The sequence below is a fragment of the Zonotrichia leucophrys genome, chromosome 2, assembly GCF_028769735.1.
Source record: "Zonotrichia leucophrys gambelii isolate GWCS_2022_RI chromosome 2, RI_Zleu_2.0, whole genome shotgun sequence".
NCBI classification, from domain to species: domain Eukaryota; kingdom Metazoa; phylum Chordata; class Aves; order Passeriformes; family Passerellidae; genus Zonotrichia; species Zonotrichia leucophrys.
This window is the reverse complement of record NC_088171.1, coordinates 57726482-58014839: the sequence shown is the minus strand read 5'-3', so window position 1 is coordinate 58014839 and position 288358 is coordinate 57726482. Positions and strand designations below refer to the sequence as shown.

Sequence of the window (288358 nt, the reverse complement as noted above, 5' to 3'; positions counted from 1 at the left end):
AATGACTTCACACTGGTACGTTTCCTGGAAAGCTAATGTCAGACTTGATACTAATATTCCTTTGCCTGTGTTTGTGGTCATGTTCTGGGTAACCCAATGTGTTACTGCTGTGAGAAATAACCCCTTACTTTTTGTCCTGGGGTGACGTTATGATGCTTGTATATCCCCATTCATCTGTTCTGTGCCTTTAAGACCGGCACTGAAGAGTGGAAGTTTTGTTTGGGTTTCTCTTATCAAGAACACAGAGGAAAGTGGTACATAAGACTGTTTTTTCACTTCCAGCTTCAGCTTGCTGCTTTTGCTTGCTCTCTTTTTCTGCTCTTGCTTCTGCTCTGCTTTCTGCCTCTGCTTATTAGCTAGTTCTAGCTAAACAGTCCACATTGCTTCCTGGACTGTTTCTCCCCTCCTGTTCCTGTGACCATCTCGAACCTGCTCCGGACTGGGACCCGGGAACACCGAAGGTTCGGCTGCAGCGGCTGGCCCAGCGCCGGAGGGACTGAGAACAGAGCAACCACCCCCCCGAGACTTTCTGATTTTGCCATCTTTCTCAAAGCGGTGTCATCGGGTATTGTTCATTTTGTGTGCTGGGGGGTGCGGGGCCAGTCAAATAAACAGGTTCTTTCCACCTCTCTCCGAGGAATTTTTTCCCGAACCGGTTGGGGGGAGGGGCCGTGTGGGTTTCGCTTTCTGGAGGGGCCCTCCTTTGCAGATTCTTTAACAAATTTGCCCTAAACCAGCACCCTAAAACTTCAAGGGTTTATTAAATGTCAACAAAATACAACAAAGGACTGAATAAGGAAAAAGGACAGTGCCACTGGGAGTTTGTGACTGGCCATGTGCCACGTCCTTGTCTACAAAATGGCTGCTTCACTTTTTATACCCCTGGGGGTTGCATCAGGCAACCCTGGCCCCTCCTAAAGTCTATCAGTCAACTCTTCTTTGCCATTTATTCATGGAGGCTACTTTCTTGCAACTTGATTGGAGGTCTGGTGTTGTTATGCTGCGCACCCCAGCAACAAGCTTTTCTCATTCTCAACTACCCTGTCACAGCACCTGGTGATGCACTTGACGGGGGGCGACACTCTCCCAGGACCCCGGACCCTCCTCAGCAGTTGCCAATGGATCAACACAGAATGACGAGATGGGCCTTGCTTGCTTATCCGAGGATTGTTTCTTATGCTAAAAGGGCGAAACTAAAAGCGTTCGTAACTGCAAAACGAAAAACTAAATATAAGAAGAGCAATCTCCCACAAAGGCAAGGCAGTGGGGTTTTAAGGGACAGGACTGGGGTGGAGCTTGGGGTGGAGAGCCAATAGCTAAGAGAGTGGGGAGGAACACAAGGGGGGATTGCAATGTTTAAACCAATAGGGAGTTACTTGGGAAGGGAACAGTTTAATAAACCAATAAGGTATCAAGGAATACAAAATTGACAGGAAAATCTCTGGAACAAGACGTAGTACTGAAGGAGGATTGAAACGGGCTAAACCAATGCCTCAGGGGAGGGGGGTACAAAACCAATTGTTGAAAACAATATATAACAGAAACACACCACAACATTCCCCGCCCCCCTTTACTTTTTTTTTTGAAAAGAAGAGAGTCTTGGTTAACAAACAAAATCTTAGAAATTAGCAAACTAAAACTTGAGAACAATTATTAAAGAAATAACAAAGAGTAATAAAAGATTCTCAGATATACATGTATAACACTAAACTGTACGTTCCCGGGAATGTAATTATAAAACTGAAGAAGGTGATTAACTTTATAATAACACTTATGAAGTTTAATTTCAAACAAACTCTTGTTAGTAGTTCATTTTTGGAAAGTTCTTGTGATGGAAGGATCTTTGGCTCTCTGTGTTGCTCAGGCTGTGACAGCACGGTCATTTACAGCTGCGATTTTGCTATTGTCTGTTATGGAAACTTGGAGTTGCTAATTGATGGTGGTCTTAGCTTAGATGTCCGCTTGGTGCAGTGCACAGTAGCTCAGAATTCTTGGACTCAAGTAATCCATTAGGCTCAGCTTCTCTGGCAGCTGAAATTACAGGCGCAGGCCACCGTGCACTGCGCCACTACGCTTTGAATTGTTTTTCTTTTCTTTTACTGCCTTTTTCTCTGCAATGTAGAACTCACATCACAGATTACATTGCATAAACCCTTACATGGGCTATTTTATGAAACAGGGTACATATAAGAGATTAAATTTAGCATTTGTAAGAAAACTGAGGTAGAAGTGAGGAAATAAAGTTTAACACCCTGATTAACGTAACTATTAAGTAAAATGGTTGCTGTTCTCTGTTTACTCACATCTTAATGCCTTTTATTTAATAAACCACTGATTTTCTGTTTCATGCATTCTCTCTCACTGTCTCTTCTATCTTTCTCCTCCTCTCTCCTTCATCAAACAAACTTACTAGTAAGGATTTCATAAGTAAATCAGGAAGCAGCTTGCTCTATAACAACATTATTTCAAGTTTCCCCTATGCTAATTATGTCAGTAACCCTGTGGAAACTGTACAGGTGAAATTATATTCTATGACCAAGCTATCTACTTACAGTTTCTTGAGTTCAATTTTAAGCATTCTACACAGCACTCCTTGTCTTGCTATCAACATTCTACACATACCTTTTTACACTTACTTTTTTGTTCCCAATAAACTTTTTATTATCTTTTGATGGATGAAAATTATGTTTTAAAACATTAAATACTAATTAAAATATCTTATGGTTGAACACACAAAAGAGAACACTCTTCCTTATAAACTTCCTTATAAAACTGTGAATATTTGTTCCTTCACGAGGCCCTTTGCAAAAGGGGCAATAGGTAGAGCATAAAGGAGTGTATTAAATTAATTTAACTACTAAAATTAAAGTGAAATAATTCAACTTAGTGAACTCACAAAAAGTAACTCTGAGCTCAGAACAAAAGCAATATTAATACTCAACAGTTTTAAAGTAATTAGGATAATGGAAATAATTAAACAAACATGTTTTTGATACAAAACCCATGTAGGCTTAGGATGGTTTACACAGCAAAATAAACTTAGAAGGGAGCTTAGAGTGTCCCAGACAGTTTGGACAGTTGCCACTAATTATTATCTTGCATGGAAATGATGATGATCTCCTTCCTTTTGCCATTAGTCTTTAAAAACTTGGAATGGAACACAGTTATTCTAAAAATTTCCATTGTTTTAGTTGGGAGTCGGAGCGGTCTTGGTGGTCTGGCCAGCTCTGTGGAGAGATGGTGCTTCCCTCATGAGGGTTTGTTACCAAGTGGGAATGGGGAATCCGGTCTTGTGAAAGTCTATATGACAGATGCTGCACTTCAAATACTAGAGAATACTGCATAATCTCTATTTAAGAAGGACTATATCATTCTGACTGGGTTGACAATGGAGGGATTTGTTTCCAGAGGGGCACTGATGTTGTATGTTATGTGATAGTGCAAAGCTATCTGGGTTTCTGGTAGGAGAAGGGATAAGGACAGGGTGGGGAACATGGGAACTGCCGTTGTGGGGGGAGTACATAAAATGGTGGTTTCCAGTAAGGAGCTTCTGTTTCTGTCCCTTCCAGAAGGGGTGTGACCTATGGTGAAATGGTTGCCACCCCTTGGGGTGGAGCCATCAGGGGAAGGGGCTGGAGCCGGGGAAGGATTATGGACAGGAAAAGAAGGAGAGGTGCAGAAAAACTAGTTCCAAGTGACGTGGCCACCGCCATTTTGGACAGGGGAGACCGGGATAACACAGCCAATGGTATCCTGGTCTTAGGACTGGGAATGGGATGGGAGAGTCTGAGGGAGAGAGGGTAGCAGAAGCTTCAAAGAAGCTAAAAAAGGGTCTACGGGAGAGGGAGCTGACAATCTAGAATTTCGATTTTGCTCAAATTGGTGGATGGTATCTTGAACCACATTAAAAATAGGCATAAATTAGGGTGTCCTGGTCTCTAAAGGCACACTTATCATGTCTCAAAGGTCAGCATAATGAATGATGTCTGTAGATATTCTAAAGGTGTTATGATGCCATTTGACAATCTTTTCAAATCTTATTTGAAAAAGTCTCTCCCATAGGAAATTGAAATAAATTTAAGGACTTTATAATCATCTTGTTGGCAAATGGTGAGTGTTGATCCCATTGCTGGCCCTTCCCAATTACTTCTCCCCTCACTCCCCTCCTGAGAGCCCTGAGGTTTTTAGAAAGAACCTTCCTGTGACCAGTCCACCCAAAACCCAAGTGACTCCTCTTACTAGTCCAAAAGGGAGCCCCCACAAGTTTAGCCTTTAACTTTTTGGGATTTGGAACCTGGATTGACTTTCCCATAGGGAGTATTGACTGGCTCCCCGCTCGCCACAAAGGTGCCCAATGGAACATCTCTAGTCTTGACCCCACACTCATGCTGTTGATCAAAACTAGTCATCCTGGTCATGGGCATGTTGATCAAGAGCTGCTCTCTGCTGTTTTGAAGCTCAGCTCTTCTCCTCCTCTGATCCAATAAAACCTGGATTTCATTCAGGAGTGGCAAGTGTGGTGCTGTTATTTTTCCTAATTTAGTCCTTTTGTTGTATTTTTTGTTAAGGTTTAATAAACCTTTATAATTTCAAATGGTAAGTGACACCAGCAATTTATATACAGACACGAACGGGACGGGGCTGCTGTGAAAAGCGTCTTGAGCTATTTATTTTTCAGCATCAGTCTCATTACATGATTATGACAATAGAGCGATGCGAACAGCTCGCTATCCAGGCAGCAGGCCAAAAAAACTTAATGTTACAACATACCATATAGCCGTCTTAGCCAATTACATAGAGCGAAAGCATACTGATAGTAGTTCTATCCAATCATCTTAAACACATGTAGCTTTGGTTAAAACAATGGTTGCTTATTCTTGAATACAATGACTGTTTATAAGAGACAACGAATAAAGCTCTATTCATAACCTTCTTAATATCCACTAGATAAACATTTTGCAACTTAGAAAGCCAAACTACACAGCTCTATTGTTCTATTTCTCATGTCCTCTCTACAGCTTAGATATTTTTTCTGCTGTTTTAGCACTGTTCACAATTCTGCTGTATCTGAGGCCTGTCTTTTTACCACCTTCCTAAAACCCTCTGATTTTATGGATTCCCACAGTAAGTGGTCACTTCTTCAGTTCTCACACTGTTCTTTGTGTGTCTTCCTTTCTTCAGTTATCCCAAATAATGTACATCTGAAATGTTTTAGAGTGTCAACTGCCACTATGGTTTATCAGAGCTGTTTAAAGTCTAGGGAGAAAAAAATGGATAATGCCGGAGCTAACTAAATTTAGCTAACTGAAGGAAATAGGCAGTCTCTTTCATTCCTGGCCTGTTTAATTTCCTAGCATATACATAAAACTAAGCATAAAGACTAAAGTCTTTATGGTGATAGGATAAAATGAAATTTATCTCAAAGTCATTGAGATTTCTACTTATTCTTAGCCAACAAGTACATTTTCTTGTAAGGAGTCCTTCAGACCTGAGGATTTTGCTATCACAAGGATGACCACTGGTCTTTGTTCCTTTGTCTGCAAAGGAAGGCAGGAGGCTCCCTTGGAATAGAAAATGTGACCCCCTTCCCTCCAAATTGTTATAATTTTGAAATTAAGGGGCTCTCAGGCAAAGATATGAGAATAGGAATAACAGTTCTTTACTAGTATGTATAATAAAGCAAATCAACTGCAACAACTACGGTTACTAACAACAAAAAAAACTAGGAATCCAGTGACAACTTTCTCAACTGAGAAGGGATAGCATGGAAGGGAGGCTTTCCTTTACAAAAAAAACCCTGAGGCAGTCAATCCTGGTGCCCCATCAGGACTCTTGGAAGCAGCAAGCTGGGCAAACAGAAATAAGCAAAAATCCTGGAGTGTGTGAAAAATGCATATTTTATGATTGGCTTTTCTCAAATATTAAAATGAGTATTATATGTGTTATGTTAGTAAGTTGTGCTGTATTAATTTTCTTCAGGAGTTTGTTAAATATAGTTTTAGGTTATAACATAATGTTAAAATAGAAACTATGCTATGTAAGATACTTTTTTTTAAAGAGAAGAATGAGGTACTTGCACCGAGATAGCAGCCATAGGACACCCAAATCTTTCAAAGAAAAAGAATTTATTGCTCCCTTATTATCAGAAGAAACTAACTTCTTCCTGCCTTGCTCAGCCCTGAAGATGCTGTGAGGATTCAGAGGAAGAAGTTGACACTGACCATACAGAATCCTTTGTTTGAATGGATTTTATGCATCATGTATGAGATGTGTTATGAACAAAAATTCGGTTAATATATTTTTTGTGAGAAAAAGTTACAAAAAGGCAACCAGATCTCTGTCCCTGCCAGGTTTCTGCATGCTTTGTTATTGTAATCACGGGTCATGGTAGCTTATCTCCTCTTTTGTATTAGTAAAAGCCCTGGCTGGGGTGGGGTGATGGCCCTTCCCTGAGGCTGTGCTTTCTTCCAGCATAGAGAAGACACCTGAGAGGGTGGGGGGGGTTATGCAAAGTGACTCCAGGACCAGCATGCTGTGGAGGACTACAGCTCCAAAATGCAACGAGAAAACCCTAAAAACAACGAGCCACCTAAGAGTTGAGAGACTAAAGTGATGTCCAGACGTGAGGAGCCAAGTGCTGAGCCTGCAGAGATGCGGAGCCCCTCTCGCCCTGAGCAGAGAGTCGTCCCGACGCCGGGACCGGGCGGGACAGAACCAGGGAAACCAAGATCTGACGGGGGACATCACGCCCTAAAGGCTCCCACGAGGACCGGCTCTGCCCCTAGTGGACAGAGCTGCGCATGTCCTCCTCCTCTGAGTTGCCCTGGGAGACGCGATGGGGACTGCAGCCCTGCCGAGCTGCCCAATCCTGAGCTGATCACTTTTAATAAAGGCATTAAAAAGGAGAAGAAGTCTCCTGGCCCTGTTTATTTCAAGATGTATGAATATGCAACAGGTTATTGCTTTTAAGGGTTAATCCTCTGTTAACGTGTATCCTTTTTCAGGCTTATTTTGCCCAGAAAGAGGTACCCAGACTGTCTGTAACTCTTTGTTTTTATTGTGTCATATTGTCCTAATCATCCAAATTTTTATTACTCTATTTATATTACTATTTTAATAACCATTTTATTACTATTAAACTTTTCAAATTTTAAAAACATGTGATTGGCCATTTTCACAGGTGTTAGACAAGATGTATCAGAAGCTCCAGAGCAGTGGCTGGGACCATGGGACATCTTGGCAGGCAGGGGGTGCAGGGCTACAGTGCAGTGAAAACTAGAAGCAGTGCTGAAGAAGCAGCAGGGGCAGGATAGTGGCAGACTGGTTCCCAACAGGGCAGGGAGGGATGAGCTGAAAACTTTGGGCACCCAAGCAGATAGAAGTAGGTCCCTCTTTTAGTGAGTGTTATAAATTATCAAATCTGTAGCCAAATCATAAAAAAACTTCGACAAAGATTTATTAGGTCAATCAACAAAAATAGAAAAGTTCACAATCCCACAGCCAAGTCAGCGTCAGCCCCGAGAGCAGCCACTGGGTGACCCTGGGCTCCTGCTGACAGAGAGACAGTGTTTCCCCTAAGGTGTACACCGAGTGCTTCCAGCAGCCTGCTTATATACAGTTTATTGTACCTAAGGCAGAGATGACCACAGAATTCTTTGTTTCTTTTGGCATGTAAAGTTGGGTCCATACATGTGTAAAAGCAGACAAAGAAAGTGTCCAAAACCTAGACAAGTGTCTAATCGCCTGGGAGGAAGGGCTATTCACATGTAGTAGGTGATGCCATCTCTTGAGTAGTACAGATTCCATCAAGTCCACCTGCAGGACCTCGTGACCCTCCTGAGATGCCCTGTTGATCATCACCCGGGAAATTCCAGATGATATCTTCCAGGTGCAGAGGAGATCCTTTCAGATGGCTCCAGCTTGTCTCCTACATCTGATACCAGGTCTAGCTGTCCCAGAGCCTGTCCTGGAACTGGTTACAATGTGAATACCTCTAGCCCTGACAAAGACAATTGTAGACACCGTGGCTCAGGGCTACTCTGTTCATATGAGAACAGGGTTTTGATTTTATCTTAACTCAATCCGGGAACCAGTTATAATGTGAATAACTTCTTGTTCCTGGACAGAGTGGTTTCACAAGCATAAGTTCAAACTTTACTAATATTTTATACCTACATATATCTATTTCTATAGCATGAATTATCTTCACTACATATATAACAGTGAGGTAGGATTTTAATAAGGCCCAAGTTCAATGGCTGCTCTTACAGCAAAGGTTCACCCACAGAAAGGATGAAGCAGTACAGGACTGGGCTCCAGCGGTGACAGTGAATTCTCCCGGCAGTAAGCAACAGCTTGACAGTTCTGAAATGCCAAGAGGGAGAGAGCTAGCAACTCCTCAGCCCGTCTTTTGCCTGCCCAATTCTGGAGGTATCCCTGCCCCTCTCCCCTAAGCTTGGTCACTTCTTTTGTTTTCCTTAAGTACCCAGTTGTTAGGGTATCCTAGCAACTAATGGGAAAGAAATTCTATAAATAAATAGGAACAAAAGGAAAGAAACCTAACCCCCAATAGCACCTTAAACCATGATGATCAGGATCTGGTTGTCTGGTATGTCTGAACTGGCTTTTGAAAACAGAGGTAATTGCCAAACCTTGTGTGATGAACAGCTTTGAGCATGACTTGCCTGAGAATGCTGCTGTTAATCCACATATTTGTCACACATCTGTACTCAGTTGGTAGATTTTCCCATTGACTCTAATGCAGCTGGTCATGGATCCCCTTTATGAGGAAGGGTTCACACTTATTTGACCCCACTTTTCAGGATTCCAACTTCAGCCAGCTGGTAATAAAAGGAGAGGTGATTATACAACAGTGATATTGAGATAACTTTCTGTTTTCTGAACCACTTTTCAACCCTGTGGTCTTTAAGAAAGTGTACTTATGTTCTAGATCAGGCCCTTTCAAAGTCACCAAAACTAGGGTATCTGTCATTTCTTGGGCACTTAGGTTTTACTAGTAATCTTAATTGTACTTTTACTGCCTATGTATAAGTAGTTTCAGTACCTCGAGTTTATGTTTTGAAAAAATTAATGTCTATGTTTTCACAAAATGCAGCACATAATCGATATGTGAGAGTATATGTATGAATGTTTTTATAAATGATCAGTCAGAAATCCAAATTAATAAATGTGAAGAGATTTTATTTATCTTTTTCTGCGACCAAAATATGGTCCTCAAAACCACCACAGCCAAAGACACAGCGTTGAGCCTGGGATCGGCGCTGGGTGAACATAGATCAAACCTCCGTCGCATCGGACCTTCACCCGTTCACTCATGCCACTTCCAGCCAGGCCGTTTTATACAGTTTTTTTATGCCTGAGACAGAGGAGCCCCAATTTCTTTTGTAACCTCACATATGCATGAGAGTTTCTTTCACTGTGCTGGGCTGGACAATTGCTGTTTCCTGAGTCGTGGCAGGCTCTGATCATGTCAGGGGAAGTTGTGTATTCAGATGTATCTTTCTGGCAACTTCTGTTATCCCCATCGATGGTATCAACTGAGCAATGATTACTCTTGAGTATCTCCTGATTAACCCGGAGGACGATGATCATCACACTGGCCACATCAATTCATAGGTAAACGGGTTATTGTTCTCCTGCTGCCTTCAGGAATTTCGACATTCCGAAGCAGACATCTGTCCCTGGGCTGCTTGTGGTCAGAGACTCATTTGGATTTTACAAACCTATAAAATACATTCTCTCTTTAAGCATGAATTATTTAATAACATATATTAATGTATTCACACTATTTGTATCTCAAGGTACTTGTGAACCCCAGAATGTATTTTAACACATGGTTAAACTGGTGGTGTATTAATTTCAAATAATGCAGCATTAGGCATTAATTCATTATTGTTATGAACAAAAATTCGATTAATATTTTTTTGTGAAAAAAGTTACAAAAAGGCAGCCAGATCACCGTCCCTGCCAAGGTTCGGCGTGTTTTGTCATGGTAATCACGGGTCGTTGTGGTTAATCGCTCCTTTTGTATTAGCAGAGCCTTGCCCAAGGCTAAGTTGTACCTTTCCCAGAATAGTGAAGACACCTGAGAGGGTGGGGGGGATTATGCAAACTGACTCCAGGACCAGCATGCTTTTTGGGACCCTGACTCCAAACGCACAGAGAAAACCCCAAAAACAATGAGCCAAATAAGAGTTGAGAGACTGGAGTGATGTCTGGACGTGAGGAGCCGAGTGCCGAGCCTGCAGAGACACTGGAAACCTTCGTTGATCCTCACCCTGTGTTCGAGAGCCCCCGGGCCAGGTCTGGGAGGAAGCGAGACTGAGACGAACATCAACATCTGACGGGGACACCATGCCCTAAAGGCTCCCACGAGGACCGGATCCCCGAGCTCTGCCCCTAGTGGACAGAGCTGCGCATGTCCTCCTCCTCTGAGTCGCCCTGGGAGACGCGACGGGGACTGCAGCCCTGCCGAGCCGCCCAATCCTGAGCTGATCACTTTTAATAAAGGCATTAAAAAGGAGAAGAAGTCTCCTGGCCCTGTTTATTTCAGCTGGGGGCGCTCGTCCGGGATAGCCACACCGCAAGAAGACTCAAGACTGGCCATCTTGGACTTCAGGACAGCTGGCTATCAGGACCAGAGGGATCGGCTCAGGGACAGCGACACAGAGGAGCACAGGACTGGTGAGAAAGCCGGTGGTGGGAGTGGGAGATGTGCGCATATGTGTGTGAGTGAGATGAGGCCAGCAGCCGGACCCTCGACCTGAGAGTGGACCCCTTAGTACCGCGTTTCTGAGCTTTCGCGAGAAAGCCGGCCGGAAACAGGGGGAAGCACGTGGAATTAGCATGAGTGAGTCATCTCCCAAGGGGGAATAAAGGGCCCCCCCTCCGGGCGTGCGGAGGGAATATTTGTATGAGTGGCATGCACCCAAAGTAAGTCCTGACAGAGGGAAGTCAGGCAAATTTGTAAGTCCCGAGAAGGATTCGGGTAGCATTTGTAAGTCTCGAGAAGGATTTGTGTAAGATTTGTCAGTCCCAAGAAGGATTTGGGTAGCTCACAAGCCCTGCAGGCAAAAGTAAGTCCTGACACAGGAGTCACACACAAACCCCAGCGAAGGAGGCTGTGGTTTGCTTTTAAGTCCTGATATGGTGAAGCCTAAAAATTGGCGCGTTAGGTAAACTAAAAATCAGGCAGTTGTTTTTCCTGACTGAGGGAGTCAGGCAAGACCCGGATTCTTAAGGCTGAGGCTTTGTGTGTTCAAGTCCCGGTAGATGTAAGACCTGACGTTGGGAAAGTTGGGCAATCAAGAGATCGGGCAGTTGTTTCAGTATAAAGTCCTGACCATCAGGCAGAAATTTGAAGTCCAGTGGAGGAGGCTGAAGCTCCTCAAAGAAGGTTCTTTTTGAAATTATCGGTCAGTAAAGGCACCTTTGGGATTTTTTTACTGTTGAGACCTGTAAAATGTGAGGGTGTAATAGTAAAAAGACCGGTAAGAGACTGAGGTATATACATCCCAATAGCCCCTTAGGGAGAACTGTTAGTAAAATGGGATTCTGTAGAGGCCACGGAGGAATTAGATAAAGTGAAAATGATGCATTATTGTATGGAAGTGTGGCCAGAATTAGAGTTGCAAGGAAGATGGCCTTGGTGTGGGACAAAGGATAAGTGGATGTGCCAACAATTAAATAATTATCTGACAGCTCGAGGAGATACTGATCCTGAGCAATTATTGTATGTAGCCTGCTGGTTAAAGAGCGCTGTTGGGGATGAAGGGGTGCGAATTTGTAAGGTACAGAGGAAGAAAGAGGGGAATGAAGGAGGGGATGATAGGACTAGTAAAAGATGGGATCCCCTGGATTATTTGCCTCCTTCTGCCCCTCCACCTTATAATCCTCTTCTTCAAGCACCTCAAATGGCAGGTCCGGTTCTTCTCCCGGCTGCCATCTCATTACCACCTGCTCAAACTCCTCCTTCTACCTCTTCAGCTTCTGCTATGATAAACCCAGTATCTCCTCCAGCGACCACTCCCTCACAACCCCTTTCAGCCCCTCCAGTTCCTTCTGCACCACCACAAGTGCCTACTCCACCTGCTGCATTCTCCACCCCTTCTCCAGCTGCACTTAATATCCACTCGGGCTCTTCTCCCCCTCCTATTGCTGTCCCTTTACCTCCTCCTAGTTGGGGCACAAATGCCTCCTTGCCCAGTAAACAGCTATCAGCAAATACACCTGCTGATGGGCAGAACGTTCAGGGTAACCCAGATATCCCTCAAAGTAGTTTGGCATCTGAAGATGGGCCGTACTGTAGTACCAGATCCAAGACCTCCAAGGCAGAGAGACTCTTTCCCCTCAGAGAGGTTCCTATGGGAGGAATAGCAGAAGGTGTTGGCTTTGTGAATGCTCCCCTAACTGCTTCTGAGGTGAGAGGATTCAAGAAAGAGTTGGGGCATTTAGTTGAGGACCCAGTGGACATAGCCAACCAAGTGGATCAATTTCTAGGTCCAAATATCTACACTTGGGGGGAGATGAATTCCATCCAGAGTATATTATTTTCCCCAGAAGAGGTCCAGATGATTAGGGTGGCTGGCATAAGAATATGGGAGAAAGATAACCGTCCAGGACCCCAGGTGCCATCAGGTGAACAGAAATTGCCACTAACGGATCCCAGCTGGAACCCTAACCAGGAGGAGGGGAGGAAGGCCATGAGGGAATATAGGTCTTTGATAATACAGGAGATCAAAGAGTCAGTTCCCAAAGGAACTAATACCCAATTGGCATTTGAAGGCACACAGGAAAAAGAGGAAGCTCCTGCTGCCTGGCTTAATCGCCTAAAGCGGAACTTTCAGTTGTACTCTAGAATAGACCCAGACACCCCAGAAGGTCAAATGCTACTAAAAGTCCAATTTTTTACCAAATCTTGGCCTGATATACAGAGAAAACTGGAAAAGATGGAGGATTGGCAAGAGAAGGACATTAATGAGTTGTTAAGAGAGGCACTGAAGGTGTATTTAAGGAGGGAGGAAGAAAAAGCAAAGGCCAAGGCTAAGATCGTGGTTGCTGTAGCTAGGGAAAGTGCAGGGTGGGTGGGTCCACCACCAGGAGGAGGCAAGGATAGGCCTCTTTTACTGTCAGGTGCAAGATGGGTAGAGACACCTCAAGTCCCTTTGAGAGAGCGACATTGCTATTACTGTGGAAAGGCAGGAGGCGTCAGGAGGTTTTGTAGAAAGCTCAGTCTCGATGCGGCAATAGCCAGGGAACAAGATAATTTAGGGAAGATCCTTAGAGGTGACGAGTAGAGGGTCAGGGGCTTTACACTTTAAGGGACCTGATGCAACATCTAGAAGAGCCCTTGGTAAACTTTGAAGTGGGACCCCTAAATGAAGAATTAGAATTTTTGGTTGATACAGGAGCAGGTAAGTCCTTTCTCAACAAAGTACTAAAAAGTATAGTGTAGTGAAAAAACATCTGAAGTTAGACAAAAACAGCTAGGTAGAAAGGATATCCAATAGCACCAAAACTAGCCAGTAATACTAAACTTGTAATAAGTAGTGTGAAAGTAAAAGGTACCTTATTGTTTTCTTGTTGTGTGTGTGAGAGTGAGTCACAAGCAAAGTCAGCCTCAACTTCCTGGGCAGGTGGGAAGGGGGCAGTGGTAGTGTGTGTGTGTGACCTGCAAACCAGACTAGTGCTCCCCAGATGTGTGAGGGAGCCGTAGCTGTAAGAGTGCGAGTGACACGCAGACAGCCTCACAGGTGAATGTGCACCAGAGGCAACCAGAGTCAGGGCCCTTCCAAGAGGCCCAGAGATACTGAGACCTGTGGGCCAACCCCAAGGTGAGGGGGGGGGCTATAGGGACCTGTGATTTTCTAGCAATAAGTTTGTGACTTAAAGGTGTGGAGGAATGTGTGAAAGTGAATGAGAAATGAGAGAGTGAACGTAAACTAGTTAGAATAGAGGTAATGTAGATTGTGCATTACAAGTTTTACCACATCTCCTTAGAGGGAAGTGTATTGTGTAAAAGAATGGTGCAAGGAAAAAAAAAATTAAGTGTAAGGGGTTGAAAGAAGTATTTAAGCTCTAAGTGAAAGTAAGAAAAAGAAGCAAGAGATAAATAAATAAGATCTTGAAAAATAGAACAGAAAACCAGTGAATTAAATACACAGAAAAATAGGAGAATAAAAGTACTTTGGGAGTTAAGTTAGCTGAGAAATACAACTCCTTGCAAAATACAGAGTATGTAGAAGTTAATGAGAGAAACACACAAGCTATGGAAAAAGAGAAATTACCAATAACATTAAACAGAGAAACTGAGTTTTGATGAAATCATTAAATAGCAGACCATTAATGCCTGTGTTTGAAAGCCCGTTTCAGGTACTCTTCATTACTAATTTGACTGCGCAGACCAAAAGAAAAAGTTGGACTCACATCACTCTCACCCCCTGGCATTGGACCAGGATTCAACATCAGCTTTTTTTCCCTCTGGCATTCTGGCATTGGACCGGACTGCACCCCATTCTCCCTCTGGCATTGGGCCAGACTCCCAGTTTTTCCCTCTGGCATTGTGCCAGAGTCCTCACCACTCACCTCCGGGCACTGGATAAGGATTCATCCACATCAGAAGTTAATTCACCTGAGTATACTGTGATTTAAAGTTGGCTCTCAGGAGGAAGAGTCAAAAAGACTGAACTGTATGGGAAAAATTGGTATCAGAGTTCTAACATTGCTTAAAATGTTTCAAGACTGTTCTGTGTAAACTGTGTTGGTAAAAAGTTTAAAATTGTAAATAAGTAATTCCGGTTTAAGTTTCTCAATTTAATTCTAAAGACTCCAGGTCAGTCCTCTACAGAACACTCCCCTGGGGGAAACCAAAATTGTTAGGGAACAGACCAAGAGGGGTTTAACCAGAGAAGCGGGTAGAAGGGACTCTAAAGAGCTTGGAAGCTTCTTCTCAGTAAAAAATTCCCCAAGAGGCCAGGCCGGGTGGGCAGGCTGTGCAAGATGACCTATACCGGACTCTTGGGAAGGGTAGTAATGATGGCTCTGATTGCTGGTGGTGCTCTAGGAAGCCCAGCTGAGCTGTGCAGTGAGTGCTACCAACCCCGCTATGAAAAAGAAGTGAGCTCCTTGTCGAGAGTCCACATCAGTTCTAACCCTGATTGTGTTAACCCCTCCCAATTGGTCCTTTATCAGAAAAATAAGAGAGTGTATTGGATAGATCACAATACTGCTACTTTTAGGCAGCCACTCCTAGGAGAGTGCCCTATAGGGGAAGCCTAGTTGTGCTTTGAATGTGATGCTGCTGAAACAAGCTCAGCAGATCTAGTAAAAAGCAAAGAAATGGTGAAAATGGTAAGAAAAATTGTTTGTTACAAGTATTTATATGAGTGTACTGGAAAAGAGATAAACCCCCTTTGGAACACATTTCAGGGGAGCTCTAAACCCCTAGGTTTGATCTCGTCTGGCAACAGCATTGCTAGGGTGAAAAAAACAATTTTCTTTTTACCCAAAGAAACTGGATCAAGTTTGGGAGTTCCTATATGTAATGATTTGGGAGAAAATAAACAGAACTGGGAAAGTGAAATAGAAATTGAGAAAATCCAAAATTGTAAAAGCCAAGTTTGGACCCCAATATCTGTGTTAAACAAAGTCATCAGTCTCCAGGCAATATTAAAAATAAAGAATTCAATTATTAAGAACATTTCAAATGAAATAAAAGATTAGCATGTGTAAATAATCAAGATCAAACTCCTACACTTGATCCCAGTGGGTGGGAGAACCTAGAGATTTTCAAAAAGGATGTATGGGAAAAGGTAGTTCTTCTCGCTGTGTGTGTACTTGGAGGATTGCTCTTTTTACTATGCTTATTTATCTGTTTTAGTACAATAATATTTGCCATGCAGACCAACCTGAAGAAACCAAGAAAAGAAAAGCCATGCGCACGTCTCCCACTTCCGCCCCCGGATTTCTCACCAATCCAGTGCTCCGGTGCGCCTCTGCGTCGCTGCTCCTGAGCCGATCCCTCTGGTCCTGATAGCCAGCTGTCCTGAAGTTCTAAGATGGCCAGTCTTGAGACTTCTTGCGGCGTGGCTATTCCGGACGAGCGCCCCAGCTGAAATAAACAGGCCCAGGAGACTTCTTCTCCTTTTTAATGCCTTTATTAAAAGTGATCGGCTCAGGATTGGGCAGCTCGGCAGGGCTGGTCGTGTCTCCCAAGGCGACTCAGAGGAGGATATGCACAGCTCTGTCCACTAGGAGCAGAACTGGAGAATCTGGTCCTCGTGGGAGCTTTTAGGGCGTGGTGTCCCCTTCAGATGTTAGTCCTCCCAGCCCAGTCGGCCCGGTCTCACCACCAGAGACGACTCCCATGGTCAGGGCAAGAGGGACTCCGAAGGTGTTCCGCATCTCTGCAGGCTCAGCACTCGGCTCCTCACGTCCAGACATCACTCCAGTCTCTCAACTCTTATTTGGCTCGTTGTTTTGGGGGTTTTCTCTGTGTGTTTGGAGTCGGGGTCCCACAAAGCATTCTGGTCCTTGGAGTCACTTTGCATAACCCCCCCCCCTCCAGGTCTCTTCTCCTCACTGTTCGGGAAGGTCTCCACCCGTTACTGTCTCGGAGAAGGGCCATTACCTCGCCCTAGCCAGGGCTTTTACTAATACAAAAACAACCATTAACAACAACGACCCGTAATTACCATAACACAGGCAGCAGCCCAGCAGTAGTGGTAACAGAAAAAAATCAATTGAATTTTTGTTCATAACAGCAATAGAATACCCTAGCCACATCTTGCATTTGTAACCTAAGATAGACACAAAAGTGTATATTCTGTTAACTGCTTATGTGACATTTGACCTGTAATTTTCACTGAGTCTGTCCTAACATATTTCCCAATGACTCTGAATAGCTCTAGTTGCATGAAGTGTATCCTCACCTGGGAAAAGAAGAGAATGCATTCACTCAAACTGAACAAACATTGCAGGACTTTAGGGTTCCTAGGTTATTGCATTTTAAAGCCAGTGATCTGAAGGCAAAAGTTGTAGTGTTCCTCACTGTGGAATCATGTTAGACCAGTATGGGGGCGGCTTTTCTTTCCTCAGTCCTCAATTGCAAAGAATTCCTATTTAGGAATGCATTTACCCATCTATCCAGACTTAAGATATAAGAGTCTAGACAAAAGCAACACTGAAAGAACCCTCCAATAGTGATGGGGTATGTCACTAAACCACAAAACTATTATTTTCCCTACAGAAAAATAAGCATAGTTTTAATGTATCACACAGAAAAAGGAACATGGTTTTAATGTATCAGCTGAGATGGATGAATGCTCTGAACATCTGGAATGGAAGAATACTGAAAGCATAAAGATGTTTGCCTTACTTGTGTTTCTTCTCCCTTCATGAAAGGAATCCATCATGAAAGGATGTTGATGCTAAGTATTCATTAAAGCATACAACTGATTGAGAGAATCAAGTTCTTGGTTTCATTGTGCACAGCCCCCGTCTTGAAAAGCAGAGACTTCTGTAGAAAGGTGGAAGCTGAGCCATAGGCAGCTCTGACTGACATTCTGGCAAAGCTTGCTGCTTCTTAGATTTTGCAGCCATATTGAAGTTGTCAGTGTTACAGTACTGGAATATTATTCAAAAAGTTAGCAGTCCTGGAGAGGTTTCAGCAATGTTGGAGGGCATTAGATGGAAAAATTAATTGTGTGAAACTCATCAGAGAATTTTCAGTTTAAATTGTTTTAAGCTCTTTCTAATTTCAGCTAAGACACTTAGTTGCAAAGCCTTTTCTTACAACACTTAAAATTTTAATCTTAACTTTTTGCTGAAACATGGTGAGAATGAGAAAAAAGGATGAGAATGATGAATCTTGCTACAGATTTGTGCACTTGAAAGTGATGGCTGTTATCCATACTGTGAATTTAACGGTTTCCTTATAAATATCCTGTCTTGCTTCTACATACTGTAGAAGTTTATGTATTACACTTTGTTACAAAAATTAAAATTGCAGGATAAATAAATAAAAAGAATCCTTGTTAATACTGCAGTTGCATTTCAGTCCTATCTTCAGTGTTTCGATCATTTGCACCATAAAAGCAGAAGATCAAATTAATTGAATTATAATCTTCAATATAAAAGTGTCTCAGTGTGAAACACTTTTGTGTCTCAGATCTGACTGCAAACTGAAACCTGGCTTATACCTGTCAAACACTACAGCACAAATATGAAAATTGTGTTTTCAGTGCATGCTTACTGAGAAGAAAGATTTAACTTGTGGGTTTGTGGTATGAAGCTGGGGTATACACTTGAATATGCATTAATTAACAGGGATTTGACAGATGAATAGACTGCTGGCTGATGGATTCTTGAAAATTCTCTGAATCTATATTTTTGGCTAATGGTGTGTGGAGAAATCACATCTCTTCCTTTAGTAAATTAGAAAAAAATTTGCCACAAGGCATTCCTCCTCTAAAATCCTGCTGGCAGTTTGGGCCAATCTACAGAAATTGGGAGCCAGGATTAGAGAGGAAACCTTTCCAAGAAATCTTAAAAATGGAAAGCTGAAAAATATTACTGGTGTCACTAGACTGGTGTCTACTCCTAATTACCTTCATAATTGTGCCCTTAAACTGTGAAAATCATACTGCATTGAAAGCATTCTTCTGAAAGTACTTGCAGATTTTAGGAGATCTTGCAAGCATTCAACTGTGGATCATTTTTCCCTGTCTGCAGTATATAAAATAAAATGTAGAAATTGTAGTACATGGTGGTTTCTCATCTCATTCCACCCCTTACACTGTCTTTCTAACTAAGGAAATAGTTGGATTCTGAAATGCAGAGGAATTTATAGTTAAATCTCAGTTGATCCAAATATTAATACTAAAAGCTGTCAGCCCACAGCTTGGAGCGTTGCACCCTGGGTTCACTGGGTTAAGAACGGGCTGGATGACCAGGCACAGAGAGTGGTGGTGAATGGTGCTGCATCCACTTGGTGACCAGTCACCAGTGGGGTCTCCAGGGATCAGTGCTGGGCCCAGTCCTGTCTAATATCTTCATTGATGATCTGGATGAGGGGACTGAGTCCACTGTCAGTAAATTTGCAGATAACACCAAGCTGGGAGCATATGTCGATCTGTTGGAGGAAAGAAGGATTCTGCAAAGGGACCTGGACAGACTGGATAGATGGGCTGAGTCCAATAACATGAAATTTAAGGAGTCCAAGAGTTGAGTCCTACCCTTTAGCCACAACAATCCTCTGCAGCACTACAAGCTGGGAACAGAGGGGCTGAACAGTGCCAGGTGGAAAGGGCCCTGTGGGAACTGGTCGACAACTGACTGAACATGAGCCAGCAGTGTGCCCACATGACAAAAAAAGGCCAATGGCATCCTGGCCTGTATCAGGACTAGTGTGGCCAGCAGGACCAGGGAAGTGATTCTTGCTCTGTACTTGGCACTGGTGAGGCCACACCTTGAATGTTCTGTCCAGTTCTGGGCCCCTCAGTTTAGGAAGGATGTTGAGATTTCTGAACACATCCAGAGGAGTGCAATAAGGCTGGTGCAGGGCTTGGAACACTAGCCCTATGGAGAACGGTTGAGGGAGCTGGTGTTTAGCCTGGAACAAAGGAGACTCAGGGGTAACCTTATTACTCTCTACAGCTGCCTAAAAGTTGGTGTTAGTCAGGTGGGGGTTGGTCTCTTCTCCCAGGCATCAACTGACAGAAGAAGACAGTGCCAAGGGAAGTTTAAGTTAGATGTTAAAATAAAATTCATCACTGAAAGAGTGATTGGCCAATGGAATTGTCTGTCCAGGGATGTGGTGGAGTCATCATCCCTGAATGTGTTTAAAAAAAGGCTGGAGGTGACACTCATTTCCATGGTTTAGTTGACGAGGAGGTGTTAGGTCATAGGTTGGACTCGGTGATCTTAAAAATCTTTTCCTAGTTTATTTTGTGATTCTTATTTGAAGGGGGATAATTTGATGTGAGCTATATTTTAAAAAGAAAACAAAATAATCAATATGCAAAAAAAATTGATTACTTCTTATAATATCTTCATTTTTACCTCCCACATTACTTTTGTCTGGTCTGTATAAGATATTTTTCATGTATGCTCTTTCTTGTAGAATATATATTGAGTGAATAGAGTGTACAAGCTGCAGAAATGTTTATAGTCCAGAAAACGACAATTCAAGAATAACAGACTCTTTACAGGGATCTGATTTTGTCCCTTATTGTGGTCTCTCTTTTTTTGTGCTTTCTAGGTTCTTTGCAGGAAAAAAGGCAGACATTGATTGAATAATGCAGCAGTAGTGGCTGTATCTTTTGATAGTGACGAAAAAGGGATGTATCACTTAGTGATGACGGAAGATCTTTACACTGAGCTCATGTTTCACTACATGTGACCTGTTGTATATATAGGTGAAGCCTTATGAAATAAGGGCCTTGTTGCCCTTGTGAAATCATGGCTCAGGCCTACTACTTCAGCTAAGTAGAAGAGGACTATGGGAGAGTGACTCAGCTGGAATAGGGGTAGAGAGATGTGAGAGACTGAGAGATGTGCTGCAGAGACAGCTGCATGTCCACATTGTGGTGTGTGGTGGTTGGTTGACTTAGGCTTGTTGTGACTTAAAACTATGTAAACTGATAACCGACTAACTGCTAGAAAAGCCTGGCTTTTACAATAAAGTGAGCTATTGATGCTTGCCGCCATCTTCTGTGTCAGTCTTGTGTCCACTGTTAGTGACCTAGTTTTAGCTTAGCTTTTTTGCTTTTTAGAGTATATTCCAAATAGCATAATGTACAATATCTATACACCAGAATATCAGATTTACAAATCAAAAACATCAGCATCAACATCCAGCATCAGGATGTTGGACTTTGTATCTTATTCTTAAATGAATCTACGGAAAATGCTACTCTGGCACTTTCTCTATGTTTTGGTGTTGAAGACATAATGGTTTAGAAATCTAAGTATATTTTACATGATAAGTTGTTGTCTTGGTTTGGAAAGACAGGAGTCTGCTAAGGAAGGCAGGAGCCTCCCCTGAAATGGAGAATGTAAACCCTCCCCACCCCTCCGAATTGCTATAAATTTTAAATTAAGGGGGCTCTCAGGCAAAAATATGGGAGCAAGAAATAGCAGTTCTTTAATAGGAAAAAGGAAAAAAAACCTCATAAAGGATAAAATAAACAATGTAGTACACTAGAACAACACTGACAGAGTCAGAACCCAACCTGATACCCTGTGGGTCAGGGGGTTGGTGGCAGTCCAATTGGAAATGTGGCTGCAGTCCTCCTGAAGTATCAGGTGTGGTTCTGTTGGAGCAAGGGAAATCTGTAGAGAAGGATGTATTCTTCCTCTGAAGATCCAGTGGAAGGAGAGGCAGTTGCTGTTTCTCTGGGGAATTCCGTGGAGAAAGCCATGCTGGGGTCTCAAAAATTTCTGGATAATATCTGGGTAGCAATACTGGGCTTCTCCCTCTGGGCGGAGCATCTCACAATGGGATGTTATAGTTCTTATCAGTCATGCAGTGACATTCAATAGTCTGTTATCAGCAGATGTCCCCTCCCCAGGGAGGTGTGATTGTGGTCACTCAAAGAGAGAGATAAAGCAAACTGCCCACTTGACAAAGGTAAGCTGCCATACAGATGGTAATGGAAAACAACTTGCATTGCAATCTTCAACAGTTGTTCTTGCTATTATGTTTCATAATACCAATAATTTTGAAATCCATCTCCATCTTGTGGTCCAACCAGGTAAGAAAAACTTTATGTGTGTGATATGCAGAATGCTAGTTGCCACAACATTTACTACTTCTGTCCATCATGTTTGGCTTACAGCCTATTCTTTAGGAGAAACTTGTCAAATAATTTTCAAACTTCAGGTATATAGCTTAAGGAGCTAGGATGTCGACATGCATGTTCTCTAAAAGTCTTCCTAAAAGGCTGCTTTACAGCTGAAGAAGACTGGACACACTGAGTGCTTCCTTTTCAGTTTTTTGCAGTATATCCATTCTTAGCAGTGGCTAGATCAAATAGATCTGGTACTGTCCATATCATTAGTGGAATGACCCTGGGGTACATGGGTAAGTTTTTGCTTACATGGGTAAGGAATTTGTACAGGACTTTTTTGTCTAAGAAAGAGCTTTCTCCCTTTGGCTGTACATTCCTCAAAGGCACTCAGAAATTGGGGGGATTGAGAAAAAAATATTGTACCCAATGTAAGCTAGGATATTACAGTGACTGGAAAAACACCTCCGATTATTGATTATCATACCATCTCATGGGCTGCTGTACAATATTTTGAGGCACACTTATTCTGACTTTCCTTGACTGATGTCTCTTCATCAACTGGAAAGATGTCATGCAGAAACCTGCACAAAAGAAACAAATAATTTACAACAAGGTACAGAACAACATATGGGATTATAACTAGTTTTGTTTTTAATCACACATATAAATGTTTAACTGGGCACATCACCATTAGCAGTGGAATAAGTGTGAACCTAGTTCTCACAGCTGAATACTACGCAGAGTGTGAGAAAACCAGAAACTTTGCTATAGAGAAAGAGGCCTCTTCAGAGCCAAATGGATGACACCTGAGATATCACAATAATGTGCAAGAGGAGGAAAGAGTTGATGATTACAGTGTCAAATACATACAGCTCTCAGGACACAGCAGAAACCATAGGCTGCAAATGTAATTGGCAGAATGCACCCAGAAATAAGTTCATAGGGACATATTTTCATTCTGTGCAAACAAATGAGGCTAACTGCTTCAGTTGCAGTACTAATCAGGAGCAGAGTTCAGGCTATGGAAATGGCAGGTAAAGAGAAATAATCATACAAATATTAAAGTCTTCTGGACATTTAATTACCTCTAATACATGGCCATGATAGTTTGGTCAGTCAAGAACAAAGGAAAACTAGTCCCATTGGTGCCTTTTTCCCTTCCAATGCATGCATTGTTGTTATGGGATATCTGGTTGTGATGGACAAGTAAGTTGCTATGGAAAGTTAAAAGATACCCCCATGAAATTGATCTTGGCATAATGAAAAAAGTTTCACTGAAGCTGTGATAATTTATGAAAAGGTTGCCTCTTCCTGTATTAAGAGAGGGAAGGAGAACAAAATCCCCAATATATTAATAAACCAGGAGGAATAAGTAAGTTGTTCTTTTTCTAATTAATTTTTATTGCAACTTTTTAGTTCTTTAGAATTACAACCTGTTCCAGCAGACTTTTTTTGTAAAAAACCCTTTTAATAATTGCCTTCCTTTTCAGTTGTTGTAACTGTACTCTATGATTTACTAGAGAAAGGGTATTTTATTTCTGGCTTCCTGAACCTCCTGCAGGGAGATCTGGTGCAATCTGGTGCCTTCCTGAAAGGAATGATTTTGGTTGCTGGTCCACTCAGCTATGTTAGTGTTATGAACAAAAATTCGGTTAATATTTTTTTTGTGAGAAAGAGTTACAGGGACGCAACCAGATCTGTCTCTGCCAGGATTCTTAGTGCTTTGTCATTGTAATACCGGGTCGTTGAGGCTTATCTCCTCTTTTGTATTAGAAAAAGGCCTGGCTGGGTGGAGTGATGGCCCTTCCCCGAAGCTGTGCTCTCTTCCAGCATAGGGAAGACACCTGAGCGGGTGGGGGGGGTTATGCAAAGTGACTCCAAAGTCCGAATGCTTTGTGGGACCCCGACTCCAGAGGCACAGAGAAAACCCCAAAAACAACGAGCCAAATAAGGATTGAGAGACTAAAGTGATGTCTGGACGTGAGGAGCCGAGTGCTGAGCCTGCAGAGATGCTGAACACCTTCAGAGCCCCTCTCGCCCTGAGCAGAGAGTCGTCCCGACGCCGGGACCAGACGGGACAGAGCCAAGGAAAGTAACACCTGACGGGGACATCACGCCCTAGAGGCTCCCACGAGGACTGGATCCCCCGGCTCTGCCCCTAGTGGACAGAGCTGCGCATATCCTCCTCCTCTGAGTCACCCTGGGAGGCACGACGGGGACTGCAGCCCTGCCGGGACGCCCAATCCTGAGCTGATCACTTTTAATAAAGGCATTAAAAAGGAGAAGAAGTCTCCTGGCCCTGTTTATTTCAGTTAGCATATAAACTTGCTTCATATAAACAAGTTTTATATATCTAACGATGCCAAAGAAGGAGATGCTTTATGTTTACTGATGTTTTTTGTCATTAGGCACTAGAGAACAAACTTTATACATCCAAAGCCAAATACCTTTTAAAATTATAGCTTTATTAGATTTGGTTAAGAATAATCCATTTGTCAAGCAAGATTATTTTACTAACTAAATTACTGATTCACAGCTGTGCAAGCAGGGTCAGTCCCGATTCTCTTTTCAGCTCAACAAAAGGAGAAACTGATTTTTAGCCGATATTACTGTTCCCTCTGTTTTCTTCCTATCCTTGTGTGTAATGAAACTTCTTCTTGATTACTTTCTTGACTTTAAAACTTCAGTGACTGGGAGAAAGTAATGAAGAGAGAGAGTAGAGTAGTAGGGACTCAGAAGTGGATGGCATATTTGAATATGGAGATTTAAAGAGGAAGGCAGAGAGCAAAGGAGATCTTGAACAGGAAGGACCAAAAGTTGGATATGAAGGCAAGAGCTGCAAAGAACAGTGTCAGAGAAGTGAAACAAAAATAGCTGAGGAAATAAAAGATGGAGTGAGGAAGACACAGGGAGATTGAGCAAAAAACAAAAACCCAAGAAAAGATAACTTATCACAAGCTGCATACATTTCTGTAATATGTATATATTGGTTTAAATTGATGTTTCTTCAGAAGTCATGCATCTAGGCTCCCTACTTAAGTATTCCAGAAGATAATGTATTCAACCCATTTTATAAGTGGCTACTTATGTTTGCTGACTACAGAGGGAGCTCAGACAGTTTAAACTTGGAAGACCAGCTTTTAGCTGTCTCAAAATTGGCAAAATTATTGCTATTTAGTGTATTAGAGCTGGAATTTTTTAAAGAGTAAAAAATGTAGGTTTCTTAGAAATAACTTGGTATTCTTATAGGATCAGGATGGAACTGTAGGTCAGCAAACTTACTTGGTGAGGAAGAAAAACTGTTTATGTCAAAATAATTTAGCTTGACAGTTGATACTTTTTTCCTTCACCCATATGTAAAGACTATTACAGAGTTTAGTTTGTGTTTTGCTTTGTGTATCACTAAAGAATAAAGAATGAATTAGCATTTATTACTATTAGCATTTTAGAGGTCTTGCCAAATTCTGAGGGTGTAATATAAGTATAGGAAAGGTGTCTGAGGACATAGGAATGGAGAAAAAAAATTGTGATTATATAAGAAACTTAATTCTGTTTTAATAAATTAAAACAGTTAATAAGCTGTCCCAGTCTTCACACTTGTAATTATGATTTAAAATTTCACTTGCCATAAGTGAGGATACCAACCTGACTTACTCTTATTCAATGTGAATTAAAGGATCCAAATATGTTTCTCTGGCTTCTGATTTCTTATCTAGCAGCACTGAAAGCTATGGGCTTGTCTTCCAATTGAGAAGTATTGCTGTGAATTCAGCTGTGTTAATCCTGAGTACTTGTGGAAAAACAATACTGCTAATTGTTCTTGAGGAGAGAAATTTAGTTTTTTCCATGCATGTGCCTTTCCCATGTTTAAATGTCTGTCTGTAAGAGCAGGTGTTTCTCAGTCCTCCTGTTTTAAAGTGAAGTATTATGAACTTTTCTTTCAGATTCCTTGAAAAAGTCTTGAGTAGGGACCCCTAGAAAATGAGTATAAATAATTTTGCTAAAATGTGACAAATAGTCTTGGGCACTTAGGACCATCACAGGATTTAGGTTCAGTTGTGTACCTTCTTTCTTGCAAAGTCCAAAGTATATGGTAATGTTTGCCTCAGCTGAGTGAAGGCAAAAAAAGCAATGTGGTTATTTTGCATATGTGAAAGATTAAAATACATAAAAAAGAAGAAGCATATAGAATATTTCCATGGGAAATAAGTGGATTAAGTAGGCAAGCAAAGTTTCACACTGGAAAGAAGAACTACTTACTGAAATAGGTGGCATTGGGATTAAATGTTTTGTCTTCTTCCCTCCATCTCTGAAGACTGAAATGTGCAAATAAAATTAGCACATTGACACAGATAGCCAAAAGCCTTTTCTATGTTTGCTACATGACTCCATACCTGTGCTTAGTAAGAAGTCTGTAAAAAGAACTTGTGCTTGATTCTCCAAATTGAAGCTTTGCGTAACCATTTCTCTGCACACTGCTGCAGCATTGCTCCACTACAAGTTGTCCAATGGGGAAGGGAGTCAGGGGAGTAGTCGAGGTGGGGTGACATGGGGTACTCCAATGAGGGAGTAGAACGAGGGTGGTCCTTCAAGGACAAGCAAGAGGGGAAAAGAAAGTGAAGAACTTTCTAGAACAGGGGAGTGAACCACAGTTGATTGACAGTCAGCAGTATCTTCCCAGGGCATCTCTGCCCCATCTTGCCTGTGGTTCCCTCCCACAGTTCGTAACTGACGAAGAGAATCTTATCTCAAATGTTACAGTATTTTTGTTATCTAAATGAAATGAATGAGAGACAGATAAGCTTTTTCTCTCATGGGTGCAGTAATTTGATGCTGCCCTCGGTCCATACAACCCACAAACATAGGTTGTGAAGATTTCTTTCAGAAGCTGTTGCTTAATGGTAACTTCTACTTAGAATATGAAGAAAAAGAGAGGGGAAAAACTTTAACTAATGCAGGATTCATTTAGAGGATTTCAGCTGTCTTAAAGATACTGTCCCAGGTTTTCACCCAGTTTATCATCATGCCTCCAGAGGGAGGGGTAGTGAGGGAGCATGAACCCTTGTTCACCAGGAATGGGGTGATTACAGAGCAGCTGACAAGAGGAAAGGGGAAGGCAGAGGCCAAATATATGGCAGGTTTGTGAAAGGAAGAACTGTTTTGTTTATACTTGTCCTTCTTATTGTCTAAGGACAAAGTTAAGATTGAATTCAGCTGTGGCAAACACTCTTTTTGTCTTTTGTACTCCAGATGCTGAAGCTTGTGTCTCTTTACTGTGGTTTGGACTGTGGAGAGTCAATTAAGTGAATGCCCTTTGGTTTGGGAAAAGAGGAAAGAGAAGAAGTAAGTGCATTTAAAACAAAGATAAATAGCAGAGTTAACTAGGTCTGTTTTCCTGAGCTTTAGTGTCCTGAGGTCAGTCTCTTGAGTGGACTCAAGGAACAAGGATGTGCTCTCAGGAATTTGTTGATGAAGGTGTCCCAAAAGGGGGAGTCGGGAGGATTAATTGGTAGATTTTCTGACTAAAATGAAGCCCAAATGCAACAAAATTATATATGAGAACTGTTTATTGATAAAGAAGAGTAAGTGTTCTTACCGAAGGGGGACAGAAAAGAGAGCAGAGAGGGGAAAAAGAGAGACAGAAAGAGAAACAGAAGACAGGAATAGCATTACCGCAAGAACCCCGTGCGCTCTGTTGGCGTCAGCTCGGCAGATGGAGTGTGTGTGCTGCACGCCGCGGTGAGCCCAGGCGGCTCTGGTGAGCGCTTGGCACGATTTCCAAGCGGCTGCGGCAGCGTGTCTCCGGCGTTGGACGCAAGCCGCGGCCAGCCTGCGCGACTCTTGTGAGCGGCTGGGTGCAGGCAGTGGCTGTGGTGGGCTGGCCACCGCGGGCTGGTACTGCGGCAGACTGGTGTGGCAGGCAGCTCTGGACTGCTCCATCCGGGAAGCAGAGGAGCACCTGGTTGTCTCGGCGAGGAACTGCGGATGTGGTGAGGCAGGATAGGATGGATGCATACGGGGAAGCAGGACCACAGGAAAAAGGAAAATGCGAGGGGGGGAGGAGGGCCAAGCTGACCTTCTGAGCGAGCCCTTGATCCCTCCAAGAAAATCAAAGAAAATGGCCCACGGTTGTGTCACATTTAACTGTTTTTATGTTCTAATATTCCTCCTACAGCCCGATTTCACAGGCATTTCTTCCTGGGCATTTTTCCTGGGCATCCAGACATCTGCTCCAGTGGCCAGTCGGGGGTCGCTTGCAACCCATTTGTGGAATCTTCTCTCCCGACTGGCTGCCCGGTGAAGTCTCCCCTGGGACAGGGCTGCCAGCACGTGTACAGCCCTTATAGTGTTATGAATAAGAAGCTTGACTAGGCCAATATTCAAGCAGCAATCAATTTATCATTTAATATGGTAAAGTATGAGCAATACAGCGCTGGGTACAGTGGGGGAAGTTTTCCCTCCAACTGCATGCCGACAGTTGATGGTTACAGGTATTTATAGGGGTACTCATCAGTTTTTTTTCAGCAGTTTCTATTTCCAATTTTTACTCATCAGCAATTTTTATTCCAAATTATTATATCACAATTCTATACACTATTGTGATTTTAATTTCTCAGGATGTATCTCAAAGGAGTATCCCCAGATGGTGATGGTGCAGTTTCTGAAAGAAGAAAGACGAATCCCATCTGGTGGAGTCCACCTCCCCAGATGTGTGTCCACCTTTTAATTGCAGAGACTATAAATCTCATAACAGTGATGTCTATCTTCCCTTTGGTTGAAACCATAAACCCTTGAGGTGATGTTCATCTTCCTTTCTCAAGCTGTTTTTCTCTGCTTCAATAAGGTGTGAGATAAGCATATTTCCTTTATATATATTCCAAAGCTATAGTTTCAAGGATACAAGTAATATTCTAAAATTATACTTCAAAAGGTTATTATTGCAGAGCTTTTTTATGGATTAAATGCAAGCAAAAAGCAACATCCTTAACACCTTAATTCCAATACTCCTAAATCAACCAGGGTTAATTGCAAACAAAAGATAGGTTCAAAGGCCTTTTTCCATGCTTTATTTTCCTCAGTTATTACTAGAATTTGCAACTACCCCATTGTTGATGTCCACACATTTCGCATTCGCAAGTACACACATCGCCTGTTTGTACCTGACACGAAACATAGCTTTGCATCTCACAGTAGGAATCCTTCTACTAATGTATAACATATGTTGAGGCATAAATAAAAATCAGACTGGTCCCTCTAAGGAGGCATTAGCATAGTTTTCATGCTTCAGCTATTTCCTGTTTTTAGGAAATCTGAATGAACTATCCAGGAATGGAATTGCTGACTTTGAAAACTACTAGAAAAAATGATTAAGACAGAGATCTAAAGCAAGATAATTTTTGTACTCAAAAGTAACAGTTATAAAATCAAGCTAAAAATAAAAGTAACAGAGACAAATGCACTGTGCAAGGCCATCACAGCCTAATTCCTGGTAAGCTCTGCTGCCTCACACTGCAGCTAGCTGTGAATTTTCAACTTGTCACAAATTAAACAAGAATGAGTTTTATAGTGATTACAATATTTCTATTACTGAAAGGTGTCTAGGAATACATAAACACCTCCAGCCAGAGGTGAGTGAGAAAAATCTAGGAAATTTGCATGAGGGTGGCTCTGCAGTAGCTATGTTTAAAAACCTCGGGCAGTTCTGATGTCACTGATGGGGACTTCTTAAGGGGAATAAATATAAATTCAACACATTACTGTGGTTTAACCTCAGCCAAGCACCATGCAGCCACTCGCTCACTCCCTCACCAGCTGGACTGGGGAGAGAGTTGGAAAGGTAAAAGCTGGAAAACTCATGGTTTGAGATAAAGACAGTTTAATATGGAAAGCTAAAGCCATGCACACATGCAAAGCAAAACAAGGAATGAATTCACTGCTTCCTATGGGCAGGCAGATTTTTAGCCATCCCCAGAAAAGCAGAGCCCCACCATGCATTACAGTTACTATGGAAGACAAACACCATCACTCCCAATGTTGCCTTCATCCTCCTGCTTCCTCCTGCTTTATATACTGATCATGACGTCATATGGTCTGGAATATCCCTTTGGTCAGTTTGGGTCCTCTGTCCTGTCTGTGTCTCCTCCCAACCACCTCCAGCTTCCTTGCCAGTGTGGCAGAACAAAAAGCAGAAAAGGCCTTGGCTTTGCATAAATACTGCTCAGCAACAACAAAAACATCTCTATTATCACCTCAGCACAAATCTAGAGAATAGCCCCATACCAGCCACTGCGAAGAAAGTTAACTCAACCCAGCCAAAACCAGCCCACATCCTCTTTCATGATCATTAAACCTTTATTACTGGCAAATATTTTTATAAAGAATATTCAGATGAAAGACAAAATCACTACTGTAATCTTCTACCTCACTGTAAAATTTTAAGTAATTTCATTCTGATTTTAACTGCTTTAGCTGATTAGTAGAGACAGTAAAAGAATCACCTTTGAGGCAGATGCCATTTGACCCATTTATTCCTTGGGGAAAGAAAGCTATTGACTGGCAAGCTTCACACAGGAGCTGAAAACTCTTCTTGAAATGGGGTTAGCATAACCTCAGAAATTACGACTATTCGGTTAAACATCTAAATAGTCTTAATAGAAGGGAAGGACCAGAGATACTGCCCCCAGAATCACTCACTAAACACATTTTTTTTAAGTGTCAGCCATTATTACCTGCATTTCCACTGTACTCAGAAAGTGAATGCTTTGACACAATATGGTGTTGATTGTCTGCTTCATATTACAGGTAGGTACTGACACATTGCTAGTGGTTTCCCGTGTAATCAACAGACACAACTGTTCAGGCTCACAGTGTGCTCCAGATGTCAGTTGTTGTCATTATGGTGTTTCGAGTTTCTTTTATTGCTAGTTGATACTCCTTTCTTTATTTTGGTATTTGTAAGTCCAGGTTTTCTTGGTGAGAAATAAAAAGGAAAGTGATCAATATTTTATCTTTCTGTGTAATTTTAAATTATTTTCTTTCCTGTTAGTCTTATTTTTTTTGGCAGTGATTTTGTAGTACAAAACAGTGAAGTGCTTGGAACTTGTCTTGAATGTGTCTTTTCCCTGGTGACTGAAATGAAAGGAAGCATTGTGTATGTGAGGTTATAAAATGAATTGAATGGAAGGAGATGGTTTAAGATATGCTCTGGTGTGTCTTACTATACATAAATGCCTGCATTTGATAGCTGCCTATGGAGCTGCAGAAGAAGATGCAAATTATCTGTGAGATGCGCAGACCCTGATGTCAGTGTTATAGCTGTCTGCCTGCAGCATTGTAAAAGCTGAAGTCCAAAGAGAGGTGGCATAAATACCTCATGTCCAAGATGTTATCAAAATGTGTGCAAATTATTTAAACCACTCTAAAAACTTACTCTGAAGAAAGATGCTAGTGTTCTAATTTCTAATTCTAATTTCTGGAATGCGTGTTCTAGTTTATAATCTGTCAGTTAGTTACTTCTGCTCGATTCTTTCCTCCTAACATGGTCAAAAAGTTTTTGTGAGGTATGATTTAGCTATCAAAACTCCTCTCACCCCACCCCACCAAGCTAGATAGGAGTTAGACATACTGCTAAAATCAAAGTAATGGCATTTTATAGGAATACTTATTTAATAGGAATTTAAAAAGGTAAATGGATTTAAATATGAAAACTGATAATTTGGAGATAGTTCTAAAAAAAAAACAAAGAGAAGAAAATTAGCAAAGGAGGGTGACTTAAAATGATTGTGCAGGTACAGACACTTATGGAAATAGATTGGCTTGAGCTAAGTAAGAGGGTAGAAAATTGGCAGAAATGAATGTAATTCTGCTTTATATAGTACCTAGAGTTTATGTGCAAATACTCTGGTGGCAGAAAGGCACCCCAGGTTCTGAGGGCTACAGGCCTTACAGATCAAGAATAAGCTAAGAGTGGATCCCATTTAGGATGGGATTAACTGTGCTGTTAAATTAAAGAATGAGCACATTCAAAATTGACAAAAAGGTGGACACTAGCAAAAATACAGCAAAGCAGGCACTGTATACATAAGCTTTAATAGCAGCTACATATGTAATGATCAGAGCAGAAGATAACAAAATGGTGCTATAAAATAAAGGAAAATAGTCAATACAGAAGAAATAAAACCCAGTATTAATCCCAATAGTATTCATGATGGAAAAGACAAAAAGTATAACAGGGAATTCCACTAGAAATGAAAGAGTTATTCATGGATAAACCTTAATTTCAAAGCACAGCAATCTTCAAACTTGATTATTTCTCAGTTGTTCCAAAGTAGTTATTAACAGGATTCCCTGATTTCTCTGTCAAAGTTCTTCGGAACAGGGGACAAAAATTCGTATCTTCAAAATTTTAGGAAGTATTTAAATTATGAAATTAATATGTAGAGTACTCTTACTAAGGAAAAGGCAGTGACTGACAAGACAGGGCTTACAAGACCTGGGCATAAGTTAATGTGCTACAAAAATTTGTTATATGTACTTGTAAAGGCATGTACAGATTCACTGTATATCACTTTCAGTCATAACTCACCAAAAATAGCAAGATGCTTTGGATGTAAGAATAAATAAATGGATATTGTACCTAAAGTCACTGGTATTGTGATAAACTGCTACATATACACAACCATTTACCCTTTCTAATGCTTCTAATGCAGTGAAGCTAGGGCTTTGCTGTAAGCAAGTGCTGATATCCCATCTATAAAAAGTAAACAGCAACCTGAACACGTGTCTGGTTTGCATGATTATTAAAAACTCAAACTGAAATGCAGTTCACTTATAATTTTTGGCATTTCATCTATTTCTTCAGCATGGACAGATGAAGTTGAATTGGCTGAGTCTCTATGCTATAATCTCTGCTTTTGGAAGAACCTGGGCAGAGTAGTAGTAGGGCACTTGTACTTGCACTGCTGACTAAAACTTGGCCCTGGGATCTAAATTAAGGAAAAGAAAGTAGCTTTCCTTTGAACAAAGGCATTCTCTTTCTCTACTTGGGTTTAGTTTCAGATATATCATTACCAAATGTCAGACATGAGATCGCCCTCCACTCCTATACTTATAAATTTTGGAGCGGTAGTTGGAAGAATTCCTTAGGGCATAAGAGTTAAGGATGCATGATGGGCATGCTTAAGGTTTCTGAGGCAACATTTACAAACAATAAATGATCTGGTTTTATCTTATTTCCTTTGGGGAATATTTTTTTTGTGTAATTTGGTTAAGTGATACAAGGATTATATGTGTGTGCCTATGTGTATGCGAAAAAGGCATGTATTTTATGATTGGCATTTCACAAATATTAAAATGAATATTATATGTGTTGTGTTAGAAAATAATGCTGTATTAATTTCCTTAAGTACTGTGTTAAATATAGTTTTAGATTATAGAAATTGTTAAAATAGAAACTATGCTATGTAAGATGCTTTGTTTAACAGAAAGGGCTTGCAGCGAGATAGCAGCCACAGGACACCTAAATCTTTCAGAGAAAGGGAATTTATTGCCTTTTTATCAGAAGAAACGAACTTCTTCCCGCCTTGGAGGCACTGTTAGGATTAGAAGGAAGAAGTTGACACTGACCAGACAGAATCCTGTGTTTGAATGGAATTTATGGATAATGTATGAGGTGTATGAATATGCAACAGGCTATTGTTCTTAAGGGTTAATCCTTTGTTAATGGGTGTCCTTTTTTGGGCTCGTGATGCCCAGAAAAAGGTACCCGGACGTCCATAACTTTTTCTTTTTATTGTCTCATATTGTCCTAATTCAATTTGTCCAAATTGTTATTACTCTAATTGTGTTACTATTCTTTTTAACTATTTTATTACAATTAAACTTTTAATAATTTTAAAAACAAGTGATTGGCGGTTTTCACAGTGTATATATAAATACATACTAACAATTATCCCCGTGGAGAAATGCAAATTATTGCTAAAGGCCAACAGTTGCCCTATTGCTGAGCCAGTAGTAAGAGGCTCCCTGTTGATTACCTAATGCTTTCTTAGTTACTTTAACTCAGATAAGCTAGCTGAATGTGAAAGAAGTGTCCTTCTTGAAATAAACAGGGCCAGGAGACTTCTTCTCCTTTTTAATGCCTTTATTAAAAGTGATCAGCTCAGGATTAGGCAGCTCGGCAGGGCTGCAGTCCCCGTCGCGTCTCCCAGGGCGACTCAGAGGAGGATATGCACAGCTGTGTCCACTAGGGGCAGAGCCGGGAGATCCAGTCCTCATGGGAGCCTTTAGGGCGTGATGTCCCCGTCAGATGTTGGTCCTCTCAGCCTCGTCGGCCCAGTCTCACCGCCAGGAACGACTCCCATGGTCAGGGCGAGAGGGACTCCGCATCTCTGCAGGCTCAGCAATCGGCTCCTCATGTCCAGACATCACTTTAGTCTCTCAATTCTTATTTGGCTTGTTGTTTATGGGGTTTTCTCTGTGCATTTGGAGCTGTAGTCCCCCGCAGCATGCTGGTGGTGGAGTCACTTTGCATAACCCCTCCCTCTAGGTCTCTTCTCCTCACTCTTTGGGAAGGTCCCCACCTGTTACTGTCTCGGAGAAGGGCCATTACCTCGCCCCAGCCAGGGCTTTTACTAACACAAAAGAGGAGATAAGCTCTAACGACCCGTGATTACAATAACAAAGCACTAAGAACCCTGGCAGAGACAGATCTGGCTACGTCCCTGCAACTCTTTCTCACAAAAAATATTAACTGAATTTTTGTTCATAACAGTCCCCCCTCTTTTTCTTTGATTGAGCTTAAATTCTTAAGCTCGCATCAACTCACAATTTTTTTGTTTTGAATCTACTATAAATCTCTTGTGCACTTTGGTAATCATGGTTACTTAACCTTGTTACTTTTCTTGGTTTCTTCAGTTTGGTTTGTACAGCCAATACTGTTTTACTAAAACAGATAAATAAGCATAGAAAAAAGAGGAATCCTCCAAGTCTACATAGTGAGAAAAACCACCTTTTCCCATACATTTCTTCTGAAAAATCTCCAAGTTCTCCCACCCACTGGGATCAAATGTAGGAGTTTGATCTTGATTATTTACACATGCTAATCTTTTTATTTCATTTCAAATGTCCCTAATAATTGAACTCTTTACTTTTAATACTGCCTGGAGCCGGATGACTTTGTTCAACACAGATTTTGGGAACCGAACTTGGCTTTTACAATTTTGGATTTTCTCAATTTCTATTTCACTTTCCCGGTTTTGTTTAATTTCTCCCAAATCATTACATATAGGAACTCCCAAACTTGATCCAGTTTATTTGGGTAATAAGAAAATTGGTTTTATCACTCTAGCAATGCTGTTGCCAGATGAGATCAAACTTAGGGGTTTAGAGCTCCCCTGAAATGTGTTCCAAAGGGGGTTTATCTCTTTTCCAGTACATTCATACAAATACTTGTAACAAACAAGTTTTTCTTAAATTTTTCTTACCATTTTCACCATTTCTTTGCTTTTTACTAGATCTGCTGAGCTTGTTTCAGCAGCATCACATTCAAAGCACAACTAGGCTTCCCCTATAGGGCACTCTCCTAGGAGTGGCTGCCTAAAAGTGGCAGTATTGTGGGCTATCCAATACACTCTCTTATTTTTCTGATAAAGGACCAATTGGGAGGGGTTAACACAATCAGGGTTAGAACTGATGTGGACTCTCGACAAGGAGCTCACTTCTTTTTCATAGCGGGGTTGGTAGCACTCACTGCACAGCTCAGCTGGGCTTCCTAGAGCACCACCACCAATTAGAGCCATCATTACTACCCTTCCCAAGAGTCCGGTATAGGTCATCTTGCACAGCCTGCCCACCTGGCCTTGCCTCTTGGGGAATTTTTTACTGAGAAGAAGCTTCCAAGCTCTTTAGAGTCCCTTCTACCCGCTTCTCTGGTTAAACCTCTCTTGGTCTGTTCCCTACCAATTTTGGTTTCCCCTAGGGGAGTGTTCTGTAGAGGACTAACCTGGAGTCTTTAGAAATATATTGGTTAACTTAAACCAGAATTACTTATTTACAATTTTAAACTTTTTACCAACACAGTTTACACAGAACAGTCTTGAAACATTTTAAGCAATGTTAGAACTCTGATACCAATTTTTCCTATACAGTTCAGTCTTTTTGACTCTTCCTCCTGAGAGCCAACTTTAAATCACAGTATACTCAGGTGAATTAACTTCTGATGTGGATGAATCCTTATCCAGTGCCCGGAGGTGAGTGGTGAGGACTCTGGCACAATGCCAGAAGGAGAAAGGGGTGGAGTCCGGTCCAATGCCAGAGGGAGAATGGGGTGCAGTCCGGTCCAATGCCAGAATGCCAGAGGGAATAAAAACTGATGTTGAATCCTGGTTCAATGCCAGGGGGTGAGAGTGATGTGAGTCCAACTTTTTCTTTTGGTCTTCACAGTCGAATAAGTAATGAAGAGTACCTGAAACGCGCTTTCAAACACAGGCATTAATGGTCTGCTATTTAATGATTTTGTCAAATCTCAGCTTCTCTGTTTAATGTTATCAGTAATTTCTCTTTTTTCATATCTTGTATGTTTCTGTCATCAACTTCTATATACTGTGTATTTTGCAAGGAGTTGTATTTCTCAGCTAACTTAACTCCCAAAGTACTTTTATTCTCCTATTTTTCTGTGTATTTAATTCACTGGTTTTCTGTTCTATTTTTCAAGATCTTATTTATTTATCTCTTGCTTCTGTTTCTTACTTTCACTTAGAGCTTAAATACTTCTTTCAACCCCTTACACTTAATTTTTTCCTTTTTTTTTTTCTTTACACTATTCTTCTACACAATACACTTCCTTCTAAGGAGATGTGGTTAAACTTGTAATGCACAATCTACATTACCTCTATTCTAACTAGTTTATGTTCACTCTCTCATTTCTCATACACTTTCACACATTCCTCCACACCTTTAAGACACAAACTTATTGCTAGAAAATCACAGGTCCCTATAGCCCCCCCCCCCTCACCTTGGGGTTGGCCCACAGGTCTCAGTATCTCTGGGCCTCTTGGAAGGGCCCTGACTCTGGTTGCCTCTGGTGCACATTCACCTGTGAGGCTGTCTGCGTGTCACTCGCACTCTTACAGCTACGGCTCCCTCACACATCTGGGGAGCACTAGTCTGGTTTGCAGGTCACACACACACACTACCACTGCCCCCTTCCCACCTGCCCAGGAAGTTGAGGCTGACTTTGCTTGTGACTCACTCTCACACACACAACAAGAAAACAATAAGGTACCTTTTACTTTCACACTACTTATTACAAGTTTAGTATTACTGGCTAGTTTTGGTGCTATTGGATATCCTTTCTACCTAGCTGTTTTTGTCTAACTTCAGATGTTTTTTCACTACACTATACTTTTTAGTACTTTGTTGAGAAAGGACTTACCTGCTCCTGTATCAACCAAAAATTCTAATTCTTCATTTAGGGGTCCCACTTCAAAGTTTACCAAGGGCTCTTCTAGATGTTGCATCAGGTCCCTTAAAGTGTAAAGCCCCTGACCCTCTACTCGTCACCTCTAAGGATCTTCCCTAAATTATCTTGTTCCCTGGCTATTGCCGCATCGAGACTGAGCTTTCTACAAAACCTCCTGACGCCTCCTGCCTTTCCACAGTAATAGCAATGTCGCTCTCTCAAAGGGACTTGAGGTGTCTCTACCCATCTTGCACCTGACAGTAAAAGAGGCCTATCCTTGCCTCCTCCTGGTGGTGGACCCACCCACCCTGCACTTTCCCTAGCTACAGCAACCACGATCTTAGCCTTGGCCTTTGCTTTTTCTTCCTCCCTCCTTAAATACACCTTCAGTGCCTCTCTTAACAACTCATTAATGTCCTTCTCTTGCCAATCCTCCATCTTTTCCAGTTTTCTCTGTATATCAGGCCAAGATTTGGTAAAAAATTGGACTTTTAGTAGCATTTGACCTTCTGGGGTGTCTGGGTCTATTCTAGAGTACAACTGAAAGTTCCGCTTTAGGCGATTAAGCCAGGCAGCAGGAGCTTCCTCTTTTTCCTGTGTGACTTCAAATGCCAATTGGGTATTAGTTCCTTTGGGAACTGACTCTTTGATCTCCTGTATTATCAAAGACCTATATTCCCTCATGGCCTTCCTCCCCTCCTCCTGGTTAGGGTTCCAGCTGGGATCCGTTAGTGGCAATTTCTGTTCACCTGATGGCACCTGGGGTCCTGGACGGTTATCTTTCTCCCAAATTCTTATTCCAGCCACCCTAATCATCTGGACCTCTTCTGGGGAAAATAATATACTCAGGATGGAATTCATCTCCCCCCAAGTGTAGATATTTGGACCTAGAAATTGATCCACTTGGTTGGCTATGTCCACTGGGTCCTCAACTAAATGCCCCAACTCTTTCTTGAATCCTCTCACCTCAGAAGCAGTTAGAGGAGCATTCACAAAGCCAACACCTTCTGCTATTCCTCCCATAGGAACCTCTCTGAGGGGAAAGAGTCTCTCTGCCTTGGAGGTCTTGGATCTGGTACTACAGTACGGCCCATCTTCAGATGCCAAAATACTTTGAGGGATATCTGGGTTACCCTGAACGTTCTGCCCATCAGCAGGTGTATTTGCTGATAGCTGTTTACTGGGCGAGGAGGCATTTGTGCCCCAACTAGGAGGAGGTAAAGGGACAGCAATAGGAGGGGGAGAAGAGCCCGAGTGGATATTAAGTGCAGCTGGAGAAGGGGTGGAGAATGCAGCAGGTGGAGTAGGCACTTGTGGTGGTGCAGAAGGGACTGGAGGTGATACTGGGTTTATCATAGCGGAAGCTGAAGAGGTAGAAGGAGGAGTCTGAGCAGGTGGTAATGAGATGGCAGCCGGGGGAAGAACCGGACCTGCCATTTGAGGTGCTTGAAGAAGAGGATTATAAGGTGGCAGGGCAGAAGGAGGCAAATAATCCAGGGGATCCCATCTTTTACTAGTCTTATCATCCCCTCCTTCATTCCCCTCTTTCTTCCTCTGTACCTTACAAATTCGCACCCCTTCATCCCCAACAGCGCTCTTTAACCAGCAGGCTACATACAATAATTGCTCAGGATCAGTATCTCCTCGAGCTGTCAGATAATTATTTAATAGTTGGCACATCCACTTAACTTTGTCCCACACCAAGGCCATCTTCCTTGTAACTCAAATTCTGGCCACACTTCCATACAATAATGCAGCATTTTCACTTTATCTAATCCCTCCGTGGCCTCTACAGAATCCCATTTTACTAACAGTTCTCCCTAAGGGGCTATTGGGATGTATATACCTCAGTCTCTTACCGGTCTTTTTACTATTACACCCTCCCATTTTGCAGGTCTTAACAGTAAAAAATCCCAAAGGTGCCTTTACTGACTGGTAATTTCAAAAAGAACCTTCTTTGAGGAGCTTCAGCCTCCTCCACTGAAACTTCAAATTCCTGCCTGATGGTCAGGACTTTATACTGAAACAACTGCCCGATCTCTAGAGTGCCCAACTTTTCCCCATGTCAGGTCTTACTTCTATCGGGACTTGAACACACGAAGTCTAGGCTTAAGAATCCGGGTCGTGCCTGACTCCCTCAGTCAGGAAAAACAACTGCCTGATTTTTAGTTTGCCTAACCCGCCAATTTTTAGGCTTCACCATATCAGGACTTAAAAGCAAACCACAGCCTCCTTCGCTGGGGTTTGTGCCTGATTCCTGTGTCAGGACTTACTTTTGCCTGCAGGGCTTGTGAGCTACCCGAATCCTTCTCGGGACTGACAAATCTTATGCGGATCCTTCCCGAGACTTACAAATGCTACCCGAATCCTTCTCGGGACTGACAAATCTGCCTGACTTCCCTCTGTCAGGACCTATTTTGGGTGGGTGCCACTCATACAAATATTCCCTCCACACGCCCGGAGGGGGGGGGGGCCCTTTATTCCTCATTGGGAGACGGCTCACTTACGCTACTTCCGAGCACCGCCCCCTGTTCCTGGCCGGCCCCTTCACAGGAGCCTGGAACCGCGGTACTGAGGAGTCCGCTCTCACTTCGAAGGTCCTGCTGCAGGCCTCCGTCTCATTCACACACACATGCGCATGTCTCCTACCCCCGCCACCGGCTTTCTCACCAATCCGGTGCTCTGGTGCTCTTCTGTGTCACTGGCCCTGAGCCGATCCCTCTGGTCCTGGTAGCCAGCTGTCCTGAAGTCCAAGATGGCCTGTCTTGAGTCTTCTTGCGGCGTGGCTATTCCGGACGAGCGCCCCCAGCTGAAATAAACAGGGCCAGGAGACTTCTTCTCCTTTTTAATGCCGTTATTAAAAGTGATCAGCTCAGGATTGGGCGGCTCAGCAGGGCTGCAGTTCCCGTCGCGTCTCCCAGGGCGACTCAGAGGAGGAGGACATGCGCAGCTCTGTCCACTAGGGGCAGAGCCGGGGGATCCAGTCCTCATGGGAGCCTTTAGGGCATGATGTCCCCGTCAGATGTTGGTCCTCTCAGCCTCGTCGGCCCAGTCTCACCGCCAGGAACGACTCCCATGGTCAGGGCGAGAGGGACTCCGCATCTCTGCAGGCTCAGCAATCGGCTCCTCATGTCCAGACATCACTTTAGTCTCTCAATTCTTATTTGGCTTGTTGTTTATGGGGTTTTCTCTGTGCATTTGGAGCTGTAGTCCCCCGCAGCATGCTGGTGGTGGAGTCACTTTGCATAACCCCTCCCTCTAGGTCTCTTCTCCTCACTCTTTGGGAAGGTCCCCACCTGTTACTGTCTCGGAGAAGGGCCATTACCTCGCCCCAGCCAGGGCTTTTACTAACACAAAAGAGGAGATAAGCTCTAACGACCCGTGATTACAATAACAAAGCACTAAGAACCCTGGCAGAGACAGATCTGGCTACGTCCCTGCAACTCTTTCTCACAAAAAATATTAACTGAATTTTTGTTCATAACACTTCTGATGTCTGTCTAGGTGCTAACATATCTTGAAGACATGTTTGCTGCTCATATTGTGACTTACTTCTGGAATGCAGTATGGTAGTTGAAATAAACAGGGCCAGGAGACTTCTCCTTTTTAATGCCTTTATTAAAAGTGATCAGCTCAGGATTGGGCAGCTCGGCGGGGCTGCAGTCTCTTATCGCCTCTCCTGGGGCGACTCAGAGGAGGAGAATATGCGCAGCTCTGTCCACCAGGGGTAAAGTGGGGCATCTGGTCCTCATGGAAGCCCTTAGGGCGTGGTGAAACCCTCTGCTGTTACCTTCCCTGGCCCCTTCCCGCCTGCTCCCGGCGTCGGGACGACTCCCATGGTCAGGGCGAAAGGGACTCCGAAGGTGTTCTGCATCTCTGCAGGCTCAGCACTCGGCTCCTCACGTCCAGACATCACTCCAGTCTCTCAGCTCTTAGGTGGCTCATTGTTTTTGGGGTTCTTCCTGCACGTTTGGAGTAGGGGGTCCCACACAGCATGCTGGTCCTTAGAGTTATTTTGCATATCCCTCCCCTCCAAAGTATTTTCTCCTCACTGTTCGGGAGGTACCGCACCCTTTACTGTCTGAGAGAAGACCTATTAACTCGCCCCAGCCAGGGCTTTTACCAATACAAAAGCAACTATTAACAACAACGACCCGTAATTACCATAACACAGGCAGCAGCCCAGCAGTAGTGGTAACCTTTTTCTCACAGAAAAAAATCAACTGAATTTTTGTTCATAACAGTAGTATCCTAGGTGAGCCAAAAATTGTGTACTATATTCCATATTTTCTCTCTGTCCATCTGCACCGAAATAAACACGGGTAGGAGACCTTTTTTCTTTTTAATGCCTTTATTAAAAGTGATCAGCTCAGGTGGGGAGAACCGATGGGTCCAAGCTCACGCCACCATTGCTCCCAGGAGTGACATGGAGAAGGAGGAGGAAGCGCGCAGCTTAGTCCATTGGTCTGTGGGCAGAGCTGGGGTTCTACCCTCCCAGGAGCATCAGGAGACTCCCTTACTATTCGGTTCAACATTCAAGCTCCTCTCTCTAGCCGACATCTTTAGGTTAGGGTGAGGGATAAAAGGGGTCTTAGCGAATACTAGATTCGGTTCCTCATGTGTAGACATTACTTTGATTCGTCAATTTTGTGTTGGCTCGTTGTTTTTAGGGGGTTTTGGCTAGGTTTGGTGAGGGGTCTCTCCCGTTGCCTGCTGGATCCGATGTCATTTGCATGCCGACTCGATGTCCCTTCCCCTTCTGGGTGCCATCTTCCAGGAAGCAGCAGGGCGACGCCCGGCTAAGGGAGCCGGCCAGCAGCTGCCCCCGCGGGACACGGCGACCCAGGCCGGTCCTCGCGGAGCTCCCCTGACACGGCTGGGACCTGCACTGACGGGGAGCGCCCCGCCGCTCCCGCGTAACCCCCGGCACGGGCGGGCCTGCGCCGAAAGGTGGGGGTGAGGCCCCGCCGGGAAAGCGGCGGGCTGGCTTGGGGCGCTGTTGAGAACAGGTAATTAAAAAGGAAACTGTTAACGGGAGATTACAACATGAAATGATTAAGTTAGAACTCCAGCTTGGCAGTAATTGGTTTAACTTGTGAACTCTGCAACCTTTAAAAAAAATTGGCAGCTTTTCTACTCATAACATGTGCTGTTTGTGTTACTGTCACTAAGAGTCGACAACCTGGGAAATTGAACTTGTGTGTTTTACCTCGGTTCACAGAAAAGAAGCGGTCCGTGGTCCCTTTAAAAGACAGCCAACAGACATGCAGAGACCGCCTTTGTCACTCTCTGGGCTCCCAAGCAAGTTGCTTTGGGCAGGTCTCTGATTAGAAACCTGAGAAGCTGAATTTTGCAATCCAAAACTGTTTCAGAGTGAATACCTTTCTGCAGCTGCCATACCAAGATAGGACTGGTGGGGACTGGGGCCGCCTTTCCTCAGTGCTCCATGGGTCCACTTTCTTCTTCCCCCTCCTATCCTTTGGGACAGGGGCCTATGACAGCAGCACCAACACCGGCTGAGTGCAGCAGGTGGCAGGAGGAGGCAGCGAGCAGCTGCTCTGACCTCTCACACACATACACCTCATGACAGTCATGAAAAGGAAGAAGGGGAGCTGACACCCTGGGGCCAGAGCCCCCTAGGCAATGCCAGCACACCCCATCTGCCACCAGAGCTGCTTCCTGATTTTCTTCCAGGGGAAAGGTTGAGTTGAGTGGGGCTTCTTTGCCATATTGTCATTGCCTTCTGGTCCATCCAGTCTGTTTATGATGGCTGCCATCCTGGGGGAGGGTTTTTCCACAATACTTTGTTTGTCTTCTGGTTCATGCGTCATGCTACAGTATCACCATCTGGGGAGGAAGGATGTACTCCTTATCCATCAGTGCCCAGATTTATTACTATCTCTTTTTAAGACATAGTGCCAAGGTTGGGGGATTGCTGGGATTCCTTTAAAAAGTCAGAGTCACCCAAACAGACCATCTTTTTTGCCTTGTGGTCTTTGCTCAAGGCAGAAGGTCTGCTTCGGGATTTTTTATCCACTTTTGTTCTTCTCTTGCATCTTGGACTGCCTCAAGATGAATTCTGGGAGTGCTTGACTGCGGCCAGGACATTGTGACAAGGGGAGTGGAGCAGCCTCACTCTGTGTGGTCCTCAGCCCACAAACAGTGTGAGGCAGGAAGGGAGAGGCGCCCCAGCCCTGCTTTGCTGTCTCCTGCCTGCCAAGAGGATGGCAAAGTCTCTTCATGAATTCTAGCCCATGACTGAGTACCAGCTGCTGGAGTGTGCCAGTTGCCTTTGTTGATGGAATTTCTACTGCTGGAGAGGTAAGGCTGCCATTTTTCCCCACTGTTTTTGAGCCACATACTTGGCTACAGAGCAGCCATCTTGGTGGGAGGTGTCACTGCCATTTTAAATTTCTCCTTGTTCCCATGGAAGTTGGGCAGACTTGGCAATTTTGTATCTAATGGATTTTTCACTGAGTTTTTTTTTTTTTTTTTTGCCTGTTTCTGTTTTGCTTGTCAGTAAACTTATTTTTTTACTTCTATCAAGTTGTATTAATTTCTCCTTATGGGTGGCAAGGGATTGGTCAAAACCAAGAGCAGGTAACTAATCTTAGAGCATCTCCCTTAAATTGGGTTAAACCAAGATACCTAGCATGTGGTTTTCTTGTTCTTGGGGAGTCCAAGGGTTTCAGTACATTTGTGTCTAGTGGTTGTTGCTGTTATCTTGGTGGTTGTTGTTTGTTTTCTAGTAAACTGTTTTTTCACTTATATCTTCTTCCATTCATGTCTCCTTATTGGTGAAAGGGGAGTGGTTAAAACTAAGGGTAGGTAGTTCATTTTGGTAGTTCACTTTGGTAGGTAGTTCATTTCACCTTATTGGGGAAAGGGGAGTGGTCAAAACCAAGGGTAGGTAGTTCATTTTGGCATCAATTGTCTTAAACTAAGGTGGCCTGATAACTTGTCTTTAGATGTTCTGTGAAGTTATAAATATTACATTGGTTAGAGCATGGTGGTAATAACACCAAAGTTGCAAGTTCAATCTCTGTATGCATCAGTCACTTAAGAGCTGGACTTGACCATCCTTGTGGGACTTTCCTAAATCAGAATGTTCTGTGCTTATGTGAACAACACTGTGATATCAAGATCGAGCCTTTAGGGTAGTTAGAGTTCTTTGAGATTTTGTTGTACCTTTTTTATGGGAGCCGTTTAAAATAGAATCTTAGAAGTCTGAGTTTCTTTTTCTAGACCCTCTGTCCTCCACTTAATGCCTTTTTTTCAATAAGTGTTGGAAAAGAAAGGAAAAATCAGTCACAAAAATCTGAGTCATGCAATTAGGCTACCACTGTGCATCTGTCTGATATTGGAGTAGGCATAGGAATAATCCAAAATAAGTATAAACTTGATCAAGCTTGAAAGAGAAATTCCCTTATTGTGAAAGAAATTTGAGTGAAGGATAACATCCCTTATTTTAGGTTTATTTCTGTTCTCCGTATTGAAGAGAAAAAAGCACTGTTCTTAGTTCATTTCAGAGGTGCTGCTTTTGGAATAATGTGGGATCAGGAAGATTTCTCAGCCTGTAAATATGATATATATCAGCTGTTCTGGTGACATAGGTAAATAAGTAGATAGGTCTCGGCTATAGCAAGTTTCTGTAGTTCTAGGAAATATCTTTTGCCTGTAGCTTTGAGCAAGTGGATATTCTTGCCTGTACTCTTCATTTTATCTTGAATCTTGCAATAACTTGATGTATTTATAAGGTTCAGAAGATAAGTAAATTGTTGCCTTCTGATACAAGGCAGGCGGCCTGGTTCTGAAGAAGCGTCACGGCGACCCAAACTCTCCAGGGTCACTCGGGCCAAAGAGCACGCAGACACCAATGTGGCGGACGGTCAAAGGCCTTTATTATCTCTTCTTGTGGGGTTTTATAGTCTAAGGGGCTTCTCTACGTCAGAGGGGGTCTGTCTTTACCATCTATGGTTAGTAAGGAGTGAAAATTTATTGGGTAAGTGGAAAATTACTGGCATGTGGTTTAGGGGGCTGCATTCCTATGTTAATTTTCTTATCTAAGGGAACAGGGGCCCTGTCTTCCCATAACATTGCGAGATCTTCCGAATGCCTGACCCTATCTACCACAGTAAATAATACATTAATCTCGTTTTTCTGTATTATAAGGATAGTTCCTGGTTTGGGATAAAGGCTTGAAAATGTGATGTCTCCAGGCTGACAAAGCAAATAGCAAAGAAAGGGAATTAAAACAAAGATTATCATGGATAAAGGGGAGTTAATGTCAGAATTTTGTCATGCTGTACATTTTAAAGTTGTGAAGTTGGACTGGCATACCCATGTCAACTGGGAGTCCTTTTAGGGAAAATACCTTTTTCTAAACTGGTGGAACACTGCTGACAAAGCCTCAGTGGAGATGGAGGCCTCCCAGCAGAAGGGTAATTCTCTGAGTGCTCTTATTTTTTGAACAGGTAAGATGGCTGTAGTGGCAAGAGACATTCTGTAGACCAGTGCAAACTAAGTCTGTGGTAGGAAGCTGTGTCAGCATAAGTGGGCCAAAAGTGTGGGACAGCACCAATTAGTGCTCTGCTCAAGAAGTTAAGGGCTTTCACAGGTGGCTGAGTGAACCTAAAAAAAGTCATGCTAGTGCTTCCTGGCACTTGTCATAAATAATTTACCAGTATCTCTACTAGTGTAAGACTGGCATAATCTAACAGGTAGGCAGAAAGCAACTTTTCAGAAACTTCTATGGGAAATGACAGATTGTAAGAAGGTTTTGGGGTTTTTTTTAAATCGTCTTCAGTGAGAACCATGAGACAATCTGAGCACCAAAGATGCAGTGAAATTATTAAAACATTCTCCATCCCTATAACAGATTTCAATGAAGAATTTCATTGTGTTTTATCCTACATTTTTCTTGACTGGATACTGTGCTGAGGTTTGGTGTTGAACAAGTAGGTGTTGAACAAGCAGTTCCCTTGTGCCTTATAATTGTCACTATGCTAAAAGTCTTCCTCCTCATTCAACAGTTATAGTTTTGGTTTGTCTTGCAGAGTTGAATGTAAGCTCTGGAAAAATACAACAGGCTGATTTGTGTCTCATGTTCACTCAGAGCAATGTTGTTCCTCTGTTCTATTTTATTATGGCTAATTGAATGTATTTTCCTAATTCATGCGGCTACAGTTATATTATTGCAACTCTTCTGATGTTATTGGTCAGCTCACACCAAACTCAAAATTTGCGTCTTCCTCTCTCCCCTTATGATTCAAACTGGGGAGAAAAAGACTATTTTGATTTATAAACTGAAGTGGAGGGGAAAGAATGCAAGAGTTTGAAATAGGGCACCTAGAGCCAAACATGTTTCAACTCACAGGAAGGAGTTTTATAAAAAAAAAAAATTGTCTTGTTGCATCTCCCTTTCATAAGGGGGGATATACATATACATTTGCAGGTTAGATTCTACTGTTTGGGGTGTATTCTTTGAGTCATGTCATTATGAATTAAAAAGACATCATATTTCCTGAGAAGATTAACTATGAGACCTATGGTTTTTGTGAATCATAGATGTGCCATTCAAATATTTAAAGCTTTTTGTACAGCTGAAATTATAATGAAAGTTTAGGGATCTTCCTTAAACTGGAGATGATATCTGGGATTGTAAAAAGCAGCCAGGAGTTGAGTAACTGGAGAAAAATTTAGGCTCCTTGAGGCATACCCATTGGTTTTACATATTACAGAGACATAGCATACTATGCTTAAGGAGGGATAATTATTATTGTATTTGGTTAAATAAATCTTCTAAATCCTGGTTCCAGCTAGGACAGGGTTAAGTTTTCCAGTAGGCATGAGGAGACATGGCTAGAACCATGAGGTTATTCAATACCACCTCATGTCATTCCTAGGATGGGGGAAGGAATTCTCTGAATCACTCTCTATTTTGTATACTTTTGTTATTAGGATTGTTACTGTTTGTTTTCTTATTTCATTGCTGTTTCCAGTAATTGTTCTTATTTGATAATTATTTTTTGTGCCTTGAATTCTCCTCTCCAGCTGCCAGATGGAGAGGGGGAGTGGGAGCAAGTAGAGCAGTGCTGCGTTTTGGTGGGAATACTAAACTGGGGAATACCATTTCTAACCTGCAACAAGTACTTAAAGAGTGTGGCTCTATCTACCCCTATCTAAAGAATCTTAATTTCAAATTAATTGCTAGAACCCAAGCTGTCTAGCTCCATATTCTAGAAAACAGTGGTGGCTAACCTGCAGTCTGTGAAGGTTCTAAATGGACGTGGAAACTCATGGCTGCTCATCTATGAGGTCTTGTATGACTTCACTGATAATTGGTAGCTGATACTACTGGACCATAACTAGGAGGTAGGATGCTCTGCACAGACTTGAAGAAAGCTTGCTTTCTCTTCAGTTTAAGGAAATCCTTCCATCTACACTAATAAGTAGTGTACACACATACTAATGTTATTCATAGCCACTCAACATGTACAGCAGATTCTGTCTCAGAGCTGTTATCTCTACAGATTGTTCTGAGTTGGGGCCTGTTTCACTGTAGGATAAAGGGAGGTGAAGGAAGAGAAAAATATTATTTTGAAGCTCTTCTGCCATCAAAAAACCTTGGCAGTCACTAATCCTGAAGCAATGCACTGAGATTTGAGGAAGCATGTTGGAATATCATGCTATAGGTTCTCTGTTTTGTTTTTCTTCACTTTGTGTAGCCAGTTACAGAAACTCTTGTATGTTCTGCACTAAATTTCCAGTCATGTTACACTAAGTATGTGATACATGGCATTTGATTCAGTTGTATCCCATCACAGAAGTTGAAGAACTGTGCAATTGATCCCTGTGTGTGGAACTTCTGTTTGAGTCCTTGCCCTGGGGTGATTTTATGATGCTCATATCCCCATTTGTCTGTTTAGCCCAGAAATAAGTTTTCGACCTTTAAGACTGGTTCTGAGAGCGAAGGGGAGGGAAGATGAAGTACAGAGTTTTTTTTCAGAAACTGCACTCACTCCTCCACATTCCTCCTCCTGGACTGCATTATCTGCAGACGAACACACAGGCAGCAGGACAAAGCTCTCTTTTGCTTTTAGTTAGTTTTTAGGTAGCTGAGGCAGAGAAGTTCCCTGGACTGTGGTTTTTCTTTTTCTTTGGACCTGTTTAAACCTGCTCTGGACTGAACACCCAGGGGAGCACCGGCAGCTGCACCTGTGGCCCACCAGGCCGGGCCTGGGCCACGTCATTTCCAGTGCTGGAGGGACTGATAAGAGACTGAGTGAGCCAAGCTACAGCCCACGAAAGGGACTTTTCTGAGTTTGTCACCTCCTTTGGAGAAGCAAGAGGTTTTGTTTTTTAATATGGCTCATTTATTTTGTGCTGGTGAATGCTTTGCCTGCCAAATTAACAGGTTTTTTCCATTTTTCTCCAAGGAAATATTTTCCTGAACTGGCTGGGGGAGGGGACCCCTTGAATCTGCTCTCTAGAAGAAACCCTTCAGAGGTTTTCTCCCAAATTTGCACTACACCAGGACAGTCCTATGAGAGAACTGATTTGAATTTTGTGAAGAGTAAAAAGCAGCAACTGTTTTATTTTTTATTTAGTTCGCTTTCCTATCAGTTTTCTCTGTATCAAATAACACATGACTTCACTCACTCAGTACCACCAGACTTGCCTTGAAAGCACCTCTAGAGTTAGTGGGGTTTTTTTCTGAACTACGGTTGTAGTAGTATATGTTAAGGCATCAATTATACAATATATTAGAAGCTTTTCTGCAGCCTTCACAATTTTAAACTTGCCAATTGCAGTGTTTCTCACTAGTTTCTTCTTAATGCAAGGAAAAAAAAAAGAGGAGTAGTTCTAGGAAACTGGAGAATAGAAAAATGTTTATGGGACTATGTAAAGTAGTAGGCTTTTTTTGTTATATCACAAGGCATCAAGTATTGGATTGCATGAATACACATATAGTGCTTGTTGTATCATAATAATATAAATGAGCCAACCTTAAAACTGCACGGTGCTGATTTTTTTATTTTCAGCATGCCTATACTATCTTGTAATGGGTAATGTAGGCATGCATTTACAGGGGCTTGCTTTGCAAGCTGATAACCTGCAAAAATGTAATCATTTATTAGGAATATCATAAATCAATACAGAGAGAAAATGTTGTAAATACTATGCAAGGTTCTTTTTCTTGTCCATTTTTTTATTAAAGAACCAGAGTACCAATAAGAATCAGATAATTGAGAGATTTTTCTGCAACACACTGTCGGTATGGACTGAAGTTGTTCTCAGTTTAGAGATTTTGTATCTTTCTTTTGATTTTGTATCAACTGAACATTTCAGGAGGTTAATGCAGATTGATGTTTCATTGTTGCACTTGTAACACAATCATGGGTGTGTTTGATAAGTCAGCAGATTTAACATTAGCTTTTTAACCACCACAGATACCATGAATCATCTGTGCCAGTAAGTCAGTGATGGAAAATAGGTCAGGTGGGTTCATTCCTAGAACATGAGATTAAATATGGTCTGTTGGTGTGGTAGCTTGAAAATTTCTGAAATGGTGACTTAGTGCCCAAAGTTGACATATGCAGGGCAATTAATAAATCATAGAATGGTGTGCGTTGGAAGGAACCTTACAGATACCAGTTCTGTTAACAGTACATGAATGAGATGATTATTACTTGTACAGCACTGCAGCTATAAGGATTTGTTTTGCTGAAAATGAAAAGAAACAATAAAACCAGTTACCAGAGTGTTGTCGCAAGCCCCCAGCTGGGTAATAATTAGCATTGACTCCATGATTGCAGAAGGCTGTTCAATTGCCATGCCATGCCATGCCATGCCATGCCATGCCATGCCATGCCATGCCATGCCATGCCATGCCATACTCATCAAGAAAAAACCTATCACCCTTGCAGACAGTCCAATACAGCTTTGAGCAGATTGGTTAATCAAATTCAAACACCATCACCATTGGCCAATCAAGAAATCACCCTTCGGTAAACAAAACTCAGTAACACATTCTACACAATGTGCACAACAACAGGTGCAGCAAGTGAAGGCAAGAATTGTTTATTATTCTTTTCTCTGATCTTCTCACAGCCTTCCCCAGGAAATGCCTGGCAAAGTTGTGCCTGTTGTTCTCTGTGGAGAGAGCTGTGGCTACACCAGAGAACTCTTTTTCTTGTTACAAATAAAAATGTGGTGGTTGTTCATGCCAGAATACAGAGCTGCTGGAGGGACATTTATGAAACACTATAAGTTCTTATGCTACTGTTTATGTTACAGTTGGAGCTACTTAAAGTAATTTTGTGAAATCTAACACTGAAGTCAGATTACAAATTTATAGTAAATAGCCTAGTTTGAAAGAGTATACTGAATTTTAGGACCCTTACTCAAGGGAAACTTGATATCTATCAAGTGTTCTTGATGCAAATGTGATATATGCCTTATGAGTGGTTATAAATATAGTTTATGCCATCACTGTATGTATTTTATGCACATGAAAGACTACTGTTCTGGCTTGTGTTATTGAAGCAAAATGGCAATAGGACTGAAACCATTTTTCTTTGCCCTGATTTCTGCGTAACTTGCTCTCCAATTTCTTGGTTGCTGGTAAGAATAGATGATTAGTTTCAACACAGCGATAACTGACCAAGCAGTTCTTCTTTCATCTGATATAAAAACTTTATTTGTTCACCTGATACATTACTCAAAGTTGGTTGCTTCTGTAGAAACCAGTAAGAATAAAGCACATCAGAGCAAGTAGTAACCCAGTGTGTGAAAGGTGTGAATCACTACCATAACTACTCTTACTCCATTCTTTAGAATTCGTAAATGTGTTTGTGATGTCATTAAAGTAGAATACAAGACTATTTTGATAGCAGGTTAGCCTAGCACACAGCAGATTCTTTGACTCAGCAAGTTTGTGTCTGAGATGAATGTTTAACATGGTCAGTGGTAATATCTCTAGGCAGGTTCAAAAACACTGAAACCTCTTTAAAACACAGACACAGATTTTCTCCTTTCCTGTCCTTCCCAATTCCTAGAGAAAAGTGATGAAGGGAGGAATTCACAATATAGAGGTGATAAGTACAGCTGTAAACATATTAGAAGGTATTATTTACTATAGACGTACTATAAAAAGTAACGAACATTTATGCTAGGCTAACACTGTGGTATTAACCCTACACACTGAACTTCCTGGCACTGAGCCTTCACATTGCAGAACCGTGCAAAAATACTTTTTTTCTTTGGCTAGTGTCATATGTAAAATACGTGCATCTGTAAGCTGGTGTCTGCATATATGTGAAGTATTGCCTAAGTGGAAGAATTTAAAAACCATGTTGTCAGAGTGCTAAATCATGGTAGTTTAAATTTCAAAAAATATATAGTCATTTCTACCTTCTTTCATTGGAGGTCAAGTTTTGAAACTTTTGCTTGAAAGCTAGAAGGTGATTGTAATTCTCTTTTTGTTTTGTTGGTGTTGCAGGCACTTTGTCTATTCCCATAATATGAAATTTCCATTGCAAAGAACAGACTTAACATTGAACTTCGAAACCCATCTCTGGGATCTATAAAGATCTCTGTTTCTTGGTGGTCCTTTGTCCTCAATGCAATGGAATTGCAAACATCAGCCAATGTATTGCCTAAATCAGCCAGAAGAAGTGCCTAGTGCTAGAATAGGCTGGCTGTAAATCTAGCCTCTAAGAGTAATAAAGTATTTATTATTGCTTGTCACTTCCCTGAGCTTGTTTCTGGGACAAGCTACAACAAGGTCACATCATGTTTACATGGGGTCCTAGTCATAAGAGGCATGCTCAAATCTTTATCACTAGTAATATGCATTCACCTCAAGTGAGGCCATCTGAGTGTGGTGTGTGTTAGCAAATCCAATTCTATTAATTAAGTTCCTTTTTGCTTCAGTTAATATTTGATTACATATATATATATATATATATATATATATATATGCAAGGAATGGCCTCAAGTCATACCCATTTTAGCTAAATTTCAGAGTCCCTTTGGGGGTGAAATTCTGCACCAAAGGAAAGTTATGGAAGTTACTCTTTATGCAAGTGGAAGTAGCTGTGAACCAGCAGGTACAGAGAACAGTGCCATGTGTGTATGTCCGGCAGGAGCTCCAGGCATGGAGCTGCCCTTTCGTGAGCTACTTCAAGGGAGAGGTAATTCTTGGTGTGTAAATAGCATAAATACCAGTGTAGTAAAGAACTCTATTGCATGAACATATGTACAGAGGGAATCTGCAGCCTTAGGCAGTGTGAAAAATGCCATTCACTTTTGTTAAAATTTTAAAAGTTTTGTAGTGTAATGAAAATAGTAATAAAAATTAGGACAATAAGAGACAATAAAAAGTAAAGGATTATGGACGTCTATGTGCCTGCACTCTGCCACAAAGCACACCTTGCTAACAAAGAATTACCCCTTAAAAGCAATAGCCTATTGCATATTCATATATCTCATACATGATTCAAACCTTCCTTTCACACTAGGGTGTTTCTGCTTAATTTTAACTTCCCCCCCATCTTGAAAATCAATCTTCTTGGTTCCTCGAAGTCTGAGCTTTCCTGATAAGGAGGTGATACTTCTTCTCTTGGGATCTTGGCGTCTGTTGCTGTTATCTCTATCCAGTTAGGATAATGCGAAGAATTTTTTGGTTATCCTTTCCATTCCTTGAGCTAGTTACAAAAAGTATCTTACATCACATAGTTTCTATTTTAATATTATGCTATAGCCTAAAAAGTATATTTACCACACTACTTAAAAGAGATTAATACAGCATAACTTTCCAACACAATACATATAGTATTCATTTCAATATTTGCAAAGAGCCAATATTGTAATACGTGTCTATAACAAGCAGCATCTAAGCTGTGATTTTAGGGATCATCTTTGCATCTCTGATGCTGTGCTGAGAAACTAAAAGGTGCAAACCTCTCGGTTTTGGCTTCCTGACTGTGGCTGCTTTGCGCGTGGCTGCTTATGGGTGTTAGCCTCACTCCTCTGCCGGAAGCCAAGCCAAGCCGTCCCGGAGAGAGGTAAATGCTCTTATTCCAGGAGCTGCAACTTCTAACCCGGCACTTCAAAGCCGCCGGGATACAGGGAGGAAAGCCAAGCCATGCAGGACCCTAGGGGTGGCGGCACTCTCCCGTCCTGAAGATCCCCTACCCCCCTCGCAAGCCCTCCGAACGAGGCAGTCAGGCTGCCGCGGGGAGATGGCGCAGGCCAGAGGAGGGAGCTGGTGTCGCCGCTTCAGGGTGAGGGGCAGCAAGGCACGGCTAGGCTACCCCGTACCCCCCCCGCCCCAAGCCGGGAGCAGTGCCACGCGCCTCTTCCCCGCCTCCTGTTCAGCCTTGATCGAGACGCTGGAGGCTTCTCACGGCGGGAGGGAGCAGAGAAAATAAAAACAAGTGTGTGCGGCGCTGGGGGAGGGGGAAGCCTGCTCCCGCTCCCCGGCCGAGCCGCCTTGTCCTGTCGCTGAGCCGGGAAAACGAGGTAAACTTTGTCGGCCGTCGTGATCCACGGCAATGATAACGCGCCGGCCGGTGCGGCGGCGCGGGGCTTTGTTCCTGGTGGGGCGGAGGAGATTCGGCGGCGGGGAAGGGAGGGAGGCCCTTCGGCGGGCCGCGGGGCCGCCGCGGTGGGGATTGAGGGGATGCGGGGCCCCCACAGTCGCCGCTACCGGGTGCCAGGGCGCCGCTCCCGCCTCGGAGCGTGTTAGGGCGGGAAGGGTGCAGTTCCCGGTGGTGGGGCCGGGCGGGGGTTCAGGCAGTCTAGAGGGGGATTGGGAGCGCCGTCTGCTGAGACAGTGTTCGGGAGTTCATATTACCAGGAGGGTAGAAGTGGTAGAGTCCTGCCGCAGGGAAGGCAGGATGGCGCCGGGGCTGTGAGGGCCGTGCCGTCCGCAGGCAGGCTCCGGCCGAGGGGGCGGGAAGGCGCTCCCGTATCTTTGTAGTCACGCTAGCTCTCTCTCCATGCTGGGCAACTTAGTGGCCGGCACTCTCTTCTCTGTTAGAAAGTTACTTCAGCCTGTGGGTTTGTCAGGCAGGGAGACGCCCGGTCTGGGGCTGAGGTGCGTCCGCCAGCGGGGAGACCTCCTCCTCCTTCCCCGCTTAGCTCGTCGTCCACAGACAGCCCTGGTGTGTGCGATAAATGGTGCTGGTTTTGGTACCCACCCAGATCTCTCCCGATGCCCAGATTTTCTGAACTGTTGGCAGTGTCTTGCCATCACTGGCTAAAACTTCCAGATGCTTGAAGCCTTCTGATCACTTTCTTAGATAAATGATCCTTACTGAGGATCGGTATTTAGAACCTTTGTATGTCTTCTCACAAACGTCCAGGTCTTGAGCAGTTTTTGGCATTGGTGCTGGCCAGTAGTGCACCACAGCTGTGATCCTCCATGTCGGGTGGTCTCCTGAATGTAAGGGAGTTGCACCTTAACCAAGAGTCACATTTCCAAGTCTAGGATTAGGTGAGAAGGTGAGAACTACAGTATTTTCTGTAACTTGAATTTTTTATTTTGGAATGCTGCTTATATGTTCAACAGAGTGGGTTTTTTATCTTTTTTTTTTAATGTTGAGAAGTATTTGGTGGTAGTCAGTACATTTGTAATCACAGTGTTTACTTTCTACAAGTTATGATGAAACAGAAGTGAAAGCTATAAGGACTTAGGGACTATTTTATGTGATATTTGATAGGAAATTTCTGTACGCTGGTCAACTTCAACTGATTACAGATGTCTTAAAATGACTAATTTTTAAAAGAAAGAACTACTGTTAGTCTAGGCTAAGCAGGACTTTTGCATAAACGAATGATATTTTTGATGAGGTTGAAGCTGTGAAAGAGAACCTCAGAAAGTAGTGAACCTATTGAAACCTAGGTTCTAGTGAACCTAGAAGAGAAACTATTGAAAATAGTGGGGTTTTCTTCTTACATAGGCAGAATTGGCTTTTTTTTGTGTAACTAAATCGATTACTTCTAATAACTCATGTTTATTGGAAATTTTAATTAGTTATATAATTTGTTGGAAGTACATGTGCTCATGAATTAGTGATGCATTACCAAGAGTTTTCTATGATTTAAATTAAAACATTCTGTTTCAGTTTAGATTGTGCATGTGCCCCAGGGAATGATTATTTAGAGAAGGCAGTGGCCACAAGTAGTTTAATCCATGTTCCTTTCAATCTCTGATTTAATCCAAAGTACCTTTCTGCTGGTCACACTTTGTTTTACTAAAATAGCTGTGATTTTTTGGATATCATCACCATTGGTATTACCTTCTTTGGCCTGCTCTTGTTTTCTGGTCATTCAGAAAATATTTCTATCTCAAACATAGAACCCACAACAGGGATCTTTTTCATTCTCTCTCTGGGCTGCTTGCCAGGGAGGCATGTTAGTCCATTCCTCTGGGTTATCTGCCGCTTTGACTATAACCTCTATAGCTAGCAGATCAGAAGATACCACTGAGACAGAGATATAATAAGGCAGAATATTGGAAAAATACAGCAATTTCTTTTTGCATTAGAAAAACCTGATGAGGAGTCTCTTATTCTCTTTTGTCTGACTTCCCTTCTCTGGAAGTGACTGTAATGACAGAGAATGTTGGTATTTTTGAGAAATGGGTGGCACTTATTTGGATAAAACTTTGTTAGTATAATTACCTACGTGTCTCCTAAATATACTCTTTAACAAAAAGAGCAATGATAACTAAAATAGAGTAGTTCTGAAATTGCAGAACAGGTATAATGAAGGAGAACCAATGTAAGGAAATTATTTTAGAAGTCAGTAAAAACGCTATAGAAACTTAATAATTGGTTAGCATTTAATTTTAGGGCTTACAGTTCCATATTATTCCTGGTGAGAATTTCTAGTGGTGTTTTTCTGGCTGCCAGTTGAAGAACGGGATTATTAACTCATTTGCATTTTGGAAGGATCTTGGCTCAAATACAGAACTGAAAGTAACCAGAAGTTACCATGTCATAATGAGAGTTTGATGTATCAGCTACACACTTGACCTATTGCTGCAGAGTCTCTTGGAAAATACCTCTTTTGGAGACTCTCCTGCTGTGAAGGAACGAAGATGTGTGATAGTAGAGGTGGGAGACGGGGAGTGAAGGATTCAGCTTTTTGGTTTTGCTTTTTTTTTTTTTTTTCCTTTCTTTTTTTGTTTGTTTTGTCTGAGCTGGTTTTTGGATCTTTTGTTCTGTTATTTCTCCTGGTCTTAGTACCTTTGTGGGTGGAAGGTGAGAAGCAAATCATGTGACTGGATACCCTCTCTAAAAGTTAAGTTTGGTTTCTGCTTAGTTATTTCTTACACAGCAGGCCTGTAACAGGGATTGGATTTGTATGTAAGTATTTGCAGGTGTTTGGGAGCACATTATTTTAGTGAGGAGTAGGGAAAGCAAGCATCTGGGAAATATCAAAGCTGTTAAAGGTTCTGGCAGGCCAACGTCCCCAAAGCCTGCCATTTGATGATGAATAAAAACTTGAGTTTCAGAGAAACAGCATGCAATATGATGTTTTATAGCTAGGGATAGACCAGGCTGCTGTTTCTGATAAAAGACATACAATATCAACAATTTGTTAAAAATTACATTTCAATTGCAAACATGACAAGAAAGTGCACCAGGTAAACAAAACCTAGCACATATTTTCAGAAAACCAGATGTTCCCAGAAGTACACAATACCCACAAAGATATTCTTTATAGCTGCTATTTCCAGGACATTGACTGTTCAGAAAAGTATCCTGTAACAAGTCACTATCACCCTGAGGTATGTCTGAGGTTTTCTTACATTTATGGTAGTGTGAGGGAGTCTGCAGTGATAATGGTAATACACTTAATGTGTGTAAGTGCCCCCTCACCCTTTTTTCTCCACTTGATAGTCTTCTGTATTGATATATTTCACAATTTAACTGTGCTTTTAAAGTTGCTTTTTTCACAGTTTAACAATATAACTGGATTTGCATACTCAGGACTTGTTAACTTCTGGAAAAGAGTATAGCTTTTCTGTGCTTGATACATTAAGCCAGAATTTTCATAATCTTCAGGGTCTGTTGTAGCGATCTGCCAGTGACAGGAAATTAACATTGCCTTGCTTCACAGGGATTAGGTGTCTACCTTTCCTTTTTGTTTTGCTCACTACTCCCTCTCTCATCTTGCCTGCTCCACCATGCTACTATCTAATTACCTTGCAGGTACAGACCTTTGTGATAACAGAATTGAGATAATTAATTGCTTGAGGCATAAGGTGGCAGATTGATATGCAGCAGTGTAATGGACAGATGTGTTGATGCAGCCTGCTTTCAGTGTACATCCACTGAAAAGGACCTGAGGAAATTAAGCAGCCTCAAAGACAGAGAAAGGGAAGATGCTGTTATATCTTCGTAGTTCCATGAGCTTCACAGACACTCTCTTAGCTTTGGGGACGGCAGAAACAGGATGTGAATCCATTTAGAAATGTATTTATTTGTGATTTGGAGAATAAGAAAAAGAATGGTGGTGTTTGGAGAACAGTCTATTAGGTTTTATATGTTCAGGAGAAATCTCTAGAACTTAGCTTTTTAACTTTTAGTCTTGCATTAATTTACTGAAAAAACAAAACTTTGGTGGTGATATCTTTTAAGCCTTAACCATGAAACAAACAAAAAGCAGGGTAGAGGGCATCTTTTTTCCTCCCAACTTGGTCAAATCCATATGCTTGCAGACGGAGTGAAAAGGTGATTGTAGACATCTGATTTTACTTTCAATTAAAATGCTGTATTATGGTTTTTCTTGAAGGATAATTTTAGTTGGGGAAACTGTGGAATCCTGTGATGTGAGTTTGAGCTCTTTTCAATTCAAGGAAGAATGTACATTAGACCATATGTAAAATTTTCAATGTACTATACTACCTTGTGTACTTTCATACAGTATCTCAGACTCAATGCTTTGTAAGCACATTATCATTGATCAGTAGAAGAACTGTATTTAAAGCTGTCTTTTTAGTTGAAGTAAAATGGGTGGTCTCTCTTCAATAGGTCTTTCTGTACTTGTTCTTTTTTTGCAGCTAGTACTACTAAAATTCTTTTGAGGAGATAAGGTAAAAAGAAATTGCTAGTATCTAATTTGATGAGGGATATTTATATTTGTGTAATATTGCCTTGTTGTATACCAGGGTCTCTTGCTGAAATATTTTCTCTATCAATGTTTCTTTGTGCATGTTGCACCTCTTATCTTTTGGCAGACAAAAATGTCAGGTTTTTGCAAAGCTTCTTGGTTGCCAAAATAGAACATTTTTATGTCCTAATCATCTTTATTCATCTCAGTTAGTGCATTTTGGGGGCTTTTTTTGTGCACTTAGGTTTCCATATCTCTTGGTTTAGTGATTCAGCAAGTTGCTGCAGTTGAAAGTGACCCAGAGAACACTTTGATCTGGCTTACCACGTGTTCTCTGGAGAGGATAAAGAAGGCCCAGAGAGCTGTGTTCTGCATTCTGCACCTTCTTTCATGCTGCTGGTCAGTGTCAGGATGCTGCTGTTGCTTCTTGTCCTTGCATAGGTGGGTACATCCTCCTTCTCCAGACCTCTGGCAGCAGTAGTGTCAGTAGCTCAATCCTCTGATATACTGAGGTTTTTTCCTGTTTCAGGGCTGTGGCTGTGTTTGTAGTCGTTAGCAGAGATAGCTTACTGCTGTTAGTTAAGTTGATACTTTAGCACCATAGGGGGAATTGAGAGCAACCCATTGTGAAGAAGAGGGGTAAAATTGGTGTTGGAATCTAAGACTAGATCGTTGTGGTAAATAATCCACTATTCAGAGAGCCAAGAAAAGACAGATACCATAGCACTGTGTTTGGGGTGCTCATGTGCAATCTGGAGGAAAAGGTGAGAAGGAGCTTGAAGGTGAGCCTTCCACATCAGAGGACAATGTACTGGCTTAGAAGTCTTCCGGTATGCCTTTTAGTATGCTGTACATGCAGATTATCCCCTTCCTGCTTCAGTGCTTTAGTATGAAGAGCAATTGCTGTAACAGGAGAGACTGAGATGTGCTCAGATCAGGCATTCCTGGCTGTTTTATACCAACCACAAGCTAGTAGATTGCTCCATTAGCAAGAGGTTTCTTCCAGAGATGGATGGTTTGTAATGCCTAGCTTTAGCAGTGTTAGTTTCTGTACTGCATTGTGAGCATCCTTGTCTTCTGCCTCTCATGGAGCTAGTGAAGAGGGAGACATGATCTGTGTTCCACAGCCTGGTGTGACTTTTACCCTAATTGTAAATGAGTTAGTAATGGAAATACAGCTTTTGTGCATGCAAGCTTTTGATGAATGGATGATAGTGACTTGTTACAGGATACTTTTCTAACAGTCAGTGTCCTGGAAATAGTAGCCATAAAGAATATCTTTGTGGGTATTGTGTACTTCTGGGAATGTCTGGTTTTCTGAAAATATGTGCTAGGTTTTGTTTACCTGGTGCACTTTCCTGTCGTGTTTGCAATTGAAATGTAATTTTAAACAAATAGTTGATATTGTATGTCTGCCAGGTTATAGGTGATTTGCTGTTTTTTAATTTATTATATATACATGAAGAAACTTCAGCTGCTTGGATTTTGGTAACAAACTGTTCCCTCTGGCTTTGATGACTGTGTTGTTACCTGATTATAGCTAATAAACACATAGACTGTTGTGGTGGTCAAGAAATGAGAGCCTAGGTCTGTGATTTAATGAATTGCTGTTGATTTTAGTATGTAATCAATTTAATTTGTGCTTGAAAAACCTCTGAAAATGCTTCCTTTAAGAACACAAAGTATTTCACTAAGTTAGAAGTAAGTAATTCCTGAGGCATGTAATCTTTTTTTCCAGTCATTCAATTATTCTTGCAGTTATCAGCCACACTCAGTCTTTAGGACTAGTTTTATTTTCAGTTGAGATGGATTTGATTTGGAAGATGAAAAGTCAAGTACAACCTATTACTGCAGGTTCTGGGAAACCTGGCATTTCCAGTGGCAAATTCAGTAGGTTAGGGTGTTTAAGATCAAACTCTGCAGGGTTTTTTTTAAAGTAGTAGACTGGATTTTAAGTAATAAATGTTTGGATTAGTAGATTTCAGCTGAACCACTGAGATTGTTATTAGCCTGTTTCCTAAAATTTCTGTCTGTTCTCTGTTGGGGCTCTGGTCTAGCCCCAGTATTGGATTTTTTTTTTTTTTGACCTGTAAGATCATAAACATTTAAAAAACCCCCTGCTATTCTATTATAGTTGCTCTTGCTCTTTGAGCATGGTTTGTTGAAATAAAACTGTCTTTCAAATATCAGCAATATGCATGTTTCAGAAGTGCATCTTCAATCTATGAGTAAATTATAGCACATAAATATGGGCAAGTCTTTACATATATTCTTTATGATTGTGGAAACAAATGCCTGACAATTCTGTGCTTTTTGTAACTTTGCAGGTATTCCCTTTCAGCAGGTATTCAGCAGTGTCCTTGCTGCAGTTGATACCAGCTGTTCTGTTATTTTGAGGTCTTACTGTAGTTGAGAGCTTTTTGTATTCTGCAGTATTTTATGGATGCTAGTATTCTTTTTGTCTAATTTCTTTCTGTCTTATATACTGTGGTTACGTAAAATATTTTGGTGCTGCCCTTCTGCTCCTTTACCTGCCTGCCTTCCAAAAGTATATTTAAATGTGAAAGCTCGAATCTTATGTTAAAATTTGTCTGTCTATATTAAATTACGTATGTTGTTTCAAGACACTTAATGATGGGCCAGAGGAGGAATTAGTTTTATTTCTGGCTTGACACTTAATATTCTTCCATAGAGTTCTTGCCTTTTGAAGCTTAAAAATTCTGCCTTTTCAGTCTAATATTGTGCTTTGACTTCTGTACTGCTTTCTGTAATGTGCTTAATTTGTGATATTTTTCTCCCCCCTCCCCCATCCCCAGCCTTGGTAAGCACACTGGACTTTTCTCCAAGGAATAGCTTTCCTGAAGCACAATAGTTTTATTGTTAGCACTGATAAAATGCATCATAAGATTTATAGTTCCATCTAGGAAATGAACCTATAGAGGAGTTATGCCAGAAGCCAGTTAGAACTCCATTCCCCAGGAAGTGCAAGAGTAGCGTGTCAAAATCTTTTAGCTTTTGCGGGGAGTATTCTTTTGTTTAATACCTGCTCTCTCTGCTATGCAGAGGTAATTTGAAGAAAACAAATTTAAAAAAAAATTGCAGTTTTAACTTTCTAGTTGTATGTCATTAAAACACTTTGACCGTTCCCTGTGTGTATACATGCTGTTACTCTATTTTATTTTGAAATGCAGATGCTAATTCTGCCCTGAAAAGAGAATAGCTGTTCTCGTTGTATGTTAGGGTAATAAGGTGTATGAACAAGCTGACCTTTACCAAAGGTTAGAGACATAATGAGGCACTCCAGCTTTCATTATTGTCTGCAGGAGAGAATATGCCTCTTACCAAGAAAGAGGATTTGGGGGCTAATTGGGAAAGAGTGGCTGTGTTCAACTGTGACATCTTGAATCTACAAGTACAGAACAGTACTTCTGAGGAAAACCAGGACTGAAGCATTGATTCTCAGTTTAGCTTAAGACTATCGATTCCAAATGCTCAATGATTGTGGGATGCAAGATCATGTGTTGCTAGAAGGAATTGATAGATAATCAGAAGAATCTTTGAGACTTGTTTTCTAATGGTTTGTGGCTATTTATGAAGAAGGCAGACCCTAGTTGAATTAACACTTCATATACAAGATCCAGTTGTCCTGGTTAGTGCCTTTAGCTCTGTGCTTTCAAGTGAGACTATGTCCCCTGCAGGTGTGAGATTTTGTGAAAATATAGTTATTCTGCTTAATTAGAAAACTTGGTTTGACTGAGCTGGACTGAAATGTGAGTAAAGCCATATTGTTGTGCATGGCCTCGTTTTTGGTAGTGGGGGGTCACAGAGGTGGCTTCTGTGAGAAGCTGCTAGAAGTTTCCACCATGTCCAGCAGAGACAATCCCTGATGAGTCTGAAGATGAACATGCTTCTGGCCAAAGCTGGGCCAATTAGAAATTATGGTAATGCCTCTGTGATAACATATTTAAGAAGAAAATCAAAACAAAGTGGGGGCACGGTGTTTTTCTATCCAGAGAAGAGGAGGCAGTGAGAACATGTGAGGGAAACAACATGGAGACACCAAGGTCAGTGAAGGAGTGGGAAGAGGTGCTCCAGGCACCAGAGCCAAGATACCTCTGCAGGCTGTGGTGACTGATGACCATGGTGAAGGAGCTGTACTCCTGCAGCCCATGGGGATCCATGGGGGATGCAGAGATCTGCAGCCCGTGGGGGAGGTGCTCATGCTGGAGCACCTGCATGGGTGGATGCTTGGAGGAAGCTGTGGTCCAATGGGAAACAATGGAGAGAGGGGGTCCCTGCTTCCAGGCTGGAGCAGCCTGTCCTTGGAGGACTGCACCCTGTGCAAGACTCACTCATGCTGCAGCAGTTTTGGGAGGACTCTTTGTCTGTGGGAGGGACTCACATTGCAGTGGTTTTGGCAATGCTGCTGCTCATGAGATTGGAGCCACATTGGAGAAGTTAACGGAGAACTGTGTCCTGTAGGAGGAACCCCACGGTCTTATGATGGAAGGACTTTTCTCCCTGAGCAGTGGAAGAAGATCTGGGGTGAACTGACCAAAACTCTGCCCCCTATCTCTTTCCACTGTCAGTAGGAAGGAGGGAGGCATTGGGGGAAAAAAAGTGGTATTAAGGGCTTATTTTACTTCTCATTATCCTCCTCCTATTTTATTAATATTAAATTTACTTTGTACCTCTAAATTGAGCCTGTTTTGCCCTTGGAGTGTCTTCTTCCAGTCCTTAGCTCATGAACCCTTTGCCCAGCTGTAGGAGGGTGAGTGGGTGACTTTCAGGGGTGCCTGGTGTTTGGCCAGTGTCAAACCGTGATGGTATTCTGGGTAATCATTCTAATTTCAAAGACTTTATTGCTCTGGGAGGGACAGGAGGGATATAGTATGTGTGAATGGGAGGTGGTGAACATTCCTGAAGGGGATTAATTTTGAGGTGACTTAGATGCTTTGATCCTTGCCATCTGCAGGCTGGCTTGTTTTAGCTTGCTAACATAGGGCTAGCAAATTCCCGCCTTCCTTTTATGTTTGAAAAATTGCTTATAGCCCGCACGTGACTCTGTAATTGGGGAGGGATTGTTCATTCTTGTCTGCTGGAAGACATTTCTCTGTCTGCTGACATGGAGTTCCAGACTAGATAGAGGGAATGCAAGAAGAATGTAGATGGGAAGCAGGGCTGCAACAACTCCTAAGCTACAACTCTTGAAGAAATTGACATTAATTGTCCAGAACAACATCACGTATTCTGCAGGATGAGGGAAGTAAACTTGCTCAGTAGCACTCTGAGCCTCCTCTGTAGTATTTGGTTACTATGCAGAAATTTTAGTGAGTGTAGAAAAATTTTATTTATTGACAATCCACAATAGTTCACTCTCATGAATATGTTTTTCTTGTTTATTTCAACTTCAGACCTCTTAAATGTGGGTAGAACTGATCATATACATGGACAAGGGACTGGTGATTGCAAATTTTATGCTCTGCTTCTCAACCAAACATCTTAAAAACTGTTAAGCTTGTTCTCTATTGAACTTGTATTGCCCTGCCTCCTCTTAAGTTGCTCTTTTTTAAGTCAAGATTTTCCAAAAGAATTAGGATTTTCTTTGCATTGAATTTTCTCAGAATTCTACTTGGGTGCTTATCCTGCAGGTAAGATAGCACTCGTCAGGTTACAGAGAGATTTAATCCCTTACCTCTTCCCCACACCAGAAGATATTTTCAAAAGTTTTTTATGTGCATGTGTGTCATTTGGAACTTTTTGTCTTTCTGAGGGTATTTATTTCTTATTAAGGTAGAAACTAGCAGCACGTGAGTCAGAATCCTGGCATAAGCTTATAGGGTTTTTTTTTAGTGGCATTTCCCCCAGTGTTGCTTCTACATTCAAAGATTTTAGGAGTTTGCTTTGGATTGGGATCACTCTTTGATTATTTTAAGATCTCTCAGAATTTTGTTCAGAAATGTGTTTGATAAAGGCGGTTTTCCGGGATGAATAAATGTAGTCTGTCCAGCTTTGGTTAGATGATTTACCTTGATGCTTTTGTAGTTTGTGGCTCGTTCTAGGTGCATTGGGTCCTAAGGAAAGAATATTAAGCACTCTTCTCACCCACCTCACAGAGGTCTTTTTAAAAGAAACCAGCGGCAGGTGAAACCTCCTGAACTCACAGTGACTGTCACCTGCTGGTAGATCAGTGTCTGCTAACAGGAGATTGTGTATTTGGGGTTAAATTTGAGTAAACTGAATGAAGCATGGTTTGTGGGTGGTTTTTTTTTTTGTCTTTTTTTGTCTTCTTTTTTTTTTTTTTTTTTTTTTTTTTTTGGTGTTTGAGAGACCTTGAGTGGTGTAGTATTATTAACAAAAATTGAAAGAACTGGCAATTCTGCCATCTGCTACCATTTTTGAAGAGCAGTAAGTGGTTTCTAGTAATTGAATTACTTTCTTAAGAAATGTCTCTTTAAGGAGGTGATGACTAAAGCAAGTTGAGTGAGTCAAAGAACATAAACTGTGCAATGCCTGTAAAAATGATTTTTTTTTTTCAGGACTGTGTTAGGTATTGGCACTTATTATAGGAGGACCTCTGGGACACCTTGGAGGATAATTTTTTGTTGCTGTCTCTGTGGAAGTATTTGCTTCTAGATTTAGATAGGTCAGTCAGTAGTGAAGAGGAAGTCTTAGCATAGGTCATGATGCAAGTAAGTATTGCAGTAGATTATAAGCTATACAAGCTTATGCTGACTTGAATGCTTGGAAATGATGGCATGAGTTGGACAACTATGAGTCTAAATTCCTGGTCATCTGATTCTGCTAGAAATTTTCACTTAGATGACTTTGTAGGATCACCTTGCTTTCCTGAGTCTGAGCTCACTGGAATTCTGAATCTCAGTTCAAGCATGTTATGAACAAAAATTCGGTTAATATTTTTTTTGTGAGAAAAAGTTACAAAAAGGCAGCCAGATCTCTGTCCCTGCCAGGGTTCTGCGTGCTTTGTTATTGTAATCACGGGTCATTGTAGCTTATCGCCCCTTTTGTATTAGTAAAGGCCCTGGCTGGGGTGGGGTGATGGCTCTTCCCCGAGGCTAAGGTGTTCTCTTTTCCTACCATAGTGAAGACACCTGAGAGGGTGGGGGGGGTTATGCAAAGTGACTCCAGGACCAGCATGCTTTTTTGGGACCCCGACTCAAAATGCAACGAGAAAACCCTAAAAACAACGAGCCAAATAAGGATTGAGAGACTAAAGTGATGTCTGGACGTGAGGAGCCGAGTGCTGAGCCTGCAGAGATGCTGAACACCTTCGGAGCCCCTCTCGCCCTTAGCAGAGAGTCGTCCTGACGCCGGGATCGGGCGGGACAGAACCAGGGAAACCAAGATCTGACGGGGACACCACGCCTTAAAGGCTCCCACGAGGACCGGATCCCCCGGCTCTGCCTCTAGTGGACAGAGCTGCGCATATCCTCCTCCTATGAGTCGCCCTGAGAGACACGACGGGGACTGCAGCCCCGCCGGGACGCCCAATCCTGAGCTGATCACTTTTAATAAAGGCATTAAAAAGGAGAAGAAGTCTCCTGGCCCTGTTTATTTCAAAGCAGCCTGACGTTTGGAGGATGCTTCACATAAACCAAGTCTCTAAGGGGTTTTGTCCTTTTCACAAAACACATTCAGTCACAGTGAGACAGTTAAACACAGCCATCCTTCAAGAGGCAGAGTAATAGGAAGATAATAAATTTTCTGCAAAGGGTTACCATGACAAAGACATGTCATTTAGTCTGAAGACATCTCTCTGTACTCACAGCACCTGCTAGCAGTGAGAGCAAAAAGGGCATATGTTGTGGTACAGGAATTATACAATTAATAGGTTGTGTATATGTGCATGTTTTGCATGGAAAAGATTAATTAAATTGGGTGAATAGAATACAGTAGTTCAGGTTATGAAACTGCAGAATTTGTTTTGGCTTAACTTTAAAGAATTTTATCACTTATTCTAAGAAAAATACTTCATCCTTTATTTGCTTGCAAAATGGTATTTCTTTGTTATAAATTTCTGCACTAGTATTGATGTCGTACTACCTGTTCTATCAATATACTTACTACCTGTTCTATCAGCAGTAAATTTTGGTTTCCAGAGTTCAAGCTGCTATTATATATAAACACAGTACGCTTATGACTGTATGGAGGACTTGGAGACAGGTTGGAGTCTCAGGTTCACATGGTGAACTGTGGTGTGTTAGGTTTTTCAAGATGGTGAAAGAATAACTGGAAAGCAAAAAGGTGGACAATTAATTGCAGACAGGGGAAGGTGATAGCTGCAGTCAGTGTAATAACAGGCTGTGAATTGAACTTAAACTGAATTGAACATTAGTTTGCACAGCTGTCTGGCATTTTGTTTTCCTTTACACATTTCCCCCTGTGCTGCCACTCTTCCTTCTGCTCCCTGTAAAAAAATTCAGACCAAGTGGGATCTGATACAGATGTGAAATAAAATGTTGCTGTCATCTCCATTAATAACATTGGGAAGCTTTTTCAGATGCTTTGGTAAACATTTTTATTTCTCACTTAACTGCTTTTTTGATGTACAGAGGGGAAAGGGATATGCTTAGAGCATACCTATGTGACTGTGTGGGGGTTAAGTGCTATTTAAAAATTGTTTTAGTGAGGGGAAAAAGGTTTCTAATTCTAGTGAAGTATTTTTGGAATTTGCCCTGTCAGTTAGTAACATTTCACTAACTGAAGCGACCCTTTTTTTAAAAAAGGCTCAAAACAATTAATCTGGAGAATTGGCTTGTGGGCAAACTGAGGTACGTTCATTCATCAGTGATTCAAGATATTTTATATGCTGATGTTTCTGAATTAATGCTTTTAACTTGGAAGAACGTTATCACATCTGTGCATTCCGTGTGGTTTCTCTACTGCTGAGGGCTGCATCTTGTAAAAATTTTACTGCCTTACAATCTTGTGTGTAGTGAAAATTAACAAACAAAACAAGCATATAGTCATAGGTTCTCTTTGGCTGTTAGTATCAGGTTTGTTTGGCAACATTAAGACATTATAAATCTTTGCTGAAAGAATACTATGAAGAGACAGGTCTCTCTTTTCCACTTTTTCTTCTGTATGCTCTTGCTTGGGAGAACAGTGTGTGTTCCGACTGTAGTTTGCTCAGTATGCTTATATGTGTTTGTAGGAAATTGAGTTATTGTTTGGAAATTCTGCCTTTGCTGTAAGGGAAAGGACAGGACAGGGCCTATGTTGATATACAGCTACAGTTGAAAAATTTTACAAATTTTCCTGCTCTAAGCTGCATTATACAAAGAAAGTCACATAATTCTAAAAGGTCAACATACAAATCTTGAGTAGCTAACTGTACACTTGCAGATGCTGTTTTCCCAGTACTGCAGAATCACTGCTTGTTCTTAGTTGCTTAGTTTTGTCAAATGACTTGCTGCTTGTTAAGAAGTCTACTTTGCCAGATAAAAATATTTTGAAAGAGCAAAACCTCTAACCATCTGGCTTTTTGGATTTGGTAGCTTTTTCTGGAAAGATTACCTCTTCTTCATTAATAGATGATTGCAGATGCACCTCAGATTTTGACAAAACAGTATTTGTGCTTTCCCTTCACAACATTTGTAGAAATACCAGCCTGCAGATCTGCCTTGTAAACCAACCTGAAGACAAACATGTCCAGGCAATAAAGATGCTTCAGAAGTTGTAGTTGATTTCAAAAGCACTACATGATACACTACATACACTACATGATATACTCTGTAATAATAAAAATGTTACCAAATAATGGGATGTCAAAACTAACTAAGCCTTTTAAATAAGCATTCAGTGGTCTCACATGTTTTTTGTTATTAATTTCCATGAAATTTCAGATTTTGGCAAGTGCATAATGGGACTATTGCTTTTGTAAATTGTCAGAACCCAGGAAATTCCTCTGGCTGCCCTAGAGGACTCGAGCCCATGCCTGGGGAGCTCAGAGACCTTGCCATGGAGTTCAAGACCCCTGTGCCTTTGATCTTGACCAATGGAGCAAATTACCACCTTTATATGCAGAATTACAAGTCAAGAGAGTTTAAGTAGAATAATAGTTTGTCATGGGGTGAAAAAATAGATTTTTGTGGTTTTTGGAATGGGGGCTTGGGGTCCCAAGATAGAGAAATTTGGGCATGCCTTGTCCCTTTTCCTTCTTCTTCCTAGCCTCCGTGTTCTGAGTGATGGTGGCACTTTTAGATTGGTTTAGAGTAGAAGCTCACTGTCTAACGTAGGTGATAGGTATTGGAAAGTTATTGTAAATAATGTACATGTAGTTTTTAGTATAAAAAGATAACACCGCCTCTGAGGTGGTCAGTGTGCCTCAACCCGACCTGCCAGACAGACCTCGGCAGGTCAAAGAAAGAATTTTATAGATAAGAAACAATAAACAACCTTGAGAACAGGAATAGAAGTGTTCTGACTCCTTCTTCGACTGCCAGGCTGGGAAAAGAGACTTTCTAACGCATCTCGGGGTCCCTCTGACCAGCAGAGATTATGAGAGTAAATTGCTGTGATCTAGAAAATTACTTTATTTGAAGAATCTATTCTAGAAGTGCTTTCTGGTTGTTTTTTTTTGTTTGTTTTTTTTGGGTTTTTTTGTTTTTTTTTTTTTGGTGTGGTTTTTTTTTTTTTTTCTGTGGGACAGAAGGGGTAGTAACTGCTCTGATAATGATATCCTCTAGAAGTGCAAGAAAAATAATCTAACCTATGATAAAGTAGAAACTATGAAGGCTTTAAAGGAAACTTTTTTGTGAGAAAAGAGTAAAAAAGCAGAGTACTTTTCCAGTGTACCAATATGAAAGTACCCTTGGTGCTACAGATGTGAATAGAAACCGAAGATCCCTGATGAAGGGATACTGATGAGATTGGAGAGTATTTGATAAGAGTAAGGCTTTGTGGAGCTTTGTTGTTGGTGGAAGGAAGAAGTTGGTGTTTCAAGTGGATTCTTTGGGCCTTTGAAAAGGATCATGAAAATCAACTTAGGCATGTCTTGGTGAGTTTTTCTTTACTTGCTGTGGTAAGAGATCCTGATTTTAGTGCCAGAGAAATAACCAGAATAGCTATTTAGAAATTCAAAGTGTGTCATTTTTTGAGCCAAAAGAAAAGAGCAGGTTAGTTAAGCAACAATTGCATTTTATGTCATTTTCTTGATGTAATAGTTTGTCTTTGGGCGAGTGTCCAAGTTAATCAGCTACAGAGCAGACATAAATATAATAGTATAAGTATAATAACTCCATAAGTATAATAACTCCATAAATGTCTCTTGTGTTTGATTTTCATTTCCACAAGAGCTTTAGATCTTGTAGCTGAATGTGATCCTTGTACTTACGCCATTTTACATTATTCTGGTTCATTCATATGGTAGAGGAGAGTAATTAAATTTCCAAGCCTCAGACCAGTAGCAACAAATCTTTTCTTGGCTGGATGAGAACACAGAATGGTCCCAGTTGGTTGCAGCCTGCACTTGTCAGTGACCTGAATTGATGAAATTTGTCAAGATGGCTATTTTCTTGTACTCTTGCTAGAGGTAAAGATTTGAATAGGAATAGCTAACTGAAAAGGTGGAGACCATTTGGACAGGCAGGCAAGGGTGTTATCCCATCTCCAGCCTGTGACTGAAGTGACTGTGAAAACGATTATTAATAAGGTGGGATTAAGGTTAACTTAAGCAAAATTTTTTTATGTATAAAAATCCAAGGTTCAGCAGAAGTAGGTATAATTATGGTTATTGGCTTGCTATTGATGCATTCTTTTACCATAGCATGGTACGCTTTGTTGCTAAATATTTCTTCCATTTGCTCTCTCAAATAGAGGTAAGGTTGAACCTGATATGGCAAGTGCTTTCCTATTGAAGTTGGAGGGAGATGACCCACCTTGCATTGGTCAGCCATCGACTCCAATTTATTAATCCATCAGGCACCTTTTATAACAGTGTTAATTCACTTCATGCATATTGCAAAATCTGAGCTCACAATAGGTCAGAGATAACATACCAACCCCTCCTTATGTTTTCAATACCAAGATTTGGGTTCTCAAAATTATTCTTGCTTTCCCAAAACAGCCAAAGATAGAACATCTACTTGTTATGAGAAAGCTGCCTGAGAACCCTGGTATGCCAGGTTCTCAAGGCCTTCATGTTTGTCACCTTTACTTGTAATTAAAAATAACCTGAGAACCTCTGCTGTTCACAGAAACAGGCTGTGAGAACCTGCTCCTCACAGCTGCCTTCTAAGCCATCTCTGAAAAAATCTCCAACACTTTCCCCTTCATGTCTGCCAAAGCCTGAATAGCCTACTTTCCATAGTACTGATTCAAGTACCAGAGCATAAAGGATGGTTAGAGCTGGAAGCAGTGTGCAGATTGGAAGAAGAGTCTTATTTTGCTGTTTGTCACAGTAAGCAATGTGTCTGTTACCATCAGGTGAACACTGATTCCTCCTTAGCATTTTTAAAAAATGTTGTGCATCATGAAAATGTTGTTGTAATATAAATGACAGTTTTAACCAGGTAGTTTGGACACTAATCCTTGCTGGGTTTTTTTTGTTTGTTTGTTTTGTTTTGTTTCGTTTTGTTTTTGGTGTGTGTCATTCAGGTTCTTTAGTAAAAATACAAACCTACCTAGTACCTGCACCATCTCAAAGTTTCCTCTGATTTGTTTAGGTGGTGGATGTGGATTCTCTATATTATCTGTTGTTAGTAACAATAAGGGAATATGATCAAGGCTTTGATCCAGTATACTGCTTTAACCAGAAACACTTGTGTTCACTGGTTGGTACCACCAATCTTGTATTATCAAAAAAACCCCAAACCCAGAATATATGCAAAACCTACAGTTCCAAGTAGAGTGTTTTTCATCAGCTTGTGTTTTTAAAGACCACACAGCAACACCAGGATAAATGCAAAATAAATGACTAACCACAAGTTGTCTGCTCTCCAGTGAAAGTAATGAATTTGCATCCTGGAGCAAGACTGTTGAGTAAACACTTCTGATTTTTGGAGTGGCACTTATCCTTTATAATTTTTGTAGAAGTCTGTGTAATACTAGTCAGATTCTCTTTCCTGAAAATGGTTGATTGTAACTTGATGGAAAAAAAATTGTCAAAGCTTCAGTAAAAGAGCAGGAAAAAGTGAAACTAGATGTTATGAAGGAAATTAGGCTTTACCAAAAAGTGCACAATGGAGATTTTAGTTTTCCACATGTGGTTCACTCCTGCTTCCTAAATTATTGAAAAAAAAATTTTGTAAGCAAAAAATGTTGAGTCCTCAGGTTTAATGAAATGCAAAACATATTTCTGTTTTAAGTTGTTATATAAAACATGTTGGTTTAGACTACTGTTTGGAATAGTCTAAAATAAAAATAAAAAGAGGAAATAGATAAGGACATAATTCCAGGCATACACACAGAGTGTTGTTTTCAATATGAGTTACTATCATTAGTGCAGATGGTAATCTGTATAGGATTGCTTAACTTGAGCTGCTTACACACTGAAACAGGAGTGTGTGGAATACCATTGCTTCTGACCTAGAGGAATAAATTTAAGTACCTGCTTTGGTGTGGAGAGTGGAGGTGTTGAATGATGTTTTGGCAACAGATGCTGGTCTGTGCTCTTGTTACACTGTGCTCTTGCTTAATGTAACTCCAGCCTTTCAAAGTATAACAGCCAGGTAGACTTCACTAATATTGTCTTTGTCAGTAGGTCTTATGAGCCATGCTGATGGCCTGGGTTAAAATCAAGTAGGTAAATAAGGATGTGTGTGGGGAGAGGAGGAAACTGAGATTGCCATTTCTTCATCCTGCTTGAATGCCTGTAATGAGAACTTCCTGCAGACTTGGAAAGCTTGTTATCTTCTGCTTTTGAAGATGTAATGGTCTGACTGATGACCTCCCTGATAAATGCACTTTCAGTGTTAATTCTTCCTTAGTACAGCAGCTACTGAATGCACATATATATGCAGTGTGCAGCTGTCAACTTCCTTACCTCTGTGTACTTCTGTCCTGGATGCTGATTTTTTTCTGGAGGATAGTGGGTAGAAAAGATATATCTGTAAGATATCACTTTTAGGCTGCACACATTACCTGCTTGAAGTGCTAAATTGTTTATGTATTAATGTAGCACACTTGCCTCAAGCAGGATTGTTAGGGTAGGAGAGCAAACTCAAGCTTTGAGCCTAAATGAAATGGGTAAAAATACTACATTGGTATCAGTAATATTTCTTCTACTTCTTCGTGATTGATTTAGTGACATACATCTTCATTCCTCTCAGCTGTTTTTCTTCTGACCAATGTTCTGACACATAGCTGCTTTCTGTCTGTCCTTTCTCTAGTGCAGGTCTCTCTTCTTTTGCTTTCTCTCCTTTCTCTGCAAAACTTGGTAAATTTCCTGGTTATTCCTTGTTCCTAGTTGTTTCCTTGGGAGATTTCCTGGTTGGGTGTTTTATGATTTCTGTTTTAAATTATTATTTTGTTTGTTTTTGTTGTTTTTAATATCTGGTTCTACCACATCAGAAATCGCTACAAGAGAACTCTTGGTAGCTCTTTGGTATTTGGCCTTGTATCTGCATTATGTCACAAGAGGGTTTCATTGCACATTGCTGCAGTCCTTTGTTCTTTCTGGAAACGGTCTCATTAGGGACTATCAAGATGGAGAGAGGAAACATGCATGTAAACTCAATGTGTTTGTGTACCTGTAAGAATTCATCTGCAGGTATGATTGGAAAAATAATTTGATTTGATTGGAAAAGATTTGATTGGAGATTGTGTGTAAGATGATTTTAAAAAAACCTGGTTAGCTGGCAACATTTTGAGGGTAGATGCCTGATGTATTTGAATTGTAACTTTTCTTACACTCTTTTTTTTTTTCCTGTTAGCAGAATAAACCAAGTATGTTCAGATATGGCCTTTTTCCCCCTGTTATTTAAATACGTGAGTTCTAGTCTTCAGCTGTCTATTTCTGACTGTGGGAGTTCCAGTCATTATGTAATAAAAGCGGTGTTATAGTCTCAGAGAAGACAAGGTCAGTTCATTTAAAAAAGAAGAAAAATAGCTGTTGATAAACACTGAAATTTTATGAAAAGTGAAGGATAGTCCTTTGCCACTTTCAGACATTTCCTTTCTGTGGTATTTTCCCATACAAAACAAATGTTGGCTTGCCAATGAGATGAAGATAAAATAGACAAGCTTTTCAGTGTCTGGAGTAATGATTGTCTTAATGGACTGTCAGTCTGTCTCCTAATTGCTATTCTGCTTATACAGATGCACGAGCAGTGGAGAAATGAAGGTATTGAAACAAAAATGCAAAGTGATGAAATGAAAAGATGTGAGATCTGCTGCTGTTTTATGCGAGGAGTGAACCTCTGCTCCCCATTTGCTCCTGTTGGAAGGAGTGGGGATGAACCACTGCTCTATACAGGTTACTGATTCTTAGGGATATTATGATAAAAGAGAGCAGTGAGGATTTGGCTGGAGAAAGGCAAGAAGGTTGTTTTTCTCCAGCAGGTGTGTTGCTCTGCCTCATTTCTGCTGGAAGGAAGTTAGACTACTAATGGGCATGCATTCAGACAATCCTGAGTGCTGCTTTTCTTCAGCATACCCACTTTTTCTTCAGTTACCCACTTCTGTGCAGATCTGGTTATATTATTTTCTGGGCTGAAATCTCAGCCAGATCATGTTGGGAAGAACTTTTTGGAAAATTGCAAACATGATGAAGTTTGTATTTGTTGTTTAAAGTTGGAGGTGGTCAACTTCAAAGTTTAAAAAGGGAAAAGAAATTTATCTAATTACCAGTCTTTTTCAAACACTTTATTCTCTTATGTTATGTTTGCATTCTGTAGAAATCGTTTTTCAAAGAAAGCTTGATAGCGTTTTGTCTCAAGAACTGAAAATTTTGAGAAGAGCACCTGCAATTGATGAAGGACCTAGATGGCCTAGATAAAGGACCTCCTCTGAGGTGAACTGTCTACAAAGGACAAATGTGCGTGAAAGAATAGTACATGAGACATAGATCCAGTCTCTTGTTAGTGAGCAATGAAGTTGTTGTTACCTTTAGTCATGGCTCTCTCTGGACAGGTCACTTGATAGGGTAGCTAAGGCTCTTGACCTGTGTTCTAGAACCCAATGTGAAACTAGGTTTGTTCCGCTGCTTCTCTGTTGCATCTTGCACTGCCTTGTGTCTGTCTGGCTTTTAACTTGTTAGTTCAGAGCTGGAAGTGAGAGAGCTAAGGTGAAAAGCTTTGTATGTGACGGCCAATACAATTTTCCTTTCAGCTACCAAGGTGGTTTTTTTTTGTTCTGACAGCAGGAATTAGAAGCAGCTATGTCTAGAGATCTAGATATAGAGTACTAGGCTGTATGAATAGGCTGTGGAGCAAATTCATCCTTTTGGATTGTTAACTTGAAACTTTGAATTATATGTCAGATCCCAGCCTGTATAAAAGCATGTGGTAGGGTTATGAAAGTGGTCAACAGGATGGAAGAGTTGCTTTTTGGGAAGGGACTGAAAAGATGGGGACTCTTCACTTTGGTTTTCTGTTGCATGGCTTGCAAGGATTTCTTAGGGTGAGAGACATAGACGAGAATCTTGCTTCATGATCAGAAGGCTGGATTTATTATTTTATGATATATAATACATTATCACTATACCAAAAGGAATAGAGAAAAAAGTTGCAGAAGCTGCTCAGCTAAGAATAGAAACAGGAATCCAAAAACAAGGGAGCTCTCTGTGAATCTGTCCCAGAGCGCTTGGTCCTGTGATTGGCCCTTAATTGTAAACATGGAACATGAGCCAATCACAGGTGCACCTATTGCATTCCACAGCAGCAGATAACAATTGTTTACATTCTCTTTCTGGGGCCCCAGCTTCCCAGAAGAGGAAAAATCCCAAAGAAAGGATTTCTATGAAAAAATGTCCATGACAGTTTTCCAAAAACATGGGGCAAGTTATGCAGTCCCACAGTGCAGAAACTAGTAAGTGTCAGACACAGTGGGAGTTTACTTTAAAGTGAACAAATAAAGATACTTTAAACAAAGGAGAGTATGACTTTCTGGAACATTCTGCTACAGAATGTTGTGGGCCAGACAGTACCAGCATGCTCAAAGCAAGAATTTGACAGAACTAGTGGCAAATGTATCCATTAGCATAAATGGGAAGGATGGGTCTGTGATAGACCTTCTAGCATGCATGTACATGCAGGAGCATGAAGGGAGTAGACACAGAAGGGACAGGGCTGGCTTGCTCTGCTTGAATAGTGTCTCTCTGAAACAATGAAATACTTTTGTGAAGGAGGTGGATGTTGTGTTAACCCAATAAGGCAAAGTTTGTGTTTTGAGCCATGTTTTTTGCAATTGGCTGTTGATACACTGAATAAACATTGAGTGCTGGTGCTTTTCACCTCTGACCTTTTTCTTTAAATCTGTATGGTGTGTAAGGTCATTTGGACCCCGCTTTTTAGGGGCTTTTTTGGTTGGGTTTATTTATTTGTTTGTTTTTTGAAAAGTGTATAGGTTTGAAAACCTGGTACCTGGGTAGAATTTCTTATTAAAATAATGAAGACCTGGATGTCTTTAGTCTGAGAAACTACAAAGTTGTCTGCTGCTTGAAATTGTAACATGAAATATTTTCAACAAGCAGGGATAAAAGTACTTTCTGTCTTTTTATGTTACTTTTTTGGCCCCTTATGCTTGTATAGTAAGGCAATTTGTGCTACCAAATAACATGACTTTTTTCTTTTTAACATGAACTTTACTCAGCTGGTTTGGTGAGACATTTTTTTCCTCACTAATTTCTCCATGTGCTGTCACTTGAATCGCAAATCAGGAGCAGGCTCCACTTGGACACATTGCTGGTTCAGTTTGTATGATCCTAAGTCATAGCTCTCTTCTCTAGCTTGGTCTACTTGTTTATCTTTCTGTGAAACACCTTGAATGAATGAGGAGAAAATGAGTTATCTGTAACAAAGACTCCATTGTCTTTGAAATTCCTCTTAAGTTATTTAGTAATAGTGTTAGTACCATAACTAGCCATTTGTGTACATTTTAGGATGTGTGTGTGAAAATAAAATCATATTTTTATGCATGCATACATACATATAGAGCCAGAAATGCCTTATTTCAGCCAGTGTAAAAATACTTTGGTGTTCTAATTCTTTTGCCACCGTCCCATATTCTTGTCATGTAGCATAGGTTCTACAGTATTTATATATTCACTGGTGGTGAATAATGTTTTGGAAACATCTATGAATATTTCTTTAGCCTATAAAAGGTCGTTGAATACCTATTCCGCTAATACATTGCTGGCCCCTCCCTCCATGTATTTAAAATAATAGTTGTAACCATTATATAATCCAGTGGATTTAAAGCTACCTTGGAGAGTAGAAGAATGCACAAGGAGAGTCCTAGGAAATTGCAGTATAGGTTGGTAAGTTAGAGGATAAGGAAAAGGAATTTGTATGACCACGGGTGGGATGTGAACAAAACATATTTTTTTTTAATATGATTCTGCAGTTATGCTAAGAGGCCATGTAAAATTCAGCAGGACTAGAGTCTGCCATAGAGTTAATAGGGCTTTTTACGTATATTTATAATTTTCTTTTAGCTGGAATGTGACATGGAATTTTACAAGTTTTGGAGATAGCCAAGACCTGTTTGCACATTATTTCTCTATCTCATCAACACAGTGAAACACCTAAATAAACTATTTCATTTCAAAAGTCTAATCATTTTTTTATTATGTTTTTGAAAATTTTCTCATAAATATAAATTAGTCACTGCCTGGATGACTTTTTAGGGAACCAATTTTGTTCAGCTAAGTGCCTTTTTTTGGTTTGTTTTTAATGGAGCATGTATGTGTGTGGATATAACTATAGTTATATGGTTTTTGTGAAGATTATTTGAAAAGGTTTAATTTAAAAATATTTCCTTGATTATTTAATAAAATATCTAGACCCTCTGACTTCCTCTTTAAAGAATGAACTGTTATTACAGTTGCAGTTTGCATGTTGGAAACATGAAGTTGAAATAAACTAATGTTGCTAAGGTTTGTTATTCATTGAAACATTAACTGTTATGTTGTGATATTATATTTGGGAATAAAATGAGGAATACCTATTCCATAGGTGTAATGAACCAGTGCTAAGTCTCTCTTAAGAAGGAATTGCTGTACTGGTATTGCCAAAAACAAAGTTGTGGATTTTGACTGTTTTAATCTATATTGGCTTAATTTCAGTCTTGAGAGTTTTTTGTGTGAACTGCCTTTGACAGAGTTGCTGTGAATTTTGCATCTGATGATGTTTAGCCTATAGCTACCTAATGAAAATGCTCTGTCATTAGTAGTATTTGAAATTCATCAGCTGATGAGGACTGCTGAGGATGCATCTGTCAAGTTTTTACACAATCCTCAGAGTTACATTGATGTAAGCCTGGGACAGAGTTCCAAGTTCATTAGATTTCTGCATGCCAAAGAGTGCGCAGCATGGCAAAATACTTCCAGAGTAATTTTTATAATGCTATCAATTGAGACCACATGTAATTACAGCATTTTTCTTTGGCCAAAACCTGAGTCTGGAGCCTGTGGTTCTGCACTGTTTTCTTCCAGTTTATGCTCCTAACAATTATGAGCACTTTGGATTCCAATCTTGAGCCTCATGAAAGTAGCATTGCTTGCTGTTTGGTGTATTTGCTTTGCCTTATCTTCAGTTCCCTCCCCCCCGCCCCCCCCTTCTTTATATATATTTTTCTTTCTTTTTCCTTGGTGTCTTTCTTTGTGATTCTCCACTAAAGCTTTACCAGGTGTCAACAAAAAAACCTTTATCTAGGCTTCTGTAGATTTCACAGTTATGTTGAGTTCTTGTATAAGGAGAATGTAAGTTGTGGGTACTGAATTTCCTAAATAAACTGTTTAACTGAATTGCTTGGAGAGGCCACAGTGGCCTAAAATGAACAACAGGGAACAAAACATACACATTTTAAAATACAGATGCCAAGACTGCAATGCAGAATATTTCCTAAATACCACAGAGAAAAAATGCATTTGATGTTTATGTTATAAATTAAACGGACAGGTTGACTAGTTGATCAACTAATGTCAAGACCTACTTAAACTAAACTTCAGTATATAAACTGTGGGTTATGATAATTGTCTTTCTTTGTAAGAGTGCAGGTGCCAGGGTTTGCGAAGAAGTGTTTGTTAGGTAGGAAATAAGGAGAAGCAGGCCTAGCAACAGAATGAATTTACAGTGAAGTTTATCCAATAATTTCTTCAAAAGTGCAAGTTCTGCTAAGCTTATTTTTAGAGGGCGTCACAGACATGTCCCAAAAGTAGAACTTTGTAGGGAAGAAGGGAGGATAAATCTAAAATGAAAATTGTGGTTTTTTTGTTTAGAAGTTTACAAAGAGAAACTGCAGCAAGCAGTGGAGATTGCTTTTTCTCCCCCCTATTTTCAAATACATATGTAGATGAGGCTATGGAAATGAGGGACTCCCAGCTCTTTGGGAACAATGCCCAAACCCAGTACAGAACCTCCTTGTCTTGGATTAGAGAAGTAACCTGCGTGTAATGACATTTTTTTCTTCCTCCTAGACCCCTGTCTCCTTAAAAACATCTCCTGTAGTTTCAAAGGCAAAAAAATCCAATCATGACAGAGATTTTTCAAAGCAAAAAACTTTGATCTGTTTGCCATCAGCTATGTTCCTATGTAATTCTGGAGTTCAGCTATTCTTTTTCTTTGTTGTTTATTTTTGATATTAATCATACTTCTGACAACATCATCCAATTTAACCTGAAGTAACATGCTGCAAATGTCATACAGGGGAATTTGCAAGGAGTGATCAAAGTGTCTAATTACCCTGGTTTTAGCTAGGGTAGAGTTAATTTCTTCTCAGTAGCTATTACAGTGCTGTGTGTAGGATTTGGTATGAAATGGTGTTGATAACAAACTGATGTTTTTGTGCTTTGCCAAGTTTTGTTTATACTAAGTCAAGAACTTTTTTCTCCTCCTTGTCTCGTGCTCTGCTGGTGAGGAGGCGAGCAAAACAATCTGGGAGGGAGTGTAGACGGGACAGGTGACCTGAGCTGACCAAATAGACGTGCCACACCATAAAACATCATGCCATATATATATAAACTGGGACAAATTACTGAAAGGGTGGCCAGTCTGCATTCAGGAGGAGGTGGTCTTGCATCAGTCAGTGGGTAGTGAGCAATTGCATTGTGCATCGCTTACTGTTTCCTTTTTATTATCATTATTATTTACCATTGAAAACTAAGTACAATACAATAATAATTATTAATAAATTGTTCTTACCTCAACGTACAAATTTAACATTCCATGTGGGGTGGAGGGAGAAGAAAGAGGGAAGCTGACTGAGCAGCTGGTAATTTCCATCTGGGCTTAAACCACAGCAGGCCCCTTCCTGGTTTCTGGTGCCAAAAAGACTGTGGTGGGTTGACCCTGACTGCATGACAGGCACCCACCAAAGCTTCTCTATCACTTTTCTCTGCAACTGGACAGGGAAGAGCTCAAGAGTTGAGATAAGGACGGAGCCAGGTGACTCACCAAATGCCATTATGGGCAAACTAGGCTCACATTAGAGATATTAATTGAATTTGTTGTTAACAAAATGAGAGCAGACTAATGAAAAATTAAATTAGACCTTAAAAATACCTTTCCCCACTCCTACATTTTTCCCAGCTCTACCTCTTCTCCCCCAGCGGTGCAGGGAGATGGGGAATGGGGATGCACATCAATTGATGATGAGTTGTTTCTGCTTCTGCTCAGGGAGAGGAGTTTCCCCTGCCTCCAGCATGAGGTCCCTCCTATGGAAGGCAGTGCTCCATGAACTCCACCAAAGTGAATCCATCCCATAGGCTGCAGTTCTGCATAAACTGCTGCAATGTGGGTCACTGTTCCACAGGTCCTTTGAAAACAGCCTGCCCCAGTGTGTGTCCTTCATAGTATCACAAGTCTTACTAGGAAACCTGCTCCCTGCTCCCTCCTTTGCAAGGGTCTGCAGGTCCCTGCCAGAAGTCTGTTCTAGCACAGGCCTCTCATGAATTTACAGCCTCCTCTCAGGCATCTACCTGCTCCAGCGTGGGTCTCCTCCATGGGCTGCAGGTGGATTTCTACAGTCCTGTGTTCCTCCGTGGCCTGCAGAGGGACAGCTGCTTCTCCGTGGTCTTTACCACAGACTACAGAGGAACTCAGCTCCCATGCTTGGAGCACCTCCGCCTCCTCCGTCTCTACTGACCTTGGTGTTTGCAGAGTGGTTCCTCTTAGGTATTCTCACCCTGCTCTTCTCTGCCCAAAATTATATCTGCACAATAACTTTTTTCTTCTTAAAAACGTTATCATAAAGGCATTACTACCATTTCTGACTGGCTCAGCCTTGACCAGCAGTCACTGTCTTGGAGCCGGCTGGCATTGACTGTGCTGGAAATGGAGGAAACTTCTATGAATTTCTCATAGAAGCCACTGCTGTAATCACCCTGCCCACTAAAACCTGGCCATGCAAACTCAATGCATTATTAAGCACTGTATACAATTCAGTTTTATTTCTCAAATGTTTCATCTTCTCTTTTAGACTTCCAAGGATGTGGACTAGTAGATTATTTCTCTCACTAATTTCTGCTGATTAATATACCTTATCATGGGAAAGATTTTCTGAAAGTTTATTCCTGTAGTCTCTAATTTATTGTTAATGGATGTAAGTGAATTATCTTGGCTTTGCACTGGGGGTAAGACCAATAATATTTCCTGAAGCTATTCTTAAGATCAAGCTGACTGTGAACCCCCCAGTGGGGATAGTCTCTGAGCCCCTACACTGCTCAGTGTGGTCAGTTGTTGCAATCTCTGCTCCTCGGGGCTTCTGTGGAGTTTTTAGGCCCATGTGGAGGCTGTATGTGAAAAGTGTAATTGATTTTTATTACTGTTCTTGTGCCTGTCGTGTAGTTGTGTTGAAGTTATTTTTGGAGTCAATGAACCTTTCACCTAGAGCCATGGTAAGTTGCTTAAAGCCACAAAGAAATCTTGTGATACCTCTTTATCATGTTACCTTAGGCATTGCACCATGCTAGGAAACTCTCTCAACCAACATACGGGTGGAAGTCTGGTGCTACAATGGTCCAGTCATGGGACAGCTTTCTGCTTCAAGACACTTGTGATGCCAAAGTTCAGCACAGGTGTTAGTGTTGAATGCAGGCTTGTTTGCAGTATTTTAAGGGCAGTAAAGTGCAAATGTGAAATGAAAATGAAGAAACGTGAAGAGTGCTGGGAGGTTTTCATGGTCTGGTGAAATGTACATTTATTTCTGAATAGGTGACTGATATTTCCAAAAAGTCTGCCAATGAACATGAATGTTGTTCTGCACCTTCTAGAAAAGATAACAGCTGTCAAAGGCTTTTGGTAGCCTTCTCTGTTTTTTTGCCTAAATGTTTCCTAAGTTAAAGAAGCCATAAAATACATGTTACAAATGTGGTATTGACTTTTTGAATTTTGTCCCCAGTTAGAAATTTAATAATTGCATTATATTACGATATGATATTTCAGCTACTGTGGAAATAGTGCTACTTTAAACTAGTGTATGTTTCTCATGCAGGAATGAGACAAAGGGATTTTAAGGCTTTGGTTAAATTGGCTGCTGTGATAGGGCACTACTTATGATATTTTTAACCAGTTTAAACTGAACCAATGCTAGTTTTTATGTAGATAAGACCTTACGTCAGAAGACTGTTGAGTTATATAATAGACATTATTCTGTATTTCCACTTAGAAGATAAGTTATAGAGGGAATTGTGAAATTATGATAAAAAATTAATTGCAGTGGCCATGTGCTGATATGGAAGAGATTGCTTACATTTTGTTGTCTCCCACACTTGAGAGTTGAAGGGCAAGGATGAGAGAGCGAGTGAGAGCACTTATATGCTACTACTATTATACTGCTAAATATAATATTACTGTTAAATTGTATTATATACAAAAGTATACTGTTAAAATATTTTATATATATACACTACTATATATAACACCACTGTTACTTTTATTTTAAAATTATTTATATTTCCCTTAAAATTCTGACTCAAAAGCTGAGTGAAGGTCTGGTGTTATTCTCCTTGCTTCCAGCATCAAGAAACAGCTTCAAGGTCTCACACCTTCAAAAATAAGTCTTTTAAGAAATCCAGTATCTGTGGATTTTGCGAACAAGTCATTGACAACCAAGGAATTTCCTGCAGAGGTGAGTAATATATGATGTGGTTTTTACTTTCTTGCTTTGTTAAGAAAATTAGTTTTATATTAATGTTAAAGTTTCTAGGAATACATGTTTCTGATAAGTCCCCTTGGACTAAGTTACCTTTGGTTTATTTCCTTCCTTTGTACAGTAGGATTCCCTGCTACTGTCAGGAAATAGGGTTCTGTAGTAGGTAATTGGACTTGTATAATCATGTGCTTTTACTACTATGGTATTCAGACAGAATAAGGCAGTGCCTGCCGAGGATCTGTGAGGGGGCATATGAGTGACATTTGCATGGTAGATAACACTTGGCTCTGGAATTCAGTCTACAAATGAGGAAGTGTGTGAGCCTTGCTCTCTGAGACATGAAGGATATATCTATGTTAATTTGCAAAAAAAAAAAATCACAAAAGCAGTTGTCTATTTCCTTTAATTTTTCTATTTGCATTATGCTCTGTCTAATCCTTGGTCCTTCAGTCTAATCACTCACTGAAAGAATAAAGATCTCCTGGATAACACAGACTAGAGACTGTCTGCCTGCGGCATTCCTGACTGCACCTTACTGCTGTATTCCCTCACCCTTCTCCCTTGTAGAACTGCCCATCCTTTCATCTTCTCCGTGGGGATACCTGTGATAAATATTGGGAAAGCTTAATATGTCTTTTCTGCAGGTTATCCGGGGATAGGGCTTTTGATCCCCTGGTTCTGCCTGGTTAATGTTTGACTTCTGTTATTTTACATTAATCAAACAGTTTCTTTACTTGCTTTGTGCATGGAGTACCTCCCAGAATGAGAATGTTATTGTCTGTTCATCTAAAAAGTAGTTGCTGTTTTCAGTTAGAGGTGTTTGCACCAACTTCAGGTTCTAGTTGAATCTCCTTCTCCCATCTCCACCCTTCCACATTCTTCAGGCACATTAGGATCCCTCTGAGGGTTTGCGAGGGAAGTGTGAGAGGATGTGAAAGGAATGTGGCCATTTTTGGAGCTATGGTACAGACTGCACCATAGAACAGCTATATATTCAGCATTGTAGCTAGCATCATAGGAATGGTAATCATGTATGCATTTAAAAAAAAATTCGTCTGTCTGTCCTTCTGGAGGTTGATTCCAAAGTTCTTAGGATTTAGTTGTTTTCAAACTAGCAGAAATTGTTTGAAAGGAAGACTGTTTAGTGAAGGAACTGTCTAAAGACCCTCTTGATCAGCTTCACTGTAAAAAGTACTCTATCAGGAGAGAATCAGAACTTTGATTCATAGAATGATTTAGACTGGTAAAGACCTCTGACATCATTGTGTCCAAGTGCTAGCCCATCACATCCAAGTATAACACTAAACCATGTCCTAAAGGGCCACATTGATGTGTCTTTTAAATGCCACTTCCTTCCAACACACTCCCCATTCAAATACATTCATGTCTATGATACATCTGTGTCTGTATTGAAGTCAGTTTTGGATAAAAAAGCTGTGAGTGGGTGTTGTGTAGGTTTTTAGTAGTATCTGGTGGTCATTTTGGGGGTGTGTTTTTTAGCCCTGTCTTGTAAATGTGGTGATTAAAAACTTACTGTGAACAACGTTTGAATGAAAGGTGCCTTTGAATGATGTCCCTTTATCCTTTCATACTTCATTCTGTCCCAGTAAAGCATTCTCAGTTACAGCTTTTTTACAAAAGCAGTGGCAGAAAGGAAAGAGAGTTGAAGGATGGGAAGCTCCTGGCTCTTCTTCAGCATGGTAAGCATGTTTGTCTTTGATACAGATTCTCATTATGAAGTAAGGACAAAAAGCTGTGGATTGATTTTGACAGTACCTGCATATCTTGCAGTAAGCCCAGGACTGCACAACTCCCCGTGTCTCTTCAGCACTACCTCAAACTTGAATGTTCTGGTTTGATTTTCCCTGAAGTACAGTATAATTTAATTCACGGCTAAGCAAATAATACATAATAGTCTTGCACATTTACATGGTTAGCAAAAGGCCGCTAGAGTTACAGGAGCCTTTTGATTTTTTTAAAGCTGCTTACCCTAAATGTTGAATGTTCACTATTTTACCTTATTTGTAAATGTAGAAACCCCTCTGAGGATCCCCCTGATGGGGAGACCCCTACAAAGTTCTGTGCCAGTATTAACAGATGAATGGGACTTCTGTTTTTTTTGGTCTTCAGGTTGCTGTTTATTGTTTTCTTATCAAAAGTTCAGCACACTGTCTACATCTCAGACTTAGCATACAAAGAGAAGGCACCGAAAGTCACAAGGCACACAGGTTCAAGGTCTTTTAAAGCTATTTTGTCCAATTAACTCTTAGAATGTACTTTATTTCTATCTTTCTACCAATAACTAATTATTTGTCTGTTCATGCAACATCTGCATTGTGATTCTTTCTAACCAATCACTCTGTGCTACCAACACTGCAGAAAATGAAGCAGATGAAGAACAAGAAGGCGATCAGACAATGCCCAAAATCCTCCATCTTGTCTTCTATCTACCTCCATCCTAAAAACCCAAAGCTCTAAGTTTTTCACCCTGTGATAAACTATACTACTATCTATTTCACACACTTGTAGATTTCAAATAATCCCAAAGTCTTGGAAGCTTTCTCCATGGATGAAGGTTAAAAGCGGTATTCTCCTGGGGATCTTCTCAGGTCAGGCAGAGAAATATTCCCTGTGCAACAGGGTTCCAACAGTAAACAAGCTGTCATAAGGATGTAATTTCTGTCTTTACAAGTGGATTTATATTTTATTATTTTTACTTTATATTTTATATCAATAAAATAGATGTTAAAATTTTCTTTTATTTTTGTTTCCTTTTAAAAATTATTATTTATCTTTGTTGTGTTGTGATTGAATAATTTTTAGTGTAGAACAGAGGGCTCTGAATCTCTAGACTTCCTGGCAATTAAAAAACCTGGAGACCAGATTTGGGAGATTTGAGTAATTTTAATAAGAAAGTAATTTAAATAAGAAAATTTAAATTGAGTAATTTAAATAAGAAAGTATAATTTCACAGCTCTTAGAACATTGATGTGATGGGTGAAATATATGTGAAAAGTTGAAGCACTGTACAGATGTCTTCTGATGAAATTCCTGTCATCTCCAGTTGATAGTTAAGTTACCTGGTTTAGGTTTAGCTGCTAGTGAGGCTTTACATTCAATACAAAGAATTCCATAAACTAATTTTTGAACTTAAAGCAATTAGTGGTTCTTTGAATAAATTGAGTGTCTTTTTGTTCATCTAATGTAGCTATGAATGTGTTTGTTTTGGAAGTATATATGTTGGAGTGATGCAAATAGGAGTTCTTGTAGAATTTTAGTTCCCCTGTCTTAGGTTTTTTTTTCTTGAAACCTTTTTCCTTGATGCTTTACCTACATTTGAGTTTTGCTTTCTTTCTTTGATACTTTCTTACTTTAAAACATGTATAAGTGTTAGCTAGAGGTGCCAAATTATATTGGTATGTGCTGTTAACTATTGTGAGCAGGGAAATGTTTACCATGATATTATGTGCAAGCTGAGCATAATAAAGAATGCAATTAATCTTCTTGTCTTATTTGTAAGATATTATACATTTTCAAATGTAAATTGTAAATTGTATTAGCATGTTTTTCATTCATTTATTAATCGGCTTATAGTAAATAAGTTCTGGACTATTTCATTGAGCAGGTTAATGAGAACTATGTTCTCATCAAATTGCAATATCTGTGTTTAATCAAGTGCTTTCACATGCTTACACACTGTAGATCAAGATTTGAAGACTGTTGGAACAATTTTTCTTCTTTAAGAGGTTTGCTTTTTTCTTTGAAATTCACCTACTTGTTTGTGACTGTGCTTGTGGTTGTCTAGTGATCCACTTAATATCTCGCTTTTGGATTAGTTGGTGTTACTCAATTGAAAAAGCCTTCTGTATTTAATCAAATTCATTGCTTGTCAAATTCGTGGCAAGTCAAAATACATTTTTATATTAAGACTCATATGGACATGACAGATTATTTGGGTGTACTGTGTGTGTAAATATATGCATATTTAATTTTATATTATTATGTTGCAGATGGTTTTATATACTCTGTTTTTCAGTAAGTGTTAAGACCCGTAATAAGTTATGAACATCTTCATAATGTGCAAAGCATGTCTCTTGTTACAGTCCTGGCAGACAAACTAGAAAGCTTGAAATTGAATTTGAATTGACAAACTAGAATACTAGAATTTGTATCCTGCTTGGGCTAGTGGCATTACAGTTGGCTCTAAATGGCAAAGAGTGCAGTGAGGTACGAGTATTTGTGTCAGTCTGATTTCCATTGAGTGATCCTTGTGAATTAAAATCCTGCAAGGTGCTTACATGGGTGTATTATGAGATGTATCTATGTATCTATCTATCTGTCTAGCTATCTAATATTTTATATATACACACACACACACACATACACTGTAACTTCAACACAACTAAACCACCTTCTAGTTAATTATGGCAATGGACGTTGGTTGATTAACCATAAGATCATTAATTATGGCAACAGGCATACCCATCAACTCATGTTCACGTTATAACATGGGAAATCTTTGAGAAAATGAAAAAATTGTCATCAAATTGAAGGGGATTTTCATCATATCACTATTTGCTTTCTATGTGGTGTTTGTACACTTGTTTTCTTGAGGACTGATCCAGCAGATCAGCTTGTCTTCTGCAGGGCTGTTTTAGATGGCTTTGAATCTCTTGTATGTATGGCTTAGACTCACCAAGAAATAGCAGAAAACAAACCAGAAAACCATACTATTTTCCAAAGCAATTAACTACTAATTACCTCCAAATTTAAAGCAGGATATGCAGCTTATAGGACCAAATGGCATGGTCTGTTGTTGTCCCTAGAGCAGATTAATAACTTAAAAGCTCTGGTGAACTCTAAGGAAGAGAGATTAGAAAATTGCTCAACAAGGCTCAATTAGGTAGGGACCCAAGCTCTTGCTGTAAAATTTCATTTGACTTTCAGTCTTGTTTGTGAGGGTGTCCAAGTGAGACTGTGTTAATTGAAGCAGAGAAGTCTTTTTAGTGACCCCTCAGAAATGGGTGGAGGTTGACCTGGATATGAGTGACACAGAGTGTACTGTCCTAAAAAGGAGGAGAGTGAAGAAAGAAACATGGACTGCAGCCCATCTGTGGCACTGAAAGCTTGGGATTGTCCGCCTCTCTTCTCTAGATAAAAGGTGAACACAGTAAATAGCAAGTTCCACTGGATTAGTAAAATGTACTCTAACACAATTCTTCAAGATATGCATTAATATTTCAGTACAGAGCTTAGTTAGTGAGACATGGAAGCTATGCACACCATGGAAGTTATGTGCGTAACAACAGCACAGGCATAAAAGGGAATGATGATTAAAGACTTACTGGAGCATATAGAGATACAAAAGAAGCCACTGTAATCAACAGGCATTACGCAACTGGTACATAAGCATTCTGGCCGAACACACCTACTCTGTAGCTGAGAGAGACAGTAAAATTGACATCCTTTGATGGAATATTGGTATCTTAGTAAGAACTCAGGGAGAGGGGAGGAATTTTGGCAGAAATCTCTAAGGTAAGTTCCTACTAACTTAAAAATAAAAAATGCGCAAGGCAAAGACCTCTGTGGAATGTTTAATGTTCACAGCTGTTACATGATGTTTCAAAAAATTGTCTGTAGAACTTGAGTTCTGTATTTGTTTACCTCAGAAGCACCAACGTAATGACACCAGAATTTGATCTGTGATTATTTAATTTAATGTTTAAACCTTACTTTTAACCTTAGTGCTCCTAAGGTTTCTAAAAAGCTGCAACTTCTCTTTATTATGACCAATAAATAATTAAATAAAAAGTAAATTTGATCCCTCACCCCACAGTTTTTGCCAGCAAAGCCAATGACTATTGGCTATTTCATCTGATATTCCTGCAACTTTATAAGCTTAGCCCACTTGAAAGGAACATAAAATTCCTAAGGGTAAGTGGAAAATAGAATTATCTGCTCTATTGGGAAAATCTGAAATGAAGTACTAGTATCTTTAGAGTGAATATGACAAACTTCCTATGCTATGTGAGGAGAGGAACCTCAAAATAAATATTGTTGCATTTCAAAAACAACTTCACCCTTCTAATTAGCTTCAGAACAAGAGGTGGGGCCAGGGGAACAACTACAATGGGAGACAGAAATAATATATAGAAAGATAAAATATTATTTAAAGAAAAGGTGAGCTGAAGAAAATTGTTTTAATACTGAAGAGTTTGTTTTGGTACATGAAGAAAGCTTCAAGACCAAGGCAGTCTACAAGCATAACATATTGATTATATAAGCATATGTCTTAGGTTAGAAAAGATGTGGCTGGGGGTGTGTATTCTATTGCAGTCTGTTAGAGGTGGAGTAGTTATCTCCTGTTAATTGGGCCACCACTTAAAACCAGGTGGGGCAGTTTTTTATCTCTTCCACAACCAATACCCCCTCTGGAAAATATGTTCTGTTAATGGGCCCTTGAGTCTCACTGCATGACTGATAAAATTACATCATCCCATTGTGAGATGCTCTGCCCAGGGGGAGGAGCCAGGCATTCCTACCTGAATATAATCTGAGATTTGGAACACCACAGTCAGCCTTTTCACTGGATTCCCAGAGGAAGACCAAGCCTACCTACACCACCACTGGACCTTCAGAGGAAAACAGCACCCTCCTAACAGGATCACTGCTTCAATTGAACCACATCTGTCACTGCAGGAGGACTGCAGCCACCATTTAATCAGACTGCTACCCATACCCTGACCAACAGGGTGTCTGGTCATATTCTGACTCTGTTAGTGTTGTTTTGTATTACTGCATTTTTATTTTTCTTTTAATTTTTTTTTCCTGATAAAGAACTGGTATTCCTACTCCCATATCTTTACCTGAGAGCCCCTTAATTTCAAAATTATAATAATTTGGAGGGGAGGGCGTTGGCATTTTCCGTATCAAGAGAAGCTCCTGCCTTCTTTGGAGGACACCTGGTTTTTCAAACCAAGACAGCATATCATACTGATAATATTCAGATCATATTGATGGTTTTCTTTTCATAGCTATATTTTCATCTCGTGATAGTCTTTGTCACTTACATTTTTTGTATGAGCTTTAAGAACAACTGTGAATCAGAATTTCTAGGCCCATAAGGTTTTACCCACATAAACCCAGCAACATCTGCATTCTTACTTACTTTGGAGCTTTAAGCTGATCTCTTCTTATTTTTCTCTGATCCTTGCTCTTAGCATAATTTATGCAGGATATGTTTACAAGATCCATCACAACATGCAAGCTCTTGAGATCTTACACTGTCTGCAGCTGACAATAGAAGAAAACCGGGAGACAGTCCAGCCATTTTTTGGGTTTCATGTGGGTTGCTGTCTACAGTAATCCACAGTCTGGTTGAAATGGTTTTGTGGATGAACAAACCCCACATTGCTACATGGGGTTATCTTTTTAGCTGGAGGAAAGAGGTCTAAAAATTACCTTTGTTTCTAACCTGGAGTAAGGTTTATCAATTTCCTAATTGATTGGCAAGTATGCCTTAAAAAGACCGGAGAAATTAACAGTATTTTTTTAAATGTTAAAACATTTTCATTGTTGCTAGTGTTCTGCCTTTGTAAACTTTTTGTGATCAAGATTTTTCTGCAGGACAGGAAGAAGGTGGTAGTAAAGGAAAAGAAAGGACATGCTATTGCAGCTGTAGTGCCAAAATATTTTTCTCTTTATAAAGATTTTCCACTACTGTTGTTGGCAACAGGAGTGGAAATATTTCATCTGTGGGAAGGCTCATTCACAACACTGTATTGCTCCCCCCCTCCGCCCCCCAAGAAAATGCTGAAGTTCTGCACAAATTTCCCATAACTGTCTCTTAGCCTTGTCATGGTTTAAGGAAAACCATATGTTTTCAGTTGGTGGAGGTGGTTCCCTGTGGGAAAACTGGTGGAGCCAATAAGCTGGCAAGTTTTGAAGAGCCAATCATCTGGCTATGTTTTAATATTGATATCTGGTTAAACTACTTAAAAGAGTTGAATATGCTTCTGTGGAAAAGCACATTTAAAAACTAACAAAGCCAGGGAAAGCTTTCTTGGCTTCTGGCTTTTGAGGAGGTAGCTGGCTGACCCGGCCCTGTGTGGCCAGGTTGGGCAGGGCTGGACTAGGCTGGGCTGGGCTGCCGTCGCGTGGCCTGCACGGCTGGGCTGGGGTGGTGCCACATGGCTAGGTCGGCTTTGCCCACAGTGCAGCTGAGATTTCTGCCCGCTGAGGGTGGTGCATGGGCTGCCGAGCCCCTCACTGAGGAGCCTGTTGGGCCCCATCCCAGTGGCCTGCTGGGGCCCCTTCCCAGCGAAGCCCCCTAGTCCTTTGTTCTACTGGCGCTGCCGTGCCATGCCGGCTGGCAGCTATATTGGCACCAGAAGCAACCATGCAGTGGGGACCAGCACCGAGAGTGGCCCTGCAGTTGGTGCTGGGTGCAGCCCTGAGGCCAGGAGTGGCCAGATCTGGGGTGGCTCTGTGGATGCCACCAGCCTGGACTGGGAGGGGCCACATGGCCGAGACTGTGCAGATGAAATCTAACTATCTAAATCTAAAATTTAACTTTATTAAATGCTTAAATGTGTCAAGGTGCAGAGCCCTTACCAGACAGAGAAAAGGTTGTCCTGGTAAAGCATAAATCATTCTGCGATTCGTTTACAGCAGTAGTTTCTTACTTTGTAAAAACATTGCTAGTGGTTTTTCCTTCTTACACACAAGAGTGTAAGAAGCAGAACTTTCATTTTACAAAACCTTTGGAGCTTAAGTCTAAAAAATATGATTCACTGTGCTTATTCTTCTCTCTTTACCCTGGCAGCAATATTGGTAACTTGCAGGAGTTAACACAGCTCTATTTTGATGCCCTTACTCCCTTTTTCTCCCTATTGTTTAGGAACTGTTTTGAAGTGCAGTAAATTGACTACTAGCCAGCTTGGCACGGTTGTTCTTGAAGCTTCTGAAAGACTCAGTCTTGAAGTTGCTGTCAAGGTTAAGTTCACATTTGACTTGAGTGATTTGTTTCCAGAAACAACTGTAAGAGCTGTTGTGTTACACAAGTGCAGAAAATGCTTATTTCCTTGTACATGGAAACTTAAAAAAAAAAAAATTAAACAAACCCCAATGCTTGCATTTAGTTATCAACAACTTTAACAGAGGTTTTGTGTTTTGGTGATATTTGTGATTTGGTTTTACCTGAACCAGTAGCAAAATCATGGAAATTGTAATGGAATTAAATCTATTTTATATTTCTTCTTGCCTCACAGAAATGTAGGTCTGAGCATCTATAAAGTAGATTAGTCCTTGTCTGTAATATCAGACATTTCTGACAGAATCACCATTTTTTAATTTACTTTATTTGTGGTTATCTTTGTTTTTGGAGGAAATCTCAAAGTAGCTTATAGAATAAACAGATAATATGTATATTTTTAGAGCATTTGTTAGCATTTTGTAAAGTTAAAGCTAATCATTGTACTTCGGACCTGCTGCATAAGAGATTTGATAATCAGGATGCTTTGGCAAGAACAAACAGAACAAGAAGATAGAATCAAGAAAGAAGATTGAATCAAGACTTCTACAAGCAAGAGATGTTGCAAAATGTGTAAGTTTGTTTATGTGATGATTAACCAATCATTGTAGTAAAAAATTACTTGCCTTCCTGGATTAGTACATAAGCATATGTAGTCCACAATAAAGACAGCTTCTGACCACCTCTCAGTCTCCCTGCCTATCTTCATTGCTGATAAACCATACTGATGTAAAGTATGGATTCTACTAAACAGACAGTTTTGGTATGTGAAATCGCTTAATGAATTTAGCCATTTATCCCCTATGCTGTCATGCAAGAAAAGCAAGTTTTTCCTCATGGTTTAAGAGAAGTCTTCCATTTGCTTTAAGGTTGATAGAGTTTTTAAGTGGTATATATCATTATCAATGCTAATAGTATATTTGTGCGAATGTTAATACATTTTGAGAATAAAGAAACTTGATCCTGTAAGGAACTATGAACAAAGAACTTGCTCCTAACTTATATGTGGGGAAAATAAATGAACATAGTGTGTTGTCCTAGGGTGACGTTATGATGCTTATATCTCCAATCGTGTCTTCTGTTTATGCTGGATGTTATATTCTGTGCCTTCAAGACTAGCTCTGAGAGCAAAGGCAGGGAGAAGAAGAAGCACATAGTTTGTTAATCAGCCTGCACTTACTCCTCCATGTTCTGCTGAACTGTGTTGTCTGGGTATGGATGGGGCAGAACAGGCCCCTCTTTTGCTTTTTAGTTGGTTTAGCTAGCTGAGGCAGAGAAGTTTTTCCCTGGACTGGTTTTCTTTCCCTTTTCTTGGAACTGTTCCAACCTGTTCTAGACTAGGGACCTGGGGAGCACTGAGAGCTTGCACTTTGTGGCCTATGGAGGCCTGCTCTGGGCAGCAGCCTTTCCCAGTGCCAGAGGGATTGATAACAGAGCGGGCACCCACAGGAGAGACTTTCTGAATTTGTCATCTCTTCAGAGCAGCGAATGAGTTTTGTCATCTGGTATTGTTCCTTTTTTGTGCTGGGGAGTGCTTTGCCTGTTAAAGAAACAGTTTTTTTTCTACTTCTCTCCGAGGAAAATTTTCCCAAACTAATTGTGGGGAGGGGATGTGTGGGTGAGCTTTCTGGGGGGGCCCCCTTTTGGAGGTTTCCTCCCAAATTTGCCCTATACCAGGACACATGTACAAGATAGAATAGAAGATGTGTCAGTAAGCCTTACGTTTTTTTCCCCCTGAGCAGTGATTGGAGCATGAGGGCTTTATGCACTTGAATATGAGTATGAGAATTTGCTGACCTCACACCTTGGTACTTGTATCTTTCCAGTTGGGTCAGGAAGCACAAAGAGACAAACATGGCTTTCAACTTCAGTGGTCTGAGGTTATGCCCTGGTTAATCTTGCAGTTAAACCTCTGTGGTATTCTGCAGCTTTCTGATCTTGGAGATTCAATAAGTAAATTTTTCCTGAATTTAAAATACAGGTTAGCTCATGGTAACCCAAAGGATAGACACTGCATGGAATTAAAGCAAATTTCAGAGTAAAGGAGGAAGTGCATATGGAAAATCAAATTAAAACCAGCTTGTGTCACATTCTAGCTATTGGACTTTGCATCACAGTTATGTCACTGCTCATCTGGCTGCTTTATATCTTAATGCTGTTTCCTGAATCGAAGATGGCTGGAACAATTCATCCTATAATTCATCCCGCTCTAGGAAGAAGGAATTTAAAAGTGCTTACCTCTTGAAAGTAATGTTTGCAACACTGTATAACCTGAATTTCATAATCAGAAATTACAGTCTGGCCAGCACTAGTGACCTGTGATTTTGAAGTCAACCTGCTTTTCTTATATCTCTGGACCTGCTGATATGACTAAGATTCAGAGGTTACACTGGAGATTGTACCAAAATACATACACATGGAATACCTAAAGAGTAGCATAGTTCTGTGAGTAATCTATGCCTCAAAAAGCTTGGAGAAGTCAGATCAGATACAAAGAAAGCAGAAGTCTCAAACAGATGTATACAATTGTCAAAATTAGGATTTTTTTTTCTTTTTTTAGCTGAAGAGGCAGCAAAATGAGACATTTTGAGCAAATAGACTATATTTTTGCACTTATTTGTGTTAAATAATTTCAACCTACTTTACAAAGCTCTTTCATCTGTTACACAGATTAAATCAGGAGGGGCAGTAGCTAGCATTTACAGTTCAGGTTGGCAAATTAAACCACAGTGCAGAGAACTAGTGCAAAGTCCAGTAGAATCTAGTTTTAAGATCTTGGTTTCTGCTGTCTGATTTAACCCCTGTTAGAAACACCCAAATTCTGACTTTCTTTTCCTTTTCTTCTGAACTCATTTTGAACAAATCCCATTATTTTAAGGAGAGGACTTCATCTCTGTTTACTAGTTCACAGTTATCAAGGGAAACTCATACATTTTTGCTTCCAAGTACCTTCTGTTTTATTAGAAGATTTAAAAAAATCTTTTCCCCAAATAACCTATGTACCAAGTGTCTTTGCCTTGTATATATTCCTCAGAGAATTGAAGAACTTTCATGATGTAGGTCAGGACTGTGACATTGCAAAATGAAATACAGCATGGAAGAAAGCCAGCATTTGTCATGAGTGTTTTGAAGGGTAGGTTGGAAAAGGGGAACAATAACTGACAGAAATGCCAGAAGAAGAAAACTAAGCAGAAAAATATTTTTTTCCACCAGGCTTAACTCAAGAGCTCTAGATTGGAATAAATAGGTGTGTGTGGTTTTTGTAAAAAAAAAAAATTAAAAAAAAGATGTGTGTGTATAAATGTGTGTCTCTGTGTATATATATATATATATATATATATATAAATATATATGTAACATTCAGAAAACCTAACAACATGGCTGTAATTTCATGCTATTTGCAGGATGTCAGTGACTTCATTTTACTGGTGTTTTCACCCTTTCTCCTCCATTTTGTAACATAAGTAGTGGGCTAGAGTGAACAGGTTTTTTAGTAGTTTACTTTATAGATGAGTTATTGTTACATATAACCTGTGGCAAGCATGCTAGAGTTCCTTACTTGATAAAACTGTAGCTTGAAAGAAAGTGATTCATTATAGCTATGTGGTTCAATTGCTTTTGAAAAAGCAATATAATAGTGTTTGTGATTTGGACTTTGAAATGCAACTTTGGTAGTAACTTGCTCACTCTTTGAAGATAGTTGTTCACATACTTCTTGCAAATAGAGAATGAAAAGGGAGGAAGATAAAAACAAAATGTGCTTGTAGAAGTGGGAAAAAAGCCCCACCGAAATGTAAGTATGGTTATCTCAGCCAATGAACTGTTGTGTGTTGTGTGGGGGCATGATTGTGTTGCTTTTAAGAGTGAGCAGGAACATGTTTTATTTTCCTAGCACCAGATATCCTGCCATTTGTTGATTTTTTTTTTGTTTGTTTGACTTAACATTTATCTCATGGTAGTCAGTTACTCATTAACTGATGTGGCTGATGTTATAGTTATATGAAGAAAAATTACCCACAGATTCATTGGAATCAGAATTATTCGTAAAAGAAATTATTTTAAATCTTTCTTTCCATCACTATTGGACTTTTTCAAACTAAGGCTGAATGCAGGAAATATCACACGGGGAAAATGTTTTCATATTAACTGTGTGTGCAAGAACAGACAGTTTGTCTTTGAAATAGTTGCTTGATTATTTGTGAACAGACTAACAATGTACCTCTGTATCTAAGTGCTGGGCATTGAAAAGGTAGGTATTTCTTAAACTAGGCAAAGCACTCTTACATTCTGGTATGGCTTGTTAATATGTGACTGTACAGAAGCACAGAAGCTAAATCCACCTTGGTGTGGAACTATGAAATATTACACTAATGCATATGCAGTGCATTTCTTATAAGAATAAAGAAACTATTGAAAGCTGACAAACCTGGATATTGTAGATGTCTTTAAGATTAGCTGTAGTTTCAGGGGGAGGACCAGAAAAGTCCTTCTGAAATTTATTGTTTTGTGCAGTTGGTACAGAGTGTGTAACTTTCTAAACCAATGACTGAGACCTTTTTACTTGATTTCCTGTCTCTGCATTGTCACTGGATTTTAGTCTTGCTGTTTTACTTTTTAGCTCTATACTTTTTATATAACTTTATTTTTTAGCATGTCCCAGACCTTTGAAAACTAGGAAGGAGAATTGGAGCCACTCATATATTCTCAGCCTAGATTTTTTGGATGTCATAATATCCTCTGTTATCTGTCAATGGGTTTAAAAACTCTCTTGCTTTTAGCCTGTGTCTGGGTTAACAGTGGAAGAATTTGCTTCAATTGCTCATGAGAACTGAAGTTGGAATACAGCAAGGTCTTATTTTGCTTCATCTGAGAAGAAATGTGCTATTTGTGTATATGGAGTTAGAAGAAAAAACGGTCAGGGCATCTTGGGTGGTTCATTGACTTTTGTAGCACAAAAGCAGCAGCAGAACATCAAAGTCTTTGATTTCTGTAAAGAGAAAGTGCAGAAGACACAGAAGAAGACAAAACTTTTTGGTAAAGTCAGTTTGCTATATAGAGCTGTTTCAAGTATAAAGAGTTCAGAAAAGAAAAAAAATCATGTGTTATTTTTAGTGTTAGCCCTCATCTTCTTACAGTCTAGAGTTGCCTGAATAAGATGCCACAAATCTGCAGAGATATGCAATTCTCTTCTTAAGTTCTTGTCCACTGGATGTCCCCAGTGTTGTTGTGTCAGAAGGAAGGGGATTTTTCTTAAACAGTGAGTCAGCTGTAATTAGCTAGCAAATTACAGCAGAACTGTGTTTTAGTTCACCAAAGGGGTAAAGATATGCTTGTTTCCTCAAGGGTCTTGATCAGTGGAGGGAAGGGAGACAGCAGAGACTGTATTTATGTATGTCAGTGATGACAATTTTATTCCACAGTGGTTCCAGTTAATAATTACATGAGCATATAATGTTAGTTCATCTCTTCCATTGCACTACTCAGCCAGTCTGCCAGCTCCTTTGGTGTTTCCATTAATTATTTCTTCCTAGTATATGCAGTGAGAGGAAAGAAATTCACGTATCATGTTTATCTACTTTAACCTTAGGTGTTGCTAATGAGAACATGAGCAAAACCAGTTTATAAGTATGAGGTAATTAATTGCATGGTCAGGACAACTGAAATAGTCTTTCCTCTCTAGATGCAGGTGTTTGCTGCTTGTGGTGGTGGTGCAGGGTGCATGTGGCTTTGATTCTTTCAGCTGGGCACTGTTCTGCTTGGTGATTTGTCACTTTGGCTTGAAAGGAGAGTTGGTGGTTGTAATTCAAGGTGGCATATGAAGTTCTACACGCTATGTCAGGCAAGAGGTCACCAAGGCAGATGATGTCCTTGCTTCCAGCAATAGGCATGCTATTATGACAGGTTAGTTAACATCTTCCATGTATGGAAGTATGGGTGTTTGGTTGGATAGAGTAGTGAATCATGAGTCACAGTCACAAAATGGACTGCAGAGGTGCAGCGTATTAAGACCTCGGACTTGCAAGCCCACTGAGAAGTCAGAGGGAAGAGCCGACAAACTACAAAAGTTCAGTCTGTCCTGTTTTCTTTAGGGGCAGTCTAGAGATCATGAGTGAGCTGGGACTCACTCATGTGCTACTTTTTTCCCCCCTTTTTATGAGTAATTTATGATTTAAGAAGCATTGAGAATTGGAGATCAATCTTTTTCATAACCATTTACGGAGTCAAATGCTGTCTCTTCTATGCTAGTGGTTAAAAGCTGTACCTGAGTGTTTAAGCTAGAGTGGGTTGTCCTTGTGTATTCAGGTAGGCCACTTTGACTCTTTGCCTGTGTTGTGTACAGAACTGATGTTTCTTTTTGTTCTTGCAGCTTGCTCTGTTGCATGGGCTGCATCTTCTTTTTAATATTCTAAGGATTATAAATTACTTGAGGCATGAGGCCCCCTCTACTCAGGAATCCCCTCTGTGTACCATGAATTGAGTCATCATAGGAGTGTTCAGAAGATCATAGCAGCTGTTCTGATAAAAAACTCCACCTTTGTTGTCCAGGTGTTGCTGCAGAGTTTCTGGCTCCACTCTGCTGGAGAGCCATAATTTTGAAGGTGAATATGTTAAATGAAACAGTTTTCACTGGGGTTAACCTCAAAGTGCTTGCTAAAGTGAGCATGTATGATGACTACTACGGAAGCTCAGTTGAGTGGTATAAAGGGATGAACCTAGTCTTTAGACTGTATGTATGAGATTTGAGGGTGCCTGCTATATGAGATTGCAGAAATAATCTAACACTTGGTTTTCCCTAGATCATGTAATCCAAGTCAGTCATGCTTTTCCTGGCTTTCTTTGTGTTTTGGTTTCTGAATATCAAAATAAGGTGGTTTGTGGTTTTTTGGTAATGTATACAGGCTATGTTCTTCATAGGAAGTGTTTTTAATTTGGAGACAAATCTGTGAAGATATGTGACTCCACAGATTATCTGTTCTGTTTCCTCTGCTAAGCCCATGACCCAAAGTCAGTTCCAGAACAAGGGTAAGGTGTTGGGAACTGCCGAAGTTCTAGATTTCTTGAAAAGCAGAATATTTTTACTCATTAACTAAAACTGAGATGATGATTAAAGAATGGTATAAAGGATAGAGGAAGGGAGAAAACCCTTTGTGTTTCCCTGTATATGTGACATGAGGGAAGACATTACTCTTCAACCTGTTTCATTGATTAGAGTATGTGAGCAGGGCACCAAGTCTGCATTGAGCTAGTGCTAACTTTTCAGGGAGCTGAAAGTAGATAGTACAGCTGAGAGCAGCAGTGGATGCTCAGGTTCTGCGCCTGATCTGATTGGTGCTTCTGTCTGGAAAGAGCTCAAGCAATGCAGCTGGGACATTTTCAAAGGTACTTTCTTTTTTTCCTTATTTTATCATCATTTTTTATTCCAGGTGGAATAAAAAATGCTGTTTCTATTCCCTGCTTTCTTCCAAGCAGCTATGAGCTGGTAAGTATTTTTGGCACTACTAATATCCATCAGGTTTTATTAGGTAAGAGGTTAGATTATTCTTGTAGTCTCCTGTAACATTTTATTATTTCAGTACTGTGCTATCACCTTCCTCTCTGAAGGCTTGGCAAATGAAGGGTCTGTTCCTCAAGCTTGTTACTGTGTCCTGTCCCATGCAGGAATCCACATGTTTTGTGCTTTTGTGTGTTTTAAATAAAAAATATACTTCAGTAATTATTTGTTTCAACATACTCATGTCTTATGTTAATTTGGAAGTACAAGTAGTGTAAGATTTATTTGAGACCTGTTATTTTTTTGTTCCTGGTGGAACCCATAGTTGGTTAGAATAGAAAAACCTTAAACCTTTTCTGGCTTGAAATACTGTATTTCAAGGGTAATATGAGTGATACTCGGAGGTTGGATTGTAACAGTTACTTATTGAACCAGCGCGGGCAGGTGCTAGTGTCATTACCAGGACTAAGCAGCCAACAGCTGATGCACCAGTGTCAGCTAAGAACTCTATGTATTTTAGGTAAGTGATACAACCACTGGCAATTAGGAATCCTACATTTCATTTCTGCATTGCTTGTGAATTGGCCAAGTTACTTTGTACATTTTTGAGTCTTGATCGCCCTACTGGAAAAATAGAGGTAATGGTGCTTACCTTCATGAACCACAGAAGTCAAAAAGTGCTTTTAATATTATTATCCTGTAAAGCAAAGCCTGGAAACCAAAATCAGTAATTTCTGGTATTATGAGGAATGTGAGTATCAACTCATTCAAGATCTCTCCTAGATTTTACCCAGTAATTAACCCAGGTCAGAGTCTCAGAATCTTGTATAGCATCACTGCTAAAAATATTAAAAGAAACACTTTCTTTGTAGCTCACAGTATTAGGGACATACTAGCAACTGCAGTTTCTTTCTTTTGTATTGTGCACACAACCCAAGTATTGATTCTGAAATGGAAAACCAGTTAACTGTGGTTCAGAAGAAATTTTAAAGATATAGCAACCTATGGGATATGTTACTAGTCATTAATAATTCTGATTGAACTTGGTTTATATGTGCATGGGGCAATGCTGATAATGTAGTCCCAATGGACTCTGTGACCTGCTGGCATGTAAAGAGTGTAAATGGCATAACTGGCCTAACCTGTTTTAGTTTACTAGCAGGAATGTGGACAGAGGTATATTCAGTCACCAAATAAACATTTACTAGTTTGGGCAGAAGGAGTGGAATTCTATTTAAATTTCTTGTAGGGATATCTGTATGTGAAATATTTCCACTATACAGCATACAGTATGTTTTATTGCTGAGAGTGAGATTGAATAGTGTGGTTTGCTTTTGGTGTGTAATGTGGTGACATTTTTATATTAGGAGTCTTTGTTCAGCACAAGTAAATTTTTTCTATTTAGTGAAGAGTTCTGTTGTTCTGAAGAAGGAATAGCTCCAAGCAATTTCTTTTAAAACTGTTTTGAGTGTGAAGTTTTGACAAGATCAAGAATAAGCAGTTGAGAGGCTTAGATAATAGGGAGGGCAACATCTATTCAAACTAAACAAAACATTGTGGCATCATAATTTGCTGCTGAACCATGGATTTATCCCCATTCACTCCAGCCAAGGAATTCCAACCTTTTGGTCTTCACATGAATAAACAATACATACGCCTTCTTTAAATCAGTGTTGCATCTATTTAGTCAATGTAAAGATTACGTATATTGCGCTCCTTAAACTGGCAAGATAGTAGTTAGACTCTAAGTGACATATTTCTTGAAGCCTGATGAAATTCACAGATGTTATTTTTCTTTAAAATGTGTGTTTTATTGAGTATTTTCTTTTGTCTATTACCAAACTGGCTGTTCCCATTTCTCGTGAACCACATGTATTGAAGCTTTGTAATGACATCAGGAGCCTTATATATCAAATCAATGTAGCTGTTTGGGCTTTCAGGTGTTAAAATGAAAGCAATTCTTGTGTTCTAACACTACTTACTTTATGGTGTCATGCACATTCGCACATTCCTCAGAATGTGGGATGATGTTAGTCTAGCTCTATTAATTCAATTCAAATGTTTAGCAAAGATGATGTATTGTATTGCACCTAATTTTATTTCATGAAGAAACAATGCCGTGTTTGTGGGAGTTGTCTTTCATTGCCGAGATTTATAGCTTAATCCAAAAACTGAAGAAAAAAAAAGGGGAGGAAAAGTGTCATGGTCACTGTGTTTGTTTGTTTTTACCTTAGAGCTGAGTGAGGTAATATAGTACTTCTAAAATTAGATAAAAATCAAAGATGGTAGATTTGTTTTAATGGTCTTTACTGAAATTATTGGATCGTATTTTGAAAGATTGTTAGTTACTCAGTTGATAGTATTCCTTAAATCAATGTTTTTAATTTAAAAAAATACTGACAACTTAAGTCTTTTTCTCTAGTGCTGTCAAAATAAGAAAAGGCTTAGGCCCTAACTGTAAAGCTCTGAATACTTCTTGTTTCATCTATTACTTAAAAAAGATAAAAATGAAAAGGAAAGCCAATGGAAGCATATTATTTTAGAGATAATTTTTGGATTCCAGGAAATAGTCTAGGGTATTTTAAGATACTTCAAAAGGGCAGTAAGCTAGTCTTCTTCACTGAAATTCTTTTTTGTCCTTCATGAGAGTGTATCTTTGAAAATAATAAAGCAGACTAAATCTTAATTCCTCAGTGTCCCATCACATATGCTGCCAAATTTCTTGAAGTGAAGAAATGTGTGAAGGCCCAAACCTCTTACATACATGAATTCTTATCTTAAAATTACTTCATTGATGAATGGTCCTTATGACTGCATGACATGTCAGTTTTAAGACACATTTAAAAAGTGATCTTCAGCACAGAAATTTCTGATTTAACCTTAATAGCCTTTCTTCCTCCCCTCCTTTTTCCTTACGTTTTTTTCCAAATAGTTACCAAAGAATTCTGCATACCTCTAGTCTGCCACTTAAATATCACTTGTCATAACTTGCTGTTATAATGCAGACAGATTAAATGGACCTGTAAAGTATGTTTTACCATAACAGTCGCTTCAAACTGAAGTTTGTTTAGGTGTTTTGCTAAGTCTTTAAATGGAAGTTTGATAATTTTGATAGAAATTGGGGAAGACTGTCAATGGTTCTGATTCCCACCCCCTTCTGCTTAATTATCCCAGCTTTTTTTCTGCCCGTGGAAAGAAAAATCAAAGACTTGAACATTCAGGCCTCTCCTAACAAACTAAAACCTGATTTTGAACAGTAAGCCAGATTGTGCTCTGTACTGTTTCAAAATAGGAGGAGAACAGAATAAAAGTATTTGTGGGAGAAGCAGAGATTGGTTTGCTTTGGGTTTTTTTTGGTGTGTGTATTTTTCATTTGGTTTTTTAAAAGGAGCAGGAGTATACCTTGAAAAAATTGCTGAAGAAGTGAGTGTGAAGTCACAAAGGCTTCATTTTAATTGCCTATCTCATTTTTTACTTGAAATCCAAGGTAGTTCATATATACACCTACATACATTAAACCTAGTGCCAGTATTTTCTCAAAAAAATTTTTAAAAACTAAGAAGTGAAAATACATGTTGATATATAAAAGTTAAACCAAACTCCCAGCTATGTGTGGGTAAAGTGAGGAAAAGAACAGGAAACTTTAAGAAAATTCAGTACTCTTAACAGTGTTCGTAAGAATGCTTGTTGCCTGTTGCTAAATAACCCTCTCCTTCCTTTTTTTTTGTGCTGTTGAATGCAATCCTCTCCAGAAGCTTTGTATGAGAAAGATCAATGAATATGAAAAAATGATTTGTTTTCCCTACTGCATTCATAAACACGTTTTAAGAAAAAAATTGTGACACAATTTACTGTTCCCATGGAACACAATCTGTTTTTAATGTGGGCATGCAAGAGATTTTTTAAGAAATGGGAAGCTGAATAATTCTTTGTAGTATTGGGAAAGTCTGTGCATGTAGATGAAGAATTGCATTCTGCAATTTCATTTTAAGTGAGGTCTCATTACTAGAAGATATAATATGTTAATTTGGGTTAGTCAGGCATGATCTCCAAACACAGTGGAGTATGATGACAGTAACTAAACTGAGCTAGAAACTGACATATACAATATATACAGTGATTTTGCTCTGCCAGCTCTGAGTTTGGTTTCTGGTTTACATTAGTAAAAGCTTTTGTGAAAAATTTATCAAGTGGATTTAGTTTGTAATAAGTGTCTGTGACTAATGGCTAATTAGTTCTCATGTTTTCCTGTCTTTCTTCTTCCAAGAAATAGTGTGGAAAGCTTATGGAAAACTAGGAACTTGCCCAGCTCCATTATTTTGGGAAACTTCCTTTTTTTTTTTTTTTCCTATATGCTACATTCAAACTTTGGTTCACAGAATCTGTGAGATGCATGCAAAACAAGCATTATATGCATATGCAGGCTTGATTTGGTGAAGGTGAAGGACATGCTAAATCTACCAGACTTTCCCAATGATGTGAACTTTCCTACTCCTTCCAAGACTGTCACCAGAGCAGTTCTTAAGGGAGTGTTGCAGGCTATAGCTGCCTGTCTCATGCGCATGCCTGCACATCATGGGAGTGGAAATGCAGCAGCCTTGTTCTGTTCTCTGATTTGTTTGCAAAAGGTGGGAATATCCAGTGGAGGTTTGTATTTGTCTGTTCAGTTCCTGCTCTGTCACCATCCAGAACAATAGTGCTCACGTCTCTGAGAAAACTGTGGGCTTTGGAGAAACATTTAAAGGAGGGATGCTTCTTCACTTCTGGTTCATGCAGCTTTCCTGAACTCACAAGGAAGCAAAGGTGAAACTTTTGCTTGAAACTTTTTGAAACTTTTTTTAAAGCTCTCTCTCTCTTGCTGTTAAGTTTTTCTTTATTAAATTTTGATCTGCACTTTTCTCTTCCTTTCCTTTTTTCCTTTCAGCTTCTTAAAAAGATTTACCTAGCTTTCTCAATTTCTTGATTTGTAGTCATAGATATGCAGAAGAACAGACTAATGTGACACTTTCTTGACAAAACCTGTGAGCTGATACCTGATTTGAAATACTTGACATGATTGTGTTTTAAACTTTTTTTTGTATTTCAGCTCTCCAGAACCAGGCTGGTATGGGTCTCTTTGTAATGCATTTCTGTGAGGTTTATTTTTTAGTTTTAGATTTCAAGTGCTTACCAGAGTAAGACCATGCTCTTCAAAGACATGCAGAGTTGAAATTCCAAAATGCTGTTTTAAGTGCAGTCAGTGCCTTGTTCATTACTCTTTGACTTAGTCATAAGAGAGCACAGAGAACAAAACTGCATGAATTGACTATCCCAATCCCTCAAATTACGAAATGCAGTGATCCCGAATTGAGCTGTGCAAGGCACACTCAATTCAAAAGCTAGTCATTGCGTTTGCCAGGAGGGAGGGCTCACATTGTTTCTAGGAATATTAGAGGATTACAAGATTTAATAGGAATTGAAAGATGAAGTTTTGTTATAATACGGTATGTTCAGTTCCAAGCGTTCATCCAAAATGAAATGAAAAGCAGGCTTTCTTTGAACAATCGAAGCAACAGAAACAGGGAATCAGCAAGAGGGAAAGGTTTGGTAGTTCCCAGAGCCAAATTTTCTCCAAATTGACTTCCACTGAGTGTGGAAGCTTTCCACTGAGTGTGGTACTTTTTCAAGGCAGAAGCATCTGCTTTTCAGAAATGTAACACTAATTACTAGAGCAGATAAATCCAGAAGCATGATTTTCATTCAAGGTATAGCATGCTTCTTTCTGCCATCCCATCTTGCTTTTTCTAAAGCAAAGTTATCCAGATTTTTCAGATTACTCTGTATAGATAGTTTTCAGATGGTATAGAAATTTTTCTTGTTTGTTTGACTTCACTAAAAAGCAAATGGGCTTGCATAGGTTCTCCTTGACAACTCACACTGAAAAAGGGAAATACCCATTATAGGGTGTATTTTTTCCTGCTTATCTGCATAATTTTCTATTCTTTCATAGGGTATCCTGAGAGTGACAGATCTTATGTCCCTTGCGAAAATGCCTCTGATTAATATTTGAAAAGGCTTTTTCAACACTGAAATGTGTGAAAGGATAGGACAATACTAATGCCATCACTATAAGTGAATGCTAGCCAAATATTAAAATAATAAATGACTGTGGCATTAGTTCTTACAATGTAATCAATGACTGCGACTTTTCTTTCAAAAGGAAAAGACAAATCTTTTAGTGTTAATTTAAAAATCTGTTTTTTCTTATAGTTAGAATTCATTGTAAAAAGCACAATGAATCATCTATCTATGAGGACCCTTCTCGTCAGATAGAACTGGTAAGCAAGTGTGATACTTTAGATAAAATTCTGATCTTTGGTCTGACTGCTATATAATGGTGAATTCTGTTTGTTTTTTACTTAACTAAACTTCAGTCTCTGGCATCCCATTCAATTTTAGTTGTCTATCATGTCAAAAATGATACTTGTTTCACTTAATTTAGGTTTTTGACATTGGTGCAAAAATTTAGTACTTGATCGTAAGTAAAATGATGTGGTAGAAGTGTTACATATTTTTGATTCTCATATTTTTGATTACTTATTTTTGATTCTCATTTAATGTCGCTGAATGCTGGAGTCAAACCTGTTTGTTTCTCAGAGAAATGTCTTGGAGAACACCATCTGGTAGATTTTGAGGGTGGAAAGGAGGAATTTATTGGGTTTTCAATGTCTTTAAAGGGCAACCAAATGAGAAGTGTTCAGGGCAAGGTAATCTTACTGATGAGTGAAACAAAGTTAACAAATGTGAAGAAACTATAAGTGGTATCATTTTTATTTTGCTATAATGACTTCATTTTTCCTTCAGAGAGGCCATTTTTAGGGAGTCGTCAAAAATCTGTGATGATTTTCTTCAATAATGGTAGGAGGGAGAGGTAGGATTGGTTTTGGAATTATTTTAGCTCGTTTCATGGATAAGTGGTTTATGTTCCTAGCCATGTCAATCTAATTTCCTTTAAGCTGTCTTCATTGGGGGGCGATAAGGGTGTTTTGTTGTGTTTGATGTTGAAATGCTATGATTGGTGAGGTGCAGAGGTAGAACCATAGAATCACAGAATGGTTTGGTTGGAAGGGACCTTAAAAGATTGTCTAATTTCAACTCCCCTGCCATTGGCACGGACACCTTGCACTAGACCAGATTGCTCTGAGCCTCATTCAACCTGGCACTGAACTCTTCCAGGGATGGGCATCCACAGCTTCTCTGGGCAACGTGTTCCAGTGCCTCACTACCCTCACAGTAAAGAATTTCTTCCTAATACCTAATCTGAAACTACCCTCCTTCATTAAAGCCATTCCCCCTTCTCCTACCACTGCATACACTTGTTAAAAGTGCCTCTCCACCTTCCTTGTAGGCTCCCTTTAGGTACTTGAAGGCTTCTTTAAGGTCTCTCTGGAGTCCTTTCTTCTGCAGGCTAAACAACCCCATCTCTCTAACCCGGTTTTCATAGGAGAGGTGATCATCTTCATAGCCCTCCTCTGTATGTGAACCCTGTTTCAGCGGGTTCACATCTTTCTTGTATTGTGGCCCCCAGAGCTGGATGCAGCACTCCAGGTGAGTTCTCACAGGAGCACAGGGGCAATCTGCCTTGACCTGCTGACCAGCTGCTTTTGAGGCAGGCCAGGATATGGTTGGCTTTCTCAACTGGAAGCATACATTGTTGAGATGTATCAAGCTTCTTGTTCACCAAATCCCAAGTCCTTCTTCCTAGGGTTGCTCTTGATCCATTCTTGGCCCAGACTATATTTATGCTTGGGATTGTCACAAGGCAGGTACAGGACTTTGGATTTGACCTTGTTGAACTTCATGAAGTTTACACAGGCCCACCTTTCAAGCCTGTCTCAGTCCCTGTGCATGGCATTTTTTCCCTCCAGCATGCCCATCACACAACTTGGTGTTGACAAACTTGCTGAGGGTGCACTCTCCATGTCACTGACAAAGATGTTATAGTGCCAGTCTCGATAGCCACCCAAGGAATGCCACTGGTCTCCACTTGGACATTAAGCCATTGACTGCAACACTGTGACTATCCAGCCAATTCTTCATCCATCAAGTGGTCCATCTGTGAATTCGATGTCTCTCCAATTTATAGACAAGGGTGTTGTGTGGGACAATGTCAAATGCAATGCACAGGACCAGGTAGATGATGTCAGTCACTCTTCCTTCATCTGCCAGTTCTTGTAATGCTATCATAGAAGGCCACCAAATTTGTCAGGTGAGATTTGCCATTAGTGAAGCCATGCTGGCCATCACCAATCACCTTATTTTCCATGTGCCTTAGCTTAGTTCCAGGAGGATCTGCTCCATGATCTTGCCAGGCACTGAGGTGAGACTGACTCGTTTGTAGTTCCCTGGGTCTTCCTTATTTCCCTTTATAAAAATGGGGCCTATGTTTCATTTTCTTCCAGTCAGTTGGAGCTTCAGTGGAATTCTATAACTTCTCAAATGTGATGGATAGTGACTTAGCCACTTCCAGTTCCCCCAGAACCCATGGATATTTCTCATCATGTCCCATGGACCTGTGCTCCTTCAGGTTCCTTAAGTGGCCTTGGACCTTGTGGTCTCCTACAGCAGACAGTTCTTCATTCTTCCAATCCTTGCCTTTGCCTTCATTGAGTACCTCAGCCTTTTCCATATCCTGGGTAACCAGGTCTCCCGTATCTTTCTTTATGAAACCCACATTTTCCCTAGTCTTTCTTTCATTACCAGTATACCTATGGTAACCTACCTTTAATGCCCTTGGCCAGATCATGTCAGTTCTGTGGCTGCTCAGACAGTTTTTCTGTTTTTCTTAGTTTCTACCTTCACCTTTTTAGAATGTACCTTTTTGTCTTTGAGTTTGTCCAGATGTAACTTGTTGATCCATGCAGGCCTCTTGAAATTTATGCCCAATTTCCTCTTGGTAGGGATACATAGCTCTTGAACCAGGAGGAGACAATACTTGAATTTCATCCAGCTTTCTTGAGCCACTTTTCCCTCCAGGGCTTTAAACCCACAGCATTCTACCAAGGAGATCCCCAAAGAGGGGCAAGTCTGATCTGAATTCCAAGGTAGTGAGTTTGATGTACATACTCCTCACTACCCCAAGGATCTAGAATTTCACTGCTTTGTCGTCACTGTAGCCCAGGCTTTCCTTGAGCGTCATGTTCTCCACCACCCCCTCATTGTTAGTGGAAACAAAATCCAGCATAGCTCTTCTCCTTGTTGGCTCATCTGTCTCTTGGAGATGGAAGGGATCAATGTGTTCCAGGAGCCTGCTGGATTGCCTGTGTTGTGCTGTGTCATCCTTCCAACAGATACTGGATTGTTTGAAGTTCCCCATGAAGACCAGGGCTTGTGACCCTTGAGGCCATTCTGTTTTGCTATAGAAGGCCTCATCATATTGGTCTTCTTTGTCAAGTGGCCTGTAGCAGGCCTGCACTATAATGTCATCTGTTCCTGCCCTCCTCCCCTCTCATCCTGACCTGTAAACTTTCAAATCAACTCCTCATCAATCATGAGGTAGAGCTCCATGCTTATTCACAGAGAGGACAACACCACCTCCTCATCATCCCTGCCTGTCCTTCCTGAAGAGCCTGTACCCTTCCATTCCAAAACTCCAGTCATAGGAGTTGCCCCAGTATGTTTCCATGATGTCAGTAAAGTCATAAGCATACATATGTGTTATGCAGGTTAGCCATAATATACTGAGTATACTGTTATCATGGTGTTCAATATCTTGAATTTAAGTATAATGACTACACATGGGGCTCATGAAATGTGATAGGCATCAAATCTTCTGTTGTTTCTGATTTCTAGTTTTACATCTGGAAAATAATTCTCTTAATACACATCACAGTTCCCCCATGGAAACCTCCTTTTACACATGGTGTTAGAAAAAAAAAAACCCAAAAATGGTGCAGTGAAATATTTTAATATTTGGTGATGTTTTCCATGTGAGATATCAGACCTTTCGCCTATGGCAGTATGTCTTCCAAATTGAAGAGAAGTCAGAAACTGAAAACAGCAGCCATGAGATGAATAGGGACGGAGGGAAGGGAGGACTTGCGCAGTTTTGTTACAGAGATTGGAAAATCAGTTTGGCTTTTCTTTTTTTTTTAATGATTTTTTTTACTTTTTTTTTACTTTTATCACTTGGATGTGCCATAGATTTATGTGTAATCCCTTCCTTTTTATTTTTTTTAGCATTTAAAACCAGAAAGATTTATAGTTGGCACAGCTATCTCTTAGAGTGGTTAGAATGGTCACCCCATGAAGGTGTAGTAAATAATGTTGAAGTTTCAAAAGAAATGTCAAGCCTTCACTAAAACTTTAGAAATTTGAAGTTTAAGTCTTCAATCTCAATGGGGCTGATAGTCTTGGTTAAGATGTTTAACTTGGATATTAGAATATACTTTCAGAGGATCTCTTCATATGTGTTCAGTCAGAGACTTGAAGCTGGATTGTTTACATCTTGAACAAATGTACCTCAGAAGTTGGCCAGTCAAGGAGTTTATTTGTAATTTTAGTCCTAGAGCTGACGAATAGGCAGCAGGAATAGCAATATTTGGCTTGGGGCAACAATTTTAAAGCTGTGAAGGGAGTATATGAAGGCTTGAGTGTAATCCCTTATTACATAACATGCATACAGACACTCCATGTGTATACAAACACATCTGTTTACCTGAGGTGGTTCTTTCAGCACAACTCATTTCAGCAGTCTTCCCCTTAAGTCAAAACAAAAAAGAAAAAGTGTGATCCTGCAAGCTCAGATAGTTATGTCAAGCCCTGTGCTTTTAGCGCTCTGTTTCCTCATTACTGAAGTGGAGAGAGCTATTGCATCTAGCAGCATGAGAGACTATAGATATTTCAGTAGAAGCTTGACAAACTGGAGAGCAAATTCAAAACATTAAAAACGAAAGAGAAGAAGAGCTTCTTGCTTCTTATTCCATATTTCACCTTACAGCTATCCTAGAAAACTTGCAGACTACACCAATCCAATGCCAGACTGGGAAATACATGGACAAAACCCCTTTTAACTGGCACACATTAGGTGTAAGCCTTATTTATGTCTCTATATGCAATTACACAAATAGGCTTGTATTGGAAGAGTGGGTGCTGAGTTCAGTTTATGTATGAACTTTCTGGTGAAGGGCCAAAGTGAGCAGTGTGTTTTTCCAAGTGCTTTGCTTGTGCACCTCATTAAGTCTCTTTGTACGGAGATTTCCAAGTGAATCCAAAAACTGTATTTTGTGTGTTTTGTCTTTTTCTATTTGAGTCTGTGTATTTTCCTAGGTAGCAGTGGATGTGCTAAGACTGAAATAATATTAACTGAGGTTATACAGTTGTTTGTCTTCTGCTGAGAAGAATCTGGAAGATTCAAACAGTAGGGTTCATGGGTTGAATTAACAGCACTGATCAGTCTGTATGTTAATTCTTCTGACTGATAGATTTGTACTTGCAACACTGTGGAGATTTGATAGCTGGTAAGGCAAGTCAAAATTTTAAGTAATAAAATCAAACAAATGCAAAGCCTATTCTCATGGATTAACTGTGAGCCAGTCTCACATTGTAAGCATTATGGTTGATGTGGGATGTATGCCCTGGTAAACTGTGTGTGGTTCATTTAACTAAGCAAGATTTTGAAGGTGTTGTAATTTATACACACTGAAAACCTATAGCTCTTTCCAGTTGACATTTGTAACTACTGTGTGTCTGGACTTTAGTGAGCAAAAAAAGTTGACAGCTATGAAACTGCCTCTCTAGTTCAAAGCATCTTTCTCACAGCAGGATTTGGAGACCAATTTTTAGTTGTACCACTGCTAATAATAGACTTTTTGTAGTAATGGATTGGCTCTTTCCTTTTAAAAGGTTTGTTTTAAACCTGCGTTGATACAATTTAGCATGTTTTTAAGCCTTGAGAAGATTTTTTTGTCTAGTACATACAGAAAATTCTCAGCAGTTCACTTCAATAATGTCCACTCAAGTGTCTTTTTTCATGAAAAAGCATAAAATGAGAGATTGGGTGAAAATGAAAAAGGGAATAAGTGGTTAGCAATGTACATCTCCATAGATCTTGTACCTTGGAATAAATTCAGTAGCTGAGTACTGTCATATAGACTTGAATATACAGGACATTAATGCAAAACTAATTAATTTTCCATATCTGTTTGAAAGGTAGTTAGCTTATTAATAGTGTAGAATGAATATGTACTTCTGAATGATTTTTTTTGTGTATGTGTGCATATGTATATATATGCCCTTAGGAGGGAATTTCTTAAAATGTACCTAAGCTATCTGGAGAAATAGTTTGTGTTAACTTTTCTCCTTTTACAGGCTAATAACTCTGAGATGGTTAAAAATCATGTAAGCAGAAGTGTAAATAATTCTGGTTTATTTATTATTTTTTCTTTTACTTGGCCTGATTAATTTTCCTGCTTGTGGCTGCTTATTTGTATCACATCTTCAGACAGCATTTGTTGATAGCCATTTTCAAAGTATGCACTTTGGTTTCTGTACTGTGTGAAATTAACTTCTGATTAGGACCATTAGTGTTTTTTTCCACCACTGAGTTTTTTCAGAAACAATGAAATGACCTCTGCATCCGTTGTTTTTAAATCAAGCAGAGGAGAAATAAAAGGAAATATTATAGTCTTCATAGACTCAATTGTATTTAGACGCATTCAGAAAGTCAAGATATTTTTTTTCAGCAAGAATAGTATTAATTCTTGTATTGTATTCAATATGAAATTGATCTTTTGGCTTATATTTTTTCCAGTTGCTATGCCATGTTATTTAAAAAACAAATTAGATGCCACTTCCAACCCTTTATTACTATGGCGGTAGTACTCCTGGTAAAAGTAGTATTAATGACATTTATTGAAGTACAGTAGAACTCAGTTGTCTGATTGATGTAGAAATTTCTGCAAATAGGAAGTACAGCCCCTTTCAATACTAATAGCACTTATAAGTATACTTTTAGCACAATTTCTGTAAAACAAATAAGACAAAAAAAGAAAACTTTTAAAGTCCTTTGGAGTTACCTTTTAGCAGAGATGTCAAATCTTGTAGATTTCTAAATAAATTATGGGAGATGCCTATAGTTAACTATCTGCTAATAGGCAACTGTGATGCAGGTGTTTGATTTGCCACTGTGAAAATGAGGCTAAAATTTGAAAAGGGACAGAAGAAAGAACTTGCAAGATGCACATGGTCTTCACCGATTTATTGTTCAATTTCAGACCAGCTCTCTATTGCAATAAATGAGTGTCTGTTTCACAGTGTTAGTCCTGTGTGCATTGCATTTATTTTGTGATGCTGTCCATGGTTCAGTGCTGCAGGCTTCTGCTGGTGCCACTCTGTGCAGGGCGTGAAGAGTTCTGATCCCTGACTACCTATGTAGACAGGAGATGTTCAAAGAGGTCACGTTTGTATTAGCAGTATAGTTCATTTCCTTTGGTTGACAATAAATGTTTTTCTACAACCAAGGGTATCTATGTGTTGTATCCATGCTATTATCTACTCTGTTTCAGTAAAATTAGAATTATTTCTAATTGTTAGAATATATTTGATATTGAGACCAGCTAAAAAATCTAGTGAAATAATTGTTTCACCTTTCAGTTCACTGTTCTCCTCCTTAACTAGACAAATTGACTAAAATTAAAAAATCAGAAAAGAGCCTACTTCTTAGTTATTTGCATATGAATAATTGGTTTTGACAGCTGCTTATAGTGAAACAAATGTGAAGCAAAATAGTGAAATCACTCTCTGATCTAGTTGCTAGTTGGAAGTTTTTAGCATCTTTGTATTACATCTGAATACTTCAGAGTTTCTACTGGTTTCTGTTTCTACTGGTTCATACACAAGCCAAGATCATATGTTTCTTGACTTTTTTTTCTGTACATGTAATAGTTTGTGCACAGCCATTTTGAATGCAGCTTTAATAGCAAGCAATGTTTATTCAGCTGTGCCTTTTGTCTTATTATGTTTTGCATTGATTATTACTTGACCATTAGTGAGCTTCCTGAAATTGTCATTAGTTACTTTCTATGGACCGGTATATTCCAGGAGCAAAGGTTGACATGGAGTGACATGCAGAAGAAAGGTCCAATCTGAAACACAGATGTCTATTTGGAAAAGAGAGGAGATGTAAAGCTGCTAGGCTGGGTGATTCACAGAATGCTGCCCCCAGATAGTGGGGCTGGATGCAGCAATGAGATGAGGCTTGGATGAGGGTTTTGCAAGTCTAGTTCTGTGACTGCAGCACACATCCCATCTGTGTGGTGCTAATGGGAGGTCCATCTTTCTGTTCTCTTCCTTCTAATTTTGTGCTGTGCTTGTTCTCCTTCTTTTTTGCTTCCTCTTTCTCTTCTCTCCTTTGCATATTGTTTCATGGCATCTGGTCCAGGAAAGAAAACCTCTCCTGCTTTTTTCTGGCAGCGTGTCTGCTAATGGAATATTTCTAGTGTCAGCTCTTATTGCTTTAAAGGAAAGGTGTGTAAACATCAGCCAAGACAGTTTTGCCTTGGTCGTGACACTACCTGGAATTCAAAATTTTGTTAGCTTTTTTCTAGTGTTCAGGGTAGCTCTGAGGCACGGATAGCACATTCTTACTTGGGAAATCAAAAGTGCCTTTTCTTACATTTAAAGGCTTTCCTCATGGGATGTTATTTTATTCTTAATATTGTCATATTTAAAACAAATCAAACTTCTTGTTTCAGCTAAAGGCTAGCAGAAATGATTCTGTCACTTTCTATTCAAGAACTGTGTGCACATAATCTTCTGTTAGTTAACAGGTGGTCTAAATTTGTGGTGAAAGTTTTACTTCAGTTTTGATCATTTTCATCTTAACTAGGTCTGAGAGAAACTCAGGAGATCCACTCTGAAGGCTTTCCTTTTTCCTTCTTGCCCTGGCAGATTGGTAGGTAGGACTCTATATCCCAGGGCCCAACAAACTTTTTAAAAATTGAGGTGGACTACAAGCCCTACAGTGAACTTGTTTGGGAAGCCTGGCAGTTTTGGGTGAAGTGGCAGGAGGTCCCATGAAAGAATCATGAGAGCAGCTTTGCCAGCTGCCAAGAGAGAAAGCAAGCTGGGATTTATAAGTTCTGTGGACACTGCCATTTGCAAGGGTCACATCTGTCTGGATTCCTGCTGTCACACTAGGCAGGGGAACAGATCAGGATTTTTATACCACAGTATACAGAACAAAACTAAATTTGCTCTCAAACAAATAGCTGCTTGCAGTAGAAATAAATCTCTTCTGTGGAGTCAACTAAAACAATATTTTAAATTAATATTTATATTTACTACAGGAATTGATACACAATAGTACAGAGATATTTTTATTTACAAAGCATGAATATTTTCTGCCCTTGAAATCATTCTAAAGCCAGAAGCCAAAAGATTATGCAAATTCTGGTTCTCATGCAAAACATCCAAACATGTTTCACTGTGTCAGTAGGAATTATTATGGTGAGCAGTCCAATGATTAATGTAGTTCATTGCCCTTTTTCTGCAGTATGCTGGAGTGTATAGAACTGTTACACTGTGCCTTGGAATAGGTTGGAGAATTTCTTCTGATTCCTGTCCATGGCTTGAGGAATGAAAATACATCACAGATCTGGTTCAAATGCATTCATGTATCTTGCTGATGAGTCTCTCTCTTTGTATTTTTATTTATGCTGTTTGAATGGTGAACAATCACACAGAAAAAAAGTTTCATAAGATGATTAAAATCTGTGTAAAACCAATGTAATTATATGCAGATTAGCTAATCAAATACTCTGGTGCTTATAGCACCATTAAAAATGGGCACAAATAAAATACTTATATTCTAAGTAGATACATATCATTCTTTCAAAATGTCCTGATATCTTTAAGTCACAGCTTTGTCATCGATTGATATTTCAGATAGTTGGTTTCTACTCATCGATCCTTATGCCTATCAATGCTTTCATTCAGGAGGGAGCCCAGGAGAGAAACAGATGAGCTATGTGAATGCATGCCAGATCTTGGAGCTCTGAGTTTGCAGTAGTGCAGTTCCTCAAAGGAGTATATATATGGTTGATGTACAGCTGACTCAGCTGTTTAGATTAGCCCAGTCCTTGAAACCAGGTTTTCTTATATTCTGCCGAGATAATTTTTATGTAGATACTACGTTTTTCTGCTAATACTATTGTATTGTAGTTCAGGGCCAGCAACTGGGTCTTAGGAAGGGCAACTGCTGGATTTTTCATTTAGCTTCCTTAGTCTGTCATTGATTCTAGTCTCAAAAGGGGCAAGTCACAACCCCATGCAGGATTTCTAAGCCCATGTGTGGCCCACAGGTCTAATTTTACTTTCATATTGGAAACTAGTAGGTAACATTGATTTACTTACTTTTCCAGAGCTGTGTAGTAACTCAGTGTACTGCAGAAATGCAGATGAATTTGTCTGGGGCAAAACTGAAACTCCCTTTTCTGTTGGGGTTTTTCACTAACAGGACGGGACTGCTGTGATACCATCCTTGAGCTTTATTGCAGCATATGCCTCATTACATGGTTAAGACAATAGGAAGATGGCAACAGTTCATATACTACCAGCAGCAGCCAAAGATTTCTTTGTTACAAAGCATTTAAAAAACTTTCTAGCCAATAGCGTATTGCTAAAGCTTACAGACAATTGTTCTAGCCAATCACTAAAAGAACATGTACACCTGCTTCACAGAATGCTTGCTTGTATGCTTTCTATTAACAATACACCATACACCATTATTAAGCTTAAAACCTTCTACTATCTTGCTAAGCGTAGCATTGCTTGCACTGCTTTCCTGCAGTCTTAAGGTCTATCTTAGCCAAGCCTAAAACTCAAGCTATTGTTTCATGTCCTTGCTTGCGGTACTATTATAACTTTTTCTGCTTTCAGACTTTGCAGCTGCAGCTAGCTCTTAAGTTTTCCGTTCTTTCTGTTTCTAAGGCCTGCTTTTACAGCTTCCTGGAAATCTTACCTTTACTATTTCCCACATTTCTCTCCCTCGGTACAACTACAAAGTAACTTTATTCACTTTGCAGTTTATTAACTATCTTGCATTACACAGCTCTATTATAATACGTATTTCTTTTTGCTTGTTTGAGGCACTTCTCTTGCTTGTTTTAAGTGTTGCTATTTTACACTACAGCAATTTTAATGCTGTAAAAAATCTGGTCTGTTCAAAGAACAGAAGTCATGTTACAGGGCTTGCAAGGGTTTTTCAGAGTGAAGAGAGAGGCGAGAATGTTGACCTCATGTTCAGAAGGCTTGATTTATTATTTTATGATATATATTACATTATTACTATAGTAAAAAGAAATAAAGTTCTCAGAATGCTAGCTACACTAAGAATAGAAAAGGAATGAATAACAAAGTTCTGTGTCCAGGCAGAAAGCGAGAACAGCTCTGCCATAAGTGGTCAGTAAATCCAAACATTCACCTAAGACCAATCACGGATCCACCTGTTGCATTCCACAGCAGCACATAACATTGTTTACATTTTGTTGCTGAGGCCACAGCTTCTGAGAAAGGGGAAAAATATTAAAGAAAGGATTTTTATGAAAAGATGTCTGTGACATGTCAGCTTTTTATTTAGTTTAATTAAAAAGAAAAGTGTTTGTAATTTTCTCTGCTGGGCACATGCAGAGGAAAGGACAAACACTTGACAGGTTATCTGTTGCCAATCAAAACCTCACTCAAGTGCTGGTGTGGAATGAACAGGGAATTTCTTCACCTGTAGAACATACCATTTTATCAAATCACTAAAACAATCTTACAATCTAAGAAAATGCAAAAAGCAATGCAAAGAAAATTCAAGTCCAAACAGCTGAGTTTCAGGAAAAAGGTCCATGGACTGAAGATGTTCCTCTTGGACATATCTGAAAGTCCTTTTTGGTGCTGAAATGGGCTTGCTGCAGAAAAGTGCATCAATAGTTCAATAGTTATCAAAAGCCATTGACAGTCATCAAACAATTTCAAACAATTTCTGGAATGTCCTTTTCTGGCCCTTCAATGCTTCAGAGCTGCTGCCAGCTATTTAAATTCTTTTTTATTTAATTTTTTTTTTTTTTTTTTTTTTTTTTTTTTTTTTTTTTTTTTTTTTTTTTTTTTTTTTTTTTTTTTTGTGATCAAAAAGAGCAGCAGAGCAGAGCCAGAGAAAGGGGCCTGGGGGGTCCTGGCCCATGGATGGACCAGGAACCCCAGATCTGGCCCACAAAAGGCAGGTCAGGACCGGTAGGGGAAAGCAAAACCCCCAAATCCATCAGGAGGCTGGGAGGTGTCCCCGGCCCAGGAACCTGAGCCCAACAGCCCAGGCCAAACCCACGAAGCAGGCTCTGCATTCCCACAGGCCTGCACTCTGCTGCCAGTACAATGGCAGCACGGTTGGTGAGACGCTTCCTTTCCCCACAATCACTGAAGCATGCGAGCAGCAGGGAAATAGAAGCAGTCCCAAAAATCCTTATCTCGGCTCTGGAGATGTTTGTTCCCCAGAGCAAGCAAGCCATGATCTCTTCCAGCTGTGCCCTCTGCCTCTGCAATGCAAATGCAACAGGTTCGTCTCCCATCTGCCTCACGGCACCACCCCCTCTGGGTTGGGGACCAAAGGCAGAACTTTCGGCCGAATCCACCTGCCCCTCGTCGCCAGGGCGCAAGAGGCACAGCAGAGATGGCAACCTCCAAGAGGCAGCAACTGACCAAACACCCCCCAACCTGCCGAGAATGCTGATTTTGAACGCAGGCAGATGGGCTGCACCCACAGCCAGCTGGCGAGCAATCCCTCCTCCACGGAAAGGGAGGGTGGCCGCTGCGGCCGCTGCTGCAAAGGCAACTGGCCCGGGATGGTCCGAGCTCGAACAAGCCGCCGGTTCCAGGGCAGCCTCTGACGCAGACACGGAGGACAAAGTCCCCGACGGCGGCAGAACTGCTGGGGCGGCCGGTGGAGGTGGCGGGGGGGGCGAGGGGGCTGGTGGAGGGGCCGAGGCCGGAGAGAATGCCTCCCCCGCTGAGCCGGAAGCAGCAGCCACGTCCTCGTTGCCTAGCAACAGTGGCTCAGCTGCGGGACATGGCGTTTCTGAGCTCGCAGGTGGGGAAGCTGCCGGAGAGACAGCCACGGGAGAAGCCGTGCGGGGAAGCGCCCGCACCCGGGGCGGGTTGAGGCGGCTCTCTAGGTGCTCGCGGGGATGGCTGAGGTGGTAGGACAGCCAGGGGGGGCGGCGCCGAGCCGCTGTTGTCGCCGAGGGTGTCTCCTAGCAACACGGGCGGCGCAGGCGCAGGGAGCGGTGTTTCTGGGCTCTCAGACGCTGGCGGGGAAGCCGGTGAAGCCGCGGGCGGGACCGCCCAGGGAGGCGACTGCGGGGCGGGTCCGGGAGGCGGCCGCGGGGGCCCGGCAGGCGGGGAGGCCTCAGGGACCGGTGCCACCCCCATCTCTCTGAGCGGGGTGGTGTCCAAGAGGGCGCCTGTGAAGGGTCCTGCCGGGCTTCCAGGGGCGGCACCCCCTTCCAATCCCCTCGGAGAGGGAGAACGGGGGAAGAAGGACCGCTCCATCGGAGCATGCTCCAAAGGGGCAGTAAAAAAAACTTCTCGCGGCGAAATTTCACCCCCCGCCGGGAAGCAGGGGGGCTGGAAAGCAGCAGATCATCCCCCAAAGGGTCTTCTCCCGCTGAATTCAGGGGAAATGGAGCGAGCCTGTAGCAGTTAGCAATCCAGTGAAAAACAGCTGCTCTCCGTTTCAAGATAGAAAAGAATACACAGAAGACGACTGTGTAGACGCGGGGGTATCCCACACCACGGTCCCAAACGAATTGGAAAATGGATTTCATGCACTCCCATACGAAAACATCCAGAACATACACCACATTCGTAAAGAACCCAAAGAGCTTTGCCCATCGAAAAAACTCACAGAAATCTGTCTCCAACAGGAGAATTCCATCCTCTTCATCCCATTTCTGCCAGAGGGCAATAAGTTTCTCCTCTGAAGGAGAAAAATTAACCTCATCCTCTATGGGGGCTGTCCCCCATATCAGCAGCCACAAACTACGAAGGGTTGCATCTTCAGGAAGGGAAAAGCCAACAGTACCTTTTGAAAGAGTCCAGCATGCTCTGGCCAGCTCCATGGTACTGCTGCTCTTTCCGAACATCTTCCTGGAGGCTTTTCAGAAGGTTCTCTTTGTGGTCAGCCTTGCTGTGAACTCTGTCCAAATCAGGATCTTCAGTTCCTCAGCTCCTGGCTAGAATCCACTTCTGTGGTTACTTGTGAAGCAACCATCAATGCCACACATTCGGGGTTTACCCAGTGCAGCTCTTGCTCCTCTGGGGTCTCATGAAATTAATTTGCTCTTCCAACGAGGGGTCACCAGATGTTACAGGGCTTGCAAGGGTTTTTCAGAGTGAAGAGAGAGGCAAGAGTGTTGACCTCATGTTCAGAAGGCTTGATTTATTATTTTATGATATATATTACATTATTACTATAGTAAAAAGAAATAGAGAGAAAGTTCTCAGAATGCTAGCTACACTAAGAATAGAAAAGGAGTGAATAATAAAGTTCTGTGTCCAGGCAGAAAGCAAGAACAGCTCTGCCATAAGTGGTCAGTAAATCCAAACGGACGCACCTGTTGCATTCCACAGCAGCAGATAATAATTGTTTACATTTTGTTGCTGAGGCCACAGCTTCTGAGAAAGGGGAAAAATCCTAAAGAAAGGATTTTTATGAAAAGATGTCTGTGACAAAGTCAAATCTGGTAGTAATTACTATTTATTGTTCTAATAAGTCTTGTTTGTTCTTAATTTAAAGCCTTTATTAATGTCTATACTTGCATCTACTACCTCTGTAAGATCTTGAGAACTTTCTGTGATTCTATGGGATATATCTTTCTCTTGTACGATGAAAACTTCTTTGATAGTTTTCTCTATCATTTGTTGCACATACTGAAGTATATAAGGTACTATTTACTAGTATTGCCACTAAAACTAATAACACATATAAATCTATTTTACAAAGTTTCTTTAATTAAGGTGTAAAGCTCTATCTTTTGAACAAATTGTCTATGATCTACCGTCTTTTTTGATTTGAGCTGTTAGATCTTTCAGCTTTTGTATGCTTTTGTGAATGGATTCAAAATGATCAGACAGATTCATATAACACAATCCTTCAAATTCCTCACAACCATGTCTATGTGTCAGTAAAAGAATATTGCTGCTCTGTTTTGAAGGGTAGTATGTCTAACACTGCTGACATCTATTAGCATATCACTAATTGCTAAAGTGGCATTGATTTGTTTACTCAGCCAACATCTAACTCGATCTGTTTCACTGCCATGGCAGAAGTAAATTGGGATAGAAGCAAACCTGCTGAAACTCTTTTCACAGCTTTCTAGGGCCTAAAATCACTCTTTAAATTTTCTTCATATTGATGGGTGAATGTTTTTCCTCTATGTTTTTTCTTAATGACTGTTTTAGTACTAGGTGCTAGCACAGTAAGTTGTCTAATACTGCATGGACTACATTCAAGGCATGATATATTGCTTTGCTAAGCCCTATCTCCACAAATGAAATATCCTTTTGGTAATTGTCTTGGATATTGTTCAACCCCAGAAAGTCCACCCCAACTATCTGAGTAATTACACCAAAAGCTCAAGTTTCTGTAAGGAGGGTAATTGTGAGTGACATTGTATTTTGGAGGATCATTGTCTCTCCAATTGCTATCTAAAAATGTAAGACAGAAACCCATTGTTAAGGAACTAAGAATCTTCAATTCTTGGGGTTCAGAAGGTGCTTTAGGAAGTTCTTTAGTCTAAATGTCCCAATTAACTAAGGATTGCTCCCGTTGGCAACTTCACCTGGCTTACTTTTGTTTTTTGGTCAAGGGATCATATATTATGATCCCTCTCTGATGGGTATCGGCATATCTTTCACTGGCACACTGACTAGACAGGTTGAAAAAGGCTTTTCTGTGTTTGAGTTGGACAGGCATATGGTGTCTGAGCCTGTTGCCCTGGCTAAGGTCACCCAGAGGTCACTTGTTTTTGGTTGTTCTACAGGCAAATCTGCACTGCAAGAAGCAATTAAAACTAGCCAGCACCAGTGTAACGCTTGATTTTGCTCTATACCTTTCATAAGCTATTTTTTGGCAAAACATTTTCCCATATATTTCAACTCACAAATTCTGCTTTTGTTCTTTCCTAAAGTTGCCTGAAGACTAAACAACTGTGTTAAAAAAGTGGGTTTTTGTATGTCCTTTCTGTTTCTAAGGCCTGCTTTTACAGCTTTCTAGAAATCTTCTTACCTTTCTATTTCCCACACCTTCATCCTTTGTCCTTTTCATAATCTTTCTGGTGTCAGAAGCTCTATTACAGAGGATTTTAGCCTATGAACTGTGTAAGCCTAATGAGGTATGTAAGCCTACTGGCTGTAAGCCAAGTTTCCTTTTTCTGTTCTTGGAAAAGTTGAAAATCATCATCTAGCTGAAATAATTACTTTTTTACAGATCGTCTTTTTTTTTGCAGACATTATTTTTTACTTGATTGTCTCAATTTCTTTGAGTAGCCTTCTCAAGCCTTTCAGAATAGGACAGGAGATGCAGATTTAGCAGAAAGGTTATTTCTTATTCCTTCTATTTCTGGACTTGTGGAAAAGTTGTCTCAATGCCATCTCTGTGCCACATGGTGTGAGATGGCCTATACATGGTCTTTGTCATGTTTTTGCTCTGAAGCTGTGAAGCGGCTTAAAGTAAGATTGTAAAGATATGAGATGCTGTTTGCTGTGTGGGACAAGCGCAAGCTTGTTATTTGAGGCAAGCTAGGAAATCTATTAAGAAATTCACCCTCTTTGGTGTCAGAAGAAGGTGAATAAACAGGACTGATCTCAAAAGTCCACTTTGTTCAATCTGCGCTTTAATTTAATTGGACTGTTTGGCTCACTTTGTACACTTGCACTGATAGCAGTGTAGAAAGTGAGCCAAACAGTCCAATTAAACTAAAGCGCAGATTGAACAAAGTGAATTGTACTGGGAAACATGTCTAGGTATTGTTGTGAGCTGGTGAAAATGATTCAGAATTAAATATGGGACTGTTTCTTAGCTTCTGTATCATGTCGTGGTTGTAAGGGACTCTGGGATGGTGTCATGGTTTGACACTGGCCCAATGCCAGGCACCCATGAGAGTTACTTGCTCACCCTCCCCTGCCACAGTGAGCAGAGGAGAAGGAAAAAATGTTGATGAAGGCTTCACAAGTTTAGATAAGGAGCAGGAAAAAACACTTCAAGGGCAAAAGAGGCTCAACTTAAGGTTGCAAAGTGAAATTTATTACTAACAGAATTAGAGGAAGACAATGAGAAGTAAAATAAGCCCTTAAAACACTGTTTCCCCCCAGCCCCTCCCTCCTTCCCACCAACAGCACAGCGAGACAGGGCATGGAGATTTTGGTCAGTTCATAACTGAGATTTTCTCTGGCTGCTCTGGGAGAGGAGTCCTTCCCCTGTGAGACTGTGGGTCCCTCCAATGGGAGACAGTTCTCCATGAACTTCTCTGGTGTGGGTCCACTCTCACGAGCAGCTGCCTTCTGCACCTGCTGCAATGTGCGTCCCTCCAATGAGCGCAGTCCTTCCAAAACTGCTGTGACATGGGTCTCTCTTTCCATGGGGTGCAGTCCTCCAAGGACAGGCTGCTCCAGCCTGGAAGCAGGGACCCTCTCTTTCCACTGGGTCCGCCACTGGATCACAGCCTCCTCTAGGCATCCACATGCCTGGAGGACAGGCATGTGCTCCAACGTGGACACCTCCCCCATGGGCTGTGGCTGGATCTCTACATCCCCCATGGACTGCAGGGGGACAACCTGCTTCACCATGGTCTCCACAGCCTGCAGAGGAATCTTGGCTCCAGTGCCTGGACCACATCCTCCCCCTCCTTCTCCATTGACCTTGGTGTGGCTGTGTTGTTTTCCTTCACACGTTCTCACTTCCTCTTCTTCTCTGACTAGGAGCAAAACCGGTGACTTTTCCAGCAGCTTCCCACAGGAGCCATCTTTGTGGCTCCCCTGCTACCAAATACCAGGCTGTGCAAAACCAATACAGATGGTTTTATCTGAGGACTTAATTTTTGAGAAAGTTGGCATCACAAGCTCTGTGATGAGTCCAGTACTAGGTGCAGGAGCCAATAATGGTGAAAGAAGGAATACAGAGTGTGTCAAAGCAGAGAGTTGTATGGCTTGAGTTTTTTCTGGAAAGGGGCAATGACACAGTACCTTGGATGCAATGAATCTGCTTATTAATTCAAATCTGTGACTGGAGAGAAGGTAGTTGTTTGTTGAGAAGCTATTGCCTGTACTTGCTTACTTCATACAAATGCAGGTAAATTTGACCAAATGTTTCCTTGCACTTGCTTACGAACTTCTATGTGGTATTGTTTGGAATATCAAAATTGCTTAAAACTGAATAAATACGTGAATGGAAGGTGTTTACTTTATTGAAAACTGTTTCTTATATGACTGGTTATACTGTGAGATGTACAGGTTATGGCAGCATTGCCAGGCATTCCCAGGGAAGCAGAGGAACAAGAATCATGGGGAGAAATTAACAGAACAATAATCTCAGGGTGGTCTGTCCTACTCACAACATATCAAGCACTAGTTTCACCAAATCTATTGTAGTTGCAACTCTGAATTTTTAGCCAGGTGTGATTAAAACACTCAATACGGAAACACTGTTTTTCATTGCCCTGCATCATCTCTACTGCTGTTAGTTGTCAGGAAATGAAAATCATACCTAGTTTTGTGAGATTTTCTGTGTAATTGTCCATTCTGGGATATGCCAGATGGCATTTGCTATCTTCGAAGGTTAGTCAAATTTTTTGCCATTATCCCTCCAGTGCATAGCAAGCAGAAAACAGTGTTTATTTGTTTTCACTTGGATGGACATTATTTGACTTTAAGGATGGTCTGCCCTATGCTGCTGAATCCTGTTTGGGGAAACTTGTATTCTGATGGTTTAGTGACACAGCATGCATACAGTAAATATATATCTCACTAATGGTTTTTTTTGCTAGTGGTTTGCATTATGTTATTGTTCATATGCTTATACACTGAATGCTACTAGGATTTATTCTAGTTTATCTGGCACAACAGTGTGAAATAGAGAATGATTTTATCACTAACTTTCTTACCAGAGGAATCTGTTTTAAGTGTCTGATTATTCAGGATACATGACAGTTTAGTCATCAAATTTTTAGTAAATTGAAGAAGTACTTCAGCAATGGATACATTTGTTGCCAACAGAAACCAAGGAAGTGTAGAGTCCTGCTTCTAATTGCTTTCTATTTACAAAACCAAAACAAAATACACCAAAAGCTATGTCTTGAATTTCAGTTATAGTTATTTACTTGGTTTTGCACCCATGGTATATTATCTAAAGCCTTTAAAATTCTAAGAAGGGATTGGGTAAAAAAGAGGCTGAAAATACCATGAAGTTTCCTCCTCTTCTGTTGTCTACCTAAAGACAGAAACTAGTGAAACTGGGACCAAACACTTACATGAGGTGCACCTCATGCCATCAGTTGTGCTTTAAAATTTGCCAGAACAGTTGACTTTGAGAAATTCTGAAAGAAAATGTGTCACTTTCATGCTTATGTGTCTTAGCTATTCCCAGATTTTGATACACGGCATCATTTTATGGAAAGTTCTAAGACATCTTCCATTCAAACACAGTTTATTTGGTTTGGGAATACTTGTGTATAGCCAAAATTGATAAAATTTATCAGTTTTTGAGCCCTAACTCTTGATAAATAAGCTTTTATGTGCATGTGTCTGTATATTAAGCATGAATTCAGAGCAGGGAGTACTCTTTCTCTTATTGATTTACTGATACATGATACTAAATTGAACTTTTGTTTTTCTGTATCAAAATATATCTGTATCTAAGTGCTAAATTTAAAAATATACAAAACACATTAATTAAAAATACATAAAATAAAATATACACAAGCTAAAAAAGTATATATAGAAACGGCTAAATGTAAATTGAATAATATTATTTATTTTTATTTAATGTTAGTATATCAGTAGCGGTCTTTTTGTAGAGTTTTTTTCTTTTTAAACCTGTCCTAGAAGGAAGAGATACTGCCCCCTCCAGATATCTCTTTCTCTCTGTTACATACAGAGCTTGGATGACAATAACGCTGGAGCTTAAATCTAAGACCACTACAATTAGGTGAGACAAATACTATTACTATGGTTCGTGTGGGAGTATATTTTTACACTTTTTCATTCCTACTATTACTGAAGAAATGGAACTACAAAAGTAAACTACTACACATTCTCAGGAATAAATTCTCAGGAGTCTGATACATAAGTATATATTTCAATATTGTCATAAGAAAATCAGTGGAGAGGAACTTCTTTTGCAGGTTTATACAAAAATTCAATTTGCATTTTCTCAAAGCCCGCTATGTTTTCTCTAATCTTAATGCCAAGAAGAGCACTAAAAATGTCTCAAAAGACTTTTCTGGCAGTGGTGAGATGGAAGAAGTAATAGAAAGTTAGACAAAATTTGGGCATAACCACAGTGTTTGCATTCAAAACATAGGGCAATGATCCTCTTGTATCCTCTTATTGTTACAGTCTTTCAAATCATAAATGAGGAAAAAAGGTAGAAACATTGACATCAGTGACAGCAAGTTAAGGTTCTGGATTGATTTTTCTGCTTTCTTTGTTCCAGAATTCCAGCAGTGTTTTGAAGAACTCATCTTTCAGTTGTGACAAAGTATCACGGCAAGTATTTCTTTCAAATTTATGTAGCAGCATTATGTGCTGTGGTGATGGGCTTAGGCTTTGTTATTTGTGGTTTTCTGTGAGTTCAGTCTTCTGCAAGATATGATCTGGTATGCAAGTTCCATTTTTACAATGCCTACATGAGAAAACAACTAGACATATTTACTGAACTGATCTTCTGATATTTTATTAAGAAGGACAGAGTTGTGTTAAAGTTCCATCACCAGGAAAAGAAAGAGAAGTATTTGTATACTAACCAGTGAAATTATTTTAATTACATTCATGTCTGTTGTATTTTGGGGACTAGTTTTAGATTCACTTCAGTTTTACTCAGAGCAGCCTTCAAGATCTGCAGTGTTTTGCAGATTGCTGGTCAAACTTCCAATTTGTAAAGCATTTGCAGAATTCTACAGAGAGATGTGTACAGACAGAAGTACCTATACATTTCTATTTGACTAACAAATTTGTTGTGCTAGTATTTGTCAAATTGATTGTATTAATTTTCCACATTATTGGTTGCAGAGATTTTTTCACTACAGTTTTAATGTGAAGAATTCTGGTGAAGAACTCCATTTGTGTTCTGAACTGAATACTTTGAGTATTCAGTTAATAAATGCCTACTCTGTAGGCATTTAGTGAGTTGTAACTGTAATGAAATTATTGGAAACATCTGATGCTTGGCTGTAGGAGTCTAAGTTGCAATTTCCTCTCATTAATATGCCATGTTTCTTCTTGGCTACAGTGCTCTAAACTGCCACATCTAATTTCTTCCAGAAGTGCAGACTTGGATCACATTATGGAGGAAGGCTCTGAACTTGACCTCACTTACATCACAGAGCGGATTATTGCTGTATCATTCCCTGCGGGCTGTTCTGAGGAAACATACCTCCACAATCTACAAGAAGTAACACAAATGCTCAAATCCAAACATGGTGATAATTACTTGGTATGTGAAAGATCAGCCATTTGTGACACATCTTTGTCATGCAGGAAGACTACTTTATGTCCACATAAACATTTATAAACTAAAACTCACTCTTTGGGCCATCTTTACAGCCTTGTAAGCCAAGTTCAAGATTTTCAGTAGTTTTTTAAGCGGCTAGATATTGAAAACACTTTTTTTGCTGGGGCATTGCAGTCTCTCTGTTGGTGTGGTGATAACACGTAGTCAAATGCTGAAGAATAATTTCGCTGACTGTTTTCATTGTCCAAAGCATGCTCTTAAAAGATACCCTGCAATGAGGAGTGTGACCTTTGTTTGTAGCAGTGAGCTACATCTGGGTTCTCAAGTGGGTATCTGATAGTCTGTCACTGTCATGTCTTCACTTGTGAAGGCAACATTTAAAAGTAGGGTTGCTGTTGCTGTATTCTGTCCAGCTCTTCCTCATTAATTTGTTTAGGTGCATTTTTCATGCCATTTAATTTTCTATAGGAAATCTAACAAATATATAGTGAGCTTTCTCTGCAGATTTTTTTTTAATGTTGACAAAAAGCTGTTAATCTCCTGTGCTATTTACTGGCTACTGCCATGGCATGTATTGTCTCAGCTTGTTCTGTGAGGGTTAATTTGGAACAAGGCCAATATTTTATTTACTTTTTTCCTTGTACTGTCTTTTTAATTGTTAGAATTAAATGCATGACTTCAGGAACATGAACTCCATTCACAGTAGAAATTAGTTGCTGGAGGGATTGTACTCATGATTTAAACACATTATCCTCTTCTCACAAACTGAGATGCTGTAGGTGCATTATAAACCAGACTGAGCTTGTGATGTGGACTGAAGTCCTCAGCATGCTGCCTTGCTGCCCTTGGCTTCCCTTCCATCAGGCACTGGTAGCTTATAAGGCACATGATAGTAATAGTGTGAAGGTGTGTAAAGCTTTATAGGTTCAAATTCACCTGTTCTCTGGCCATTTCCATGCAATAACAGTGTAAGCTTGTAGTCTCTCCACTACTCTTAATCTCACTTAATGCTTGACTGTATTACAAAAATCTGATATATGGTAAGCCTGGTTTAGTGTCTCAGAAGGATTGTAGTCTCTGCCTCTGAAAGGGATTGTAGTCAGTTTCTCCTGCAAAGTTGGGATTTTTTTATTTTTTGTTTTAGTTCTGTTCTATTTATTAATTTATTTTCTAATGGGTACTTTGGAAATCAGCTGTCTTGATAAAAAGAAGGCTTTATGCCATCTACTCCAAATGTGTTTTGTCATGGTTTGAGCCTGGCACAGAGCCAGTGCCCCCATGAAAACACCCTCTCCCTGGGGTCTGCTGTGAGATGTGACCAGGAATAAGCAAAACAGGCTCCAGTTTAAACATAAAGAACACTTTATTACCTAAACTACAGGAAAATAGGAAAAAAAACTATAAGGAAAAGAAAAAAAATTGAAAACCTTACAAAAAAACACTTTCCTCCTCCCCACCACCAGAATTTCCCAATCCGATACATTCTCCCAAATCGCCAACTGCCCAGCCTGGCACCACCCTTTAGTACACTCAAACTTCAGTCCATGAAGAGGAGAGGAGTCCTTGTTCCATAGGCTTCCCCTGGAAACATGCTGAAACCTCGTGTGCTTCCAATGTCACTCGGCACCGCCCGGAAAAAAAGTCCTTTTGCCGCTTGTGACGTCTTCCTTCCATGCTCAGTGCTCTCACCACTGTGCATGGACCAGAGCTGCTTCTAGGGCTGTCTTTTAAGGATGCCTTGTCTCACTCCAAAAAGGCACAGTCTCTGTTTTGGGACATCTGTCCCCCCCATATTTTTCCAACCCCCTGGGGCCGAGGGGTCCCCACGATGAACCCTCCTGGTTCCGAGGCACTGCTTCCCCCCCAAGTGCAGTCTCTGTGTCACAGGAACAAACTGAGTCCATGGCCACACAAGAAAAGTCCAGCCAAAAGGCCACTCCAATTATCTCTCCCCACTCAGTCATCTCCACAATCCTTCGGGCCAGGTCCTTGTCTCATCTCATCTCCTATCTCCCTTCTTATTCAGCTCCGAGGAGGATCAGCATTTTTGCAAGGCCCCAATCATGTAAGAAAGGGTTAAAAATTTCAGTCTCTGTCTGTCCCAGGACTCCGATACTCCCACACGCGCTGCTGCTGCAGCCGGCCGGGCTGCACCCTTCCCCCCCCTTTCTCCTCCTGGGCCGGCTGCTGTCACATTCAGACACTGACTCTCCCTCTCTCTCCCTCCTGGGGGGGGAATGGCTGCCCGATGGCTGTCTCTTGGGGCTCCTCCACCCTTCCATCCTCAAGGGCCTTCTCACCCCCATCTCTGTCCAGGCCCCGGGCCTACCGCATGGCTGCACCTCCCCCGCCCAGCATCAGCGGCTGGACAGGGGAGGGAGATCTGACCTCTTCGCCTCGACGTCCCAAGAGACCTCTCAGGGCCGAAACTCTGCTTTTTAACCCCTGTTTATTCTCGGAGGTGTGTCCAAACTGCACTGGTCACACCAGGTGCCAATATCAAACTCCGAGCATCCATTGGTTTGACCACAGCCTCCCAGAATTCCCACTTCTTCCTGGTCAAACCACCACAGGTTTCTACAAATTTGTAAAATAACCTGACAAAGCACAGCCAGGTTGTAGATTCAGAGAGCTTGTTTTTAAACTACCTTTTGTTTCTCATGTTTTGAACACTTCTTCAGCCTGCTCAAGAGGCACATGTGAATCAGCAAAGAAAAAACCCCAAAACCTCCATGAGATGGTATACAACTCAGCAATCCTGCTGAAGTTGATAGGAACAATTCTACTCTTCTATTGGGTCAAGGTCTCAGATAACAGAACATATACTACAGCATTTTTTTCTAGTTGTTTTCCTTTCACTACAGTGAAGGGAGTGAACTCATTGTTTCCTGCTTGATTCCTGTTCAGTATGAAGAATATTAAAAAAAAACCCTAAGTATCTAATTTTTTTTAACAGTAGAGGATTATACTTTGACAGTCTGAAACCAGAGATTAAAGTCTGTTGATAGCTTACAGTGAATTTTTTCTCTGCTTTGATGTCCTAAAAAACCATATTCCCTGTAGGCTTTGGTTCCCAGAAGAAACATGACTTTTCCAACAGATGAAAATTAGAAACTGAAGTTAATGCTCCTCTTTCTTGTACCAAAATATAAGTAAGTAGACCTAGGATATGCAAAAGAGGGACCAAAAGGGACGCAGTTAATCTTCCACTGTGTTATGGTTTAATCCCAACCAGTAATTTAGCCCTGCACAGCTGCCCCCTTGCTTTCTCACCAGTGGAATGGGGGAGAGAATCAGTAGAGTAAAAGTGAGAAAATACATAGGATGAGTTTAACAGGTTAAATAAAAGTTTTACATATGAGCAAAGCAAGACAAGGAATTATTAATTGCTTTCTTTGGGCAGGCAGATGTTCAACCATCCTCAGGACAGCCAGGCTTCATAAGCCAAAATGATGACTTGGGAAGCCAAACACCACCACTCTGAATGTCACTGCTCCGTCCTTCCTTTGGCTTATATGCTGAGCATGTTATATGGTATAGAAAATCCCTTTGGTCTGTTGAGATCGCTTGTCTTGGCTCTGTCCTTTCCCAGCTTCTTATGCATCCCCAGCCCACTGACTGGTGGGGTGGTATGAAGGCTCTTGGAAAGAAAAAAATTTCTTGGAAAAAAAAAAGCCCTTGACACTGTGTAAGCACTGCTCAACAATAATGAAAACATCCCTGTTTTATCAACACCATTTTCAATAAAAATCCAAAACACAGCCCCATATGGGGTACTGTGAAGAAAATTAACTCTACCCCAGCCAAAACCAACACACAATGGCATCTATTTATACCATATATTTCTCTTCAAAGGCTTCTATGATGTCCTGCTTTGTTGTATGTGAAATGTTGGTTCCTGAACCTTCTGGTTTCTGTTCTGTGCTGTTAGAATTCCTGGAGTATCTCGATGTGATCACTGTAGCTTGATGGGGACTTGGGTACAACAGCGTCTTTGAGTTTGGTGTCTGACCCAGCAGTTACAAATACCCATCATGAGCACGACTGTATCCTGACACAGGAATTCTTAATTGTTCTTAAATATAAATACAATAAGAAAGATGAATAAAAAAGTTTTTGTCAAATACCCCTTCTTTTTCTGTGGAAAATTTTAGGTAATTGATTTCTTAATATAGCGTTAGCACTCATTTTAAGAATTCAGTATTGAGAACTACACCTCTGTTACTTTGTTTTCCAACTAGGAAAGCTAATAGAAAATTACAAAAAAATTTGTGTTATTTATAGAAGACAATGTTCATTTAATTCCTGTTTTACTATTGGCATTTCAGGAAGGATAAGTACAGTCATGATAGTTGCTTTAACCTGTTCAGTTTTTGGCTTCTTTGCTTAGACAGCTGATGAGAGTGCTGGTTAATGCAAAAGGGTAATACTTTAGAAGAGTGTTGCACTTTAGAAAAGGATTCTTAAATTGTCCTTGGGTAGTACTAAACTATATAAGGGACTTGCCTCATATTTACTCTTTCTCATGTTTGTGACCTATTTATTCCTTTCTCTCAGTGTAATTAATGAGATTTTTTCAATGATTATGCAATCTGTACATAACTTGGCATGTAAAATAGCCATGCTGTGAAGGAGAATCTGCCTCATTAGCATTGTTTCAGTTCTTGAGTAATGGTATTTCAACTTTTTGTTATTGATTGATACTAATTTAAGGCACTTTCTAATGAAAGAGTCAGTTATTCTTTTATACACTGCTTTCTTTTGTTCATTTTGCAGTCTGTCTTTTCATTTACTCCTTATTAAACAGTAAGTAGAGGGTAACTTGCTATTTAGTGGGTTAACAGAAGAGTTGGAAAACCTCACAGTCTAAGTTATAATTAAATAGGTATGTCATATCTTCCCTGCAAAGTTTTGACAGACCAATACTTGTCAGGAATGCAAATTCAAATATTTAACGGTGTACCACCCTCTCAGACTTATTGTTAATTCTTATGGTCATCATTATATTTCATGGTAGCCAGGTCTCTCAGTATACCTCTGACTCAAAGCCATGTGAAATAAATAAGATGTAGTAGAATTTTAATTGTCTTTTTTCAAAATGTGCATTTAAGTTTAACTTTAGTTACATTGTAAAATACCTGAATATCTAAAATACATTAGTGCTACCTAATGTCAAATGCTAAGCCATATCATTGTAGTTTCTGGTAATTTTTATGTTTCTAATGCATCTATTTACCACTTAAATTATATACTCTTGATGGTTAATATTTTTTTCTTTCTTTTTGAACAGGTATTAAACCTGTCTGAAAAGAGGTATGACCTTGGCAAGCTTAACCCAAAGGTAATGACTGTCTTCAGTAACATAGCTTACTAGTGTTAAATACAACTTAAATGGCCTGATAAACCCTGAAGCTATGCAAGTGTTGATATACAGAGTAAGAGAAGTTGTTTTGAAAGATACTAAAACATCCCACATGCATCCCTGTTTATTTTTTCTCAAGTTCTGTTTTGTGTCTGTTAGTTCTGTGTTTTACACAGCTATTCTTGTTATTTTCTTAGGACCATAAGCCTGTTGTGACTTCTGAAAAACTTCTATTGGGTGATACAAATTTTACTTCAAGCATAGTTTTTTTGTGCAGTCACAGGATACTGGAGTTGTATACTGTAATGTACAGTCAGCTGAAGCTAGTGAACTTGATTCAGATAAGGACTTCCCTTTTGTACTATCTTTGAGTAGTTGCTTTTCTGCACAATAGAGTAATAAAGAATTTCATAATGATTGACATCTGACTCTTGTTCCTTCTCACTAATTGATGTGTTTGTTTTTTGTAAGAAATGGTGTGCAGGTACGCTTCAGCATCTGTTATAAGGCCAGATAGAGCGGCCCAGATGTGTATTTACAGCAGTAGATTTACAGAGATAAGCTACCTGAGGAAAGTACCTCTCTCAAATTCAACTTTTTGCATGCTTTATTGATCATGAAGGATGAATTTTTTAATATTAGGCATATGTTGAACGGATAATATGTATGTATTGCATATGTTTTGTTACTAACTATGCATATAATAAAAATAGACTTAGTAAACTGTATTATATAGTGAATAGAAAATCTGAACAAAATTTTTTCATGTTTAATCATGTTGCACATGAAGGAAATAAATTAAAAATAAAATTAAAGCCATCAAAAATCATTATTTGCTCTAATTCTGTTTGAATTTACTGGTATAAAATACCAGAAATTCTAAATGAAAAATAATGTAAAAAATCAAGACCTTCAGAAATGTTGTCATGTTGTGGTGTGTTTTTAGCTTCCGGGTCCCTTTCTCAGGTGTGCCAATATTCCCTTCTCCCTTCCCCCTCGCCCCTTGCTGAGTGTGCCCTGTCAATCAGGCTAACATACCAGCAAGGCATCATGTGGTTGGTCGATTTCAAAGGATGCTCCTCAGGCCTGGGGAACATTGGCCCGTATAGGTGTCCCTAGTCCCTTGAGACCCTGCCCCTTTCACCTGGTTGGTAGCTCACCTGTCCCCTCCCCTTCCCCTGTCCCCGAGCTTAAAAGGTTAATCAGACCATGCAGCCTCCATTCTGGTTGGAGCAGTTGCCCCGGTTCAGACCTCTGTAACCATGGAATAAACATCTGGATATAACCCTCCAGCAGAATCCTCTCCTTTTTGTACGATGCTAAGTTTGGAACCCATGTTAGATGTAAAAAGCAAAGTACTTAATCCCGCCTGACCAAAAACAAAGCTAAAATCAGCTACCAATTTCTAAAAAAAACCACAGATAGAAAGCGATAACGAGCAGACAAAAGCTTCACAATGCAGCTGTATATACTGCTTTTAAAATTCCCGGGCAGCAGCAGCAGGGCACGCCCTGCCGAACCCAGGCAGAAACAAAGCCTCTCCTGCCGTGGAATGCAGCCCCCCAGCGGAGCAGAGAGAGCAGCCACTCCACGTGGCAAGCCAAAACCGGGGCCCCCCCGCCGCACCGTGTGTGCAAAGAGCACTCCCAACCCCGCACCGAGAGAGATCCCCCGGCCACGTGGAAAGAGAGCCCCCCCCCTCCCCCACACAGAGAGAGAAAGAGAGTCCTCCGCGGAGCAGAGAGCCGAGAGCCCCCCCCTCCCCCGCACAGAGAAAGAGAGAGAGTCTCCTAACACGTGTAGAGAGCTGAGCACGCTGCCGAGCCGGGGGGGGAGGGCAGAGAGCGATCCCGCTCCGGCGCGAATTCCAAAAGACAGTGAAACACGCGGCAGGAAGCTAAAAGCCTAGAATGCAATGAATTCCCGTCTGTGGGGCTGCGCAGCCAAAAATGCAAAGGCAAAAAGGAACAGAACTCACAGCAGAGTCTGTTTTTGAGCTTCTGCTCTACCGAAAGCAGAGATACTCACGTGAAATGGAAGCTGTTGGTTGGTGGGTACAGGCAGGTTTCTTCACCGGAAAAGGACCTCTCTCTGGGCAAGAGAGGCTACCCTCTTCTTCCTCTGGAAAATCTGCTCACCAAACAGAAGCTGGGCTTTCCAGAGGCGCCGAACAGTCCACGAAACTTTTTCTGGGAATATTCCCAAAGTCTCTAGCTGAGGGCGATGCAACCAAAGCCCTTCTAGCTGGATGCACAGCTGCCAAAAGCTTTTCTGAGGTACTGCGAGTCCATTCTCGGGCTGCGGAGTCGCTTTGCCCTCCCAGGGACGCCAATTTATTGGAATATTAATCCCAATATTACCAGTTAGATGGTGCCTGGGCCAGTTCTGACCCTCGCTGCTGGGCCAAAGGCGGCTTCTGTGGTGCTTTACCCCAGAGATACCTTGGCTGCTGGAGATTGCAGCAGGGCACTGAACGAGTCCAGGCTTGTCAGGAACTCTGTTTACCTCAGGAGAGAGAGCTTCTGGCGATGGTGAAGAGAAAAAGGAGAGGATTCTGCTGGAGGGTTATATCCAGATGTTTATTCCATGGTTACAGAGGTCTGAACCGGGGCAACTGCTCCAACCAGAATGGAGGCCGCATGGTCTGATTAACCTTTTAAGCTCGGGGACAGGGGAAGGGGAGGGGACAGGTGAGCTACCAACCAGGTGAAAGGGGCAGGGTCTCAAGGGACTAGGGACACCTATACGGGCCAAGGTCCCCCAGGCCTGAGGAGCGTCCTTTGAAATCGACCAACCACATGACGCCTTGCTGGTATGTTAGCCTGATTGACAGGGCACACTCAGCAAGGGGCGAGGGGGAAGGGAGAAGGGAATATTGGCACACCTGAGAAAGGGACCCGGAAGCTAAAAACACACCACAACATTGTCACTTCTAAATGGTTGGTGAGATTGGGATGGGGTGAGGAGGGGGAGGAGGAAATTTTTTGTTTATTTGTTTTTATGAAAGTACTAGTATCTTAAAAAAACACAAATTCCCTCTTCCCCTTTAGAGACCTGTAAGCATCAAGACAATTGAATTGCATGATTATCTGTGATGGGAAAAGTTGTGAAGACTTTCAACCATGACATTTATTTGAATCCAGATTTTAGTATGTGATACTGGAGTCAAGGTGTCTCTCGTAAATGTTACTTGTTTAATTGCAGATTATGGATGTGGGATGGCCTGATTTCCATGCTCCACTTCTTGATAAGCTGTGCACCATCTGTAAGGCTATGGAGTCCTGGCTGGACAATGATCCTCAACACGTGGTGGTGATCCATTGCAGAGTAAGTGCTGTGGATGACTTTGTATTAATTTTCAAAAAAATTGTCCTTTACTCTTCTTGTGTAAAAAAATAAAATGTTAATCTGTTTTCAGTGTTGACAACAGTGTGCCAGATGTTCTGTTGATGTAAATAAGCTTAAATCCATTGATCTTCCATGCTTGTTAAAGATTTCTTTTTTATGACTTATGTCCTAGCCCTTGCTGCAGGTATAGCATGAACCGATGTTACTTCACCCTTCAGAGATCACTGTTACTTCTGTAAATGTATTTAGAAGCTTGAGGTTTTTCCTACTTGATGGAAAACTCTCCATGTTCTGTGACACTCATTAATTTTGTTGCTGGAAAAAGATAGGTACTGTATCACACATCATCTCTTTAGACTGTATGTGGTTGTAGGAAATGAGGTCATTAAGGACCTTCTGGATTTTTTTGAAAGGTTTTGATTGGCAGCATCATTGCAGTGCCTTAGAGTAAAGCTACCAGCGTGCTGTGTTGCTTCGTCCTGCTTGCTCGCAATAAACAAAAATAAAGAAAAACCTTAGTTAAATTTGGATAAAATGAATTCAGAACTGGATTGGTAGCTGCGTTCATGACACTTGATGCAAACCTATCTCTGTTTCACTGGCAGATGTTATTCTAAACAAAATGATGGTGATAATGGGATGGAAACTTCAAATCCGATTTGTGTAGTCTCCAGTCCCAAATTCTTTCAGGCCGAATGTTATTGTATGAAGCACTTGAAATCTTACTAGTTGCAGGAATGCAGCCAGGAAAACGCCCATACTTGGCACAAAAGGGAGCAAAGTATTTCTAGGTATACACAGTCATATACAAATTGGTAATGCATGTTTTTGATTAATGCCTTTTGCTAATATAGGTTTCCAGCCATAGAGATAGTTACAGCCACCTACTATCAGCTGAGAGACTGAAAATATTTTGAAATCTGTGAGAATTACTGCATGTTAAATTTTACTGTGTTTGTCATGTAAATTATTTAGAAATACTTTAGAACATTTTTGAAATTATCCAAAGAAAATCAGTTACTATAAATCTCAGGTGTTGAGGAGGTAAAAATGTGAAAACATGCCAGAAGGGTTTATTCTTTCTAAAATAGGTATTTTATTGCATTTCATCCTGGGAATTGCAGCATTGTCTAGTCTTGTTGTGAATGATCACTAAAAAAAATATACAAAATTAGAGTAGTTCATATAATTTTTTTTCTTTTTTCCCAGTTGATTCCTCTTAATTGGTAAGATTTGACAGGCATGCACATAGAAATCCTACTTAGTGTTTTTTATGTCATTTGTCAGCCAGCTTACATTGACAGATAAGTTGCTACCCATTATTTCCACCTTTCCATCAACCCAGAGTACATGAGAAAGGACTCTGAATCTCTTGCCTTGAAATTGTATTTAGTATGGGTCTTAAATATAATAATGCCAAATAATGTAATACATAAGTTATGATTCCCTTTTTCCTAATACAGGGAGGAAAAGGAAGGATAGGTGTAGTCATATCATCATATATGCACTTTACTGATGTTTCTGCAAGGTAAGTATGAATAATGCATGTTGTGTGGTTTATTCCCAATAAACATTGGGAAAAATGCCTTTTAGTTGATTACTGTCTGTCAGCTTAATGTTTTGTCAGGTTTTCTTCTCAAAGAGTTTTGAAGCATGTCTTTCTTAACAGAGTCTGTTTTCATGATAGTTTTCATGTAATCCTGCTTCCAGTAGGAGACTGGATTAGGTGACAGCCCAAGATCCCTTTGAAACTGAGATTTTATTGGTTTGCAGAAAACTTTTCTGAAGGATGTTTTCAGATGAATGATAGACTGTGCAAGAAACCATTTTTATGTCATGGTACTATCTTTATTCTGTTAAACCTCTCTGTTTGCCACATCCATCAAGTAGCCTCTTGAATTGGTGAGAAATTATTCCTTAAGTACTTGAGAAAAATTGTTATTAAAATCTGGAAAGAGTGTTTGAATAGGGAACTCCTAGACATTGATCTGAGTGCAGAATGAAGTGTAAGGAATAATCTAGACTGAGTTTGCAGTAATTTCAAATAGTAGGTGTCTGATTACTTAGTTTTAATTGTTTCTTTTGGAGTATTCAAATTATGAAATGACAATTGACAATTTTTATTAAAAAAATATACAGTTTGATAAATGGTCTCAAAAAGGATGAAATGCATTTTGGATTTTTTGTTGGGATTCTAATCACATTGTTTTCCTTTGGGGTTTTTAAAATTTATACACATACATAAATGTACATATATACATTTTATATACATACATAAATATATTAAAATAAGAATACATTCTAAATGTCATGGTTAAATCAAAGTTGGTCCTGAATTCACACCAGCATGTCAGTAATAGATCTGATCCGCTACTGTAGTTGATGGAGTCTTGAATCACTGGAGGTTAATGGCAAATTACTCATGGATGTCAGGCAAACTAGAATCCTCATGGATGTCAGGCAAACTAGAATCCTGGAAAATAATCTGTGTTCATTGGGGTAAACCAAATTTATAAGTAATTATGGACCAAGCAACTACATGCATTGTGTACACCAATATGTGCTTAAAAAACCACTTGCTTCAGTGATTGCCACAATTTCATATTTTGTTGAGAAGTATTGTGAATGGCAAAAACTGTCAAGTGAAGGTAGTACAGTTGTTATGGTGTGATTTCAGTGTTGCAGTATTATGTCATCCTTAAAGGTAGTACCTGGCTATAAATATACCATTACAGTCACATTCAGGTGGTGTTTTGTTAAGCCCAGCAATGAAAGGTATGACCTTTTACCCCAAACAAATTCAGGACTCCTCCAGTGAAGTTGCAGGAGAGGAGTGAGCTTGGAAGCCCTCTTTAACTTCCTGGATATCTGGCACCTGCTATGCAAAGCTTAACTTTTCTGTGTAAGGATGAGATTGGGGGTTTCCCTGCTAGGATTTGTATATCCCTAGCATTATCAAGACTCTTGAAAATGGTACACAGCAACCTTGCAGAAGCAGAAATTACTGCAGATGCTGCTGTTAAGGGTGCCATCTACTGTGTCTGAATTGTTACTTGGAAGACCTTGAGGATGTTTGCCTTAAAGAAAGTTCACATTTGTCAGCATAGGTGTCCTGGTTCTGGCCAGGACAGGGTTATTTTTTTCAGTATGCTTGAGGGAGCATGGCCAGTACCCAGAGGTTATTCTAGACCACCTCATGTCATTGCCAGGTGTGCGGGGAAGGGGATCCTTCAAGGGAGAAGGGGTCCCTTTGGGTTGAGAAAGTGTGGCAGACAGAGCCATCCAGCATTGTCTATTGTTGGGAGTTTCCACAGTGAGAGATACTGTTTCCTTTCTTCTACGCTCTGCCATTAGTATTGTTGTTACTATTCATTTTCTTATCTCATTCCTGTGTCCAGTGAATTGTTCTTATTCATAGACCAAAACCTGTGATCTTTGCCATTGTGCCTCCAATTCTTCTCTCCATCCCACTGCAGGGAAGGGGAAAAGAGGGAGGGAACAAGCAGCAGTGTGGTTTGGAGAGCATCAGTAGGAGCACCTAATTAGGGAATTCCCTTCCTGAAGCACAACAACATGCCAAAGAAATCTAGGTTTAATGAAATTCTGTGAATTTATGCTTAGCACCTTTGCTGTAAAGACACACTAAGAGTTAGGGTTGGAGTTGTTCAGTCTGAAAGAACAGTAGGCTCCAAGGAGACTCTCTCTGGTGGTCCTCCAGTACCTGAAGGAGGCCTGCAAGATGGGTGGAGTGGGACTTTTTCAAAGTAAGGCAGTGATAGGACAAGTGAGGGATGGCTATAGACTGAAGGAGAGTAGATTTAGATTAGATAGTAAATATAAATTCTCTAATGTTAGCGTGGTGAGACACTGGAACAGGCTGTCCAGAGAAGTTGTGGATGCCACATTTCTGGAAGTGCTCAAGGCCAGGTTGGATGGGGTTTTGAGTAACCTAGTCTGGTGAAAGGTGTTCTGCCCATGACAAGAGAGTTGGAACAAGATGATCTTTAAGGTTGTTTCCAAGCTAAACCATTGTACGATTCTATGAAAAATCTTTATTGATGCAACCTCCCTTTAGGTATATGTTGTAATATCAAATTTTCTCATTTAGGAAGGAATAATATATCATCACATTTAATGAGGTCAAACAGAGCTCTTTGTAATTTTTGGCAAATTCTATTTTAACAAGCAAAGTGCTAGCAGTTTTTGGCCACTTAGGAAGAGGCTGCCTAAATTCTGGATGATAGCGTGGGTGAAGATGAATGAAGATATATGATGGATTGGGTGAGAAAGAGGATTTGGGTCACAAATATTGTAAGTACACACTATGTAATTTTTAGCACCCATGAAGAAAAGGCATGACTTCATAGCCTGACCCAGCATCCAGTCAAGACAATTGGCATCTTCTGATTAATTTTTGGAAAAGGCATAAATTTCATTTTTATTCTGATATGCGTATGTGTACTTTGCAGGGTTTTTTTCCTCTGAACTCATTTAGGTTGAACTAGTTGTGGAATTTAAAAGTTGAGATACTGGTGTTGTCTTGGTTTAGGGCAGATTTGAGAGAGAACCTCCAAAAGGGAGCCCCCCCCAAAAGCAAACCTACATGACCCCTCCTCCCAACCAGTTCAGGAAGAATTTATTTGGAGAGAAGTGGAAAAATACTGTTTCTTTAACAGGCAAAACAGTCCCCAGCACAAATAAATGAACAATACCAGATGACAAAACTCATTCACTGCTCTGAAGAGATGACAAGAAAGTCTCTCCTGTGGGTGCCCGCTCTGTTATCAATCCCTCTGGCACTGGGAAAGGCTGCTGCCCAGAGCAGGCCCCCATAGGCCACAAAGTGCGAGCTCTCAGTGCTCCCCAGGTCCCTAGTCTAGAACAGGTTGGAACATTTCCAAGAAAAGGGAAAGAAAACCAGTCCAGGGCAAACTCTGCCTCATCTAGCTAAACCAACTAAAATGCAAAGGAGTGTTCTGTTCTGCTCCGTCAGTGCACAGAGAACACAGTGGAGGAGTGAGAGTAGGCTGATAACAAAACTCTGTGCTTCTTCTTCTCCCTGCCTTTGCTCTCAGAGCCAGTCTTGAAGGCACAGAATATAATATCCAGCATAAACAGAACACCTGACTGGAGATGCAAGCATCCTAACGTCACCCTAGGACATGTGCATTCTTATATTTTGGAACTTCCAGATCTTTTATGTTCTGATGCAAATTAAAACTGTGAACTCTATCTGTTATGAGACACATTGTTTTTATCTGGAATAGATATAAAAGAATCACCATACCATATTACATGGCATATGTGATGAACAACATTCTTACTGATTTTTGGCACTTCTTTTTCTTTTTTTCTGTAACCTCTTGTCTTTCTTCACCCAAAAAAGACCCACATAAGAGCCATTCTGGATAAAGAATAGAAGAAAATGTATTTTTTGGAATATGTTGTTCCTTGATTATGTGTTTGAAGAGTTTATGGTTTCTGATGTAAAATAGATCTTTTTCAAAGACAGTCTCTTCTTGATGGCTCATGGTACAGGAAACAAATGAATTACTAAATGAATTACTGACTGCTTAAATTAATCTCTATCCTGGTACTACAGTTCTTTCTGAAAAAGAAAATGAATTTGTATTTTATAGAGAGAACTTGCAGTGGCACATTAAAAAAATTATGGCAAGTATCCTTCTTTGGGAGCCTGAGCTGTTTGGTTCTGCCAAAATTTGTTGCATTCTGATTTCAATGTATTCTTGTTGGAAGTATGCAATTCAGTTTATTGAATAAGCATATAGATGCTTTGCTCAGGAAGGAAACTATCTTAAGGTGTTGAATGAGAAGGTGTCAGTGGAATAAACACCATTGTCCACAATATCCAAATTATTAGAGTTGCTAGTTAGGTGCTTGTTTTTTTAATTTTTCTTAACTTCCCTCCTTTTTTTCTTCCAAATATTTTTGCATATTTCAAGCAGTAGCCTGCTGAATTTTTGAGATAACACCGAAGCAGAATAACATGTGTCTCTTTCTTGACAGTGCTGATCAGGCTCTAGACAGATTTGCTATGAAGAAATTCTTTGATGATAAAGTTTCAGCTTTAATGCAGCCGTCCCAAAGAAGGTATTCAATTTGTTTCTAATTTATATCAATAGGAAATGTCATAATTATCTTCTGCATCCATCCCTTAGTCCCTTTCCAGCTATGTGGAGGCCATTTCCACAAGATCTTTCAGTGCTTCCTGAATTTGCAGCACTTTAACTTGTATTAATATTCCTTGATTGATGAGATCTCTCCTTCAGTTCCAGCACGTGGTCCCAGACAGACAAGACCTTTTGTACCAAACTGTTATCTAAATGGGTTCTCACTGCATTGTTTCTTAAGAAAGAGATGTCACAATCTTGATTGTTCCAAGATAATAATAAACTAATTTTTCTGTGATACAATAATGAGTATGCGAAGTATGCTGATTAGTGTGCAATTAAGATATTTTTACTACTTGTTTAGAGGATCTGCAGATTATGCACTTGCCCCATGTCCATGCTAGTAAATGTTTGTCAAAGCATGTGATATTCATTATGGCAAGTTCATGTATCTGGATGTGTTATCTTTTCAGTCTGTCTGTATGACAAAGGTTGAATTAGGATTCAAAGTATTTCACTTTGGAAAGTGAATAGTTCTGGGGTTCACTATCTACTGTGACAGGTAATTGAAGAATTCAGTACCAAAAGAGACTGATACCCATCAGACAAATAATTGTGATATAGGTGAATCTCTTTTAGAAATATAAAATGTCATCTGGGTTTGATTTGGTAATTACTGGTTTGGTTTTTTTTTTTTTCTTAATCCATGTGCATGCAGTAGGTAGTTTAGAAGTTGTTTATAGTATAAGAATTTGCTAATAATTAAAACAGAAAAACCAGTAGTAATAACTAATATAAGGTGTTTGGTTCTGTTAATCTCTAAATAAAAATGTACCAGTTACTTTTTTAACCCATTAGGTGACATGCACAGCTCCTTTTAACTTGAAAAATAGTAACACAACATTCCATTAGACTTGAAATAAACTTTTCATTAGTAGAAGTTCACTGGCCTTTTTTTTTGTTTCCATTTTGTGCTTGCGTATATGTGTATTGCATTTCAGTAATAAGGATTTGAGAATGCTGCCTACCAGACAGAGAAGTGTGAACCATAGCAGCAAAAGGAAAGAGATAGTGTTAATCTTCCCATTCCGAAGCCCTAGACAGCAGGCATATTTCAGTGAGAGCTAGGAACCTCCACAACAGCCTCTGAATTGTGCATCAGGGTAGTTTTCCAACCATATTGATGGGAAGTTTCAGTAGCTACTAACTTAAGTGAACTGTAGGTGAGCCCTAAAGCGAGACATTAGGTATAAATGATTGCATCTGTCTTTCCTACATCCCCTTTAAGGACACTTACTTAATTCTTCTGGGGGTAACTGCCGGGAGGAGGGCCTCAGAGATACTCGCTTTCCTTCTTGACTGAAGGAGTTACCATCTTTCCTCACCAGTACTGAACTTGAGCTGCCCTTGCCATCTTCCATATATATACACATTACCACTTAGGAGGGTAATTTCTAATGAGAACAGAGGTAGTTTTCCAAACTTTATGTCAGAACTGTTATCCCAAATCTCATCTCTCCTACCTTTGCCTGGCCTGGCAGTGGCCACTAATCTTATTGTAGAGAAAGGAAAACTCTCTTAATATTTGTGGATAACTTTATACTCCTTTGCCCCCATTCTGATGAGTCAGTGGCCTTTTAATATGCTTTTTCTCTGAAACCATTTAGGGTAATTAATTAGTGATATCCTTGTTAAAACCCAGTCGATGTATAAATGGGTATAATTTAAGTGGATTTCAAAATTGTAAAATATGAAAATGCACCCATTTTTCACATTTTGAAACCTTTTCTCTACCAAATCTTGTCCAGATAAAAATAAATTGTCACAACTAAGTCACTTAGCTTTTTCCTACTGCTAGTTGGGTATTGTAACAATGACAAGAAGAGTAGCTGTAGACCAGATCTATTTTGAATCCATTCTCAGATAAGCAGTTGAAGATTTCTCTGAATGAGAAATGCAGATAGAGACCCTTCATATGAAAAAAATTTCTCACAAACCTTCAGGATAAATGTTTGAACACTCGTCTCAAAAATAAGCTGTCTCTAGGCCCCTTAAGTGCACTACCTTGAGAAAGGTTTTCAAAAATTTCAGTCTAATTTTTGTAATAATTAAAAGCTGGTAAAGAGAAAATGGTCACATTGGTAATAGTAAATAATTTATTAAAGTCGTGAGAGGTCACTGACAAAACATTTTAACACACTATTTTTTGTCACGTTAGGTGTGTCAATTTGTAAAATTTGTGCTTTTGATGTACCAAATCCTTTCAGAAAGACTGAAGGAGAAAACAACAACAAAAAAAAGCCTTTTCTTAACATTTGAAATAGAGCTTTGCAAGCTCTCTGTAAAATTAAATCTATTTTAAATTACCCACAACCCCCATTCTGGGATAGTAAAGCTCTTGTTACTCAGCACGATATCCTTAGTTGTGGTTTTGCCAGGAGTTCGGCTAATGAGATCTGTGCATAAAGGTGAAAAAAAGGTGATTTTTCTCTATACATTCCTGAGAATAAAGTTAAATGAAGATTGTCTCATAGGCATGGAAAAAAAAGGGACTCAAAGCTGGTGGAAAAATTAAAGACACCGCAGTGGTGTTTACTTGCATGTATTAGCTCAATTGCTTGTGACCATACCACATATTAAATCACAGAAATAGAATATTTTTCACAATGCTGTGGTAGTTTTCCTCGTTTGGTGCTGAATGAGATCACTTCTCATTATGAAGATGTTATTTGACTGCATTGCTCTTGAGATTTCTGATGAGGGACCTTCTTGCTCTTGTTTTAAAGAAGATGACTTCACTGTAAATTGGATGGGAACCATATCATGCTGCTGTGAAAGACATTTAAGACTACAGTTGTAATTAGGAATGTGTACCAAAACAATTGACTTTACTGTCTCTTCCACTTAATTTCTTACTTAGAGTAGTAATGTAAACAACTAAAATAAAGATACCAACAATAGCAATGTAACAGACATGGATTTAATACAGTGGTAAATTAAAGTGTCTTTTCATGCTGTTTTGTGAAGATTATTGTTTTGGATTTATGTGCATTGTCACAATACTATTTATTACCCATTATCTGGAAATACCATTGTGTAAGTAATGTATTTCCCTAGTATTGGTGGTTTTATATAATTCAGATAAACTTTTTGTTTTCAGATACGTGCAGTTCTTAAGTGGCCTTCTATCTGGATCTGTGAAAATGAATGCAACCCCTCTTTTCCTGCACTATGTTATCCTTCATGGCATCCCCAACTTAGATGCTGGGGGAGGTAAATTACCTAATTTTTCCTATTCAGGTGTAGGATCAAAGTCTTGTTTCATTTTGGAACTTTCTAGAAAGGCTGCATCAATCTCAGATTAGAATTAATATCTTTTTGATATCCATCAAAATATTCCCAATAAAGTAGCCAGAAGAGAAGCATTCTAAGAGTAAAAATTGGAGCAGGTGAAATCAATTTCTTGTTTTTTGTTAAATGAATAGTTGATGCTATTTGTCTCTGCCTATCTCTGAACAGTTGTGGTCTCTGTTACTGTAAAGGATCTGGGAACCTGGTCTCGTTTCATATTAATTTCCTCTTTGTTTTGGGAAATGATTATAAATATAATCTCTTTTCTGTTTTGAGAATGGATTTTGTGTTGATAAGCTGTTCGGATAGGGTGTACTTACAGAATTACACAGAATAATTTCGTTTGGAAAAGGACCTCCAAGATCATAGAGTCCAACCTTTGACCCATCATCACTTTGTCAGTGAGACTATGGCATTAAGTGCCATGTCAGTTGTTTCTTGAACACCTCCAGGGATGGTGATTCCACCACCTCCCTGGGCATTCTGTTACAAAGTTTAACAACTCTTTCAGTGAGAAAATTCTTCCTGCTGTCCAAAAGGAGCTTTCTCTGTGCAGCCTGAGGCTCTGTCCTCTTATCGTATCATTCGTTGCCCAGAAGAAAAGTCTGACTCCCACCTTGCTACAATCTCCCTTCAGGCAGGAGATTGGAGTGATAAGGAGTTATATGGAGTTATATGGAGTGATAAGGTCTCCCTGAGCCTCCTTTTCTCCAGGTTAAATAACCCAGGTCCCTGAGCTACTCCTCATATGTGTGGACATGTGTGGAGACTCTTCACCAGCTCTCTTGACTCTTTCTGGACACACTACTGCATTTCAGTGTCTTTCTTGAAGTGAGTGGCCCAGAACTCAACACAGTAGTTGAAGTGTGGCCTCACCACTGCTGCTGACGTGGCTTGCTATCCTAAGTGGATTTAAAATTAAAATGATAGAATGAGATAATGTGCTAGAGCACAGTGAAGGAATAAACTTTAGTGGTCGCACTTGATGAACTTAGAGGTCTTAATGATTTATGATTTCTTTCTGCATTTTTATTATCCAAAGGTAAAATAGCATTGGTCTTTTGTAATATAATCAGCATGAATTTGAAATGAATATATTTTCATTGTTGTTTAATCTTTTTTTTATTTCTAAAATAACTGCTTTAATGAAGTTAGGGTATTGTTTGTTCTAGTTAGAAATTTAAGGGCCTTATTAATTCTGAAAAAAATCTGAAGATCAAATAATCTGTTTATTTGGAAAATGTTTTTATTTTATATTGGGGGTTTGCTTTCTTTTGGCCAGTATCATTCTTCCTTTATTAATTTCATTTTCTTGCAGAATTTATTTCCTTTCTTACTAGAATCCTTTAAAGTCCCTCTCTATTGAATTCAGAACTAGTCTAAAATAAAATAAAATAAAATAAAATACCTTTTAGCCAATTTTGCTTTGAAGGGTATTTTGACAGTCCAACATTACCACTTATGTGCCATTTTGCTCAGTCTGGTTGTGCATGAAACTTCCTAGTTGTAATGGTTTTCCTGTATCTGAATGTTACAAAACACTCTTTTTTGTTGGATTCTTTTCAGCTTGTTGGCCTTTTCTGAAGTTATACCAGGCTATGCAGCCAGTTTATACATCTGGAATATAGTAAGTTGTAAGCATTTTCCACTATGATTTGGTTTAGGTTTTAGTTTCCATTATTGCAGAATTACATAGGCTTTTTTTAGTTTTGTTTGTGGGCTTCTTCTTTGTTTTATGGTTTTGTGTCTTTAAACCATGTATTTTTTTTTTTTCTTCTGTCAAGTAGCATACAGTCAGAAAATCAAAGTCGAATCTGCATTGCTATAGACCCTGCCCAGCTTTTGAAAGGAGATATTATGGTGAGTTAGTTGTATGGAATGAAAATCTATTGACATGACATTTAGTTTACAGTTTCTGACCTGTTTTGTGCTGTAAAAAAATTATTTAATGAAATGTCTGGAAATACTACAGAATAATTTAGGTTAATTTAGTCATCATTTTTGGCTTTCATGGGAATAAAAAATCTTGTAAAACTCAAACAAAAAGGTTTATAGGAGCAAATTGTTTTCAAAACAATTGCTCTCAGCATTCTCATTTTATAGCATCACCAAGTCCAGTAAGACCTGTATTGCTCTTTTCTTTATAAAAATAACTGTGGGGAGTATTTGTAATCTGGCGTTAAAATATCTTGCCCTCTAATTTGGCAGGCACTGTGCACAACTGTAAAACTATCTGCTATAAAGAAAATGCCTAAGTAATTCTAAATTGTTCTGCACTCAAAAAAGTGCTATACCAAATAAGGGATAGGTAATGTCCAAAGTCTGGCCAGCATAAGGTTAAATTTTGCAGTAGCGAGACAGGGCATGGTTTGGACCCAAAGGTTATTTTGTATGACCTCATGTTATTTTTCAGGGACAGGGGGAGGGCTTCCTTCCTCATCAGGTAGCGTGATGGAGGGAGTGATCAGGTTTTGCTGAGGTTTCTGGGAGGTAGGGGGAGGAAGAATGGGAGAGGTCTGTGAGCAATCGTGTGTGAATTGTCTAGGTTTTGTTTACTTGTACTCTCTGTCATTTGTATTGTTGCTGTTACTGTTTGTGCATCCAATTCTCCAGCCTGCTGCGGGGGAGAGGGGGAGGGGTAGTGCTTGAGCAGTGTGTGTGGTTTGGAGTGTTTCAGTGAGAATACTAATTGGAAAACACCATTTCTGAACCATGATAGTCTTATTTGGCACCCAATGTGAGGCACAAAAGGTTAGGATAGCAACAGGCCTGCTCAGAGTGGGTTTGAAACAAATTTCATCTAAGCATTTTGTTGCATTAGGTCCAGAGCCACTGGTCACAATGTTGCTTAATTTGTCCATGTAGTGTGGTACCTAACTTTATATATTTCCATACCTCATGATATTTTTCAGATCAGGGAAAGGGGTCAGGATTGTTTTGTTGGTGTACTATGTGATACAAGCTTATGATGTGGTAACATCAAGGACAGTGAGGGTCATTTGGATGTGTATTGAGTACTGCTCTCCTGCCCTTACCTCCAGCATTACCTTTGGGAGTCCATTAATAATCATATCCAGTTTGTGGGGGGCACAGTGGAGAATGATTTTCCCAAGCTTTTCATCTCCTTTTTCTCTTTCAGACCTCTTACAACAGTTTTTGAAAATTTTGAATTCCCCTTGGATATTAAGGAAAGCTTGTTCTTGTGGCTAGGTCTGCCAGCTCTCCTCAGTCTGGTCCACACCATGTTAGTTACAGGAGATATTTTTTGGAGGGTCTTTCAGAGATCTGCCCTGAGGGTGGGTCATCATGAGTGGCATGGAAGGTAGGAGAAAATGGGCCAGCTTCTGAAGGACTATTCTACTCCAATGGTTTTTAAGCTCACCCCTGAACAACTACAAGACTCTGTTAAGTGATAAAATATGCAAAAGAAGAAATGCTGTGGCAGTTCCAGAAAGGAATGAAGTTATGCAATGTGCAGGGCTCTGGCATCTGTTTATTGGACATTTCTCATTACCAGACAGCACCATCAGTGGGAAGGGAGGAAAGCATATCAACAGGCACTGTGGCCACTCAAACTGCAGCTGAACCAGGGGAACAACATGTGCTGGTAGCAGTTGCTCCTATACAGAAGAAGAAATCCAAGACTGAATCAATTGGCATAAGGGATGAAGAGGCAGTAGGGCACTCCACAAGAGGAAGAAGCAGGGCAATCACCTGACATCTGTCTCTGGGTGAACTATGAGGTATGAGTAAAGATTTCAGCCACCAGCTGGGTAGCCCCTGATGATGTGGCTGGTCTAACACTGGGATATTGTGGCCCACGATATGAAACCAAATGGTAGTGAAGCCAAGCAACTGGGATTTGTGTCTTGGAATGCATACATTGGGACTGGGAAGAGGACAGCGTCTCAGCCTCAGGAGGTAACTACTGTCAAGTGTAGGGAGTGTCTTGTATCTTTACAAGAGTGATCTATTAGTGCAGTGAGACAAGTGGAACACCATGGAGAAAAGTACTTGAGAGAAATAGCTGTGCTGGAGGTGCTTTGTAAGGATTCAAATAATGAGCAATTCCCTATAAATCCAGATGAAGTCTGGTGTACACAAATACCGCATGTGGTGGAAGTTCCTAGGAAGTGCACCATTGCTGTATATGAACTCATTGACAGTGATATCATGGAAAGAAAGTGAACAAAGACCTTCCTCCCTATGGGCCTGCATCTTGTCCATAGAAAGACTGCCCCAGGACCTCCTGGAATTTCAGAGAGGACTATCAGCAATTTAAAGAAATGTCCCATGCCCTGCCAGTACAGACCAGTCTCTGCTATTAGCATCAAGTGTTGTCCTGCTCAAGAGAGAGGGTACACCATACAAAGTAACCTGTGGTTTTACGGGCATAACCATGGAGAGGATATATGGAGGTGGGATGGAAAACCCACCTCTGTCCTAGCAGCACTGCTGTGTGAATTGAGAGGAGGCACTACTGCAGGAAATTCTTCAAGGATAAATCCTGCTCCAATTTCCAGTGAGTAAGACATCAGAGAGAATAGGAGGGATGATGCTACTTCCAATGCTCTTGAAGGGATCTCTATGCTTACAAGAAATAAGTAACAAGTACTGTTACAGGAGGGGCCTTACCTTCAGCCAGGTGTGGGAAAGGGACAGTCTGATTTATTTGACTTCATGGATCCCACAGCCTGGAACATCAGATCCACATGAGTGTGAGGTTTTAGTTGACACCAGCATACAATGTACCCTGATGTTGTTGAGATATGTAGGAGCAGAATCTTTTGCTGTTTCTGGGGGGACAGGTGGTTGTAATGGAAGCTGTAGTGAGCCTGACTGGGAATGAATGGAAAAACACCCAGCTGTGACTGGTCCAGAAACCCTGTGCATCATTGACATAGATTACCTTAGGAGAGGGTATTTTGAGGCCCAAAAGGGCATCATTGGGCTTTTGGTGTTTCCACAGCTGCTGTGGAGACAGAGGAAATTGGACAGCTGAACACCTTCCCTGATCTCTCAGAGGACCCTTCTGCTAACAGTCATGTTAGCATGACAATGTAGCCTTGACAGTAGCACAACAAACAATGACACCATGTTTTGTCATAGCATGGTGGCCCTGGTTGGGTAATAATTAACATTGACTCCATGATTCCAGAAGGCTGATCAATTGCTTTATTAGACTATACTTATTAAGAAAAACATATCCCTTACAGACAATCAGATACAAGTAGACCCTATTGGTCCTTGAATCCAAATGCCATCACCATTGGCCAATTAAGAAGTTACCCATTGGTAAACAAATCTCCATAACACATTCCACATGTTCACAAAAGCAGGTGCAGCAAGTGAAGATAAGAATTGTTTATCATTCTTTTCTCTGATCTTCTCACAGCCTTCCCCAGGACAATGCCTGGGAAACTTGTGCCTGTCGCTCTCTGTGACCAGAGAGTGGCTTGCCGCAGTGATTCCTCATGAATGAAGTGATTCATCCTCCAGAGAGCCAGGGAGTGGTCAGCAAGACTTGCTCACCCTTTATTAGTACTGTGTGGCCAGTTGCATAAGTCCATTGGAGAGTGGACACCACTTCTGAGTGCTGCTGTGCTGGGCATGCTGGAACTTCACTATGAACTGGAGCCCAAGGCAGCAAAATGGTGTCTCTTTTCACATTGCTAATGCACTTTTCTCCATTCCTTTAGCAGAAAAGTGCAGGCAACAGTGTGATGTTACCTGGAAGGATGTCTAGTACACCTGAAATGGACTGCTCCGGGATTTGAAATAGCCCCACTATTTGCCATGTACTGATCCAGACTGAACTGAAAAAGGGCAAAGCTCCAGAATACTTGCAACACATTAATGACATCATTCTGTGGGGTTACACAGCAGAGGAAGTTTTTGAGAAAGGCAAGAAGACAATCCAGGTCCTCCTGAAGGCTAGCTGTGCCACAGAGCAGAGTAAGGTCAATGGACCTGCCCAGGATATTCAGATTTTAGGAGTAAAATGGCAAGATGAGTGTTGTCAGGTTCCAATGGATGTAGGCAAAAAAAAAAATAGCAGATATGTCTTCCCCGTCAACCAGCAAGAAGAAAACACAGGCTTTCCTAACTGATAGAAGTTTTTGGAGGATGTATTTTTCAGATTTTAGTTAGATTGTAAGACCTCTCTATCAAGTGAAGAAGAATGATTTTAAGAAGAATGATTTTAAGTGTGGTCCTGAACAACAACAAGCTTTTGAACAAATCAAACAAAAGACTGCTCATGCAGTAGCCCTTGGGCCAATCAAGACAGGATAAGATGTGAAAAGTGTGCCATATACCGCAGCTGGGGGGAAAATGGTCTTTCCTGAAGTGTCTGGCAAAAGATATCCAGGGAGACCTGAGGACAAGCCCTAGGGTTCCAGAGTCAGGAATCCAAGGCCTGCTACACCCCTACTGAAAAAGATATCCTGGCAGCTTATGAAGCTTTGAGCTGCTTCAGAATGACTGACATCAAAGCACAGCTCCTCCTGGAGTGCTGCACTGCCAGTGCTGGGTTGGATGTTCAAAGGATATTTCATACATGCCACTGATGCTTCATGGAGTGAGTCATGCTGATCACATGGCTAGCTTGAATAGGAAACCCCAATTGCCCAGGGATCTTGGAAGTCATCACAAACTGGTCTGTAGGCAAAAATTTTGTACTAACATCAGAGAAGCAGGAGAAGAAGGTGACATGCTGAGGAGGTCTCACTATATAATCAGCCCCAGAAAATGAAAGCAATATGCTCTCTTTACCAACAGTTCTGCTGTATTGTAGAGATACATTGAAAACAGAAAGCTGCTGTATGGAGTCCTATGTGACAAGCTGCAGAAGCTATTGAGGGACAAGGTGGATCAAGTCAGGTCACAGAGCTGAAGGGCATCCAGTTGCCTTTAGATATTAGTGAATGAGAGAAATGTCCAGCACGCTACCATGGATGGTGTACACTGACTCATGGATGGTGGCAAGTGTTCTGTGGGGGTATCTGTATTGGTGGAAAAAGATTAATTGGTAGCACAGAAGTAAACCTATCTGGGCGGTTGAATGGTATCAAGACATTGCTGCCTGGATAGAGAAGTTGCTGCAAAAGTACCTCATGGAGATGCACACGTACTGAAGAGTTAGGCTGCTGAAGAACGTTGCAACAACAGGTGGCTCAAGCTGCCAAGATTAAAGTGTCTCAGGTGGATCTGGACTGGGAACATAAGGTTGAATTACATCTGGCTTGGTGGGCCCATGACACCTCAGATTATGAGGGAAGAGATGCAATATACAGATGGGCTTGTGATTGAGGGGTGGATTTAACCATGGGCTCTATCTCTCAGGTTATCCATAACAGTGAAATGTGCTGCAATCTAGCAGGACAAGCAAGTAAAGCCCCTGTGGTATGGTGGACAATGGTCATAATATAAATATGAGGAGGTCTGGCAGATTGATTGCATCACACTCAGGCAAACCCACCAAGGCAAGCATTACCTTCTTACAATGCTGGAAGCAACCACTGGACATGTACCTTGTACCTCACACCAGTGCCAGCAGCACCATCTTGGGCTTTGAAAAGCAAGTCCTGTGGAGACATGCCACCCCAGAAAGAAGTGAGTTGGACAAGGGAACTGATTTCAAAAGTTGCGTCATAGACACCTGGACCGGACAGCATGGTATGGAGTGGGTGTTTCATACTCTTTATCATGCACCAGTCTCTGGGAAAACTGAACATTACAATGGACTGTTAAAACCATATTGAAAACAATGGATGGTGGGACCTTCAAACATTGGGATGTAGCAGAGGCCACCTGCTAAGTTAACACAAGAACTCTACCAATGGAGCTGGCCCTGCCCAATTGAAACCTCCACATACTGCAGAAGGGAATAAAGACCCTGTGGTGCATGAGGAATATGTTAGGCAAGACAGTTTGAATAAGTTCTACTTCAAGCAAAGGCAAACCTATCCATGGGATTGTTTTTACTCAGGGACCTGGATGCACTTGGTGTGTAATGGAGAGGTACAGGAGAAATGTGGTGTGTACTTCAAGGGGACTTAATTTTTGGGTGAAAACAGTAATATTAAATTGTATAATGTTGGTTGCTGAATGACACTGCCAGTGTAAACAGTGAGAACAAATAGTGAGAATGGACCGCTCCAGATACACCACTCATGAGCTCCTGTTGCAGCTTGCAACCATCCAACAGCACACCAGCCCTTCTGCCTTAGAAGACACCTAGGACAATGGAAGTGATAGTCATGAACTGAATGAATGCAAGCAGACAACTTGAAAGGATTAGGCCAGTGACTATGGAAATGATACCTGTGCTTGTGTGTGTGTGTGTACATATATATATGTGTGTGTGTGTGTGTGTGTGTGTGTAGATGGAAGGTGTGGGTTTTGGGCATGATGTAGATGGCATAGAATAAGGCATGGATAATGTCCTGGTCCTGTTCAGGACAGTTTTAATTTTTGCAATAGCCAGAAGGGGCATGGCTAGGACACAGGTTATTCTATACCACCTTGTTTCATTTTTTTGGGATGGGGAAGGGCTTTCTTCTGGTTTGGATTGCATGGTGGAAGGAGCAGTTGGGCACTGTTGGGGATTCTGTGGGGGGAAGGTTTGAGTAATTGTATATGACTCATTCATTTGTTGTTGTTGTGGTTTTTATTTTCTTGTACACTCTGTTATTAGTATTGTTGCTGTTATTTTTCATTGTCTTATTTCACTGTTGTTTTCAATAAATTGTTTTTATCTCAGTCTGTCATCTTATCTTCTGTGCCTCCAATTCTCTTCAGCTTGCTGCTGGGGAAAAGGGGAGAGGGTGTGGTTGAGTGGTGTGTGGTTTGAAATGTTTCAGTGGGAACATTGAATTGGGGAATACCATTCCTAAACCACAAGTATCCAGATTTGGTATCAGATTATTTTTTTCCCTCTCCCTATTCAGTTCTGTATATTGTTCTTTTGTTCTTTCACTGAAAAAGGGACAAACAATTTTTAAATATACTATTATAAATTGGCATACTTTGAAAGTTTGAGACAGTTTCAAATTAAGGACATTTTGTTAGTTTTTGAAGGACTGTTGGTGCCTAAGGAAATGGAATAGATTACAACAGAAATCAGTCTGAGATAAACTCAGTATCTCTCAAATGAGATTTTAGAATAGAAAAAGAGCATGTAGCTTTTCAGTAATGCATCTTTTAAAAGGGATAATCTTCCATAATCTCATGCTATTATCTGACATAATTATGAGCAAACCAGTGTCTTTTACAGCACTTCAGTATTTTCTAAACAAAAACTTTAGTTTTGAATATTTTTTTATTCTGTCTAAGCAAAATCTTCAGTGGTATCAGACAAAAATAATGATTTGTAAGATGCTCCACCTCCAATTCATAAAAGGTTTAACTGTTTGAAATGCATGTTCGTTTGTTTTAAAAAGGTAAATATCCTTTCTTGCCTTAGATTTAAGGAATTTGTTAACATCATGTGAATAGCATGTGGTGATACAGAACAGATGCAGCTGTTGAGAAGCTGGGGCAGCTGCTGCAGGCCAAACGGTGCAAATCCTCAGTGTTCCCAGGTCCCAGTCTGGAGCAGGTTGGAGATGGTCGAAGAAAAAGGAGAGGAGAAACAGTCCAGGAAGGAATTTGGACTGTTTAGCTAGAACTAGCTAATAAGCAGAAGCAAAAGCAAGCAGAAGTGAGAGCAGAGAGAGAGAGAGAGAGGGCGCAAAGCAGAAAGCCACAAGCAAACGAAAGCAGTCCTATATACTGCCTGTCTCTGTGTCCCTGGTAAGAGAAACCCAAACAGAACTTTCACTCTTCAAAGCCAGTCTTAAAGGCACAGAACATATGAATGGGGATACAAGCATCATAACGTCACCCCAGGACACTTGAGTTAATTCTTGATTATGGCATCAAAAGGTAGTGAAGTCAGAATTCAAAGTTATGCTTAGACTTCATTGAAAGTTTATTATGCATACTGAGCACTAAAAGATGGTTTTAGTCTATGGATATAGAGGTAAAATATTACTGATTGTAAGAGAGAACAGATTTTCATTAAAAATTACAATTCTCTGTAGCTAAGTTCGTTAGGACAAAAATTAAGTTAATTTTAACTGAAATTAATTAAAACTTTAAATTATTTAATTTTAAACTAATCTGGGTTAAATCCAAGGCTGGTACTTTGGATTAGAAAGTAGAAAGAAGGAGGAACTCCCTCTGTCATTCAGTATTTTTATAAATGAGATTATGTAAAAGGCAGTACATTTTGAATAAATCCAACAACTGTTCAAAGGTAAAATTTAAATTATATATGAATGTATATAAACTTAAAGATGCTCTTTTCAAGTATTTTTGCTCACATAATACAATTACATGGAGTTATCACAGTTACTTTCATATAATTCTACATTTTGGAGCAGGTTAATATGGAAAATAGATTTGTAGAGACCCTCGAGGGGTAGTTTTAGATGATTAGCTTTAAAGCATCTACATCATAGTGTGGCAAAAAGCTGATAGGCCAAGAAACACAGTGTATTGTAATTAAGAAATAGGCTTCTGATTGTGATGGCATGATTTATAACATCTGTATTGTCTCAACCTTCTCAGCAGACTGAAAATAAAATGAAGCTTTTAAAATGCCTCTCAGTTGCCTCATCTCTAGATGATTAAAAAAAAAAAACCCCAACAGGTTAGTTCTAATATCTCTCATCAGGGCTCTCGTAATTCTGTTTCTGTCCATTTTTCACTTCTAGGCAAACTTGCCTTTTTCATCCTTTGTGATGGTGTTTTGTCCTTACAGAGCTGCTTGGCATGCTGGAGATTGAGCACTTGTTTATTGACTCAAGCAGTCAAACTTTATTCATACCTTACCTTTTGGTAATTAAAGTAGTCCAGTCATGCTGGTAGTTGTGTTGGACTAAAAGGAAGTAGATCCCTTTAACAGGGGTATGTACACAATTAGTGCATGTAGGGCACTGTCTAAAGAAAGAAGCAAATACTATTTTACCTGGTATTGCCAATATACTGTAGGGGATTCTCTTAAAACAAAAAACCAACCTCCTTGCTTTCCGATTAAACAGAGACTACATGCACAGAGAATCACCCAGCCCTTATAATAGTTTAGGAATATTTGATTTGCATACAGAATACTTGACAAAAAACCATTTCTGGTATATGGGCTGAACTATTTCAGAAGTTGTCCTGTGTGCCAGGTATATGGTGAGTGCTGATTAACTTCCGGAATTTAGGATATCATGAGGTTACTATAATGAAGACTAGATAGTAACATCTTGTTAGATTTTTCATTCTGTAGTGAGAAGAATTTCAGCACTATATTTTAACCCCAACTTTCAGAAGCATCCTTTGTAAGCTCTTACATTTTTCTTGCATTATTTAATTTGAGTAACTCTATTCAATTGTTTGGCATTTTCTATCTAGGATGCTTTTCTTATTCTGACTTTAATAAAAGTGATATTTTTTTTTCTTTTCAATGCATTTCAGTAATATCTGCTTTATCATAAAATCCTGATATAATCAGGATAGTATTACAAAATTTTCAGTCCTGTGACTAAGGTTGCCAAAATTTTTACATATTGCTGTAAGAATGCTGAGTGCCTTTGTATGACAGTAGAGTCAGAGAATTAGTAAGAAAAATATCCATACATTTTGTCTAAGGGAAGCTGGTGTTAGACAATGGGTGTGGTGTTCACTTTTAGCTACTGAAATTCATACTAGATGTTTTTCTAGAGTTCTTGTTCTAGTCAAGGTGTGAATACTGCTATCAACTTCCTGCAGTAACTTAAAATAAGATCCTAACATTAGAGCAGGTTTTTTACAAGTCCTAAAATAGATATAATCAGCTTGCAGGCTTGCTTTGAAAAAGTCCTCATATTCTTGAGTTATTTTGAAAAGAGTGTGCTGAAATTCATTAATTTGGTAGGGAAGAGGTCTGTATACAGGTCAGCATTTCAATATTGTACATATTGTGTACAGTATCACAGATATTGTGATTCTGGCTCATAACCTACTGACGGGGGACTGATAATGATGAAAATAGTGATTATTATTTTTTACATATCTAGAAGTATCCTGGCTTGGACCTGTGTAATCTTAAAGGATAAAAAAACACATACCCTGCTTTTTTCAATATCAGAGGTGTCTACAATAAATTGTGTTGTGGCTGCCTTAATTATCAACTAATATATACACATTTGTTCAGAATTGTAAGAAAATACTATCTGAGATAAAATGTTGCTCTGTTTTTCTAGATAAAGTGTTATCACAAAAAATACAGGTCAGCTACTCGTGATGTGATTTTTCGCCTTCAGTTTCACACTGGAGCTATTCAAGGACATGGCTTGGTGTTTGGCAAAGAAGATTTGGATAATGCCAACAAAGGTACTTGTCTTCTGTGGTTGGTTGGATGTGTGTATGTGCGGGTGTGCAAGCATATGCATGTGACAATCTTCTTCAGCACCCATTCTCAAAAGGATTCTTTTTTTCCCCCCCTTACTTATTTTTGGGGAAAGGGAGACTGCATTGAGTTAGTTAAATTGTAATGTGTAATACCAGTAAAACTCTAATGACAGGAAAAGCTCTTCAAGCAAGTTAATTGTCAGAATAATTCAGATAATCCTACACAGTCCTTATTACCTTCTCCCTCATTTAAATGGTGACTCTCTTTGTCACCATTGAAGGAAATAAGATGAGCTAAATTATTCTCTTTTCTGGCTAGTGAAAACCGTCATAAAGTCTGATAATGTGTTTGTGACATAGTCTGAGTCTTTTAATATGCTTCAGAATATCAAAGAATGGACACAGTTTTCAGACACACTTGAAAATGTGTCACGCTAGTCCTCATATTTTCCAAATCATACTGTCAGTTTTATTGTGTTCATATGCAGGATTGGAACTTCCTAAGCCTATGTTACTAGCAAACTACAATCAATCATATTTTCCTGCAGCATGCACCATAAGGATACCAAAACTTTTGTGGTCAAGTATTGTGGTTTAGGCAATATGGGGAGCAATTTTAATTTTCCTAGGTGTGTTTTCTTTATAAGTCACATCGGTCTACTGTCTAGAGAGAGGATTAGGATGTACATCTCTTCTGCTTTTGACTGTTTTAGAAAGCAAGCAAAACTCCAGCTGGGATTTATGTGGTCTTTTCTGGAGAATGTGTGGCACAAAAAATATGGCTTTTAAAACCAGATCACTAAGCTGCAAGTGGGAAGGGAAGAGTGATGAGGGCACATGAGAAAGCTGTAGAGAATCCTGATTTCTGAGTGCACTGAAACTGCTCTCCTGGGAAACATCTTGCTGAATTCCTGTCCTTTGTTCTCAGATGACCGTTTCCCTGACTACAGCAAGGTGGAATTAGTGTTTTCAGGAACTCCAGAGAAAATTCGAGGTGAGCATAGAGAACCAAAAATATGCTTAATTTGAAAATAAATCATATTGAAATACACATTTCTTTAAAAAAAGTATTTTTTCCTCTTTTCTTCCATTTCTCTTGTAAAAAATCTGAAATTTTACACTTTCATTAAAATATATTAGTTATTGGTTTAAATTTGGAAAAGTTAATAAAGACTCTGCATTTATATCAGCATAGAAGTCACCAGATTTCGTTTTAAAGTTATACCAGAACACTTTCTACAACTAGTAGAAAACTTTAATGTATCTGGGTAAAACATAGATAGTAGGTGGTTTGGTTCAACATAAGTGACAGCAGTGGCCTATCCCATAACCTCTTTTGGATGTTGTCATAATTGATTATGTTTGCAGTATTGAAGTTTGGACTGTCTTCAGTTTAGTATAAACAGATACAGGTGTAGTTTTCTTGGAAATGTTTCTGCTTTGAAGTTGGCTTGTAGGATATTCTGCATGCTTCCAAAATTCTATTTTATTATGTTTAAGATTATGTGATAATTCTTACTTGCAGTAAGAATTTAAGATTATGCAGATCATTGCAGCTTAATTCTGTTAATGAATGTATTCTTAATAATTTTATGGTGTCCCAAAAAGAATGGATTCTGCTTCAGACTGATTGAAAACCAAATACTCTTAACTGTCTCTCTTACACGTATTCCCATTCAGTATCCTCACTGTCCTGTGAATTGTGTATTTTCCTCCTTTTTTTTCCACATGAGTTTGATAATTATGGCCGTAGCCACTAAGAATTTGGATTCTGTCCAACTGAGCACAAAAATCTCACTTAACCTGTTTGAAAGCCATAAAAGAAAACCAGTTTTATAAATGAATTTGTCTAGCTTGATCTAAATGTTTCTGGATAGTAAATGTTTGAAGATAGGCCAGTTAACATGCCTAAAAAAGGACCAAAACTTTTTCAAGTTTGCCTTCCTTAGATGACAAATGAGAGGTGTGGATTTTTTAGTAGGCTTCAAGCTGTTGAAAAGTAAGGTTGTAAGTAATTGGATATTTGTATTCAGTTGCAGTCTGAGGAATTAACTAGGTAGGAAGAGCAGCTCACCTTTGTTACTCAACAAGTTATATTTTTTTAAGAAGAAGTCTATGCAGCAATCTGGGAAGACGTTGAAAAATTCTGTAACTGTAGCACCATAGTATATGATCCCTATATAATGGTTAATGCTTAGTTTTGCACCATACAGTGCTTAATACAAATACCAGAGATAAATGTGACCTTGTGTTAATTCTCTACATCTGTGCCAGCTTGTGCCAGCTAATGCTTCCTTATTTACTTGTATTAGTGATTAATATGTACTAGTAGAGATCTTAGTTTTGAGAACAAGGATCATCTATCTCAGAACAAAGAATGATAAGAGAAGGACATTATGACATCACCACATTTGAAATATTCTCAAAGAGAAGAGATTAATCAGAAAATCTGGAGCCATATCCAAATAAGTCCACAGAAATAATTAGCATATATGCATGTATTCAGGAAATGTGATGAGTATGTATTTGTTTCAGGAATATAATGTGGTCTGTTATGTTACTGGGAGTACCTGCTTTGAGGAGAAATCCCCAAGCAGCCAACACTGCTAGTTATGTTGGCTTTCTAACCTATGAATTGGTTGGAGAGTTTATTTCCTGGTTTTTGGTGACATCTTGAAATACTTACTTACAATTTCTGCAAAATGGGTTTTCCACATCTGAAAATATTATAGAATCATAGAAAAACTACAGGGTATCTCTGGTTCATCCTCCTGCTGAAGCAAGGCTCATTTGTAAGATCAGACCAGTTTCCCTAGAGCTTTGTCCAGTCAAATAATGAAAAACTTCAAGGACTGAGACATCACAGCCTCAGTGGGTGGGCTTTTTAAATGTCTGACTGTCCTCACAGTGGAATTATTTTTTCTCATTTTGACTCTAAATTTATCTAGATTAAAATTATTCAAATTATTTTCAAATATTCCTTTCCTTCTGCCTTGCTCCAAACTGGCTGTTTCTAATACAGCCTTCAGGAGGCTGCTGTCAGCTCTTTGTCAAGACCATCTCATCTCCAGACTGAAGAAGCCCTGACCCGTCAGCTTTTCCTCACAGGGAGAGTCATCCAGTCCTGAGCACCCTGGTCATGCTCCCCTGAACTTGCTTCAATTTGTTAATATAATTTTTGTATTCTGTAGCTTTAAGCTGGACACAGTGTTCTAGAACATAACTGACTGTGTTATTTTTAAGAAAGAATGCAGTTGCCAAGAATATAATATTCTTGAATATTTAATAATAAAGTTTATAAATCTGCCTTGTTACAAATGTCATCACAGAAACTCTATATATATGGCTTTTTCCAGGCTGCATATGAAGGTACAGGACCATAGCATTCTAGTCCTATTTGTAACTATTTTTGTTTTAAATGTCACAGTATATGCATAATACTGTTGCTTTAGAAAAATTTACAGTAGGACTTGCTTTGTAGACACAACCAAAGGTTTCATAACAGAATTTCTTTGTTCCCTAATCTAGACAGAAAAGACAATCTGTGATTTGTATCAGTATCAAAGCCACGTTCACAGTAATGAATTATTGATGCCCGTGCTTTGCTTTTGAATCGCTGCATTATGCCTAAATTCCTCACTGTATCCATTTAAAACCTGAACATTATTTAATGCCTTGTTAAGGGCACAAAAACATAGGTTACTGCTGAAAATTCCAGGTGTTTTCAGCAGAGCATACTTAAATGCAGCAAAACACATTGAAAGCCAGCTGTCTAGTCTCAGATTCTGCAGAGCTGCCACCTTGGAGGAACTGGAAGGGACATGAAGTCACAGTTTTCAGCTCTTCCTGTTGATCCTTAGTGATAAATTGCTCTGGTATCAGAATGATAATCTATATGAATCAGAATGAAATCTGTAACAAAGTCTAATTTTGTCATTCCTTTAAAACTATCTCCTTACAGATACTCATAGTTTCATTCTCAGAAGCTCTTTACCATGTCTGACCCTCTAGGGCTGGGTGGATCATCTTTGTTACTTGTGTTTAGGGACTGATCCAAGTTATCAGCCTACATCATAATCAAAAAGCTCAAGATAAAATTATCTGAATGATAAATGATAAATTAAGCTTTTCTTCTTCTTTTTAAACTGTTTTATTTAACCTTTCTTTCCCTTTTGCTGCTTCTTACATTTCAGAATAGGTAGTTGCCATTCAGGGAGCAAAGGTCTGTCAGAAGGCTACAGACATACGTACATATGTGTGTGTATATAATTACATATGTGACTGGTAATTTTTCGTTTCAAACACGTCTCGTTTTAGGATGTGAACACCTTCATAATGATCATGGAGTAATAGTTGATTACAATACATCAGACCCACTGATACACTGGGATTCGTATGAAAATATGAGCCCTGATGGGGAAGGTGAGTAATTTTGTCACATTAGACCAGGGCAAAACATTTTGCAACAGTTCCAGAGTGTTCGAAAGAAGAAAGGAGACCTCATTTGCTTGAAGGTAAGGCCACTTTACTGATATGTGAAGTAGCTTTCTACCCTTCCCTATTTGGCATTAGTGGTTCTAATTTAGGAAAGAAAGCTGTAGTAGTTGAGATTCCTGTCAATACACAGAATGAGCTGAGACACAACTGATTGATAGAAGTTACTTGTAAATTTGCCTAGAGACTTCTCCTTGTTCAAAAACTTCTATTTAGAATTCTATTACAGAATTTTAAGAACAACAAAATTATATGGTGAGTTTTTAGCTTTTGGTTACTTTGTTATCTGGAGTATTTCAGAACATGCACCAGGCTGTTAATAAACAAACACTAAAGGGTGTGCCTATTTTAATATCTTCCTTTGTAAATGTACTTCTTTACAGATTTTTTAGATTTTTTTTCTGTAATCAGACGGCAAAAGATGAGAACCTTCAGTACTGCCTTCAGCTTCTGACTCCAGTGTGAATGCTCTCCTGATGTTTTGCTTGAGTGAATGCTGTGCTTTTAATGGATGTAGTTTTCATGTAAGGACTCAGAATGTTACACCTGTGGCTGCACACGTCAGTGCACATGCGTGCCTGACTTCTTACAAGTATAAACATCAGATAAGATATTGAATAGATGCCAAAGTTCTTGTTTTTACAACTTGCTTGTTATCCAATGAGAGACACATGAAGCCAGGATACTTAGGTAGCTGCTCTCTAGGTTCAGTTTCAATTGATTTTTATAGTCTGGATTTGGCATTGACCATCTAATGACCATATCAGTGAAGGCAGAAGTTTACTGGGAGCTTGACCTTCTACCACTGCCTCACTGTTGTAATAAGAGTATTTCCTAATGCACAGGAGACTCTAACCTGCAGAAAACTGGAGGAATAGAGAGGGTGGAAAGAGAACAATAATTTTATGCAGCAGGTAGACCACTCCATAGGGAGTCATCAGAGTTGATTGAGACTGTGCAGTGTATTTTAAGAGTAACATCAGAGAGACTGTATCTTGACTGGAAGTGATGTCTTAATTCCTACCCATGATGTTTCAATTTAATTTATGATTCTTTCCCTTCCTTCCTCTGCCATCCTTTCCCCCTTCCTTTGCATATACCTAGCCCTCAACAAGCAATGCATTGATGTAAAATATTTTTTAATTGCTGAGATTGATTGGCTAGATGGATTTGTCCTTCCCATCCTCATGCATTGCATTGTAGGTAACTACAACAATGCAGGAAGTTGAAAGCAGAGATAAACATGCAGGCAGCACTCTGTTGGAAGATACAGAACTGTATGCTGTTCATGACTTTAATAAGAGTTAGTCAGGGCTCATTTTCAAGTACAGCTAGCTTGTTTGCCTGCTGTTCAGAAGTCATATGTGCTATTTAATAGATTTTTATATCTAATTTGTGTGCAGGGTACTTTTTAAATTACCTGAGATAGACCAGAAATATGATATGATAGCATAGATATTAAGAATTTCATTGTATATCTGCAAAAAAACCCACTTGAGTTTAAGCTAGAAAATATACCACAAGATTAGATGTATATAGTTATTCTTTTCTCAAGTAAATATTTATGAGGCAGACTGTTGCCCTATGATATTCAATAACAGAATTGCAGGCAGAGCAATGTCTCTGCAGAGGTTGAGCAAAAGATCACGAGGAGCACATACACAGGCAACAGATATATTTTTCTCTTAAGGATGGGGTCTTTACTTAACACAAGTTTGAGCTTAGTCTGCTGCTTAGGGTAAATATAGTGCAGTTAGGTAATCTTCTGTGTAAGATTTATAAACACCCGGACAAGCTTCTCTTTAGGGTTTGTGCAGATGTTTAGTATCATGCTTGTGTGTTAAAAATGTGTATTGCATCCTAGTTTTCACTAAGGTGAGGTACCACTAGGAGGAGATAATGATTTCACATCCAGAATGTGATCAAAGTCAAAAACCTTAGAATATGAGGCCTCTAGCTGTAATCCTGAAGTCTGAGAGAGAATCTCTTCTGTACTTTAGAAAATGTAAAGGGGCAATACATGGCACATTTGAAAGTGCATAACAGTGGTGATATATTTAAGGTGCAGGGAAGTGTCATATAGAGCACCTTTTTCAGTTCTACTTTACATTAAGTTAAACCCATAGGCTTATGTAGGATCTAGTCTTTATGGTTTTACTTGTACCTGTTTTCCCACAGGAATTTCAGTGGTAACAGTATGAGATGTTAGTGTGACAGATGATTCTTATATTACAGTTATACACCTTTTTGTTAATTTCAAAAAATGTGAGCCTATGAAATTCCTTACCAAGGTGGTCAGGAAGGCTACAGCAGAACCTTTGTGAACATGAAATTGTTTTGTAGGTATATGTGCATGGAATGTGTATTTCCAAGTTCCTATGTTAAAATAGAAATTAGAAGTGAATAAGAGAATAGTATCTCTTTTGAAATGGTACAACTATTTGGCTTTATTACCAAAAGAACAAAAGATGGGAAGACATGATTAGAGAAAAATATTCCCAAAGGCTTTTGATTTACTGGCGTGATACAATATTATGGACATAAGCAACTGCCTTTTAAATGATCTTGAATCCTTTGCTAATAAGATTGTGTACATAGGTGTTGAATGTAGCCAGGCTGTATTCAGTTTGTTATCTGAATTTAGTTCTTTATCCTTCATTCTTAATACTCTTACAGAATTTTGACAATTGGAAAGCAATAAATTATTTGCATTTCTTCTTATAAATACTGTTTCTTTTCCGATCCCTTGGGAAGTGGTCCTCCATAATAGATAAAAAGTTTTATAAAGTTCTTAATTTTCAATTTATGTCAGATTTCTTCCTCCTTGAGCAAGACATTAGCACAGAGACTTTTGTTACACTGATGTAAAAGTATGCATTTAAGTGTAGTATTTGGGACCAGAAGAATTGGATCTTCCCACTGCTGTGTAGAAGTTTTGCTTTTCCTATGTTTTTGAAGTCAGGAAAGACTTTTGTGATAGAAAAGAACAGAAATGACTTTTGATCTTTCTGAGCTCTCTTATTTTTTTCTTTAAAGTTTCACTTACCATACAATAAATGTGTATGGATTTACAAAAGGTTGTTCTTTTGCTGCAAAATACCAAGATACCTGTGGCCACACGTGTATCTTACAAAATGTCTCTCAAATATGAAATGACAAATAATATTGAAAAAGGCTCCCCAAACCAGAGGAATTGAGGTAAATGGTAAAGATTTGATTTGTCTTTTGTTGAGGAATTTTTTTTAGTTTTCAGTGATAATTTCCAGGATTTTTACTTGGCATAAGTGCATAAGAGCTACTTAGTGCATAAGAGCTACTGTTCTTAAACACTTCCCTCCTGCTGAAAATGCAAGTCTTTTTTGAATAGGAACCATTAGTTTATATGAAACCTGCCAGTGGATCCTGGTAAAAACCTGGGCTCTCAAGTGTTCTGAAAATGAAATCAGATTTCAAAAAGATATTGAAATAAAAAGACACTAAAATAATATATATTGCTAAAGAACATAAACTTATTTAAATAGAAAAGGTGAATTATTGGAAGAAGAGATGAATGCTAGTCTTCCTTTTGCACTGTCTGACTGCTTTTTCTCAAGTCTATTCTAAGTATCCTGGTAGCACATTAAAAGTATTCTAGAGAGAAAATGCCATTTGTGTATGTGGCATTCAGTTGCCTGAGATACAGGATTTTCATTTTTTTTTTAATAAAGAAAGCTGGTAAACCCAAAGTTCATTGTTGGCCAAAATAGTATTTGTTTTGGTTCAACTGAATTAAGTGGATTGGCAACAGAAATGCACAGGGTTCTTGTTCAGTGTTCCATTTTAAGACATCTCACTTCATTTAACAACTGCTACAACCCCCTGCACTCTTTTGTCTTCCAACTCTACAGTCTGTGGAAAGAGAAGCACATGTGCATGTTAAAATTGCTTAAAATGACAGATGAAGGACTTTGATTTAGTCTTTACAAAGCAGACACTTAAATTTCTCTCTCAACAAAGCCTTGCTGTTTGTTTCCCAGAAAACTACCTTTGCTTGCTCAGTGGTGCTTGACAATTAGAACAGAAACAGTTCTGGCATAAAAATGAGGGTTTTAATCCAAATAGGGTAGGGCTGAGTGAATCCAAATTCCTATGTCTCAGGAGCGTTGCTTTCCAAATTTTCTAGTCTTTTGTAACTGAAATCAACAACAGTCAGTCAAAATTTGCCAAATATATATAAACTGGTTTGCTTCTGCTTTTTTCTTCTCATAAAGGAAAGTATCTGAGAAGTGTCTCCATGTATGCAATAAATGTTTCCATGGAGGCAATAAATAACCAACATTCTGGTATGCACCCATGTCATGTCATGAGACAGGATGTTTGACTTTTACTGAGATTTTTTTGTCCTCTTCAACCCAAAGTAAATAGCTATTCAGTAGGGAGGTACCCTCTTATGTTGTTAAACACTTGCAAAGGCCCCTTCAATAATGTAAAACTCAAAAGTTGAGGCAAAACTGCTTGGTTTTGTCACTTTACAGGAATGCAGATGACTACCAAAGAAAATGGCAGCTTTGATGCCATTTCTGATGAGTGATGCTGAAGAACAAATTCCTAGTGAATAAATGTTAATTTCAGTTTTTAGTCACCAGTTGGATGCACTAACTTTTGAGACTAAGAGAAATTTGGTTGAATGTAGGGATAAAAATGTGTCCTCTAACAATTCCCCTCTATTTGACAGTAAAAACAGGGAAGCCTATAAAAGATAGACAAATTTACACTATAAAACGCTGCCGGCTTAAAACAGTATCTGAAACATTGTGGAGTGTCTGTTTTTAATTGATTTTTCTTTGAGAAAACTTAATTCTTCTATTTCTTGCAGTTTTGTATGTTCTTTTCTTGAACAGATATAATTTAAATTAGTTTGTCTACTTAATAATGAAGCTGACAAAGAGAGAAAAATTAATATAAGATGGTTTCTTTAGTATGTTAGAAACATTGAATAGAAACACAGGATTACAAGGTTTCATTTCAAAATGTGCAGCAATAGGCAATTCTCTTTTGCCTTCCTCATTAATACAGCATTAATTTTAACAGTACTGTGGCTTGAATTTTTTGTTACCTCAATATGTTAGGGAGTAAATATAATTTCACACAGATGTTTTCAAATTTGTGCTTGATAACTAAGATTGGTCTGGAATGTATTTTCTCTGGGCTTATGCTTTGGAGATTTGGGATTTTTGGTTGTGTTTGATTTTGTTGGGGTTTTTTTGGTTACCAAAAATAAAATTATTATAGTATTTTGCATAGGTCAGATAGGAGCCAACAGTTAAGTGCAGCCAGGGGCCAGACTTTCAAAGGATTTGCTCATTCAAAGTTACTTTCTTGTCTCTTTTAGGACTATATAATAAGATATACTGAACACTTCATTGAAAGCCTAGAGGGTTTACTTAAGTGCTGAGCTGAACTCCAGTTCTGTTGAAAAATAGTTTTTTCCTTTTACCCAAACATATAACTATGTTGATAAGAAAATGTCTGAAGTGAGAAATTATGTGTATTTTACTTAGTGCCCCGAGACAGTGATTTTCTCAGGTACCATTTAACAATTCTGCTTAGTTTAAACTTAGCTCAGATAAAAGGAGAATCTCCCCCAAAATGCAAAGGGCCAAAGAGGAATAGTTCCTTACCTAAATATTGAAAATCTTATGTTTGAAGACAAGAGAGATGAGAACCAGGGTTCCCTGGGCCCATGAATTTTTTCTGTGAGCCTCCTGCCTCTCACTATCTATATTTCCATTTCTGGGAACACTTGCTTCCACACCCCTTGGCATCAATGTTTTTAACAGTGCACAAATTTATCTGAAGCACAGGCTGCACTTGTCTAATACTTCCAAGCTACTGCAGAACCAATTTTTTGCTTTCAAAAGAAAAAAATGCATTTTAATGTCCTCCAATTTATTTTTGTCTTGTCTCAGTAATAGGCAGTGTTGTTATCCCAAGGATTTATTCACTCGCCCTTTATCAAAAGCTTTCATTATGCTTCTAAACTCAAAGACCATAAGGTGAAATTTGAGTGGTTTAATAGATGTTAATGTAGTTTATGCGACATTTAAATGTTCTCTGCAGTTCTACTTTTGTAAGACTGTGCAAAAGACCTCTCTCTTCAGCACAGCAAATTCAGATAGTATAAACTAGGAGGAAGGTAACACATGTGACTGTGACTATGTGGCGGTTTCGATTCAAAAACTGGGCAGAAACAACAATTAGGTGTAGTGGTTTTGGTCTGCCAATCTGAGTTTCCCAGCCAATGGGTCTAGTGCTGGCCAAATCACCAATGCACTCTCTAGAATTATTTACTCATCTTCTGCTGTGAAATAAGGATTAGGAGGAGGGCAAAACAGGCTCAAAACTTTATTAAAAAACTTTATTAACAGAAGTAAAGGAAAAAAAATCATAAGAAATAAGAATAGTAAGAAAAAAACAAAAGAAAAATCAGAATAAACCTTCTGTTCAGAACACTTCTCTTCCTCCCACACCTTCTTTTCTTTCTTTTACATTTACTGACAATGTAAAGACATAAAACCTGAGACTTGCAGTCAGTTTACCACCTCTAAAACAGTCTTTTTTCAGTTCTCTTAAGAAGAGGAGTCTGTCTTACCATGCTATGGAGACTTCTCCACATGAAACAGTTCTCTTGTGGCATTAAAGTCACAGCAAATCAGCAGGCACCCAGAATTCTGCAATCGTGAAGTCCGTCCCACATTTTGGAAGTTTTATCTCATAACTACCACCATGGGTAATTTCAGCTTATTGGGGTACTATTTTAAGGATGAGCTGTTTTAGTATGGAAACACAAGTTCTCTTCCTTTATATCTGGGAACAGAGGTTTTCTTCTTTCATCCCTGGGGCAAAGTTTCTGATCTCTCTCATCTCTCTCTGTTAAAGCTTCTCTTTGGATTACAGTTATTGCAACATCTGCTTATTTCAACACTGGTGCTTCTGCTCATGGCTGTAGTTGGAACGCTACAGCCCCTCAGTGCATTCTGTGAATTACAGGGAAAAAATAAAGTCTGATATATCAGTTATATATTCACCATAGCCTCACCAGAGAATGTCAGTCCAAGACAAGGCATTTCCTCAGTCTCCTCCCAGCTAGAATTTGACTCCGTCTTCACTGAATTCAGTGTCCCATGTTGTTTTCTTTACATGTCTTCACCCTTTCCTTTTCCTGATTTGGGAGAAAAATGGTATTTGTAGGTTTGTTTGTTCTCAAGCTTTATAAACTGAAACAGTTTTTAACAGAGTTCTGCAGTGTTGAAAGGTTAATCTTGTCCAGGCTCCGCAATCAAGGAAGCGCGTCTCTCGCTGCTGATCACATGGTCCCTGCTGGCACTATGCAAGCCATGATGGCTGAGGGTACCACCATGTGACTTTCCTTCAAGTGGGGCACTGGAAAAAGAAAAACTGCTGCCACTGCTTTTGTCCTTCTGTCCACACCATAGCTAAGCAAAAAGCGGCTAAGCAAACAAAGTTAATTGCGAGCCATGTTGAGACAGCTGCAGCCGTATGACATTGCCCCAGTCGTGCTGATTTCAGCCGTGCAGTCCCAGCCACATGGCCGGCCGCTCCTGGCCTCGAGGCCGCCCCCTGCGCTGGCCACAGGGCCACTCCGAGTGCTGATCCCAGCTATCTGGTTGCTCGTGGTGTTGGGATGGCCCCTGGTGCCATGGACTGACGGGCTTTGCTGGGAGGGGGCGTGGTCCTGCTGGGAAGAGGCCCCAGCCACCCCCCAGGATGGGGCTTGGCAGACATTCCAGGGAGGGGCCAGCTTGGACAGTTACCTGTTCAAAGGCTGGAAGCAAGAGAGCTTTTCCCAGGCTTTGTTTGTTTCTGAATGTGTTTTTCCACAGAGGAGTGTTCAGCTATTTTAAGTGGTTTAACCAGCTATTTTAAGTTGTTTAACCAGGTGTCTTCAAAACTAGCCTGCTGATTGATTCCGCCTGGTCCCCACAGAGAACCAACCCTGCAGCCCGTGGACTCCCACCCCAACTAAAAACCAAACAATCTGTTAAACCACAACATACTAGCATTAACTAGCTTTAGGGGCCATGTAACACTGCTTTTTCAACCAAGTCTGTATTTGCCTAGCGTATATGGGTTTTTTAGTAGGTTTGTCTTTATCTTTTAGCATGTGCCTTTTTCTTAGTCATGTCAGCTTCAATCTATGGTTGTTAATGTTGTTAATTTAAACACTAATGTCCAAATCAATATCTCTTCTCATGTACAGATACGACAGGAAAAGCCTCTTCACTCAGTCTTACAACCTGTTTAATGGACCAGGTTGAATAAAAAGTTGCAAGAGGTGATGCCTTAAGATTTTAGCCTTCTTATTTTTCAAATCCCGTACTGCATTAGTGCATAACTCTAAACTCCATATAAAGTGTTAGCTACTGTCTACACATTTTGGTCAGACAAAACAATTCCTCTAGGCCTGAAACTCAAGGACACCCTACAGCCTCAGGCCTCGAAAAGTATAAAGAAAAGTGAACTGGGGGGGAGCAAACTGGGGGAATATGACTTCATTGCCTGAAGCTTGGAGGAACTTATAGCTGTCTGAAAAACTCGTGACCATAGTTCATTTTGGGTGTAGCCCTTTGGGGAGGCTTCATCTACCCTTAATGTACCTGAAGGCTCTTCATTAAATATTATTATAAGTTTATTCTTTGAACTTTGTCTGGCCTCTGTTTCTAGGTAAGCTCAAAAAAGGCATCAGAGGCAAGCCTCATCCACAGGTGTTTTCCTTCCCTGCACCTGCTTCCTGAACAACTCTTCCTCCTTCTTCTGAAGGCAATAAGGCATCCAACCTCTTTAGCTTCATTAGACAAGGAAAAATAACCTTCTTGACATTATAAGTATTGGATTTATTTTAACACTGTACTTGCTTGAGAGTAAAATTAGCATGGTAGCATCAGAGATTAAAAGTGTAAGGAAGAAACAATCCAAAATGCCTTAGTACAAATCAGGATTTCATTCTTTCCTAAGACCAGGAGGAGCAATTAAATTCCCACTCTGTGTCCTCACCAAAGTATGCATAAACTCAACTACCTTATGCGTCATATATATGTGAGTGTTTCCTCTAGTAAACAAAGGAAATGTGAATAGATGGCATTATCAGTCATGATACCATTTGTACATGATGTAAGAAGTTATAGAACCATTGCATGTTCATGAATGAACTTAAATTAAGATACCAAATTAATAATTAATAACCAAGTTATGAATGTCAAATGACAAATCTCTGGGAAGACTTACAGAACAAGAGACAGGTTTTTTTAGGCCACCACGAAGCAATAGCAATCCTTTTTCTGGTGAATCCTGAAGTAATCATATTGTTCTGATTGAGAGAAATTTCTGCCCTTTTGCTGGTCTTTTAACATTATGTACCTTTCCTTTTTTGGCTAGACCTCTTTCCAGTGACTCTCTTGGTCCTGCTTGGTGGTTTCAGCTGGCCACTGCAACGCTTATTTTACAGGATAATGATTTTGTGATGTTCACACTTTTCTCCCCATTGGCAAGCATGTTCTGTTGATTATAAAGCTTGTTCAAAATGTGTTCTTTTGTTACGAAGGCGCTTTGGTCAGGAAGGCTTGATTCTATGACAGGTGTTTTTGTTTAAGGAAGGCACTTTCAGCAAATTTATCATGCTGAGATTTATTTGGACTATCCTGTAACTGTCTGTGACAGTGTCTGGGACGCTGGTTAATTAAACAATATGTGTAAAGTTTCCACCATTGAATACTTACGGAAGAACTGAGGACTTTTCCTGGAAAGGTTTCTGCAGGAAACCATCTTCTACGAATAGTGATATGTAGAAAAGTTTTTTATTTCCTTGCATGTGTTTCCAAGATGGTGTTAGTACATGAACAACCACCTCAAATATGTGCTGGTGGATTTTTTCCTTGACTTTGGAAAAGACCAGGATAAAAGACTCACCCTCCTGAGTCCCATAGTTTTAGATTTTAATATCTGGATTTTGAAGAGGTGCCTGTTATATTCAATAGTCTGTACAGAGTAAAGCTTAATACTCTGTAAGTGTTTTTTTAGCACTATAGACCACAGACACTTCTGATAGTAAATTGTGGTTAAATAAATTCCTCCAGACCAGGAGATTATATTTTTTTAAGTGACAGAAGAATTTAAGCTGTACACATAATATTAATAGCCTTTAGTGTAGTTTGCTCTAGTGCTTTGCTTGTTTTTTAATAGTAAGGGAAGCATTACTAGAGATAGTACAATTTGTTATTATGTATTGATCCCAGAAAGTGATCAGATGTTATCCAAATTGATCCCTGGACACCTCTATCCCTGTTCCAGAAGTTTCACTTAAGTGTTAAATATTTATCTGTGATTCCTTTTGTTTAAGGCTTAAGTTCTTTTCAAAGATTTTCCTGGACATCAGAAAGCTTTGGATCAGACTGCTAAGCAAGAGGAAAGTGAGAGATGGGGTAGACTGCAGGTCTACCTTCATATTTATCATACCTACTCTAGATTCTGCATTCAAACATGCGTAGAATCCAAATGCTGAAGAAAAGCACTAGTTTAAACTCCTTCCAGACTGAATAGATGGAGGCAACTTTCAGTAATCAGAGGAACACTTTTTTATTTCTTACTGTTGACATGCTCTCTCCAACTGTGGAAGTAAAAGTTGCATTACTACATCTCTTTTTCATTGTTTATGTTTTCTCTGTTCTTGGAGCTCCAAGTAGAAGGGTCTGTACAGCTTCTGAGATGGCCCAGAGCAGTGAACTCTCTCTCAAGTGGTATGGCTAGATACTGTTTTTCTCTATCTTATTTAAACCTTGAAGCATGTTGCCTAAACTGTTATCCTTTTAAGGAACTTGCTAAACTTCTAAAGTTCATCTAAAGTTTTCTGTGTCAGGATATTCCCTGTGCTTCTTTCAGTAAATACACATAAACTATTCCTTGTATGAAGAACTTTTGTTCTTAAGTCATTTACATACAGTATAAGTTTTCCACCAAATATATAATTAGTTATGTTAGTATATGCTTATGCTGAATGTGTGTAGACATCTTCAAATTTTTTTTATAAGAAATAAATACTATAATTATTATCATATAATGTCACTGTTGAGTCAGAGATGACACGTAATCGGATCAGAAGGCAAAAAAGCTTCATTTATTTCATCCTCTCTTCTTTTATAGCTCAGTTTGCTACAGATGGACCTGATTGGTCATTTAATCAATACATTTCACATGATTGTCTAATTAACAAGACATGCATTTGTAAACAATCTTATAAGAAAAACAGCAAAACAGATTATTATAAAAACACCATCTGCAGTTTGTTTTTAATATTTGGCAATCATTGTTTATCACCAGCTCCCTAAAGCTTCCCAGGCTGATTCTGGGAAAACTTATCTAGCTTTCTCTTTCTGACCAGGCTGTCAGATCCACAATATAAGGTTACCCCATATTGCTTGTACTTTTGCTCTAATCCTTGTAAATAAATGACAAGTCCCAGTGCAAAATCCTTTAAGTTCAATTAGTGAGTTAGAAAATTAAAGAGCTCTGCTAAACATATGTGTACCTGAACTTCCTTTTTTGATATATGTACTTGATTAGAAACACCTGAAGATCAATTTATTGTGCCATGGAGTGGTGGAGTAATTTTATTACAAATGGAAATACTGTGGAACTACATGTTCCATACATAAAGAAAGGAATAAATCCATAAAGTTGACCTTTTGGACAGCCACTTTAAGCCTTTCAGTGTGGTTCTGTACAGTTTTCCGCAACCATGTAGAGCCATCAGTGTTTTTCTGCTCCTTTATATTTGATGACCATAACTAATTTTTGCTGAAAGCCTAGCAGTGTAGTAAGAAAAGTGCCATGACTCATGGTGTGTGTGCTGTTTCAGCCGTTTGAAAGAAAAATGATGGATTCTGAACATCAGCATTTGGAGTGTGCACTTGCAAATTATTGAAGTGTTCCTGAAGATGGGCTTTGTTTTTGATAGGAACAAAGGGAGATAGTTTCATGTAGTTTAGTGATTTTGAAATAAACTTTACTTACTGTTTTGTTCTTGTGACAGTGTTTCTGTACTGTGATGTTATGTTACATTGTTCTATCTAAACACAAGGTACTTCAAGTTGAGTCTTTGCTTAAAATAGCTGAAAAAATTTTGCAGAAGTAGAATGAAAATGACACAATAGCTTCTGTATATTGGGTGACAGTTGTAAATATATCAGTCTATTCTTTGTACTTCGGATCGTGGAACAAGTATTATTTTCTGTTGATCCATGGTGGGCAAAAGTGGGATGATAAATTACAGTAGTATTCTAAGGATGAGCCTCTGCTGGCTGACTCTGCCCATGTTCCATACTGGCTGAACAGCAGCTAGCTTCTGGTCTAGAAACTTGTACTTCGTGAAGCAGTTTTTTCTTGCTTCAGTGTAATTGTAAAAACATTAAAGTACAAATGTGATACTTTTGACTGGCAAAATTCATCTTAACCTTTGCACAGATAAATGTTCTGTTGGGTCTTGGATGTCCTCTTTTCTGCTTCTCAAAATATTCAAGGTTTAAGGACTTCATGTGAACTTGTGTGTTCTGTTTGTTAGCATTTTGCTAACAACAATCCCATCAGTTGTTTTCTTTACAGTGTTTGTTCACATTTTGGTTTTGTGATAACACGCCTTGTTTCTTCAGCCTCCTTTATTTTTCTGTTATACTCAGGGACTTGAGAAACTTAGCAAACCAAATCATTTCCTGAATACCTAAGTACTGCTCTTTCATGATGAAATTTCGGGTCTCTACTGGGCGTTTGCTTAATTACCCAAATCATCACAGGCGATTGCTATGAGGGTTAGGAGGAGGATGACTCCGGTGTTTCAGGTTTCTTTGTTTAGATATGAGCCGTAGTAAAGTCCTCGGCCAATGTGTAGGTAGATGGAGATGAAGAAGAAAGAAGCTCCATTTGCATGGAGGTTACAGATGAGTCAGCTGAATTGTACATCCCGGCATATGTGAGCGACAGAGGAGAAGGCCATATTGGCTTCTGCTGTGTAGTGCATAGCTAGCAGGAGGCCTGTGATGATTTGGGTAATTAAGCAAACGCCCAGAAGAGACCCGAAGTTTCATCATGAGAAAGAAGTTGGAAAACTTCTTTTATTTAAAATGAGTTGGAAAACTCATTTTATTTAAAATGAAATGCATGTATGAATATCAGATTTGCTTGGGTTAGGTTAAGGAAAAAAGTGATAGATGACTTCATACCTTCTTCCTTCCTTTCTAGTTAAATTCTGTTACCATCCAATAATACTTTTCTAAAAGCTCTTTAAAAACATAATAAAGGATTGCCAGATTAATGTTTATGAATCAGAAATTGATCTCGCAGTCTTGAACCAATTTATGTAATCAGGACCTATTTACCTACTTTTTATGTCACAGTTTGAGAGTTGCAGTAAATGCAATTCTGGGTCTCCAAATTGCAGAAAGCACTACAACTGGCCAATGCCAGGTTCTAAGATGACACAGATTCACAATCCATATATTTTTCCCCAAATTTTTTATCAGTTCATTGTGATTGGTTCATTTGCATGACCCTTCTCTGCCACTCTGCACCAGTCCAGGTATCATCTATACTTGCAACACTTCGCATAAAATTTTTGAAGAGGTGTATCTTGTAGCCTTGCTTACAAAACTTAAATCTATATCTGAAGTGGATCAGATTGGTGACCCAGTAATCCAGTTGACCTCAGATGTGGGAATGTACACACAGCCAGAAGTACCTAGTACTGCAAAAGGTGATGCATCCCAGGAAGCCTGGTACTGATAACAGAGGAAACAAAATTGGTTGAGTGGTATGGTTAGAGAACATCTTTCTAAACACATCCATGGATAGGTTTAAGTAGTGGTTGTACCAAAGTATGCTTGTGATGGAGCAGCAGCAAGAGCACCATACTGTTCTATATCTTGAACAATAAAATTTGAGCAGCATGGTGACCTGTCTGAATAAATCTGTTTCAGGTAAACTTATCCATAGAGTAAGTTAATTTATAGAGTGATGCTATTATGTTGTCTGTGTTTATTCTGGTAATCTAGCTAGGTGCAGGTGTCAGTGTTGAGCCTCAGCCTGCATTCAAGCATGCTTAATGTTAATGGTCCAAAATCACTGGCACGTACATGCAGTTTAAGCTTATGAAGGAACAAAAGCATTGTAGCAGCGAGCCCCTGAACAGGGAATAATTAGCATTGACTCCATCATTGCAGAAGGCTGACCAATTGCGTTATTAAACCATACCATACCATACCATACCATACCATACCATACCATACCATACCATACCATACCATACCATACCATACCATTCTGTAGGAGACAGGGGTCATGCATGGTAGGGATGGATGGAGACGAGATCTCTTTGAAGCCAAGTCACGTAACTTATAGTTTATTACAAAGGGCGTGGGTGCAGGGCCCTGTTGCGAGCTGCCAGCTGCAGCTCGGAGCAGGGCTGAGAGAAGAGAGGCTTAAAGTGTAAGAGAGTCAACTGCAAAAGTTTAAGAGCGGAGAGCATGTAGAAAGGAGGGGGTGAAGAAGTGCAGAGGGAAGACAAAGAGACAAAGAAAGAAAAGGGCGCGAAGAGGAGCGCGAAAGCGGGCAAAGAGATAAGGGAGATGAGAGATAAGAGAGCGCAGAGAGCAAGCGAAAAGAGAGCAAAAAGAGCGAAAAGAGAGCGAAGCTCCCGTTACAACACAATAAATCATCTTCAGTGTTGAATATGCAGATTCTCATTAACCAATCTACTACAGCATGCATATCTTACAATGTTTCCACACAACCTATAAGAATCACTACATTATCATACTAAGTTTACGTGTTAAACCCTAAATCTTATTCTTTGGGCCCCATCTGCCAAGCTGCAAGGCCTGCTCTGACTCTTAGGCCTGCCTGCTTGCAGAGGGAATTGTTTCCTCCAGGGGGGATTACATTCAACTGGTCACATCATTGTTTTTCAGCAACTAAGGTATCTCAAAGGTTGCTTTCATTTCAATCTCACTTATAGTTTCTATATTCTCAAAATCTTTTGCCAGGCAGTCATATTTAAAAGGCTTTCCTTTCATCCTCCCCAACATCATTCCACCCATTACCCTTGCAGACAGTCTGATACAGACAGATCCAATTGGTCAGTCAATCCAAACACCATGACCAGTGTCCAATTAAGAAAGCACCCTTTGGTAAACAAATCTCTGTAACACATTCACATGTGCACAACAACAGGTGCAGTGAGTGAAGATAAGAATTGTTTCTCATTCTTTTCTCTGAGCTTTCTTACAGCTTCTCAGGAAAATCCTGGGAGATTGTGTCTCTCTCTCTCTGTTCAGAGGATATGTGATTACCACACAGAAGAGGCCTGTAATTGAAGCAAGGAAAACAGTTGGGATTTTTTCCTCACAGAAAACCAAAATGCAGTGAGATTAAAACTAAATTTGCATCTTAAGTGAGACTCATCAGTTTGCATTAGGAGTTTTTGATATATTTCTCTGTTTCTTTTCATATCTTTGAGGCAAATGTGGGAGGTTTCAAATTTAACAGCAATTCTGCATCATTGCAAAGGATCATCCCAGTTCTCTGGTTTTGGAAAAGTACTGCCAGCACACCATGTGTTGTGTGCTTTGTGTCTTTTATCAGAGTTCTGGCTTGTTTCATGTGCAACCATTTACTGATTTGCAAGAACAGCAACACTTGAACCAAAAAGTGTGTACTTTATGAATTAGGTTTGAAGTTAATTTTTAACTCCTACATAAACAATGAACAGGTAGATGTATTTTGGGGATACAAGAACCACTTTTATCTTTTGTTCAACTGACAAGTCATTAAAGTGCTGACAGTCCCTGAAATAGACAATGAACATTGTCCAGGACACAGCTGTCTGGTGGTGATGCAATTTGTATGTTTGGAATTACGTTTAGAGTAGAAGTTTGTGGACTGCTCTGTAGTGAGATATAGTTGTTAGTAAAGGAGGAACTAATAGCTTCACTTCCCCTCGTTTGAAGTGATTCATTCCAAAGATGCAGAAAGTAAAGCCATCTGGGAGCTTGACAGCAGCAGCTGTTAGATAAAAGTAAGTGTTGCTGCTTCAGGACTGCCAGAAAGCCTTTCTTGCCTGAGAATTCCGGCAATACACAAATTTTTGAAGATGTGGATGAGTGTCTAGCCTGATTGTCAGTGCAGGAGAAGAACTTTTCCTAGCAGCTGTTTATTTTGGGAAGAATTATGTCAGTGATCTAGAAACTGAAATTCACTCAGCTTTGTTTGGATATTGAAACAGAATGTGAAAAGAACTGCTGTAAGAACTGCTATTCCCATCTCTGTAAGAGAATAGCTTGTAGACGGAATTACCTTTGTAGCCAAGTTTTTTCCACTCCTCCTATGCTGCAGTAGTTCAGATTTCGTTGAACATGGTTGTGTCCTCTTGCTTCTCTCTTGTGTTTACATTTTCATTTGCTTTTTCTGGCTGATAGGAGTCTCATGATTCTTTAGCAAGACTGCTTATCTCCAGGAGCAGAAACAGTGGCTGCAGCTCAAACAGTGGGAGTAGAGACATTTCTCGCCTTTTTAAGCTTGGGGATTTGCCCTAACATGGATTTTCCTATGTGCAGAGTTTTGCTTAGAGAATATTAGTTGATGTAAATATGCCAGTGATTGATTGTTGCAGAAAATTCCTGGTCATGCCTAGTAAAGAGGTAAGTGACTTTGTTGTGGTTCAAGAGCTGGAAATACAAACCACATGTATTTCTCTATGGATTTTGTAGGAGTTATACAGGGAGAGATTGTAAGGAATGAAGGCCTGTCTTTGTGAGAGAGAGAGAAATGAAAAGACAAGCACACATAAAATAATTTAACTTCAAAAGAATGCAGCTCAGGACTCGTCCAGGTTTGCCTGAAGGTAAAAATATTTATTTATGAGATTGATAAAAGATAATACAGATCCTCTATATTGTTTCTTGCTGCAACATGAACAAGGGTACAGGTTGAAAAAATCTGTGTATTTGCAATCATCTTTTTGTTCAGGTGGACTGGATCAGAAACAGCTCTTGCTGAATTTTTAGTGTATGAGTTTACCTAGCTGGCTTTTATTTGTTATGTTTTCCCAAGTGATGAATGGACAGCGGATAGCTGTGAGGACAAGCCAAAAGGCTTAGAGACTGAAATATTTTTAATTCACAAGCCTGCCTTTGGATATTTGGATTTCAAGAAAAGTGCCAGGAAAACACAGGCTTAGAAGGATGTTACTAAATTTGGTATGTGTTAGTATTTCAGGTCATAATTTTTAAGTATGATACTCTAGTGTATCAGGTAGAGGAGTGTAAATGCACACATAACCTTTGCTCTAAGATTTTCAGGTAGGAGAATCAGTGTGTGTGTAATTCAGATTCAGCATGGGAATGTTGTTGGTCTTCAGCCTGGGCAGTTCACAGAGTTGGAACAGCTCCTGGGAAGAGTGGTCAGTTTGAAAGAAAGTGGGCCCCTTTGCTTTAGTTAATTAAATTCCAGCATTACTTAGGTCACTTCTGTTGCAATCTTGTTTTTTGACAGCTATGTTGCTGTGTATTTTAAAGTGTTGCTTCCTTGGAAAAAATGGTAGCAGGGATTGAGTCATGCATGGAGATCAGATATTGAATTTATAAGGCCTCTGCAGTGTTAATAATTTCTTAGCAAGACGTAAAGAATGAAATTTTGCACTGCTATTATGTTTTCTCATTTTCTTTTGTCAAAACTGTTCCCTGCCTATATGCATAGCTTTACTTTTTCAATTACGTTGGTTATCACCTTTTTTGGCAAACACATGGATGAAGACCAGGGTAAAGTGAAATCCAAAAGTCTTAGTGCAGAGGTATTCTGAAATTACATTTAAGAAAAAGGTAGAATATGAAATAAAGATCTTATATAATAGAAGAACAACTAGAAACCCTTGTATTTTGTAAGTTTGTAGTATTTGAATAGTTAATTTGTCCTAGTTTTATGAATAAACAAACAATATATGTATATAGCTTTTATATATTCATGGTTGTATATATTTAAAGTTTTTGTATATATAGTTTATGGTTTAATAAGACCAAGTTCAAGGTGCTGCATCTGGGTTGGGACATCCCCCAGTATCAATACAAATAAGGTGATGAACAGATCAAGAACAGCCTGCTGAGAAGGACTTGGGAGTGCTGGTTGTTGAGAGGCTGGACACAACTCAGCAACATGCTCCTGCAGCCCAGAAAAGCCACGTGTCCTGGGCTGTATCAAAAGCAGTGTTGGCAGCAGTGTGAGGTAGTTGATTCACCCCCTCCACTCTGGTGAGAACCACATGCAGTGCTGCATACACTATAGAGTCCCCACCACAGGAAGCAAGACCAAGCAGAGGCCACCAAGTTGCTTGGAAGGATGGATGGTTTTCCTTATCTCCTGTGAGGAAAGGCTGAGAGAACTGGGTTTGTTCAGTCTGGAAATGAGAAAGGAAAAAAGGGGTGACCTAACTGCAGCCTTCCAGTACCTGAAGGGAGCCCACAAGAAAAATGGAGGGAGATTATTTACAAGAGCATGTAGAGACAGGACAGTCTTTAAAATGAAAGAGGAGAGAATTAAATGAGATATAAAGAATAAATAGAGGGTGGAGAGACACTGGAACAGGCAGCACAGAAAAGTTGTGGATGCCCCATCCCTGGAAGTGCTCAAGGCCAGGTTGGATGGGGCTTTGAGCAACCTGGTCTAGTGAAAGGTGTCCCTGCCCATGGCAGAGGGGCTTGAATTAGATGATGTTTAGTCATCCCTTGCAACCCAAACTATTTTTTATCTTCTATGATGATAGTTAAATTTAAAAACTCCAAATTAATCTAGGAATGTCTTCCTTCAGCTGGGCAAATTAGAAAATAATTTTGATATGTGCAATACGCATTTTATTTTCACAATTAAAACCTGCAAATTTAAATATTCAGACTCCTCAGGAACAGCTGTATTTTTGTTTAGCTATGAGTTTCATATTTTCTTATCTGTTTATAATGCACAGTGGTATTTTTTTGGTTCCTAAAAAGGCAGCTATCTATTAGAGAAAATTGTCTAGTTGCAAATAAATTATTTTGACCCACAATCACATTGTTATCTTGTAAGGTCTAATAATATTGTGTTAATACTTAAATTTAGAGCCAAAAATCAGCAGGTCCCAAACTCTTATGTTTCGCATTTCATTTGTAGACACATAATATGGCTCCTTAAGTTCTAGCATAAATATCAAAAGTCATGTCTGTCAGGCTCACCACTGTACTTATGATCAATGAGACTTCTGTTTGGGAAGCCAAGAAATAATGGCTTCCCAATAATAATAAATGCTTTAGGGATTGTGAGAAACAACTGCTCACTTTAAAATTTTAAAGGTTTATTAAACCTCAACAACACAACAAAGGACAGAATAAGGAAAAAGGGACAGCACTGGGAGCGTGGCTGACTGCCAGGGGCTCATCTACAAAATGGCTGCTCTGCCTTTTATACCCGTAGTGTTGCATCAGGCAACCCTGGCCCCTCCCAAAGTCTGCCAGTCAACTGTTCTTTGCTGTCCATTGGTGGAAACCTTCTTGCAACTACCTTGGAGGTGAGGTGTTCCCCATTCCCAACTGCCCCGTGCAAGGGACATATGTGCACGGTCTCCCTCCACATGTCCCTTACAACCCTGACAACCAAGGCTGTCCAGTGGCAGTAATACAGTGATGGGGAAAGGGGACTATAGGGAGAATAGAAGGTGTCCAAACAACAAACTACAATAACATAACCATACATCAACAAAACTTCTCTTAACATGCACACAATATTCATCCTTTAATTGTGAGTGCCAATCGTCATATTACCCATCTATAACAGGATTTTTGAAACTTGGTAGTGAACCAGACTTTCATCTGTGATGTTCTTTTTCCTAAAATGGTGTTGCAGCATCAATGTGGGGTGACCCAGCCCTGGACTAGCTCGGGCTTTGTGCTGCTGACAGAGTTTGCAAAATTTACTTGAAAGCAGTTTCTGATTGTGAAATTCAGGTTTTTGAGTTGTTATTTTTGTGAGCCCAGAAAAATTTACCTGAAACAACCTCTGAGGAAGTGAAGCCTCTGCCTCAAGCAAAAGCCACCAGGGAAAAGAGAACCTGGCTTGGGTGCTCCAGCTTTGTAAAGAAACCCTGGCAACCTCTGGTGATGCTTCCAGACACAGAACTGGGTCTTAAGGAGACAATTACAATCCTGAGCACAGATAGATATGGTATACAATAAAATTTTGGTTACCCAGGAGAGAAAGCTTTTAAGTAAGTTTATTTCTTAAAGTTATTTATTTATTAAAGTTGTTATTATTTACTATTATTTATTTATTAAAGTTGTTTATTTTTAAAAGCTTTTAAACTTCCTTGAAAGCTATCTGAGAATTGTAAAGTATTTTAAGGCTAAGTCTAAATTAAGGATACTAACAGATAAATGCAGTACTTAATTTCTGTTTGTGGGTTTTGCTTTTTTTGTTTGTTTGGGGCTTTTTTTTTTGTTTGGGTTTTTTTTTTTTTTTCCAAAGTGAAATTTTAAGTAAGCTGTACTTGGGTCTCTTCTTCAGAGTAGAAGCTGTACAATTTACAGCTGGAAGACCCCCAAATATTTGGGGTTGCCTAGCATTCCTAGCAAGATGCAGAATAAACTTGATAATTTTGTACTAGTGGAAGAAGTACTCAACAGGTTTATCTCTGAATCTTACAGAGTGCACTTGTGCAAGACCCTTGGGTCAATAGTCCACTGTCAGTGTGTTTGTCTTTTTGTCTGTACTTCTGCCACCGTGCTTGTACGGTAATGTATGATGGTACTGGAAAGGCTAAGAGAGGGAGATACACAAAAGTTTTCCGTTGCTTCCATGACTGCACTTGAGAATTTGACAGTTTTTTGTACTTACCATTTCTGCAAGGAGAACCAAATCTGCATGCTGGAATGTTTGATCTTGTGTGAGGTATTGTATTTGGTCTGGCTGAGCTGGAGTTTATTGTCCTCTGGGAGCCCTCCCAGTGCTGTGCTTTGCATTGGTAGCTGGAAAACTGTTGATAATATACCAGTGTTTTGTCTGCTGCTGAGCAGCACTGGCACACCATCTCTTTAACAATTCTCTCATACCATCCTCCCATCAAGTGGGCTGGGAGTGGGCAATACCCTGGAAGGGGACCCAACTAGGTAAAAACAGCTGACCCAAGTTAACCAAAGGGAAATTCCATCACCATATGATGTCAGCTCAGATATAAAAGCTATGGCAAGGAAGAGGAATGGGGGCATTTGTTATTTTACAATGTCTGCCTTTCGGAGCAACCGCTCTGTGTGGAAGTCCTGCTTTCTGGGAAGTGGCTGAACATTACTTTCTGCTGGAAGGTAGAGATCACTTTTCCCCCCTTTGCTTATGCACGCAAACTTTCGGGTTTTTCTTGCTTTAATAAACTGCCTTATCTCAACATTTTCCACCTTATTTTTCTTTTTCGTTGCCTGGGAAGTTGATAAAGTGGCTTGGTGGGCACCTGGCATGAGAGCCAAGGTCAACCCACTACAGTATTTAGTCTGACTAGCATTTTTAAGGCATAGAGCCTAGTTTTGAGTAACAGAACAGTCAGACAAGAAGACTTTATAATTTGAACTATTACATTACTGTGTACTGGTTCTGTATTTACTTCACTGCATTCCAGTTCAGACCTGTTTTCAAGTATGTGTTTTGTCAGGATATACAACTATTCCAAACAAAGCAGGGTTTTTTATTGTTTTCTAGTTTTTTAATTTAAAACCAAGCATACAGTAAAAAAACCCCACCAAAAAGTTACTCCTAGTTCTGTTTCTTTTTGTTTGTTTGTTTGTTTTGTTTGTTTGTTTGGTTGTTTTTTTAATTCTGCAATTTATTGTGGTAACTGTATCAAAATACTTCACATGAAACACCAAATGTGCTTCATTTAGAAAGTTGTGGAAGCTTATGAGAAATCACAGCATGAAAAAGCCTGAGAAACTGTCAGTTGGCTGTATTTTTGATAATCTTTCAAAAATATTGGTTTTAAGTATTGTATACAGACATTCAGCCTCATGCATAGCAGCCCTTTTCAACAAGGAATTTACACATCAAACTTGATCCACAGATAAATTTTACAGCAAGGGGAGTTGTTTTCCTTTTTGCTCAGTTTGATAACTTTTTCTGAAAAGGAGTATTTTGGTGTTTTGCACGTGCTGTTTTTAAGATCAACATCAGACAAATAATAGTTCCTAGTCCCTCGAAAGTAAAAGATTGTCCTTTACTTTAGCTGAAATCTATTAAAACTATTGTATAACCTTTAGTATGTAAGTATTTTAACTGATGGAACCTTGTCAGTGGTTTGTCCCCAAAACTTTTTCCAACCAGACCGCTTTTCTTGCCATTTTAAATTCAAATGAATTAATTATCATTGTGAGTACAATTTCTGCATAATGCTTTTTCTAAATGGGTATTGCCTAGAAAAGTTTCCTAGTTTGGCAGTTCATGATCATGATGCCATTTTACACATACTTGGAAAATGTATGGTAGAGTTGATGTTGTAATGCATTGGACTCTCCATGGGGCTTTTGATTCTGGAACTACAACAGATGTAGTTGAGGTAACCTTTGAGAAAAGTCTGCTTGTTCCTAAATTGTAATGGTTTAATTTTCTTAATCTCAAACCATTCTCAGAGTATGAGTACGAAAAGTTTTTCAGAAATATCTACTTAATATAAATATTCTAGTAAATGAATGTTAAGTAATTTTTAAGTGGAACTACTCACTTTACTTTCTCGGCTTTACAGACACTAGACATATTTATTTCTAAAACTTTCCTTGAGAAATAGAACTGTACTTGTTTTCACCACTGGATAAAAATTCAGTAGCCATATTTTAACCTCATGTTGGTCTAACCTGTATGATGTGTTAGGTGTTATGTGTAAGATGGGAGTAAGGCAAATATAGTTACTTCTGTGGAGGCTGCCACTTAAGTTCATTAGTCCTTCTTTGAAACAAAAACATGACATGCGTACCAGATCCTCCATATATGTAGAAATGTCGTACTAGTTAACATTTACTTGTGCCTTCTTTTGTGAAGAGGCTTTATGTATATTCCAAGGACTGCAGCTCTGATTAAAAGCTTGTGTTTTCCTTGCATCACCCAGAAAATGAGAAAATTATTCTTTGTAGTATAGTCAGGCCATCAAGTAAAAATGGACTAAGTAATAATTACATTATATATATATATATATATGTATATATTAAAAACAAGTATTGCTGGTAGGTTTCTACCATTCTTGCACTGAATGGAATGCATAGTAGATACTCTCAAATTTCTAGTACTGTAACGGGGGATTCTTTAAATTAGTATGAAGAGTTTGTGGTGCCATAAACATGCACTCAAAACAGAATAAAAAGAGAGGATTTTATTTGATCTTGAGCTACAAATGCAATATTGTATTTCCATCAAGAAAAGTCATATGAAATTAAAGGAGATAATGTCATTGGTCATTGGTATTTGCTGTAGTTACAGAGTTGATTTAGTTTTGCAGAAACAATACTGTTAGTGTTAACAATACTTGTGGCATGACACTAGTCAAAGCCCTTATATGATGCCTTGTCCTTATCTCTCCTTTTCCTTTTTACTTGTACCTCCACAGTATTGCATACCCAAGGACCCATTGATGGCAGTCTGTATGCAAAAGTGAGAAAGAAGAGCTCTTCAGACGGCAACATCCCTGGTGTTGCTCAGGGTGTTCATGTTACAGGCAGTCCTGATCACAGTGATCATACCCTGTCTGTCAGTAGTGATTCTGGACGCTCCACAGCTTCCATCAGAACAGACAAGACTGAGGAATGCCTTGTCCCAGGAGTTAAATGGGGTCTGAGCCCACAAGAGAAGGCAGAACTGGACCTGCTACTTAGTGGCTTTGGTCTAGAGGATTCTGTCAGCACTGCCAAGGATATGACTGATGCTCAAAGCAAGTACAGTGCTACTCACCACATTGTGCCAGCTCACATTCACATGAATGAAGTCACCAAAATGAAGGACAGGGAGACTGATATTCTGGATGATGAAATGCCTAATCATGACCTTCACAGTGTGGACAGCATTGGGACGTTGTCTTCCTCAGAAGGGCAGCATTCTACCCACCTAGGGAACTTCAGTTGCCACAAGAGCAGTCAAAACTCACTTTTTTCAGATGGCTTTGGAAGTAATGCTGGGGAAGAGCATCACAATGCTTTTGCTGCAGACCTGGGCATTGGTGTGGATTCTGTCTTTGAGAGGTCATTTGGAAGCACTGAGCCAAAGTCAACTGAGCAATTGCAACAGAATCCTTCTATCTCACCCTATCCACGAGCCTATCACCCAAGTAACTACTCTACTCAGACCTGGGTACGCCAGCAGCAGATGGTCACTGCTCACCAGTATGGTTTTGCCCCAGAGAATGAAATTAGGGTTGGCATTCATAACACTGTGGAGAAGTTGGGCAGTGTCCAGAGCCAGTCCCAAGTCCCAGATGCTCCAACATGTAGCTCTAGCAGCAGAGATGCTGTGCAGAGAGGGCTAGGAAGCATGCTGGGTGCTGCAGAAGCTGAAGAACATGAAAGTGCTGACAATTTTAAGTCAAGGTCAATGCCTCAGAGGAACACAAATGGCCTGGATGTAGGACAAAATGCTGGGGACCTGCCAGCTTCTCCAACTTTGGATATTGATCAGTCAATTGAGCAATTGAACAGGTTGATCTTGGAGTTAGACCCTACATTTGAACCTATCCCAACCCACATTGACTCTCTCACCAGTGACAGAAATGAAGTAAATGACTTCAGCAGCCTTGATGCACACATGGAAGAGCTTAACAGTAGTTCTGGCTTCCATGACAAATTTGATGTCAGAAGCAGGAATGCCTCCGGATATGGTAAGCTGTAATACTTTCTGAAAATCATTCTTTTTCTAGAACCTGTGTGTTCATTAGATGGTACAGCGGGACCCTCAGGTCATTGCTTACAACTTTGATGATGATTATCAAGGCATTATTTCTGATGTCCTCTTTACATAATCATCCAAGATATGGAATCAAATGGTTCCATATGACTTTTGCAGCTACTTGTCTTTTTGCTTGAAAAAGATACTGTTCAGGAAGTTCTTACCTGTTATAGATCATCTCTTGGGATTATTTTGCTGTTGTGAATTTAAGCTAAAAGGGAGCAGAATTTGTACATTGAGCCATTTGTAGAAGACATTTGTGGTGTAGGTTTTTCATTATTACAATTTCCATTTAAGTTAGGAGAAAAAGTTCCCACCACTTTATCTTCAAATACAATGTAATGATGCTGGCATTAAGTTCCTTTGCAATGTTTTCACAAATAATATAATATCTGCCAGTAAAGTATTTTAAGACATGCTCTTTTGGAAAGTTTTCTGTTTAAAAATGTACAAGTCACAGTACTTGTTTGTTATCTCTGACTCTGAAATTATTACAGCTTGTGGAATTAAATACACAACACTTGCTGACTGTGTTGTCTAAGTAATGCTACTAGAACTAGCAGCTTTGTAAAAGGATGAGTAGTCTGCCTCTGGCTAAGTCCACTAAACCTTTTATTAATGGTCAATCTAAAATTTGTGACAAATAAGCTCTTGCCTGTCCTACTGTCATGTTTGAAAATTTTATGTGGTCTAATTTCTCTGGCAAAACACATTCCCTTGCCTCCCTTTCTCCCCTTCCATATTCCTCTTCCTCTTCTTGTCTCCAGTCATGGTGCAATGAAAGGCTTGCTCAAATCTAGTCCTTAGGATTTGATTGAGTGTTAGGCAGCATGACAGAAGATCTGACCAGAGCCTCACCAGACACAAATGAGTTGCTCCAGCTCAAGCCCTGTGGGATATGCTAAACCATGAATGGGCTTAACTAGCGTGTGGTGTCTGTTCAGAGGCAGACCTATGTGATGAAGGATGGTGATTCTTGTAGGGAAGGTGAAATCACAGTTCTATGCTTAGGAAGGTAACCAGGGACTGAAGAAGTCCAAAAATCCATGACTAATAAATGTGAGATGCTTCGCTGCTTATTTTTGACACACAATATGCATTTTGTGGCATTAGTTTGTAATTCTCTTGAATCTTCCCAAATTATTAGCTGATGGACAAATTGAGATTTTTCTAGCAGGAGAGAACTCTTCTCCTTATATACAGTAAATCTAGTAAGGGGGATAAAGAGATCATTTAGAATAAGTCACCTTTCACAGTTCAGAGTTTGGATATATGAAGCTTAAAAGAGATACCTGAAATTTTCTCAGAGATTCTGGTCATCTCGAAGTAGAAGTCACTGTAATTTTCCTTCCATTTTTAATGTCAGGTAAATAAAGACTAGTGAAAATAATTGTATTTGGGGAATGATCTAGAAGAGGATTTGTTTTAAAGAATTAAATTATGGAATTTCTGTATTTAAGGGAATCAAATATAAATGTATAGACCATATTAAAAATTCTGGATATTTGAGGGAAGGTATCAGGGCACAGTAGAAGATGGAAGACTTTAGTAGTCAGGAACATAAGAATAGCCTTTAATTAAACAAAATTAGAAAAATAATTTGTATAGCTTTAGAACAATAACAATTTTTTAAGTTTGTCTTTATGTCAAGTGCTAAAATGTTCCATTTCTGACTTCTGCCAGTAACAATAAATTTATACTAGCAAGAGCTTGATTTTAAAAGTACTCAGGGTTCTAGAGGTAAAACAACACAAATATGTGGCATGCTGCCACCTCTGCTTGAGACTAGGAGGTCACCAGCACATACTGATTTTCTAAGTGCTTGTAGAATTTATATATTTACATATCTGGACTTGCTCCACTGAAATATACAGAATCATACATTTATTCATGCATCGTGTACACAAACCAGCATGGGGAAAAAGCTATTTACCTGAATGAATACTAAGAAGGAGGAACACTGGAATATTTTTCTCTATATACACCACTGTTCTGAATCACTGGATTGAGAATTGGCTGAATCAGGTCTCAGAGGGTTGTTGTCAGTGGCACAGTCTACAGATGCCTGTAGTTCAGGGGTCTAAATCTAGTCTTCTTTAACTTATTAATCAGTTGGATGAAGGGGTAGAGTGCCTCCTCAGCAAGATTGCTGATGCATAAAGCTGGGAGGAGAAGCCATACTCCAGAATGTGTTGAATGTGGTTTATCTTACTTTGGAGTAGACTTGTAGAATTTTATAGAATTAGGTTAAGTAGGGGAACATCCAAGGCACTTAATTTGCTCTTTAAACTAGTGCAGCACAGGAGCCGTAATTGATGGCACAAAGAAATGCTGGCTGCCATGGGGATGAAGAAGTAGCAATTAATAATGAATAATGAAAACAACAGTTGCTCACAATAGAGTCAGGTTTTAGAGGGAGCTCTATACTTTGTGACTTAAACAGTCCTTGACCTAACAAGTATATTAATAGAACAAATTGGTCTGTGATAAAGAGAGTTGGCATATCCGGACTGAATGGTCTGAGTGAGGTTGATTGAATGAATGAGACATTCTGCATGAATCTCTTCAATGGGAGGAGCGCCCAGTGCTGGAGGTGCATGAGATCAATGTGATGCATGGTGTGTGTGTGTCTAACTTGAGGGTTGCGTTACAGGAGGATGGTGGAAATATCTGGTTTCCTGCATGAGTGGTTTCCTGCACAAAATACGTACCTTAAAATTGCGTGCATGTTTCCAATGCCCTGCAAAGCTGGAAGAATGTGCCTAAGAATGAAATGTGTGTCAGCTGGGATGTACATTGTGGTGCATTCTTGCTTCTGTTTGCTTATATGATTCTGCACTGACTGACAGATAGGCAACTACCTCTCCTTTCATGCTTCTTCCTAGATGTTTTTATACTATCCTTAGCATAGGTCAACCTGGCACAAACTACTGACTGCCCCCATGCGGCAGAGTTCTGGGCTCTGTCTGAAATTATTTCTTGCATTAAGTGCTTAGCATTTTTGGATCATTAAATTTCTTTTTGCTAGGACGTATCTTTATGAACCATGCAGAACAATGGTTGATGATCTCCTCTCTCCTTCAGTGTCATGTGTGTTGCTTATCAGAGTGTTGCCTTCTGATACAAGGCAGGCGGCCTGGTTTCAGGAAACAGCACGGCGACCCCCTTCCCCAGGGTTGCTCGGGCCTAAGAAACACGCTAACACCAACATGGTGGACGGTCAAAGGCCTTTATTCTCTCTTCTCGTGGGGTTTTATAGTCTAAGGGGCTTCTACGTCAGGTGAGGGTCTGTCTTTACCATCTGTGGTTAGTAGGGATGGAAAGTTACTGGGCAAGTGGAAAGTTACTGGCATCTGGTTCAGGGGGCTGCATTCCTATGTTAATTTTCTTATCTAAGGGGACAGGGGCCCTGTCTTCCTGTAACATCACGAGATCTTCCGAATGCCAGGCCCTATCTGCTACATCTCCCCCCCCTTTTTCACAAATGAATGAGGTAGTCATATACTGAAATGAGGTGTAAGGTTGTAGTTTGATAAGGAAAAGGGGGTTTGGTACATCTGAGTAAGTTTTCGCCAGTCAAGTTTAGGACTTGTGGCTGGCAGTGTTCTCTGGTTGGATTCGCTGGCCGATGAACAGGATGTTGGCCCGTTCCAGGCGGGCCTGAACGAATGAGACCAGCTTGTTCAGCAGGCAAGGTCCAAAGGTAACCGCTAGAAGCAGCAATGCCAATGGACCTATTAGGGTAGAAATCAGAGTGGTTAGCCATGGTGATTGATTGAACCAGGACTCGAACCAGCCCTGCTGGGCTTCCCTGTCCTTCTGCCTCTGAGCCAGTCTGTTTCTGAGTTCTGCCATGGAGTTTCTTACGACTCCTGTGTGGTCTGCATAGAAGCAGCACTCCTCTCTCAAGGCGGCACACAGGCCCCCTTGCTGCATGAACAGGAGATCCAGACCTCGCCTGTTCTGCAAGACCACTTCCGAGAGAGAGGAGACTGACTTCTCTAGGAAGGAGATGGATTTCTCGATCCTTTGCAGGTCCTCATCGATGGTCATTTGCAGCTGGGACAGTCCTTGGTGCTGTGTTGCTAGGGCTGAGACACCCGTTGCCGTTCCTGCTGCTCCTAAACAGAGCAACATTGCGATAGTTACACCTGTTATTATTTCTCTTTTGTGGAGCCGGCTGGGTTCCTCAAAAAGGTGGTACACCTCTTCGTCTGAGTGGTACAGGACCCTAGGAACAATCAGAACTTGGACACAAAAGTCGTTAGAGTTATCAAATTTGGCAAGGAACACACAGGGACTCACTCCAGATCGCTGGCAAACCCACATCCCAGGTGCGGATGGGACTACCCACTTATTGTTTTTCTTGTTAGGCTTGACAACTTTGGTGCAGACGTTGCCTCTCTGCCTAGCTAGGGTTGCATTGCCAAAGCATCTGCCCTGGCCTGTGACTTGACTCGGGGTGATTCCTTTCCGAGGGGTTTCCCATCTGCACTGGTGAGGGGCATCGGCTGTGGAGTAACTGAAGGGAGTGTTTAAAGCGATTCCTTCGTAAAAGGGAGGTTTGACATCGTAGCAAAGCCAGCAGGATTCGGTTAGGTTAGGGTTGGATTCATTCAGGGATATAAAGGTAGCTTCTAACATACGAAGGATTTGGTCTGAGTCCGACTTGGCTGCGTGGTCTGTCTGAAAGACTTCCGCATGGCCGGCTGGGACTTTGCTGACTCCAGTGGGTAGGGTTTTAGGATAGGTTGCATTTTTCCCTTTCGGCACGCTTTTAATCACTTTGTTTGGTCCGACCGCTCGAGGCGCCGACAGTTGGAGCCTGATAATTCGCACATTTACTCTTTCTTTTGACCCTCGAAGGAAAACTGTCCACGTTCGGCCTATGGCCCAACTGGGGTGATGTGGCTGCAAGACCGTCATGTTATAGCTAGTGCATTTCTGAATTTTTGGGACTTTATGGTGATTGCGATAAAAGCTTCCCTGGAGGAAGACGGGTGTTTTGCAGCCGCTGGGCGCCCAGGCAAACTGTAAGAATTTGCCGGGCTCTTGTGGATCCCACCCAGGCCCCGACGGTCTGGCATCTGTAACAATGGTTTTGCAGCGCCAGTGCCCACAATATCCCCACCCTGGGTGATTGCAGTAGCTTTTTCCTGGGTTTGAAGCTGGGCACCAGTAGGATAGGTACATGTGTGTGGCGTGTGGGGAATTGGGGTCTATCTTTGGTTGTCCTGGAAACAGGTCGGTAACGTGGAGCACGAAGGATGGGGCGTTTGGTGTGGTGGTTTCCCTGAGCACCTTGTCACTACTAAGGTGTCCCATGACCCACCTGAAAGGCCGATGGGGGTAGTGATCTGGGCTGGCTTGTCCTCTGGCAACAAGCCCCAACAGCAAGATCACACAGAAACACCCTTGATGCTTGGGTCTCACCCGCGCGGGTCTCTCGGGTGCTGTCTGGCGGCTTGGTGGTCTGTCACTTTCCTCTGGGATGGGCATGTACGCGTCACGAGGACGTCCTATGAGCATGTCCTGTAAACAGAAACTCGCAATTCTCGTCAGTCTCATCCTGCTTGTTATGAAGGTCAGGCTTAATTGACTTAAGTGGACACCACCTGACTTTGCCGTCCTTTTTGACAGCTGCATACCCTCTCCCCATGAGCATCAGCCTCCAGCCCTGTTCCCATTCGCCCAGCTCGTTTCTAATTACCACCTGTGGGCCCTCCTCTAGCGTTCGGTTGGCCCAGTGTTTTTGGACAGGACTGTTTGTTTCATCTCCCCTAGGGAACTGATTCAGTGCTAGCAAAGCAGTTGCCAGCACGCGCGCTTGATCTCCCAGGGGAATGGCATTGGCAAAGCCCTCTGCTTTCGCCAATACTTCTAGTTTGGTTTTCGGGGTCTGGTTTGCTCTCTCTACTATGGCCTGCCCAGTACTGTTATATGGGATACCTTGCACTAATGTGATGCCCCATTTTGAGGCGAATTCCTGTACTGGTTTGGAGGTGAAATTGGACCCATTGTCCGTTTTGATCTGCTTGGGGATACCAAGCCAAGCCATGGCTGTCAGCCAGTGCTGAATTGTGGCCTTGGAGTTTGTTTTGGGGTGCTGTGTGGCTATGATCGTTCCGCTATAAGTGTCCACTGTCACTGCAAGCCACGCTCGGGGCTTCAGTAGTTCACACCAGGTGAAGTCCGATTGCCAGATCTCTGAAGGCTTGAGACCTCTCGGGTTGACCCCACAGGTCCATAGGGGTGACTTCTGGCAATGAGGACAGGTGGCTACCACATGTTTTGCGTCTGTGGTCGGGATCCCGCATCTCTTCGCCAGTGCTTTGGCTCCGATGTGGAGCGACTCGTGCAGCTGACGAGCTTCCTGCAACGTCCATACGCCTTTTGCTGCAGCGTCCGTTTTGTCGTTGCCGATCTGGAAGTAACCTTTGACTGGGTCGTGGCTGTTAACGTGAATGACTGACACGGTGCCCTGTCGTGAGGACAGTGCTTCTTCCAGCATTAGGGCTGCTGCTGATGTAGACACTCCTGGTCCTGCCATGGCTAGGCAGAGCCTTGCCACGAATATAGAGTCCGTTAAGGTGTTCCTCTTGAAAGAGTTTGCACGCCAAGATGACTGCTGTCGCCTCCAGCTGTTGCACTGACAGTGTGGGGTCACACGCTTTGACGCAATGCCATTGCTCTCCTGCCTGCCACACTGCTGCTGTGGTTGAAGTCGTGGAGGGAGCGTCTGTGAAGACCGTTGGTCCTGGCTGCGGTCGGTCCATGACCTTTGGCGGTATGTCCATGTCGACAATGGTCAGCAGCTTAGTCCAGGGTGGTTTGGAGGAGTAGGAGATTTCTCCTCCGAAGCCAGCGAGAGCAAGGGCTAGGTACTCCGATATTGTGGCTGACTCTGTAGTCGGTTGCTTGCGAAACGGAAGGTGGATGCTTGTCGGCTCAGTCCCTAGGTGTTTCAAAGCGAGTTTCCTGCCTTTCATGATGAGGTTAGCGATGCATTCGATTCCCGGGGAGAAAGCACGAGCAGGTCTTCCGAGAACCACCCATTGAATCGGTTGGGCCTTTTCAGAAGGTCCTTGGGCCAGTGCTCCCACTCCCCCCCTCGGTGTAAAGTGAACGTATAAGTCCAGTGGGCATGGCTGGGTTCCACCTGGCGAGTGTGCCCGTGGACATCTGGCTTTCGATGAAGTCAAGGGAGCTTGTGGCTTGCGGCGTCAGCTCCTTGGGTTCCCAGGGGTGCTTTCCTTTCAGAAGGTCATACAAGGGGTCCATGACCTCAGGAGGGATCAGGACGATGTTGCGAAGCCACTGCAGTGATCCCACCAGGCGTTGCATGTCGTGTAGTGTTTTGACGTCTCGACTGACCTTCGCCTTGGGGGGTGTCACGTAGGAGCTTGTGATCCCCACTCCCAGGAAGGTCACGCAGGGTCCTCTCTTGATCTTTGCGCTTGCGATCTCGAAGCCCTTGGCCTGAAGGGTTTCTGTGATTGTGGATACATGGTGATCTACTTCGCTTGCCGATGGTGCTGCGACCAGGGTGCGGGGAAAAATCCTGCAGTCTGGTCCCGTGTCCGCCCAGAACTGGAACCCTATGGTGTGTGGATCCTGACTGCCGTAAAGGCGGTATGTCCCTCACACCTTTGGGGGTTCCTTCCCTATTCTCATGGCCAAGGCTACCCAGCGGTCCCGCTCTGGGGCGTCTCTCGCTGGTCCTGTGGCAACAGCGCGGTCTGTGGCGATGGGGGGTGCGAGGGTGTTACTGGCAGTGCTGCCCCGCTCTGCCATTGCACCGTAAGCGGGGATGCAAAATTGACTGCTCCCTGTGAGGGCACAGGGCACGAGGGTCTCCTGCCCCCCTGGGGGTCGCCATGGCTGGGCCGCTGCATCGGGGCGTCTTCCCGCAGCTCCTACAGATCTCTCTCGGGTGTGCCCGGAGCGAGGATGCTGCCAGGGAAAGCTGTGCCGGCTGGGGACAGCTCGCTGAGTTGCTGCCTTTCCCCAGAAGCCTGGACTGACGCGGTCGTCCCGCCACTGCTGTTTAAATAGAATCCGCCCCGCCCCATCAAAAAGCATGCGGCTTATTTGCGTAATATCAAAAGTGGGCAGATCATTATTGCTAGAAAGGTCGTCCACGAGAGTGGGTACTACGGCTGAATTGACCCCTCTTTCTGAAATCGCTTTGACTTCCCCTGGGTTAACTGGGGTATATGTCCCCCGTTGGTCTCCCTGCACTCCGGTGACCCTCACCGGGAAAGCGTTCATGGAGGCTGCCGGTGTTTGGCCTCTACACGTTGCTTTTACTTTTCCCCAATCGGTGAGCCCGTGTTGCGACCGTTTCCCGATATTGTTTAAAGCTTTATTCGGTTTCGCTCGAAACCGTATTAATTCTGCTCTCTCGGTTTCTGAGTCCAAGCCGGGCTCGGTCAGCTCTCCCGAGCTGTCTGAGCAGCTGTTACTTGACTCTGAGGCGGAAGCTAAATGCCGGCACATTTCCGGCGCTCCGTGCCGTTTTGTGCGGCTCTGACCCCGCTCCTCCCTTCGGGGGTGGTGCCGTTCCCTCCCCCTGGGCTCCCCCCGCCTCCTGCTGGGGGAGGTCCCTGCCCTATAAGGACCTAATTTGAATAGAGCGCTCTGATTGGTCTCACGCTCCACCGCAGGGGCCGCCCCTTCTCCCCCCTCGCCCGTGCATGCGTTGTCAAGCAGACTGATTGCATCTCTGCCCCCCGCCTCTTCCCTTCCGCCCTTGCCATGCGGTTCGGCGCCATTTTCAAACGCAAACGGCGGCGGTGAGTCCCCGCCGGTCCCGGTGGGGTCTGACAATCTGGCCGCGCTCCGTGCCCCCTCTGCCTGTCCCCGGCAGAAGAACCGCGTGTGCCGCTCTGCCTCCCGTGCTGGGCTGGAGGCCGGCGGGGAAGGGACGCATAGAGAAACCGCGGATTTTTCGGAAGGTTCCGCGGGGGGGCTGGGACCCGGTGGGCTCTGCGAGAGGGTCGGGGGGTACCATGGGGGCTCCGGGGGGTCCCCTGGGGGCTCCGGGGGGTCTGGGCTCGGGCTTGGGAAGGGGTGGAACGCTCCCGGCCCTGGCATATTCCTGCATTCAATTCGATCGCTCTCAGACACTGTGTGCGTCGCGGCCCCTGCCCCCCGCTTTACTGCAACAAATAAACGCGCGACTTTCCATGTCTCCTGTTCTTCTAATGCCTTGCGTAGGGCCTCTTCTACTTTCCCCCACGCTTTGAGGCTTTTACCACTGCCTGAGGACTTAGTATCCTCTGCTAAGGCGGCAGTGCGCTTCTCCCACACCTCCCATTATAAAATATTTACTGGACGTTCGATTGTCCCCAGCTCTAGGAGCCTTGCAATAGCAAGATTAGAATTCCTGAGCTCACATTTAATTCCCCATTGCTCATGAGCCTGACTTACGACCTTTGCTGCGGATCCCATGGTCCATGCTGGTCCGGGGGCGTCCCCCCCGCTGTAGTCAGACCTGCCGCTACAGCCGCTGCTTCCCGTCCAGGCAAATCCCGTTCCCCGGGCGCTGATCGGCTTCCTGGGTTTTCGGCATCAGATGTTGCCTTCTGATACAAGGCAGGTGGCCTGGTTTCAGGAAACAGCACGGCGACCCCCTTCCCCAGGGTCGCTCGGGCCTAAGAAACACACTAACACCAACATGGTGGACGGTCAAAGGCCTTTATTCTCTCTTCTCGTGGGGTTTTATAGTCTAAGGGGCTTCTACGTCAGGTGAGGGTCTGTCTTTACCATCTATGGTTAGTAGGGATGGAAAGTTGCTGGGCAAGTGGAAAGTTACTGGCATCTGGTTCAGGGGCCTGCATTCCTATGTTAATTTTCTTATTTAAGGGGACAGGGGCCCTGTCTTCCCGTAACATCACGAGATCTTCCGAATGCCAGGCCTATCTGCTACATCAGAGATGAATCAGTGCACTGTTTATTAAGATTTTTCCAATTTTTATCTTTTATGTGAGCTGAGTTATGCACAGATGTGTTTCTGATAGTGAATGAAGCTGCCGTTTACTAATAACACAGTGCTGCAGTAGTGCTTAATTTTAAATGACAGGAAGTTTGTAGTATGAAAAAATTTTGATGTGTATATAAGCTTTTCTTTCAGCCTTATAGTCCCCATTTACTTCACTCTCTGTATATTCTTTTATGCCTAATAATTAACACATGACCTCAGTCTACTACTAAAGATATTAGTAAGACTTATTTTCTCAAATCAGCCATCTTTTACCACAAGGCTTATGCTTGTTCGGTAAAAAAGGAAAGTGAAATCAATGTTTTGCTTCAACCTACAAAACTGTAAAAGCAGGAATTTGTTAATAAATGTAGAGGACAGAAATGTTTTTACCCATTTTCATTATAACTTACCATCATTGTCACCCGTGTCTCATCTGTGTACCCCACCTTTTCACTGTTAAAATGTTACAATTTGCATCTTTAGAAAAGTATTACATGCAGGTGAGGAATTGTGTGATCAAGTGAAGGCAGAACACAGAAACACATGCATTCAATATTTAGGGCAGCCTGTTTCAATGACTGTGACCAAGATATGCATTTCTATCTAAATTTGCCAGCATGAGGAAGAGAGGTTCTATATTTGCCATAAGGTTGAAATTATATTGTTGCACTCAGGTAATTCTAATTCTTCTTCATGCATGAGTTATGGTGTTTGAAATTACCATCTCAAAACTTCCCTGGGTTACCTACTGTATGAATTACACAGATACACAATTCTTACAGTCTTATATTTCACTTGGAGTTCATCAGCTCAACACAGAATTGAGCATTAAACAAAGCCTCCCTCTCTCAAAAAAATAATGCAAAATGAATAAAACTGAGGTGGCTTAGGGTCTGATTACATGTCTTGAATACCTTCACAGATCTTTCCTCTATCAAAAATAAACCTTTGGAGATGGCCCAAGATACAATATTGTAAATCATATTAGTGTCTCTGCAGACAAAGGAGAGAAAAAGAAATCCTTTTTGCATACCTTAGTAAATAACATTTTTAAAAAGCATTGAACTGTTGCAGATGTTCCCATTTAATGTGCTATTCTGTGGGTAAGCACAGTCCCTCTGAAATAAATTGTGAATTGAGAGAAAAACAAAGCTTGTCAATCTTCTCACCTGCCTTATTTGTATGTAAAATACACTAAAAAACTTGTCATTTCTGTTGCTCAGGAAAATTTTGGTGCCTGACTTGGGAGTTAATTTTACAGTGGTTAAGAGTAAATTTGAGTTTTTAGGTAAATTAAAGGTAAAAATTGAAGTTTTAAGTTATAACTGAACTAGATTCAATTTTTAAACTAAATTAAATAACTTTTAAAGCTACAGTTAAAAATTGAATTTTAGTTACATTTAGCAGCACAATGATTTTTAATTTATGTCATTTACTTATACTACAAATTTTTAAGAGTCTTGTAATTTTCAGCATGTGGGCCTGAGTGTATCATCATTATGGTATGGGTTTGGAGATACCAGTCTGGTATCTCTCTATAGGTTGGAGATACCAGTCTGGATTTCCAGTGGGCTTGCTTCCCATTCTTAGCATAATGTAAATGGGCTATGAAACTAAAGTGACAGATCTGCAAAGCTGCTGTGTCCTATGCTTGATGGTCTACTTGAATTTGGGGTAGAGCTTAGACCTTTTAATTTGCTTGTTAGACTAATTGGTTATAAGGAGTTTACACTCCTAGTCTACTAGCTGTTAAAAGTTGGGGTTAAAAAGAATAGTTTGCTTGTTAGTAATTGCTAATTATTTGGTAATTTTTCAAGAAAAAAGGAATTTTCTGACTTCAGCAGCATTTTGTGTTACATTCAATGCCTTAACCTTTCTAAAATGTATCACTGGCACAGCATAGTTGGCTTTTGTTCTAATGAATAGTTTTGAAATAGTGTTCCCAAAGATCTGGGAATCTGAAAGTTTGAGCATATCAATATCCTTGTTTAGTACTTGCATCACTAATCCACCAAGGTCATGGGTTAAATCCTCATACTTCATTTAAGACTTGGACTCAGTGATCCTGCTGGGTCTCTTTCAACTCAGAATATTCTGAGATTTTGTTTTTCAACTGGCTATATATTTGATTATTCTTTTTCCACCACAGTAATATTTAGTTCAAGTTTTATCGTGCTGTCTTTGAAGATACTTATTCTTTCAGTATGTCATAATGATTCTAAAGCTGATTCTAATTTCTTAAAGTAGATTTGCTATGGTTTAAGCATAAAGCTGTTTTGAAAGCTTGATCATTACATGCCTTCTTTTGAAATCTTAAACTTTGTAGAAGATAAATGGTGGCAAAGGAGGAGATCACTTTCATTTTGGATAGTGTTGTTGGTAACATTTTTAGTATGTGGGATAATCCCTGAAGGCTCTTCTGTTAGAATTTAACTTACAGACTTCTTTTTCCTTGTTGCGTTCTTAAGCCTCATGTTGCATTGTATCCCCTTGTTTCATAGTAATTGATAGGTCTTTTTAAACTGCTGTGTAGGCATCGACTTCTGGAATTTCTGGAATGCTAACACAATTCTCCCCAGAGTGTTTTTCAGCCTTAATGACTTCTGCTGAGGTCTGTGAAAGGCACACTGGAAGACCAGTTTTGTAGAAATTGTCACTGTTCCTTTCACAACAGAGCCCTGCATCTTATTGCTCTGTGGGTAGAGCTTCTTATGTCATGCTAGCTTTCCACACCACTTGGAGCTATGTAAGAAGCTCACTTGAAGTGCAAGCACTTGATCTTTTCCTCTCTGTGTGTAACAAGTTTGTACACAAGCAATGAATTCCAGCTTGTCTGTCTGCAAAATGTGTTAAGTTGTATTGATTGGTTGATTAAGCATATATCCTAGTAAGTTTCCCTTTTGTTTCTCCAAAAAAGATATCATTTTCTTAAACCACTTAAAAGTTTGTCAGATTTTCTTGAATGTATAGATGTTACCTGTTTCCTCTTATGAAAGGATTAGAATTGAAATGAATTGCAGATTCCAAAAATCCTGGTAGACAATAAATGAAGTTAAGTAAGTGAAAAGCTGCCTGTGAAATAATATAGTTAACACTGTTTAAGCTATATCCAGAGAAAAAGATTTTAACTGTTGCTGTATTGATGATTGGAATTCAAGTGGTTAAAGTCAGTTTTACAAGTTCAGACATTTATATTTCAATGCTATCACAAGGAATTATATTTGCAACCAGTTGGATAATTTGCTAATAAATGAGATACAGCAGTCTTATTGACAAGCCACTGGAGACAATATTTTAAATTTAGCATTTTAAACTTAGTTTTCTTTCCAATAATTAAAAATACATCTCAATAGTAGTTGAGGAAAGCTAAGCAGTTAAAGAAACCAAACAATGATTAACCTTTAACCACTGGTTAGCTGTAGCTTTTGCATGGTGATAACCATCTGATGAGGTAAGTGCCTGATGTTGTCTTGATGCCAATCTGTTGGAATGTTATTATTTGTTCATTGGGCAAAACAAAACTACTTTTGTAGGTAAAAATTACTTTTCACCTGGGAAAAGAGAGAAAGGACAGTATATGAAATGCTTTCAAAGAAATAAATATGTGCTTCTGGGATATTTATGAAGCTCTGCCAAAACTTTAAGCTAAATTATAAGAACAAAAATGAATTTTGTAACTTCTAGGAAGTCTTGGGAACTGACACCTTACACGGTAAAAGGCTCCTTTCAAATTAGTAAGCCTAAAATATTAAAATATAAGTCTAAGTATTATGAAGTAAAGTTTTGAAATGAATGAACTAAGTAGAAGTAATTTTGTGCTTACTCCTTCACTTAATTTTAATGTCTTAGATTTATTTGCTTTAAGCTTTACTGAAATGCATCATCTCAATTTCTCCTCTGTGTTGTGCAGCATCTAATGGTAATTTGGTATGTAAAGCTCTTTCAGTCTCTTTATAGCTTTCTGAGTACTACATTAACTTTGTAGAAATTGCTAGCTTCATGAGTGTACTAATATTATTGATTATGAAATCCTCTCATTAGTATGACAAGCAGAACTTGTGTTAAATTTCATAGGTCTTTTTTGACCCATCCAAAAGATAGATATTCTTTATCATAAAGTAGTCTACAAGGCCATGTTAACTACGAGAAATATTCTGAAATAAATTGTCTATGCCTTTGTAACTTGGTTACAGATGGAGTGAAACTCTTATGTGCTCTTCCTGGTCCTACTGCCGCCTGTGGAGAAGTGGCAGGACTGGGAGTATCTGGTCACAGATCGTCTGAGACTCTGCAATGATTCCCACTCTTTTTTCTTTACAGAAATTACAAATAAAAAAGGAAATCCAATGCAAATGTTGGTAAATGCTGGAATAGTATCAACTCAGTCTACATTCTTAAATGTCTGCAATTTCAGTAGAATTCACTCTGACTGTTTAGTATCATGTAAGAGGTTTAGAAGATATTTGTGATTTCATGTCCTTTTCTGGCTTTGAAAATCTTGAGTGATGCATCTAGTTTGCTCACAGGGTCTTCAGCACATACTCTTTCCATAAATGAGGGACCACACATAAAAATTCAAGTTGGAGGAAAAAAGTTAAATATGGATGCTTAAAAAGTTTTTGAGTTTTCCAGGTTGTGGCAACCATAAAAACAGAATCTCAGTTGTGTTTTTTTCAAAATCTCAGGTTTTTTCAGAATATCAGTTGTGATTTTTTCACTAGGTTTATAAATTTTAACTTGATAAAATTAATAACTGGCTGTATTTCGACCCTGAAATTTAACTTATTGGTGGAATTTTCAAAAATTACTAATATGGTTTTATGCATTTATTTATTTGCTTCAGTAGTAGCTATTATAACATTTGCTTGGATGCTACCAGAGATGGATTTTTTGGAAGTGTCTAATTCTGTAGTTTAACAAGAGTTGTATTAATATTTTTAGGATAAGCCCCTACTTGCCAGCAAGTTACTCAGGTTGATACATACATATGTCAATGCAGAATCAGTTAAGTATCATGGATTTTAGTCTAAAATCCCTGTCTCGGTTTCAAGCTTGAATAAAAACTGTTCCACTATTCAGAAATGTATTTGTGCATTAATGCTTTATAATTGTGTAGTGTAATCAAGGTGGAATGTCTTTAACACAGAGGCCTATGCTGCATGCCAGATTTTATACCTTAGCTTTTATCAGCTACTTCAGATTAGGAAATTGATGTGTAAGGTGTATGCTATCATTTTTCTCTACTCAAGTTGCTGATTAAGCCCTCCTGCTGGTTTAGATCAAGGACACACTTTGAACTCCTAGTTTTATGGCTCCATGATCAGGGTCTGTAGGAGATGTGCTTCAACAGCACATATTTACTGTTGGAAATTACTGTAAAAGTTTAAATTACACCAAGCATTAAAGTAACTTCTTGGGGAAATACTCAACTCTTTTAAGAGAAATAGCTAATCCTCAAAGATCTTTTTGCATATATATAGACCACAGAAGCTCTCAGAGGAGTATTTGAAAAGTTGCTATGCATGTGGTTGTTTTTGTGACTACTCAGTAAGTTCTACGGATCTTTGTTGATTTTTAAGAAGGGTAGAGAAAGCAATTGTTGCAGAGAAATCTGGAAGTGCCTGCTGTTTGGAGTGGATGACCATGTATAAAATCCTGCTAATCATAGTTCTGCATCTAGTGACGTGCTCTTAATAACATCTTTAGAAAAAAATAGTGCTTTATATACTTGAATATCCTGGATCATTCTGCTGGTTAAGGTTACTCTTCTGTGCTGTTCTTCAAAAGGATTTACAGCTTCTGTGTGTAGCTAATATCTAATTTTTGTGATTAAGTGTGATTGCTATGTGTGTCACGAAAGGTGTACAGTGAACTGAGTTTATAAGGGTCAGGATCTGTTTTAGCTAACAATAATCTGCTTTTGGGAGGGGAAAGGGGTGGGGGAAACGCAGCTCTGGGCAGCAGCAATGGTTTTTCGGCCCAGAGCCATTGTGTGTCAGAAATGGCAAGAGGTGCTTCCCATTGGAGTGCCCGTAGCGGCCCCTGCTGTCTTGCTCTTCTGATTGCACTTGGGGTGATCACTTCAAAAATGAGCATCAAGGGGAAACATGCTGCTTAACTCACTCCTCTACAACAAAGGGGACTGTGAATATTTTGCAACTGGTGTCTTTTCCCCACCTATGTGGTTTTGTAAAACAGTTTGAACATTCTTGATTATAGTCACTACAGACAGAATAGTGAAGTTTGTTTTAACAGTTCTGACTGAAAAAAACTAGTTTCTTAACCAGCTTGCCTGTTTTCAGCAACAGGTATGCAAGATGATGATGCAACAGGGAAAAGGCTCAGAAAGTTAAGTGTTGGGCAGTATGACGATATTCCTGGGGAATCATCATATAACAGGTGTGGATGGATGAAGTCTGCTAGTCACCAGGCTGTAATTCCAAGATCACCGGTTGCTGGAGGGAAAACCAAGGAGGTAAACAATCAAGAATTTTTCACTAAATACTGAAGTGAGTGGCCAGTAGGAAGTCTTATGTTCTGTGTCCAAAATTAATGTGAAGCAATTGGGCAGTTGCATCATGGCAATAAGAACAAATAACTGCATTCACCTCAGTAATGCAATTCAGTGTATAAGGATGGTCTTGTCTTTGCATGTTTTGGATGTCTCTTATGTTTGCATGTTTTCAGTGTTCAACGATCTCTCTGCTGGAACAGTAGATTGCATTTTATCTGATTACAGAAACCTTCTGTAATTTGGTGAAGAATGCCCCACTGTGTCATAGGGTTAAGTAAGAATTATCACACTGTAATTTTGCTTTTTTGTGTGTTCTATTAGATGATTGTTGTACATTACCAAGATGAAATGGATGGGGGCATCTTCTCTGCAATAAAAAATGGAAATGAAGCTCTCACATTCACATCAACTTTTCCTCTGTCACCAGAGGTGACATATGGTAAAAAAAAGTCTTTATTTATTTATTTATTTATTTAAATAGCACTATTGACATTTTCGCTGTTACTGAAAAGGAACTGCCCTTTTCCCTCTCCCCTAGTGACAGCACCTCCACCATGCCATCAGCAGATTCCCTCCAGCCAAAAGGTCAGCAGCCCATCAGAGCTGTACAGAACCACTTCTGGTAAGCTATCCCTCTTTCCCAAGTAATGTGAAAATGAACTGTGTATGAAGGCTACTAACACAACAGTGGCTTATAAGTAGGACATAAATGGTGAATTTAGACATGCGAGTCAGAGAAACAGATTTTAGCAGTCCTATTTTAATCACACCAAAAACAAATGAATAATGAAAAAACAAATGAAGAATTATCCAAGAAATATTTAATACCTTCCACATTTTAACTGCCAACGGGAGTCCTATGTTCACATTCATTGTGCAAATTTAGTGTGAAGCACTTAGGCAGCTGTGTCACAGAAATAAGAGGAAATGCAGCTCAGTGTTTGAGGCTATCCTGCTCTTGTTCTCTCTCTGTTTGCCTGGTTTCAATGTTCCTCAATCTTTCTGCTAATATTTGATGACATCAAAATATTACTATCAGGAGACCTGAGTTCTTTGTGATTTTAAGCAGGTTTTGTTTCCATCTCAGGAAAGACAGGTGATATCCATGTTGCCATCTTTCCAGGCCAATGAAGATGACAATAGAGCTTGAACAGTAGCTATGCTCAAGTGTAGGAGCTGCTGGGGGGGGTCGTACGGTTGGGACGGACGGAGACGAGATCTCTTTGAAGCTAAGTCATATAACTTGCAGTTTATTGCAAAGGGGATGGGTGAAGGGCCCTGCTGGGAGCTGCCAGCCGCAGCTCGGAGCAGGCCCGAGAGAAGAGAGGCTTAAAGTGTAAGAGAGTTAAAGACAAAGGTTTAAGAGTGGAGAGCATGTAGAAAGGAGGGGGTGAAGAAGTGCAGAGGAGAAGACAAAGCGACAAAGAGAGAAAAGGGCGCGAAGAAGAGCGCAGGACAAAAGAAGAGTGAGAAGAGATAAGAGAGCAAAGAGATTAAGAGCACGCGAGAGAGAGAGAGAGAGAGAGAGAGAAGTTTCTGTTACAATACAATAAATCTTCTTCTGTGTTGAATATTCAGATTCTCATTAACCAATCTACTACTGCATATCCTATAACATTTCCATACAACCTATAAGAATCACTACATTACTATACTACGTTTACGTTTTAAACCCTAAATCTTATTCTTTGGGCCCCATCTGCCAAGCTGCAGAGCCTGCTCTGACTCTTAGGTTTGCCTGCTTGCAGAGGGAATTGATTCCTCTAGGGGGGATTACATTCAACTGGTCACATCATTGTTTTTCAGCAACTAAGGTATCTCAAAAGTTGCTTTCATTTCAATCTTTCTTATAGTTTCTATAGTCTCAAAATCTTTTGCGAGGCAGTCATATTTATAAGGCTTTTTTGTTTCATCCTCCCCAACACTCAAGTCAAGGAGATCCTTTACCAGAGGAATGGATGTTCTGGAGGGTTTTTTTTGTCATGATACAGTTTGTAAATGTGCAACCACGGGAAAGTAGTTGGCAATGGATGATTACCTATTTAAAGATTTAATATGATCTAACAATAATTTTTTTATTATAAAGGATGATTTTCAAGGCCTTAACTCTTTGTTACAAAAAATAGCAGCTAAGCTACTGTTACCTGTCACCTATTTTGTGCAAAATTATTTGAAAAAACTAGGATTTAAAGGAAAAAAGTATTTCTGAACAGCATCAGAAGGTGCTGGACATAGCAGGAAGCCAGCTAATGTATTTAAAACCTGAATAAAAAGCACTATGCATTCATTCTATGCATAACAAATGTTCTCATGAAAATTCATATATGTTATGTATAGTTTTACTGCTTAGGCCATGACTGTCTTCTCCAGGAGAATCTTGATAGTAGACTTTTCAATAAATTTGATGACGGGTTTTGATGCAATTATAGTATTTCAGTTTTAACTTAAAAAACCCTTTATGTTCAATTTGCCTCACTTAATAGTTGTCAAAGGCAAATAGCATCAACACAGAATAAAATTAGCTTTAGAAAAATCTTCTACCCAGTTCAAGACATCTGTTTATGGTTCTCCCTACTTCTAAGTAATTAGTGGCAGATATCCTCCTGGTGACAACTTCATCAAATCAATTATAGGTTGATGTACTGAAGACTTTGTTGTTAAATGGTTTCTGTTAATGTTGCTAAGAGCTAAGACTTGCCCTGGAAAAATATTTAGCTTTCAATGTATTTCTCTATTTTTTTTTGATTCTCCTGCTTAATTTTAAATAATGGCATCTCTCAAATGCTGGTTTTAGATATTCAGTTAATGAAACACTGAAAAGAATTAATCTTAACTATTAGAAAAGGAGGCAATTCTTCCTTTGAATACCTGTTTTGAAATAAAACTCAAGGTGTACTGAATGCTGCAGGTTACATGCTCATCTCCATGCAGCTTTGGTTTTAACTGTAAACATAATGTACTTTGACATTAAAAATGTTAGTTGGTAATTAGTTAAAGGTTAAAAGTGTATGAGGTGGGTCAACTAGAAGATGTAGTAAAGACACCTGTTGCCAAGCATCTCTTAGAAATGTTAATTGGGTGATTTTCCCATCAGAGCACAGAAACTTCTATTGTCAGAGGCAAGTAAGAATCATACTTTAAATGTTTTAAAATTTTCTCTTTTCCCTTCACTTCTACTATAGTTATTGCCCGTATCTACACTAAGTATCCACTGTATCTACTTGCTTCTGTCTTCTGATTTGTTTCACAAGAAGTGCTTCTTATTTCTACTACCAATCCCTAATTCATGCCCTGAGTAAAAGTGTTATGTTTTGTGTGATGAAGAGGCCAAGATTCTGAAGGGAACAGATGCAGCTGTTCTGGTTGAGACTGCTTTAATGCACATGCCATAAAGGTGACTCTAACAGTGTGCACTTTGCAAGAGTTCTTAACAGCCTCAATTTTTAGTACTTTCCCTTGCAGCCCACCTCTTCTTTTAAATGCTTACATGGTCTTTATTTTGGTAAAAGTCAGGTAGCATACTGACTTCTTGAGAAATTTTCAACAGCGTGAGGCCTTTTGTGTCATGGACTCTGGAGTATTAATTTCTGCCATTAAGATATTACTACTTTTGTCTCGGTTCAGATCACCCTTGAATTCAAAATTGCTTTGTTCTGCATATCAGCTTTGCTGTTTATCTGCTTTTTAAGTTACCAGTGAGGATGATGTAACCTGGTTACCAATTATCTAGATGAGTTATTGTGTCACGGCACAGGGAGGCTCGGGACCCTCAATATGAGAACCAGCAAACTCCCTTTATTGAAAAGAGCATCAAACTTTTATGCGCAACAAGTAATAAGCTCATACATACTCTGCAAGCTGAGTAATCCATTGGTTATATTCTAGATATCAGCTTCCTCATTCCAAAGGAGTTGAATCTGCTTTTTCTCATGTCTCTAGTCTCTCAACTACAGCACCTTGTTATGGTAACACAGCTATGCTCAAGGACAGTGTCCTTGCAGGTGCAGGACTTAGATTAGCTGGGTTCTTGTCATGTAGCTATTTCTCCACATTACTGTTTCATTTCCTCCCTGTTTCGTTGTGGAGAATAGCAATTAGTGTAAGTAGCACTTACCATATCAAGGGATTCCGTTGTGCTTTTAGAAGAGTACAAAAGCATATATTTTAAAAGAAAAAATAGTCAAGAATTGCAATAATATCCAGTCCTTAAGTATAAAAAATTATAAAATTCTCTCTTCTTTGTTATTAATGTAAACTGTGTATCTAGTATCGTAAATGCATCTGATTTTCAACCTGTGTACCTAAGGACACTGTTTTTAATAAAGTCTTATAAAATGAAGCTCTGTTATCCCTAGAAATCTTAATTTTCTTTCCAGGTAAAACCACTTTGCTAGGGAAAGTCAGTCTAGTAGTGTTATGTATCTGCCTCCCTTAAATTAGCTATGCCCTAACTTCATTCTCCCTGTAGATTTATTGGAGATGTCCTGCCTGCAATATTTCAGAGCCTTGTTCTTTATCAAACAAGTATATATTTAACCTCCCTCAGTCTGTATGCATTCAGTCAATTTTGTCAGCACTCCTGCTCCAGTGATCACTTGCTGCTATGGTTTCATGGTCCTTTTCTTCACTTTACGTAGCTTGAAAGTAATACAGAACCCACAGAGTTCATTCTGAATTGCCTTTGAAAAACACTGTTTCTTGAGATGAACCTAAGTAGTCTATAAATTGGCTAGTGGCCTATAAATTGGCTGGTTTTATAAATACCCCTCAAAAAATAGGGCTGCTCCGCACAGAACCCAGATACAGCTTCCTGGAATTTTACAATAGCTGATGTATATTACATGGGAGGGAAAGTCCCATGTAATGCACTATTTGTAGGCTATTTTGAAACTTATAGAGACTCTTTTTTCTTGAACCTCAGACAGCTAAACTAAGTCTCTTTATATATAGAAGTAACGCATAAAAGCATAGCAAGCTCTTTGCCAGGGGACTGAATGCTGGCTTGCTGCCCTGCCACTCCACCCCTGAGGCTAGATGTGAAGAAATGTCCCTTCTTCAGCCCGGGTCAAACTTTGCAGAAGGTCTGCATTCACAAACAGGCACTGTCTTGCAACAGAGGGGAAGGATCTGTGGAACAAGGGAAAATTGTCTATAATCCTTTATCAAGGATGCACTGACAAAGAGAAGATATGATGTCACTTTTTTCCATCTTTTCTGAACAAGTCTAACTAGATTTGTGTAGTTCAAGCAGTGCAAATGATGGAATGAAAGCATTGCTGCTGGTATAAGGAATCTCTGAGCCTTCAACCTACAACCTAAAACCTTGCCTTCTCATCTTTTCCATGGAGCTTAGACTATGTACTGTACTCAAAGCTTGTGTATGAGCTGCATCTGTTCTAAAAATTTTAGAAAGGGCAACTTTTCTCCTCATGCCATCGTGGAACTCTTCAAGACCTCATACTGGAATATTTCCACAATTTTTCTCATACAGACTCTTTTTATCTGACAGAGACATTGTAGCTCTATTTCTCCTCATTTAATAACACAGACTTTTCCTATTACATCATCCAGCAGAGTGATGACTGTTTAATAAATGTATTGGAAGGCAAACTCACAACCTAACAGCCTCATTATTGCATAATTCTATTACTGATTAGAATTGTATACTGTTATGGTATCATACTGTTATTCCAGGATTGTCATTTCTTCCAGTCACTGAGTTGCAAGGGAAATAGTACATACTGCTTAAGTTTTTAATTAAAAAAATATCAGGGTTCTAAACTGAGAGTCAGTTTGGGAATAAAAGTGAAACTAATTTATGGAAGGGAAAAATTCCCTGTTTATGATGTGCAAAAACTTTCTCCATAATGTGAAAAGCTTTCATATAATATTAATTTATACCAGTCTTTCTCTCCTCCTCTTACCTGTTTTTGTAAGATATACATGTCCAAAGCAAGTAATAGATTCAGAACTTTTCCAGGCATCTGAGTTCATTTGCTTAGAACGCCAAAGCATCTGCTTATGTGGATGGTTAACATAAGCTCTGTCCTCCTGGAAACAGGTGCATTTTCATATTTGCTATTGCAATTTTTGTGTTTAGGGTTTTTTGGATGTTTTGTTTATTTTAGTGGGTTTTTATTTGTTTCTTTGTTGAGGCTATCAATGAAAAATAAAAAAATACAAGTAGAGAAAGGAAATTTATGACTTAATGCAAAGCAGATACATCAGATTTCTGTTATATTTTCCATTGTCCTGCAATTGCCCTTGACATGTTTATGTCATGGCTGAATACAGTGTTCATCTACACAATATTTTTAAAATTAAACACCTAATGTCTCTTAATTGCTGCGTTTACTCTTTGAGCCGGGTCTTATGAGCTCTCAGAGAACCCATCACACCTGAGATAGCTCAGCCATCCTGAATGGCACAAAAATTAGCAGGATAGCTTCTGAGGTAGTATTAGAAAAAGAAAAAGGTTTAATAAAAGGCAAAATAACAAAGCTCTTACAGAGAAAAACCTGAGCCAGGGCAAGAGGTCCTTTGTCCTGCTAAAACACCCCACGATTATTTCCTTTGTTCTCTTCTTTTTCTAGTGAATCACCTAGGTGGGACCTCTTGGCCTCTGTCCAATTGGGCAATCCCAGGTCTCAGGTGAAGTCCCAAAGGGCCTATGAGGTGTCTTTTTACCAAATTGAGGAAAGAAACTTTTGGGATTTTTGCCTTTTTAAGCAGACAAAGAATAATTTGGTAACTCCATCAACGGGGGGCACATTCCTACACTTAATTATTATAAAATACACCATTTTCTAGTGCATAAGAAGCCTCCATAGGCTTCCGAAGCAAGCAGGAAATTACTTGGATCTCATGTTGGGATTCTACCAGCATGGACTTAATGAGGGCTTCCAGAAAGAGCATTTGGAATGCTGTAAAGCAAAATCATAAATGTTCAGAGACCACTTCTTGGTTGTTGTAAACACTGAAGTCAATATAATGTACTATGATCTATCACACTTTTCTATTTCTGAACATTGAGACATTTAGTTCAGTAAAACTAATCTTTATACAAGGTTTTATTGTAGGAAGGTTGGAGATGACTTGGTGTGTTATCAAGTCTTCATTGTCAGAGATCTCCTTCCCTTTGTGCCACCGATTATAATACAGTTCTCTACATATCTTTCAAATACAACCATGGAAATGTATTTATTTGGTTTGTGGAGAAATAAGCAACACTTATTATCAGTGATTTCACTCTGGTAGTCCAAATCCACAGAAAAAGTAATAATATTCCATCTCATGTGCTAAAAAGCTCAACAATTTAATTTGGTTTATATCAATTTGAATGGTGGAAAAATATCTTGTAAAAGTAGAATGAAATCAAAACTGAAAATAGCTTTAAATACTTGTAATCTATGCCTCCACTGAGTGGTATTAACTACAGTCCTTACAGTGTAAGTGTCCACAACTGAGCTATTTGATAATCAGCTGTAATTGAGATTTCCTGCCCCGCCCAGTTTGGCTAAGATTTTCATGGGAGGAACTCTCCTAGTCGACACTACTTAACTTCCCAAAGCTTTAGAGATTAAATGATTTAGAGTTTAATCTATTTAGCTAGCTAGGTTTTTTTACAGCTATGTTATATGTTTCTACATAGAACTTAAAAAAATCTGTACATGTTTTAGCCACTCAGCAAACATTCCAATATGTCATTGATTCAGAGGAGAATGGAATATTATTATACATAACTGAATATAAAAAGCTAGGGTGTGCCAAGTCCATGGCAGATAGTATGTGATGATAAACCAGTGGGACAACATAAATGTGTGTTTTCTTTGGCTGATACATTAAAGCTGACAAAATAGGCCACTCTCATTACTGGATTTTCATAATAAAACTCATTCTCTAAAATATACTTTCTCTTCCACTGGTTTTGGATACTCTAGGTTGATAAAATATTCTGGAACATGAATGCATTTTGTTTTGGAGCCAATGTTGTATCTGATCACAGACTCAATAATTCTTCAAATCTGACGCTTATGTTAAGACAAAGATATTTCATGATTAATTGTTCTTACAGCTCCCTGAGCTAAACTTCTGCAAAGTGACGCAGTCGACTGTGACCTACATGTTGAACATGACATTGAAATAAGAAAAATTCAAGTACTATATATGGTCATGGAAAATACTGTGCTAGTAGAATGCATAATCTAGCGCACATGTACATAATTCCATGTGCAGCTTCTCTGTAATACTGAAGAATTTGAAGGGGGAAAAAAAGAAGATAGGTGTGTAGGTGTGTTTGGAGGTTTTTTCATGAACAGGAGGGGACTGCTGGGATATGTTCCTTGAACTTTTATTGCAGCATCAGCCTCATTAGATGGTTAAGACAATAGAAAGATGCTAACAGCTCATGTGCAACCAGCAGCAACCAAAGATTTCTTTGTTACAGAGCATTTCAAAAACTTTCTATTCAATAGCATATTGCCCAAGCTTACAGACAATTGTTCTAGCCAATCACTAAAAGTACATGTATGCCTGCTTCATACAATGCTTGTATGTATACCTTCTATTAACAATATACAATTCACCATTATTAAGCTTAAAACCTTCTACTATCTTGGTAAGCATATTTTTCTGCAGGCTTAAGGTCCATCTTAGCCAAGCCTAAAACTCAAAAAAAAAAAAACCTTCTTACCTTTACTATTTCCCACAGATAGGTTCTTCAAACATTACATTCAAGAGATGTTGTGAAACTATTCACTGTACCCTCTTCCTCCCTCCCTTGCTTTTGTAGCAGGATTTGCATCTGGACAGAAACACTGTGATCATAGATCAGAATGGGCATTAAACCATTAAAACTGCTCTGTTAAAACTGCTTTGGAGATGGAATCAGATACTGATTTGGAAAGACTTTGTTTTATAGTGTATGTTTAATTTTCTGTGCAAGTATTTACATTGGTTTGTTTGGTAATTTTCTGTGCAAGTATTTACATTGGTTTGTTTGTTTGTTTTAATGGATGACTTATCATTCCGTGTGGGCAAAGTGCCGATAGATATGTAAATCAGAGACCTGAGACTGTTCCCTTAGAAATGGCCCTCTCGGAGGTCTCTTGGCACTGCCTGCATTATCCATTTGAACCAAGACACTTCTGAAAAGTTATATGGAGTCTTCTGCCTCAAGCAAATGTCAGTTAAGTTTTCTCACAGGAAATGAGTATCCAAGTAGTGGAGACCCTAAATACAGAAAGAGGCTCTCTACTTTCTCATCCACTCATTTTGTCCTGAATTCAAATGCTGAACTGCATTAAAGGAATGGCAGGTCTTGTGACAAAAGTTTTCCTACAGGAGTTCGTATGAAATAAGATTTCTTGCTTGGGACATCTTTATGTCTCTTGTATGTTATAAGTCTTTCATCAATGGTACCTCAACAAGTCTTACTAGTCCTTGATCCCTCACTACTACGATTAAATCAAGCAACTGCTGATAGGTTCTTCATCAAGAATCTACCCACCCTCTACATGCTTTCCTTATTTGGGGCACCACACTTTAATCCAGTTTGTCTGTTACTTGTTTTGTCTTGACTAACTTTTCATACCACTGTGAACTGTAAATGAAACAACTGCCTTATTTCAAAAGGATTTATTAACTGAGAAAAAACTTGAAGTTTTGCATAAGACACATTATTGCCTGTCACAGTTTCATTCAGGAACCAATACATCTGAAAGTTAAATTGTGCAGCTTGCAGCTTTCATCTTTCCTGTATCTCTAATACTAAGGCATTTTCTCTTGAGAGAAAGCAGTAGCATTATCTGGTGTTAATTTATTTTTGCAGTTGTTTTTGTTTGGTTTTTTTTTTAATACTTGCCATACAAGATAACTGACTGTACTTGGAATTTGCATTTATTAGTTGAAAAGATGATGGCACTTCCAAGGATGCTGAACACAGTTTTTGTTATGTTCACTAGTATCAGTGAAAGATCAAAAATTCTAAAATTCAGGCAATAAAATAAGCTGTATAATTCTGAAGTTCCAAATGCCAAAAAAAGAGTTGTTTATATAATCAAATATTACATGGGAAAAATGTGTTTATACAATGCTTCAGTGTTACTTGATCATGGTCTCAAAGCAAATGTGCCTCTTCAGTTAAATTTGGAATGCACCCTGATAATACACTGGTTGGTGGTGGTGATTTGGTTTTGGTTTTTTCCTCTTTTTTCTTGCTAAGAACCACTGAAAAAGGGATTACTTGAGTGGTTTTTAAAGCATTCTGTTTTAGAGAGTTTGGTTTCTCTTTCTTTTGATTTCCATGGCAAAAAGTAATGCATTTCCCCACTTAAATCACTAATTTGATAAATAACTATCTTTGTATATATTCATTGAAATATAGATGAATAATATCTTACACATATATAAAAAACCAAAATAATCTGAAGCTGAGAAATCCATCACTAATATTTGCTTCTTTTGAAGATGCAAACAATAAGCTCTTGACAGAAACTTAAAAACCATTTTAATAGAAATAAAGGATTGGACAAGCAGACAGCCTAGCAGATGTGTTTGTTTTTACACATACCTGAGATTGCTTGTTTGCAGTGCTTGAGCATAGCATACATTTTTGAGATGTCATTAGTTACTTTGTCTGGAAAAGGTTAAATTAACAAAAACCATGGGAACGGCTACTGCTCTTGCTATGATTCTATGAAATTTTTTCAACTTTTCCAGGATGAGGCCTCCTACTATATGACATGGCACTTCATGACTGATGTGCCAAATTATTCAATGTAGTTTGAGGGAAGCCCAAAGAAGAGAGCTCCAAAAATCTAAGTACAACTGTAAGCACACATTTTCAAAAAAGTTGCAGTTTTAAAATGATCCTGTGTTTGAGTGAATGGGAGGGTTTGTCTACTGCATTTACAAGTTAAAGATATTCTGCAGTTTCAGAATGACAGACCTTCCAGTGTTGAGTGGGAGCAGAGAGGAAATACACATTCAGTTCCACTTAATTGTTTATAGTCTAAATTGTTTACAGTCATATTGCTGTTTGTTTTTTAGGATGCTGTTCTCCCCTGTGTTAATTCTCTTCATGTTTATTCCCTCTTGCAGAGGACGAGAAAACCAAATTAATCTGTGTTTTTCTATGCCTGAGTTAGGCAAGCTATTTCACAAAGCCATTTATATTCAGGCACCTTGCAGACAAAATCTGAAATGAGCAATCTACTTGACATTGACTCCTATGTTTCTGTCAATTATCAGAGTAGCAGCGAAACACATGACATTCCTTCACAAATTGTGGAGTTTGCTGAATTTGTATGAAGGGCACGGCATAGCCACTCGTCTTCAGGAATTCTTGCTGGAGAAAGGTGCATGTTACAATTCAAGCCCTACATTTTAATCTATTTTCATCAGAATTTGCAGTGTAATGGTTCTGATCAAGCCAGGAATCTTCTGTACTATATCTAGGAGAACTGTACACTGGTACCACCTGGCAGAGATTGAAAGACCTGATCCTGATTTGCTTTGCTGTGCCTGAAACAGCCATTAAATCAATTCTTCTTGCCAAATAACAGACTTTCTCCTTTTGAGATGGCAGTATCTTACACACTGACCTAAACCAAATCAGTTCCTCACTAGAGACATCCATCACTGACTTTCCTTCTCTTCCTAACTCTTCTTTTGTGTGCGATCAGCCTTGCCCTTTTTAACTTCTGGCTTCAGAGTTTCAGACTTTTTTCTTCCTTGGAGAAGAAAGTCTCATCTGGTTGAAACTTTGAATTTATGACAGAAGGACAAGCAAAAGGTGAGATTTTTGTTATGTGCCCTTTTGTTTGCTACTAATTGTCCATGTCAGAGGGATTTTATTGATGAGTAGCCCCTTAAGTATAACTGAGTCTATTAGAAGGATTCATGCAAAAAAATCTTTTAAAAGGGTGAATTTGATAAATACTGACAAAACTCAATTATATTAATACTTTTAATTACATTATTTCTGCTTAATTACATCCTTATAATACTTTGGAAAGTTTCTTACTTAACCAGCCTTCTTCATATGTCATCTCAGACTACTGTTATCTTCTTTGTTAAATGTTACTATTCTTGTTCCCATCTAATTCAGCAAATGTAAATAGCCAAAAAAGCAAAGCTTTCTAGATTTGAAAATCAGGAAAACAATGAGATATCCAAAGGTCCTGTGATTACAGTGCTTTTTATGTAGAGACAGGCATGCTTTCTATGGAGAGAAATTTTCTCTAACCATTATTCTTTATAGAAGTGTGGAGTTTGTCTTTACCTGTATCTGGCTCTGCCAGGAAGCATCCAAGAGAAAGTGTAATTGTATAATAAATTACTCAAAGTAATGGATGTCACTTCTGAACTGCTGCATAATAACCTGTTCTGACCCCATGGCAAGGATTTTCTTTTCTTTTTACCTGATGATATGGTGTATATCACAACTAACCTTTGCTATTTAGTTCTTCTGAATGCAATCTTTATGCAACATGTTTAATAGGAGCAGCTGCTATGAAGGAAAACAGTGGTAGGAATGAATATTCTTATAAAGGAATGGTTTGATTTACATTATTGTCTGTGGAAGAAAGCAAAATGTTAATTACTTTACCAGTACTCATCTCTATAGCCAAGCCAGCTTGTGTATTTTAATATGATCAGAACGGTTTAGTACATGCATTCAAAACATGGTGGCGGTAGAAATTTGAAAGCAATAGAATAATTCATCATGGGAAAATTTTAAATGGTTGTATTTGTTTCTGTCTAGATCTAGTAATTTCCTGCAGTGATCCTTTCAGAAAATACTGTGTGCTGGGCACTGATGAACAATCTGAAAAGGAAATGTACTGCTCATTGTGGAGTTGCAGTGTTTCCACTCGTCTTCCTGACCTGTGAATAAAAAAGGAATTGCTTAGAACAATGCTAGGGGATGTTGAATGCAACACAATAAGGCTATACGTGTTTTGTAATCTTGGGAAGCGAGTAAAACTTTATTCAGAGCTCTGGATGATAAATTTATCCAAGAGTATTGGGCCACTTTAGTGTAATGGACTAGCAGGGCTTTGGTCAATATTAAAAAGCACTAATCTGACAATTCTCGGTTTCGTGTCTCGCATTTCTCTGAAAGAAACAAAATGAAGTGGTGGGGGAAGAACAACATCCGCCCCCCAAAACTCAAAAAACCCCCCAAAATCAACCAAGTACCACCACACACAACCCCTCCGCCCAACCCAAGTTCTCAGTCTCCCCCGGCCGTGTGCCGACCGCTCGCTCTCCGCCCCCGCGGCGCTGCGCGGAGCACAGGACCCGCTGGGAGCGGCGCTCTGCGTGGAAGAGGCGGTGAGAGCCGGGCGGGGAAAGTGGGGGGAACAAGTCAAATGCAAATGAGGTGGAGTCAGCACAGAAGGCATACACTGAATGGGCGGCCGAGCTAAAGAGCGAGCGGGAAGCCTAATCTAACAACTATCGGGGAATTACTTTCTGCCTGGATGAAGTGAACTCTGGCCCTTCTTCGTCTGGGTGGCTGTATTGAGACAAGGGAGCCTGTACTTCTCTTGCCGCAGACACTGGAGCCCACTTTGCGGTGAAGTTCTAACACGCGAGGGAGAGTGGCGGGTGCTGGCAAATGCGGGCAATAGCTTTTCCCAAGTCTCTGCGTAGCGGGCTGGCGCGCCGCGCTGCCTCGATTCCGTGAGCCTCAGGCAGCCTGCGGCACGGAGGGAGGGAAGGATTTCGCACAGCCCCGTGGGAGAGCAGCTGTGGCCATGGCTTCCGTAGGTAGGTTTGTGGTTCCCTGCGCCCCTGTTTTGTGCGTTTTCCTAACTCTGAAAACTCGTTTTGTGGGTTGGTCTTGTGTTTGGCTGGTCGCGCTCGCCGCAGCGGCAGCGAAACGTGACCCCGGGAGAAGGGGAGGGCGGCGGGAGTTCACTAAAGCGAACCAGCCTCAGAGAGGGGCCGCTCGGCTTGCGTGGTGGGGAGCTGGGAGCACGCACGCAGCCTGCGGCCTGCTGCTGCTGCGAGCTCTGGAAATTAAGTGGGAGGAAGAGTTACGCCTTTTGTAGTCATGTAGCGACGTTGGGAGTCTGCCCAGAAACGGAGAAGGTTTGCAGACAAGGAGTTCTGTCAGTATGACTGAGGGCATGAGGCAGGGCTCGAGAGTTTTGTCTAGTCATTTTCCTGCCGAAGAAGCCTTGTAACTTTGTGTGTGCCGTGGTAGGTCTTTTTCAAAAGTAGAAATGAGGGCTGCCTGGAGTATACATAATTTCTATCTACGTAGAAGAAAATTGGTCCAGGCTGAGTCTTTTTCCTCCCCTGAGGAATTTTTAGTAATGTTATAGCAGTACTGAATTTCTTTTCAAAAACATGAAAGGTGTAAGATTTTGTAAACATGAATCTTTCTTAAATGAGGAATGTGGCATCGTTTTTCTGTTTTCTTGCTTAGTGAGAATAACACCTTATTGTGACATTAGCACTGGAAAGGTAATTGGTCTAATTCGTGCACCCAAGATGACTGTATTTGTGTAATACATGTAGACACTCTCTTACTTCAGATCTGAATTTTCCATGAAAATCTAATAAGAGTCCTAGAGTAGCCAGCTATTACATGGTACAGTGTACAGGATGCAGCAGAATAAAGAGCCTGGTTCCTACTGCCTTAATGCAAACAATTTTTCTATTCAGGCAGTAGCAGCACCTGGTTGGGTAAAGACTGCAACCCTAAAAGGAGAGTTACTGAATCGCAGTTGAGAGACAGACCAAGAAAAAAATGCACGACTTCTCAGTTGTGTGTTTGTGATACTGAACAACACTGAAGATAAACTGAACTGAGTTTATTTTTACCAGTATCAATTTCAGATTATTAAAAACAGCCTTTGAAAAGTCAAGTTTTTTCTGGTTTTAAAATAAAATGGTTTAGGTATACTGATTGAAAATCAAAAAAACAGCCCTCACTTTTGTTATTCGGGCCGCAGTGAAGTGGGTTCAGCATTTTGTTGCAGGCAAGTGACTAGAAAAATGAACAGGTTGAAGATTGTCACATTTAGGCAGAGTTTTTTTCACAGCAGAAGAACAGGACCGAAGTGAGAGTTTTGATAGAGGGTCCAGTCATCAGTTTGATTGCTACCATTTGTTCTATGAGGCAAGTATGCCTCAGACATCAAAAGCTGCATACTGGCACCTTTGGTTCCTCGTGGCACCAGGAAACAGGACTGAGACAGAAAAAGGGGAGTTAAAACTCCTTCTTTGTCACTCTTTCACCTTAGGAAAAGTATATAGGGTCATAACACAAAATAGAAAATGTCACAGTCTTTGTGCTTGCTTTTCAGAAGTGTCAGAAAGTCAGCCTCGAGCTCTGTCCCTTCTTCTTCTTTCAGTCACTTTGCCCTCTCTGCCTTCACCCTTGTCTCCTTTCCTTTGGCTTTGCAGTGTAACTTGTCAGTAGACATCAGTGGCACTTTTCAATTCAGCACAGACAGCTTAGACCTGCACCTCCAACATTTCAAGCGATTTTAATGGATAATGAACTTTGGAGCACAATGCTGATATTTTACTCTTTTCTTGAAAGGTGCTTGGTTTTTAGTGCATTCTGCCTGAAAAAGGTACCATATGCATGTTTCATAGGTTCTTTTTTTCTTCTCTAAAACTATTGCAGTTTAATTTTATGGTTTGATGAAAATTGTCATATTCAGCAGTGTGAATGTCTGAAATTCCATTACGAGATGAACCATGATAAGAATGGAATTGTCTGTCTCTTAAACCAGTTTACTTATTTGCTGTGTAAACTTAATGTGGACATGTTAATAGTTGTGTTCTAATTACTTCATTTTTTTTTCCACTACTGAGTGAGCTGCTGTACATAGCGATAGAATAGGGGTTCTCTTGTTTATGTGTTATGTAGTGATAATGATTCTGTCCTAAAGAGTGTTTTAATCCCATTTTATGTTACATGTGGTCTGGAAGTCTTGAGGACTTGCCTCTGCAGCTGATTTGCATTCCTAAGACAGCAAAGCTTGCTTAAAGTCAGTAGCACAGGATCTGCAAGATCTTTTAAAATATATGAAAAGATATATGCAACTGATTGCTTTAGTCCTTGGTGAGGTTTCTTTTTTTGCTGGGCAGTACTTGGGAGAATGAAATGAATTAGTATAAGGAAGCCTTTCAGAAAGTCATGATAAGGATTTTACTGCTTTCAAGATGCTGTATTGTTATTCTGTTCAGCAAATAGGAGTTATTTGTATTTTGGTGTTTGAGTGAATGTATGATATGGAGTTACCTGTAAAACGGTCTACCTATTTTCTCAGAAAAGAAGCCCTATAGTACAGGTCTTGGGGCTTTAGGATGGCGTAAAGTGTGGTCTGGTAAATCATACTTTTGATTCTGATCGATGTGCAGAGGGTAAATGCTGTTAATTGTGTCAGCCTGTGGTTGTCTGGAGATAAACTGACGCCTGGCATAGCTTCAGAGGCTGCATATGGCTGTTACTGGCAGGCTGTCATGGGGGCTAGAACTTGCAGAACATGGGAATGTAGCAATACACTTCCACTCCTGTCATGCATCTTGCTGGTAGGCCAGAGTCTCCCCTGACGGTGGTGAAATGCCAGCCTTCCTCACCCAGTGCTGGCTGAGGAAGAGTGCTGTGCCAAAGACGCTTCCTCAAGGGACAACAGCTCTCTTTACAGCTCTCTTTAGAGCATAAGGCAATAATGATTTTTTTTTTTAATTCTAAATTCATTTGACAGGCTCCCAAAACACAGTGAACGCTTTCTAAATGCACACAATGCAGTTTAAAACCTTCAGTACTGTAGTGTACATTACATTTAATTATTAGCAATTTGGGTTCTAACTGTTGAACATGTTTTTTCTTCCACCAAATAAAGACCCCTGAGAAATACTTTACTGCCTCTCCCGATGTGCTGTTTTATTTCTGAGGTTGTCAGTCACTCCATTGTTGTATTTTCTGTAATATCCAAGTATGTAATACATATTCCACTGAGATTCTTCTCAGATGAAGCAACTAAAGCTGACCTTTTTTTGTGCAGAGAGTTTAATGTCTGGATGCTAGAGCCACTGGCTTAATGGCTTGCCCCAGGTTTAGCCTGACTGATTATTTGCAAAGAGAGTTGGTCCACTCAAAACAGGCATTAGCAGAATCTCCTAGCAGTAGTAATTTTGTCTTTTCCTTCATAAACATGAAAAATTCTGTTACATTTTCTCTGCTTGGTATTAGTGGGTTTTCGGGAAGTGTGGGATCTGAAGGTGTCTTTGTGTTGGTACATGACATGTGCTTCTTCCAAATGAGGAGTGGAGCTACTTAACGTTGAATAGGAAAGTATGTACTGTGCAAAAGACACAAAAAAGTTATACCATTCCCTGGTATCTGAAATTATAAAAGACAAGACTTTAGGCATCCTTTATTGATTTCCACATATTCTGTGAAAGAGAAGGAACCGTGTGACCAAAGTTGATGGGTTTCATATAACGGTATAATTTGGTTCACTGTATTTTAGTGAAATTGAAAGCAGAATGTAACAAGTTTAAAAGGTCAGAATTTCAGTAAAGTTAATACTTTGGCCGAAAGCAGGAGAGACTGCTGGACTCTCTTACCATTTTTGGCACCTTTGTATTTGGAAAAGCAAGGGAGTGAAAGAGAAGATAGATAACCTGTAAGAATCTTACAGTGCAAATAGACTTGGAAAAGCATTAGTTTGTTATCTGGCTCAAGTAGGCCATTACTTTGGCTTATTTCAGAGCAGTATTATTTACTCTGTCCATTCAGCTTTTATATTAGCCTCAGATAGTTGTAAAGTAATGAGCTCAGTGTTTTGGAAGCAGAATACTGACTTTAAGCTTCCTTTCCCCAGAAGATGTAACTGAGGATGTTTACTTGAGTTTTCAAGCTCATACAACCCACATTAACTAATACCTTCTCACAAAAAGGATTACAAAGTTTGAAATATATGAGAACCTACTAAAATACGAGATTTGGTAGTAAAGTGACTGAATGTTGTTACCTGTCTTTTATCTGGACCATAGTGTCGGTTAAGCTACTCTGTTTTTTTTGTTTGTTTGTTTGGGGTTTTTTTGGGTTTTTTTTGGTTTTTTTTTTTTTGTGTGTGTATGGTTTGTTTGTTTCTGTTTTTTGTTTGTTTTTTGTTTGTTTCTGGGTTTTTTTGGGGGCGGTGTGGGGGTGGCTTCCTTTTTCTTCTTTGTTTCAGTAGATTTAGTAGATTAAAGTTTAGTAGATTAATCTGTAAGATTTTACTTTATATGGCTGTGTGGTTGGCATACCCAGCAGTTTCTGCTTACAACTGAAAAAAGCCTGTAATTACTACAGGTTTTACCTCTTACTGCCAAGTAGAAGAGTGAACGAGTGAACTGGATAGTTTTGTGCCTTGCATGTACACAATTAGTGTTCTTTTCTTAATGTTATTTTTCAGTAGGGTATGGTGCAAAGAGTCCAGCTCCTTTCTAAGGTGCTGCCTTTAAAGTTGATGATCAGTGACAGTCAACTAACATCTGACCTGGGTGCATGAAAAGATACAGACATGAATGATCCTGGCTTTGTCATGTCACTTCTTGAAGTAGGGAGCTGCACTTTTACGTTGACAGTATTTTCACAGCTCTAAATGGTATGGTAGGGGCCTGATGCAAGAAGCACTGATGCTTTGTGAAATAAACAGGGCCAGGAGACTTCTCCTCTTTAATGCCTTTATTAAAAGTGATCAGCTCAGGATTGGGCAGCTCGGCAGGGCTGCAGTCCCCGTCGTGTCTCTCAGAGCGACTCAGAGGAGGAGGAGGACATGCGCAGCTTTGTCCACCAGGGGCAGAGCTCAGGGATCCGGTCCTCGTGGGAGCCTTTAGGGCGTGGTGATCCCATCCGATGTTGGATTGGTCTCAGTCTCGCTTCCTCCCAGACCTGGCCCGGGGGCTCTTGAAGACAGGGTGAGGAACAACGAAGGTTTGCAGCATCTCTGCAGGCCCAGCACTCCGCTCCTCTCATACAGACATCACTCCAATCTCTCAGCTCTTAGGTGGCTCGTTGTTTTTGGGGTTTTCTCAGTACATTCGGAGCAGGGGTCCCACACAGCATGCTGGTCCTTGGAGTATTTTGCATATCCCTCCCCTCCAAAGTCTCTTCTCCTCACTGTTCGTGGGGGGGGGGGGTACCCCACCCTTCACTGTCTGAGAGAAGGGCCATTAACTCGCCCCAGCCAGGGCTTTTACTGATACAAAAACAACTATTAACAACAACGACCCGTAATTACCACAACACAAGCAGCAGCCCAGCGGCAACAGTGGTAACCTTTTTCTCAAGAAAAAATCAACAGAATTTTTGTTCATAACACTTTGCTTTCTGTCAGATTTGCCAGGCTAGTTAATTATGTAGAAGCTATGAAATCGCAGAATTATTGATTCCTTGAGATAAAGGGTTAACAGCTGACCAGTGAACTCTGCATCAGACAATGAGAGGACATAGCTGAAGTATCCAGCCGGTTTGTTTTTAATTGAAGTAAAAACAAGGCTGCTTTCATGGGAAGTTCCTTTAACCAAGTTCCTTTAAGATATACTTGTTTCTAGCCTGGGAAGAGTTGTACTGAGTTTGTGGGTTTTTTCTGCAATTTACATGCCTGGCTGCCAGTGGCTTTTCACTCTATGTTTAGTATTTTACACCTGTGAAAACGGGGTGTGAAATGCATCAGTGAGCCTGACAGTTGTCTTTTCCTCAAGCTCTAAAGATAATAGCAGCAATCCAAGGCCTGAAACAGGGAAGAATCAAGCCTTGGTCCCTTTATTCAAGCAAGTGCTGTAGAAGGAGTGGAATTTGCTGTGTAAATCTGTTGGATTCTTATGCATGTAGCTGAGCTCATATTAGAGTGGGAGATTCAGTGACTTCCTTGGTTTTGGGTTTTTTTTCCCCCTCCCTGATTCTTTGGAAGGATATCAACTAAAGAGACAGTAATTAGAGATTGTTTCATCTGTGATTGTCTTACTGTGTTTCAGTCCTGCCAGTGTTGAGGTCAGTAGGACTATTCAGGTGAATGAAGCTATTCAGATGCATGGACATTTGTAGTATTATAGTTTTCTGTCATGAAAAACAGTGTGGTTGAGCCTGGAGCTGTGTGAATAGGTGTTGACTTTTTAATACTAATACAGAATAATTAAATGTAATCTCCATTAGAGCTTGACTGGTTGTTTAAGTGTACCTCTGAAAAATGGGGTGAAACTGTTCCTGTAGAAAGCTCTGCAGTAATAGAATCCACATTATTCCTCATCTAAATGTATCTGTTTTAACTATATCTTTTAATATTTATGTGTAGTATAATTAAGTTGAACATATTTCATTCTGGTGCTGTTTGCAGGCTGTTAGGAAATAAAGGTTACAGTTGTTTTGCTTCTTTGTCTGTGTGGTGTGGACAAGGTCACACCTGAAAACTGTAGCTGCACAGGTGTCATGGTTTAAGCCCAGCCAGCTGCCAAGCCCAGTGCAGTTGCTGGGCACTCTCCAGACCCTAGGACTGGGGAGAGAATTGGAAGGGTAAAACATAGAAAACTCATGTGTTGAGATGAAGACAGTTTAACAGGGAAAGCAAAAGCCCCATACACAAAAGTGACACAAAACAAGGAATTACTCTACTTCTTCCCATGGGCAGCATGGGAAGCTATCCCCAGGAGAGCAGAGCCTGTCATCACATGTAATGGTCACTTAGGAAGACAAACACCATCACTCCAAATGTCCTCCCCTTCCTCCTTCGTCCCCCCATTCTGTATACTGGCCATGATGTCATATGATCTGGAATATCCTTCTGGTCAGTAGGGGTCACCTGTCCTGGCTGTCCTCCCAACCTCCCATGCACCTCCAGTTGCCTTGCCAGTGTGGCGGTATGAAAAGCAGGAAAGGCCTTGGCTCTGTGTAAGCTTTGCTCAGTGTTATAAATGATAATCGAAAGCCAAATGACCAAAAATGCGAAAAGATTTATTTTTCTTTTTCTGCCACCAAAATACAATCCTCAAAACCATCACAGCCAAGGAGACAGCGTCGAGCCCCGGATTGACACTGGGTGAACCTGGATCCGACCTCTATCACATCGGACCCTCCCCCTTTCACGAGAGTCGCTTCTAGCAGGGATGTTTTATACAGTTTATTGTGCCCGAGGCAAAGGAGTCCCACTTTCTTTTGTAACTCTTCACATTCATAGTTGGTTCTTCCACTGGGCAGAGCTGGACAATCGCCGTTTCCTGGTTGATAGCCAGCATTGATCGAATCCCAGGAAGTCGCTTACTCACACGTATTTTTCTGGTATTTTTCTGGTGACTTCGGCTGTCTTGGATGATGATGATTGCTCTTAGGTGTCTTCCTGTCTTCAGATGGCTCGGGATAGCGGTGATCATCGCGGTGGGTGTGTCTATCCATAAGCTAAATGCCAATCGTTATCCTGCCGCCTTCAGGAATTTCAGAGTTTGAACAGACGTCCACGTCTTGGGCTGCTTGTGGTCAGAGACTCGTTTGAATTTCACAGTCTTTATAAAATACATTCTTTTATTGCATGAATTATTTCCCAACATGTATTACACTCAGTAATAACAAAAATATCTCTGTATTATGATTACTGTGTTAAGCACAAGTCCGAAACAGTCACATACTAGCCTCTGTGACGAAAGTTAACTCTACCCTGGACAAAACCAGCACAACAGGTAAACCATGTGCTGCTCTCTGCTGCTAAACTTTAAACCCCTTTTGTTGTGTCCTTTTCTCATCCTGTGAGCAAAAGGCAACCTCATGCCTTCACATCAGGTTTATACACACAGTGTTAATGTACCCCTGAGCTTTCTTATCTCCAGGCTGTACAGTCCCAGCTGCCTGGGACTCAGCCCCTGCTGCTATAAAGATACTTCGCTCACAGTGATGATGTCTTTATGACCTTGTGCTGGACTTGTTAAAGCAAATCCCTGTTCCTCGTGTACTGAGGAGCCCATAAATAGGCACAGAGCTTTACATGTGGCCTTTAATGCTAAGCAGGGAGGAAGGATCGCCTCCCATGACCTGCTGGCAGGACTTTGTGATGGTAGCCGAGATGCTATTGCCCACCTTTGCCATGGAGTTGTATTGCTGGCTTGTGGTCAGCTCATTGTCCATGAGAACCACCAAGTCCTTCTCCACAGAACTGTCTCCAGCCAGTCAGCCCCCAACATGTGCTATAGCCACAGATTATCCCTTCTCAGTTGCAGGAGTTTGTATTTCTGAAGCGGTCCAGCTGGAGAACAGTGGTCCTTCTCGGACGTCCCAGCTAGCTTTCCAGCACCGCTAGCAGAACAGCTGCACTATCCCGATCTCCATGGCTTGGGGCAGCACCTAAGGCAAACACTCTGCGCTATGACAGCAGCGCTACATTGTGGTAGGACATGGCTTGGCTTATAGCTACAGTCAGCAGAAATGAGAAGAGAGCACTCTCCAGCTGTGGTGAATGCAGGTTTATTGAGTCCCAGGGGAAACCGACAGCCGAAGAGTGGGAGGGGGAAGTTACAACTGCTTATAAGGAGGGAGGGACACAGGGGAGAGTCAGTCCTTGGACGAATAGGGTTTCAGAGGGGAGTGGGATACAAATGATTGACTTAGGGAGAACACCAATGGGGATAACTTGAGGGTGGAGCCCTGGGCCCCTGAGTCAATCACTTGACGATTTATTAGAAGTTTCTAGAGAGTTCCAGAGAAGGATGGGAGCGCTGAGTGAGGGACAGGGCACTGGGGAGGGATTTGAGAAAGGGTACATTAATCTTCAAGGCATCTGGGGAGGAGTTGGGATAACTGGCAGCATAAAGGAGGGAGGGGAGAACCAGGGCAGAACCATTACATGATAGGGGGAACAGAACAGTCCAACTTATACAGACACAACACAACATATTTCTTCTTGTTGAACTTAAGATTCCTTTTCTTCTTGGATTAAATAGGAAACTTAAGATTTCCTATTTCTTCCTGCTGAACTTAAGATTCCTTTTTTCTCATTTCTCCCACGTCTGAATAGCAGCACAACCATCTGGTTTGTCAATGACTCCTCTGTCAATCACAGTTTTCTGTTGTCTGCAAAACTTGATGATAAGACTTTATCTTATTGTCGCTGTTGTTAATGAAGGATGTTGAAGACTGTTGGTCCTAGTATCAGCCCCCAGGTATAGTGCTATGACTTGCCTTCTAGTGGACTTGCTGCAGCTGATCATAAGCCTCTGGGCCCAGGTATTCAGGCAGTTTTTATTAGATCTCACTTCCACTTATCCAACCCTTGTTTTATCAGTGTGTTTATGAGGATATTATGGGAGACCAAGATAAAAACCTTACTAAAGTAAAAATAAGGAACATCCACTGCTTTTCCCTTGGCCACTAAGCTGGTCAGTTTACTGAAGAAAGTTATCTCAGTGCATATGCATGATTTCCCCTTTCTAAATTCATGCTGACAACCCTCAGTCTTTTACTGCCATGTGTTCGGAAGTGGTTTCCAGGGTTAGTTGCTCCATCACCTTTCCAGAGACTTGGGTTAGGTTAACCAACCCTGCAATTCCCTGGATCATCCTTCATACCTTTCTTGGAGGAATGAGTGATAATTGCTCCCTTCTTGTTCTTAAGAATCTCTCCCAGTCATTGAGACCTTTTAAAGATTATTGAGAATGGTCTTGCAGGGTATCACCAGCTCCCTCAGCTCTCATGTGTTCATCCTCTCAATCCCCAAAGGACTCAAATATGTCCAGTTTGTTTTAGTTCTCCTTGGCTTAGTCCTCCTCTACGGAGGGTATGTTTTGATGCAGATTTTTCCTGTGGTCTCAGGGACTTGAGGTTCCCAAGGGCCTGTCTCACTGATAAAGACTGATATAAAGAAGGCTGTTCCTCAGTGTCATTTGTGTCCTTATCCATCAGGTCCTCTGTCCATTCAGCAAGTGGGCCCCACCCTGAGACCTTCCAGCTTGCTACCACCACCACCACCTGTTCCCTCCACCATGCTTTCTTAACCAGAAGGGACCTTTTCTCCCTGAAAGAGACTCCCTTCCCCCCAACCCCAGCAATGATATGAGGTGGTATACAATAACTCAGGGTGCTGGCCTACTGCAAAAATTAACTCTGTAGTGACTGGGACCAGGACACCCAGTTTCCTTCTGATATTTTAAGTGCAAATGGTGCACTTGACTAGACCTACCTGATTAGCACTGTGGACTGTGAAATGCAAAGCATCTTGGGACAGACAGTCTGTTCTCATCTGTAGGGCTAGAGAATGTATTCTGGAAAAGTGATCAAACAGTTTGAGTGTAGCAATTCTGTAATCTCTATTCCCTCTGCTATTTGACGTGCTCTGTGTTTTCAGCAATCAACATAATTTTTTGAAATAATATCTACTGCACAAACAAACAAAAAATCTTCCTTATTATCTTGTTAAGAGAAAACCAAACTATTTTATGAACACATTTTTCAGTACAAGGTTCATAAAAATGCATGTTGTTTTTAAATTTGCATTTACTTTGTTTTCTTTTCTGCAGAATCTCAAAGTTACACGGAAGCCATTAACCTCTCTGTGGTGATGTCTGATGGCACCGTGGGCACTAACTCTTCTTTGCTGAGGGCCAACATGCAGACTGATCCCTCTTTTCAGCACTGTTTTGCATCTTCATCTACTATTGCAAATAGCAGTCCTATCCCAGGGGCAGAAAGGTAGGAAAATATTCTCCTCCATTATTGTTTATTTCTCGTAATGATAGTTCCCAGACAAAACATTATGCTTGCATCTTCACTGCAGACCATTTTCTAAGAACTTTGAGGTGGGTTGTCACATTTATTGTTGGAGTCCATTGAATGGATTTTAACACATACAGAGGTGTTACTTTTATGTGAGGGACACAATTAGCTTTGAACATAAGTGAGAAGACATAGGATTTTATCGCTCAGTTATGTTATTTGTGTTAGCACATATATGTAGCTCATATATAAGCTTATATATATTTTTCTGTGTGCTTAACTGGCGTCTCTGATGTTTAACTTAAAGCCATGTCAGGAAAATTCACATTGGAATGAGCTGTATATGAGAGAAAGGGAGAACTCTTCTCACTGCAGACATATGTTTTTAGTCAGTAAAATGTCAGTAGATCTGCTTTGGTAGTGTATAGCTGATTGCTTTTCAACTGATCAGCAGGCTTAGAAATTTTATTGTATTACAGTTAGACTGTCGTAAACATATAGGGCTCTTGACGATAGTGTGAACTGTGTAAATTTACAAAGTAGTTCTTGTCCAAAGGAGCTTACAGCATAAGCTAAGAAATGGCAAGAAACAGCAAACTAACAAGGAGTCCCTAGTTACTGTTAGAATGATCAGAAGACTATAACAATGCGTGATCAGTCATTAGTTGTGTGCTATATTTACTCAATAGACAAGGTGGTACATTAGACCTGAAGAAGTTGCCTTCTCTATCACTCTGCAAAAACATTCCTTTTCTGGCTAATTATCCTATTCTTGTTTTTAGCTATTTGGCTCCTTTTTCACAGTAAGTATTTTGAATACTTCTGGTTGGAGTGTCAGAGTGTCAGTACTTCAAGTATGTCATTACCTATTTATCTTTTATTTATCTTCCAATCTAATTGGTTTCATTTTCAGTCAGTACTGAGACTGTGAAATAATGTTTTAGTTTTGTGATTACAAATGTGAACCTTAAAATGGAACAAAATATGTTGGTATTTGCTGCAGAAGAGGCAGTGTAACAATTACAAGTGGATATGTATTAAAAGCTTATCAGTCAATTCAGTCATTATCAAGTTTACATTCCTACTTCAGACTTTATCTAGAAAATTTTGTTTGCTTCTTTCTAAATACTTTTTCTATAATTTTTTTATTTTACCTAGAAGATAGCTACAGCTCTAGAGGAGAGGTTTTTTTCTTGCAGCAATGTCTTCTTCAATTTGCTTACCTTCCATTTCTTTAATGGCCTTTCTAATTTGAGCTGTTTAAATCGACTGGCATTCATTTCCACAACTCCGTTTTAATTAAAAATCCTTTCTTTTTTATATATATCTTATGTCAGCTTTTTCTCTTTGCATTTCACGTTGAGTTTGTTCTCTCTGGATTTGGTAATATTAGTAGTCTTTCCAGCTACAGTCTAAGGGCATTTCATTTTCAGAAGCAAAGAGACAGCTTAAACTTTTATCAAATTATTTTATCAGGTGCTTAGTTTCTTTTGTTTGGAAGGACATTTTTTTTATTTTTTACTTGGACAAGTAGTATTGCTACCCAGTAGAAAAACAGAATGTCTACTGTTGAAATATTTAATTCTATAAATCAGAGTTTTTCCACCAAATAAATTAACTACTGGACCTGCCTCTTTCTTTTTTTTTAAGTATAAATTGTATTGAAATAGATCTGGTCTGCAACTTATTCCTTGTGAACTGTGTTCTTACCATTATCATAGTTACTGATTTGTTGTGTGATGGTGCATAATCACCTCCTCAGCCCATTTATTTTTATTTTTATTTTGATGAGCATAAGACACTCTGTATGCAAGAGCTGGTATGGCCATGTCATGTTTCTTCCATAATGTCTACCTCTGTGCAGCTTTGGCATAAGAAATTGTTGCCTCCTGTTGTTATTTTTCAGGTAGCACTTTAGCTCAGCAGTACAGCTGTATGTGAAGCAATGCTGCAAACAGCCTCACTAAACCTCATATTAAAACTAAATCCCTCAAATAGGGAGAAGTATTTTTAGCTGTCATTATTTTCATGGACTGGTTTACTGAGCAAACTCAGAAACTATCCCATCAACATGGCTAGGTGGAGGGTGAGATAAGACAGAGCATAATGGATGTACATTGAAGAAGTTACTGGTCACGATGAGGTTGGAATCCCTTGATCTAGCTGCATTACATGATCCAGCATGTTTTCATTGAGCACACTGGGATTTTTTTTGTCCTGTCATGTTTCATTTCTTTCAATGGCCACTGAAGTATGGGTTGTACAGTAACATTTTAAGGGAAAGATGTGGCTGCTGTTTTGTTTTTGTGTTCAATTTTTGGCTTTTTTTTTTTTTTTTGACAGCTCTTCTGCCACAGAATATCCTTGGCTTGAAAACAGCTCTAAAGCTTCCCTGTCAACCCAGTTTTCAGTGGGAAACACCAGGCAGCCAGGAGGTTACCTTGTGCCCTCTGAATTTTCAAGTGCTGTGCAGGATATCTCTCTCCTGTCTCATTTCCAAACTCCAGGAATGCATGTTGTCACCCTGAGCAACCTGGAGAGTTCACCAGCAAAGCCACACCAAGAACATGGTATCAGCAGCAGTGCCCATGCCTACCTGAGCTACAGCACTGGTACCAGGGACAGTAGCTCCTCCCAAGAGGAGACACAAGCTACTTGCATAGCCAATGCTAGCACATCTAAAACGCTGAGCTCATCAGTGGCAAGTGCTGATGACAATGACTTTTTGATGCAGAACTTTCTCACAGTGACCTCTGGACACAACAGCCGGAACAGTGCAGTTCCACATCACCATGGAGGGAACCTACATGCTCAACCTCCTCTTCCAGAGAAGACGAGGTCCTCTGAAGGAGAATGTTCTGTTTACTCTGTGTCACCGTCTTCAAGTGGCTTCTCTAGCCCTCACAGTGGAAGCACAATCAGCATTCCCTTCCCAAATGTCCTCCCAGATTTCTCAAAAATGCTAAGCCCTTCCCCAGTGCCAGGTAGGTTCTGTATCAGAGAAATGCAAAATACATTAGATTTTATATGAGTTTATAAAAAGATTTGTGGGGGTTTTAAAAGTGGAGAGAGAAAAAAAATAATGGAATGAAAATGGCACAGAGGACTTGAATGTTTGCAGTAAATGGTTGCCTGTTTCTTGTCTTTGGATGCAGTATTCAGGAAACAAAGCTTCAGATTTATTCCTCTGCTTCCTAGAAGCCAGCCACTGGTCAGCTTACTATTTCAGCTGTCACATTACAGTGGACCAGTGTTGAGTTCAATTTCTTTTAAAAGTGGCTGGCTTCTCTTTGTACCTTTTGGAGTTGTGCCAAGAAAAGTAAAAGATGTGCATGTGCATTCGTTGGGCCCCGTTGAGAGGTTTGTATTTAATGCAGCTTTATAATGAAAAAGTTTTAATATTTTAGGATTTTGCAAAATGAAACATCGAACATGCTTTCAAAATCTTAGTGTATGTTATTATATTTGCTGGTTCTAAAACAGCTCAGTTCCTCTAAAGTAATGATGAGTTTTTTGAGTAATCATGGTGATTGGGAGTCGGAAAGAAAAGTAAAAGCACTTTTGTATTTTAAAACATTCTTGACTTTTTTCCTTTTTATTTCACAGAAGACACGGCTGATAAACATGTGACCGTAAAATTTGTTCAGGACACATCCAAGTTCTGGTATAAGCCAGATATTTCAAGAGAACAAGGTATATCAATTGATAAATATTCTGACATATCCGTTCATAGAAAAACTATTTAGTGAAGCCTTGATTTTAGATACATACCTGATCTCTAAAAGAGATATTTCTCTAAAATATAGAGATAGATATATAGATAGAGATATATCTCTAAAAGATATTTCTTTTCTTTCTAAAAGAAATATAAAACTAGAAAGGCCATAGACAACCCCTCTTGTTTCTTTTGTTGAAAGGCTGAATTTGAGTGTGGAGGGCAGTCAAATAGTCCTGAAAAATTTTCAGTTAATCAAACAAATTGTTAACCTAACTGAACTAACTATGAAGTAATATAGATCTACCTGTGGTAGCTGCTGCAAATGCTCTTTAGTGTGAAGCTGCAGATTTTCAAATGGCAGATATGCATGAAACAACACCAAATGGCTGTCTGCTCTCTGAAACCTTTTGAGGGTAAGTGTGCTGTTCTGACATGATCTCAGCATAATTCATTAGCTAGGTCACCACAAAGGCATCCTCACCCACCAGTCATTTTGTAGCCTGAATTTCAATGTCAAGTGACATACGTTATTTCTTAAAGGTCAGTACCATGGAACATCTTTCTGATGTATGATGCAGATACAGCACTTTCATTTGTAGATGTATTATTCAGTGAACTAAAGAAATCTTTTATTACCTATGTGAAAGTTAATACTTATGAGCACCTGGGGTACTGCATCTGGCATACAGGAAAGACATAGACCTGTTGGAGCGACTACAGAAGAGGGCCACAAAGTTGATTAGAGGGACGGAGCATGTTTCCTATGAGTAAAGGCTGAGAGAATTGAGATTTTTCAGTCTAGAGAAGGAAAAGCTTCGAAGTGACCTAATTGCAGCTTTCCAGTACCTGAGTGGAGCCTACAAGAAGGATGGGGAGGGACTTTTTAGAAGAACATGTAGTGGTGACAGGGCAAGGTGAAATGGTTTCAAACTGAAAGTAGGTTTAGATTAAACATTAGAAAAAAAATATTTACTGTGAGGGTGATGAGGTGCTGGAAGAGACTGCCCAGAGCAGCTATGGGATGCCCTCCACCCTTAGAAATGTTCAAGACCAGGCTGGATATGGCTCTGGTAATGAAAGTTGTCTCTGTTCATGGCAGGATCATTGGAAGTAGATGATCTTGAAGGTTCATTCCAATCAGGCCATTCTTCCATGATTCTATGAACTTAGACACTGTCCCTACAACAGTACATATATAAGCATGCTGGGTGCTCGTTACAATACACTAATCATAGAGGAGCAAAGTGAGCTCTCTGTGGGTTCCAGATAGAAACTTCAGGTTTGAATATTCTGTGAAATGAGACTAAAACCAAACAAGGTTAAATGTTGATACCAACAAATTGATGTATTTTATTTAACAGTAAATGAGAAAGAGAAAGAAATAGAAAAAGAGGTTGTGGGGGGACAGGAAGAGTGACAGGAACAGATTAAGTAGAAATACATCTCCCCTCTGTGGGTCCCAAGACTAATACAAGTTGGGCCCAGGTACCTCCCCTGAAGGGGCATACTCTCTCTTGCAAGACTGAATCAGTTGCATCACTTTGCATCATGCATAGTGCTGTGGGTGCAGGGCCTCAGGAATGAGTCTTTTGGAGTGCTTTAGGGATCTTTGTTGGATTATGACACTTCCTCAGCTGCCCCTCACATGAGTGTCCTCCAGATGTGGCTTTCCCAGAGTGGGGAGTTTTACAGCTGAGCCAGTTTGTGTAATGGAGGGTAGATGTTCACTGTGTCTGTCCAGAGGTCATGACATACACCCAAAACTGTCCTCCCTCCCCTCATCAGCAGTTGGGGAGGAGTCTGTGCAGGCCTGGCTGCAGATAAGCCTGTGGACTATGGCCTCCATCCTGAAGCCAGCTGGGGATGATTTTCAGGACAGCTGCTGAGCTTGGACCTCCTGTGAATGCATCCTTCTCTCCCAGCCGTACCCATTTCTTATCAAACCTGAGATGATTGAAAAACAGTGCCACTTCTATCTTATCTCAAGCTCTTTTATGTGGCTTAGCTCGCAGTTCAGGGTTTCAGTCAGGAGGTCCATTCAGGGTGGGGTGGGCTTTGGTGGTGCAGCTTCATTGCTGCAGCTTCATTACACACTTTTGCCATAATGGGCAAAAGTCCTTTATAACAGTGTTTCAGCCATGAAACTATAACATTTCAGTCTCTGGCAGTGCTTTCCAAATGCAGTTGGTCTGACTGTGCTTGTGTTTATACTGTAATAGTCAGCTACAGTGAATTGTGATTAATGAAATAAGGCAGGATTTTAAGCTGGGATTTTTTAAAATGTGGCTGTCAAAAATGAACAATTATTAACTAGTTCTACAATGAGAAAGATATTCATACTAAACCAAAATAGTGTGAACTTCACCTCTTGGCAAATGATAAATTGCTGTGTCTGTCTAGTTATTACGTTCGTAGATGGTGAGGATGTTCTTTTGTGGCAAATAGAATGTCTGGGGAATAAAGATCATAGAAAACAGAACATTAATTCATTTCTGGATGATACTTTGCTGGTCCTTTCGTTATCTACTGACCACCCATAATGAAAAATGAGTCTTGAAATATGCAGAAAAATACTTCATGGGACACAGATATAAAGCAATTTAAAACCTAACTTCTTGAACAAATGAAACAACAGTCTTCCCAACCTTTTAATATGCCTCTTTTCATCCTTGAAGCAAAACTTCATTTAAAAAATGTTTTAAGGTACTCTTGCTGATCTTTTTTGATCTTTTTTCCCCTGAGTTTAATAGACTGCTCATGTGACAAATTATTACTGCATCCCTTTGTATTTAGAAGTGTTATGTATTGCTTAATTGCAGGGGTTTGTGTATTCATCCTTATCCTCTCAAAACAAGACATATTGTTGTGAAAAAAGGTTCTTTATTTTGCCATCTGACAGACGAAGATAATAGAATGCATATGTTTGCTTTACTTGCTTTGATAGAAGAGATAATTGTCTGCATTTTCTGATTTTGTTTTTACTTCCCCCTTTTTCATGAAATGAACCTTTGCTTTGTAAACATTGCTCAGGCCTTGCAAAATATGCCTTTGTGCCCCATACACATAATATCCATGTTCTGTATGAACAGACAATTAAGGAGTCCAGCATCAAATTTGGGCTCTTTCTAGGGTTTCTCTGAAGGCATGCTGATGGCTGGAAATTCTAGGAACAAAGTATACTGGTATACACATGTATTTGTAAAACTTGTATGGGGGAGGAAAGCAAGCAAAGTACAAAGATTTTATTAAGATCAATCATTAGATTAATTTTTGTCTGTTTCAAAGTAAGTTTAAAATTTTGGGCTGCTAGATTTCAAAGTCTGCAACTGACTTGTGCAGAGTAGCAGCAATTTCCCTGCAAGTGTTCCCTTTTGTAGGGGATTTCATACTGCACTTGCAGAAGAGATCCCAAAATACAGATGAAAAGTACTTCAAAGAGCAGAATATACACTTACATTCCTTCCTTTGCTTCAAAACTCCTAAGGCAGTAAGGTATCTTTGTAGGGACCGAAACTTGGTGGTGGATGAAGATGAATCTGTCCTGCCTGTTGAGGCTGAATAGGAAGTGAAAAACAGTGCTATCTAGTCAATGTGGAAATTACAGAGAGGTATGCCGTCTTTTAACAAATTGACAAAAATTAAGCAGAAGTAGACTGGCTCTTGCACTGGTTGTAGGAATTCTGGTGGGACCTGAACACTCCTCTTAGTTAAAAAACCAGTGAAAATCAGGGTTCTTTACTGCAGGCTTCTTTTAAAATAAGTGTCTGTGAGATTTGGACAAGGGGTTTCCACTCAGGTCCCCCAAATACACATGATTGTGTTCCGTTGCATGGCAATGAGGATAGAAAAAAAGATCTTACTTCTTCTGATGTCCTATTGATTATACATTTGTGCTTCTGTACTTTCTGAGTGTGTGCATTGTGCTTGAACTGTTTTTCTGTCTCTTTCCTGGAATCTCTTGCAGCCATTGCTGTTCTCAAGGAAAAGGAACCTGGGTCTTTCATTGTTCGAGACAGTCATTCGTTCCGGGGAGCCTATGGGCTAGCAATGAAAGTTGCCACACCACCTCCTTCTGTGCTACAGTTAAAGAAAGGTACTTCTGTGTGTTAGTGAAAGTGCTATATATAGTAGGTAGTCCTTATTGGTGGGTAGCAATCTGTTGGAATCTTCCCCTCTTCTCATAAGTGCAACTTGAATTGCAGGTTACATTTGATGTGTTGTTAAATGAAACTGGATACGATACCTGTTATACGATATGGTTTCACCACGACTTCTGTTGTGGTTGTGTATGTGTTGTACCTCATCAGCCTAATGAAAGTCAGTGTCACCTCAGCAATTGGTCTTCCCTAGCAATCAGAAGTTTGCATTTGATTCACAGGCTACAATGTAAAGTTTTCACTCTGCTGGAGGGCTGAATATTTTTAATCTCAAAGTTTTGTTTTGAGACAGTTCTATTTCAGATAAAAATCTAAAGAGATTCCTAAGGATAATTGTTTAAAAGAAGTGGTGATCTGTATATCTACTCTGTCAGCTCTAGTGCCTCCATATATAACTTGTGCCTGATGGTTGTGAAACATAAAGTGAGAAGAACATGCAGAAATCAATAATTGGTATATGGAAACTCAGCAGTCAATATCTGTAATGTTCTTGGTTCCATTTGTACTACTGCAAGGTTAGTGGAGTGGTTTGTGTTGCTGCTGTTTTTCTTTTTCAAAGCTTATTATGTTTCATTAGTACATAATGACTGGTGAGGTAGGCAATTAAGATTACATTTATTCTTAGTGTTGTTTTTATGGAAGTATGGTTTTGGCTGTTTTGGTTTGTTTTTTTGTTTGGCTGTTGGTTTGGATTTGCTTACTCTTTGGCAACTGTTAGCGGTTCACCTCTATTACAGTAACACTTTGAAACAATTTTTAATCACAACTTGCCATGTAGTCCTTTTTGTTGCCAATAAACATTCGCAGAACCACTCCAATGACTTATGTAATGACCTCAGCGTAGGTGTACCTGGGCTGGTAATAGCAACAACTACTATTGTAGGCGAATTGAAAGTGGCTTGTAGGGTGTTTCTAGTAGTCTTTTCTTATTAGTGAAGTCCAGGAAGACACGAAAGCTCACACTCTGCTAGACTTTAAGAGACAGTTTGTGTTAGTAGCAGTAAGACTAGTATTCTTCCACTTCTCACTTCATGATACTTAGCTTTTCTGGTTTCCCTTGTTTAATCCCAGAAAGCACAGATTGGTTCTCTTTCCTGTAGTGTTTCTTGTTCCAGGCTTCCCCTCCCCACATATCTTGTAGTAATTTATTTTTAATTTGGTGGGACCGTAACAGCAAACAGTAAGCTGTTTGAAAAAGCGATCAGTGCAATATGTGCTTTCATAGAAGTTTCTGCTGTCCATATTAATGCATTCATCTGTATTATTCATCTGTTTTGGCCTGAAGGTCAACCCTTGAGGTGTTTCCTGATAGATCAATGGGAACATCCGTTTGTAGCTTTTTGTTAAGGTTTGAATGGTTCGATAGCTTTGTCCTTTTGGTATGAAATAACCTTTTAGCTATTTGGAGAAGGATTAGTTTTGTATGGTATGAAATACTGTCAATCCGTCTTCCAAGAAATATTTGTCTTAATTATATGTCTGCATATATATGTACATGTTTAAAAGAATGTTAAATCTTAAATATGTGTTTCTTGGACTTTGAATCTCCTCTTTTCATCCAGCTCTACAGTTTTGGTTTGTCTTCGATTCCTGAGATTAAAACTGTCTTAAAAATCTGGTGAAACTCTAGTGCTTCATGTAAATGTTTGTTTTCAGATGCAGAGACATAGCATAAAGCTGCAGACATTTAGAAATGTAAAAATGCACTGAGAGAATTGCGATCATTGCCTTTGTGTAGCTTAACTACTCTTCTTTTAATCTGGGGAACTTCTGTGAACAGAAATATCACTGGAAATGGGAATATTTTTTCATACTTCTCTGCCTTGTCACTTTGGATACAAGTTCTTTTAATGGGCAAGTGCATCAGAATTTCTAGCCACTCATTTTCCAAATTTCTGTTCCTGTCTGTAGCTGGGACCATATTTGGACATTTTTGAAACCAGTGTATATTTGGATGTCAGTCACTTAAGAATATAAAACCATTTCCTCTGGCTGTCTGAAGTGAGCTGTTTGCTTATTTGTTTTTTGAAAAACAACCTTTTAAATACATCTTGTAACTTGCAGAATAGGTCTAATTGTAGTCTTTGCATCTTGTATGTAAAACATTTGGTAGTAATGTGGAAAAACTGCTTCACAAATACCTAGTTTCTGAGAGTTGTCTGTTAATTGCTTCTTTTTATGAGCTTTATTTTTCAACACAGTTGGAGATTCATCAAATGAACTTGTAAGGCATTTTCTGATTGAATGTACTCAGAAGGGGGTACGCTTGAAAGGATGCCCGAATGAACCATATTTTGGTGAGTACTGTGCATCACAGGGACGGAGAAGATGGAAACAGTTGGCATTTGCCAGTGCTGGCTTGGATGGAATACAAATGAGAGACTACTTTGTTTGAGTCCTGATGACTGCTGTAGGAACCCATTCCAAGGCTCCAGGAGCCTTTAACACATTTACTTTAAACAGATATGCAGGGCACTCTAGCATAGATGCATGTGATCAATCTTCAAACAAGTCAGGCTTGTCTACCACTACCAGTGTAGCTGCAGAAAGCTGGGCTAAATCACTCTTATCATCCTAATTGATTCAGGACCTTTTGTCCTGTGTTATATTTATGCTGCATATTAGGTGGCTAAAAATGACACCAGAATGAGATATTCACAAAGTACAGTTATGCTATATCAGTACATTATTTAATGTAATATGATGAAACTACAATACCCATAATGGCAAACAGCCTACCTAGCTATTGACTCATTTTCTTTCCACTCATTTGGGGTAGGAGGGGAAAATAGGATTGGAGAGCTTATGGGTTGTGATGAAAACAAGGAGATGCTAACCAGTTAACAGGGCAAAAGAAACTCAACTTGGGGAAAATAATTTTAATTTTTTTCCAATGAAAATCAATATTCAGGCAGTCAGATGTTGAGGGATACGTTTAGTGAAGGTAGCTGGGTTTGCAAGCTGGAAGTGCAGACTGCAGATTGATCTATGGGTGTCCCAGACAAGAGGCCACGATCTAACAGAGGGCCTGGGGACCTGTATGGCCCTTAGTTATGCAAAGAGTCCTGCACCTCCTGACCACTCAAGAGGTGCAGCAGCAGCAGCCAACCCCCAGACTTTCCTGCCTTTTGATTGTAAGGGTATCTCTCCTCAGAGGCACCCAGTTTGAGCTGTTATTTTGTTATTAAGTTGTTGCACCAAAATTAAATTCTTTTAATTATCTGGAAGTCTGAGACTCTGTTAAGGGAAACCTGGGGTTGAGCTTCTGAGGAAACATCTTACTGTTAGTGTGGGGTGTGTAGCTGTGAAGGGGCTTTGAGTACCAGCTCAGGTGGTGCAAGAGTGACTGCCAGAATGGCTCCTGGATGGAAACAGAGAAGTTTCCTTAACATGAGAAACAAAGACAAGTATTAAATAACACTTTTCCTTCCCCTTTTCCAAGCTCAATTTCACTGCTTCCTCCCAGACTCCTCATGCCCACTGCAGTGGGTGTGAGGGCATATGGTCATTACAGAGCAGTTCCTCTGCTGCTTCATCTCTCTCGCCGTTTTTCCTTCCTGGGATGTGGGCTTTCCTTGTAGGCTTCCCTCCTGCAGGAAAAAAATATATCTGTGTGAGCATGTGTTCTCCATTTACCACAGAAAATGTCCCATTTTTTCCAATGTGAGGTCCTCCAGAGGCTACAGGGTGGGGGGATGGCAACATGGATACCCAGACCATCTCTTTTTCCTACTCCTCTGCCTGTGGCATTTTCTCTGCTGTGTCTCACCCAGCCTTTTTTCCATAGGTGCTCTGCAGTGGGTCTGCTGGAATGGGCTGTGTTTGCCAATGAAAAGCTCCCCTGAACTTTACCTAGAGGTCATCCTGGAGCCCTCCCACCCCCTGTTACAGTCCTTGTCACATACACCAAATACACCTGTGAAAGAGTCATCTATCATAAAATTAAGAAATGTGAAACAAAATCACATTTAAAATAAAGGTGGACTGAAGTTTATCAGTATTTGGCATGAGACTTACCTTAAATGAGAACTTTTAGTCCATTACTCAATCTTGAAGTACCTGTTTAAGCACCTATGTAGTCCTACTAGTCATTTAGTTTGAACATCTCATGGTCTTTCAGTTTGTACAGCCTATGCTGGTTTGAAAATAAACCACAGTGAGAGATGAACCCCACACAAATACCTTGAGAGCAGGTCAGTTACAATTCAATAAAAATTACTACTGTAATTTACTGTATATGTAAATTTACTGTATACTGTAATATTATACTGTATACTGTAAATTTACTAATTTACATTTACTGTAAATGCAGTGATACAGAAAAACTGGCTTAAACTCACTAAGAGTACAATCTTGCACCTTGTTGGTCTGGGTGGCGGTCACAGTCTGATTAAGCAGTGGTTGTAGCCCTGTTGAAGTGATGATTGCAGTCTTGTTGAAAGCCGTGAAAGGTTTGGTCTTCCTCTGGGTCTGTTGAGCAATGGTGGTGGTGCCCCAAGTCCCCAAAACCCCAGATGATAAGCAGGTTCAGGTGGTACCTCCCTTGGGGTGGGGAGTTTCACAGTGGAATGGTGTAATACTCTTGAGTCATTGCAGTCATCCGTTCTTGCTAGAGCCATTGAGTCCACGATGGCCCCTGAGCAGAGATGACCCCCTCAGGATGGGTGTAATTACCATGCCTGAGTTAATTGTGAAGACCATTGTGCCTTGCAGGGTTTGCCTCTTCTACCTTATCTAACATCCAGTCTGAAGGGTTGGGTGCGCACTGGGCAGCTGTTAAAAACGACCCACTGTTAACACTTCATCAAGTGTTATGTAAATGGGAGTAGAATACATAGCTTGGTTACACCCCACATTGTAACCCAGGACACAGGCTCAAAACTGGTTCACAAAATAGGTAAACATGTGCACAGCTACACATGTTTACGGGTAAGATCATGAAGGACTATTAGTATCGATCAGTCTTTGCATTTTTGTAAGACTTGTAGAATTGCGTTATCTTTCTGTTTCAAAAAATTTTTTGATGGACTGTAAAGATGCAGTTGGTTTTGGTTGAACTGGGATTTTTCTCCAGCACATGGTTATAATGTTTGCTGCTTGTTAGTAAATAGATGGATGACTTTTTGTACAAACAGGCTGATGAATACTATGCCTTCCTCTCACTCCTTATAGTCTGACATGCTCATATCAAAGGTAACTAATATTGAATTACTTCAGTTAAGCCAAGACCAAATTGCAAGAGTGACATTGAATAGAAAGGAGGAATCATTTAATAGAGAATTCTATGTACATCACTGCTGCCTTAAATGGAAGAGGTTTTACCTGGACTATCTTTTATACTTTCAGAATTACAAAATAGAGGTATGTGTAGACAGTACACTAGATGATGAAGACTGGCTAAGAAGTAGAACTTGCTTTTTATTTACCTCATCATGTAGCACAAACGACTTCATGTGCTCTTGCCACGTTCATAAGAATTTACTACATTTAATGTAGCAGAAGCTAAGAGCGTTGAAAAGAATTTACTGACTTGTATATGTTACTGATTTTGTAAGTTTGTGCTTTCTTCATTTGAAGCACAGACATGTAGGTTAGGGTCTAATCAGTGTATATAAGAGAGAAAGGGAACATACGATTGTGATTACTGAGTTCAAGAAATCTTGGCTTAGGTCCCAAGAGATTTTTAAAGTGAAGCAGAGGGGGCTCTTAGTCTATAAAATACTTGAGAGCAAACATAACTTAAGCATTCTAGTTGCCTACCAAGTTAACTGTGCATATCTTGTTACTTTTCTGTCCACAGGGAGTTTGACAGCTCTAGTGTATCAGCATTCCATCACTCCACTGGCACTGCCCTGCAAGCTCCTCATCCCAGACAGAGGTATGCGTGTTGAAGTACAGAAGAGATATTCCCAGCCAAGTTTTGCTTCAAAGTGTCAGTGTCTGAAGGCAGGTGAATGTGTCACAAGTTAAGATCGAAGCAGAAACTCAACAAGGAGAAAGCTGTGGGTTTGTCTTCAGTATTGGTGATGACCCTTATCCAAAGTGTGGTTGTGAGCATACTGGTACTGTGATATTCCAGTCATAAGCATATATTCATCGTGGAAATCCACGCAGTAATGTACCATGTGGGAAGACAAATGTCCTTCTTAGACAAGACATTATGCCAGTGTATGGTTAGATTTAACCACTCATTCAGGTCTGGTTAGCAAAAGGACAAGTAGATAAAGAGTAGATGGTGCCCTGAGTGCGACACTGGCAGGAAGAGTGTAGCAACTTGCACAGGTTCAGATATTGTTCAAGTAAATGATCAGAAAGCCCATGTTGCTTGATGGGATTATGATTCTAATTTTGCTTATACTGATTTCATAAACCTCTCTTAAGACAAAAACGAAATGCTCATGCTTGTCTAGTAATTCAGTTGTCTTATGTTCTCCCACATAAAGTTGACCCTTTAAACTTTTGTCACCGATCATGTGTTAATATACAAAAATAGCATTTGATTTATGCAAATACACCAATGAAACCATTTTAGCACAAAAATATGCTCTGGTAGATGTGATGAGATCTCATGCATTTATATGGTGAAACAGTGTGGAGGTTGGCTTGTTCCCTTTATCCCCCTCATCTAAGATGGAAAAAATTGCTCTGTTCTTCCAGAGGTACAGGTCTGGAACATTTACCTTGTCTTGAATAAACATACCACAGTGAAATTTTATTTTGGTTTTATTTTTTAATCCAATTTGATTATGCCTTTTAAGATGATTTTCTGTAGTTAATGACAGGATACATTGTCTGGAATATTTAAAATTGGATAACTGTAACTAACCATATGAATAGTGTCACAAATTGTGTTATGTTATTAAGGCTCTCTTCCTCATTTGATTATATTCAAAGACAGCACGCCTCATGCTAAATGCAGCAGCGAGATCTTTTTACATGCATGTATATACCTGAAATAACATGTTGGTGGACAGTTTTCTTTCTACTTTTAGCAATCAATTGGGAGGAAATGTTCCACTGCTGTCTTAATGGTTCAGATGGTTTTTTTTCAACTTAAGAAGAAGGTTTTGTTGTCATCCTCTGAATCAAAACATAAGTAATTGATTTCATCATGGTAACACAGAGTCTTTTTGTATAAATTATGCAAATCAAATAATACCATTAAAATCACACTAGTCAAGATATTTTTTGCTGTTGAGGGAATACAGGTATAAGTACTGTCTTAATATGTAATCATGTGAGTCCCTGCAGCATATGCCTGTGTTATGTCTTTCATTGTCAGGAAATAAAAGTTAAGCATCCTGTTTGCATTGCTCAAGGCAAAAAAAACCCTGATGGAACATAGATTATTATAATTGCAGATAAAAGGTGGTTTCGTGTTTCTGGCCAAGAGTTGTTCAGTAGATGAGATCACAATTATAAGTGTAACAGCTCATATGTGACTATGGACTTTGATTTGTTGATTTAAATCCATACAAGACATGCACAGTGTTTTCTGTTTGCAGATCCCTTGGAGGAGATAGCAGAAACTTCTCCACAAACTGCTGCAAACTCAGCTGTGGAGCTTCTCAAACAGGGTGCAGGTCTGTTAAACTTTTGTCCTTGTATTTGACTTGTTTACCAAAGTTTGTATCTTACAGGCTGGGAGAAGCTGAAGCTTAGACTGGATTAAAGGATATATAAAGGTAGCAGTTAAATTTATTGTGCTGGGTAGAAGTGTAAAGGGCATTGTTAGGATACATACCAAGATTTTTCCGTTTTCTGCCACCAGCTCCTACATTCTGTGTTTCGTTTCCCATCATGTGTCTTGTGAGAATATGAGGTGTATGTAGGTTACTTCAAGCACAGTGATTTTTAAGCAGGACATTGTTTTCATAACTGATAAACTTTGAGAGGATGTTTTCAACCTGTGGTTGCAGAGGTTCAAGAACTGTGTGTGAAGTCTGCAAAAGCCAACTAAGGAAAGTGTTCAGTTAGGGTTAAGTTCTCATCATACGGGTTAACAATACCATTGTAAAATGCTTACTGTTGCATCAATCTGAAAAAAATATTAAAGAACGGTTCTCTTTACTTCACTTGGTGCTGCATTTTCTTAGGAAATGTCATGTGTCTTTTCCACTGGGTGCGTTTATGGATTCTTATGCATAGTGCAGCAGCCATTCTGGCAAGTTGAGTTGTTTTACCGCAAGCTTATTTGGTGTGACAGAAGAACCATGACCAGAGTATGTTCAAATTGTGTGATGCTTTGCACTGTTACCATATATGTATGCGCTCTCAAACTAGGGTGTTTGCAAGAGCTGTGTAGAGGTGTGCTCTGCTTCTTATCTGCTTTGTTAGTGTGCATCTGATCCAGAGAACTAGTTAAACAGCTTGTCTGAAAAAGTGTGGTGACATTCTAACTCACCATATTGGATAATGCTCTGAGTACTTCTGCACAATCCAGGTTGTCTTTAGAAATGCGACCAACTGTGTTACTCTGCTGTACAGTGGTCATGTTCAGGGGATCCTGCCCAGGTCCTGCAGTGGTCGTTAGTTTTCAGGTTGCTCTGCATTCACCCAATTAGTGCCATTTGAGCACAGGAATACACTACATTTGCCCCTTTCTTTTGAGGTTAGCCTGCCACTGGATCCACAAGTGAGTGTTGTGGCAAAGCATGTGTTTCTAAGAATGCTGCCTCACGCAGCATTTAGAGCACTTCTGAAGGGGCAGTTTTCAAACTGGCCAGCTCTGGAAAAAATGTTGCTGTTCACTTGTGCAGCAATCTGCTTTGACTTCAAAATTTGAAGCACCACTTTGAGTGCTGTAATTGAGCAAGCATGCGTGGCAGAGGCAATGGCAAACCTTTGTGAGGCTGTGTTGTGAGTGAGCACGTATTAATTGGTGTTTGTTGCGGCCAACAGGGAAAAAAACCAGAGAATCAATTTTTGTAGAGCTTTACTTCCTATCAAAAGGAGCATATATTATCTTCCAAGAAATATTGGTTTCTCCTTGCTCAGACAGTGCTTTCAAAGAAAAAGAATTATTCTTCAGCTGGGGCAGTAGTCAGATAAGTCTTTATGGGAGCTTTTGTATTATGGATCTTTTAGGTACTACATTTGGTTTTAGCCTGTTTTGATGTTTTTGTTGTTTTTAAACAAGGATTTGGAACCCAAATACATAAATTAGCTCTGAGAGGTTCTCAGAGTTGGGGTTTTTTTTTGCCTTGATACATCAGGGGTCCCTTTCCAGTCATAAAAGCATTCAAGTTGTGGAGTTCAACTCTGAAGTGCAGATTCAAAACATATAAATTGAGTCCTTTCAAAGAAACTTTAAAGCAGATATACGTACTCCCTGCCCTTCTATACCCACACTTCTCTCACTCCACAAGCAAAAAACCAGTGTGTTTTCCTAGAATTATTATTTTTTATAGCTCCCTGAAAAACCGAATGAGCATTTCCAGGTTCCAAGTGCTGAAGCTGACTAGAAATCCTTTGCTTCTTAGACACTGACAATTAAAGACTGGAAACCATACAGATAAGAGGCTTTTACCTAGAATACACCTTGCTTTATTAATCTGCTTGTTCAGCAACAAAATTTTCTGCTCAAATGAATTGCAGTTCTTAATTCTCTTTACACTGATACAGTCAAGAAACTAAGTATTCTGAACAAAGGATATTCCCAGTCTAAAAGCAGCATTGTTAAGCTGTTGCTGGTGGCACAGACGTGCTTCAAAATGTCACCTGTGAAAGAGAAAAGCAGCAACATTGCAGGGCAGCTGCATTGAACAAAAGGTCTTCCTTTTGTTGCAGCTTGGAGCATGGTTCCTCCAGGATTACTGTTGTCGCTACCTTGTCAGGCCATGCATGATGTTCTTTAATGACAAATCTTTCTGTGTTTCTCATTACCTTTCCTTTTTAAGCTGACATGTTTTCACTTTGCAACACTTTCATAAGTTTCCATTTATTATTTTCTGTGCTACAGAAGCAAAGGACAGTGTATTGGGTAACTTCTGTTAGAACTATCACTTTGAGGGCAATCTAGATAAAATGCTTGGAAATTTAATTTAGAAACAAAACCTGAAAACAGTCTGTTGACAGCAATGCACTGTGTGGCAGAAGGGGAAGGGACTCTGATGTGTGTGGCTGTGAAAGAAGGGAAACTTCCTGTTCTGGGGAAGGACCCACTGGATAGTGAAGAGCTTTAGATCTGTAGTGACCATACACAGTAATGTGGGGAGAAGAAGAGAGCTTATGGTTTGGAATGTTTATTACAGTTTTGGATTGGCTACTCATCATCCTAAGTCCTCTCTGCATGAATTTAACTGATTGAAGCAAAAGTTTTTGAAATTTTCACTGCAATGCAAAAATATATTTTTGAAATTTTACACTTGCAGATCAGATAAATGAAATCTCAGGATCCATTCCTTCACTGATGGACTCCAGAGCTTGAAGTTACTGGGCTGATCATTATGCTGGAGTCAAACTTAGGCTTATGCACTTTTTAACTGTATGATTACTTGGTTGTTTTGAAAGTGCCAGTGTCTAGCTCTATAATTTTGTGCAGATGGTCATAGGAGAAATCTTAAAACAGATTACAGAATAGCTAAATAAAAAGATAAACTGTTAGATTTAATTTAATCTTTGCTTTCATAGTAATGTTGGCAAGCCAAATGAAACGACTAAACAAATGAAATGTAACCATGGTAATTTGTATGTGTCAGCTGACAGTTGTAAATTTTGTCCTGGATAACTATACAAGTGTTTTTACCAAACATAAAATCTCTTGGTGCTAGTGTTTAGCTATGGATGTGCATAATCATTCTTGCTTTTTCTTAATTTGTTTGTAAATTTGACTTTATACCATAGTTCCATAGTAAGCATGTGAATAATTCTGTTAATACTGTGTAATAGTCCATGTTTTAGATGCCACTGTACTATGTAGTAGTATAGAGTATACAGTACTACTGTATAATGGTATATAATATTAATACATACTTTCTAGTGCTCACTGCAGATTTGATATGAAACCATGTAAAAAAGTAACTGTTTGATAACCATAGAAACCAGTGAGTATCTATTTTATAGAGATATTTCAGAAGTCGCTAATATCTCTAGAAGAGGAATAGTACTTTTAGAAGTAAGTGCGTGCTGAAATAAAGAAAAGGCTTAAAAGTATATGTCAATAATTTTTATCAGTATGGAAATTGTTTTACTTGCTCTGAAATCAGTAAACATGCATAATTCTATTAAAGAGAATTGAGCTTTGAAATAACCCTCAGTTCTTTCTGATGTGAAAACATTCTTGTCTTGCCAATCAAGTGAATGGTTTCCTTTGAATATAGTTTAAATATTTGAAACTGTAGAATGTGTGAATGTATGCTGCAAATGTGTATTTTCTTACTGGCTGATGTATTTTAACTTTAAAGCAAAATATCCCCATTCTTTCAGGAATGCCTTTACTCCAGTACTACTTACAAGTGTACTCTCTGGTGTTGCTTTGTATTTATTTAAATTTCAGGATATCTACAGGTAATAATAAATATATTCATTGGCTTTGATATAAGGTGTCAAAACCAAAGAGAGAGTAAAAGGCCTATGAATCTCAAAATCTTTCCCCTCTTTCATTACAGCTTGTAACGTTTGGTACCTGAATTCAGTAGAGATGGAGTCCCTCACAGGATACCAGGCAGTACAGAAAGCTTTGAGCCTGACGCTGATGCAAGATCCATCTCCTATCTCAACCGTTGTCCATTTCAAGGTGTCTGCTCAGGGAATCACACTGACAGATAATCAAAGAAAGTAAGCAAATAAGGATGGGAAGGGATTATCTGTCCCTGGCCACTTTTGATTTGGTGTTCCTAGTTACATTTTGCAATCTCTGTCTCAGAGGATATCAGGATTATAGGAATGATGGTGACTGTGTAAGATAGCTGTAGTACAGGAAAATATATTTTAACATTGAGCGCTTTATTTCCACATGGTATATTTTACCTGTGGAAGGTCACTTTGATAGGACATTTTTTATTGTTATTTCTTAGGAAAGTAATGGCTTTACTAGCATTTGATATTGAACTTGTTCTGTGAAGTAACTTATCTTCATGATGTCTTCCACTAGTATCACTGAACAGAGCTGACTTAAGCAGATGATGTATATCTCCAGGATCTGAAACAGTGTTTTGGATAGACTGTAAAAAACTGTGATAAAAAGTTAATTTATATTTTTTTGTGGTAGCCTAACTAGCACTTGGAACAAACTCTTTCAATTAGAAAAATTACAATAACAAAAGAAGGACAGCAGGAATTCATTATATGTTAAAAAAAAAGTGCCAGACGTCTTCATTCCATGGGGTTTGCAATCATTTGTAGCAGATCACAGAACCTTTACCTTAATGGTAATGCCTAGGAGTGTGCATATTTTAAAATGTAATATGATCAAATTATTCGCAAGTTCCACAAAGTTGTCTGTCTCACTAAAATAGTATCTAAATGGCCAGTTTTTAGAAAATATACATTTCATACTCCTAGCACTTAGCTTGAGAGTCAGTTTTCCTTTAGTTCAAAAAACTTTATGTTAGTGCTTTAAACATGTATTTATTGGGTTAGAGCAGTTCAGGTGGATTTCAAATTCACTCAAAGATAGCAAAAAAAAAAAGTCAGTATTAAATTAAGACTAAACACAATTTATTTTTCAGATTAGTTTATTGTTTGGAATTCCAAGCATCTTTACTGTTTCTGAAATTAATTTTCTTTCTTCCTATACAGACTCTTTTTTCGGCGACATTATTCAGTCAACACTGTTATTTTCTGTGCTTTGGATCCACAGGACAGAAAGTAAGTATGACAAGCAGTATATTTAATACGTTATTTGTATTGTTCTACCAAAAAAACCCAAAAAAATCCTAAAACTAACATTTTTATTTCTCCGATGTTTTTTTTTACTGTTTTCTTAATGGACAAGGTGGATGAAAGATGGTCTTTCTGCAAAGTAAGTAGAGTCTCTTTTAACTGAATATTTGGTGTCCTAAATTACTTTTGTCTGAGAAGTGGAAGGGAAAGCATCTGTTCAGAGACAAAAGTCTCTCATATCTCTGTAATTAGACATTGGTTACTTCATCTACACCTCTGCAAATTGGGGTCTAATTATGTGATGGGTGGGGGTGGGAAGTCTGGAGCCAGAGCTCATATGGTTTATTTAGATTGAGTGTCTGTGATTTGACTGTGGTTTCAGGCATTCCAATGATACTTGCTCTCTCAGTTTTGTGTTCCACCTGTCCAGCAAGGCTTAACACAAGGTTCTCTCACTTAGATTCATAGCTTTAAAAAAAACCCCTCTTCTAGTACATAGATGAAAACACTCCTAGTAATATTAGCGTATGGCATAAATACACGATTACCTGTGGATTGCAAAGTGTTTTCTGTTGAAGGCAAACGTTGTTGTTGCCCCTTAATCAAAAGAAATAACTTACACAGGGAGGCTCAGCGCTTGTTTCTGGAAAGGAACAGAAATAGATGGCTTAAATCCTTTTTCCAGTACTCTGTCCACTAAGATGTGTGGCCCTCTAATTCCTCTCTTTGGGCAACCCCTGACACACCACACCACACCACACCACACAACCCCCAAACTAGGTTAGAGAACAGCAGTACCAGATCCGATTAAATATATCTCCAGGGTTATCAGAATGTCTCTGACAGTAAACAGTACAGGATGCCATATGGACAGAGTAGCAGGAAGGAGACAGTCTGCTTCCCTGTTCTGATTCTCTCCTGAGCTGGCTGGTCAATCTGGACCACTGTGTTTAGCACCCACATGGAACCTTGTCCATCAGAACAGAGAAGTCTGATATGTGTGCTTGGTTTCTGCAGTATCTTTTCTGTTTTATGGAGTGAGGCAATGCCTATCTGTCAGTTCTCTGACATAACTTTGATTGCTGCCCTTGCAGAGTGTTTGGGTTCATTGCCAGGAAGCAAGGCAGTGCCACAGACAACGTATGCCACCTCTTTGCAGAGCATGATCCAGAACAACCTGCCAGTGCTATTGTAAACTTTGTATCAAAGGTCATGATTGGATCCCAGAAGAAGATCTGATGCCTTTCCATCCTTGATTCAGAACTCTTTGCTGGCTTCACTGAAGGAAATCACTGTGAGAGAGAGAAAAGCTATTCAGCAACAATGTCTGAATATTGTCATTCCCAATAATGAAAGCAGAGGATGATCTGTGTATTGTGTTTGCAAGACCTCAGGCTTTTATTTCAAGACGCATTATTTCTTTGTTTTTATATCAGAGGACAAAACAAAAGAAGCTGGGTGCCACCCTAAACCAGGTAGCCCTTACCTGAATGAAGCAAAAATGAAGAACTTTTCTCCTGATGAGTTCTAATGTATCTTCATATGCTGTTTCTCATAGTTTATTGGAGCAGAAATACTTAGTAGATTGCACTACTTTTTTGTTCAGGATGTGTTTTGTAAAGCCTCCTCAAAGACACTTGCCATGATTGCATCAATGGTAGTTATAGGCCTTGCAAACATACTTCTAGGAGAGTAAAATCTGAGGAAAACTATTTGATCTTCCCTATGTCTTTGTGATCAGTGATGAGAACTGAATGGAGAAACGGGAAGATGCATGTGAAGAGAACGTTTGTGCAAGTTGTTTTGTGGTAAGAAAGGAGTGGCAGTATGGAATATTCAGGAAGATTGCTCTGTATTTAGTGTTAAGAAGGCTGAGCTATTTTAGTTTGAAAATTTTTCAGTAGAGCAGAAGTGGCAAAACAAAAAGAGGTATGAAAATCTGTTCTATAATTGAGGGGGGGGTTGTAATTTTTTTGATATGGAGAACTAGGCAGGGGAGATTAAGCATTTTATAATTACAGGATAAAAATGAGAGAATAGCAAAGAGAAAGATTGTATAATTTATGCATTTTTACCAGTGACAGATTATTTATAATGAATCTCAGATCTTGGTATGCCAGAGAGATAATTCTTAAACTAGACCACTGTTGAGCTTTACCTTTAGCACTAATTTGTGTAAGCAAATGTGTGTGTAGGTTGGGCCTTGCTAGAGAAAATAGTCTGATATTTTGTCTTTTGTCTTACAGTGACAATACTCTTCCCATTTTCTGCCTCTGCAATAGTGTTTTATTCCCCTACATAATATGTAATTATATTTATGGACTCTTCTACCCTATTATTTTGCTGGAGTTCTGAGGATTATTTTACCTTTTTTTTTTCATCTATAGGAACTATATTGATTTGTTAGTCCTTGAGCTAGAGAATCTGAAAGTGAATGGAATTTATTTTGTTACTTCGTCCCATTTCTTGAGAGCATTTATGTCATGATTTCTGCATCCAGCACACTTGTACATATCTCTTTATCTTTCTTAACACATTGATATATGAAATGCATAAGAAAGTGCTATTTAGCTTTATGGAAAATTGATGCAGTAGGTTAGAGTGGAAGCCTGAAGTGGAAGGGAGAGTAAGCCACTGAGATCTCCTGTGCAGTTCCCATTCATTCAAAAAGAGCAGATACCCCTGTATCAGAACTGATGGTTATAATGCAACTTTAGTGGGGCAAGTGCTGAAAAATTTCATTGCTTCTATTTCTTTCATGTGTAGCTGTCAACATTATGTTAAAAACCTGAGGAATAAAATAACATTTTGTATTTTGTATGTTGATAGATGAGCCACTTTATCCACTTGTAGATTTTAATCCTTTTATCTGCCAATTTGAACTATATTTGCCCTGTATAAAATATGGTTTTTTTAACAGCTCTCTCTGTATTTCCTGAAGTGTTGGGGCCATGTTAAACCTTTTTCAGTGACCATAGCTGAAGTGTTACCAAATTATTTGTGTAACTACCAATTTTGTGTAAATAACTTTGTTTTTTAAGAGGAAAGTGAGGAGGAAGAGACAGAGAGAAGAAATACTTGAAGTTTGATGTATTTGGACCAGGAAGTGGTCTATTAGTAGCAGCAGGCATTGGATATCCGTAGAGGGGTGAAGCAATTCAAAGTGCGGAATTCAATAGCTACCATTGAAGCAAAAAAGGCAAGTACCTCTGATTAGTAACATATAATTCTGTTCTTTTGGCACAGAGGTATACTACTTAACAGTGTTTATGTACCATCCAAAAAAAGAATGCATTTCTTACAACTAGGAGCTTTGCTCCTTTTATAAAATATGCGAACAAGTTTTCTTTTAATATTCTTTTGGTGTAGTAAGGTTCCAGTTGCGTAATCTCATCACCCTGTTGGAGCCCACAGAAATTCTTCAGCTGACATTAAAAGTATATTTAAGTCCCAATTAGATTTTAAGCTGATGTGTCGTAAGAATTGAAATGAGGAGGATTTTTAAACTATATTTTTTCACTTATGTAGATAATAAATTTTAGTGTATCTTCTTAGACACTAAGTGTTGGCCTTTGGGCTGAAAACAAAATGTCTTTTTTTCCTGTATATTGTCATTTCCATTCAGGACCTTATTTTATATTCCTTGTGCTTTCTCAAGGTGTGCTGAATTCAAAAGCATGAGGGATTGCATGCTGACACTCCTGGTGGTATTTTCTGGGAGTCTAGCTCTACTTGCTAAGTGGGAAAAAAGAAGTTACCCTGTTTCTCAGGGAGATTTTTTATTTTGCATTCCCTTGGATGGTATATTGCCATGTGCATTTGCTTTTTAATGAATTTTAAAATGGACAAAGCAAGATAGTTCAGTATGTAACATTATGTAGTCTGTGTAGAAAAATACTAATGGAACTTACATGTTCATGGCAAATATAAGATTAATCTTTATATAGCACTTTCAAGATTTTTGGTAGATATGTATATACAATTTCATAACTAATAGCAGCAAGTTGACACATATGTTTAGCCAGACTCCTGTTAATGTGGTTCATAAATACACTATTACAATCATACAGTGTTAAACTACAAAAATGCTAAAAGCCATGCTTTATATTAATGGTTTCATGTATCCAACCCTGTCATTATATATTTAGTATTTCTTTCTTGTTTTTTCCTACTAGTAAAAATTTTAAGTTTTTTTCTTCAAACTGTAAAGAAGCATCTAAAAGTCTTCAGTATATAAATGAATGTTCTATAAATTCTTTGTATAGTAATTTTCTCTGCTCTTCAGATACCACCTCTTTCAGATTATAATAAAATTACAAAAGTGAAATTCCACCACTCAGTGTCACAGGGCAGTCTATTCTGAATGAAAGTTACCTTCTGGCATTTGAAATCAGCTAATAAGCAAAACCTTCTTCATGAATAAAGAATAATTTGAGTGCTGAGGTTTAGTTGTAAGAAATGTTTGAGATTTCTTTCAAGGACTTCAGATGAGCGTGTTAGTGGTTCAAGTGAGTTGAAGTGTATGATTTTCCTAGTTAATTTGTGTTTATAATGGTATAAAAGTATATATTGCTTGCATTGCATATTTCAGTGTAAGAAGGAAGAATATGATACCATCCTCTGAGATACTGTAACCATTTAACTTTGCCTCCACTCTGCTTACGCTGGAAAACCTTCTAGAGGGGGCTGAGAAATTTAACCCCTGGCTGAAACAGTGCATCAGCCAGACAGTGAAGACTGACTTATATACATGCTTTATCAGGGTTATTTCTGAGACTGATAAACTCTGCTATGTCATGCTTATGCCCTTTCTGTGAGTGTCTTGGTTTGAAAACACAGGTGTCTGCTGAGGAAGGCAGGAGCCTCTCTTGAAATGGAAAATGTAAACTCCCTCCCTCTGAATTGTTTTAATTTTGAAATTAAGGGGCTCTCAGGCAAAGATATGGGAAAAGGAATAACAGTTCTTTATTAGGGGAGAAAATGAAAACAAAAAATGTAGTAATACAAAACAACACTGACAGAGAATATGACCTAACACCCTGTTGGTCAGGGTGTTGGTAGCAGTCCAGTTAAATGCTGACTGCACTCCTCCTGGAGTTACAGATGTGGTTCTGTTGAAGCAATGATCCTGTAGAAGGGTGTTTTTTTTTTCCTCTGAAGGCCCAGTCGTGGTGTAGATGGGCCTGGTCTTCCTCTGGGAATCCAGTGGAAAAGAAAGCTGCTGCTCTGGTCTAACAGGAGATAATAGAATACAGACCCCCACGCACATTTTGCAACCCAGGACAGTGAGGCATACAGTGGCAGGAATTTTTCATTTCATGTGCTTGACTGTCATTCATCAGCACCAGTGATTGTGAGGTTTATGCATGGTTGTAAAGTGACATTTGTCTATTAAAAGTGTTGGTCTTTTATTAGAATGAGTTATAATGTGAAACAGATGACAAGGATGCAATTATAAAATGATCTTTTGTGTCAAGAGTCCAGTCTCTCCTGTTAAACTTTTGTCCTTGAACCTGGATGCCATTGTGTATGTGTGCTGCTGTTAGGTGTATTTTAAGGCTGCTCTGGAGTGTCTTCGCTTCAGTGGAAGAAAATCTGCTTTCAGGATTCATCCTAGATAGTTTCACACTAGTTCATATGCAGTTGTTCTTATACCCATGTTCCCTTAGTATGAATAACTGTCCTCTCCTTGAGATATTTATAGCAGGAGTTCTGCTCCCCCTCAGTCTTCTTTTGGCAAGGCTAAACAAAAGCATTTGGCTTTTATGTGCTTTTGTGTTTGAAAGGCTGTTTTTTGTCCAATATGTAAATTATTTGGAGAGACTGTTAAGTATACAGCCAGACACTGTATAAAAAGGGGCATTAGCTGCTGCCTTCTAATTTTTAAAATGTTTGTATTAGCAAACTCTTGCAACCAGAAAACTCGGCCCATGAGATAGGCAGAGTAAATCTTTCATCTGCTTCTGCTGTTGATACCTAGAATAAAGGTTACAGTAATGTAAACTGTATCAGGGGGTGTGGACAAAGGAAATTACAAGGGCAAATAGCTGAAGAAGTTTTTAAAAGCCAAAGTCAGAAACAGGAAGCTTGCAGGAGACCTAGCACATCTGGCAAGCTACCAAGAGGGCAATGGGGAGCTTTTTAGAGAATTAAAGTATCTTACTGAATAACTGAGAAGGGATTTGCATCACATGTCACAAGGGATATCAAATTGGAACTGTTCCCTTTCTTTGAAGACATTTACTGTCTCACAACGTACAAATATTTGGACCAGTTTTAATGTTTTATTATTTGCAGAATCACAGGGTGGTTGAGGGTGAAAGGGACCTAAAGAGATCATCTAGTCCAACTGTATAGCTTAAATAAGGACATCTAGAGCCATTTGCCCAAACAGCTTAAATTTACCAGGGGTAGAATCTCCAGTCTCCCTGATCAATCGGTGGTAATTCTTAGTCACCCTCACAGTGTTTCTTAATATTCAGAGCTAACCTCCTGAGTTTCAGTTTGTGCAAATCACCTCTTGTTCTGTTAAGGAGCATCACTGGAAAGAGTCTGGCACCCTCCCTGTATTTATACACATTGATGAGCTGAGCCCTCTTCGCCAGGGCACAGCTTCCACAGCCTCAGTTTTGTGTCATCAACAAACTTCCTGAGGATACACTCTGCCTGATCATTCATCCAGATTATTGATTAACAAAGTATGAAGGACCCAACCCAGTATGGACCTCTGGGATAGACCACTAATTACTGGCCTCCAACTAGACCTTGCACTGCTCATCAGCAGTGTTGGTGCCCAGCTATGCAGGCAGTTTTCATTTCACTTTACTGTCTGCCTATCTATGTACATCAACAGCTTGTTTATGAGGGTGTTATCTGAGACAGTGTCAAAGGCCATATTGAAGTCCAGGAAGACAGTATCTACTGGTTTTCCTTGAGCTAAGCCAGTAATTTCATCAATTACTTCCCTTTAATGAAGGTAGATCGGTGATTACTTCCCTTTAATGAAGCCATGCTGACTCCATGGAGGTAGACAGGGGGCTGGAGTACCTCCCCTGTGAAGACTGATGTGGATGGTGTAGCCTAATAAAGTGAAGGCTCGTGGGAGACTATAACCTTCCAGTACTTAAAGAAGGCTTACAGCAAAGATGAGGAAGGACTCTTTATCAGGCAGTTTAGTGACTGGATGATGGGTAGCAGAGTAATAGTTTTAAAGAGAAAGAGGGTAAGTTTAGAAGAGGAAATTCTTAGAGTCAAAGGGTGGTGAGGCACTGGAACAGGTTGTCTAGAGAAGCTGTGGATGTCCCATCCCTGCAAGTGTTCAAGGCCAGGTTGAATTGGGCTTTAAGCAACCTGATCTAGTGGAAGATGTTCCTGCCCTTGTAGAGATCTTTAAGGATCTTCTCCAACTCACAAGCATTCTATGATCTATGATTCTGTGGCCCACAAACAGGTGGTGCTTTGCCTTGCAAAGATTTCTTCTCTAGGTACACAATTTCAGCAGTGTTTTATGGAAGGTGTTCTGGGTTCCAGCTAATCACTGGTGCCTTTACAGTAAGGTAAGCAGTGTTTATGAATGGATTCACCTCAGATTTCTGCATGACCTTTTAAAAAAACTAATTCTTTAAAATCATTAAAGTACGTTTTCATAATTGTAAAAATCTTCTAGTGTCTTCAGTAGTGTTATTAGAAGAGTTGTTTAAAAAGCAGAACTTGCTTTTTATGTAACAGTGAATTATTTTCTGTTACATACTGTCCTCAAATTTTGTTTTAAATATCTACAACTATTTGTATCCAGTCTAATTAAATCTGACTTTTGGATTTTTTTCTGTTGCCACCTGTATTATGTACAACTTCTAACCACTTCAGTCTCTTTCCATAACAAGTATCTGGTACCAGGTATTTGAAATAGCACTTAGAAGTCTGTTAAGGATTTTTATGAGGAAATGTGGCTTAACATGTGTTAGTATGTTCTGTCACCAGGCAATTAAGAAAAAATCCCTAAAGGTTGTATTGAGCATGTAGTGGCATAACTACAGTATATGGTATATACATGCACTGAAACCTGTATGTAAATTTGTTCCTGTCAAATATATATTTAGTCTCATGCCAGTTAAAGAGCATCCAGATTTGGTATTTTTTCTGTATTACTTCTTACATGGGACCCATCCACACCTGTTTCTCAGCAGAAATGGAATAAACATGGTTTGAATCTCTTCAGTGGCAACAGTTAGTCACCTTTCACTGTAACTTAAAACTTTTGTGCCTTATTTTGTTAGAATAACATGTTGAATAGCTCATAATTTTGCTTGCTCCTACCTATGATACATTTGTTAGGTGTGGAATACTTCCTGGCCTAAACCTTAGTCCAGTTCATTGAGTGACATGCAGTCTGAGTATACATTTTCCTGTGTGCACTGTCACACAATGTATTGGTTTTGCATGCCCTGGCTTTTGGTAGCAGGGGGCCACAGAGGTGGCTTCTATGAGAAGCTGCTAGAAGCTTCCATCATATAAGCCAATCTCTGATGGGTCTGAAGATGGACATGCTGCTGGCCAAAGCTGGGCCAATTAGAAAGGTTGGTAATGTCTCTGTGATAACATATTTAAGAACAGAATCAAAAAGTGAGGGCACAGTTTTCCCTAGCCAGAGATGCCTGTATAACTTAGATCAAAGTTACAAAGTGCTTATATAGCTTGAGTTATAATATAGCTGTATAACCTGATGTATCTATATAAACTGATATCAATATAACCCAAAGAATGAGTTTTATATATCTGTATAACCTGATACCTGTGTAACCTGAATAATAGTTTTTTATACCTATATAGCATGATACAACTTTTTATACAAGGTATTGGCTAGTATATGGTTAACTAATTGCTTACTGCTGAGTAGACAAAAAAAGAAGAAAAACTCACCAGGTGGATAGCTTTAGAGATAGATAAGTATAGTGCTAATGAAAAATTGGCAAATACAGAGCCAGTTAGCCACAAACCAAAGAATTTAGGCCGGTTAAGACCAGACACATCAAGGAGCACCGTAACTGTACATGATCTAAAGACAAAGTTGAAAAGTTCAGATATGAGGAAGACTTTGGAAGCCTTCATCAAAGATCCCTGATAACCCCCAAATTGGGGAGATGCGAGCACAGTGCAAAAGAACTGAGAATCCTGAGATCATACAATGTAAATTAGTTCTGGCATGTACATGATGATGTTGTAGCTGCCTAATGATGCTAAGCAATACTTACTGTATAAATATACCACAGTGTGGAGGCCTTTGAGCCTATTAGGGAAACTTCTAGGGTATTTCCTTGGAAGAATTTACTAGACACTTCGAGAATATCTCACTCCTCAGGGTGAGTCAAAAGGGGCTTCTCCCATGATGCCCTGCAACATTATGTTAATCTGTGCTTTCCGCATAGGTCACTGCCCTTTGCCCTGCCCTTGTACTACCCCTGTGGTCCCATATGATTGGCTCCTGACTTTATAGTTAACTCAGAGCCCCGCACTGTTTGCCTGTCTTTGTCCCTGGAATCCTTCAGCATGACTACAATAAACCTTGCTGGAACTCTATACAGAGACCCTTTCCATTTTTCTTCACTGACCTATCTGTGATGTGTGTGGATTGAGTGACTGTCTGTATTTGCTTTCTCGGAAGACACTTTTGGGAAGATAGCAGCTAACACCATCCATATTGCCACATTGCTATACCACAGCACTTGACAAAGGAGAGTGAGTTAGGCAAAGCTATCCCATACACCACCACTGGTTGCAATAAACAAATACCTGCTCTATAGAGCAGGTCTATGGGGATTTGTTTCCAGCCCATCTTTCAGGCATCACAGAGGAGGAGGTGCGAACATGTGAGGGAAAACAACATGGCAACACCAAGGTCAGTGGAGAAGGAGGGGGAGGAGGTGTTCCAGGTGCCAGAGCCAAGATGCAGGCTGTGGTGATTGGTGACCAAGGTGAAGCAGCTGTCCCCCTGCAGCCCATGGGGAAGGTGATCAAGCTAGAATGGGTGGATGCTTGGAGGAGGCTGTGAAGGAGGCTGTGATCCAGTGGAAGACCTGGTACAGAGAGGGCGCCTCTGCTTCCAGGCTGGAGCAGCCTGTCCTTGGAGGACTGCACCACATGGAAGAGTGACCCATGCCGCAGCAGTTTTGGGAGAAATGCTGCTTGTAAAATTGGACCCATGCTGGAGAACTGTCTCCCATGGGAGGGATCCCACAGTCTCACAGGGGAAGGACTTCTCTCCCTGAGCAGTGGAAGAAAATCTGGGGTGATGAACTGACCAAAATCCCCATGCCCTGCCTCCCTGCACTGTCAGTGGGAAGAAGGAAGGAACTGGGGGAAAAGGTGTTTTAAGGGCTTATTTAACTTCTCGTTATCTTCCTCTGATTTGGTTAGTAATAAATTCACTTTGCAACTTTAAGTTGAGCCTGTTTTGCCCTTGAAGTGTTTTCTCACAGTCCTTATCTAAACTCATGAACCCTTTTTCTTCATTTTCTTTTTCTTAATTTTTTCTTTTCTCTCCTCTGCCCAGCTGTGGCAGGGGATAGTGAGCAAATTGACTTTTTTGATGCCTGGTGTTGAGCCAGTGTCAAACTGTGACACACAAAGGCTTTTTTGAAGTACTGTGTTCACAGTAAGGCTGTCTAGGTGTATGTACTTTCAGACTCGGGCAAGGTGTTGCTGAGATGTAATAAATAAGATTTTTAGAAACTACTGGAAAGATAAATCCCACATGAGTTTGAAATCATAGAACCACTAAAAGAAAAACAATGTAAAATATTTGACAAGACTTGATTATTTTTGTTTAGTGGAGGTGATTAATCATGTATAAAATGGTAGATGCTTGCATGGAAAAATCCAGTCTAAGTTTTTGTCTTTCCACTAGACAAGTAGTTGTTGGCAAATAACCTGTGAACATTAATACTATAGTAAATTTGTCAATTGTGATTTCTGAGGTGGGTAAAGTTGTACGGGTGTGTATCAAAAAAAATCATGACTTTGACCTGTTCCTCCTATATTTAATTGCAGTAGCTAAGGTTGACTTAATATCTCTGGACTTGTGTCTCTGTTTTTATGTGTTTGTATTCCAGAGCTGTCTTTTGTGTCCTTAAACCTGTGTGCTCTTATAACCATGTAGAATCTTGCCCAATATCCTCAAGGACCTTTTGGCTGACTGAGAAAGGAAGAGCAACATGCCTAAAGAGGAAGGTAGCAGTATGGTATGCTGTGAAAAAAACATAAAAACTTGAGCCTTGGAAAGGGAGAATTAGTGTGAATTTAATTAATTTTTTTTTCTTAATACTTATTTCTACTCTAGTTAAAATATAGGTGGTTGAGAGTTTTTAGTTTGCCTTATATTTAGGTTTACATAAGGGCAGTAATATAGGAAAAAATTGAAAAGTGGAAGATCTAGACAAAACCATGTCATTAAGGAAAATGTAAAGTCCTTTCCCCATTAACAAAAAATGCTGACCTTGAGAAATAAAAAATTGCAAAGAATACTCAAGAAATCAGGAAAAATGTCCCAAAGGCTGCATTGTGGTTTTGAAGGTTCTTGGGTGCTAGACCTCCAGAAGTTCCTCAGGGTTAGAAACATGCTCATTTTTAAAACTTATAGCTCAGCTTCTCATGTAATTAGCCACGTTGAGACCTTTATGAGAATACAAGGCAAAGTGCAGTGAAAAAAACTCAATAGAAATTTTGATTTTTTTTTTTGCCTTTTTGTCTCCTCCTGATCTGACCTCTTGCCAGCTGATGGAATGATGCTGACACAAAGTTGTAGTGATGCAGCTCACAGTAGCACAGCCCTATGGAGGTTTCTTTGGGAAGTAACAGCTTCTTGGGAGCTGTTACTCTGTTTTTCTACTTCTTGGTTTGCACCTGTTTGCGATGGACACCAGAGCAGCACAATGGGCAGCAGCAGGTACAGGAGAAGGGACACACATGGAGAAGGCAGAGCTCGTCTGAATGACGGTTGTTCTCCCCCAGCTGATCTTGGACCTGCTGATGGGTGTTGGCAATGCAAGCAGTGACAATCCCACATAGCCACTCTCTCACTCTCCTGCAGTGAGATAGGGGAGAAATTTGGAAGAGTGAAAGTGGGAAAACTCATGGGTTGAGTTGATAAAGACAGGTTAGTAGGTAAATATTGGAAAGCAAGGCAACAGCCGATGATGGGAGGAAAGACAAGGAGGACTCCATGGAATCAGAAGGCTAATTAATTACTTTATTATACTAAATTATTCTATACTATATTACACTACATCTAAACTTAAACTGCACAAGCACTCAACTGCACAGAACCTCGTGACTGTCAGCCAACAGTCCTGACACACACACCTGAATTCAATTGGTCAATGATTAAAAACACACCAGAATCCAATTACCAATTCCCTTCAGGTAAACAATCTTCCACAATGCATTCCACTTGTTCCAAAACACAGGAGCAGTAAATGAGATAAGAATTGTTTTTTCTTTCTCTGAGGTTCAGAGAATGTGAATCCCAGAAAATCCTTGAGAAGTTGTGCCTTGCTTTGCTTTGTGAAGAGAAATGCAGCCACAGGTAAAGCAATAGCTGCATGAGCAAGCAAAGCTAAACAAGGAATTGGTTCAGTATTTCACATGGTAAGTCTGTTCTTCAGACAAGTTGTGCAGCTGTGGGATGAATGAGTTCATGGTGCACTGGGTGAAGATCTTGCTGAAGGGCAGAGCTTTCGCGTTGCGGTGAACCGGGCCACATTAAAGGGATTAAATTTAAGAAGTCTAACTGCACCCAGGATGGAGTAGCACTTGACACAAGTCTAAATTGGGTGAGGAGTGGCTGGAGAGCTGCCTTGCAGGAAGGGGGCTAGGATTGCTGACTGGCAGCATCAATATCATGCAGCAGTGTGAGCCTGGGCAGCCCAGAGGGCAAACCATGTCCTGGCATGCATCAAACAGTCAGTCCAAAGAGGTGATTATTGTGCTGTATTCACTTTGGCACAGCCTCACAATTGGGTATCATGTGAGGTAAAAAGGATGTGAAGGTTGTTGAATGCATCTGGTGGAGGGCAGCAAAGCTGAGCAAGAGACTGGCAGGTATTTTCTCTAAGGAGCAGCTAAGGACACTGGGCTTTATGTAGTTTGGAGAGAAGGAAGCTTGGGAGTGACTACAGTGCTCTGCATTTCCTTAGGAGGGGTAGTTGAGACATGTGGTAGCCAACAGGTGGCCTGGGGGCCTCACAGTTACAGAAAACCCTAACTGAGTTATATTAACTCAACCAGTCTAGGCTGTTAGGGAACCAGTTTAGGTCATTAGGGACACAAACAGCTATTGGCCAGTAAGCCAGGTGGTAATGAAATTCAGCCAATCAGGACCAACCATGTGGTCTAACTATGTCTAAACTATGTAAACATATCTAAACATGTCTATGACTATGTAAAAGAAACTCAATAAAAGTTGGTTGTTGTGGCATGAACCTCAAATGTTGTGTCATGTGTCTGTCTTGAATAGCCAGGCCACGGGGATAGCAGCAGAGATGGAGCCCCAGCAGAGGAGGGCAGCCAGGGAGAGCTGCTCACAGCAGGGTTTGCTGCAAAGGTCTGGACTGTGTAAATAGAAAAAGACACTGGGGACATGGGGACACAAGTTTCCACTGAAGAAAATGCCGTGGTATTGGTATAGACCCTCTTTTTATGCAGACAGGGGATAAAACACATATCTGAACAGGCTCTACAAGCCTTGTTGGGGCTTGAGAAGCCTGGGGGACACAGTGGCAGACAGCTCCACTGTTAGTGCCTAAGGGGCTGGAGGACCCTACTGGCTGTGAATGGCCCTGGGAACCAGCGAACCAGAGCCACATGCCGCCAAGAGCGGGCGACAAGTCACATCGTCTAGCAACGACCGTCTACAGCCAAAGCCCAACACAGTCTTCTGAACCGACCACGGCAATGCTGAGAGTCACCATCCTGGGGGGGCCCCAAGCAGCCACTCCCGCTCTGGGACTGGGGAACAGGGCATGGGCAAGGTAGCCATGGGGAGCAACGGGTGGTGTCTTCCCAGCTGCTGCAACCTGCTGTGACCTGCTTGCCTGTCGTGGTGCAGGTGCCCAATGCACAGAGCAGACCCAGAATTATTTACCAAGTTGAAATGCATTGAGGAAGGCTTCTTTGGTGAGGTCTTCCAAAGAACTGATAATCAGACACAGCAAGGCAAGTGATGATAGAAATTCTTAGCCAAGAAATTTCCAGCAGTAGAAAGATGCAATAACAACCAACAGCTTGCTAAATTTTGAAATGTCTGGCATTATGGAATTTAAGGACCATATCTGTGAGTTGTGAAATTGATGATTGCCAAGTTTTTTTTTATATTGCTGTAAACTTTGAATTAACAAAAACCACTTAAATTTGATTATGACTTACACAACTCTTATGAAAGTCTGCTGTCCTGAATATGAAGTTATCTTGCAGCATTTAACTATGCACAGGAATGACTTCTGAAGATTCTGGTGTTTAATTCTGCTAACCAGTTTTAATATTTACCTACTTAGAAATAAGCTAAAGGTTTCTAAGGTTACCTGTTTGGAATTGGCGTGAGATCATATCAGCCAGAGATTCCAGAGAGAGATGTTGTTAAGTGTACTGCTGATGCATTTGCAAAATTTAGTAATATATGATGAAATTGAAATCAAAATCTGAACATAACCTCGTCTCCTAACTGTGTATTTTTATTAAATTCTATTAAACTCAATGCTTGGCACTGGGGATAGGGATCCAGCAATAACATATTATTTTATGTTAGTTGTCTGCATTCCTTTGATTATTTGTAAGTTACTGATGTTAAGAAACTTTTTCAGTAGATATTAACAGAGGTTTATGTTTAAGATATGATATGATATGGAAAACCTCCCAGACAAGGTCTTGGCTCTGACCAAGCTGTGGCCCTGGCTGGCAGAGGAAGTATGCCATCAAACCCATTTGTTTCTGTCCTAAAAATGAAATCAGGTCACTTTGAATTGCAAATTTGGTCTTATAAAAGCTGGACACCCTTTCTCAAGGTAGGCTTGGAGGCCTTGCTCCGGGAGGGACTTTCCAAGTCCTTACTAAGGAAAAGAGGCTTCGCAGCTATGGCAGACCTTGGGTGATGGTAAACATTTAGGCAGTTGTAGGTATTTTTGTTCAGTGGTGCTTATTATTTTGTTGAATGTATTGTTTTACTGTTCATAAGGGGATAGGTGCATGTTGTCCTGAACACTCTTCTGAATTTAATAGGTTGAATTATGTTGATTGAATTATTAAGGCTGAGAACAGAAGTGGATGCGGATAACTTGAATAAATCTTAAGTGGCACTATATACAAGTATGTATTATGATTGACTATTCACTAGGTCAGGGCCTGCACGAACATTGAAACTTTTTAGATTACTCTATTTTAAAAACTATTGAACTCCAGCATTCATTTTGGGTATAATTTTAAGGCTTTTTAAAAGTTTATCCAAAGATACCATAATCCCCTGCATTTTTGATCAGTGAGGCTGACTATGGATACTGAGAGTCTGGTCAGAGAAACAGTCAGGTAAACTTTCTCAGAGATTTCCTATGGGAAGTTTTGAGAAAACACAGAGAAAGAATTAAAATAATCCTGCAGCTGGTGTTTTGAACAAGTTGTTTACTTGTAAGAGGTGCAAGAAGGTTGTTGTTCCTAATTAGCCAATGGTGTGAGGGGTGTTGATTAAGGACCAATCAGGTCCACTTTTATTGTAACTGTCTATAGAAAGAATGTGTGGTTTCTAATAAACTTTGTATTTTGCCTTCTGAGACCTTGGAGTCTGCATGTCGTTTTATTCACCAGTCCTCAATACAACAACGACATCTGGTGGACCCTAGATGTGACTGCAGCCAAGACTGAAGAACGAGGGGTCTGGTGGACCCTGTTGTTCTCTGCAGCTGATGCTGAGGAACAAGGAATCCAGTAATCTCCAATGTTCCCTGCAGCCAAGACTGGAGACTTGCAGTTGCCTCTGTTCCCCGAGACTATAGGTACAATGCCTTTTCCCTGTGCCCTCCTAAGAGGGGGCTGGTCTTTTCTGACTATGGGTAGTTGTTATAAATGATCAGTCAAAAGCTAAACTACCAAAAATGTGAAAAGATTTATCTTTTTGCACGACCAAAATACAGTCCTCAAAACCACCACAGCCAAAGAGACAGCCTGGCTTCAGTGCTGGGTGAACCTGGATCCGACCTCTATTGCATCGGACCCTCCCCCTTTCACGAGAGTCGCTTCTAGCAGGGATGTTTTATACAGTTTATTGTTCCATGACATGAAGGAGTCCAAGTTTCTTTTGTAACTCTGCATATTGACAGTTGGTTCTTTCACTGTGCAGAGCTGGACAATCGCCGTTTCCTGGTTGATAGCCAGCGTTGATCGAATCCCGGGAAGTCACGTATTCACATGTATCTTTCTGGCGACTTCAGCTATCTTGAATGATGTTATCAACAGAGCGATGATTGCTCTTAGATGTCTTCCGATGGCTCGGGATAGCGGTGATCATTGCGCTGGGTGCGTCTCTCCATAAGCTAAATGCCGATTGTTATTCTGCCGTCTTCAGGAATTTCAGAGTTTGAACAGACGTCCACATCTTGGGCTGCTTGTGGTCAGAGACTCGTTTGGATTTCACAGTCTTTATAAAATACATTCTTTTATAGCATTGTCACTGTTGAGGCGGTCACAATACAAAGCAGAGACCACAAGCAGTCTCAGTTGGCAACCCTTTATTATTGAACATGACTGACCTTTTATACATTGTCCAATTGTTTATGCTTCTTCTACCCTAACTATTGGCCACAATAAGTCAACATAACACTATTGGTGAAAAGTTATAGTGATTTCAAGTAACTTTCTAAAAATACTTTGTCCAGCTGCAAGGTTCTCTTATCTTTCTTCTCTCGGCTTCCTTGGTTACAGCCTTGGAGAGAGCTCCTTATCAGCTTCTTCTTACTTCTCAGCTTCTTCTCACTCCTTTAGCTAGCAGGTCTGCTGTTAGCCCCTTCCACAATTCCCCCTTTTTGTTTTTGAACTGTAAATACAGCTGCTATGGGTTTTTGCAGGGCCCTTTGCAAAAATCCAAGCAGACGGGAAACACAAAACAACCATCACAGCCATCAACAAAATTCCCATTCTTAATACAATCATTCCTGTCCTTCATCCATAAATAAGTACTGATATATGCTCTTAGCCAGTGTCATCTGCACGTTCTGCTTCAGCTGTGGAACCATCCATCCTATCCTTTCCTGCGTGCTCCAGGTAAGGTTTAACACAGCGAGCAGGAATCCATCGAGGACCATTATCTGTCAAAACACAGACATAACCCCTACCCCAGGTTATTAGTTCCACTGGACCAGACCACATATCAGTAATTAAATCCTTGACCCACACCTTAACATTTCTATGGAAATTTGATTGCTTACAATTCAAAGAAGAAAAATGGTAAAAGATTTGAGATAACTGTGAGTCAGGTAGGGGACGCAAAAAGTTTAACACATGAACAGCTTTATCTAATCTCACTTGAGGTGACTCCTGTTGTATTCCCCCTTTTTGTTTTTGAACCTGACGTTTAAGAAGTCTGTGAGCTCTTTTGATAATTGCTTGGCCCATGGGGATATGGGGAATGCCTGTTGAATGCTCAATGTCCCAAGCACAAAAGAATACTTGCATTTTCTGCTAAGCATATGCTGGGCCGTTATCTGTTTTCACATGACATGGAACACCTAGGATAGAAAAAGCATGATAAAAATGACAAATAGCATCACGGGTTTTTTCTCCTGTGAATGCTGAAGCCACCATTGCATGAGAAAAAGTATCAACTGTAACATGAACATACTTAAAGCGACCAAATTCTGGCATTTTAGTATCATCACTTAGCCATTTCTCTAATGCGGAAAGACTCCTAGGGTTGGTACCATAATACTGAGTGACATGAGTCATGTGACAGTCAGGACAAGAAGAAAGAATTGATTTTGCTTCACCAGGAGACAATCTGAATTGCTGCTGTAAAGCTTGAGCACTCTGATGAAAAAATTGATGAGATAAAATTGCTTGCTGCAACACATTGGGTACAGTTTTGATTGCAGCAGCAGCTACTAGAGAATCTACAAAGGCATTGCCTTCAACAAAAAATCCTGGTTATGATGTATGGCTGCGAATGTGCATGATGAAGTAAGGATGTTTTCGAGCACCAATAACTGTCCATAACTTCACTAACATGATAAACAATGGCTTCTCTTGAATATTATACAACACTGCTTGATCTAAATGCTTAACCAAATTGGCAACATAAATGGAATCAATAACTGTATTTTGCTGCTGGGGTCAATTGCCTCCTATCAGTAGAGGAGGTGATGCCTGACAGCAAGTCAAACAATGGCTGCATCTGATGATTAGTTATACCTAAATATGATCGAATCCAACCTATTAAACCAACCAATTTCTTTACATCAATAGCAGTTTTAACATCAATGTTTAACTTTACAGGTTGAGGCATAACTTGAGTGTTGGTCACCAACATACCTAGATATTTCCAAGGCATGTGTTCCTGCACTTCCTCTGGAGCAATGATTAGACCATAAGCTTTCAAATTTGTCACAGCACATTGTTTAAGAGCTGATAACTGTTGTTTGTTATCAGATGCCAACACGATATCATCCATGTAATGATAACAGTAGCAATTTTTAAATTGCTCCTGCACTTTTGACAAGGCCTGTGCCACAAACCGTTGACAAATTTTTCATGCCTTGAGGGAGTACCCTCCATTGGTATCTTTTATTGGGTTCAGCATGATTTATAGAAGGCAGAGTAAAAACGAATTTTTCTTTGTCCTGCTCAGCCAATGGAATAGTGAAGAAACAATCTTTCAGATCAATGACAACTATTTGCCATTCCTGTGGAATCATTGTAGGTGTAGGAAGGCCTGGTTGTAAAGCTCCCATTGTTGCCATTACAGAATTCGTCTGCCATAAGTCTCCATGTAAAAGTCTCCATTTTCCCAATTTCTTTTTTATTACAAAAACAGGGGTATTCCAGGGGGTGAATGATTCCTCAATATGTCCTGCTTGCAATTGTTCTGTGACTAATTCTTGCAGGGCAGTAAGCTTTTCAGTAGTAAGGGGCCACTGGCCAGCCCAGACAGGCTTATCTGTCAACCATGTCAGGGCCACACCTGGACATTCATTGCCCTGCATCACAGTGGCCCCTGTTAAAAATGCGTAGTAATTTTGTCACCCCATTGAGATAAGCAATCTCGTCCCCACAAACTTTGAGGAGCATTCGCAACATAGGGTCTGATGTTAGCTTGTTGGCCATCAGGATATTTCACATTAATTACAATGGCTGACAGGCCACCTGTTGTAGCACCACCCAACCCCAGAAGTCCAAAACTTGTGTGAGGGAGAGGCCACAATTAAAGCCAGCAAAGAGAGAGAGAGAGTATTGTGACATTTGCTCCACTGTCAATCAAATCTGTTACTGATATAGTTCCTGGATGACATCCACTGGCGGTGAGAGTGCATGTCTTTTCTGGACGGCTCTCTGTTACTTTCTCAGTCCAGAACACTTGAGGTACTCCTGTCCATCCAAAACTTCCCGTGCCGCGACTTCGGTCCACTGTATTTGGAACAGAACTCACAAAAGGTACAATTTGAGCAATGAAAGTTCCTTTCTGAATAGTGACAGGAGGGTCATCAATGGATAGCATAGCATGAATCTGCCCTGAATAATCAGTATCAATAAGCCCTAGATGTGCATGAATACCTCTAAGTGTGGTACTTGATCTCCCTATCAAAAATGTCCTATCGGACCATAGGCATTGAGGGGCACTTTACATGTTTCTTTTGTTAGAACGGTTACTGTGTCAGCGGTGGGTATATCAATCCCTGCATACCCGCTTGTTGCCCCTGAGTGTTGTTCGCAAATGGGTAGCTTTGCAGTGCTGGGAAGGCCGGCATTTGCTGTTGTGGTGGTTGTTGGGGTATTTGTTTCCTCACGTGCCCCTTCGTGCTCCCCTTTGGATTTCCCGGCAATAGCTGACCAATTGCATGATATTTACTCCTGCATTGTTTAACATAGTGCCCAGGTTTAGCACAATGATTGCATACAACATCGCTGCCTGCACTTGGCTTAAATGTTGTTTTCTGGACAGTACACTGTGACCTTACATGCCCTTGTTGTCCACAATTATAACATTTCGCTGAAAGTCTTAGCACTGCAGCAAGAACTGCCATTTTATGCTCAACTGAACCAACCTTCGAGCAAGCAGTAACCATTTCAGACAAGGTGGGTTCCCCAGGCAAAGTGTCAATAATCTTTCTGCAGTCTGGGTTTGCATTTTCTTTAGCCAATTGTATACACAATTTGTCTCGCAAACTTTCATCATCTACCTGTTTCTCAATAGCTGCAGCAAGTTTTTCTGCAAATTGCAAAAATGGTTCTCTCATCCCTTGTTGTGTAGTGACATATTTCTGTTTTGGAGCTGCCATTTCCATTGTTTTAGTTAAGTCACTCATGCCAATTTGCTGAGCTTGTGCTAAAATCGAAGGATCCCACCTTGCCTGTAAATCTGGATTGGCAAAAGGCCCAGTGTCCAGTAGGGCATCAACACCCACAGCATGACGAGGGTCATGTTGAGGCCACTGCATATTTGTTGAAGCGGTGCGCTCAGACACTTGCCTCCAATTTTCTTGAAATACACCATATTGTACTAGCTGGAATAGAATTGTAGCAAGATGCGTGATGTCATAATGTGCAAGCAGATCTGCATTAATTACACCTATTAATTGCATTACCTGTGAGGAATTAATACCATACTGAGCCACTTTTGACTGGAGATCTTGCACAACTCCTCAGGCAAAGACATGATGACTGTCATCCTGCCCTGTTCCATGAGCTGCTTTAAAAACTGGAAAAGCCATAGGGTTATCACAAGCAACATTTGCATTGGCACTGTTCTCCTGAGGTACTCTTGGAGCACCTAACCTTTCTGTGATGTCCGAATTCTTTTCTTCAACTGCTTTCCTCCTAACAAATTCCCAAAACTCCTGAGGGTGTCGAGGAATCACAGTTACTTGACGTGGAGGCAAAGTCCATGAGACAGTAAGGCTAGAGCTCTTAGGAGGTAAAGTGACCAGAGTTCCTTGCCCCAACCCAGGTGTTACAGTGGGCAACTCATCACTTGATTTGCTGTTGCTGTCACTGTCAGGTAACGGAAGATACGGCCTTGCAGGTTGTTCAGGCAGCTCAGAGGGGAGTGGGGCAGCAGACGGCTGGACCAGAGCAGAGGGAAGCGGGCGGGGCAGATGGTTGGGTTTCTCTCTCTGCTAGACATTTCAGCTAACTGGCGTAGCAGCGTAATATATACAGGCACCATTGCGAGCTGCTGCGTAGATGTGTGATAAAGAGCTTTAGGGGTCTGATAAGAAGATGCTGTGGCAGGTTGCCCAGAAGTTTTGGCAGCCTTCCCAGAAGCCTTTGCAGCTTTCCCAGAAGCGTCGGCAGCTTGCCAGGTAACTTGCATGGCACCTGGACTTTCTTCAAGCATAGATTTACCAAGTTCCCCATCAGAGGCCCCTCTGCCTCATCCCCCCCGTCAGGTTCTGTTATCAGCCCCAACTCTTTGTCTGCATCCTGCTCTGCTTGTTCTCGCTCTGTTTTCCATTCCTTTAATGCCTCAAAGAGCGATTCCCAAGTAACTGCTAGATTGACAACCGTTTTATCTCCCGCTCGGATGACTTCCCACAGTCTGTCCTCGACTTTTTTCCATGCCTTAACACTAAATGCTGTGTCAGGATCAGTGCCAAAATTCTGTATCTTAGCCCGCAGCAATATATTACAAAGGGCATAGTCTGAAATATTCCCTTATTTCGTAACAAAACTTTCCATGTAGCCAAAACATTTTCTTCCTCTTTAGATAAATTATGTCCCATTCTTACTAGTTGGTGGCTCACCTACTTCCAGGTGTCTTCATAGGAGGAAATCAGGTCTGGACCTTCCTGTGTCTTCCACCTGCCACTCTCAGCTGCACCAATGCCACCTCCCCCACTACGTCCCAGTGGGTCACGGTTGCCAATTGCTAGGAGACCATATGGGCCCCTGCCAACTATGTTCTTATCACGTCGGGGATCAACAGATTTTGTTGTGAAAGTGGTCACAACACAGAGCAGAGACCAAAAGCAGTCTCAGTTGGCAACCCTTTATTATTGAACATGACTGACCTTTTATACATTTTCCAATTGTTTATGCTTCTTCTACCCTAACTATTGGCCACAATAAGTCAACATAACACTATTGGCGAAAAGTTATAGTGACTTCAAGTAACTTTCTAAAAATACTTTGTCCAGCTGCAAGGTTCTCTTACTTTTCTTCTCTCGGTCTTCTTGGTTACAGCCTTGGAGAGAGCTGCTTCTCAGCTTCTTCTCACTCCTTTAGCTAACAGGTCTGCTGTTAGCCCCTTCCACATAGCATGAATTATTTCCCAACATATATTACAGTAGTGGAGACAGACTACTAGGATGGGTCCCCAGCAAGCGAGAGTTTGTGTTCTGGCCCAAACCACTGCTTATACAGACTGCTGGGAAGATATTCCCTTCGAGATGATGAATCAAACCTCTACAGAGGAACAAATCATGCTTTCTGTGTGGAAGGACGCATTGCCATGCATAAAAGTCGCTGTATCGGATCACTCCATGCACGTCCTGCTTTGCTGGGCAAAGGCTCCTGGATTTTCAGTGGACGCTGGGACTGCTTTTAGTTTAGACACTTGGCAGATGCTAGGAAACCAGCTCTGGCAAGAAATGCAAGAAATCTCCAGTGGAGATAAGGACATTGTTATAGATGGATAATGAGATAATTGGCTCTTGCAATTAAGGGATAACTATTGTGTGAATATTAAGAAAACTTTAGTGATGTATAGTTATATAGTTATGTTACTATAGTTTAGGTGCCCTCTGTTCTCCCCATAGCTCCCTCCCCCCCCTCCCCTTTTTATTGCCATCAGACAGCCTCGGTTGTCTAGGACAGGTAAAAAGGCGGGCATGAGTTCCTTGCACTTGCATGGGGCAGTTGGGAATAGAAATGCTTGTTGCTATTTCAGGGAGTGGGGCATGGCAACACCTGATCCACAATCAAGTTACAAGAAAGCAGTCTCCATCAGTAAATGGCAAAGAAGAGCTGACTGATAGACTTTGGAAGGGGCCAGGGCTGGTTTATGCAATCCCCAGGGGTATAAATAACTGAACACCCATCTTGAAGATGAACCAGCCATGTGGTACCCACGAGGGCAGTTCCCAGCACTGTGACTTTTTCCTTATGTAGTCCTTTTGTTGTATTTTTGTCAAGGTTTAATAAACCTTTTTAAATGTTCAAAGTGTGCAGTTGTCTCTTACAGACACATTTGAATTATCTGTTATGTGGGGCACTCTTTTTAAAGCATTACAAAACAGTACACCTGGGGAGGGCGAAACAGATGCGGTGGACTCAGAAGATGTGGACGATCCGTCTCTGGACACTGATACGCCGGAAGGTGAGGAGGCTGAGGGGGCTGCTGGTGGCTTTCCCTTGGCACTGCCGTACCCCTGAGGGACACAGAAGTTGTTCGCAAAATATATCCCTCACCACAAGATTACGTCCCCCTGATATATCCCCCTCCCCATGATTATATAATGCCAACATATCTGTCACCGGTCATGCAGCTTGTGAGGGCTTCGTTACCTGAACCCCAGCCAGAAATTTCTGGGTGTCCTCCTCCGTCCTCTCCACTCTGCCACCGCACAAGGGGTCCATCTGGGGTCGCCAAAATGTCAGCATTCAGAAACATATAATCACATAAGTGATTATACGCTGTGCTTTTATTAAGAGCTCTGGGAATCGGGGTGTTAGAACCCAAATCTAATTCCAACCATACATCCGAGATGATCATGGTTTTATACTCTATCGTTATATAACTTTCATGTTAATTATTAAACTTATATTGTTCTATTGTATACATAGATTTCAGCTAAGCATAGCCCCCCTTTAAATTTCCAACATAGTTTCTCATTATTCTTCTTATGGTTATATAATAATTGTATTTAATTGCTAAACAATCATCACATCTAACAATTATATCATTTATCATACTGCTTACGCAGGTGCAGTTGATCTGGGAAAACACAAAGCTTAACATTTTAGATTCTATCTTTAACTTTTTCCAGGACTCCACTATCATTCTCCCCCCTTTGAAAGCATTTTCACTTCACTATAGGTGTAAATGTTTTCACTTGATACAGTCCTTTATTCCTCAATTCGTACTTGGTTCTTCAAATCCAGGGTTGACCTAAACGTTGTCATGGGTGCTATCACAAACTGGAGAACTAGAAGATGGTGAGTGCGGATCTCATGTTAGTGCCTTTATTATCCTCTGGTTCCAGGACATTTTCTTCTGCATCTCTCCCTTTAAGATGCTGTAAACTAACCAAATTGCTAAGAATACAATTTGTAGGATTATCACACTCTCTATGATATATTTAATCCATGAATTCACATTCCACCCTAACCCTTTAAAGATTTTTCCTAACCAGCTTGTAGTCAAATCCTTTTGCTCTTCTTGTGCTTCATGCTCTATTTGTTTCAACTGATTGATGCCATATTCTACATCTGCAGTTACATATGGGATATGAATGCAGCAATGATCAACTTGTCCCTTTAAAAATTCACATACTCCATGTTCTTTCAGGTGTAACAAATCTAGGGCTAATCAATTTTGTGAAGTTGTTTTTGTGGTGGCTTGTAATTGTACATTTAATTCTTTAAATCCATCCTGAGTGAGTCTATCTACCTGACCTTTAAGTTTGTACAGCATCTCTCTATTCTGATAGTTTGCTATAGGACCAAGCAATGACTCTAGGGCCCACCCAAATTTCACTCCACTAGAGGATTCTTGCCAAGTGTCATCTGGATTTTCCTTGTCTGGAACTTCTCGTCTGTTCTTATCTGCAGAAGTTCATGTTTTCCATTAAATGGGGACTTTTTCCAAATTGGGCATAAGGTTGGAAGGCCTAAAGTAATCTCCTTTACTTTTCTGTCGACAGGCAGATGTGTTGTCCAGGTGCCATCACTTGCTGCCCATACAAATTGTCCTGGACGTCGGACTGTAACCCTGGTACACCCTATAATTACTTTATAATTCACTCTGCCTTGTTTATGTTTGATCCCTCTGCAAGTACAACCAATTTGTAGGGCTATTGCCAGGGGTGGCATCTGTTTTATCTCTACATCATTCAAAGTGCAGTCATAAGTTTTATTACATGCCCACCAATTCGTCCAGTCCGGGTATTTGTCTCTGCCTGGACACGCGTAGGATGGCCCTGGGACAGCCCGCACTTCTAAGGACGAGTCTAGACTCTTCAGATTTTCAGTCTTCAAATTGTTTATTATTTCTTATCTATAGAATTTTCTTTCAGACCAACAGAGGTCTGACCAGCAAGGCAGCCAAGGGCACTCGGACCTCCGACTGGGCAGTCATCTCTTTTTATACTAAAAACTACATACATCATATTTACCTTTATTTCCCAATACCTTTCACCCATATTAGCAAGTTCACCTTCAGCAAGGACCAATCCCAAAGTGCCAACATCACCACAGAAAATGGATGACAAGAAGAAGAAGAAAGAAGGACAAGACACGCCCTGATCCTTCCATCTTGTCTCCATAAACCCCCCTGTACCAAAACCCTAAAATGTATCTTTCATTTTGTAAACACATCATTCTTACACCATTCATTCCCAAATGACTCTCATGTCCTCAAACAGGTGGCACATCCCTGGAAGGATCAAAGTCAAGCCACCAGGTACTTCTGGCAACATTCCAGGATTTTTGAGCCCCCCAAGGGTTGTCTCGGTAACTCTGGACATCCGGAGTGATGTGCTGAGTTCCCACATCAATTTACTTTGTCTGCCCTCGTTCCACTGCTGGTGGCAGTGTTCGTTATAGCTGGATCTGTTGCATTCTCGGGGCCTTCCCACTTAATACACCAAGGGGTGTTTGCCATATATTGGAATCTTTGAAGAATACTCACAGACCACGCACTGTCCCAAGGCTCTACTGATCTTTCCAATCCTTGGCCTCACACTTCCATACCAGAGTGGTTTCTGTAACATTTTCTGTAATACTTTTATAGTGTGGTAAATATAGTGTGATGCCTCCTGACTCTCCCACAGGGGTTCCTAGTATGTCATCACTTAGAATACAGTCTTTCTGGCTCATCCATGGTCTCATCATGAGTCTCATCCATGTTCCTATTTTCTCCCAAGTTTCCCTGATTACTTGCCTTGATTCGGGTACCTGTTTACATGTAATTGTTTTGTTTTTTTGTATTTCAGGTAGTTTTGATGTTATTATTCCCCAATATGCTGGGTCTCCTGCTGTCTTTGGTATTGGCAGTCAGGCAGTTATTCTACTGGTGTTTTGCATTTTGGCAAAATCTTTGACTAATCCAATCATTACATTCTCAGCCCGAACGGCATTAGAAACTTTTATCACCTGTGTTTCTGTTTGTACCTCTCTCTTCATTCTAGAATGAAGAGTAGTTAGTTGATCATTTTGCATTCCACATCCCAAAGACATTAATGACCATAATGTTAGCACAATTACTGATAGCATAATTAAACACATCTTATCTGCAGCCTTGTTAGGTCCACAGTTCACACAGTCCGTGATCCAGGATGGACTTTCTTCACTTGGATATAGTGAATCCAGGGGTCCACGCCGGCTACTTTGGCTGCTGTAAAGGTGGTCAGTAGTACCTGATGGGGTCCACTCCACTTTTCTTTCAGCGGTTCTTCATTACAGTTCTTGATGTACACCTCGTCTCCTGGATGTATGTTATGAACTGGGTTCTCAAGAGTCAGTGGTCTATTCCACATGAGGATGCTCCGGAGCCGAGCAAAAGTTTTCCCAAGAGACAGAACATAATTATACACTTCCTGCTTTCCTGTGATGTGTAGGGTTAGGCTCAGGAGATTCATATGGTTTCCATACAATATCTCATAAGGACTGACTGACATCCCACTCCTAGGCTTTATCCGAATCCTCAACAGTGCTACTGGCAAAGCCTGGGGCCACTGCAATTTGGCTTCTTGGCATATTTTACTGATTTGCCTTTTCAGTGTCTGATTCATCCTCTCTACCTGTCCACTTGACTGGGGTCTCCATGGTGTGTGGCAGCCCCAAGTTATCCCCAGCAATCTACTTACCTCTCTTACTACTGTAGCTATGAAATGAGGTCCCCTATCTGATGATACCCCTAAGGGTACCCTGAATCTGGGAATAATCTCCTGTAGTAACCACTTAACTGTTTCCTTTGCTTGGTTCATGTGATAGGGAAGGGCTTCTGGCCACCCAGAGAATGTGTCAACCCCCACTAACAGGTATGTGTATCCTCGAGTTCTTGGCAGTTCTACAAACCTACCTGCCAATCGTCTCCTGGCTCTATTCCTATCTGAATTCTTCCTAGCTGTGCCTGTCGCCTAGCCACTGGGTTGTTTTTCAAGCAGATATCACAAGTTATTTGGAAAAGTAGCCCACCAGCCTTTTCCAGCTTCCCAGACCTTGGGTCAGGACTCCTAGTGCTAGGCACAGCCTTTCATGTACAAACAGCTGAAAATCTTTAGACAGATCAAGTAACCCTAATGCTGGAGCAGTTGCCATTGCTTCCTTTAATTTTAGGAAAGCTTCTTTCTGTGGTTTGCCCCAGGTGAATCGCTGTGTCTTCTGGGCTTCATACAGGGGTTTCGCAATCAGTCCATAGTCCATGATCCACAGGCAACACCATCCTATCATCCCAAGGAAGACTTGCAGCTCATGTAAATTTGGGGCTCTGGAATAGCACAAATAGCTTGGATACGATTAGTACCTAGTTTTTGTTGCCCTTGTGAAATTTCACATCCCAGGTATATCACAGTCTGTTGAGCAATTTGTGCCTTTCCTCTGGATACTTTGTAACCTCCCATTCCCAGTGAATTTAAAATCTCTATGGTTACCTTTATACAGGTTGCTTTTTCTTCTGTAGCTATTAGTATATAATCAACATACTGCAACAATAAGTATTGGTCTCTTGGTACTTGCCCATTTTTGGTCCAAATCTCCAGTTCCTTTGCCAGTTAGTTTCCAAATAGGGTCGGCGAGTTCTTGTCGTGTCTGGGTGAGCTGGGTCTTTCTTCTGTTCCCTCAGTTTTCCACTCAAAGGTAAACAGTTTCCTACTTTTTGTCAAAGGGTATGCAGAAAAGGCATCTTTTAAATCGATTACAGTAAACCATTTATCTTTTTTGGATCTCTTTTATGGATGTCAGCAATGTTGTAGGGATTTGTTACCACTGGATAAATGTCCTTTGTTGTTTTATTTATTGCTTTCAAATCTCGTACTAATCTATACTCACCTATTTGGTTTCTTTACTGGAAATATTGGTGTATTACTGTTTATTTATAACAGGCTTTTGAACCTGTTTTATGGGTTCTATGTCCAATTAACTGCTATATTCGCCCAAACCATTTCCTTGGTAACCTGCTGGAACTGATTGCCCTGACGAAACTGGTTATCTGGACACTCCCGCTTGCAATATGCACGTTGATTTAGGCTTAACCTTTGCGTGACTGGTCTCCTACCTTGAACATTCCTGTTATGTCCCCTGAAATTTGGGTTCCCATTTTCCTTGTATTACTGCCAATAGAATCTGCTGCTGCCTTTTACTAGCTTATCTTTCGTGATTGTTATATACCTTCCAAGCAACCTCAGGTAGCTTATCTAAATTCCTTAGTTGTTCTCCTTCTAAGTTTGCAATTTCTCTCTCCTTTCTCTCACAGTTAGGTTTTGCTCATCTCCCGAGAAAGAGGGATCAGGTGATGATGGGAGAGGAGGATAAAGAGGGAAGGTTATACTTAGACTAGACTGATTGAGGACTAGGTGGGATAGGAGCAGGCAGTGGGATAGGGACAGATGAAACAAGTGGGATAGGATTAGGTTCTCTTTTTCCTATTGGAGCTACCTGTAAATCAATATCTGTATAATTTTCCCTACTCAGACTTTCTTTCGACGCCAAGGGTTCTAAACAACGTTCCTCACAAACTCCACATTATTACTTGCAGATGTTCTAACCTCCAATAATCCACATTCATCCTGCCATTCTGGCTTTCCCCATAAATAGAAAAAACAAATCAACATACGGGACCTCATCCCATTTTCCTTCTTGTTTACAAAATGACATTAACTGCAAAATACTGTTATATTGTAGAGTACCGTATTTTGGCCATTTTTCGCCATCCTCCAAGGCATATTCTGGCCACCATGAATTACAATAATCAATCAACTTAGCTTTACGTAATTCCTCCCCAAAATAACCCTGTTTCCAATGTGCTAATAAGCACCCAAAGGAAAAGTTTGCGGGATAGGTGTGTTACTGCACAAAATCCCTTTAAAGTTTCTCCATTCCAAATACACCACAAACTGCCGAACCTGCAATGCTTTCGCAATTGTCTTATGGAACAGCGCCTAGGCTTGTACCACCAGGAATTCCTTTAGCCCAACCAAGTGTAGCTTTCGCTGCGTCTTTGGCAGGCATCCAAAACCAAAGAAAAAAGCACCTTATCTTTCTCCTGGGGACGTTGTGAGTGGCAGGAGCGGCTGCGGTCAATGGGCTCCCCGAGAATCCCTCAGTGCCAGCTGGAGCGTGATCGAGTCATGAACTCTCTCAGCAGCACTCACAAGGGGTCCATCTGGGGTCACCAAAATGTCAGCATTCAGAAACACATAATCACATAAGTGATTATACGCTGTGCTTTTATTAAGAGCTCTGGGAATCGGGGTGTTAGAACCCAAATCTAATTCCAACCATACATCCGAGATGATCATGGTTTTATACTCTATCGTTATATAACTTTCATGTTAATTATTAAACTTATATTGTTCTATTGTATACATAGATTTCAGCTAAGCATAGCCCCCCTTTAAATTTCCAACATAGTTTCTCATTATTCTTCTTATGGTTATATAATAATTGTATTTAATTGCTAAACAATCATCACATCTAACAATTATATCATTTATCATACTGCTTACGCAGGTGCAGTTGATCTGGGAAAACACAAAGCTTAACATTTTAGATTCTATCTTTAACTTTTTCCAGGGCTCCACTATCATCTCCATGCCACAAGTGGCAGAGGGGGTGGCTCCACTGCAGCCAGCAGCATTCCCCCCGCCTGCTTCTCCCTCCTCTGCGCTAGAAGCAGCAACAAGGGTGGCTCCATTGCAGACAGGTGATGCAGCTGGAGCTGTTGTCCCCTCAGCCTCCCCATTCCCATCAGGGGTCAGAGCAAGCATCTGCTCTACCTCCTCCCTCTGCCACAAGTGGAACTGTGGGCACCATGCCTTCTGTTTCTGCTGTATCAGTGCCACTGCCCACAGCACCCACCATGGCTATCCCACCCACCTCAGCGCCTCACACACTGGCCCACCCTCTTCCACTTCCTCTAGGCTGTTCCATGTGCTGCTGCCCTGGGACGTGGAGAGTGACACGGATGAAAGCTGACAGTTTGTCTGCCTTGTCAGTTGATACCTGGCACCGACATGCTGTGAGAATGCCTCAGAGCCACCTGTGGACATTGCCACCCAGTCAGGTCACCGTGTGACCAGAGCACCCTGGAGGTTTTTGGGAATAACTCAAATTGCAAGCTCTGGAAATGGGGAATTGGGACTTGCTTGAGAAGATGAGAATGCCCGGCGGCAGCATTATCAAGACTGTAGATGCGGGGTGGGGAGACACAGAGGAAAGTCAAGCAGTTGTTCCAGCATCTGCAGGAAGTATGCAGGTGAATCAGGGAGGCATTGTAGCCCCACATGGGGGTGTCCAAGCCTTTCTCATATTTAATGCTCTTCCCAATGGGACAAGCTGACAGACATGATGTCATTGCATGGAAAGTTGTGCAAGATTTACAAGATGAAGTAGCAAAATATGGGCTTGGTTCTTCAGAAGTTATCCAAGTTAGCAGGGTGTTAAACACAGATGTGCTTGCCCCATATGATATTAAACATCTGGGTCAAGTGTTGTTCCAACCTGTGCAACTCAGAGTTTTTGAGGACAGCTGGAGGTGGATAGCTGATAAGGCTGCAGCAGATAACATGCAATTGCCTCAGGCTGATCCCTGATATACCATTGGAGTAGATGCTCTTATGGGGAAGGGTGTCTTTTCTAATCCTGATGTTCAGGCTACCCGGGACCCTGGGATTCTTGAGCAGGGCCAAAAGACAAGCATTTAGGCACTGTTAAAAACTATAGAAACAGCTGCTCTCAGGCCACAATATGTGACAATAACCCAAGAAATAAAGGAACAATTTCTACCATTTGTTCAGAAAATTGCAGCAGCCTTAAAGAATCAGATTGAGGATAATAACTTAAGACAGATTTTATGTTAGCAATTAGCAAAGGATGACGCTTGAAGACTGCAATGAAAGAAATTTATTTAAAATGACAGGATTGTTTGAATTTTGTGGCACTGTAAGGTGGTTAATTGTATGTAGAGCTTTTTCCAATTGGTTGTGAGGGGTTTCTCCCGGCATTCCCCCTTCTTGTTTTTCAAGAACACACTTTAAAGTACCATGAGTGCGTTCAACAATAGCTTGACCAGCTGGAGAATGCGGAATACCAAATTCATGCAACACTCCCCATAAACGTAAAACCTGCCACATCTTCTGCGAGACGTAGGCGGGACCATTATCAGTTTTCACAGAAGAAGGTACACCTAAGATCGCAAAAGCCATCCTCCAAGGGGCAATAACACTGTGACCCTTTTCTCCAGTATGAGCAGATGCTCACATAGCAGAGGAGAAGGTGTCAATAGACACATGCACATACTTAAGTTGGCCAAATTTGGCAATATGGGTGACATCTGTTTGTCAAAGCTTGCAAGGCTTTTAGGCCTCTGGGGTCTACCCCTGCTGGTAAAGGTGCAGTCAGGCCATGACAGTAAGCACAAGAACCAACAATGTTATGAGCCTCCGTTGGTGTTAAAATGAAATTGTTTCTGCAGAGTATGTGAAAAAAATCATGTGAAGCTTTGGCCTGTACAATTTTGTCTGGATGAGGCGCTACCCATGAAGGGTTAGCAACCTGTCAGCCCTGGCATTACCTTCTGTTATGAAACCTGGTAAATTGGTGTGACTCCGAATGTGCAAGATGTAATATGGATGAACTCAGGCCTGAATTGCACATCACAAAGTTTTCAACAAATGAAACAAACTGACTATTTTCAGAAATGAACAATCTAAACGATTGGTTACGTCTGCTACATAAGCAGAATCAGTGACCAGATTCACAGGCACCTGAGAAAATTGCTGGAATGCCATGGCAACAGCCTTCAATTCAACCAACTGGGCCAAGCCTGACTCATGGCCTTCCACCACCTGCCACTCAGATTCATCCTTCCAAGTAGCAAATGACTAACAAAACTTTACCCGAAAGTCACATATATTAATTTCAGCAGCCCAAACTGTTTACAAAACTGTAGGCTGCTATCACTAACTCACCTGGACCAGGCTATGCAGCTGAACATGCATTAAACAGCTGCCTTGACATTTAGCTGTGAGGAGAATCTCCTTACCTGCAACACAAGTTGAACTGAATTTTTAAAGCAATTGTCTTTATAATTGTCAAAGAACTAAAACATCAGTGGAATTCTGATATGTGAATTATTTTCTCCTTGATTGCAATTGACAGCATTAACTATTTCTTGTCGTTGGTAGGCTGACTGTCCATCCATAATCCATGCAATCAGCTGTGAGACTCTCATCCTCAGCAAGTTCAAACCAGTAAGATACAAATATCAGATAAATTGATTGGCAAAGTGTACAGTGGGCAGTTTCTCAAACTCAGTTAGAGGAGGTTCACTGAAAACCATTACATTATAATAATTCTGGTTAAATTTGAACGCGCACTAATGATCTGCAAGTATCAAAAGTGCAGTCAAAGAGTATCTATTAAATGCATCTGCAAAAGGTAATTGAGAAAGTAACAAAATTATCACTGAGTCTAAATTTTAGTATCTGCTCTAATGTTTTGAACATATAACTCCCTTCTTTTTGTGAGAACTGCAAATTTATTTGGTGTTGTGGTTTGGGTTTGCCAGCTTGAGGTTTCCTGGCTAATGCACTAATTATGTAGTGGATCCAGCACTGGCTAAATTGGCAGACACCTACTACAATTATTTACCATTTTCTGCTGTGAGATAAGGGTTAGGAGGAGGACAAAGCAGGCTTAAACTTTAAAGGGTATAAAGAAAACTCTATTAACAGAATTAAAAGAAAAATTATAAGAAAATCAGAATAAACCTTCAGAACACTTCCCCCTGCATCCTCTTTTCTTTCCCACTGACAATGTAAAGAGACAAAGCTTGGGACTTTCAGTCAGTTTACCACCTCTAAAATAATCTTTCTTTAGCCCACTTAGGGAGAGGAATCTCTCTTGCCATGTTATGGAGACTTTTCCACAAGGAACAGTTCTCTTGTGGCTTCATGGTTAAAGCGAATCAGCCACCTGGGAAAGGAAAATCTGTTTGTAGTGTGAAAGTCCTTCTCATGCTTTACAGCTTCCCCGCAACTGCTTTCATGGACCACGTCAATTTATTGGGGTGCTATTTTATGGATGAGTTGTCCTAGCAAAAGACAAAAAATTTTTTCATCTATCTCTGGGAACAGAGGTTTTCTATTACTATTCCTGGGGAAAAGTTCTTAATTTCTCTTACCTCTTTTTGTTCAAGTTTCTTATTGGATTACAGCAGCATCTGCTTGCTTTAATACTGGTGCTTCAGCTACAGTTGTATTAGAACGCTACGTCTTCTTAATGCATTTCCCTGAGTTTGAGGGAAAAACAGTCTGATAGATCAAATATATCTTCACTGTAGCCTTTCAAAAAGAATTTCAGCCTAAGACTAAGGCATCTCAGTCTCCTCCTATCTAGAATTTGACTCTTTCTTCACTGACCTGAGAGTCACATGCTGTTGTCTCTCCATGTCTTTACTCTTTCCTTTTCTTGATTCAGGAGAGAACTGATGTTTGTAGGTTTCTTTGTTCTCAATATCAATTTGTTCTCAAATTGATATAAATTGAAACAGTTTTTATAGAGTTCTGTATCATTGAAAGGTTGATCTCATCTAGGCTCTGCAACTCAGGAATTGCTGTGTTTTTTGCTGCCAATCATGTGGTCTCCACCGGCACTGTGCAAGCTGTGCTAGCTGCCGGTGCTACCCCATGCTTTTCCTTCATGTGGGGTGCCAGGAAAGAGTAAGAAAAAATACCTGTTTCTGCTGCTTTTGTCCTTCAGTCTGCAGCACAGCCAACTAAAAATGGCTAAGCAAACACAGTCCATTGAGAGTAATGCCAAGATAGCTGTGGCCACACGATGCTGCCCTGATCCTGGCCACGTGGCCTTGGCCATGTCACTGCTCCTGGCCTGGGATGGCCACAGCTGCATGGCTGCGCTTGGCCCCATGACAGCAGTAGCTGCAGGGCTGCTCCTGGCCCTGGCCCCTACTGGCCTCAGAGCTGCCCCTAGTGCCAGCCACGGAGCCATTCCCAGCACAGGTGCCTGGACCCCGCCAGGAAGGGGCCCCAGCCACCTGCTGGGAAGGGGCCTGTGGGCTCCCTGGTGAGGGGCTTGGCAGCCTGCTTACCACACCTCCAGGGGCAGAAAATCTTGGCCAGGCCACATGAGGGCTGCCCTGACTGGGCAGTGCTGCCATGCACTGCCCCAGCAACGCACGGGGCCCAGTCAGCCAGTTTACCCCTCCAAAGACCAGAAGCCAAGAGCATTTTCCTGGGCTTTGTTCATTTTCAAATGTGCTTCTACACAGAAGCATGTTCAACTCCTGTAAGTAGTTTAAGCGGGTGTCAATCTTCAAACCTAGCCAGCTGATTGGCTCTTCAAAACTAGCCAGTTGATTGGCTCCAGCAGGTGCCCAAGGGAACCACCTCCCCCAAATGAAAATCAGACTTCATTAAACCATGACGTTGGGAAAAACAGGTCATCCAAGAATTAAACAGTGAAATATTGTGCCTTACCACAATAGATCTAGTCTTTTACCCAAACTTACTTCAGTCCAACTCAATTTATGTACCATAAATGAGTGCTAGAGACAGCTAAACAATATCACAATGCATGTTTAAAAGAAACCAGATTTTCTAAACCAGCAGTTATGGAATTGTTTATATAAAAAATGGAATAGCATGGGAACATCTAGTGCTTCCTTGTAGGAACTGCTGGAAAGAATATAAGAAAATGTAATTACAGTAGGAACTAAAAGGAAGACACTGTTGAGTGTGCCCATGGCACTTTGAAATGCATGTTTAAAAAACATAGAAGGAGGTGCAGGGATGGCATATACCCCCATGAAAAGTGGATGTTCTTAAAATTCTCAGTCATGACCTAACAAACTGACAGTTGTCAGATGCAAGATGTTGTCAGCAATTGTGGGACAGTTTGCCCATTGCTTCACTCAGCAATTGTGGAATCGTTTGCCCAGTTGAAGATCAAACAATTTAAGTTGAAATTAAACTTAAAGTTGAAGATCAAACAATTTAAGGACAAGACTAAGCAGAAGGATATATACCCTTGATATGAAGATTTGCCTAAAACTTCCCTTAACTTCAAGAATCAGGCATTTTAAAGACAGGTCTGAGTAGAAGGATACGTATTTTATAGTGGAAACAAGACAGTGACGCATTACCCCAGAGAGTTTTTTGTTATATCTGACAGTGTTTGAATTGTCTTGTTTGTAACTTTCTTAAGTTTGTATAATTAGGCCATAGATGTAAATAGCCTGGGGCATACCACTCTGCAAAGCTGTTCTTGATGGCTCCCGAACATGCTTGTAAAATCTCTTGAAGGGATGTGGGGTAAACTAACGGCTGGTAAGGCTAGACTTGTTGAGTAGGGTAAATAGCCTCATTTCAATTAGGAGTATTATCTGTGTCACCATCATTATTCTGTACATTGTGTCATGTTTGTCATCCTGTCTGCAAGGGCCCTACAGAGGATGACAGACACTGCCTTTGTATTTAAAAACAAAAAGAGGGAACTGTGGTGGCTAACAGCTAGCCTGGAGGCCTCCCACTTATAGATAACCCTAATTATATAACTTGATCAATCTAGGCTGTTAGGGAACCAATTTAGACTGTTAGGGACGCAGACAGATATTGGCTAGTAAGCCAGGTGGTAACAAAATTCAGCCAATCAGGACAAACCCTGCGAGCTTTCTAAAACTATATAAAGGAAACTGCACTCAATAGAAGTTGGCTGTTGTCATGTTAACCTTGAGTGACGTGTCGTGTGTCCATCTCGACTGTGACAGACACAGGTGCTGATCTCTTCTTCCTGGTACACAGTGCCAAGACTGGGAATGGCTGAAAGCTGTGACAGTCAGTAAGGTTCTGACGTGACATAATGAAACATTTCTTTATCAAGACCAAACCCTGTGGAACAGTCTTCCTGGAGAGCTGGTCATGCTTGACCTTGCCTTTCAGCATTTAAGAGTCATTTGGACACTGCCTTTGACAGCATGCTTTAACCTTTGGTCAGCCATGAAGTGGTCAGGCAGATGGACTGGATGATCAGCCAGCTGAGATAGTGTATTTTATTCCCATATGTGCATGAAAGATGCAAATAAGAAACCAGAACATGATCAGATTTCACTGTGGAATCCTCTGTATCCTTCCCCCTCAGGGAAGTCCCCAGGGCATTGCCTTGGAAGAATTTACCATAGTTTCCCCCAGTTAGTCGGATAGAAAATACTTCCTTGTGGAGTCTTGCACAACACCATGAAACTCTCCAGTTCCTTTTCCCATATGTTCCAAATTCTAGTGGTTTTTCCTTTCCCTGTTTCCTCCTTGGTTGTGGTATCCCTGGTGGCCGGCCCCCTCTTCCCTGTAGGCCAATGGCCTTTGTCCTGATTCACCTTCAGTGTGCCACAATAAACCTTTGCTGGAACAGGATGATACAAATGGCCCTTCTGCCTCTCTTCACTGAGCTAGCTGTGGTGAGTGTGGTATATGGACTTGACTGCTTTGCCTGAATGCTTACCCAAGCAGCTTTTCCACAGCAGATGCTTATTGGGGAATAAGTATAGGTAGTGGCATCCACCACCTAAACGCCATGCTGCTGCATTTCACCTTAGCAGGATTAAATATTGTCTTCTTGTTCCTCATAACAATTGTGACTAGAAGCGTTTTGATGACCTCACCATTCATTTTTGTACACACTTTTGTTGAAGTGACATTTTCTCATTCAGAGCATTTCCCATCATGATGTGAAGAATTTTTCCCCTTCACTTTGCTACACAAATGAGAACTGAAAGATACAAGATCTTTCAGTTCTCATTTGAGTTTCATTATAAGCAATGATCCAAGATGAACTTCACTTCCACCTGTTGATGAGCCTAAAATACAGCATGTAGCTGGTTGCAGAGTTGCAGTATATTTTAGGAGTTAGTGTTGTTTGAATACAACAGCTATTGTGCTCACAATCCAGTAAGTTGTTATATTTTTCTTAGCCTAACTAACCAATAAAAAAGACTCAACCCTTCCTTCCATGCTGATCCCCCCAAACCCTAGGTCCTAGTGAAACATCCAGTCTATCTTGTAAAGTACTTTGCCCCCAATGTACTGTTAAAATGGGCTAAACGCTGTTTGCCACCGGTAAATGATACAGATGCTATTTGCCACTGAAAACTCGAGTTTCTTTACAGTGAAGCCATCAGTACTGCGGAGCCTCTTGGACTTCTCTGAAGAGGTGGCCTTCAGTGGTTGGTTGTGTTTTTTTTAAGGCTTCAAGACCTGGAATCAAGTTAGTGGCTTCCTTTTATTCCTTATTCAAAAGACAGGTCATAGCTTTCCAATTTTCAGTGAAAAGCCTCAGTATATGAATCTTGATAATAATTTATAAATGCTGCACATGCCATGAAACTGTGAATTTCAAAAAACTATTTAGGAAAAACAATATCCACTGCTACATATTCTTTCCAAATCTAATTGTTACAGGCACGGAAAAATGAGGTCTTTATTAAGATATGAGATTATATCAAAGTCTGGATATGTATTATGATGAAATGTGTCATGCATAGCTGTGTATCTTAATGTTTAAAAACAGAAAACAAATCTTGGAATCATTATACGTTTTGGATAGTTTGGATGAATACAATATCTAAGTCACTCTGGGATCTATGTGTGACATTGTGTGTTTCTGAGATCATCTGGGGACTGTTGGCTCTGGCCTTGGACATTTGTTAGCATTTACTTTTGAATTCTAGCAGTCATGTTTGCTATTTAGGCAAAGACCCTGCAAGGACTAGAGGAGGCAGCAAAGGTGAGGGGGAGCTGGACAGACATCTCTCAACAGCAAGAATCATGCAAATACTTGACCAATGCAGGCATGCTGCATGCTGGGCAACCACTGAGTGGGTAGCAGTCCCCAAAGCATAACCTTGCATCATAAGCACTTCAGTCCTTTTTTGAAGGCAAAGATATCCAGGAAGACAGGAGAGTAAAAAAAAAATAAGGCAACTGCAGAGTTGAGGAATACTCCTGGTGCAAGGCAGCTCAATGAGCAGCTGCAGTGCAAGCTGTGGCTTGTACCATTGGTGGGGGGAAATGGACCCTGGCCACCAGCTCTAACCTGGCAGTGGCTGTTTGCCTCACAAAGGGCATGGAGACCTGTGGCACCAGGCAGAGGAGAGGTGTATGGTGTCTGTGGTGGTCACTAAGGGACTCTGTAGAACCCAAACAAACAAAAAGGGAACTCCAGATCAATTATTATGGCCAAGAGGCACATGTAAGGGGCATGAAGTGTGTGTGAGGAACATGTCCACAGAGCATATGGATACAAATGCCCAAAGATCCCTTTGTTTGGGGTCCCTCCCCAGAGCCATCAGCTTAAGCTGTTGTGTTGCTGCTGACCATGACTAAATGCCTTAAAGGAACCAGACTTCTGGGACTCTACTCCAGGAAACCTAGGGCTTAAGTGGTGAGGGAAACCTGTCTGACTGTGTGAGTGACGTGTGTGTAGGGAGTCAAGTAGAAAACCTTTTGCCTTGCTGAAGCCATCTGCTGCAAAGGAGCTTCAGTCCCAGTAGTTAAAATCTGGGGTGGTGCAAGTGTGACTGCTAGAGTGACATCAGATTGGTCAGACATGAATGTCTCCTTAACTTATCCAATTCCCTGCAAAAAAAAAAAAAAGGGAAGAAAGTAAATGAAGGAATTAATGTATGGTTTTCATTTTTTCCCCCCATCCTAAGAAACTTGCATTGGCTTGTTATGGCACT

The 288358-nt window shown here is 40.2% G+C and overlaps 1 protein-coding gene across 8 annotated transcripts; it reads left to right on the top strand.

Moving 5' to 3' along the window:
• The first annotated feature begins 53314 nt into the window (after window positions 1–53314).
• Window positions 53315–253314, top strand: TNS3 (tensin 3). Of its 8 annotated transcripts, none has more exons than XM_064705079.1 (30): window positions 53315–53339; window positions 82536–82647; window positions 105444–105511; window positions 125920–125972; window positions 126747–126918; window positions 132227–132277; window positions 135503–135625; window positions 137110–137174; window positions 141674–141757; window positions 144938–145050; window positions 146695–146755; window positions 146913–146988; window positions 157404–157533; window positions 158480–158545; window positions 161869–161973; window positions 185744–187003; window positions 203359–203531; window positions 203892–204009; window positions 204109–204192; window positions 228087–228258; window positions 230626–231266; window positions 231889–231975; window positions 235965–236093; window positions 238341–238454; window positions 241958–242035; window positions 243663–243740; window positions 247767–247935; window positions 248899–248967; window positions 249095–249121; window positions 250077–253314. In XM_064705079.1, the coding sequence occupies exons 5-30, from the start codon at window positions 126769–126771 to the stop codon at window positions 250219–250221; spliced, it is 4368 nt and encodes a 1455-aa protein (XP_064561149.1). In that variant the 5' UTR covers window positions 53315–53339; window positions 82536–82647; window positions 105444–105511; window positions 125920–125972; window positions 126747–126768; the 3' UTR covers window positions 250222–253314. The 8 variants fall into 8 exon arrangements, with proteins under 8 accessions (XP_064561149.1, XP_064561150.1, XP_064561147.1 ...); XM_064705078.1 differs by lacking the exon at window positions 53315–53339 and adding an exon at window positions 53669–53796; XM_064705076.1 differs by lacking the exon at window positions 53315–53339 and adding an exon at window positions 99127–99182 and having other exon boundaries at window positions 82539–82647.
• Window positions 253315–288358: the final 35044 nt, after the last annotated feature.

Excerpts from the sequence above, each read along its gene's own strand:
- TNS3 (XM_064705072.1), top strand. The coding sequence starts at position 118,279 with ATGGCGTTTCTGAGCTCGCAG. Across the intron at positions 118,300-125,919 it reads TGGCGTTTCTGAGCTCGCAG|AATTCCAGCAGTGTTTTGAA; the intron begins GTGGGGAAGCTG and ends TCTTTGTTCCAG. Across the intron at positions 231,267-231,888 it reads AAGCCCTTCCCCAGTGCCAG|AAGACACGGCTGATAAACAT; the intron begins GTAGGTTCTGTA and ends TTTATTTCACAG.